Source organism: Lynx rufus, unplaced genomic scaffold, assembly GCF_022079265.1.
Source record: "Lynx rufus isolate CCGP_SWC_20201006 ecotype Redwood Valley unplaced genomic scaffold, mLynRuf1.p SCAF_16, whole genome shotgun sequence".
In the NCBI taxonomy this organism is placed as follows: Eukaryota; Metazoa; Chordata; class Mammalia; order Carnivora; family Felidae; genus Lynx; species Lynx rufus.
This window is the reverse complement of record NW_025814830.1, coordinates 50,313,547-50,601,904: the sequence shown is the minus strand read 5'-3', so window position 1 is coordinate 50,601,904 and position 288,358 is coordinate 50,313,547. Positions and strand designations below refer to the sequence as shown.

At 44.1% G+C, this 288,358-nt stretch overlaps 2 protein-coding genes and 1 pseudogene across 2 annotated transcripts in view; 1 reads left to right on the top strand and 2 right to left on the bottom strand.

Moving 5' to 3' along the window:
* Positions 1 to 31,997: 31,997 nt before the first annotated feature.
* LOC124510735 (multifunctional methyltransferase subunit TRM112-like protein) lies at positions 31,998 to 32,373 on the bottom strand (annotated as a pseudogene).
* Positions 32,374 to 78,367: 45,994 nt separating this feature from the next.
* CDYL2 (chromodomain Y like 2) lies at positions 78,368 to 246,860 on the top strand. Its single transcript, XM_047078806.1, has 7 exons — positions 78,368 to 78,606; positions 192,025 to 192,613; positions 219,241 to 219,458; positions 226,934 to 227,106; positions 233,345 to 233,555; positions 238,061 to 238,204; positions 240,834 to 246,860. The coding sequence occupies exons 1-7, from the start codon at positions 78,583 to 78,585 to the stop codon at positions 240,990 to 240,992; spliced, it is 1,518 nt and encodes a 505-aa protein (XP_046934762.1). The 5' UTR covers positions 78,368 to 78,582; the 3' UTR covers positions 240,993 to 246,860.
* A 37,783-nt stretch (positions 246,861 to 284,643) lies between these two features.
* Positions 284,644 to 288,358, bottom strand: part of DYNLRB2 (dynein light chain roadblock-type 2) — a 9,837-nt gene continuing 6,122 nt past the window's right edge. The window contains exons 3-4 of the mRNA XM_047077417.1: positions 285,613 to 285,780; positions 284,644 to 284,844 (exon numbers count right to left, since the gene is read on the bottom strand). Coding sequence (XP_046933373.1) covers positions 284,801 to 284,844; positions 285,613 to 285,780 — 212 coding nt within the window. The 3' untranslated portion in view covers positions 284,644 to 284,800. The remainder of the gene's footprint in view (positions 284,845 to 285,612; positions 285,781 to 288,358) is intronic.

The following is a 288,358-nucleotide window of genomic DNA, read 5'->3' as shown; positions in this document are numbered from 1 at the left end:
CTGTGATGTAAAAAGCAAGCTTGCAATCCCAGCTGACTCACTGCGGTGGCAAAAGCAAACCTGACCTTAGCTTTCTAGGTGACCTGGGCAGGCTTTTCAGTCTTCGGATGCGAATGGAATCCAGTTTGGATTGACTGAGTTAATTCTGCTTTAAGGATTGATGATGCTTCAAAGCCCCTAAACCGAGCCTGCCTCGGAAGTCAGTGTATAAAAAGTGCCATAAGAGAGAAGGGTCTCGGGAGCAGAGTTGGCTGGAGGCCACGAGGGGGCTCCTGAGTGACTCTGGCCTCTTCACTCAGCTTCATCATCGGTGTGACCTGCCACCGACAGTTTGGTTCTGACCGTGTCCCTCCAAATTAAGACACTGAAGTCTTAACCCCCAGCACCTCAGAATGTGAGTGTATTTGGGGAGAGGGTCTTTAAAGAGGTAATTTAAGGGGCACCTGAGGGACTCAGTCGGTTGAGTGTCTGACTCTTAATTTCGGTTTAGGTCATGATCCCAGGGCCATGGGATCGAGCTCCACGGCGGGCTCCATGCTGACAGTGTGGAGCCTCTTGAGATTCTCTCTCTGCCCTTCATCTCTCTCTCTGGCCTTCTCTCCTTCCGTCATTCCCCCCCCCCAAAATAAATAAGTAAATAAAACATAGAGGTAATTTAAGTTAAAATGAGACCATTAGGGTGGTCTCTAATGCAAACCGAATGGTGTCCTTATAAGAAGGGGGGAGAGGCCTCAGAAAAACCAGCCCTGCTGACACCTTGAACCTGGACCTCCAGGCTTCAGAACTGTGAGCAAGTAAGTTTCTGTGTTTTAAGGCCCCGCAGCGTGTGGTACTTTGTTACAGCCCCTCTAGCTAAGCAACACCTCTCTAGTTGTGTTAATGGACGTCTGCCTCAAGCCTTTTCTCTGGGGCTCCCCTTCCCCACTCCCACCCTAGTTCAGTCCTTCCAACCCCCTACCACGGGCTGGTGTCTGAACTCCACCTATGTTTGTGGCTTGGGTGTTCGTATGCACATTTCTGAAGCTAGCTCTCGAGACCCGTGACCGTCGTGGCTCCCGGATCCTTTGCTGAGATGCTGTCGTGGGTCTTGCTTGCCCATCATCCTTCTTTTGGGAAAACGCCCTTCTCCCATTCCATGTGTTTCTAGTAGGGTAATCAGTCATGGGAGTTTCTTTGCCTTTCCTCCACTGAACCACTTGTCCGACCCACTCCCTGTACCCATATTCTTGACCAAGAAACATTTCAGAAGGAGAATCGAACAGTTTTGGTGGCAAACTCAGGAAAAGAGAGTGGAAGGTGACATTGCTTTTCTAGCTTGGGCATCGGGATGGATGGTTGTGAGGCTGAACGTGGAGGGAAGAGCAGCTTTGAGGGGAAATGACGCACTTTGGCTTTCAGCAGCTGCGAACTGAGCGGAAGAAGCGATGTCTTAGGAGGGTTCGTTTACGACTGAACGGGGGAGTCTGGAGGCAGAGAGACCAGGGGAGACACAATAATTGATCCTGGGGTGAGAGAGAGAAAAGTGACCGTATTAACCAGCCTTCTCCCATCCACAGCAAATGCCAGGTTCAGCAGAGCCCAGATTTCAAAGGTGGTCCTGGAGCTGTTAAGAAGTGAAAACCAGGGAGACGTCATTATGTTGCAGTATAGAAGGGAGAGAATTGGAAGTTCCCAAGGGTGGTTAAGAGGTGAGGGGTGAGAGAGAAAGCTGGAAGCAGGGGGGCAGTAGGGCCAGAGATCCGCCATAGCCTGGAGGGTCCCATGTGGAGCAGGGTGACGGGTGTGGCAGAAGCCGAAGAAGCTTGAGCGCAAGATGTACAATGTTGCATTTTAAAGTCTCCGCTTTGCTCCACCCCACCTAAGCTTTTAGTTTTCTCCTAAGCACACAGACTTCTTTTTTTTTTTTAATGTTCCCTTATTTTTGAGAGACAGAGAGAGAGAGAGAGAGAGAGAGCGCGCGTGCGCGCGCGCGCACGCACACACACACGCGCACGCGCGCGAGTGGGGGAGGGGCAGAGAGAGAGGGAGACACAGAATCCGAAGCAGCTTCCAGGCTCCGAGCTGTCAGCACAGAGCCCGATGCGGGGCTCGAACCCACGAACTGTGAGATCATAAGCCGAAGCCTGACCCAAGTCAGACGTTTAACCGACTGAACCACCCAGGCGCCCCACCTAAGCACGCAGACTTCTTGGTGCTGTTTCTTAGATTTTGTTTTTGGAAGGAAATTGAGGAAGGGTCTGAGTGTTGTTGATATTTTCAGCAAAGTGAGCGCATCCAAGATACGGTATGATGCGGGCACCAAGGGGACCCAGGGGCCGGGTGGGTGTCACTTGTGCGTCATCGGCCTCAAGTCCGAACTCACCAACCGGTTGGTTCCGAAGCCTGCTTCCACGTTCTTGCATCCTACCTCACGTGGAGGTGCTCACCAACATGTATGGATTGGCCGATTGCCTCAGAAAGGCTCCCCTGGGAGAAGTCCCCGAATGACCCACCTTCCAGGTCCGTCCGGTGGCCTGGCCCTGGCGGTGCTGGTCCAAAGATAGCACAGAAATTGCCCGTCGCCACTTTGAGATCACAGAGAATTGGCTGCACTGAAAGAGGCAAGGTTCACTCGGCAGCTTCAAAAACATTTTTTTTTTTTCCAGCCAAGTTTCTGTTCTGCTAGCAGTTCTTGCTTGTGACCTAGAAGCGGCCAATGCCCCAGGGAATGATGCTGTCTAAACTTCCTCCTGTTTACTGGCCTGCCCTCCCCCTCCCCCCACCATTGGGCACTTGTGCTTCCCAGCAGCCTTTGCAGGCCAGCCCTTCCTGCACCCCACAGCCCCGCTCGGACCCTCATCCTATCAGATTCAGGCCCGCAGCTGGATGGCAGCCAATCGCAGCCATGAATGTTGGCACCGGGCTTAAATCCACATCGGCCTCCCTCCTCCCTGCAGCGGGTCCAGTCTGGTCTTCCTGTTCTAACTTCTCTCTCTGTTCTGGCCAAGGTGCGTGTGCAGACTTTCTTGGTCCAAATCGTACTCGGACAGCTGGGATTTGTGTTACTACAGGCATTCTGAACTTTGTGGATTTGTACTCTGGAAATGTTGTCTGTAAATTAATTTTGCTTTTGCACGCTGGGTTTGTTTGATCCATTAACATATGCACACCACCCCCTTCCCCCGTCTCAACTTTAGGAAATTCCGGAGTCCCCTTTTCTTTGTCTTTGAACAGAAGTGATTACTTGTCCAGTTGCCCAGATCTGGCTAGGAGCAGGGCCAAGAATCCCCTCTTCTATGCACCACTCTGCCCACATCCATCCAAAATCCTCTTAAACACTCACACTCATTGCCCTCATCACTATCATTTATTCATTTACAAGAATATGGAAACCCACTGTGTGCCAGGGACCAGGCTGGGTGCTAAGGGCACAGTGCTGAAAACAGCAGTACCCATGGCCCTGCCATCCTGGAGCTTGGTGTCTAGCAGGAGACATAAATAAGTAAACAGTTTGACCAGCGGATGTAATAGGGAAAGATGAGAACACCTAATGCAGACTCGGAGATTCAGGAAGAAATGCCATTCGCGTGGGGCCTACGAGATGTTGCCATGAGGCGGGGAGAGCCGGTGGGTGTTGGCATTCACTGCAGCCTTAAGCCACGCCATACATCTGTCATACAGGCAAATGCCATAATAGCACCAGACGTAAGGAAACAGGGAAGGATGTTGGCTCAGTGGTTTTTCCATCTCTTGGTTCAAAATCTCTTCTGCGGCAGCCTCTAAAAATGGAATTGCGGTGAGCTGCTCGTCACTTTTAGCGCTTGTACTTGGTAGAGTCGAGACTTTTGACTCCGGAGAGTCAAGGCTGGTTCCGTGTCCTAGCGGATTAGCTTATCACCTTGTGGGAACGCTCCACTTGGAAGCCCTCGAAGGTCAGCCTCGTCTTGAGCTCCGCTTTCTGGACAACTGGCCGTAAACTTCCCATAAGATGAGTGCCTTAAGAATACGTGTCGAAGGTGGGCAGCTGGGGAAAGAGCACCTATTCATTTTACATACATGAAACCAAAGCAGCCAGTCATTTTGGAAATTTCAGTGAAATTTGGAGTTATTTCAGGTGACTAAGAGTAGATAACATTTACTGAGCGCTTGCTGTGTGCTCAGTGCCAAGTGCCTGATGGGTATGACCTCACCTCATCCTGTAACCACCCTGGGGAGTGGGAGCCACTGGTTCTCCAGTGCGGACGTGAGGGGAACGAGGCACAGCCAGGCTGAGTGACGCGACCCGTGTGTCATGCATGGTCACTTGCTGGGCAGGGGTGAACCTGGGCTCCTGGCCCTGCTGCCTCTCAAGAGTATTACTTGATCTTTGTTTTTTCCTGCACAGACCTGGAGTCCCTTCTAGGTCCCTGGGTTGATTCTTCAGGTTAAGGTTTGGTCTGGGCGATCTGAGCATGAGAAGGGTGAGTGTGTGTGAACTGGCAGTTCACAGCGGCCTTGGCTGGGGAGGTGGGGCCGCAGATCCATTCTCGAGGCTTCTTCGCACCCTCAGGGCCACTCCAGGGTGTGTGGGTGGGAGCAGAAATCCAGCACAGCTTCCCATGTGGAGCCCAAAGGGGGCGCTCCTTTTCACTTCTGCAGCGGCGTCATAGCTGGCCCTGGCCTGCTCCCCTGCACTCCAGCATTGAACAACTTCCCCCCTCCCTCTGGGATGCACCACATTGTCTGGCCTGCCCTCTGGTGCAGACCCCGCTCCTTTTGCCTCCAGGCCCGTCTCGTGTAGATTTGAGGCTTTGTAGAGTCAACATGGTTCTCGTTGCCCTACCCTAGACTCACACTCAACTGTGGACATCTAACATTAGGAGGTGGATTCAGGTTCCTGACTTTCCAGGGAGGGGAGTTCCAGCAAGAGCAGAGCATGAGGGAAGGAGAAAGAACGGAAAGACCAGAGAGGGGAAGAAAGAGCATGGGCTATCCATCTGAGGTCACTAAATGAAACCTTAAGAGAAGGGGGCCACACATCCCAGACTGGATACAATCCCTGCCACTCAGCCCTTCCCAGCGAACGTGGAGATAAGTTGGACCTGTGGGGTCAGCAGACGTTTACAAATAGATACAGAGCATTGGGTTTTCTTTTAAACTTTTTTGATGTTTATTTATTTATGAGAGAGAGAGAGAGAGAGAGAGAGAAAGAGTGTGAGTGGGAGAGGGGCAGAGAGAGAGAGAAGGAGACAGAATCCGAAGCAGGCTCCAGGCTCTGAGCTGTCAGCACAAAGCCAGACATGGGGCTCCAACTCCCAAACCGTGAGATCATGACCTGAGCCGAAGTCGGACGCTTAACCGGCTGAACCATGCAGGTGTCCTGAGTGTTGAGTTTTCGATTTCCTCCAAGTTACCCGTAAGAAATATTAGATGACAGATATGCTTGGGAAGCTAGCTTCCCTGGCCAGAATAAGAAATAAGATGACGTTTGTTTCTTTTTAAAAGATGCGTTATGTTCCCGCAATATAGGGATCCGTGTCAGGGTTCATGCACACGTGTCTGTAGTTGTGCCCGCTTACGTGTGTCTGTGCCGGTGTGTGACCGTGTGCATTTGCATGTGTGCACATGGGGCTCTCTGCCCGCAGCCTTGGTAAAGCACCGTGTCACCGCTGCTTTGGAAACAGCATTCTTGCCCTGGCACAGTCGGGGACAAGGGGCACGACAGGCTGTGACATGACTGTGGTTTGTGATTCCCTCAAGCACGTGGAGGCTCTCAGGCAGTTGGTTCCTTCCCTTAGGTCCGTGAGTACTCCTGGGCCATGTAGGTAACACGATGTGGGGAGGTCCCATTCAAGAAAGTTGTAAAGCCTTCATTCGGAAGCAAATCCGGAAGAGAAAGCCAAGAAAGGTGTCGTCGTGCTCTGGGATTCTTGCTTTTCGCTCCCTGAAGACTGACACCAAGTCCCCCTTTCAGTGAGGTGTCGTCCAGAGAAGGCAGGTGGGGTATGGTGGTGCCTCTTGCTGGCCTCCGGGGGACACTTTTTAGGGCATCCTGGAGAGCTTTACATAATGGGATGTTAGCAGCCACGTTATATTTTGGGGCAGAGAGGGTTTTTGTGATTCCCACGGCAATGAGGAAGCATCCAGTTAGAGTGGTGGCCTTTCGGGAAAGCTTTAAGTACAAACGTAGATTTATACGCAATGTGTGCTGATGCGCTTTTTAAATAAGGTGCTTATACTCATACCTTAATAAACAATGTCATTCAATCATTTAAGATCTCTAGGACCTAGACAGTAAAGATCCAGGCAGCCCGTGTTCCGAAGGAGTTCATGGACAGCTGCGAAAGTGTTTGATTCAAGAGATAGTTGCAACGAAGTGTGATGCACGCTAAGGGCAAGTTTCAGGGGTGGCGGTACGGGTACCAGGTGTGGGGGGGGGAGGGTGAAGCCAGAGGGGGGTGAGGGGTGGCAGGTTCTTCTCCCTGTCTTTCCCCAGGCTCCATCTTTATTCACATCAGCTGGGACACTTGTTGTTCCCAACTGATGTTCAACTGAGAGGTGAATGGTAATGAGTAAAAGAACGTCAGTGTCAATATTACTTGGGGGGAAGAAAAAACTCCCCCCAGCAGGCTCTACAGGATTATAATCTGACAGAGAAGAGTACAGACTGCAAATGGGTGTGGCTGTTAGTGAATATTAAAGTGACTTCTCAAATGATCACCGACTGTGAGTGAGAACATGGATACTAATGATGATGACAAGAACAGCTGTCATTTGTGTGGTCTACAGGATGGCAGGTGCCCTGGGAAAGGACTCTGCATCCCTCGCCTCATTTCGTCCCCACTCATCCTTGTCCCCAGGGTTTAGCTGAGAAAATTGCACCTCAACAGGGTTGACAGGTAGCAGAACTTCAGATGTCTATGTTTCAAAGGCCTGAGTGGTTTCCACTGTCCCCCCCACCCCCCCGCCGCCCCCCATACCCACGGCAGACAGACAGATGGACTATGCACGTACAGTTGTAACGGGCCTCTCGGAGAGCGATCAAAATCAACTGCTCTCCTTGTCCCCTGTGCCCACTCCCACCCGCACGATGGGACACGTTCTTGTCTTGCCCCTAGTGGAGGCTGAGATGGGCTTTTCCAGCCACCCTCATATAATACAGAACACCCTGTTCACTATATGTCCTGAAGGTTTCTCATTTCAGTAATGGGTGTATTCCATCCAACGTAAGGGTCCAAACTCCAGACCTCCCTAACGGTACACTTCGGCCGTGTTCTCCCCTGGCTGGGTCTGCTGCTGACTGCAAGCTGGTGGTGGGAGAGGCTGGGCCGTCAGCCCCACCCCCGTTTCTCTGCCTTTTGCCTCCCCCAGTGTGGTAAACGGTTTCTGATCCCTCCAGGGTCCAAGTGGCGGAGGGAGGAGGGGTCACGAAAGGACAAAAGGTTTTACTGGTTAAGTCCTGTCTTGAACTTGCTGCCATATCACAAGGTTGCATGAAGAGATTATCATTTTAGCACCACACACAAAAAAGGCAGATTTGTTTAATTTTGGAGGAACACTGAGAAATAGTAATGATCTCCAAAACTAACTGAGCTCGTTTTCTGTGCTGTACAAACACATACGCTATCAGAAGTGGCTACAATTACTTTTTCCCATTTTATTGTTAGGGAAACTGAGGCTCTGAGAGTAACCCATCAAGGTCAGATAGCTCATTACATGGGAGACCAGGGATTAGGGCCCAGAGAATCTGACTTTAGAACTTGGTCTCTTAACCTCTCTGCTATGTGAAGTTGGATATCTATCAGAGAGGAAGGTATTATTCGTTACCAACTTGACAATTTGCCTTCTTTCTTATTCTAGGGAATATTGCCAGACTGGATAGTATTTCCTTTTAACAGCTGGCACCAAAGCAAATTTAATGAAAATGAGTAACCTGAAAAAAAAAGAAAAAAAGCCCCACTTTCTGAAATTGTACTAATTTATGATCATAAAGGGAACTCTTGTGTTTGAAAATAACCAACAACTCAATTGGATGGTGTGTAAAGAATCAGGAAAACAAAACAAATCTCAAGGGAGCTCATTTGTATAACTAGAAACTATCTCAAGAAAACTATTTCTTGGCATTGCGTGATACTTGGGAGCGTATTTCATACAGTCAAATTCGCACCCAGAAATAATTTGTTGTAGGAAATAAGACACCCTCCCCTCAACACATGGCTTGCGGGGAGAGAGGAATACATCACTGATAATGACTATCACATATACAGCTTTTATGTCAGTTGCTGTATTTGTCCCTTTCCCGATGCTGTAGTTTACTGGTACTCACAATAGCTTTGAAGCACTTTTACATATTACAGTTTCCCAAAAGCATGTTTAGTTCAAGAGATTGGGGGATTGGGGGTGGAAGTGAGCAGTGTGGAGTGGCTGCCTTGCACACACCAGTCTTCACCCCTTTGTCTAAGCCGCCCCCTCTGTACGGTCCATCTACACTGTCTCTACCTGTTGAACTCCTACTCATCATGCAAAGCCCACACAGATTGTCACCGCTTCATGGAAGTCTTTGTCATCACCACAACCAGATGTGCCGTCTGCCTCTATTGGACCGCAGAATGTTTTATAATTCACCTTTGCAACATTCTTCCTTGTATGAGAGTTAGCCTATCTTTGTCCTGATTAGAGAGTTGTTACTTGCAAGGTAGCATAGTCCAGCTTGGGAGCAGAGGGTGCCAAGCTAAGGCCCCCAGGCCAGATTCTCCCCACTGCCTATTTTTGTGCAGCCCTTGGGATAGGAATGATTTATGTATTTGTTAACGGTTCAGAAAAAGTTAAAAGAATAATATTTCACGATATAGGAAAATGATAGGCAATTCAGATTTCATTGTCCAACACTTAATTTTTCTTGAAACACAGCCGTGCTCTTTTGTTTATGTATTGCCTATGGCTGCTTTTGCACTAATACGGCAGGGTCGAATACTGATGACACAGACCGTGTGGCCCACAGAGCCTAAAGTATTTTCTGTGTGACCCTTGACGTTTGTTGACTTTTGCTTTAGAGCAGGTGTTCTATCAGCAGAACTTGGAGGGCTCGTTAAACCAGACTGTCGGGCCCCACCCTTATAGTTTCTGATTCAGAAGGTCTGGGGTGGGTCCTGCGAATCTGCATCTCTAACGAGTTCCCGGGTGACCCTTCTGCTGCTGGTTGGAACCCACACTGTGAGAATCACTGGTCTAGCGGTAAAGGATGGTCTTTGAAATCACAGGTATGTCTGTAACTAATGTGTCATTTATCAAACAGCTAACCTCTCTGTATCTAAGTTCTTTCATCTGTAAAATGGGGCCATGACAAGTTGGTCAGGTTGTATGATGTCTGTCAAAGTTCCTGGAACATGTGGTAGGAAGTCAATAAACAGCTGTTTGTTTCCTTCCCTCCTTCCTTCCCCTCCTTCCTTCTTTTCCTTCTCCCCACCCTTTCTGAGCAGGAACGATAACGTGTTCGCTCACTGACTCTGACTGAATTGCCTTTCTTCATGAGGCTGCTTGGGAATTTTACAGCAGTGGACAACTCATGACGTGTCTCCTTCCAATAAGGTCCTTCCATGTAACTCAGACAAGTCAGGCAGGGAAAACCATTCTTACCCAATTTACTTAAGCATATACCGTGCCTAAGTTTCTTCACTAAGGAACAAAATTAAGATGGAGGTCTAAAAAAGAGATAGTCTGTCTACTTCTGAGAAGTTTTCAGGATAAAGGCAGAGGACAGGGTTTAAAAAATTAATGGTTGCCCTTTAGTTAATTGTAATCAGGTGGTTTTGTCTTTCTTCCCAGGAGGAATGATAAAGGGCAAGTACTTCAGGAACAAAACCATGCTGACATCTTCAAGGAACCAGATAGGAGTGCCCCCAAAGAACTATATAGGTGATTTGAAAGGAGCTTTTTTTTCTTGAGCCGGGCTTTAAAACCACAGTTAAATTAAGCACACAAAAAATACTAAGTTTTCCCTAGGAATATTTTTCTTTGAAACTTAGCCATTCCTGCTTTCATAAAAGGGTTATGAGAATCAAGTGAGATAATTAATATAATTGTATTTGAAAATTGTAAAGTACTGTGTAAATGTGAGGGAAATCAGGTTTCCCACATTAAGCCGCAGTGTAATTAGGGGAGAAAGGGCGCAATTTCTTGGCTGACTAGCAGAGGCTGCAGAGGATTAAGGGGGTGCTGGAGGACCCCACTTCTTTCCATCTTAGCCCCGGGGAACGTATGCACCTTAATTTACCTGTTAAGCTAATTATAGAGAAGGCCTTTTAACCTTCTTGCTCTCAAATTTCTTACTTTCTTTCTCTACATGTGGCAGAACTGGAAAGAGGAATTAACCTCACGGGTTCCCTCCACCAGGGCACAAAACCTCAGTTGTTTGCTCCCGTTAGGCCCAGTTAGAAAGGGTACTTTTCCACTTCACCTTTACATTTTTGCCCTAGCGCCCCCCTTCCCATGATCTCTTTGACTTCTTCAGCCGTGGTGACATTTGCAAATCATGTTGTTGCACGTTCCGTAACCTCCTTCTACTGTCCAAAACCATGTTTTCAGGCATTGGTGTGCTAGTATATGCTTACCAACTAGCTCTCTGGGAACATGTATGGAGGTCTATACTCAACATGACTGATGTAAAGGACGTGTAGCTTACACTTTACAGCTGGTGACAAACGACACGCTATTCCTCGTTGTAAAGTCCATAAAGCCATCCGATTTTCACAGCATGCTTTTGTTGATTTGTGTCGAATTCTTGTATCTGTATCCAACCTAGGGTTGCCACTGGTCAGCAAGTGTAGTTTTGACATAAATCCAAAAATTGGTTGGTTGATATTTTCCTTCATGTTTATTAGCAGGATACAACTGACGGACATAGGGGATGTTCGTCCGTGATACGAACGACTCCTTTGCTGAACTGGATAATAGCAGTGAATGCCGGAAGAATTTTTCCTTCATTTTTTATGGGATCATGACTACAGAAACAATACACGTTTAATTTCATTTGCATGATTGGTTATTTGCATTTGCTCCATCACTTCCGTAAGCCTAGATGATCAGTGAAATGATGAATCAAGTCCTGATTTGTAGCACTTACCGATTTCTGTGGTGTAAATGCTCCTAATGCTGGGAACTTGGGCTCTGACTTGGGACTTAGGTGTAGGGTATGGGCCTTCAGATGGGGTATCGGGCTCTCCCTGCCTTGCCCTCACCTCCAGTGTCTGCCCTCCAAGTTGGGAGTGTCAGCTAAATCTTCAACGTTTGCTACCTGTTCTTTGCTAATTTTACCTCTTTTTGCTTATTTCTTTCAACTTTAGAGGTGGGGTTGTGGATATATCATTCTTAGGGGTTTCTCATATTTTAAACATTGCAGAGAATTTTGAACACTGTATAGAGGGAGAAAATGAAAAGCAGTCACAATCTAATTTCTCAAGATGTTGATGTAGTTCTATTGGTTGCTTTTTTGATGCACTCAGATATAAATCTCACACTTTCCTTCTTTAACCAAATTAGGATCATAGTATACATTCATTTTTAAAGCATTTTTTAAAATCAGAGTATACCATGTATGCTGAAAAGTGCACAGATCAGTAAACTATTGCTATATGAGAATACCCCCATGAACACTACCTGGGTAAGGTAGTGGAATTTGGAGAGGTAGCGGTCTCTCTGAAGCCCCTCGTTAAGCCCCCTGCAAATCTGTCTCCTCGCCCTTTTGTCCAAAGTTAAAGGCTATCCTGTCATGTACTGTAAGTTAATTTTGTGATTATTAGGCTTTACCTTATAATTAGAAGCCTATGGACTATATTCTTCTGTATCTGGTTTCCCTTTCTTAGCCTTATGTTTGGGATTCATTTCTGTTGTTGTGTGTAGAATTTATGCATTTGCACTGAAGTTTTTTCTCATTATATGCATCTACCATAATCTATTTATCCACTCTACTTTTGATGGATGTCTGGGTTGTTTCCAGTTTGCGTCTATTTCGAATGATGTTGTTATGAACATTCTTTTAATATGTTGGTTAGCGCATATGTGCCCTCATTTCCATTGGGTAATCACTACGAGTGAAGTTTCTGTGCACCCATCTACCTGCAGATGTCAGCTGTAGGTCGCATACCTACAGTTTCAGGAGATGATGCCAGGCTGCTTTCCTCAGTGCTGGTGACCACTTATACTCCCCTCGGTGGTGTAGGACACTTCCCGTTACCTCCCGTTCTCACCAACACTTGGCATTGTCCTTGTGCTTTTGAACTTTTTAAAACACAGTATCACACTGTGTTTATTTGTGTTATTGTCTCATTGTTATTTGTTTCATTATTTTTAATGGCCATATGCAGTTTACGGTGTAGAGCAGGGATAGCAAACTTTTTCTGTAAAGGGCCAGAGAGTAAATATCTTCAGCTTGGTAGGCCACACAGTCTGTTGCAGCTACTCAACTCTGCCATTGTAGCACAAAGGCAGCTATAGACAACATGTATATGAATGAGTGTGGGTGACTGTGTCCCAATAAAACCTTATTTATAAAAACAAGTGTAGGGGCGCCTGGGTGGCTCAGTCGGTTGAGCGTCCGACTTCAGCTCAGGTCACGATCTCGCGGTCAGCGAGTTCGAGTCCCGCGTCAGGCTCTGGGCTGATGGCTCGGAGCCTGGAGCCTGCTTCCGATTCTGTGTCTCCCTCTCTCTGACCCTCCCCCGTTCATGCTCTGTCTCTCTCTGTCTCAAAAATAAATAAACATTAAAAAAAAAATTAAAAAACAAAACAAAACACAAGTGTTGGGCCAGTCTTGGCCCTTGGGCCATAGTTTGCAAATCTCCAGTATTTAGTTTCCTGATTATAATACTTTTCAAACTTGTTTTTAATCAGAAAAAAAGAAAACTTAAACCTGCAATAAACATCATCTATTTGTTTAATACCTACTGCGAGCCAAACACTGTGCTTAGTTTTGGGAATCTGGTTGCATATCACTTGTTGACAAATTCCTCGTGGATCCTATGTTCTAATTAGGGTAGACTGATGGTTACTATCCCTGCCCTCCAACAAGAAGTGAATCTTTTTTCTAAAATTTTTTAATTTTTTTATGTTTATTTATTTTTGAGAGAGACAGAGTGGAGGGAGAGAGAGAGAGGGAGACACAGAATCTGAAGTGGGCTCCAGTCTCTGAACTGTCAGCACTGAACCCGACACAGGGCTCGAACTCACAAACCGTGAGATCATGACCTGAGCCCAGGTCGGACGCTCAACCGACTGAGCCACCCAGGTGCCCCCCGAAAAAGTGACTCTTGACTAAAACTTACTATGTAGAACAGACAAAAGCAGAACTGTTTGACTCAGAAATATTGAACTCAGCGTCCTAACAACGTGGCCACTTTCTGGCCCCAGTAGTTCCCCGTGTGTTCAATGCTAGGGCTCTACTGATCACAGCTTGAAAACCATGACGAGACTATCAATTGTAGCATGTTGACAGTCTTTTGTTATTATATCACTGCTTTGAATTTTTTTGTATATAAATCTTTGATCACGTTATTTCTACAATAGATTTCTAGCAGAGAATTTAGGAGGTCAAAGGATGTAACTATTTTGAAGGCTCTTGCTCTATTTTGCCAAAACATTTTTCAGTTTGTGCTACCATGAGCAGTGTGATAGGAGTTGTATCTCACCTTTGCTGATATCCAGGATTGGCATTTAAAAAGCATTTGCAAATTTTATAGGTGGAAAATATACATTTCAGTTCACATTTCTTTGATTAGTTGAGTGCCAAGCATTTTTTTATATTTAGTAATCATTTGCATTTTCCCCCTCTGAATTGATGAGAATAGGACATTTTGAGCACAATTGAAATAGAGTTTTGAAAAGAAATTAACAAATCACCTTTTTTCCTCAGATACCAGACTTTGAATTGGAATGGGGTCATGGTCAAGAAAAGCCCATTTCTGTAGAACTCCCCTTGTTATACAAGCGTGTATTTTACTCCAGATACATTACTGTTCTTAATTTGATAAAATATAATATTACTTTTTGAATGTTTAAAACACTATTTGCAATTTTACAGGTACAGATTCAAGTGTGAGAGAGAAACAGCATGGTGTCAGATGGTGAAAAATGAAACTAGATGTAATAAAAGTAACGAGGTGTGTGTGATGGCCTGAATGTTTGTGTCCCCAAACCCCTTTCAAATTCACATGCTGAAGCCTAACCCCCCAATGTTATGGTGTTTGGAGGTTGGATATTCAGGGAGGTAATTAGGTCATGGGGGTGGACATTCACAAATAGGATTAGTGTCCTTTTAAGAAGAGATATGTGGGACGTCTAGGTGGTTCAGTTGGTTGAGCATCCGACTTCAGCTCAGGTCATGATCTCACAGTTTGTGAGTTCAAGACCCACATCGGGCTCTCTGCTTTCAGAGCAGAGCCCGATTCAGATCCTCTGTCCCTCCTGGCCCCCTCTCTTTGTCCCTTCCCTGCTCATACTCTCTTTGAAAAATGAATAAACATTAAAAAAAAAAAAAGAAGAGATATCAGAGAGATGATCTCTTTCTGCTCTCCACCTTTTGAGGATTCAAGGTGAATCTTGTCTGCACGGAAGCAGGAATGCCCTCACCAGACAGTGGGTCTGCCTGCACCTCGATCTTGGACTAACCATCCTCCAAAACTGTACGAAATTGATTTTTGTTGTTTAAGCCGTCCAGCCTATGGTATTCTGACTGAGATAGAAATTTGGATTAGTCAATGTAGCTTATAATAAAAAAGCTAAGAAAGAGAGTTATCATAAGATATTAGCTCACACTTATGGAGACAGAGAAGTCCCACAACCTGCCGTCTGCAAGCTGGAGAGCCAGGAAAGCTGGTGGTGTAGTCCGAATGCCTGAGAGTCAGAGAACCGAGGGTATAGGTTGAAGTCCAGATCCAAAGGTCTGAGAATGAGGAGCACTGAAGCAGGAGAAGATGGATGTTTCAGCGTAAGCAGTCAGGCAGAGAGTGAATCCCACCTTCCTCCACCTTTTTGTTCTATTCAGGCCCTTAATGGATTGGGTGGTGCCCACACACAGTGGGGAGGGCCATCTGCTTTGCTACTGTCTCAGCACATGCTTCCCTCACCCGAGTCACCCTGCCTGTTTCATTCCTGCTCCCAGCTCAGAGTTCTTGAACGTCCTCAGGGAAGCCTCACCTGATCCCTGAGATTAGGTCAGGGCCCCAGTTCTGTGAACTCCCTGACCCTTCACTTCTCTGGCATCATCACAATGGTAACTAAATAACCAGTTGTGCAGCTCAACCTTTGATGTCTGCATTATGGTTTCCATGTCAATTAGGGGAGAACCAACTGGAAGGCAGAGTCAGAGAAGTTTTATTGCCCACATACCACACCTCACACCCTACCTGTTAGATAATATCCCAGTCCAAATAATGGGGAGAGAAAAAGAGAGAGAGAGAGAGAGAGAGGAAGGGAGAGAGGGAGAAGGACTCATGTATATATTTTAAAGCTGCATTTCTCTTTTTTCCTCTGATTCTGACCCCAATGGAGAAAACATTATCAAGGGTGACAAGATACATTACCTTGTTGTCGCTACCTTTGTCCCTAATTCTGGGACATCCCTTCCCTCCACCTTCTTGTGAGCTTTCGGCTCTCTGTCTTCAGCATCTGGCCTGAAATGCCATAGAAACTGGGTTTTTAACATCCTAGTGCTTGATTACGCCCCACCCATTATTTCCCAAAGGTGTGTGGGAAACCATCACCAAGGGAAGGGTAATGAGCCAAAGGCTTATCACCTGGTGGCTGTGTTCACCAGACAAAAGAAACACAAGGTGGGTGGTGGGATAGTGAAACATGACCTAATCCTGGGGTTGCTGGGACTAGACCCCTGATACCTAGCTGTAGAATATTTCACCAGTTACTCTGAAGTCATAGGCTCATACCTATGGGGTATGCTCATACCATAGGCTGTAAATCCCATGAGTGTGGGGACCCTGGGGGTCTTGCCTACTTCTCTGTCCTAGTGTCCTCACAGTGGTCTAGCTCATAAATTTGTACCCGGTAAACATTTGTTAGGTGTGTGGAGGAATTAAATGTTTATTCAATTTAAATGTTTATTTATTTTGAGAGAAAGAGAGAGAGAGAGAGACAGAATCCCAAGCATACTCTGTGCTGTCAGCCCAGAACCTGATGCGAGGCTTGATCTCACGAATGGTGAGATCATGACCTGAGCCGAAATCAAGAGTCGGGTGCTTAACCCAGTGAGCCACCCAGGTGCCATGATTTTCCATTTAGAATTTATTTTAGTGTAGACCATGATTTAGAGAACTAGCCTTATTTTCCCCACCAGTGATCTGTCTGTAACTTCAGTAGTGAACATCGAATAATTTATCCTTTTTGTATGGACTTAAACCACTACACTTACTGTATGCTAACCTCGTATGTGTACTTGGTGCTTTCTGTACTTTTCTATTCTGTTTGTGAATCTGTTGGTCTATTTGATCCCATCACCATCACCCTTTTAGAAATTGTCCCTGATTATGTTTTCCCAGTAGCCAATAGTAAATTTACTTATTTTTATAGAAGGATCTTATTTTCCTAGATTGTGCAAGAAGATAGTGCTTGAATATCCTTAAAGCTCAGAGTCAAAATCACAGAATATTATGTTACTGCATTCTGTTAATATACTCCAGTTAATGTATACAGCACAGCTAGTCATTTTATTTCCAATTGTGGTGTCATATTTTAAAATTAAAAAATACAGAATATATTAAAAGTACATTCTACTGAAGGTGCCTGTTTACTGGGTTAAAAGAACTTTCAGCAGCTCGCAGCAATGTCCTTTTCTTTCTCTGGACAATGGTGAGTGAGTTGGAAGAATCTTGACCTTCTGGTCTTCTAGAGAAGACTAGGAAGCAAAAGAAATTGTAGAATACATCACGCATTTCTGGAACGTCTCCTCCTTCCTCATTACTAATTTTCAAAATCTGCTTGGCTATTCTCACTCCTTTATTATTCCTGATAAACCTTACAATTATTGTGTCAAATTCTGAAAGGGAAATCCTGCTGATATTTTGACTAGAATTGAATTACATTTAAAGATTAATTTGGGGAATTTTCAGGTCTTTGAAATATTGAATGTTTTCATCCGGGAGCATGATATGCTTTTTTTTTTTTCTTATTCTGTTGTCTTTGATGCCATTTAATAGCATTTTTAGACTCGTATGAGTCCTACATCCTCCCTCTGTTCCTCCCTCTCTTTTTCCCTCCTTCTCTGTCTCTCATCTTGATTGTAAGTGGATGTTTTTTCCCCCACTAACTTTTCAAAACGAGCTATTTACTTAAAAAATAATTATCTGCATCTGGTTGGCTCAGTCAGTTAAGTGTTTGACTTCGGCTCAGGTCATGATCTCATGGTTCATGGGTTTGAGCCCCACATAGGGCTCTGTGCTGACAGCTCAGAGCCTGGAGTCTGCTTTGGATTCTGTGTCTCCCTCTCTCTTCTCTGCCCCTCCCCTACTCATGCTCTGTCTCTCTTTCTCTCTCAAAAATAAATAAACATTAAAAATATTTTTAAAAAATTAAAAAAAAATCAAGTGCTTGCATAGTGGCAGTCTCATTCTGAGTAATCCAAGCCATTTACTTAAATGTGGTAAAATAAATATAACGTAAAATTTAACATTTGAAGCATTTTTAAGTGTGTAGTTTAGTGGAATCAGGTGTATTCACATCATTGCCAAGCACCACTGCTAGCCATCTTCATAACTGTTCCTTGTCACAGACTGAAACTCTGCCTCAAGCCATTGTCTTTTGAGTAACCAGTGTGATCAGACATTTTAGAAAACTCTGCTATTAGTCTCAGTCATTTTACAATGGATTTTTTGATCCATTTTCAAGATATATATTTGTGTTGTATGCAAATATAGATAAGTCTGCCTCCTTTTTTAGGCAATGCCTCATTTACTTTTCTTGCATTATTACAGTGGTATGTGGAACTTCTACTATAATCCTAAATAGCAGAAGTGATTATGGACCTCTTTGTCTTGTCTATCTTAATGAGATTGCCTTTAGCATTTTTAAATCTTTTTAAAAACATGCTTATTTATTTTTGAAAGAGAGAGAGAAAGAGCACACGTGTGCAAGTGGGTGGGGGCAGAAACAGGAGAGCACAGAGGCTCCAAAGTGGGTCCCACACTGAAAGCAGAGAGCCCGATGCAGGCTTCACCTCAGGAGCTGTGAGATCATGACTTGAGCTAAAGTTGGACTCTTAACCAAAGGAGCCACCCAGGCACCCTAGCATTTTTTTAAATGATAGGTATACTGTTACTTGGTGGCCGACTATTTGATAAGGATATTCTTTGCTAAATTATAGAAGTGTATTTTAATCCCTATTTTGTTGGGAAATTTTTTATTAATCAGGGTTAGATGCTCTACCTTATAAAATACTTTTCTACCTTTATTGAAGTGGGCAAAATTTTTGCTATTTAGCCCTAGTAACATGGAACTATTTTTGCATTCTTTTTTTTAAATTTTTTTTAACATTTATTTATTTTTGAGACAGAGACAGAGCATGAATGGGGGAGGGGCAGAGAGAGAGGGAGACACAGAATCGGAAGCAGGCTCCAGGCTCTGAGCCATCAGCCCAGAGCCCGACGCGGGGCTCGAACTCATGGACCGCAAGATCGTGACCTGAGCCGAAGTCGGACACTCAACCGACTGAGCCACTCAGGCACCCCTATTTTTGCATTCTTAAACTTCATTTTGTTGTAGCTCTGATTCTCTTAATATGCCACTTTGTTAGGTTTGTTTAAATGTTACTTGGAATTTTAGGGCTATACTTAAAAGTGAGATTTCTGAGAGAGGAATTTTATTTTTTTATTCTTAAGGTTTCCTATTGGTATTTTCTCTCTCTCATTTCTGTTTAAATTTTATCTTCTGCTTAATTGGCCACTTCCAAGAATTAGTTCTCAGATATACGAGTTCTGCTATATTTTCTAAGTATTAGTTTCTCCTTACTGTAATCACTTACTTCTTTTTCTATAGGCTTATAGCTTCATATGTTGAATGTTTTATCATTTCTTGTTTAATAATGAAAGCATTTAAGACTATGAATATTCACATGAATACAGCTTTGACTGCATTCTGTGAAATTTGCTATTTGTTGTGCTTGGAGCTATTTTCTAAATTGTCTCAATATATAGATTTTACTTCCAACCTGACCCAGGAGCTCTTTTGTAAAGAGTTTAAACTTTTCTGGTGATAGAGTGGTGAGAACACAGGCCTGTACAAATTCTATTTTTGAAAATTTTCTGAGATTTTCTTTGTAGATAAATAGAAAATGGGTATTTTCTAGGTATACCTAATTTATTTAAAACAGGAAGTCTGTTAGTTTACTTTTTTTGTCAGTTCTTCCTTGAAAATTTTATAGCAATTGCTTTATGTGTTTTTATGCCAGTACATAAAGGGTCTTGACCATTGCATGCTTATTGGTTCTGCCTTTACCAGGTGGTTGCATTTTGTGTGCCTGGAGTATTCCTGAAGTCCTTGCAAATCCAAGACTGATTTCCCATTGGAAGAAATGTAAAGTGTGTGGGAGAGGGTATTCTTGGTGTGCATAAATCATTAAGAGTTGTGGTGTATTTTTGCTTTAATGATTCTTTGTTTTTCAGCGTTCTGATATGAATTTCAAAAGGTGTAGTATATCATAATGGCTTGTTTTTTAAGTTTAGTTACTTATTTTGAGAGAGAGAGAGAGAAAGAACGAGTAGGGGAGGGGCAGAGAGAGAGGGAGAGAGAAAATCCGAAACAGGCTCCACACTGCCAGCACAGAGCCCAACGCAGGGCTCAAACTCATGAACCATGAGATCATGACTTGAAATGAAATCAAGTCATGCACTTAACTGACTGAGCCACCCAGGTGCCCTTAGCTTCCATTTTAAAGTTTTTGAGGTTACCATTTGTATTATTATTTAACAAACATTCTTATAAATATACAAATAGTTTAACATTCAAGTTTAACAATTACTTTTTATTATAGACTTATTTTTACTGTGTATTATAGTAAAGTAATAAGTATCCACTAAAGTCATCTGCAGAACTTTTAGCATTTAGCAGCAATATGGGTCCCAGGATAATGACAGACGGTACTCAAAGGGTCTATTTGTTTTCTGCTAAGATGGTGCCATCATGTGGCAACATCAATCATCATCCTTCCCATCCTCACTGTCAAAACAAACCCTATGTAATATACATGCCAGGCTGTGTTCTAAGTACTTTAAATATATTAACTCATTTAATACTCGTGACGTCGTATAAGATGGTGATTATTATGATTTCCACTTCATAGATGAAGAAGCCAAGACACAAGTAGGTAAAGCAACTTGTCCAGGTTACAGAGCTTGTAAATGGTGTCGCTTGTAAACAGCAGGATTAAAACACAGACAGCTTGGCTCTGGAGTCCCCACTTCCTAAGTGCCATGCTATTTCACTGTTTACAATTCACTTGGTTGGAAAGCTCTGTAATATTGCTGTTTTTCAAGAACTGAAAATGCTGGGCTTTGTATTATTTCAAATTTTGCACATAAAGTACACTTTTTTAATTAGTTTTTTAAAATTTTTCATTTAAATTTTAGTTAGCCAACATACACTGCAATATTGGTTTCAGGTTTCAGTGCAATATACAATTCAGTGATTCATCACTTACATACAACATCCAGTACTGATAAAGTACAATTTTCTTAAGGTGTTTATATCCTGCTATTTAACTTACCTAATTCAAAATCACACACAATGTAACTATACTGTTTTTGCTAAATTGCATTACAGAAAGCTTGCCTGAGCTTATATCTATATTATAATCTTACTACCATTATTAAAAAGCAATCTTTGTCAGCAAGGGGAAATGTAAAACAACCTGTTGTTTTCATTTGCATCTCTTACGGAATTAAAAATAACTTTTTTGACCTTTAGTGTCTCTTCTGTAGATTTCCTGCATATGTCAATTTTTCTTCTGGGGTTTGAGTATTTTGCTCTTTGATTTCTGAAAATTCTTTCTGTTTTAAAGATGCCAACCAATCCTTCAAATCTAAAGCACCGTGACATAATAGTACAGTTGTGTTCGGTATGATTCTGAATTATGTTTGTTGTAATTTTTTTGTTTGCCTTTATCTCTGAATTTTCTTTCTGAGTTTTTATTCAGTTAATAGAAAATTTACATTTTTATGTTATCAACTCAGTTGCTGATTCCCTTTGTGATTTATTACATAAGCATTCCTCCTACCTCAAGAGGTTGATAAATGTTTAATAATACTTGTTCTCTTTTTTTAATGATACAGTCTTGTTTCCTTTAACTCTTTATTCCAGCTGGGATTTCTGTTTGTGTGCGGCAAAAAGAGAAGTTCTTGGAGTGAATCTTTACATTCCTCTTGGAGTTGTCAGTTCCTTGTGCTGACACAATTTATTAAAATCACTAGATCTGATTTTAGGTACACCTTTAATTAAATTGATGTACGTGGTAGATCCCATCTCTCAGTTATTGGTTCTGTTCTATCAATTCCCTTTGTCTATTTTCATGTGATATCACACTGTTTATTGCACCTTGAGATAGCGGTTAGGGCTGGTCTGACTCCACTGGTATTTTCTTCACCAGCCAGATTTATCCTCCCACTTTTATTTAAAAGTTAGATTGCAGGGGCGCCTGGGTGGCTCAGTCGGTTAAGCGTCCGACTTCGGCTCAGGTCGTGAGCTCGCGGTCCGTGAGTTCGAGCCCGGCGTCAGGCTCTGTGCTGACCGCTCAGAGCCTGGAGCCTGCTTCCGATTCTGTGTCTCCCTCTCTCTCTGACCCTCCGCCATTCATGCTCTGTCTCTCTCTGTCTCAAAAATAAATAAACGTTAAAAAAAAATAAAAGTTAGGTTGCAGAGGCATTTAGAGCATGGGCACTGGAGCCAGCCTTCTCAAGTTCAAAACCCAAAAACCTCAGGCAGGTTGCGTAACCTCGCTCTCTGCCTCAGTTTCCTCACTTGCAAGTAACAGCAGGTATCTTCTAGGAGAACAATAGTAGTATCTTCTGCGTGGGGCAATGGTGAGGGTTCATGGAGCCATGGGCCGTATCAGAACTGACACCTGCTGCAGGGAGAAGTAGGAGCTCTCGACTCACCAGTCGCCTGGGGCCTGTGACATCGCAAACAGGGATTAACGTGTACAGACTGCTTACTCCTCACACCGCTTTCTGAGAGCACTTACTGGCTTATATCCTTTATTTTAGTCAGTCAGCGTTCGATGCATTAGAAACTACTACAGCATTCTGAAAAGTGAGGGCTTGCAGACCAACACAAGATGGTTACTTTTGCTTCCTTATCAAGCACATGCTGTTCATGGACAAATTTGGAACTCAGTCTTCTTTCCTTATCTCTCAAGGCTGGATAACTATTAACAGAACTTACCAGATAAATATTTGTAGCTTTCTTCATAGGCCACACATAATTTTCATTTAGATGCTTCACAGATACTGTAATTCTTTTGTTATTATTATGGATTGGATTACTTTTTAAAATGTTTTCAGACTCATTATTACTAGTATTAGAGTTATAGTTTTTTTGAATATATGTTTTAGCAAGACACTTTACTCTTTTTCCTTTTCCTTTCACTGCTTCTCCTGAATTATTTTCCTTATTATCATTCCCCCATCGTTGTCTGGTTTACAAACTATACTTTCTTTTTCTATTTTTTTTAGCGTCTTCCTTAAATTTTTCATGACATATTTGACTGAGGTTTAAAGTTAATGAATGTCTTTGTCCTCTTCCCGAACTTAGGAAGACCTTAAAATGGTTTATTCTGATCTCCCCTGTCATCTTCCATATTTTTATTATTTAGTGGATCCCTCTTACTTTTTTTTTTAACACTTTTTGAAATACTTACAGATTCACAGGAAGTTGCAAAGATAGTACAGAGAGATCCCTGTATCGCCCACCCGTTCCCTCTAAAAGTTACATCTTTTTTTATCGTTAATTTTTTAATGTTTATTTGTTTTTGAGAGAGAGAGACAGAGTGTGAGCAGGAGAGGGAAACAGAATCCGAAGCAGGCTCCAGGCTCTGAGCCAGGAGCCTGACATGGGCCTCAAACCCACGAACTGCGAGATCACGACCTGAGCCGAAGTCAGATGTTTAACTGACTGAACCACCCAGGCGCCCCTAAAAGTTACATGTTATGTAACTATAGTGCGATATCAAAAACAGGAAGTTGACACTGGTTCAATGTCTGTTTGCAGTTCTGGGTCGTTTTCTCACGTGTGTGGATTTGTGTGACCAGCACCACAATCAAGATACGGAACTGACCCACCATCGTAAAGATCTCCCTTGTGATACTCCCTTTAGTCTTACTGTCACCCCGCTCTTTCACCAGCAACCACGAATCTGTTCTCTATCTCAATAACTGTCTCTCTTTGAGAATGTCATATAAATGGGATCATACAGCATGAGACCTTCTGAAATTGGCTCTTTTCACATAGCATAGTGTACCTGAGACCTCTCCGTGTTGTTGAGTGTATCAATAGTTCATTCCTCTTTATTGCTAAGTAATATGCCACCATTTTGTTTTATTCCCCCAACATTTGTGGTTATTGTTGTTGTTACTCTTAGGTTTATTGATGTGCTTGCCAGTTTCTCTACTTACCATCATTTCTTGCATCTCTCTACTTCCTTCTGAGTTCAATTTCCTACTTTGTAAATGTACTACAGCCTTTAGTTAAGTCTTTCAGTGGGGGTTTGTTAGTGCTAAGTTCTTTCCATCTTTGTTTATCAAAAATTATCCTTTATCCCCCTTACTCTGAATGGTAGTTCAGGTGGATAGATTTTTCTAGATTCGAAGTTATTTTTTCACAAAACTTTGAGGATATCCCATCAGACTTCTGTTGCTGTCAAAAAGTCCCATCAATCTAATTATTGTCTATTTACAGGTAATTTTGTTGACCTTCTTTTGCCGAATACCTAACCCCCTGCTCCCTCCACAGCTTTTTAAGGTTTTCTTGTTGCCTTTTCACTTCCACAGTCTTAGCATGCTTTAAATTGTGAATTTATTTTTATTTATCCTCTTCTAATCTTAGAACAAATTTCTGAAATAAAGAGTTATGATTTTTTTAAGTACTGAAAATTGTTAGCCAGTATTTATTTATGTATTTATGTATGTATGTATGTATGTATGTATGTATGTGTTTATTTATTCATTCTTAATGTTTATTTTTGAAGGACAGAATGTGAGCGGGGGGAGAGACAGAGAGACACAGAATCCAAAGCAGGCTCTGGGCTTTGAGCTGTCAGCGCAGAGCCCCATGTGGGGCTTGAACTCATGAGCTGTGAGATCATGATCCGAGCTGAAGTTGGCCGTCCAACCGGCTGAGCTGCCCAGGCATCCCAGTCTGCATACCCTCTTCCCTATATTCTTTCTCTGAAGTCAAGAACAATTTATGTACGATAAAATTCACCTCATTTAGACAGAATGTTTCATGTATGTTGACATCCATGATCATGTAACCACCGCTAACATCTGTAACAGGGTATTTCCATTGTCCCAAGAAGTTCTTCCATCTCCTCTGTAGTTGATGCCCTGTTTCCACCCCATCCCCTGACAACCATTCATCTGATTGATGTCTATAGTTTCACCTTTTCCAGATCATCATATAAATGGAATCATACTGTGTAGAACCTTTGTGTCTGGCTTTTTTTTTTTTTTTCCCTCAGCATAATGCACTTGAGCTTTGTTGATACTGTTGCCTGTGTGGTTCCTTCCTTCTTATTCCTCTGTAGTATTTCATCGTAAGACTCCACCACCATTTATGTATTCACCGGTCGATGGGCATTCAGGTTGTTTCCTGGTTTGGGCCGTTATGAATTAGGCTGCCATAAACATTGGTGAACAGGTCTTTGAGGGACAGATGTTTCATTTCTCTTGGGGAAATATCTGGGATTGAAATTGATGGGTCATATGGCAATCGTGTGTGTGATTTTATAGGAAACGGTCAAACTGTTTGCCATGGCATTTTCTATTCACACCATCACCTTGTATAGACATATATTTGCTCCATATTCTCACCAGCACTTAGTACTGATAGCTAAAAAAAATTGTCTGTTCTAGTAAAGTTGTGGTGTCTCATTTGGTTTTCATTTGCGTTTCCCTAGAGACCAATTATAATGGGCATCTTTTCATGTGCCTATTTTGTCATCTATATATCTTCTTTGGTGAAATGTTTGTTCAAATATTTTGCTCAGTATTTTAAACCAGGCTTTTAAAACTGTTGTGTTTTGGGAGTTATTTAAATATGCTGAATATGAGTCCTTTGTCAGATACTGTTTTGCAAATATTTTCTCCCAGTCTGGGGCTCATCTTTTCTTTTCCTTAACTATATTTTGAGCAGCAGATGTTTTTTATTTTATGAAGGCTATCTTTTTATGTTCTTTCATAGTCTCTACTTTTTGTTTCCTGTGAAAGAAATCTTATGCTTCCTATGATCACAAAGATTTTCTCTTATGATTTCTTCTAGAAGTTTAACACTTTAGGTTTTATATTTAGGTCTCTGACCTAATTTTTGAATTTGTGGTTGAGGTAAGCACTGAAGTTCCTTTTCCCATTTCCAACCAATTTTGAAAAGTTACATTTTCATTTCCATTTAGTTCAAAACACTTTATAATTTTATAATTTCTCTGATTTCTTCTTTGAGCCATGTATTATTTTTTAAGTGTTTTATTTTGTTTTCACATATCTGGAGGATGCTCTAGTTATCTTTTTAAAAAACTAATGTTTACTCATTTTTGAGAGAGAGAGAGAGAGAGAGCATGAGCAGGGGAGGAGTAAAGACAAGGGCACAGAGGATCTGAAGTGGGCTCTCCACTGACAGCAGAGAGCCGAGGCAGGGCTCAAACACCCAAACTGTGAGACCATGACCTGAGCTGAATGAAGTCAGACGCTCACCTGACTGAGCCACCCAGGCACCCCTAGATATCTTTCTGTTATTCATTTCTTTCTTTCTTGTTTTAGATTTTAAAATGTTTTTATCATGGTTATGTTCAAACAAAATTAGAATTCCATTGTGGTCGGAGAGTGTATTTTGTATGACACAGATATTTTAAATTTATTGAACCTTATTTCATTACACAGAATATGATCTATTTTGGTAAATGTCCTGTGGACTTAAAAAGAATGTGAAATCTTGCTGTTTTTGCCAGAGTGCTCTGAGGATGTCAGTTACATCAAGTTGATTTGTTTATTGATTTTTTAAAGTTTATTTATTTATTCGAAGAGAGAGAAAACGTGAGCGTACACAAACAAGTGGGGGTATGGGGACAGAGAGAGAGGGAGGGGGGAGAGAGAATCCCAAGCAGGCTCCACACTGTCAGCACAGAGCCTGCTGTGGGGCTCAGTCCCACCAACCATGAGATGATGACCTGAGTCAGAACCAAGAGTCAACTGACTGAGCCACACAGGTGCACTAACATCAAGTTGATTTGTTGCTGGTCAAATCTTCTGTGTATTTGCTGATTTTCTCTTTGTTCTATAAATTATTTAGATGGGTTTTGAAATACATTTTAATCATGGACTTGTCTGTTTCTCTTTGTAGCTTGATTGGTTTTTTGCTTCATGAATTTTGAAGTTCAGTTATTAGGTGCATACTGTTTAGGATTGTCGTGAGTTCTTCATGAATTGATCCCTTTATTATTATGAAATGATTTTATTTACCTTTGGTAATATTCTTTCTTTTAAAATATACTTTGTCTGATTTTAATAGATCTACCCTACATTTTTTTTCATTAGTGGTAGTATCCTTTTACTTTTACCTATCTGTGTCTTAATATTTGAAGTGCTTTTCTTGTGGGCAGCAAATACCTGAGTCTTGGTTTTTTTTTAAATCTATTCTGAGAGTCTGTGCTTTTTAGTTGCTGTATGTAAGCAATTTACATCTAATATGATTATTAATATGGTTAAATTTAAATCTATAATCTTGCTATTTCTTTTCTCTTTGTCTTATCTATTTTTGTTCCTTTTTTTTTTTGTCTTCTGCTTTCTTTTGGATTGAGTTTTTTGTGTGTGGGGGGGGTATGATTCCATTTTGTTCCCTTTGTTAGCATATTATAGTTAGCTCTTTGTTTTGTTATTTCAACTTGGGGGTTTATAATATAGATCTTTAACTTATCACAGTCTGCTTTCTTGTGATATTACGCCATTTGACGTCTGAGAACTTTACGAGAGTATACTTCCATTTCTCTTCTTCCTATCCTTGTGCTATTGTGAGTTAAAACTTTAGTTTTACATATATTATAAATCTTATTCTACATTGTCATATTTTATACAGCCAATTATGCTTTTTGAAAAACAACTTTACTTAGGAATAATTCACCCATTGGAAACATACAATTGAAAGATTCTCAGTAAGTTTATAGAGTCGTGCAGTTATTACCATAATCCATTTGTGTCACCCCTCAAAGGTCCCTCATGCACATTTGCAGTTAATCCTCATTACAACTTCAGCTCTGTGCAATAACTAATCTGGCATTTCTATAAATTACATTTCTATAAATTTATAATCTGGCCTCTATAAATTACATTTTCTGGCATTTCACAACACGTCGTCTTTGTGTCTGGCTTCTTTTACTTAATATAATGCTCCTGAGATCCGTCCATGCTGTTGCTTGGGTTGGTAGGTTCTTTACTTTTATTGCTGAGTAATTTTTCATCGTACGGATGTACATAGTTTGTTTTTCCATTTGTCCATTGAAGAACATTTAGATTGTTTCCATTTGGGGCTATTACAAGTAAAGCTGCTGTGAACATTCATGTCCACATTCTTGTATGAACATGTTTTTATATTTCTAGGATCAACACCCAGGAGTGTGATTTCTCAATTGTATGGTAGTGTATCTTTAACTTTCTAAGAAACTGCCGTGCTGTTTTTTCAGAGCGGCTCTCCCATTTTGCATTCCAGCCAGCACTATGTAAGAGGTCCAACTGTTCCACATTTTTGTGAGCACTTGGTATGGTCAGCATTAATTGTAGCCATTCTAATAGGTGTGCAGTGGTATCTCATTCTGGCTTTAGTTTGTCTTTGCCCAATAGCTAGTAAAGTTGAACGTGTGCCTGCTTGCTGTTTCTCTGTTTTTATGAAGTTTCTCATCAACTCTTTGTCCATTTTCTGTTTGAATTTTTTTTCATTTCTTACTGAGTTTAGAGAATTCTCTCTATATTATAGATACACCAACTTTCCAGGTTGTGTGATTTGCCAATGTTTTCTCCTGGTCTGTAGTTTGTATTTTCATTCCATTAATAGAGTCCTTCATAGAACAAATGTTTTAATGTTCAACCTACCAAATTATTTTTAATGGATCTTGCTTTCAGTGTCATGTCTAAGAACTCTTTGCATAAATCTGAGTCACAAAGATTTTCTCCAATATTTTCTTCTAAAAATTTATAGGTTAACATTTGTTATATAAATGACCCAAAGATGGTTTCTGTTTATTGGTCCCCTAGGTTGTTTATTTCTTCACTGCAGGCTGAGCCTTAGTAGTTCCAAAGCCCATCAGTGTAAGTTTTTACACACCCTGATATTTTTAAAAATATCCCTAAACAAGCATATGTAGAGATTGCTGACTGTGCATACCTTATGAAACCTCACCCAGCATCTGCTGAACATTAGAAAAGGTATAAATCCCCAAGGAGCTCTCTGACCAAGAAACTCTGCTACACGGCTGAGTGACAGCAGCTAGGCATGCATCCACCCTCTCTGATTCTCTTCTTCTTCAACGGTTCCCTTGCCCTTCTCCCATCTGATTGATAGCCAACCTCTGGATGGTTTCATACTGTGAGAAATTTTTTTTACGCAATCCTATCCAACCTCCACTCAATAAAGTGTATGTGTTCTGCCTCTCACAGTCGTGTCTTTTTCTTGAATCAGACTCCAAATCCCTTGAACTCCCTTGAACATTTTACATTAAAAAAAGGTTTTTTTTTAATCTTCATTTATTTTTGAGAGAGAGTCAGACAGAGTGTGAGTGGGGGAGGAACAGAGAGAGAGGGAGACACAGAATCCGAAGCAGGCTCCAGGCTCCAAGCTGTCAGCACAGAGCCCGTCTCGGGGCTCAAACTCACGAACCGCAAAATCATGACCTGAGCCCAAGTTGGACACTTAACGGACTGAACCACCCAGGCACCCCAGGAACATTTTACATTTAGATCTATGATTTCCCAATGAGTTAATTATTCTTGTATAAAGTGTGATTTTTTTTCTTTTTTTTTTTTTTTGCTATGAGTTCCATTTGTTCCAGTGCCATTCATTTAATAGGATATCCTTTCTCCGTTTAATTACTTTTGCATCTTGGTTGAAAATCAGTGGGCCATACTTGGTTGAAAATCAGTGGGTCTATTTCTGCACTCTGTATTCTATTCCATTATTGTATTATTTTTAGATACTATTGTGAATGGAATTGTTCTCTTAATTTCATTTTTGAATTCTTCATTACTAGTACATAGAAATACAACTGATACTTGTATGCTGATCTTAGATCCTGTGACCTTTATAAACTTGTTAGATATTATATTGTAATATAATATAATGTTAAGTTTTCTTTTTTTATTGCTTGGTATCTTCTACATATAGTATCATGTCATTTGTCAAAAAAACAGTTATATTTGTTTATTTCCAATTTTAATGCCTTTTTTCTTTTATTCTTTTTTTTTTTTTTGAGGAACTTTATTTTACTATCTAGACTATCCAGTATTATGTTAAATAGATTTGTTGAAAGCAGACATTCATGCCTAATTCATGATCTTAGGGGAGAATCAGTCTTTTACCCTTCAATATGATAGAAGCTGTATATTTTTCATATATGCTCTTTATTGCATTCTTGGGTAAACCACAGGGTAAGAATATACTTGGTGTAGTATGTAATTTGCTGATATGTTGTAAATTTAATTTGATAATGTTATGTTTAAGATTTTTATATTTATGTTTATGATGGATAATGGTCTTTAGTTTTCTTTTGTTGTAATGTCTTTGCCTTTGTTATCAGGGTAATTTTGTCTTCATAGAATGAGGTGGGGAATGCTTCCTTCTTCTCTGTATCTTGAGCCAATTTGTGAAGAATTGGTAATATTTCTTCTTTAAGTATTTGATCATATTCACCAGTGAAGCCAAGTTGAGTTTTCTTTGTATGAAGATTTTAATTATGAATTCAATTTCTTTACTTGTTATAGGTCTATTCAGAATTTTATTTTTCTTTTTGAATGAGTTTTTGGAATTTCTTTTTAAGAATCTGTTAATTTTATCCATGTTGTCTATTTTCTTTGGTCTAAAGTTACTCATAATATTATAATTCTTTTATTTTTTGTAGAGTTAGTAATATGTACCCTCTTTTCCTCTTGATTTTGCTTGTTTTCTTTTTCTCTGTTCTTTTCTCAATTGGTTATGCTCAAGGTTGTCAATTTTGTTGATCTTTTCAAAGAACTAACTTTTGATTTCATTGTTTTCTGTTTCCTGTCATTTATTTTTTTTTTTTTTTTTCAACGTTTATTTATTTTTGGGACAGAGAGAGACAGAGCATGAACGGGGGAGGGGCAGAGAGAGAGGGAGACACAGAATCGGAAACAGGCTCCAGGCTCTGAGCCATCAGCCCAGAGCCTGACGCGGGGCTCGAACTCACAGACCGCGAGATCGTGACCTGGCTGAAGTCGGACGCTTAACCGACTGCGCCACCCAGGCGCCCCTCCTGTCATTTATTTTACTCTTCTTTTCTTACTTTCTTAATGTAGATGCCAATTATTAATTTGAGACTTTTCTTCTTTTCTGATATAGGCATTTAATGCTGGTTCAAACTGCATTTCATAAACTTTGATGTATTGTGCTTTTGTTTTCATTCAGTTCAAAGTACTTTATAACTACCCTTGTGACTATTTCTTTGAGCCATTAATTATATGGAAGTATGTTATTTAAATTCCAAATAACTGGGTTTTTCCAGATTTCTTTCTGTTATTGATTTCTAATTTAGTTCTGTTGTGGTTAGAGAATATGCTTTGTATGATTTCAGTCCATTGGAGTTATTGAGCCTTGTTTTATGCCTAACGTATAGACTACCTTGGAGAATGTTCCATGTCTGCTTAAAAGGAATGTGCATCCCTTAATAACTGGATAATGTGTTCTAAATATGTTAAGTTGGTTGATAGTATTGTCCAAGTCTTCTATATCATTACTGAATATCTGTGTAGTGTTTTGTCAATTACTGAGAGTTATTGAAATCTCTAGTTGTTACATTGTCTATTTCTCCATCAATTCCATCATTTTTTGATTCATGTATTTTGAGGCTTTGTAAATAGTTGCATATAAACCTGTAATTGTTATATCTTTATGGTTTATATTGACCCTTTTCATCTCTAGTAATATTTCTTGTTTCAAAGTTTATTTTGTCATAGATTAATATAGCCACTCTAGCTCAATTGTTACTTAGCATTGTAAATCTTGTTCTATCCTTTACTTTCTGCCTATTCATGTCTGAATTTAAGATGTGTTTTCCACAGGTGGCATACCATTGGCTCTGGCTTTAAAAAAAATTCCAATGTGATAATCTCTGCCTTTTGATTAGGATATTTAAACTATTCATGTCAATCTAATTTATTTATATGATTGTATTTATATAGGTCATTTTCCTCCTTGGTTTTTATGTCCCCTGCCTTCTTTGTTCCTGGGTTCCTCCTTTACTGCCTCCTAGTGTATTACATAAATATTTCAGGTTTCTATTTAAATTCCCTATAGACTTTGTACCATATTTTTTAGTTGTTTTCTTAGTGGTTGCTATAACAATTCTTATATGCATCTCAATTTATCACAATCTATTTCAGATTAATACAGGCTCTTTTTTTTTTTTTTTTGGTTTTGAACCTTTAATGAGAAAAAACATATATCGAGCTCAAGAACACTGTTTCACGTATCACTTGGTCAAGGGTTTGGGATACACATGACCTTGAATCAAGAGATACACAGTTACAGAATGAAAAACCAGCCAACTGGCACCATTAAGTCTCGGTTTCCTCCTCACTCAGCAGCACGCTGGGGATCCCACGACTGATGGGAAACAGACGTCCAGACTCTGCGCACTGCGGGGTGCCCTCCAGCACATCCACCTCCAGCAGCATGTGGTGCATCTTCCTCAGGAACTTCTCATCTTGCTCATACCCTTCAATTGGCTCTTTGGGTACTTCGACCAGGTGCAAGGTATCCGCTGCCTACAGAAGCGCTGCCCACTCCACCTTGTTATCATACATGCCACAAAGTTGGGGTTGACTCCACGGGGTTGATGCGGACCTCGGTGGCCTGGAGGCGCAGAGGGAAGCCATGGGGCCCCACCCCCCGCACATGCGAGCTCAACAGGTTGTGGGTGAGCAGCTTCATGTCACCAAAACATACACTCCTATCCCCTTTTTGTACTTCTCTTATTGTATACATTGCATCAATATATGTTAAAATGCAGCAATACAGTGTTATAATTATTGCTTTATGCAATGTAAACAATTCAAAACAAGATACAATAGAGTGTACAATATATTTATTTATTTATTTATGTATAATTAATATAACATTAATATTTTACATTGACCTACATATTTCCCATTTCCAGTGATTTTCATTTTGTGCATTCAAATAACTGACATCATCTCCTTTTAGCCTGAAAGGCTTCCTTTATTAGTACTTGTAATATAGACCTGTTAGCAACAAATTCTCTTAATTCTCTTTGTTTATCCGGGAATGCCATTCTTTCTATTAATTTTGTGAAGGATAGTGTTGCTGAATATAAAATTAGTGGTTGACAGCTTTTTCTTAAAGCATTTTAAATGTCACCCTCCTGCCTTCTGGCCTCCATAGTTTCTGATAAGAAGTTTATTGTTAATCTGTGTCTTTGGGAGGGGAGCTGCTTTTGCAGTAGCATGGGGCTGTGGCCAGGATGACCCTGTCTTCACTACCAGTGTCCTGAACTCTGCCCCAAGCCCCACAATATGATCCCAAGCTGGTGGTGGATGGGGCATGGGGGAAATAATATAAAAGTGGCCTACACATCAGACCCGCAACCAACACGACTGGGGACCAGGACCAGAGTGTCTCTGGGTTACCAGACCAGTGACACATCTCTGGCTGGCTGGACACCTGGCCTTGTCCTGGTCTCCTTGACATCATGTCATTTTTCTCCTGCTACTTTCAAAATTTTCCCTTTTTCTTTGGTTTTCTATAATCAGGCTATGATGTTTCTCAATGTGGATCTCTTCATTTACAACATACTTAGAGTTTGTTCAGCTTCTTAGATGTGTAGATCAGTGTTTTTATAAAAATTGGAAAGTGTTCAATCATTATTTCTTAAAAAGAAAATCTGCCTCCTTCTGTCTCCCATTGTATGTATGTTGGTATGGCTGATGTTTTACAATGTATTTCTTTTTCTTCTTCTTCAATATTTTTTTTCTCTATTTTTCAGAGTGGATAATTTCTACTGATCTATCAAGTTCACTTATTCTTCCTTCTACATTCTGTGGGGTTATATAAATATATAATGACATATATCCATCATTATAGTATCACACAAAACATTTTCTGTGCCTTAAAAATTCTGTGCTCCTCCTATTCACCCCTCCCACCTCCCCCCTCCTGGCAACCACTGATCTTTTTACTGTCTCTACAATTTTGCATTTTCCTGAGTGTCATATAGTTGGAATCATACAGTATGTAGACTTTTCAGACTGGTTTCTTTCCCTTGGTGATTGCATTAAGATTTCTCCGTATCTTTTCATGGCTTCATAGTTCATTGTTTTAGTGCTGGATAATATTCCAGTGTCTGGGTTTATCGTTTATTTATCCATTAATCTACTGAAGGATAATATGGCTGATTCCAATTTTTGGCAACTGTGAAGAAAACTTTTATAAACATCTATGTGCACGTTTTTATGTGGATATGCTTTCAAGTCCTTTAGGTTAATACCAAGGAGCAAGATTGATGCATCATGAAGTAAGAATATGTTTAGTTTTGTGAGAAATTGCCAAACTATCTTCCAAAATGGCCGTACCATCTTGCGTTCTCATCAGCACTGAATGAGAGTTCCCGTTGCTCTACATCCTTGCCAGCACTGGGCATTGTCAGTGTTTCAGATTTTTTCCATTCTAGTAAGTGTATAGTGGTATTTCATTGTTGTTTTAATCTGCATTGTCCTGATGACATATGATGGGGAGCATATTTTCATGGACTTATTTGCCATCTGTATATATTCTTTGTTAAGCATTTTGGTCTATTTTTAAATTGGATTATTTATTTTCTGGATAGAATTTAACTTAGCTATGGAGGAAAGAGAAGCTTCCCTGAGAAAGCCATAACTCAAAAGAAGAAACTTGAATGATGAGTCAGAGTTGGATAGGTCAAGAGTTAAGAAGTGGGAAAGAAAGAAACATATATAGACAAAAGGAAATAACTCCAATACAAGGAGTGAAGAGGAACAGTCGCTACATATGAAAAAGACTGGAGGGTAATCAAGTAAAGAGGACAGTGACGCCTAAAGTATACGAGATCAAGAGTTCTCTAAGATTATTTGAGACCTGAGATATTTTTCCTAAAATAATAACCAAAATGAAAAGTCCTAAACAGCTGTAAGTAGTGGATAAGTAGGTTACATGAAAGATCTCTCTGGTTGCAGAATAGTGAATGGATTTAGGTGCGGGACACAAGATTGGTTGCTAGGAAGCCAGATTTGAGGCTATCATAGGAGTCTAGTTAAAAGATAATTGTGCCTTTGACAGGGTGGGAGTAGTGGGGGTGAAAAGAGATATACAGACATGAAAAATGCTCAACGTGTTGAATCAACATGACTAGATATTTGAGTGTATGCAAGAGAGAGAGAAAAGGAAAAAATAGCTTTGGGATTTCTGGTTTGAGCAGCAGAATAGATTATGGTGCCATTTACTGAGTTAGGGAATAATGGCACAGGAACACGACTGGGAATGGAGGGGAGAAACACTGTGAGGTCAGGTCTAGCCATATCCAGGGAATCAAATATGTGGATCTGGATGGAGCTCGTGGGAAAGGAGATTTAAGAGATATGGATTCGGGAGTTGTTGACGTATTCATGGTAGTGGAAGCTCGGCGAGAAGGCGGAGTTGCCCACAGAAGCTGTGTAGATGGCATCAACAAGAAAGACAGAGTCTAGAAGATTGCCCAACTTTAGGCTGGATAAAAGGTGGAACCAGAAAAGGAGAATGAGTAAACCTACTTAGAAAAGGTGGATAAGGAAACTAGGAAAGTTTGACACCTTTGAAACCAAGGAAAAGGATATTTCTCAAAACGAATACACAGTGGTATCCAGTGTGGCAGGGAGGTCAAGCAAAATGAAGGCTGAAAAGTGTCCTTTGGATTTACTTACAAGAAAACATTGGTTTTTCTTGGTGAGAGAAGTTTCTTGGCGATAGAAGTGGAATGAGTGGAAATCACAATGAGTTGGGTGAGGATTAAGTTGGAGGTGAAGGAAAGAAGGTCATGAGAATAGACTGCTCTTTCAGGAAGTTTGACTATTACCCTAACTTCTGGATTGGCTAATCCAAAGGCCACTTTTCAGTTCTTTTTCTTTGAAAACTTGATCCTTATATGTCTTGGTAAGGGTGTTTATTTGTCAATTTTGGTTATCTTATTCTCAAAAATTAAAAATGCTTAGTTTGTATAAATTCTCTCCAACCATGCTTTTGAATATTTCTTTAATCTACTCGCTCTGTCTTTTGCTGCCCAACATCCACTCATTAATTGAATATTTGTAATCTATCCAATTTATCTGCCAACTTTGCTAATATTTTCATTTTCATTCAATATTATTTTAATAATCGACTTTTAAAAATTCTGTGTTCCTCAAGATTATTCTGTGTGTAATTTAATCAAGTTTGACAGCACAAATCTTTACCATTTTTCATACAACTGTTTTTTTTTTTGATCACAATCTTTTATACTGGTTGTTGCTGTATGTCAGATTTTCTTATTTCAAGGAAAATATATCCCTGTATCTTATCGAAATAAGACGTGGATCCTCTTTGAACTCTTCTTCATTTCATGAAGTTTAGCAGAAGATCATTTATCCAGGAGTCTACATGTAAGAGTATATGATGGAATTATTATATGCTTGCTATATCCTTATATTTTTGAATTTTTTAAATGTATATTTACTTTTGAGAGAAAGAGAGATAGAATGTGAGCAGGGGAGGGACAGAGAGAGAAGGAGACACAGAATCTGAAACAGGCTCCAGGCTCTGAGCTGTCAGCACAGAGCCCGATGTGGGGCTTGAACCCATGGACTATGAGATCATGACCTGAGCTGAAGTCGGAAGCTTGACCGACTGAGCCACCCACGCGCCCCTATATCCTTATATTTCTGAAAGAAAAAGCATGGTCTGCTTTTCAAAATCATTTATTTTAATAACAGAAGAATGATTTCCTGATGATGGTGAGCTCCACTGAGCTGGGTCTGTGATGGTAAGACTGGTAATGGATGGATGAAGAATACCTTTATCCAATGCTATTTTATACTGTGAAAAGCTCATACATTTCATGGGACCAATGTCATTTATTACGGAGCAGGAGATGGCTCATATGTAGAGGCCGAAAAAGAAGCCCAGAAAAGAAAAGCAGAGGAAGGAAAAGCGGATGACGGATCTTTTCATCAATGCTGCACCACCATTCCATCTTTCAGCTTCTGTGCTGCTGTGACATTAAATCCTGTTGATAAGGGACCCTTGCACATCCCTCTCTTCAGATCAACATGGATTTCCTGGAAAATAAAAACTTCATTAAAAAAAGGAATTTGTCATCTTTATGTATGTGTCACTTTTTAAGGAAACGAGTGCAAAGCAAATTCTTTCTGTGTGTGAGAATTGACCAGTAAATGTATTTGCTGTGTTTCCATTATGAAATATTTAGATATGTTATTTTTTTCCGTTTTCATGGTGCAAAAGTTGACCCCAAATGTTTCTCATGGGTGCAAAGTGGTGATTTGTGTTAAACACATTCTTCAGTTACATCGCATGAAATATTTATGTTTCACTCTTCCGGGATATATATCTCTCTAAAACGAATTTATTTTTTACTATGTCATAGGTCCCACACAATATTCTAAAATATCTTTTGAAAAAAAATCATTGTGTTTGGCTAAGTAATCTAAATCTGGAAATAACATTTTGTTCTGTAACAGGTCAAATCACGGACATTCTGGCTAAATGATCTTCCTTTTGTAAAACAGTTTTATGGAAAAATCTTCTTTGAAACTTTCTTGAGCTTTACTCCTTTCTCTGGAGCTTGGGAACATTTTATGATCTCTCTTGATTTCTTCTGTCATCTCCAGGTGGACTGTGCTATTTTTGGTGTGGTAAGGGACAGGAAGAGCAATTGATTCCCGCCACAATAGCTGACATCACCAGTCAACATTCAGAAATTGTCAGACAAGTAATTTAATCATCTTATTATCCAATTTTTTTTTTTCACACAGCACAGCTTTTAAGAGAGGTGAGTCAATGTAGATGGTTTCATGTTTGCAGTGTTGCAGGGATAAAGTTGGAAAAGGATGGCAAGATGATCCTGTACTCAGGTGCTCTCAAGCTTATAGGCTCAGTATACCCATCTTACTCATCCAGAAGGGAGTTTATTATCGGTCAGCTGCAAACACACCTCTCGAACTACATCTTGCTTCTCTCCACCTCTCTCTTTCATTTACATGTACATTCACTATGACATGCACAGGCTCAGTGTTTCTCGGAGACATGATCTGAGATATTTGTTTAATTCTGATTCAGTAATTCTCTTCCGGTTATTAGAATATTACATTCTACGTGATCCCATACATTTATTGCCACATACAGAACCTCATACTACAGCCACTCTCCAGATGTGATATTTAGCCAGACAAAAATGGTTTTCTTACTGAATGTACTGTTTTTCAGTCCTGATACTCCACACTGATTTTTATTTTCTGCCTATTCCTTGAATATACAGTAACCTATCAATACCCAGCACTGGAGAACAATTAGTATTGTTCTCAATTCTCTCACTCCATAAGGATGTACAATGGATGCTGGTTGGTATTCTCTCCCATATCTGAGGTTGATGGTGGGTTTGTGTGTAGTGTGTCCAAGCTGTTACTGGTGCATAACAACAGTTTAATAAGATTTCCCAAATATCCAAATTGTCTAGGCAAAATTAATGACCTTTGTAAGTTGTGTTGTGTTTTACGAAAAGGAAGAACTGTGAGGCCAATGTTTTTAAAAAACTGAGCGTGAGATTATTGAAGCCCTAGATCAAAGAAGGAGGAAGGAAGTATCAGAGGAGAGAATTTTGCCCCTTTGATTGTTTAACTGCCAAATACAGGAATGGCCAGGGCTATTCTGGCCGCTGTCAAAGATGGTGGAAGGACAGGATTCGTTATTTTGCAGACATTATAGAATGTCTGTTATGTGCTGGTTCCTGTGCACAGCAGGAGTGACCCCCTATGTGCACACTGCCCACAGGAATTTTACTGCCTGGTGAGTGAGTGGGCAATGGGGTGAAAAGCAGACACACCAACAGATAATTGTGGCACAGAGTAGTAAGAGCTGTCCACTAGGTTTTTACAAAACGCTATGGCATACACCAATGTTCACAGTAGCATTATTCACAATAGCCAACAAGTGGAAACAACCCCACTGTCCAACAACCGATGGATGGAACAAAATGGAGATTACTTGGCAATGAAACACAATTAAGTACTAATACACGCTACAACATGGATGAACCTTAAAAACATTATGCTAAGTAAAAGGAGTCAGACGCAAAGGACCACATATTGTATGACTCCATTTGTGTGAAATGTTGAGAATAGGCAGATTTATAGAGACAAAGCGGATTAGTGGTTGCCTCCTGTGGGGAAGGATGGGGGCACCATGGTTAAGGAGAGCAGATTTCTTTTTGGAGTAATAAAAATTTTCTTATATTGATTGTGGTGATGGATACACAAGTCAGTATACTAAATAGTATTGGGCTATACACTCTAAGTAGGTGAATTGTATGGCGTGTGAATGATACCTCAATACAGTAGCTGAAAAATGTTAGAGGAGCAAGGAAAATACCTGGGTTGCTGCCAAAGTCATGGGGGTGGGAACTTGGGAACCAACATTTAGAGGGTGCATAATCATGACAGCCTGGGAGGTGAGCACCATCACCCCCATTTTCAGAGATGGATGTCACTTGTCCTGGTTACAGAGCAGAGCCAGGACATGGACCCCAGTCTGTAGGTCTCCAGTCAGCACCGTCTCTTACTTCACAGAGGAGGTGATATTTACTTTCCTCCTTGAAGTACCAGCAGGAGCGCACAAGGCCGAGAGGTCCCAGAGGGGCATTCACGTGGAGAGAAGCACACGATCGGGGGTCCTGGCAGAAAACAGGTGGCGCGTGCCATATGGATAGTTTGAGGAGGGGTCAATATAGTGACCGCTTAGGGTAGGAGCAGAGTTTATGGGAATCAAACTGGGTACAGTGACAACCCAGGGCATTACCATCCCAGGCCTGAAGGGGGACAGGGAGGAAGCCATTATGAGAACACAGCTGGGCAGCTGTGTACATGGGGCTGGTTCCCGGAGAGGAGCACAACAACAGCAACCTGGCATGGGGGGAGCCCAGGGAATAACTTCCCTGACCCCTTCTCCTCCTTCCCTCTGATCTGCTGGTCCCTATCACTGGCTGCACCTAATAAGAAGCCAGATGGCAAGAGAACCCATTGGTGTAATTCACCAATGTCTTCCTTATAGGGGCAGAGAAAGTCGTGTAGAAAGAAACTAGAGGGCAGCACAGGTATGGAGAAGTAATGTTAATGGCATGTTCTAGGAATGGTAATTACTTCAAAACTATTTGTTTATTTTTCTAAATTTTTATTTAATCATTTAAAAAATTTATGTATAATTAATATACAGTGTTATATTCCTTTCAGGTGTATAAGTAAACAGTTCTATACATTACTCAGTGCTCATCACAATAAGTGTACTCTTTTTTTAAGTTATTTTTATTTTTTTAAATGTTCATTTATTTTATTTTTTATTTTTTAAAATTTACATCCAAATTAGTTAGCATATAGTGCAACAATGATTTTAGGAGTAGATTCCTTCGTGCCCCTTACCCATTTAGCCTATCCCCCCTCCCACAACCCCTCCAGCAACCCTCAGTTTGTTCTCCATGAGTCTCTTCTGTTTTGTCCCCCTCCCTGTTTTTATATTATTTTTGTTTCCCTTCCCTTATGTTCATCCGTTTTGTCTTTTAAAGTCCTCATATGAGTGAAGTCATATGAGTTTTATCTTCCTCTGACTAATTTCACTTAGCATAATCCCCTCCAGTTCCATCCACATAGTTGCAAATGGCAAGATTTCATTCTTTTTGATTGCCGAGTAATACTCCATTGTATATATATACCACATTTTCTTTATCCATTCATCCATCGGCGGACATTTGGGCTCTTTCCATACTTTGGCTGTTGTTGATTGTGCTGCTATAAACATGGGGGTGCATGTTTCCCTTCGAAACAGCACACCTGCATCCCGTGGATAAATGCCTAGTAGCGCAATTGCTGGGTCGTAGGGTAGTTCTATTTTCAGTTTTTTTGAGGAGCCTCCATACTGTTTTCCAGAGGGGCTGCACCAGCTTGTAATGCCACAAAACTATTTATTTTAATCATTAATTCCTTAAATTTTTTTTTCCTTATTTTTGCTGATTCCAGCAGCTTGCTATTCATTCTATTTTTTCATTCTGTTTTCTCCTCCTTGTTAATTTGGGTGTTCTAGTGAACTTTCCTGTTTTGTTTTGTTTCCTTTTCTTGAGTTCATAAGACATCTATATGTTATTATTTGCTAACAAGATTCCAATGATGATTTTCTCAAGAAAGCCACACTATTTCCCCAACATGGTGTTCTGCTCCCTGATCCCAATCCTGAGGGAGATGAAGCCCCTAGAATGTTCCCTTTCCCACTTTCCTCCTCATCACCCCCTCCCCACTCCTGAAGGTGAGATCTTTGGGACATTTCACTTCCTTTCTTTTTTTTGTTTTAAAGTTTATTTATTTTGAGAGAGAGAGAGAGCACAGGTGGGGCAGAGAGAGAGAGAGAGAGAGAGGGAGAGAGAGAGAATCCCAAGAAGGATCTGCACTGTCAGCACGGAGCCTGATGCAGGGCTTGAGCTCATGAACTGTGAGATCATGACCTGAGCTGAAACCAAGAGTCAGACGGACACTTAACTGACTGAAGCCACTCAGGCACCCATCTCTCTCTCTGTCCATTTCTTACTCCTAGGTTTGCCTGAGATTCTCTAGGACTTCAGTTCTGGGTTATTATGAGAATCCCCTTTGTCATATGTCCCTTCTGCTTCCAAAGGACTTGAGTCGCTTTTACATCACACAGTGCCCAATAGTCCATTACTATCCACTTACCTTTACCTATCTGTGTTGTAGTCACTGTTCATCACTGTTTTCTCTCTTCTCCATCTTCCTCTATCTTAAAGTCTCTAATAAAATTCTTCCCTTTGAAAGCCTTTGATTGTTTTCCTCAGGTGGGAGTTGTGGGTGGTGTACTCTCTAAATTCTCACATGTCCATGAATCTCCTTTCACCTTGACCAGTGACTGCCATCTTGACTGGGCAGAGGAGTCCAGGTTGATTTCTGCTTGGTCATTGGCAAATGTTATTCCATCAACTTCTAGCTCCCAGTGTTGCTGATAGTAAGTCAGATAACAATTGTATGCTTTCCCTTTTGCAGATAATTTGTTCTTTCTGTCTGGGAGCTTATCAGATTTTTTATTTTAATTTCATTCAGGAATTTTACCAAGACATACCCACATGAGTGTTTTTCTTCATCAATCAAGTCTAGAACTCTGGGAGTCCTTTTAATCTCCAGACTCTGGAGCTTAGGAAGGATTTTCTTTTATTACACACTTTTATTTATTATTACTTATTTATTTCTATTCAAGTATAATTAACACACAGTGTTATATTGATTTCAGGTCTACAATGTAATGATTCAACAATTCTATACATTACTCAGTGCTCATCATGATAAGTTTACTCTTCATCCCCTTTACCAATTTCACCCATCTACCCACCAACCTTCCCTCTGGTAACCACCAGTTTGTTCTCTCTATTTAAGAGTCTGTTTTTTGTTTGTCTCTCTCTTAATTTTCTTTTTTTATTATTTTATTTTAATTCCACTGTAGTTAGCACACAGTGTTATATTAGTTTTAGGTGTACAATATAGTGATTCAACAATTCCCTATGTCACCCAGTGCTCATCAGGACAAGTGACCTCCTTCATCCCCATCACACGTTTCCCCCATCCCTGCACCTACCTCCATCCTGGTAACCATCAGTTTGTTCTCTATAGTTAAGAGTCTGTTTCTTGGTTTGTCTCTCTTTCTCTCTCTTTTTTCCTTTGATAATTTTTTTTTTGTTAAATTCCACATATAAGTGAAATCATATGGTATTTGTCTTTCTCTGACTTATTTCACTTAGTGTAATACTCTGACTACATCCATGTCATTGCAAATGGCGAGATTTCATTCTTTTGTATGACTGAATAATATTCTATTGTATGTATGTATACCACATCTTTATCCATTCACCTACCAATGAACGCTTGGACTGTTCCTCTATCTTTGCTATTGTAAATAATCCTGCAAAAAAACATAGGGGCATATATATCTTTTATTACACACCTTAAAATTATTGCCTTTTGTCTTGGAATTCATATTATTGCTCATAGTATGTCTCCTAGACCTAGCTCCAGGTCTCACCTTTCCTCTCATTTGCCCATTTCTTTGCTTGCCCTATGCAGTGAGAGGTTTTTTTCCACGCGTTTTCCAGTCATCAGTTGGTATCACGTCAAAGACTAGCCTCTCTTCAATTCATCCACTGAGTTGGTCAATGGTAGAGCTGCCAGATGAAATACAGACCCGCCAGTTAAATTTCATCTCAGAGGGGCGCCTGGGTGGCGCAGTCGGTTAAGCGTCCGACTTCAGCCAGGTCACGATCTCGCGATCCGTGAGTTCGAGCCCCGCGTCAGGCTCTGGGCTGATGGCTCAGAGCCTGGAGCCTGTTTCCGATTCTGTGTCTCCCTCTCTCTCTGCCCCTCGCCCGTTCATGCTGTGTCTCTCTCTGTCTCAAAAATAAATAAACGTTGAAAAAAAAATAAATTTCATCTCAGAGTGAATATTTTTTAAGTATATTGGAATATAGCATCTGAAGGATACACTACAATTATTTATTGTCTATATGAAATTCAGATTTAATGGAGCCTCTTGAAGTTTTCCTTATATATGCTAAATCTGGGAACCCTATTCAATGGAGAAATCATTTTTTTCTCAGGTCCAGACATTCTTTTTGTGTGCTGCATTCGAATCTCCTGAACTGCCCTTGTTATTTGCTTGTTTGGGTTGCCCTCTTTTGCTTCTAGAAGCTTCATTTCACTGGCCAAATGTTTTATTTGCTCATATTGGTCTTCCTCTAGCTGCTGGCTTTCCTTTAATACATTATTTTAAAAACAGTCATAGACCTGCTTGTTACAGCTCTCCAAATAGAGACTGATCTCTGGTGGAAGATAAAGGGCTTTCTACTGCAGTGCAGGGATGCTGTATGTGACAGAAGAATGGCAGGAGTCCCTTGCTGAGGGACTGGGAAAGAGCATCTTGGTGCCAAGATGTTTCTGCTCTTCTAGCTTCAAAGATGCAGAGGATTGAGCCCACCTGTTCCATATCTCCATGGCTGTTAAGGGGGCCCTGGATACCAGATATAATTGTACAGGACTGATGCTGGCTGTCACCTCAGGAGTCACTGTATCCCCATGGCCCATACTCTTTCTGTCACTTATAATCCCTGCCTCAAGGTTCTCAGATGCTGGCCTTATGGCTCTCTGCTTAGAATGAGAAAACTCTATAGAATCTCTGCGCACTGGAACCCATTCCCTCCCCCCTCCCTTGTCTGTACATGCAAAAAGCTGGCCATATAAAGAGAGGAACAAGATAGTAGTGGAAAGGGGAGATGGGTGTTGGATGCATTGAAAGACCTAAAAGATGCATATTGGCACAGAAAATAACTATCAGATTGGGTGTGGGTAAAAGACTAATGACTTTTTTTTAATATTAAAACTTAAAAGGGTTCTGTTCTCAGAAAGCATCACAATTGTCTTTAAGTTTTCACTCCATTTTAAAGAAAACCAGGCTGAAAATGAGAGAGGAGGCATAGAGGTGTGGTTTAAGCAAGAAAGATAACAGTGCTGTCCAACACAGCCACATGCGTAGCTGTAGCCACATGCATTAGTACAGATATAGAGCATTTTGATCTTCTCAGAGAGTTCTGGTTTTGCTTATTAGTGTATCCTTGGTACCTAGCAAATAATAGGACATCAATAAATACTGGTTGTATGGAAGATTAAATGAAAAAGTTAAGAGCTTCATGATTGGCGTGCATCCAATGGGTTTTATTCCTTCAAGGAATGAGGGATGGGCTCCCAGAGACAAGAGCATATTTCATTCACATTTATGCATTTGACCCCAAAAATGTCACCGGATTTTGCCACCTATCTACAGTGGTGTTTGGAAAAGGCTATAGACTCATAAATAACCAGCCTTTTCTTTTTCTTATCAAAGTATTGGGAATAGCGTGTGCTAATTTAAGTGGGCTGCACGGGGAAGAAATAGCACTGCAAAAGAAAAAAACCCTCGATATTACTTAATCTCAAATGATAACCAATAATTGCACAAGGAATATTAAGGATCTTAAAAATATAAGCAGTCTTTTACATTTCCGTTGACAGCTTAAATGTATGCCCTAGCAATTAGAAAAAGGTATAAAGTTCATTTTCAAGGACTTGAAATGAAAAGGCAAATGGCAAAGCATATTGCACGACCAGCGGCTGTGAATAACTGGTTATCCCAGGGCTCTCCATGCCTTTGTGAAATAAATATCAATAAGGAAACTTCTTCTTACATAAATAAACTGAAGGAAATATCTTGATTTGTAGAACTGATAGAATTTCAAAACAGGAAAGTCTTCAAAGCAGATGCAATAAAAAAAGAAAAAAACCACAAAATATTTCTTCCCAAGGCAACATTCCTTCTCTAGATACAGGTGGGCAGTCTCTTTGTTGACCTTTCCCCTTGTTCTGAAAGCTTTAGTGGTGACTTGGGCACCATTTGTTTCATCCTGGTCTTGAATAAATGCAGTGGCCTGAGTGTCAGTCCCTAAATAAAACTCTGTATTTACAAATTTTCCACCTTGAGAATGAAATACGCAACTCAAGTACAAGAAGAAAAGGACATGACAGCTTTGCATTTTTCTAATTTGTGGAGACAAAGGAATCTTCATAACAGCAGCTATAGGTTTGCTCTTCAAAATCCTTGTACTTTGTCTATATACTGTCTCCTTTCCAGAATCTTGGGGCATCTGAAAGAGTCAAAAGCTATGTAAATGCAACATGTTAGTTGTTGGAAACAGAGTAATTCCTTGTCTTTCCCTTGTCTTCTTATTGTTGGGCTGACAATATTTGTAAAGTTGGCCACATTAAAACAGATGTGGAGTAGAAACAATTGTAGTATGATAGTTAAGCCTTCCAGCTTTGTGCAGGACCACACTCTCGTCTCTTTTCCTGATCTTCTTTGCTTTGCTTTGTTTCCTTTGACACAGCTGATGGCAACTTATTCCCTCTTCCTGACGGAGAAGAGCCTGTGCAGGAGTGTTGGAGTCTCTTCCAATGGCCATCCTTTTGGGTCCTCAAGTAGAGTTACTTTGAGACCTTGGTGCAGGGTCAACATTTTTCAGGAGAGGAATGATTTAGTAACCCCGGAAACACAGGTTGCCTTATCTAGGAAGCTTTCCTTCTTCTTCCTCTCTCACAGTATTATAAACCATTCTCTTTTGTGTGGCATTGCTGTACTCAATGAGATTTCTGCACCAGCACTCACCACACTTGGCTGCAGTTAACTGTTTTCCTGATCTTTCCTCCCCTGACACTTAACTTGATTGTGAGCTCCCTGAGAACAGTGTTAAGAAATATTATCATCACCATAATCATCTCTGACATTTATAGATCGTTGACTGTATATCAAGACCTGTGATAAGTGTATTACTGTCTAATTTAAATTTTACAATAATCTTACAGAAGAGTAAACTGAGTCCCAGGAAGGGTAAATGACTTGTGCAAATTGGTAAGTGGCAGAGCCAGGATTAGAACCCAAGTATATCTGATTCTGGGACCTGAATTCTGGGATCTGCTTTCTCAAGACTTACTCATGTTGGGATATCTAGCCACTAATAGAGATCATAGCCCAAAGCAGTCCTTGGCCAACATTTATTAAATGGGTGAATGAGAATGTGGTGAATTAGAAGGACCAGCCCAGGCAACAGAATAAACACAAGCGGGGCTGCTCTTGGCCAAGCATGGAAGGAGGCCAATGTTTTCTTCCCCCGCCCCCACCTTAAAGGATGTCTCCTAATATTCTAATGGCCTACCATAGCCTTTCCATTTTCCCTTCTAGTCACACTTATTTTTATAGAGGATGGGATCAATTTATGGATGTGGTCAAGATCCAGGAATAATGGCATTGTAATGGAATATCAGATTTTAAGGAGATATAAGAATAAAAACCTGCTTTATGCAGCCCTGTTAGATTCAAGTCTATAGGGGGTTCATGGGGTTTAAAGACCTGCAAAGCTACTCAATTTCGATGGTTAACAGCCTGGCTTCTCCTAATTGTGCCTCTCTTCGACTGTGTTCTTTTGGTACTATTGGTTTGCCGGTGAATGGCCTGGATGCAAGCCCCCAAAGATGAGTGAAAGATGAACAATTCATCCCATCATTGGGATTTGCTAGCATACTAAAATTGGCTAAATTAATGGTCAACCAGATGTTTTGGCTTTGGCCAGCAAGACAAAGGCAATTTCTGTATACAAACTGTTTAGGAATCTTCTTCATGGAGTCCCGAGGGAGTGCATCATGGCAGGCCAGTCTTCACCCAACTCCATCACCGGAGGCCAAAGATGCATCTAACAGCCCATGCTTACTTGTTTCTTGTTTTTGTTTGTTTGTTGTTTGTTTGTTTTAGATCTGAAGCCATTGTCAGGTGGTGTTTCCTAGCATTCAGGAGCTAATGGGACAAAATGACAAGTGAAAATCATGTTCAGTAGATCAGTTGTTGCCAAGTGAAGGCCATCTTACACCAAGGGGACATTTGCAATGTTGAGGGACAGTTTTGGTTGTTGAAACCAGGGAGAATACTACTGGCATCCACTGGAAAGAGGCCAGGGATGCTGCTAAACATTCTACAGTGCCCAGGACAGCCCCTCATAACAAATAATTATCTCGACTCAATGTCAGTCGTGCTGAGTTTGAGAAACTCTGTGGTAGAGAGGTCAAAACCAGGAAGCAAAAACCTTCCAATGATGAAAAAGGATGATTATGGGGCTAAGAGTAAGAAGCCAAGCCAAACAGTCAGAACACAGGTAGATTCTGAAGTATTAGAAGCAAAGATCAAAAAGAAGGAGCAAAATGAAACAAAGCAAGAAGATTGCAATGGACTATTTTGCAATGCCTGAGGTTCTTTGAACTTGTGTAGTGTGGGAGTGGGCTTGCTCAATTTCTAGGCATGGATTTGGAGTACATGCATTAGTAATAGCAGGTGAGCAGTGCTCCAGGAATGCAGTTGACCACTGGATGGATCCTAACCAGACTAGTGGTCTGGAAGGATTTTCACAAGACATGAGCCACTACAGCCATTAATTAGTCATCACCATATGTTGGCACCACACAGATTCACCAACTCAAAGCATTTGAATGACCTGATTTAATTTCTGTGTGTTTTCATTTCTTCTTTAAAGCGTCATTTCAGTGGACCATAGAGGAAAGTGAATTCATTGATGATGTTTGTCTTGAAATGTCTTGATAGGATCATGATGAAGTATGGTAGAAAAAAATTTGTCTCTCAAAAAATCACACACACACACACACACACACACACACACACAGTTTCTGCCATTGGTGGGAAGAACAATATGAATATCAGGGGTGAATGACTCTCTGATGGAGTACAATACTTTGATGAGACTGTGTGGTTCAGAAAGATGAGCCTCTGTTGTGTGGTTTTTTTTTTCTTCCAACTTCCACACAAAGCATAGACTTGTGAGGGTGAGTTGAAGAGGCTTCTCTCACTAAGATAATAAGGATTTTAGTGTTGATGGGTAGCCTAACAAGGAGGGTCTCAGTAATGTGAGAAGAGGGCCCCAGTAATATGACAGGAGGCAGCACCCTAGGTAAAATTGTGGCAGGAGAAACTGACTGTGGAGGAGGAATTATGAAGAACTATGTAAAATTGGTGCAGTTTTAGTGGTTTTAAAGAAACCACTTCTGTTATCCCTAAATGCCCCCATAAAAGTTAACCACACCCAATAGCTTTGGATAGTGTTGTGTGGAGGGAGGGGGAAGGAAGGAAGAATGGTGTCAGAGGAAGCAGAGAAAAGAGACGACCTGTAGAAATATAAACCTTACTCCAATTACTCCCCCTCTCCATTTTCAGACCCAGGAAGAGTCCTAGGACTTCTGTTAGTTCTGAGATGGTGGCTTGAACCATGTTATTTGGATAATAAAAGAAAATGTGCCTGCAGCAAGTCAGAGTACTAGGGACCTCTGGTTTACATAGCTGAGTCAATGCCAATTGTCAAGCAGTGATGACAAAGTGGGTCCTGCCTTTCCATGAGTCTCCTTGGGAAAGTGTTACCTACACAGATATCTAGAAACTTTCTTATGGCTTTCTCAAGGTCTTTTGGTGAATGTGCAGCCTGAAGCTTTTCCCAGGAGCTGGAGTCTAATTCTTTCTTGCCCAACATGGCTATAGGAAAGACAGGAAGAGAGATGTGATGGGAGATGGCTCTGAGGTGGGATGGCTGGGGGTTGCTTGAGTTGGAGCCCAGTGATACCAGAGATCTGCTGGAATCACTTTCTTCAGAAGATGGATGAACTCTACATCGTCTTCCAGAGCCTGTCCCCTGAAGATCTCGGTTTTGCTGCATTGCAAGGATCATGTCTGCTGTGCCTCCTTGCAGTTCTGGGAGTGCCCAGCTGCCAAACCCAGCGCAAGGGACTGTTGAAGAGGCTCTTTGCCAAAGACGAAGAATTAGAGATGCCAAGGCATTTGCTGCAGTCACTTTTCTTGCCCAATCTTTGTCATCTTCCATTAGTCAGGAGTGCTAATGAACCGTCACAGAGTGTACAAGTGACAATGATTCACCTTTCCCCAAGCCTACCAAGGCTGTTTAAATGTAGCTGTAGAAATCATAATGCTTGTGCATTACTGCTGTGCTGTGGGTCCCATCAACTTCTCTTTCTCCTGGGTTTTTGCTCAACTAGTTCTGACACTTTCTATCTCCCCTCCCTTGTTCCTTCCTTCCCTCTCTCTTGGCTTTCCCCTGGACCTTGCCCCTAAATCCTTACTTAGTTGGTTCTTCCTTATTGCTCACATCTTTGTTCAAATGTTACCTATTTGGAGATACCTTCACTGACTTCCCAGTCTAGAGTATTGTTCTCCCATCCTCCTGCCATTCTGTAGTAGTTCTTAAAATAATACTCGCCACTATCTGCATTGGCTTGTTTAATCCCTTCTTTCTGTCTTTTTCCTTCTACTAGAATAGAAGCTCAGTGCAGACCAGGATCTCATGTAACATGTTCACCCTTGTGCCCCCCACTATCTCTGTACTGTGCCCTGCATGTCAGAGGTTCTCAATAAATATCCATTTAGTGAATGACCAAGTGAATAAATGAGTGAAACTATTCTAGGTAATGAAAACTTTATGGTATTTTCTTAGACCATTCTTTTTTTTATTTTAATGTTTATTTATTTTGAGAGAGAGAGAGAGAGAGAGAGCAGGGAAGAGGCAGAGAGGGAGACAGAGAATCCCAAGCACTACCAGTGCAGAGCCTGATTCAGGGCTTAAACTCATGAATTGTGAGATCATGACTTGAGCCAAAATCGAGTTGGATGCCTAATTGACTGAGACACCCAGGTGCCCCAGATCTCATTTTTTTTTTGTGTCCCTGTGGGTTTCCCACCACATTCAGAATTACTGTTTATCTTTCCATGTATGCAAGCCCTATCTAATCAGAAGCTGGTCTTTTTTTTTTTTAATGTTTTATTTATTTTTGGGAGAGAAAGAGTGCAAGTGGAGGAGGGGCGGGGGGGGTGAGGGGAACAGAGGATCCCCGGTGGGCTCTTGCTCACAGCAGCAACCCTGATATGGGGCTCAAACTCAGGAACTGTGGGATCATGACCTGAGGTGTCAACTGTAAAATGGAAGTAATGATTGCTCCTACCTCATAGGTGGTAACCCCATGGGGCCACATGCTCGGAGAATTAAGGAAGTCTCTGTGAATGTTAACTTTGATGAACCCAGCGTGGTTGGGTCAGGATCGCAGATTTCAATTTGCAAGACTTTTTCAGGGAAACAAAAAAGTCAGTCATGGGTGTGGCTGTGTTCTCTAGCGGGACAAGCATGGAGCAAGGATGTGAAGGGCCAAAGATCGAGTTGTGTGTTGTGTCCACAGCAAGAGGAAGAGCCTTGGAGAGAAGGCGTCCGGAGAGGATGAGAAGCAGACCAGGGCAGCAGAGGGAGGAGCCAGGAGTGGCTTGGGGGGCTGAAGTGTGGCTGCAGATGATGAGGTCAGAGAGATGGGATGGCAGCAGAGTCAGAAGACCCTGGAATGCCATCCAGGACGTCCTGGAATATCATCCTGGGAGCTTGGGATGTCATTTGTTGTGAACAATAGGGTCAGGATCAAGATGAGACCATGCTGGATTAGGGTGGGCCCTAAAGCCAATGAGTGTCTCTACAAGAGACAAAAGGATATGGAGACACAGGGAAGAGGGCCTCATGACGACAGAGGTAGGGGTTCGAATGATGTGATCACAAGCAAGGGAGCTCCAGGAGCCACTAGAAGCCAGAGAAGGCAAGGAGGGATCCTTCCCTAGAGCCTTTGGAGAGAATGTGATCCTGTGAACCTCTTGATTTTGGACTTGGGACCTCCAGAACTGTGAGAGAATGAATTTCTATTGTTTTAAGCCACCAAGTTTTAAGTAATTTGTTATGGCTGCTTTAGGAAACTAATCCAATCTCTTAGAGAATTTGATGAAATCTATGGATCCTCTCTCCAGAAAAAAGCATGCATGTATGCACACACACGTACCATTTTGCTTTCAATTTAATGGATGTTCTGAAGCTCACCGATGGGGCCCAAGGGTAAGCACTCTTCCTCTAGATAATGGGGCATCATTAAGCCGACTGGGTCTGAATTTGAGAACAGTAATCATGGAAACCACATAGAGATGAATAGGAACGAAGAGATTTTAAATACTGAGAATTAGTGCAATCACTTCCCTTTTCACACTTTTGCAAAATACCGCATTATTTTTTTCTGGAAACATTTAAATACAAAAGAAAATTAATAAGGTTGCTTATCATGTATCCCAAGGCAGGATTTTTAATAAAACAAAAAGGAACAATAATTTTTATTTCTGCAGTATGCTTGAAAATGATGGTACTGCTGTAAAGAGGAAAAACACCCAAGAGTAAAGACGGTCTTGTCCCAATTCAATGGGATGGGGTGGAGAGGTGATTGCATTGTTTGCATTTTGTGATTTCTGGGGCCAGAGGTGAGGCTGGTGCTGAAATTTCAATACCTGGGGTGAGGCAGGTGCCTGATGAAGTTGGTGGTCATGACCGAGCAGCTCTGGTGAGAGGCGGGAAAAGCCTTGCTAGCCCTTGTCACAGAGAAGGGACAGTGCCTTGAGTGGGGCTCTCATCCCTTGGGACCCCACCTTCCTTCCCAGCTCTGTGGCAGTGACCCCTCTGCCTTTACAAATTGGGGTAAAGGTAAAGGTCCTGCTTCTTGGAAGATTCTTTATATATTTAGGAAATAACTTTACTGGGATGCTGGAATATATTTTCTAAACCTGAGGGGTGTATTTTTACTACCATTGCATGATGGTGGAGAGAGGAAGAGCAAGAGGTTCAAATCCAAATTTCACCTTGTGTGCATTTGGATAAGTCACATGTGTGAGTCTCAGTTTCCCTGTTAGAATAAAAAAAGTTGTTAGTGTGAAATCAAATGATAACTTCATTGTGGAAATTGTAGTTTACTCAGTCACCATCTCCATCCTTATTTATTTATTTATTTATTTATTTATTTATTTATTTATGCTAACAGCATCCCAGTTTATTCAAGGGTAATAGACCCTTTCTCAGCCTGGAGGCCTGTGTCATAGATCTGGATAAGTTGATGAAAGGGTGAGTTTGCCCAAGAAGGCAAGGCTTCCAAATAAAAGGACAAAGTCTCACAGGATTATAGCCCTTTGTCCCTTCTTCATTCTGCTTTGAATGTTGGATGTGATGTCTGGGGATGCAGCAGCCATCCTGTAACCACAAAGATGTAGGCAGTTTGTGAATTATGGCAGTAATTCACAGTAAGAGAAGGAGCCCAGGTTCTGAGTATCCAGTATCAGAGGGAGCCCAGTATCACTGAGAAGCTGAACCAAAGGCAGCAGTCACTAACTTCTAGGCTTTTTGTTATATAATTAAATAAACTTCTGTTTTCTACGGCAGACAAATGCAATCTTAACTATGAAACAATGTGTATTCATCCCAATACTTGGCAATAGTGAGAGTTGATAAATGCCAAGAACTTTCTCTTCCTTCCTTCTGGTTTGGTTTAAGTTTTGGTTTTCCTGTGTTATTTCCCAAGGACCCCATTTCTTTCTTTTGTGCATACTTTGATTACACATTTAATTTTATCCAATAGCATCTTATTTGACCGACCGTCACCTACCAACCAAACCTACCTTTCTTCAACATAGCTGAGAATCCAGGGGAAAAAATTAGTGGCAGTTGTGCAGAAAATTAGATGCAAAAAACTTCATATACTCTATAAGTTGTGTGAATCTGAAAGCAAGAACCTAAGCAGAGAACCTCAATTCTTACTCATAACTCCTGTACTCTAACTTTAGACACAATTTTTATCAGAACTTGGCTAAGTGGTTGGAAGCATGCTCAAAACATGGAGGTTATGACAACATAGGAAGAGACTAAAAAACCTATCAAAAGCAAAAATATGAAGTGAGCATTATAGTGAGTCATTTAGTGTAGCTGGAGGCACCATGTACGGTTGAAAATTCCCAAGGGGATCCCTCTATCACAGCACAGTGTGAAAGTTGACATTTCTAATTATCCAGAGACATATAGAAATGGTTAATCTATGCTCCATATATTCTGCCTAAGGCGGGAGAATGTTTTAACTGCTTTTGAAAGGTTTCTATGTTTTTTAAAGCTTTTGGTTGAAAACAGTAGGCTTCTTACATCTGGAACATTTCACTTCAAATATTTGGATAAATATGTTATCTTGTTGCCTGGATATCTCTCATGTTTAGAGATTATCATCCTAAATTCTTAATCTATCTCTCTGCCAATACCTGCTACAGAGCTGAACCATTATGGACCCATTCATCTGACTCACCTTTACTTATACAGGCTGTTGGGCATTATAACCTCATTTACCCTTTCAGCTTTTACTTTCAAGAGTTTGTGTCAGGGGCACCTGGGTGGCTCAGTCGGTTGAGCATCCGACTTCAGCTCAGGTCACGATCTCATGGTTCGTGAGTTCGAGCCCCGCGTCGGGCTCTGGGCTGATGGCTCAGAGCCTGGAGCCTGCTTCCGATTCTGTGTCTCCCTCTCTCTCTCTGCCCCTCCCCCATTAATGCTCTGTCTCTCTCTGTCTCAAAAATAAATAAACATTAAAAAAAAAAGAGTTTGTGTCACACTTAGAAGACTTCAAGTGGCAGAAGTTGTTCTGGTTGGGTGGTTGATCTCAGGATCTCAGGAACCTTTGGAATGCTTTGTCTACAAGGGAAATACGTAATTTTCAGAGTCCCACGTTACAAGACATGAACTGGCTAGATAATGATCCCCGGGGCTAATGCTGCACCAGCTCTGGCATGGAAGGAGATAATGAGTGTTTTTAGTCTGGATCTCAACTATCAGTGCCCTTCAGGTAGGGGAAGGAGGATAGACCCTTTTTCACTCCACTATTAGAGAGTAAGATGGTGAGGGAACAGAACAGGTGAAATGGACACAGATGTAGGATAAAATCCTAGAGAGAGAGCTCAGGGTCACTCAGTGGATAAAGACATAGAAATCCTAGCATGGGACGTGTGGAGCTGCAAACTTGGGAATACGGGCAGACGAAACTGGAACAGAACATGTTTCTCCATTACTCTTGGCTGTCATGCATTCCTTTGGAAGGACAGGGAGTCCGATCCGAGCCCCTGATGGATGAACAATGCAGTCCTCATGACCGACCTTGGGATCACTCATTCTCAAAACATGTTTTGTCAACTTGATGAAACACTAACTTAAACAACCCCCAGTCTTGTCCATTATAGGTATTTGGACTGAGCAGAACCAAGGTTATGACATCCTGAGGGGACAGGCATCAGGTGGACAGGACTTCTATGTCAAAGGCTCTTCCTCTAGATGTCCCTGGATTTATGTTCAAGAGGAACAAGACACTGAAAATCCATACAAAATTCTATGTCTAGCTGTACATGTGCACTTCCAAGGCCAGTCGATCAATAGCTTTCATTATATTCTTAGAGCTCTGTGACTCTAATGGGATTGAAGCAACATAGCCCTTTAGGATAGCTTAAAAATGTACTCGGGGCACCTGGGTGGCTCAGTCAGTTAAGCGGCCGACTTCAGCTCAGGTCATGATCTCGAGGTCCGTGAGTTCGAGCCCTGCGTCGGGCTCTGTGCTGACAGCTCAGAGCCTGGAGCCTGTTTCAGATTCTGCATCTCCCTGTCTCTCTGACCCTCCCCTGTTTGTGCTCTGTCTCTCCCTGTCTCAAAAATAAATAAAAACCTTAAAAAAATTTTTTTAAAATGTACTATTTTTAAAATACATACATAATACATTGTTGTGGTTTTAAAAAAATGCATTTGAGGGGCGCCTGGGTGGCGCAGTCGGTTAAGCGTCCGACTTCAGCCAGGTCACGGTCTCGCGGTCCGTGAGTTCGAGCCCCGCGTCGGGCTCTGGGCTGATGGCTCAGAGCCTGGAGCCTGCTTCCGATTCTGTGTCTCCCTGTCTCTCTCTGCCCCTCCCCCGTTCATGCTCTGTGTCTCTCTGTCCCAAAAATAAATAAACGTTGGAAAAAAAATGCATTTGAAGAAAAAGGGGAAAAAAAACACCAAAGGCCAATTATTTAGCTGTGTTTCCAGTTTTCGATATTAAAAAATTATGTGTGTGTACAAATATACACACACAACAACTAAAATATACATGTGTACATATAATTTATATGATATATAGTAATAATAAAATAATTGGAGATAACCAAATATTTTTAAATTGTTTTTTCCTTTTTAAATCATGTATGTCTTTTCTTGTAAATATACATGTATATAATCATCCTTAATGGCTGTGTAGTATTCCAATATATAAATGTATCATAATTTACTTCACCATTTAAGGCTTTTTAAGGTATTTCCCTATTAAAAAAGACACTGGGATGTTATGTATGTATAAATGTATATATTTCTGCCCATTTGTCCAGTTATTTTTAAGGATAAATTCCAGGAAATAGACTTTCTTTTTTTTTTTTTTTTTTAATTTTTTTTTTTCAACGTTTATTTATTTTTGGGACAGAGAGACACAGAGCATGAACGGGGGAGGGGCAGAGAGAGAGGGAGACACAGAATCGGAAACAGGCTCCAGGCTCCGAGCCATCAGCCCAGAGCCTGACGCGGGGCTCGAACTCACGGACTGTGAGATCGTGACCTGGCTGAAGTCGGACGCTTAACCGACTGCGCCACCCAGGCGCCACCCAGGCGCCCCCCAGGAAATAGACTTTCTGAGTTACTTTTTAAGTAAGTCTTCAATTTGCCAAATTGCTTTCCAAAAAAAAAAATTACACTCTTAAGAACAGTATAGGGGAGTGCCACTTTCCCTATTCCTTTGCCAACATCAGACATGATCATATTTTTTATCTCTATTAATAAAATACTCAGAAAAGGAATTCAGCATTTATTAGCATTTATTTGTTGATTACTGAGGTTAAATATATCCTAACAAGTTCTGTGGTTAGTCTTATCCTTTATTTTGAGAATTAACTTTCATTAATGTCATTGGCCCCTTAAACATTAATCTTTTCTTCCCCACTCATAGAACTTTTTATATATGAATCCTTTGACATATAAAATTTCCCAGTTTGTTGTTGGCTGAATATTTTGTAGAAAAGAAGTTTTAAACTTTGATGTGGCCAAAGCTTTTAATTGTTCTATTTAAATGTTGTTCTTCCACATTATATTTAAATAGATATAAGATTATATAAACATTTATCAATAGCTTCCTCTAGAGACTTCATATATTCTTTGTTACATTTCATCTTTCTACTTCTATATCACTCAACTTTTCTTTAGGATATTCTTGGTAACGAATCATCCCCAGATTTCAGTGACTTGTAATAATACATATTGATTTCTCACGCACTTTACTTATTGGCTGTGCGTGAGTTTTGGTACTCTTCCAGGTATGCCCTTGTGTGGGACTCACCCTGAAGGAGCAGCCTATAGCCTTTTCTCATGACCAAGGGACAAAGAGTGATGGTGGAACCATTTAATGGCACCACGAACTTGTACTAGGATGTGGCATGTCTCTTCTGTTCACATTTCATTGGCCAAATGAAGTCACATGGCTAAGTCTATGTCAGTGAGGCATGGAAGTATAATCTCATAGGAAGGGCAGTGGACAGTTAAGAACTAATTACAGCCTACCATATGTATATTTGGAGTAGGGTTTAACTTTATATACTTTCCAAGTGCTCAGCCAATTGTTTCAATAAAACTTAGTAATAGTCTTATTTTCCATGCTGCTCTGTGATGCTATTTTTTCACATGTCACTATCTTACAGATCCTTCTTTTAGTTCCTGGACATTGGGTTGGGTTTTATTGATTTATTTTTCTAGCCTTGCACCAAGACTGGTAGTACTTTTAAAATCATCTCGGGAAAGGCCCACTCTATTTCCCTTCATTAAAAAAGTCTTAAATATTCTCTGCATTGATTACTTGAATTTTTGAAAATCTGTATTTATTTCCAAAAGGAAGTCCTATTGAGATATTGGTTGGATTGTACTATGTTTGTATTAGTTTAAAGAACTGATTTGTTTACAATATGAAGTCTTCTCATTCATGGACACAGTATGCTACTTTACATGTCCAAACTATTTATGTTTTTTTAGAGTTTTGTAGCTTTAAAAAGCATGTCTTAAAATTTTTTTCATGAAATTTCATCGTTTTTGATACTTTTGTGAAATCATTTTCTCCTGTGATATTTTGTAAATGATTATCACTAGGATGTGAAAAAGCCATTGTCTTGTTTCATACATATTTTTAAAATAAAATTAAAACTCTGAACTCATTTTTAAAAAATTATTTAGTTTTTTAAATTTTAATTCCAGTATAGTTAATACAGTGATATATTAGTTTCAGGTGTACAAAATAGCGACTCAACAATTTTATATATTACTCAGTGCTCATCACGACAAGTACGCGCCTTAATTCCCATAAGCTATCTCACCCATCCCCCCACCCACCTCCCCTCTGGTAAGCATCAGTTTGTTCTCTATAGTTAAGAGTCTGTTTCTTGGTTTCTCTCTCTCTCTCTTTCTCACTTTTTTTCCCTTTGTGTGTATACTTATTTGTTTTTAATTGATTCTTTTGGCTTTTGAAAACAAATAGTCATATATACTATTGTAGTTTACATTTTTATTTATTTGTCTGACTTACTGCACTGGCCAAAAATTCCCAAACAATATGGCTAACTGTGGTTATTTCAGGCCTTGTTTTCCTACTCTTGATTTTAGAAGAGGAAATCTTATTGATATTTATGAACTATTCTTCTCACCCTAGTGCAGTAGCATTGTTTAACCAGGCATGCAGTTGAAGTTCATCAAAGTGTTTTCTTATTTTTTTAAATGTTTATTTATTTTTTGAGAGAGAGAGAGAGAGAGAGAGACAGAGTGTGAGCAGGGAAGGGGCAGTGAGAGAGATGGAGATACAGAATCTGAAGCAGGCTCCAGGCTCTGAGCTGTCAGCACAGAGCTGGAATCAGGGCTCAAACCCAAGAACCATGAGATCATGACCTGAGCCAAAGTCGGATGCTTAACTGACTGAGTGACCCAGGCACTCCCAAAGTGTTTTCTTATTATCTTTCAAGATCTTCACAGGGTTTTCCTGTTTGGATCTATTACTGTGGTGAATCAGATTGATGATTTCATAATATTGAACTATCCTTGCACATTTGGAAATAATGTTCATGGGACACAGTGTATTATTCTTTGAATATATGGTTTTATTTAACTTGCTATAATTTTTTGAATGACTTTTGCTTCCATATTTAATATGGTAATTTATCTTTAAATTTCCCTCTTTTGGGGGTACTTTTGTCAGATTTTTTATGGTATCAGAACTATACTGATCTATGAAATTAGTGTCTCCCTCTTTTTCTACATTTTGGAGCAGTTTCAGGAGTATGGGAAATAATTCCTTTCTTAAAAGTACTCACCTGTCTGGTCCTTATACATGTTGGGGAAAAATTGTTTTGACTTCTTACATTGTCGTTTGTGTTTTTGACTTTTCTACCTCCTCTTAAGTCAATTTTAACTATTTATAATTTCCAGTACATTTTAAATTTCATCAAGATTCTAAAATCGACATAGCATCTAAAGTATCTTGTACCATGTAAAATATTCAGAAGCTATAAATTTAAAACAATTTTGAAATTTCAATTTGCAAGATTCTTAGAGGTTAACAAAGCCCAAGCAAAGGTGTCAACTCTGTGTGCCACCAACAGATGGCGATAACAGTCACTTTATATTGCTAATTTTGATTTAAGAACAAATGGACTTTGAGTTCTTCCAAAACCTGATCACTTCAGAACGGAAGACCTTTTTATGATACTTAGCATTATGTAATTGCACCCTGTGTATTCCTTTCCCTTCCTGCTTCCCTCATTTCTTCCTTCTTTCCTTCCTTCCTTTCTTTCTCATTCTCTTTTTCTTTCTTTCTTTCTTTCTTTCTTTCTTTCTTTCTTTCTTTTTCTTTCTTTCTTTCTTTCTTTCTTTCTTTCTTTCTTTCTTTCTTTCTTTCTTTCTTATTTCATTTGTTCCTCCACCTCGCTCCTTTTTTCCCTCTCTCCCTTCTTTCTCTTGCCTAGTCTTGGAACGTGTTGGTGTTTTCAAAGAATCAGAGCTTAGATTTATTTTTTGAGTGTCCTTTATATCTTTGTTAATTCCTTGGTTTTAAATTTCATATCTTTCCCAGTTTTTTAAAATTAAGTCCTTAGTTTATTTGTTTTCAGCGTTACTTAATAATGAAAGCATTTAACTCCATAAATTCCGCTACTGATAAACACACCTTCCCTGTACTCTATAGTTTTGACACCACCTGTTTTCGCTGTGATTAACTTCTAAATAAGCTGTCATCGCAATTTTGATATATTCTTACACATAATTATATAGGACAGAGTTTATTTTACATTCCACGAAGGGAGAGTTCAGTATCGAGAGTTCAGCATCTAACTCCCTGCAGTTATGAAGTCATACATAGAGGGGAGCAAAATTGTCATGACATGAAATGTTTGTGAATGAATTAATCACTTAGGAAATTGGTCTCATCCTCAAGGTCCCTTCACTAGTGAGATCAGGGGCTTTACCTGTTTAGCTGGTCAGATCTCTTTGTCCAGTCACCGCTAGCTGATTGTGGGGGTGTTTTCCTGACAAAACAAAGCACACACATTATCTTGGATTAAAAAGAAAACCTGCAGAATTTTGTAAGGTTGGAGGTGATGTTGGAGAACTGCTAGAATCACCGAAATTCCTTTGACAACTAAGGCTGTGGCAGAATACAAGAGAAAGAAGTTGAAATTCTACAAGGTAATGACATGATAGCTTCAGAGGAGTAATGTCCAAATAGAAAAGCATTGAAAGGACCCTTGGGAGACTGATAAAAGCTTTCATCTTTCTTTTAGGAAAAACCCGTCTTTTTATTATTCAAACACGAAGGATGTTATCTCAGGAGATCTCAAATTTTGTTGGAACAAATATGTCAAAATCAATATTTTTGTTCTTTAATTTCATTAAATATGCAATAAAATAAACTTACCGTGACAATTTTTTTTGTTTCATTTTTCAAAATAATGTTCCACTCCAACTTTTCTCCAATGCTCATTGTGAAAATTTTGAACTTCCTTTTAAAGGGATTTACTTTAAAAGGATTATTCTCAGTCGGTTGAGCGTCCGACTTCAGCCAGGTCACGATCTCGCGGTCCGTGAGTTCGAGCCCCGCGTCAGGCTCTGGGCTGATGGCTCGGAGCCTGGAGCCTGTTTCTGATTCTGTGTCTCCCTCTCTCTCTGCCCCTCCCCCGTTCATGCTGTGTCTCTCTCTGTCCCAAAAGTAAATAAACGTTGAAAAAAAAAAAATTTAAAAAAAAAAAAGGATTATTCTCAAGATCAATTATCTTCAGGTAATGTCTGTCACTAACATGTAATTGTATTGAATTTTGAGTTTTATGTTTATATGTTCTATATTTGTCACTTTTATAATTGTCAGAAAAATGTACTTTCTCCTCACCCCACTTTAAAAATTAAACTTACTAATTTTATGATTTAGATTATGTTTTTATTTTTTGTTTATCTTCTAGTAACAATTTATCTTCTAGTGCTGATGCGTCACAAAATCACAGTATTTGTGTTAATTTTTCTTTGTATGTCTAACAATTGTTTCTTTATATATTTAAATGGAGTTTTGTCAGAACAGAGTAACTCAAAAAAGTTATATATGTTATTTTAAATTTGAAGAGTATCAAGCGTTCAGTGTTTCATATGTATTTTTTAATTTCTGAAAAGCTGTGGGAATTGATAAGTATTTGCTGACTGTTGCACCATTCTTCATTTTGAATGATACCCATCACTATTATAATGTGTCCCCCTTTGTTCCATTTAGTTTTCTTGCCTAGATTTCTTTTCCCTCCAGTATTCATTTTACCATGTCTTCTTGTGTTCTCTTATTTTTTGAACATATTATATTGCCATACATATACTATACATGTATGTATATATACATGTATATATGTTATGTGTGTGTGTGTGTGTGTGTGTGTGTGTATTTGTGTGTGTGTGTGTGTGTGTGTGTGTGGCCAATTTAAGAGAATTTAAGAGTGTTTGCTACCAGGGCGCCTGGGTGGTTCAGTCAGTTAAGCGACCGACTTTGGCTCAGGTCATGATCTCTGGTTCAAGCCCTGTCAAGCTGTGCTGAGAGCTCAGAGCCTGGAGCCTGCTTCGGATTCTGTGTGTCCCTCTCTCTCTGCCCCTCCCCCCTCTCACGCTCTGTCTCTGTCTCTGTCTTTCTCTCTCAAAAAAATAAATAAACCTTAAAATTTTTGTAAAGTGTTTGTTCCTCTTAAAGGCATTTATCGCATTTACTTTTATTATTATAATAAATATTATTACTGTGACCTTAACTCCTGTCTTTTTGTTTTTTACACTTCTTTGGTATCTCCTTTATTTTCTATCTTATGTTTTGTGGACTATATTGACTTTGCTTTTATATTTGTCTGTGTTTTAGAGGCTAAGATAGTGTGAATTCTTGTAGTGGTTATCTTTAGTGTTTCAAATTTATTCTCTGGTTGCTTTTTTCTAATTGCAGAGTCAGGAGCAAAGGAGTGTCTTTGGGCTTCCCAATCCTTCAGCTCCAACTTGAGACAAAGTATTTAGTACAGTTTACTTCCCCTTTCTACACAGGTTTAAGTACAAGATATTATTACATTGTGACTTTTACATTCACTTTCAGTTTTACAACTAGATTTAAAACAGCTATTTAGACTTAACTATTTTGAATGATTTTAGCGTTTATTGCTGGCCTCTTTATGGTTGTTCCATTCCTGAGGCTTTTATTTTGATTGGAGTATAATATATAATAAGGGAAACTTTTTTCAACAAAGTATGTTTTTTGAATTCTTGTTTGTATGAGAATGTTATTGTTTTACCTTTACATGTAAATGACTACTTTCTTTGTATAAAATGGTTCACATTATAGATTTCTATAAAGTGGGAAGTCTTTAGCTCACCACTGTTTTCTTCTATTATATCCCCAGATTTTCCTTCTGCTCTGTTTTTCCTCTTCTTCAGTTGCACCTTAAAAAAAATTTTTTTTTAATGTTTACTTTTGAGAGAGAGAGAGACAGAGTGTGAGTGAGAGTAGGGCAGAGAGAGCCAGAGACACAGAATCTGAAACAGGCTCCATGCTCAGAGCGGTCAGCACAGAGCCCGATGCGGGGCTTGAACCCACGGTCTGCGAGATCATGACCTGAGCTGAAGTCAGACGCTTAATGGACTGAGCCACCCAGTCTCCCCGCCCCTGCCTTTTTTTTTTTTTAATTTAAAAAAAATGTTTACAGTTACAGTTTTTAAACATCATCTTTTTTCTCGATTCTCCCTTGGTTATCTTGCTTTCTCTTTTTATCTTAATCCTTTGTCTTTTTATTTTAAATTCTGAGAGGTATTCTTAAGTTTGCTGTCTACACCACATACTGTCCTTTATTATCTGTAATGTTGATTCTCATTCTGTGACAACATTGTAAGTTTCCTTGAAATCTTTTGTATGACTCCCCTCCCTTTTTCTCGCTTTCCTTTGCCCATTCATCTCAATCTTTTCCTATGATGCTCTGATCATTACTTATGGAACCTATTACTTTTGCCCTTTTTTTGAGAATCCCAACCGGGTTTTTAAATTTTTCTTCTGAATTTTGGAATAGCTTATCTTTGGAGGCAGGTTCTTCCCTAGATTCTTCCTCTTGAAATGTTTCTTGTTGTTTAGGTAGGTGTTTCCCTCAGATAAATTCACTGTCTTCCCTCCTATTTTGTGATAAAGGAGAATGCAATCACTGCCTTATGGACATCTATATGTTCAGAAAAATGTAATATTTCACTCTTCTTCTAATGAAGAGAAAAATATTCCTCCTCTTAGTGTGTATTTTTAGCTATGTGTTAATTGAAATTAATACAACAATATTTTCCTCCAGAAAAAAACCTTGGCTTTCATGGCCTTGTACCTATCCCGCAGAGATAATTTCTAAAAATGCTTTTATTTGTTACAGAATGTTGCTTAAAAAAACCTTCCTCTATATCTTAGGATAGTTTTACATTTACAGAAAAATTCTGGAGAAGTACAGAGAGTTCCCATATACTTCTCACCTGGGTTCTGCTATTATTAACACATTACATTAGCATGGTACATTTATCATAATTAGTGACCAACACTGTTACATTATTATTAACTAAAGACCATACTCTATTTATGTTACCTTAATTTGTACCTAATATAGTTTTTTTTCCATTCCAAGATCCCATCTAGGGTACCACATTACATTTAGTCATCAAGCCTCCTTAGACTCCTCTTGGCTGTGACATTTTTTCAGACTTTGGTTGTTTACGATGAGTTTTTGAGGAGTACTGGTGTGACATTTTGTAGAATGTCCCTCAGTTGGGATTTTTCTGATGCTATTCTCTTGATTAGACTGGGTTCATGGGATTTTGACAAGTCACAGGGCTAACATACCATTTTTATCACATCATATCAAGACTGCATACTGTTGGCATGACTTACCACTGTTGACCTTCATTTTGATTACTTGGCTGAAGTTGTGTTTATCAGGTTTCTCCACTGTAAAATTACTGTCCCCTCCCACTTTCTATATTGTGCTCTTTTAGAAGGGACTCACTATGTGTAGCCCACAGCTAAGGAGTGGGGAGTGATGCTTCACCTTCTTGAATGTGGCATATCTACATAAATTATTTGGAATACTTCTGCAAAGGAAATTTGTCTCTGCTCACCTATTTATTTATGTATTTATTTATTTATTTATTCATTCATTCAATAATTCATTTATATCAGCATTGATTCATGAATATTTATTTTATACTTTGGATATAATCCAATGAGACTTCATTTATTTCATTGCTCAAATTGGTCCAGCTTTGGCCATTGGCAGCTTTTCCAGTTGGCTTCTTTGACTTGCCCTCATAATTAGGGGCCTATTTATTAATTTTGAGCACTTTCTTATTTACTGGTAGCATAAGATATTACAGGCTCATTTTATGTATTTCCTACCTTCGTCCTAGAATCAGCCATTCTTCTAAAGAGCCCTGTTCTTTTATTGGAGAACGGTATTTGAAACCAAGATTTGGGCATTAGATGTGCTCAATACTACTGAGGTGTCATTACTCCTAGGCCCCCTCAGCTGACAGAGCAAAGAGATATGTGTGTGTATACTAATCTGTATATATACACACATCTGTAAATATCTGTATGTAGCTAGTTGTATCTATATCAAGCTAAACATGATTCTGATGTCTCCAACTTCAGCTCATCACCGTATGAATCATTCTAGCCTCCCCGCATTGCTGTTCTGTAAACTCCCACTCCAGAACATTGTTTTACTTTTAAAATACCATTTTCTTTTAAAAAAAGTCTTGGTTTTGGGGGCGCCTGGGTGGCTCAGTCGGTTGAGCGTCCAACTTCGGCTCAAGTCATGATCTCCTGGTTTGTGGGTTTGAGCCCCGCGTCTGGCTCTGTGCTAATAGCTCAGAGCCTGGAGCCTGCTTTGGATTCTGGGTCTCCCTCTCTCTCTGCCCCTCCCCTGCTTGTGCTCTGTCTCTCTGTCTGTCAAAAATGAATAAATGTAAAAACACAATTTGAAAAAACAATGTCCTGGTTTTATAAATATGCCTGTTTAGGTGTGTACACATTATATGCTTATTGTAGAACGTTTACAAAATTCAACAACGTCTATGGAAGAAAGCCCAAATGTACTATATTCAATCAGTGTTAACATTTTACTACACACACACACACACACACACACACACACTCACACACACACAATTTTATGAGCAATACTAATTACACGAGATACACTATTTTAAAAAGCTGTCTATTTATTTATTTTTGAGAAAGAGAGTGAGAGAGGGGCAGAAAGAGAGGGAGAGAGAGAGAGAATCCCAAGCAGTTCCATGGTGTTTTCACTGCAAAGTCCGATGTGGGACGCATTCCCATGAACCAGGAGATCATGACCTGAGCCAAAATGAAGAGTCACTTAACTGGCTCAGTTATCTTGGTGCCCCTAGATACACCATTTTTTAATCTTTCTTTTCCCACTCAATTATGTATGTTGAGCTTTTCTTCCACGTCATAGCTATTCTTAAAGGTCATGAGTTTAATTACCTACAGAATATTATTAACCTTTTGGATATTTACATTTTAATAATTTTTGGTGTTATAAATAATGATAATAAATACTCCTAAACATAAGTCATTATGCACATACCTGATTTTTATTTAGAAAATTTTGTGGAAGTTAAATTACTGGGCCCTAGGGTATGACCATTTTAAGGAGAATGATAAACAATGAAAATTTTTCTTCCAGAAAAGATAGCAACAATTTAGTGTCCTGTCAACATCGTATATGAGCCATTTTCTCTACATCCTTAGCAATACTAGGTATTGGAAAATTTTTTAAAATCATCAATCAGTTAATACATTAATTGCTATATATTTTTTACATTGAATTTCTTGTATTACAAGTGTGTTTGGATAGTTTCTTTTTCCTAAGTTAATTTCCCATTATATATGTTCATTTCTCTATTGCCTATTAATATTTTGCCCATTTTTTTAGTTAGATTAATTAATTAATTAATTTATTTATTTATTTATATAGAGAGACCGCATGTGTGCATGTACATGCAAGCTGGGGAGGGGCAGAGGGAGAGAGGTAATCTTAGACAGCCTCCATGCCTAGTGCTAAGCTTGATGTGGGGCTTGATCTCATGACCGTGAGATCACGACCTGAGCTGAAATGAAGAGTGCGACATTTAACCAACTGAGCCACCCAGGAACTCCTCCCCCCTTTTTTTTATTGTTTCAAAGTGACATTGTAATGTATATTCAATATTCAAAGTAATTCAAAATTATTTATTCAAAATAAAGTATATTCAATGTAGAAAACTTTAAAAACAAGGAAAATACAAAGACATAAATTACCCATGATCTCATCACTCATTGTGATTTCATTGTGATTATGTTCGTTTAAATGTGTCTATTTACATACCAGAAATCAGTATTTTACATTTTACGTATGGTCAATGAGTAAAATGATATGTTGGACTCCTTTTGTAGTCTTCATTAATCACTTAGTGTCATATCATTCATATTTCCTCAGCCAACACACAATGTCCTTTTCTACTTAAAGGGAAAGACCTCTTGGGAATGAGTTTCCATGCATCTATGTGTCTTTTCTGCAACCTTCCTTCATCAAGAAGTCCGACTCCATTCAACAGGTTGATATAGACCCAAATCCGGACCATCTATTTCCATGGCCCCATTCTCCATGCCACAGGATTTCTACAGGATTAGCCTTCACCCTACCTCTTGAAATTGTGAGCCATTGCATTCCCGTGTGCTGCTGCTGCTGCTACTTTCCTAGCCTTGGGGCAGGAGATAGGAGGGATGGCCACTTTCTGCTTTATCACTACATTCCAATCACATACACAGGCTTGTCTCTGAATTTTCCATAGCCCAACTAAGTTACTGCTGTAACATTTCACAAAACCTGTGTAAAGACCTTGCAATGAAAGAAGATAAATTAAACACAGAGAAAATTGAAATCAATTATTGGGCTAATCCTTGAGACCACAGACAAGTTCCTTCCTCTGTGTCCCCAGCTGACACTGCCAGGGCCACTTCCTTGTCTGGGTAATTCTGGTCGTTGTTCAGCTCATTTGCCTCCATTCTCAAAGGCTTCCTAAGATGCCTTTCTCTTTCACGGAGCCTCACGTTCCCTCCCCACTGAAAGTACTCGTTTGTCATCTCCAGATTGAGTCCCTGCCATGACGATTGACAGTTGCAGCAGCCACTCCTCTCAGAAATAGAAATGAACCTAATGTTCTGCCCGTAGTGATGGGGCTTGTTTTTGGACACCTTCTCTCCCAACATTGTAATGATTAGTACCTTGAATTCCAAATAATGCTGAAGAAGATATCCAAGATATAATGTTTAGTGAGAAAAGCAAGGTAGAGAAAAATGTGCATAGTATACTAGCATTTATCTAGGAAATGACGATATATGAATGTATGTGCAGATTTGTTTATATTAAAAGTTCAATAATAACCCATGAAATAAAATGGTTAGCTACAAGGGGAGGGAGGAAACAGAGTGGAGAAAAAAATGGTAGGAGCTAGACTTCCCTCAATATATCTTGTTTGTAGATTTAACTCTGGAACCATGTAAATATTTGCACAATTAAAAAAATTAAATAAAAATAAAAATATTGTCCCTAAAAATCAAAATCAAAAAGGAAACATGGAAACAAATGAATGTAAATGTGTAGTGAGTTGGTGACTTAACCAAGAAGTTATTTCAAGTGACTCTAAAACAAAGTAAAGTGGGGCACCTGGGTGGCTCAGTCGGTTAAGCATCCGACTTCAGCTCAGGTCATGATCTCACAGTCTGTGAGTTCGAGCCCCGCGATGGGCTCTGTGCCGACAGCTCAAAGCCTGGAGCCTGCTTCAGATTCTGTCTCTGCCCCTCTCCTGCTCATGCTCTGTTTCTCTCTGTCTCAAAAATAAACAAAAACATTAAAAAAAATTTTAAAACAAAGTAAAGTGACTGGATATCCCTTGTGGCACATACCCTAAGGGCTAAAAGACCTACAAAAAATTTCTAACTTTGTCCATTGAAAAGGCCCCCAAATGATGAACTATCTATAAGCACAAGTTGGTGTTCACTTCATGGTAACCTAATGCCATTTCTCAGTAAAAAGAACAAGGGATCATTGGTGAAATGGTGGATTCCAGGTCTGGTGCAGGAAGTGGTTAAGATGTCTGAGCATCTTCTCAAACCAGAAAGCAAGGATGTGTTTAATGTCTCAAGAACCAACTGGAAGAGTCTCCTCCTAACTGCAAGAGGCTCCTCCCAGCCAAACTAGGACCAATTTGAGCCACAAGAAGAGAAACATTGGGGTGAAACATACTAAACATGTTAAAATTCACGGGTTCATAAAGACAGTGAAACAAATGTATCCTGATTCTTTGGAGACGTTGGAGAACCAACTCATGATTTGGAAGAGTGATAAATAAAAGGAACGAATGAAACTTTTAGCCAGCCTTTCCTGTACAAAAACATCTTAGGACAACCAAGGAGTTGATCAGGAAAGAGTTCATGGCATTATCCAATTGATAAATAAGGAAGACATGATAGATAACACCATTTGGCAACCCCAATGAAATGAATCTAGCCAAGAGTCATCGGTGGCAGCTAAAATCACAAAAGATAAGCAGACATATTCCTTATGGCAAGTACACAACACCAGCTATGAAGCACTCTTGCCCCCAAAATAAACCCAGATTAGATCTAGCTACCCACATGTAGGAACTACTGGGGAAAGAAGTACATGCTAAGTGACACTACTGACAAATGATCTAGTTTCTCTAACAGCACCAACAACAAACTTATAAGGAAAATAAAAAGGAAAGAGATACCTAAAGTTTAACAAAATTTTAAGAGGCATAGCAAGCACGTGCATGTGTAGACGTTTGGATGCTGATTTATACAAACCAATTGTCAAAAAGTATTTATGGGACAACAGGGGAAATTAGCACATTGACTGAATATTTGATATGAAGGAATTAGTGTTAATTTAGGTGTGGTGGTGGTATTGTGGTTACATTTCGAACATTTAGAGATACATATGGACACATTTTCAGAAGAAATGATAGGATGTCTGAGAGTTGCTTCAAAATAATCTAGCCTGAGGGGTGAGGGAATGGGGTGGTAGAGATGGAAGCAGAATGGCCTTGGACTGTTGTTTTTGTACCTGGGTAATGGGTACATGTGAGCTCACTACATTGTTCTTTTTCTTTTGCATAGATTTGGAATTTTCATATTATAAAACAATAAAAAAAGAAGAGAAAAATGAGGAGGAGAAGGAAGGGGAGGAGAAATTTTCCTGTAGGGCTTCACCAGTACATTTGGTTGTGTTTCCTTGGGTTTCCTTGTGTTCCAGAAGCTTGTGGTGGCAAAGGGCCCACTCAGGTCCTGTGCAGGGGGCTCTGGGCCTCTATTCTGGGCTCCTCTGAGGGAACTTTATGAATGAGAACATGCACACTCCCCTCCCAAGATGTAAGAGCAATGCAGCTTAAATGTATTTAGTTAAAAGAAAACATTTCTGTACAATCTTCAAAGATACAATTTTACCTATAACAAAGATAGGTTTTACATGATTCTGTAGAACTATAATTGTCAATGTGTGGTCCGGTCAACCTTGGGGCCACTGAAACCATTTCAGGAATCCATATGGTCAAAACAATTTTTATAATAATTCTAAGATATTTTTGCCTTTTTCACTCAATCTCTCACAGGGTACTGGAGAGTTTTCTAGAAGTTCCATGATTCTAGATAACTTCATTGCTCTGGTAGCTAACAGAGTGCGAGCTTGTGTGTTATTTTTATGTGCGCGAATTCCTGTGTTTTAAAATTTTTTGAGCTTAACAAGTCCAAATTCCTCCTTCTTACAAAACACACACACACACACACACACACACACACACACACACCTAAAAATTTAATATTGTTTCCTTCCTAGAATCCACTCATCTCCCACCCTAAGATTTCTTAGTTAAGACTCCAGATCAAATACTTGGGTTTTCTTTCTCCTGTGATGGTCTCTGCAAAAAATCTTTCCCCCAGTACACATTGCCCACAGGGAGTCTGGGCTACTTTAGGCCACAGAAGCTCTACCTGCCCCTTGTAAAGCATGTCCCTTGGGTCATGGCCTTTTCTTCTTGCATCGATTAAGATAGGGGACCAATGGTTCTTACCTTGTTGAAATGATAAAATGATACAACATGCATATATTAACTGAGTTCTGCCTATAGTGACTAGAAGGAATGGCAGGTTCACTTTCTTATCAGAAATCACTGGACGTCATGAATAGCTCAACACATTTTCCCTTCTTTTAAGGTCAAAGAATATCTTGGTTGGGTTTTCCAGAAGGTCTTTTTTTCCTCTCTCTCTGTCTTTCCCTCATTTCTCAGCACCACTCCCAGCCCCAATAACTGTGGTCTTCCCCCCCATCCCCCGCTCAGTTCTCACCCCAGATTCACCCTCTCTTCTTAATGTCTTCAAGGTTCTGAAAATTGATCCTGTTGCCATCCTCCTGATACAACAGCAGGTCCATACAGCATGAGTAAGGAAGCAAGAAAGAAGTGAAGGAAACAGGATGGTCATGCAGCCCAAGGTAGTTGCTCAAGAGTGGTTAGCCTTCCTTACTGACTGCCCCATTTCCAGAGTCCTAACTCCATCAATTTTTATTCCAATCCATTGACCAACACCTTGGTTTTTATCCTCTCCATTGCAGTCCCCCTGTTATCACTCCCTTTCCCCTCTCTTCTTCCATTGAACACACATGGCTAATTCCAACCTTGGTTAAACCCAACACCCAGCTTGGCCCTGAACAGCTAATGTGACTGGATAAACCACCACCATGTTTACTGGTTGATTAACTTATTAATAAAAATATCCAGTGGGTTTTTAGTACCTTCCCACAATGCCACTCTATTTTCCTAGTCAATCCTACTCTTCTCTCTGACTCGACTTCTCATATTTTTATTAAATGTTTATTTTTGAGAGAGCAAGTGAGCAGGGGAGGGACAGAGAGAGAGGGAGACAAAGAATCCCAAGCAGGCTCCACTCTTTCAGCAGAGCCTGATGGGGGGGAGGGGAGGCTCCATCCCATCATGACCTGAGCTGAAATCAAGAGTTGGACACTTAACTGACTGAGCCACCCAGGTGCCCTGACTTCTTATAGTTTTAGATCTGTCCTCAAACATCAAATACTAGAAACACCATACATTTATTGTCTAAATATGGGTAACTTTGGGAGTGAAAGGGGATACTATTAATAGATTTGGGAGACAACAGACTAAACCAATGTTGTTCCAGGCAAATCACAATCCCCTATCTGATACTTTCCTTTCCCTTCACTTTCATCTGGTGATTTCATGGATTATCTCATGGAGAATACAGAAATAAGAGAAATGGGTTCCAAACCTGCCAACAACTTCATCTACATCCGTGTGCTTGGACTTCCTTGTTCTTTGGGTGGATGGTATATTAGTTTCCTGTGGCTACCAGAATAGCTTACTATAAACTTGGTGGCTAAAAACAACAAAAATGTATTCTCTCACAGCTCTGGGGGCTAGAAGCCTGAAATCAAGGTCTTGGCAAGGCCACCTTGGTGGTTGTTTGCAATCCTTGGCATTCCTTGGCTATACACACATTGCTTCAATCTCTGTTCGCATTGTCACATGGCATTCTCTTGATGTGTTTCAGTCTCTATTTTCTCGTCTTATAAGGACACTAGTTATTGGATTAGGGACAAGCTGAATGTTATATGATCTCATCTGAGCTAGCTACATCTACAAGCAAGGTCACATTCTAGGTTTCCGGGTGGACATGAATTTTAGAGGACACTATTCAACCCACTACAGAGGGACTCCCACTTCCAACCCCTCCACTTTGGCCTTCTGCATCTCTTCCCCATTGGCCTTTCAAAGACTGTTCCAGCATTGCTCTCTTCTTCCTGTTGCATGACCATTTCTTCCCGTTTAGTGCGTCATTCCTATCATTGCTCAGACGTGCTGTCATATTGTCTATATTAAAAACCCTTCCCACATGTAGTGTTCCCCTCCATCTACTGACCCACTTCTCTGCTCTTTATAGCAAAGGGCCTTGAATGAGTCACCTGTGCTCACCATCTGCACCTCCTTTCTGCCCAAATTCCCTCTAACTCGCTTTAATTTACACTTCAACTTTACTGCTCTACTAAACCTCGTCCCATCAGGGTCACCTGAGATTTCCATGTTGCCAAGTCGTATGGTCAGTGCTCTTTTCACCCAAACTCTCACTGACATTTAATGATCAGCCCTCTGTCTCTCACTTGGATTTGGGACACAGCACTCTCTTGCTTCCTTCCTGTTTCAGTCCCCTCATTTCTCAGATTTCTTTGCTGGCTCCTCACCTTCTTCTTCCTGGTCTTTAATGCTAAATGGCTTTAGGCCCTCTTCTCTTTTGGGTCTTCGCCCAGTCCATCAGTGACCATAACTTGTCCCTTTGCTTGCCATTGGTATGCTGACCACTCCTACCACATGTCCAGTCTGAGTTTCTGACTTACATGCTGAATATTCCTTCATCTTCATTTGCATACCTAATTCACATCTCAAAATTAACATGTCCTAGGAATAAACCGTTGATTTCCCCCCTCCCACGATTTATACCACCTACAAAATGCACCCCCCCATTTACCCCATTTCAGTAAATGGAACCTCCATTCATCTAGCCTCTCAGACCAAAAATTTAGGATTCTTTTACTTCTATACATATATCCCTGTGTCCCCTCAATCCAACCACTCCCCCCCATCTTGATGCCATCCTTCTTAGGCCATGACACTAGGATCTTACATCTGGACTTCTGTAATGCTGTCCAGCATCCCTCTTGTCCCTCTCCATTCCATTGTTTACCCAGGAGCCAATCCTATCATGGCATTCTCTTATCCACTCCCCTCACTGACCTCTCATTTCACTTAGAGTGGAATCCAAATTCTTTGCCTACAAGTCCCAACATATACCTGGACCTTGGTTAGCTCTCTGGCTTACTTCTTCCTGAGTTCCCTCCTCTTCACCTATATTGGCTTAATTGCGGGACCTCGAACATACCAAGCTTCTTCAGCCTCAGGGCTTTGTCTTTGCTATTTTCTCCCTCTGACATTCTCTGCCCTCTGATTTGATTTGTGTTCTCTCTCACTTTCTTCAGGTTTCAGCTCAAATGTCACCACTTTAGTGAGGTCTTGCCTAACTACCTTATCTAAACCAATTCCCCCTCCTGGTCCCTGTATGCACCCATCTCAGTTCCTCTCTGTCATCTTACTTAGCTTTATTTTTCTTCGTACGTCATATCAATACCTGAAATAATATTATATATGCATTTTGCTTTCTTGTCTGTTTCCTCACTGTACTGTAAACGTCGTGAGGGCAAGGCGTAATTTGTATTGTTCAGTGAGAATAATACCTAGCATGTTGTACTGGATAAGTATGACTTTACTTCAATTATTCTTATTATTGAAGTAAAATATTTTTCAATTAATGCTAAAAATAAAGGTTAATTAGTAACAAGAGCTTCTGTATGGCTTGAGAAAAATACTCCTTTTGAAGGTTTTGATTTAATGACTTTCTATAGGAATCTTGAACATTCAAGGATATTAGTGATACATATCAAGTTTGAAACTGGCATTGGTAGGTTTTTTAAAAGGTAATTTATTATTCTTTAAAATGTTTATTTATTTATTTTGAGAGGGAGAGGAGAGAGTGAGAGAATGTGTGTGTGCGCAAGCAGGTGTGAGCGGGGGGAAGGGCAGAGAGAGATGGAGAGAGAGAATCCCAAGCAGGGTGACCTGATCTGAAATCAAGAGTCGAATGCTTAACTGACTGAGCCATCCAGGCACCCCAGGTATTAGTAGTTTTAACAGTAATTACAACAAACACCATCATTCAGCCCGTATTGTAGTGGTATGTGCTTTGCATGGATTATCTTATCTAATTCTTAAAACAGCTCTATGGGGTATTTATCACTTCAATTTACAGGTGTGGTGGGGTGACTTAAAAATATGCCTACAGATTCTTTGATAGCCCTCCCTTTAAAAGGTGGGGGCCAGTTTGCCTCCTCTTGTGTTGGGGCTAGGCATAGTGGCTTAGTTCTAAAGAATAAAATAAAATATGGTGGAAGTGACAGTGCTTAGCTTCTAAGATTAGACGCCCAAAGCCATTGTGACTTCCTCCTTGTACTTTCTCTGGGATCACCCAGTGTAGGTCTTAGTTTTCTCATCTTTAACATGACTGGTGTGGACCCGACATCCATAGTCATACAGTCTGACGTGCTACAGATCGCCTCTGCATCAAACAAGGTTAGCATGGACCAACACACCAGCTTAATTAGGGGCTCTGTTCTAGAAAGACCTGAAGCTTTGGCAGTTTTGCTCTATTTTGTTGGGTTTTGGGGACTAGATGAAATGGTGTGAGGGTACTCAAGCAACGCTGTGACGAGATCTGCATGGTTAGGAGCTGAAGCTCCTTTGTGTGGGCACCATCTTGGAAGTAGAGCCTCCAGATTCAGTCGAGCCTTCAAATAACTGTAGTCCTAGCCAACATTTTGACTGGAACCCCAGAAGAGACTATAAGTCAGAAATTAGTGATTTCTGAAGCTGCTCCTGAATCTCCAACACACAGACACTGTGAGATAAGAAAAACCTTTTGTTTTAAGCCACTAGGTTTTGGGGGTAGTTGATTGTGCAGCAAAAAATAACAAATACATTTGGAAATGGAAAGACAGAATGGTTAAGTCAAGAACCTCACAGCATCTAGCCAGTAGTGGTGATGCAAGAATTCGAACCCAGGCCTTCTGACTCTATGGTCTACATGTTAAACCACCATACTATACAGGCGGTCAAGATTCACGTCTCAAGTCATTGTCACATTGTAATCCGCTGTCAGGGCAGTGAAAACAATCTGTCCTTGGCTATTAAACTGGCTGGTCTTGCTCCATCGCAAGGTCATGTTCTAGGCAGCCACTGACCTTGCTTCTACGTCCTCATTCTGCCCCAGGTTTGTTCCTCCAGATAGTGGATGCCTATCTTCCCACTATACTTTCTCCCATTCCTTTGGGCTTCTGCTCATCCCCACTTCCAATCATGTAATTCCGGTAAAGCTGCCAATCATTGTACTCTTCTTGCCCCATAGGTGGGTGTGTGAGTTAAGCTGGCCAATCACAGAGTACTATCAGTGACTGACTGCAGTAATTGGGCCAAAACAAGAGCATATGATCTACAATCAGCCAAGCAGAGCCTTTGCCTGGGAATTTTATGTGTTTGTTATGTTATGTTATGTTATGTTATGTTATGTTATGTTATGTTATGTTATGTCCTGTGAGATCTTGAATCCAGCCAACCCTGAGAGCAATTCTATCCTTTTGTAATCTGTGTGAGTCAATAAATTCTTTGTTTTAAATCAGTTTGCGTTGAGTTTTATCACTTGTCCCTGAGTTATGAGTAGCATGAAGAGCTTATCCCAGTTTTTGGAATATTGTAGGTGTCTTCCATTCTCCATGAGCAACAATGGGTCCATGTCATCTGAAGAACCTGGAGCAGAACTTTCCATTGGTTGGGTCAACCTTCCCACAGAAGATGAGGAACCTTCCCTTCATCCTTCAGGAAGCATCTGGCTTTTCTGGAGGCCAGCAATGGTCTGGAGGCAAGCTCAAAATAGAACAATGTTATGACGGATGGGTCTCTCAGTCACTCAGTTTAAAACCTTAGTCATCTCTGTATCCTTTCTTTCCTTAGTTGCTGACCCCTCCCCCAACTCCCAACACATACACACACGTACACACACATCCTGTTAGTCATCAAGTCCCATTGATTTGGATCAAATGCTTTATGGAAGTAAGTGGAATAACCATAATGAAAGTTGGTGGCTGGTGAGGTTCTTCCTTGCAAGTCCAGTTTTCTTCATTTCTATTGGCACCACCGTGGACCACGGCAATTGGTCTCCCTGCCTCTAACCTCAACCTCTGCAGTCCATTTCTCATATTTCTTCTAGAATTTGTCTTCTAAGGCACCCTTTTGATTGCCACATGTTTTTGATGGATTTGCAAGTCTTCACCAGTTTTTCACTGCTGACTTGCTAAATTGCAAACCTCTTAGCTTGGCATCGAAGACTCTCCATGACTGACCTGCATTTGCTATCCAATGTCCTATGACCTCCACGGATCAATCTTCTAGTTTTCTAGCACCCCTCCCATTGCGGCACTGACTACCACCTACTCTTACCTCTTTCCCAAATTAAAACACTGTCCTTCCTTTCCTATGAGTCTTCAAGATGCATTTCAATTCTACCTCTTTCATCAGCTATCCCCTGAGCATGCCAATCCACAGTGAATATCCTCTTCTGTGAACTCTGTAACAATTGTTGTCTAGACAAGGGTTTTTCAAAGTGTGCTCACATTCCCAGGGAGCATTTGGCCAGCACAAGTCAAGTTTTTGGTGTTTTTATAAAACTAGTGATTATATATTCAAATTTGGCTGAGCAGATTATTTCCAAACCCAGTTTCTTTCTTGTCTTCTACTTCCAAATTACATCCTCATGCTACGGTGGCACGTTTATTCCCAAGTACAAATTAAGGATCATTAAAATTTGTTTTGTGACCTACAGATTGAGAGCTATTTATTATTGTTATTTAAAACCATAACCAATGGGAAAATAGTATGAAAAGGGGAGAGAATTGCTATAACTATTTCTACAGTTTTTAAACCAAATACACTTTGTTATTTCCACACACTCACCCTTCTCCCCCCCGCCCCCACTGTTTTAATATGGGATTTTAACTAGAAATTGGTATAAAATCTGTTGTATTGGCATAGCCTGACAAACATTCATTGTGTGCTCACTCTCTGCCAGGAATAGTGATAGATGCTTGTGATACAAAGATAAACAAGCCCCTGCAGGAAGAGGAAGAGTTTTCCAGATGGATTCCATGTGGAAGGACATTCTAGGCAGAGGGAACAGCATATGCAAACTCACGTATCTTAGAATGAGCCAGACGTGAAAACTTTGTGGTTCAGATTCTAAGAAATTTTTTTTTGAAATGAAAAATTTGATGTCCTTTAAAAGTCTGACAGCTTCTAGATTAAACCCTTTCTCTTTGTCACACATTCTCCTTCAGCATCTTTCCACAAGGGCAGTTCAGGGTCCAGATTCAGACACGAATAACCTTTATTGAGTTCTGCTGCTATATGCCATTTCTTATACACATAGATCCCCTATTTAATTCTGACATCACTTTAGGTGTTTATCACCATTTCCAATTTAGAGATGAGTATAGCGACATGTCCAAAGTCACATACAGAGGAAATGAAGGAGGAAGGATGTGAATTACGTCCATTTCTCATCTGGAGAAAGTAACCAACTAGGCATTTTGGGGGCTGGGATGTGGAAGACCTTTCTTCCGAGTTCAGAACCGCCTGTCTTCCCAGGTTCTGAGTTAACCGTATCTCTTATAGAGAGAAGTCTTTAAACAGAAGGAAGACCATTTATCCAGGATCTTGGTAGGAACAGACGACTTGATTAAGGAGTTTGGACTTCAGGGAGCTTCTTCAATACCTCGAGCTGGAGCCTGGCACATAGTAGGAACTCCTCTGTGTGGCACGACTGAATCCTCCTCACGTCTGTGAGGCCAGTTTCTCCTCTTGGATTCAAAGTCCCTTGAGGGCAGGGTCCCGGTTGAGCCTGTCTACGGACACCCGTGTAGTTGGGTAGACTGGAAAATGTTTGTTGAGTAGTGGATGAGTGAATGAATGGGGGGAGGCGGCTGTTGAAGGGAGGCCACGCCTGGCTCTAAAGACTTTCCAGGGTTTATGGGGTGCTGTCTTGGCGCCTCTGTATGGGCCATGTCGTCCCTCCTCCCTGGGGCCTCCACGTCTTACAAACCAGACTGGAGGGAGGGGCTATGTAGCCGGGGAGGGGCTGCAGAGCCCCGGAGGGGCCAGGTCTCCCGGGGTGGCGCCCACTCCCTCCCTGGGTTGGGGGTGGTAGGTGGGGGGTGGGGTGGGGTAAGAGGTGAGGCCCCCGGTCGGCTGAGCCCAGCTGGGGCCCCTTCCCTGCGACCGGCCACCGCTGCTCTCTACCTGCCTCCCCGGCCGCCCCTTCGCGGCCCCGGGGCCGGGTGCGCCCGGCGGGCACCTGGCCGGTCACCCCCGGGGGGAGCCCCGCCGCCGCCTCCGGAGCCGGCCCGGGGCGGCGGGGCGGGCCCTGGCGCTCCCGGACTCCGGGACCGGTCCCCCGGGGCGCGGCCGGGCAGCCGCCCCCGCCCCCCCCTCCCCGGGGGCCGGGCCGGGCTCCCGGGGGGCGGGGACTCGCCCAGTGGCAGCAGCGTCCGGGCCGGCGGCGGGCGCGGGGCGGCTTCCTGCAGGCGGCGCCGGGGCGAGCCGTTGCCCGCTGCAGCCACCGCCGCCGGGTCGCCGGGTCGCGGGGGCCGCGGCGCTCGGGCCGCGTCGGTGCCTCCCGGGCGCGCTGCGCGGCCGTCGCTGCTGCCCGCGCTCGTGCCGCCGCCGCCGCCGCCGCCGCCGCTGCCGGTTACGCCAGCCCCGCCGCCGCCCGCTCTGATTCTGCGCATAGGCAGCCCCCAAGCCTGTCATTCTGCAAAAACACAGTTTACTCAACACACCACACACACACTCACACACACACGCGCGCACACACACGCGCACACTGGCCCCCTCGCGCACACGCACGGAGGGCGCGAGCGAGCAGACGCGCACACCCGGCGAGCCAAGTTCCGCAGCCTGGCATGGCTTCTGGGGACCTTTACGAGGTACGGGGACGCGGGGGCGCGGCCGGCCCCGGCCCGCGGGGCGGCGGGCGGCGGCGGGCGGCGGGCGGCGGGGACCGGGCCGGGGCCGGGGCCGGGCGCGAGCCGGAGTTGCCGAGCCCGCGGCGGCGGCGGCGGCGGCGGCGGCCGGAGGGCGGCGGGGGCCGGGCGCGCCTCCCGCCCGCCGCCCGCCCGCCCTCCCGCGGCGCCCGCGCCCGCTCCCTCTTTCTCTTTCTCTCGCACACACACTCTCTTACTCCATCTACTTTGCGGCCTTGGAGGGGAAGGAGGAAGCCGGGCGGAGCCGGGGCGGGGGAGGTAGCGGTCCCGGGGAGGTGTTTCTCGCCCGACGAGCCGCCTCGAGTGCAGAAAGTACAGGTAAAAGTCGGCGCCGGACGTGCCGGGAATGCCGGGGGCCGCGCGGCGGCCGGCGAGGGTGCGGGGCGGGGGGGTGCGCGGCCCGGGCTGGGCCGGGGGCGCGGGAGAGGAGGGGGGCGGGCGTGGGAGCGGAGCCCGGCCCCGGCCAGGCGGGGTCCGGGGGGCTGGGGGGAGACTGCGTGGGGGTGGGGGCGGCCGGGTGGGGGTACGGGGGACACCCGCCAAACCGCTCCCCGGGGCCACCAGGCCGTCTCCCCCCTCCCCCCACCTGCTGCCCCCGCCACGGGCTGGGAAGCCCTCCAGGCCGGGGCGTGGGGGCGGTCCTTGCGGGTGTCGTGCACGCCGGGGGCGAGAGGGGGCGCTGCAGAGGGCCCTGTGTGGAAGGGAAGAGAACATGGAAGTCAGAGGTGGGTGGTAACATGTTGCTGGAGGACGTGGGATGTGAGCCGTGCTCTCGACGCTCTGCGTCACCCTCAGTGGATACCTGTCTCCGGGTCCACCCAGGTCCACACAGGTAGTGGCCATCCTGGGAGACTTTGAAAGCGTCTCAAAAGTGGTCAAGGAAGACGTTAGTCTGGCATCTGTGAAACAACGGAGGAATAGCCGTGGCCTCCGGGAGCTGGGTTGTAGCTGGCCCTGGACACAGCTGTTCCAGCTTTTGGGCTCCCGACGAGTGGACAGAAGGAGAAATGAGCCCCACACCCCGGGGGGAATGCGTTCAAAACGGTGTTGGCCCCAACCAAGATGGGTGTCAGAATAAGGAAGTGAAGAGGCCAGACGTCTTCAACCAGAAGGCCTAGTGATCCTCCAAGAAACCAGCGTCACCGCTCAGCCTGGACCTATGCTACCTGCGCACGAATCTGTGAACCCTAGCCCTGCTTCTCGGGGCTCCTGACTAAATCGAGACGAGCACCCCAAAAGGGTGAAATTAACCTAGTGGGTAAGAAACTGCAGAAGTGATTCACCCACGAGAGACTGTAGGGGTGATTCACCTACCTTGAGCTTTTCCCCCTGGGCCCTCTGGGCGGCTGAAGCTTTTCAGATGGTAGATTTGCTGGCTGCAGTGGGAGAAGAATGGAGAACGGGCAGATTAGCTCTTGGCGTCCTGTGTGACCAGGGTCTTTGGAAGATTGTGGACTTGGTGAGGCCCAGTCATGGACCACCAGCCAGTGGGCTCAGATGGGACAGATGGGTGATCTTGGCAGTCTTTGAAAGAACCTCTGCACATTGACCTCTTCTTAGCGCTATTGCCTTCCTCATCCTTTTGCTGATAAGGAAGGTGAAGTTGGGTAGAAAACTGGTGAAGAACTTTGGCAGATCAAGGCCAATGCGTGGGGCAAGCACTTTGGTCTGTTTCAAGATGGCGGAGCAATTTCTGAAACCAAAAGTTGAAGCACAGCAGAATGGGAGGTCTGATTGGACTTTCCTGAGTATCAGCAGCACTGTTAGGATATTGGTCAAGAGTCGATACTGTTCAGGGGCAAAACTTGACTCCTTAGGAGTATGGATTTTTCTGTCCGTTGATACTGAGTGAACCTAGAGATGCTCCCATTGCCTGAGTGCATCCTGAAGGTGTTAAGAGGATGTATGAGGAGCTGTCAGTATTTCTCCATTTAAAGTTTGGAACTTATGAACCTTCTGGGGATAATTTCTTGTTTAATGTTCACTTGAAACTATCCTCCTTAACACTGGTAATCATAGTCGGTTAAGGGGAATTTTCACACTGGCCTTGGAACTATGTTAGCACCTCAAGAGTTCTTACTGGAGAACAGGACAATAATAATCATTACCTCTGTGACAGTAGGTAATTGTACTAGATGTAAAATAGTTTTCCCATAGCTGATTATTGGCATCATCGTTACTAAAAGGGCTAAATTGCATTACAAGGGTATAACCAGTGTCAACATTTTCGTAGTCTGTGTCTGTGTTATATAACCTATACTGAAGAATTTAATTTGTTGTCCAAATTTAGCTTGAAAAACAACTAAGTGCTGGGAGCTGTACATTTCTAGCATATATATTTCTAACTGTACATTGTTGTGTGTGTGAAAAATAGGATGTTGATTTGAGGGCAGATCTTGGAATACCTAGTACGTTGATTGACCTTGAGAGAAAAAAAAGAAGAAAACTGATCTTACTCTCATTTATGGTATTACATTAATTGACTATTATATTCAAGTGTATATAAAATGGCTTCTCGTAACCTCTAAGAAACCGCATCTTGAGTGGGCTGAGAACTATTATATTTGTAATTGATGCACTGTACCTGTGTGTCTACTGACATTATCCTTGACCTTTTGTAGTGAAGATGTGATTTGGATTGTAGAGATTCTTCATATTCTCTTTGGTGCTTCAGATAATTTAAAGAGTCAACCCTCCTCAGATAGAATTTTTTTTTTACGGAATAGGTACAGAAAATGAAAAAAATGTATGTAATGGCACTCTTCATAATGAGGAAATACAGAGTCAAGCTCACTTTCCAAAATTTTGGACCTTGACAGATGGTTCCACTTTGTTTCCCCTGTAGAAGACTTCTCATCTCACCAGAAGGTGTGTTGTAGCCATCACCTATAGAAAGGTGATCTTAAACATTGGTTGATCTTCTTAGAGTCAGGTATCTGGCTACAAAATGAAATGCTAATCCTGATGCTCAGGTCTACATTCTGCTAAATATGACGGTCATAAAGCGGCAGTCTGTGAACAGGTTTGGGCTATCTATTTTTTTTTGTTTTGTTTTTTTGTGGTTTTTTTTTTGCCTCCACAGTAGATAAGAAAAATGGATTTGAGTACCTTTAGATGGTACATGTGATCTCTAGTTTGTCATTGGCCCAATGCTCCCTGGTACCGCGTACCCATTCTGCTTCACTCGTATATTACTTACCTGGCTCGAGCAGGCATTAGAGTTTGCAACCCCAGAAATTTAGTTAATCTATTCGCTAAATGTTTGGGTATCAGGAAGACATAGGGAATTAGGAACCTGGTTCTCTTGTCTTGTCCCTCTCTGTGTCCCTAGCTCCTTGCACATTCAAATACTTGTTGACAGAGTCAGTGAACAGAAGACCGAATTAAGCGTGGATGAAGTACCTTGGCTGACCTTTCTTATCCTCATATTGAGTGTTACCTTCTGTTCTCTTTTCTTCCCCAGCTTGTGATCTCTCAGTGGTGGCAACACCATGTGTATGGGTAGCTCTTAGTTCTCCCTGGAAGGAAGTGTGGCTGAGTCTCTTTCCCGAGAGCCAGTCTGTTATTCATTAGAAGGATTGATCGCATCTAAGCTTCAACCATGTGGCTTTCCATGTGGCTGTTGGGTGGTGTTTTACACCCCCTCCCTTGTGATTAGCTGACAGTTGTGGAGGCGGTCTCTCTCTACTTCTTGGGCAAAATTGTTCAAAGAGAATGCTGTCTGTCTGTAGACAAAGTCAGTTGTGGCCAAGATGAACTTGACAGTGATAGTTCCTTTTGGGTTTGTCAACATTCAGTTTATGCATCCCAAGGTTCTATCCTAAAAGCAGGAAATGTGCCCTATGTCTTGTTTTTGGGTGGGGGTGTTGATAGGCATGCATGCACCCATCCATATCTAATATATACGTGTGTGTGATTATGTGTATGTTTGTGTGTGTGTAAATACTGCATTTCATTCCAAATAAGATAATAATAATAATAGGTTAATTTTAGTTTTGTTGAAAGAAATTTGCTTCTGTTAAAAATCAACTCTGGGGGCGCCTGGGTGGCGCAGTCGGTTAAGCGTCCGACTTCAGCCAGGTCACGATCTCGCGGTCCGTGGGTTCGAGCCCCGCGTCAGGCTCGGGACTGATGGCTCAGAGCCTGGAGCCTGTTTCCGATTCTGTGTCTCCCTCTCTCTCTGCACCTCCCCCGTTCATGCTTTGTCTCTCTCTGTCCCAAAAATAAATAAAAACATTGAAAAAAAAAATTTAAAAAAAAAAAAAAAAAAAAAAAAAAAAAAAAAAATCAACTCTGCAAAAGTGATGACCATGGGCATTTCTGCCCTCGTGTTCTGCAAAATCACACACTAAAAATATGGGAAGATATGGGCTTATTGGGAAAACAGGATTGAGGCAGACTGCTGAAAACTTCTGGAACTTTGTAACCAGAAGCAAAACCAGAAGTGACTCTAATAAAAATACAGCTTGGTTAAATCTCCACCTGGCTGGTGTTTGCCCTCAACAGGTCAGTCTATCCTTCACAGCATTCAGACTGGGTTTGTACCTCCCTTCTCTCTGTAGGTCGCCGAGGGCATTTGCTTCTAAAAGACCCCATTTTCATCAAAATTAAATCCTCCCCAGAGCATAGCCCTCGTCATTCATCTCTATTGGGAGAAATGTTTTCATAGCTTCTTCATCTGTAACTTCTAGCTTCGCCTGGCAGGTTAACATAGTGGAAATCATAGTGGTTCTTTTTTTTTTTAATATTTTTTCAACGTTTATTTATTTTTGGGACAGAGAGAGACAGAGCATGAACGGGGGAGGGGCAGAGAGAGAGGGAGACACAGAATCGGAAACAGGCTCCAGGCTCTGAGCCATCAGCCCAGAGCCCGACGCGGGGCTCGAACTCGCGGACCGCGAGATCGTGACCTGGCTGAAGTCGGACGCTTAACCGACTGCGCCACCCAGGCGCCCCCATAGTGGTTCTTAAAGCCACAGTCTGCTACCACTCATATTAAAGGAAGGCACTGGAATGCATTTCCAGCTTTGTTCTATGATCTTCATACATCATTCAGTCTTTCTTTTTCTCTGTGACAGGGCTTTCCTATGATTGCTTCAGAATATTAACAAGCTAGGAAAAAGAACACAAGAGTCAACACAACTTACTTGTTATACTGACATCGTTTCCCTATTTACCAATCATACCTGAGGCAATTCCTGTCAAACGCGTAGTAGCAGAATAGATGATCAGTGATACAACTTCTCGAATCTCTGTACCAGTGTTAGAAGGGACAGATCTCTGCAAAGAAAATTTATTGGTTCAGTTGAATCGATTCACCTGGTGAATATTGAATGGAAGTATGATTCTCCCATCTTTTGAAAGTTATTTTAAATTGTCGTCTGTGGGCAGATACCAGCTTATTTTCAGGTAGACTTTTATGTCAAGTCATTCTTCATTGCATAAGATCATTTCTTCAGGGTATTAAACTGTCCTTGAAAGGGGTTTAGACAGCTCCTTGCTAAGGAATGGTTCAGGCATGGTAGTTTTCAAAGATCTGACATATTAGAGACACACATTTAGAGTCCAAAGTTATAGGTCTTTCCTCATCTCTTGGATGGTGAAGACAGGTATAGATGTGGCTGAATTCATAGCACAATCTTTCATTTGTTCTTTTTACATTCATAGAACACCAAATATATGGCGTGCACTAGGGAAATGGTGAGATTGTGTTCTCCAGAAGTCTGTGGTCTCGTGGAGATATAGTTAAGAAAATGGGCAGTTTACAGGACAATGGGGAAAGCGTTAATACGGGGGAAGATGGGGTTCTGTGGGAGCACAGAAGGCTTATTAAAAGATGTGGTGGCTACGGAAGAGTAGAAGTTAGGAAATGAATGGTACCCACCCCTCATCCCTTCAAATTGAGGGAAAGGCAGGAGTTGAGGGATAACTCTTTGGTTTTCATTTTGGTCTCTTAGGTGGATAGTGGAACCAGTCATGGAGATAGAGAGCCTGGGAAGAAGCATTAATTGAAAGTAGTGAATCTGTGGAAAGGACAGTGAGTTCAGAGTGTTTGTGGAACATCCATGTATAGATGTCCACTGCCATGGTCCTGTGAGCCTAAAGCTCAGAAGGGGCACCTGTATGGGAGTTTGGGAATCATTAGTGTATAGATCATGATTAGAGCCAAAAGACAACGTGTAAACCTGAGGAGGGCCCAGTGATGGAATATTGGAGAAAATGGACATTTAAAGGATAGAAGAAGAAAGAGAAGTGACACCAAATTTACAAGGAGTAGCAAGAGAGGTAGGAGGCTTTGCTGTTACGGAAGGCATTGGGAAATTGCATTTCAAGATAAAAGGTCTACAGTGGCCTTTGGAGTTAACAACCAGGAAGTCATTGGTACCTTAGGGTGCATCTATTCCATAGAGTGTGTTGGTGGTGGGTGAGGGAGGACCTGATTGCAGTATGATGGTGAGCAAGGGGATGTGGGAATGTGGATGCAGGGACGTCTTCTGTGGACAACACTTTTAAGAATCTTGGGCATGATAATGTAGATAGAATGAATGTGATATCCGGGGGTGATGTTAGAGACTGGATCAGCCATGTCCATTCCCCTGGTTCTGCACAAGGCTCTGCTACTTTGGATGATTTGGATGACAGTTGTCATGTAGGTAGTGGGTATTGGACTTACATTTGTAAAAGAAGGGATTTTCCATAAACCCTACAAAGCCCTCTCCTGCTGACCTACGACAGTTGGGTCTGACATCTTCAGTAATTTAACTGGAGAAAAGAGTAGAACACTATAATGTAGTCATACAGAACCTTTCTAAAGGGCTTGGTCAACTAAAAGATCTTGCTAAGTTGAGTACAAGGAGGTAAGTAAAGTTCTTCATTAAGGATTTTTCATACCAGCATTTTTCCGAGAGGAGAGGTATGGTGGACAGATCACTATGGTGTTATTGGTAAATGGACATGATGGAGTTTTATGTGTTAACTTAGCTGGCTCCAGTCCCTAGTCATTCTGTCAAACGCTAATGTAGGTCTTGGTGGGAGGCTATTTTGTAGATGTGATTAAAGTCCACAATCAGTTGCATTTAAGGGAGATTATTCTGGATAATCTGGGTGGGCCTGATTCAGTCAGCTGAAAGGCCTTTAGAACTGGGGCTTACTCGAAGAAGAAATTCCACCTGTGGATAACCGCTTCAGCTGGGAGGAGTTTCAGCTTGCCCTTCCTAATGACCTGCCCTATGGACTTTGGACTTGCCTAGCCAGCCCCCTACCCCCACTCCCCACCCCCCCCAACCACATAAGCCAGTTCCTTGCAATAAATCTTTTAAGGTGTATATCCTAGTGCTTCTGCTTCCTTGACTGAATCCTGATTGGTACAGTCAGGTTTCTGGCCCACACGCTACCATTTGATAACAGTGTGCTGTTAGCGGTGTCCCCTAGGCCTTGGTGGCCTCTACCGTACGATGGGATCTCTTCTGTGTTTGAAGTCTCTCCGTCCGATTGAGTCTGCCACCTCTTCGAATAAACCTCACTTATTAGCGGGTGTCATCATCTCGTTTTGTCTGCATGTGTGAAGGGCTTCAGGAGCCCTGCCAGGCCTTGGCATTCTGGCACACGGGGCTCATTCTTGAGCGTGGTGGGCACACACGGCCATGCCAGGAATTCCCCAACCAAGGGGCCACCACCCTATTCTCATTTTCGTCGTCAGGGAATTTTCCTCTCTGGTTTTCATTTCCTTGTCTTCTAGTCCAGTGTTTTAAAAATGGCATCGTCGTGGGCCTTACTAACAAGCCATGGAGCTTCTACAAGTTCTGGATTTGAATTTTATTTAAAAATAGTCATTTTCTAAATAGTCCATCGATCAAACATTTATTATATGTCTACTGTGTGCCTAGAACAATGCCAGGTGCTGGAACTGCAGCCACTAATGTCTTTTAAACTGTTGTTCAGAATGTGATGGCTAAAGGCCTAACACCCACATATGGTTATACACCACGCTTTTAACACATTGGGCTGTTCAGTACATTAAAAGGAACAGCCAGGTCAACTCTTTGCTTTGGTGAGTAGACCTCAGAATATAGCTTTTCCTGCCATCTCTGGGCATATATTTGAACTTCTGGTAAATGCACTGCTTTAGCAACATTTTAGGTCTGCAGCATTCTTAAAAATTCAGACCTGTTTATATCTCCTCACAGAAAATTATACAGGCAAATATGCTTTTACAACACAACGCACCCACTCAATGAAATACCACTCAAGGTTCAAATGGTGGTGGTTGGTGAATATTCTGGACATGGTGTCATAATCAGTGTGTGATAATAGCTATCTCTTTGTATTGTACCAAAGGTGATACTGGGGTTTATTGAGAGTACTAGGCCATTCTGCCCTGACTTTTTAATTTGAGAGAAGGAATGCGGGTTGTTGTTACATGTTAGAGGGTCAACCACAAAACAGACATTTCCTCTGTTTCTTCTTTCAGACTTTAGGGTCACTTAGAATGCAGAATACCCTCAGCTTGTGAGACAAGATCATGAAAACAAAGCAAACCTAACCTGACACTACTCACAACCATTTTTTATAGCAAATCAAAAATTGCTTTCTTATTTACAAGCAGACCAAATGCAGAAATAAATTGTTGAGGCTGTAATAGGAAGACAGCTAATGTTCTTGGGCCTCATTGAAAAAAATTGTTATTAGTCAAAATAGGCTGGCTTTATTGCTCTCATGAGTTATAAGAAAGTAGCATCACTTAAACTTACAAAAGGCTTCTACATTAAAAAATTATTGCACGTATCTGATTTTATGTTGTTAGGTTTCCTGGAACCATTTTGATTGGGAAAAGGGGTCCATAGCTCAGCTCCAGGGTTTTCTGTGAGGCTCTAAGCTCTCCGAGGGCAGGACCATGTCTGTATTAGTTGTGATGGCATTCCCAGCTCATGGCACTTTACTGGGTTCATGGAAGCTTTTCAATAAATATTTGTTGAATGAATGATTGAAAATGTTTGAAGCTGATGGGCTTACGCCACCTTGGCCTTCTCTTGAGTGAGCTTCCTTTATTGCTTCCCATATGGTTTTACTCTCTCCCTTTACTAAGATGATGCCTTCAGATTGTCCTTGACGTTCAAGATTCCATTTTGCCTTCCACCAGATCTTGTATAGATTAGGTAACAAAAGTCCCTTAAAGCCGGTTGGAACATTCAAGGCATTGTCCCTCTTGATAACTGAATGGAGAGTGGCCATCCTCTGAATCCGGCCTGTGACAGAGCCCCTCTCACACAGGCACACACAAAACTGTGGTTCGTAGCTGCCCCTACTGTTTGCATCTCTCTGCCTGTTGGCTCTGCTCTAGCCTCAGTGGCTTGGCCCCTAGTTTGATATACACCATGCATTTTAGGGGGGCCACCTGGAACCAGACTCAGAAATGGAGAATTACAGGTAGAGGGTTTACTGAAGAAGGCTCTCATGAGATACACTCATAAGGAAGTGAGGAAGGCAAGATGGGACAGGTGGAGAAGCTGACTTCCAGTCAAGTTACAGTTGAGATCTCACCTGGTCCAACCAAAGGCTCTGCACCTGTGATAGCCCTTCAGAAATGACCTAAACTGGGGGCGGGGAACGGGGCCCTTGTATCCCTGTACCATGTAGACACTGCTGGTAGGCTGTCCCACGGTGAGTGGGGAGGGGTGGGGGTGTATTCTTGGGCAGAGGGCAGTTCCCTTTGAGGGACACAGCTGTGAACCTTCTGCAGCAGAGATCTTGCTACACGCGGAGGGGATGGGCATGTAGACCCTGAAAAGAAGACCTGGGTGTAATATCACGTGATCTACTACACTATCAATTCTTGCCATTCATTGATTGGTGAGTCTGTCGCCAATCTGTCTGTCCAATATGCATCTGTCTCCCTGCTTCTATTTTATGTTTTTGGTGCCTCCCTTGAAGACATGATTTGTCATTTGCCTGCTTCTTGGGCAGCCCAGGTCTTGAGTACTGACAGACCAGACATGTGTTAAGATCATGCCTGTGGTTTGTTTCCCCACACAGCATGTAGCACAGGGTTGCGAGCAGGGAAGTATTTCAGATGCCTTCATTTCTGTTGGGTCTCCATCCCTTATTCTTGAACTGTTTTCCTTGACTGATTCTCCCACTCCTGAGGTGCCTCTGTGTCCCCATCTTCTGCTGTCTGTTTCTTAAAGTTTGGAGATTCTTACAGTTTTGACCTTGAGTTCTTCTGCTGATTATGATGCAGTGGCTGTGTGGATGATTTCCAAGTCTCTGACACTTGCCTGGATTTTTTCCCCCCTCAACTCCAGGGCTATCCATCTAACTCCACTTGGACTCTTTTCACTCAAAATATCCTAAGTTGAACTTATGATCTTCCTGTGTAAATCTTGCTTCTCTTTCTGGGTTCCTAGCCTCAGTAGTACCTCTATCCATTGGTCTCTTAGCTAGAAATATGGCCTCCTTTATTTTGCCCAGGCACCACGTATATTCTCTTGGATCAGCGTCCTGCCTGTTTCCTGAATCTGTCCTTTCCCCCTGCATATTCTCTCTCCCCACTTGAATTCAGAAGACAACTCCCACGACTTAGATCACTCCAGAACCTCTTAGCTGATATCTCTGCATCTAGTCCAGTGTTTCTCCAAATGCTTATAAAGATCTTTCTCTAAAATACCAATGTTCTCATGTCTCCTGATGAAATACTATTAAGTGATGTATTAGCTCTTTGTGATGTGACCCCTTCTCACTTCCTGCTGGTTCTCCGCTTACAGCTGTAGTCTCTTCAGAGGTCTGCTCTTGGTTTCTGAAACACTCCACATGCTCTCTTTACTCATACCTTTCTGAATGGCTGGGGCGCTCTCTGTTACCAACCCTGCCACCTTTTTGCTTGCTTAAATCCCGTTCGTCCTTTATGTCTCAATTTGGTTTTGCTCTTGGCAGACCTTCCCTGGCTCATCAGGGGTTTTCTTTGGGCTCCTGTAGCACCCCATTCTTATCTCAGTAGAGCATTCACTTCAATATGTTGTAATTTATTATCTTATTTTCTGAGTCTCCTACCAGGTTTCAAGTGTTTTGGGGGCAGGGATTCTCTCTGTCTTGTTCATTCTTTAGCACCCAGCCCATGCAGGATGCAGAAGGCAATCTGGGTAATGAAAGAATGAATGTATACAGGACTTTCGTTTACATGAACGTTGAAACTGATCTTGACAACCTGTTTTGTATGGAGTTTGAAGGACTGTCAGTCTTTAAGTTTTCCTCAGGGCATCTAACATTCAAATCTGTTTTCTATATCTTTTATTGATCAGTTGATCAGTGGACATTGGTTTCTTATAGGCAGAACTCACGGACAGTGTTTGGCTTTGTAATATCAGTAAAGCTAATGCAGTCTTACAGTCAAAGGACTGCCGAGTCTTGGGTTTGGGTTGCAGTTAAGTCATTTGCTTAGTCTTTCACCAACATCTCCAAGAAAGGATCGAAAGCAGGGCCTCTTTTACTCTACTGAAGGAGACAAAAAGCTTGAAATGCTAGAACTGGCTATTTTCTTCACTAAATTCTGAGTGCATCATACATGAGCTAGACGATACCTTGCCGGACTCTTCCCGAGAGTTGCTTGAAAATCGTGACGTCGTTATTGCTTTCTCATGCAAGACTTACTAAAGGAGGACAGTGAGGCTCAGCACAGCCTTGAGTCGTGTTTAATCCTCTTGGTGATGAAGAATGGGATCAGGACCCGCCTCACCGACTCATACCACAGGCCTTGACATTATGGGAAACATTTGATGTCTAAACTTTTCCTGGAAATCCAAACTTATCTGTGAACTATTGGAAGTCCGACTGAGTAAGGAAATCCAAACCTCCTGTCAGGACAAAAGGTGAGTGGGTAAGATTTTAGTGTCTTATTGTTTACATTGCTGTATTGGCTGGTCTGCGTTGCTCCCTGAAACCACATTCACTTTGAAGAGTGTGGTACCCATGGTGACTGGTGAAACCGACTTTGGTGAGGGTCTTATAGTTAATAGAAGGATAAAGGGAACCACAGAGTGGTTGGGATGCAGACACATATGGACCTTCTTCAAGTGATAGACCTAATTTTCTCTCTGAATTGGTGTGTATTTTGGTACTACGCAGAAAGTCATAGCTTGTTTTCTTACCTTGATCATCACACATGGAAGAGATTGCAAAGTCTTTGATATCTTGAGGCATTTCTGTTTTACTACCCTGGCCCTCCCACTCTTGTGTGGCCATGTCTATGGTGTTATGATATTTCAGGGAAGCTGGTGCAAATCCCATTTGCTTTTGACGTAATGAAACAGTATGGTCTTTTGAAGAAATCTAATCTCTGGTCCTGGCTGATGCATGAAGAGGTTAGTGAAGTGCAATTTCCTATGATTCTCTTTCAAGATAATATTTTGTTTTAATTTAATGTTTTAAAAAATGTTTATTCATTTATGTTGAGAGACAGAGAGTAGGGGAGGGACAGAGAGAGAGGAGAGAGAGAATTCCAAGCAGGTTCACTCTGTCATTGCGGAGCCTGATATAGGGTTCAAACTCACCAACTGCAATATCATGACCTGAGCTGAAATCAAGAGCCGGGCACTCAACCAACAGAGCCACCCAGGCGCCCCTAAGATGATCTTAATGGTTAAAAACAGTAACAATAGCATTCAGTGAGTGTTTACTATACATCATACACTGTCTAAATTCTTCACATTATCTCATTTAGTACTTCTTTTGGGATGGGCACTAATTTTTTTTTAATCCCCATTAATGATTCAGAAACAGACTCACAGCTACCAGATGGTAGAACCAAGATTTAAACTAGGTCATCTGAAGGGTGCCTGGGTGGCTCAGTTGGTTAAGCGTCCAATTTCAGCTCAGGTCATGAAGTTGCAGTTCAGGGGTTTGAGCCCTGCATGGGGCTCTGTGCTGATGTCTCAGAGCCTGGAGCCTACTTCGGATTCTGTTGTCTCCCTCTCTCTCTGCTCCTCCCTGCTCACGCTCTGTCTCTCTCTCTCAAAAATAAATAAACCTTAAGAAATTATAAAAAGATAAAATAAACTGTTCATCTGAGGTACCACCACTTAGCTCTTGTTAAATTATAAAATGCCCACGGTTTCCCTTCCAACTTCCCTCCTTTTCTTACTAGGTGGTACTGTGGCTGTAGCATTGTCTGTACCTGTGCTTTGCGCAGGATCATAGGCACGGGTAGGTGAGTGTTGCACTGAGAACAAGAATATTCTTGCTTGTGTACCATGCTGGTGTTGATACATCCTGCCGTACTTAAATATAGACCTATCAACTGACCTTTAAAAAACCCCTTTTAGGATTTTTGCCAAGAATTCACAGAAAGCTCTCTAGTTAGCAGTTTGTAGAACAGGAAAATCAGGGTATGTGTTTCTGTTCTATGTGCAATTCTTATTTTCCAGGAATAAAAAATACTGGCGGTCATCCTTCTACAACTTTCTTTAGAAGATTTTCAGGTCTTTGGGGCACCTGGGTGGCTCAGTTGGTTAAGTGTCCAACTTCATCTCAGGTCACGATCTCACTGTTCATGAGTTCAAGCCGCGTGTCGGGCTCTGTGCTGACAGCTCAGAGCCTGGAGCCTGCTTGGGATTGTGTGTCTCCCTTTCTCTCTGCCCCTCTCCCACTCATGCTCTCTTTCTCTCAAAAATAAATAAACGTTAAAAAATATTAAAAAAAATTTTCAGGTCCTCAGGCTAATAGTTTTGGGGCTAGAGGTTTGAAATCAGCTACAGTAATAGGTGCTCCTGTGTCTTCTCAACTATCTTAGTTTCTTCTCTCCATTATTTGTTCCCTAATATATTAAAAAATCAGATTATAAAGCACATACACACTCACAGAAAATTTTTAAGAAAGAAAAAGCAGAAAAAAATAGCTCATGATTCTTTAATTTAGCAGTCCACTTTTAACATAGATGTATATCCTAAACTTTGTCTACTTACATAAAGAATATCCAAGTATATGTATGATAAAACTAAATATGGAATTATGGCCCTACTATACAAGACATTGTACAACTCTTTTATTTTATTTTATTTTTAAGTTTATTTATTTTGAGAGAGAAAGAGAGCATGAGGGGGGGATGGCAGAGAGAGAGAGAGGGAGAGAGAGAATCCCAAGCAGGCTCCCCACGGGCAGTGCAGAGCCCGACATGGGGACTTGAACTCACGAACTGTGAGATCATGACCTGAGTCAAAATCAAGAATTGGATGTTTAACCGACTGAGCCACCCAGGCACCCCTGTGCAACTCTTTTAAACAATATAAGTATTTCCTTTATTTAATCGTATCCTATAACATCATTTCAACATGCTGTCCCGTATAATTCATCACCTTGTACTCTATTAGATTCCATATTTAGCTTGTTTTTAAATTTTCACTATTTTAAGTCATATATAACTAAGCTGTCTTTAGAAATCTTTGTATATGTTGCTGGTACTTCCTTATGATAAATTTGTTTATGGGGAAGTTCAGTGAGTACACCCTTGATAAAAACTTTTGCTAATACTGCCGATTGCTCTCCAGAAGTGATGTGCTTGCCACGCAGTAAGGGTATTACCAGCCTTGACTGGCATGTTTATTTTACTCGGCTCTTAGCATTACTGGTATTGTTCTTAAAAACTGTAATTTATGAGGTGTTTTTCATTTCTTATTGATATATAAAGATTTAAAAAAACTATTAATTTAATCATTGTCTATAACATTCATTAACAAAAAAGATATTTTTTTCTTTCTGGTTAGTTGTTAATTTCTTTCTGGTTAGTTGTGATTTTTTTTTTTTTTTAATAAGGAGCGTGACTTAAACATTTATACTAGATTAGATATATGTCTATTTAAGATTCTTTCTTTTTCACTTTCTAAATTTCCTCCTTCCTCCTTTGCTTCCTTCTTTCCTTCCTTGAGGTAGAGAGAAAGTTCTCCTTGTGCGAAAGCCTATACCGTTGATCTTAAGCCTCTTCTGTTTCTTTTATGGAATAATTTTTGTACACTTAATATAACCGTAATTTATTTTGCTGGATGGTGTGAAGTAGGGATATGCTTAGTGCTGTGGTTAATCTGTTGTTTCAACACCACTACTTATTAAACGATTCATTGTTCTCTCTCTGATTTGAAATGCTAGGTTTATCTTTGATGAAATTATTGCATATAGTAAGTAATATGAATGTGTTTTTGAGTATTCTCTGTCATATGGTTTTAATTGTTGGGGTTTTAGGAAACATTTTATTGTTTGGTAATTTGAGTCTACTTTCATAATTCTTATCTCAAAATATTGTGATTATTTCGGTTGATAAAGTTCCCAAATAAGATCCAGATGAGATTCTTCCTTTAATTGCACTAGATTTACAGATCACTTTGGGGAAAGTTGACATCTTTGAGATCTTGAGTATTCCCATTCAGGAATCTATTTCTCCTCGTTCACTTAAACTCTTTTCTATGTGTGTTAGCAAATCTTTCTAGTCTTCTTGATACAGATCCTTGGTTTATTGTTAGGTAGTTTAAATTGTTGTTGCTTTTGTGAATAGAGTTTATTATTGTTTATATATTAGAAGAGTGATTTTTTTGTATTTGTTTTTAATTATTCACTTTCTGAATTCTTATCAGTCTAATGTGTTTCAGTCAGGTCTTTCTGGTATTCTGGTCACATAATCCTCAAATAATCTTACTGTTCTTTCTATTAGTTATACATTTCCTGTATTTTTCTACTCTTAGTTTTATTAGCCAGAATTTTCAGAAAGCGCTATAGAATAGTGTGATAGCCAGCATTTGTATCTTATTTCTTTCTTCTGATTTAATAAAACTACCCTTTGTTTCACCATTAATTAAGACAGTGGCTGTTGATAAAAGGTAGATAGGATGTTTCCCATTAATTAAAGTTTCTGTACCTCATTTACTGTTTTCTTTTTAACAAGGAATGGGTATTATACTTTATTAGGTATTTTTTTCATACTTACTAAGGTTATCATGGAATCATTCTCCTTATCATAAACTTGCTATAATTTAGTAACTAATTTCCCAAGGCGAAGTTTCCACATTTTGAACGAAACAGACTTGGTGCCAATGCACTTTTAAATTTTAATATTTTGCAAAGTTCGGCCAGCTGCTATGTGTGTTTAGGATTGCAGTATTGATATTCAGAAATGTGGTTGGTCTTTGGTTTCTTTGTGTGTGTGTACCAATTTACTCAGATTTTAATGTCAGGATGATTCTGGTTTCATGAAAGTAATTGATTAACCTTTTATTTTTTCCTCTGTTTTTGGAAATAGTTTATACAACATGTCAATTAAGCTTTCTCTTGAATATTTTTTTGAAAGAAATAAGTTGATTATGATATTTTCTGTGTCTGGAATATTTTTTGGAGACAAAGTTTTTTTAAAATGTTTATTTATTTTTGAGAGAAAGAGAGAGAGAAAGAGAGAGAATGTGCACGCATTTGTGGGGTAGGGGCAGAGAGAGAGAGAGAGAGAGAGAGAGAGAGAGAGAGAATCCTAAGCAGGCCCTGCACTGTCAGCACAGAGCCTGATGCAGGACTCGAACCCACGAATGGTGAGTTCATAACCTGAGCCCAAATCAAGAGCCAGACGCTTAACTGACCAAGCCACCCAAGTGCTCCTGGAGACAATTTTTGATAGCATTTTCCATTGTTGATTTTTTTTTTCAGGTGTCCTCTTCTTGAGTAAATTTTTGGTAATTTATATTTAGTAAGAATACCATTCATATGTCTCTATTTTAACATTTATGTGAAGAGGTGTAAATAGTTTTATATTTTCAAAATCTCTTTCATATATAGTATTTGGTAATGCTTTTCTCTTCCTAAGGCTGTAACTTCATGATTTTCTTCTTTTTTCCCGTTTTTTGGATTGTCATCAGTTTGATTCTTATGTTGATTTTTTCCTATAAAATCAACCTTTAATTAAGCTTTATTTTCCCATTTCACTGTTTCTGCTTTACATGAATCATTGCGATTATTATTATTCATTCCTTCATCTGTTTACCTGTTCTGCTTTTATTTCTGAACTATACTACACAAACAAAACTGTATATAATGTATGTGTAAAATTTAATAATAGTAATAATTACGAGTGTACTAAGCACATACTTTAAAAAATAGGATGTATTTTCACCCCTTTTTGTGCCCCTTTCTCCATGTATATCCATCCCTCTCTCTGAGAGGCAACTATTCTTCTGAATTTCTGGTTATTTCCTTTACTTTCCCTACAGTTTTGCAACATAATTTTGGATCCCTAAAATTTGCATTGCTTCATTTTTCCTGGGTCTGGACCTTATAGAATTGGATTCAAATTGTGTGAATTCTTGTGCATCTTGTTTTTTGCTCAGTATTATGCTTTTGAGATTTATCCTTGTTCATGCGGTTTATTTTTTTATTGGAGTATAATGTTTCTCTGTAAGAATTTATGAATATATGTATTTACATATACACAAAAATCTAGTAAGATACAGTATATGGTATTATATAATATACAGATATAAGGTATGCAAATGTATGGAGTTCCTTTAACTGTTTTATTATGGTTGGATGTTTGGCCTTATTTCAGTTTCTTGTTTTATTTTCATGCTTTGCTATTACAAACAGTATTGCTATGAGTAATTTTTGTCGCTTTCTCTTGGTACATCCACAGCAGACATTATCCGTGGTCAATACTTTGATGCTGGATTCCTGGGTTCTAAGTGTACTCAACTGTTCAACTTTTCTAGATTATACCAAATTCATCAAATTGTTTCCAAGATATTTATGTGTTCTGTAGGCCTCATTTATTCCTAATTTTCTAGCTACTTGAGTTCAATACTTAACTTACTTCTTTTCACATTTGATATTTGAAAATAAGAAACAAAAATATTTATAGCTATGAATTTTTTCCAGAGTATGGTTTTGACTACAGAAGTTTTATCATGTAGTCTTCTCTAATTGATATTTTTTCTAAATACAATACATTTTCAGTTGCTATTTGCTCTTTTACGCAAGAGTTATTTAGAAGAGTGTTTTAAATTTTCCGTATAATAAAATTAATATTATTTTTTTGATTCTCCTTTTGTTGTTCTTAACTTCAAGTTTTTATGCATTAATTGGAGATTAAGACAGACATTTCACTCCTTTTTGCAGTGTTACTAAATTTTTTGTGACTTAATACGTGATCAATATTTTATTCATATTTGAAAAATGTATAGTTTTGGGAGCACAACATTTAATATCTGTATTATAAAAATTAACATGTATTGATAATTAAGATATGTACCTAGTAAATGAAGCTATTTAATTATAGCAAGTAAATTGTTTAGATCCTTATTGACTTTGTCAGGAGACACAGCTTGAAGTCTCAAGGTCTCCTTGTAGATGCATTTATTGGGTAGGTTTCCATGACAGTGCATATGGGTAACATTTATTGTGAATACTAATATGTTTGAAAGTATTTATGGTATCATATTTTATATTTTCTGTTTATCATGCTTCTTTGTCTTCCTTTTCTTGGGATTATTTTATGACATTTCTTTTTTTTTTTAGTATTCTGGTAGTTATGTATATTACTTCTTTAAATTCTTTTTTTTTAATGTTTATTTATTTTTGGGAGAGACAGAGTGTGAGTCGGGGAGGGGCAAAGGGAGAGGGAGACACAGAATCCTAAGCAGGCTCCAGGCTCCCAGCTGTCAGCGCAGAGCCGGACATGGGGGTCGACTCCACAAACCATGAGATCATGACCTGAACCGAAGTCAAGACACTTAACTAACTGAGCCACCCAGCCGCCCTGATTATCTTTAAATTCTTAACAAACTTAAAACAAAATGTTTATTTATTTTTGAGAGAGATTGAGCAGGGGAGGGGCAGAGAGAGAGGGGGACCAAGGATCTGCAGTGGGCTTTGCACTGACAACAGTGAGCCTGATGCGGGGCTCAAACTCACCAACCATGAGATCATGACCTGAGCCGAAGTTGGACACTTAACTGACTAAGCCACCCAGGTGCCCCTATAGTCTTAAAAAACATATTTGGAACTAGTTTTTCTAGTAGCGCCTAGAGGCAAACAAGTGTTACACTCTCGCTCTTGAACAAGATAAGCGACTCAGTCACTCTTTGTTTTCTCTCTGTCCAACCTCTCTCCTGTCTTTTAAATATTTTAATTTTATATTCAGATTTTTGTTATTATTGTGTTTTTATACTGTACTTACTTAGGCATTGCATCTTTAACATTTCCTTAAGTATACTCGTTAAATTATCAACAACGACTCAGATTTGAATAGAAATTTACTTATCTCCTTACTTCTTATGTTCTTTTATATTCCATAATTTTCTTTTTTCTTGGACTTGTGTTTCATGATATTGGAGTATTTTTCTCAGATTGCTCTTTCAGATGGGAAAAATGCATGGAAAAAATCTTCTGATCCCTTGAACATGTTATAATTTTCTAACTTAGAGAATTCTTTCTTTCTATTTTACTAAATCTTCCTCTTTTGATCACTTGATATAATTTACAACAAATTACTGACCGTCTATATTTTAGAATAAGTTCTACTTGGTGGTGATGTTTGTTTGTTTAATATGCGATCAGTTCCTCCATGTATTTTTCCTGTCGTGGCCTCTGCCTGTATCTTACTAACCTTACCTTTCTTTTTGTACTTTGTCCCTTCTGACCTTCCTATTGACCTTTATTGTATCATGTTTCATCCTATGAACTATTCAAAATACTCTCCCATCTTTGCCTCGAGTGCTCTCCTTTTGCTACACGTGTTAATTTATATTCATTTTTTGACTGTTATTTCAGATGTCTCTTTCTGTAGGAATTCTTCCTTAGTATCTGAGACCAGAATAGGTTTCCCTGTTTTGTTCCAGTATCATCCCTTTATTTTTTTTTCCATAGGGCTTATTATGATTTGGAATTTATTTGCATGACTTTTGGTTCATGTCTGTCTCCTCTGAAGTTCGTGAGGGAAAGAGCTTTGTCTCACTATTCCATAATCCTGGCCCCTAGTCCAGTGAGTGATACATAGGAACGTGCAGCGAGTGTCTGTTGAATTAATTCTGCTTTGGCTTGGTCTCTTTGGATTTCTTTTTGTTTTAATGTTTTTGTTCTATTTTATCCATTTTTTTTAGCGTGTGCTTATTAATTGCCAAAATTATAAATATGCACCGTAACGTATTATAAAGTGAATGCCTGTCTCCTTCTCATCGGGTCTTCACATTGTAGAAATGCTGTCAGTCCCTGAAGCCCCCTGTGCTTGACGTGTGCTTTGGCCATTCCTTTACCTCTTTAAGCTCAATAGTGATTTTCCCTTTTTCGTTCCTGAGGCTGCTTACATTTATCCCTTTTCTCCTTTTTTTCCCCTGAATATTCTTGTCAGTGGTTCAATTTTTTTTTTTTTTAACATTTTGGGTGACTCTTAGCTTTGTGGATTTTTCTGTTGTATGTTTTCTATTCCATTTATTTCTCCTTTTATCTTTATTATTTTCTCCTTTCTCCTTTTTCTGTTTTCTTTTTTGTTACAAAAATTCTTTGCTTTAATTAATTTATTTCAATCTTTTAAAGTTTATTTATTTATTTTGAAAGAGAGAGTGAGCGGGGGGTGGGGGGCAGAGAGAGATGGAGAGAGAGAATCTCAAGCAGGCTCCATGCTGTCAGCACAGAGCCCAATGCAGGGCTTGAACTCACAAACCATGAGACCATGACCTGAGTAGAAACCAAGAGTCAAATGCTTAACCAACTGAGCCACCTAGGTGCCCCTGTTAAAAAGTTCTTAATGTGGTTGTTAGTTCATTAAATTTCAACCTGCCTTTCCCCCTAAGTATATCCATTAAAATTATACCTTTTTATTTAAGCACTGCTTTAGCCATATCTTGAGTTCAAAACATTTTATAGTTTTCCTTTCGATTTAGAAGTGTATTTCTTAATTTCCAAACATGATGGTTTTCTAGTCATTTTATTGAGCTTTAGATTAACTGTGTTGTTAGAGAAAATACTCTGATAGTGACACTTTATTTTTATTTTTTTCTTATTAAGCTTTTAGTTTTAATTCCAGTGTAGGTAATATACAATGTTATATTAGTTTCATGCTAGTGATTCTGGCAATCAGATTGCTGATTGATCAGCAATCAATACAGTGATTCAGCACTTCCATACGTTACCTGTACTCGTCACGACAAGTGCATTCCTTAACCCCATCTCCTGTTTCACCCATTCCCTCACCCCCCTCCCCTCTGGTAACCATCAGTTTGTTCTCTATAGTTAAGAGTCTGTTTCTTGGTTTGCCTCTCTCTCTCTTTTTTTCCTTTGGTCATTTGTTTTGTTTCTAAAATTCCACATATGAGTGAAATCGTATAGTATTTGTTTTTCTCTTATTCCACTTAGCATTATACTTTCTAGCTCCATCCATGTCATTGAAAATGGCAAGGTTTCATTGTTTTTTTTTATGGATGAATACTGTTCCGTTGTATGTATATACCACATCTTGTTTATCCATTCATCTGTTGATGGGTGCTTGTGCTGCTTCTCTATCATGGCTGTTGTAAACAATGCTCCAATAAAAATAGGGGTGCATATATTCTTTTCAATTAGTATTTTCATATTCTTTGGGTAAATACCCAATAGTAGATTGCTGGATTGTAGGGTAGTTCTATTTTTAACTTCTTGAGGAAACTTAATACTATTTTCCAGAGTGGCTGTCCCAGTTTGCATTCCCATCAACAGTCCATGAGAGTTCTTTTTTCTCCACATCCTCGTCAACACCTGTCTCTTGTGTTTTTGATTTTAGCAGTTCTAACATGTATACATGATATGTCATTGTAGTTTTGATTTGCATTTCCCTGGTGATGAGTGATGCTGAGCATGTTTTCATGTGTCTGTTGGTCATCTGTATATCTTCTTTGGAGAAATGCCTGTTCATGTCTTCTGCCCATTTTTAAATTGGATTATTTGTGATTTGGGGTGTTGAGTTGTATGAGTTCTTTATATATTTTGGGTACTAATCCATTATCGGATATGTCATTTGCAAATACCTTCTCCCATTCAGTAGGTTGTCTTTTTGTTGATAGTTTCTAATCTGAATGATATTGACATGTTTAAACATGTTGACACTTGCCTTTTTAACCTAATATGTGGCTACTCTTTCTGTTTTGTGTGTATTAAAGCAGTTGTATTCTGAATTTTTTTGTATAGCATTATGGGTATGTCCTTTGTGTCAAGATTATTAATTGTATATTCAAATATTTAGCTTTGCTGAATTTTTGGTCTGCTTGTTCTATCAGTTATTGAGAGGAGTGTATGAAAATTTATGTTCTGATTATGGATATATCTGTTTCTCCTTGTAATTTTGTTACATTTATATTTTATATTTTGATATAGATCTGTCCATTTTTACATTACATATTTTGAGTTTTTGATGTTAGGAACACACATTTATAATTTTTATATATTTCTGGGAAATTGATCCTTTTACCATTATAAAAGGATACCCCTTAACTCTAGCCAAGCTTTCTGTTTTAAAGAATACCTTGCCTGAATAAAAAAAAAAAAAGAATACCTTATCTGATATTAGTAGAAACACAGCATATTCTTTCCATAATGTTGGCATGGCATTTCTTTTTTCATCATTTTACTTTTAGCTTTTCTGTATTCAAATGTTTTAGATGTGTTTTTATGTGGCATGTTAGGATTTAAAAAAAAAACAATAAACTTTATGTTTTAATGAGAATATTTAGACCATTTATATTTAATATAATTATGCATATATCTATCTGGGTTTAAAACTAAGACTAAGAAATTTTTTTATCCCATTTTACCTCTATTATTTTCCTTTTCTTTTAGTAGTTACTCTAGAGATTACAACATACACATTTGACTTAAATTTTAATGTTAATTAGCATGTTACACTCTTCTTGGACAATGCAGAAGTCTTAGAAATCTTAATGTTCCAGTATGTCGTTTTTTGCCTTAGATGCTATTGTGTTCCTAACCTGACTTATTTAGGGAGGGCTATAACCAATGCAAAGAAAGCTTGTGGACCTTAAGAGAGGTTAGTTTAGTTTAATTTAGTTTTGTTTTTGAGAACAAATGGGAAAAAAGGAGGTCCTTGTACAACTGTATGGCAATTCAAAATCATCTTCATCACAGCTGATGCCCTTCTTCCATCTCCATTCTAGAGAAAATAAAATCATTCCAGGCCTCAGTTTAGTTCTACAAATTTTTTTTCCAAATACAATTCCAAGAACACAGTTATAGGTAAACAGGCACAAGAGGAGAGAAGACAACATTAGTCGTGAGAACTGGCAGAAATACCAGACTGTACAAGCAGATATACAGGGGTTCGAGATGTTGAAATGTCAGACAAAGATTTTAAAGTAACTATCCTTCATATGTTCAAGGAGCTGAAAGACCACACTAAAAATTTCAACAAATATATGGAAACTGAGAAAGAACAGCTTTCTAGAACCAAAATATACAGTACCCCAAATTAAGGTCTCGGGGGAAGAATTTAAGACATACTGGACACAAATGATTAAATAGTGAACTGGAAGGTGATTTGGAATATAACAAAAATGAAAGAGGAGAAAATGATTAACAAAGAAGACACCGTGAAAAGGTTTAATGTGCATTCAGATGGAATGCCAGAAGGAAGAGGAAAAGCAGGGAGGGAGAAGGGCTAGGCATTCCCCTAAATCAGTGAAAAATGTCAACTCCATAAATTCAAGTATCCCCATAAACACCATGCCAGCCAGAATACAATGGAATGGCATCTTTAATACACTGAAGAAAAATCATTGCAACCTGAGAATTTGCTACTCAATAGAAAAATCCTGGAAGAATGAATGTAAAACAAAGATTTTTTAGTTGAATAAGAATGAGGGTAATTTGTTATTACCAGCTTCTCACTAAAGGAAATAATAAAGAGTGTTCCTCAGGAAATAATTTCAGATGAAATGTTGGAGATGCCTAGATTCTTAGACTTCCTTCTAAATATTTTTAATGCATTCATTTACTTAATTATTTAAAAAATTGTATTCATTTTTGTTTAGGTAAAATATCCTCATGGTACAAAACTCAAAAGGAGCACAGTTACAAATAGGGAAAGTAGTTTTAAATTCTTTTGTTCTGCTGTTTTGTCAAGAATGAAATAGAATTTTTAGTGGTTATCTGCTTTTTAAGCAGTTTTGTTGGAATAATCAACAGTCAGTGGTGTTATATATACATATATGTATTATATACATTATATATATGTATATAATACGTATATATATATACACACACACACACACACACACATACATATATAGGAGGAGCATGTGTATGGGTAATGTAGTTTTATGCGCTCTTACAGATGTGCAGATGGAAAGTATGGTTTTTTTTGTCCTTCCGCATGAACAATATTTAGTTTCACTGGTTGTGAAGACTTTGTTGCATGTTTGTTTCTTTGAAAACCATGATGTGGAGGAGAAGTCTGATGCTAACATGATTAAAAAATTAATAACCTTTCTTTCTGGTTCTTCTAAGATTTGTTCTTTTATCTTTTAAATTAAGAAATTTTAGAAGTATATATCTAAAATGGAGCTTTCATTAATATGGGTTATTACCTGGTCTTTTCATCTGTGAAGTCCTTCAGAATTTTGTCATTGGGTATTACTTTCTTCCTTAAATTGTTTTACATTGATTCATATATTGTAGTTTTCCTGGATATACCCTCAGTATGTTTTTTGTTTTTGTTTTTTTTTATAATTTTGCTTATCATTTTTTTCCTCTTTAATTCTCGGAGAAATTTTTAGCCCGTCTTCTAATTCACTATTATGATTTTTTGCAGTGACTATTGCTGACTGGCCCCATTTGTTTTGTAAAATAGTTCCATTGTTTGCATAAAACCTGGTTCTTTATAGCATAAACAGCACAGAAGCCTGTATTTCATTTAATCCTGTTGTACTTAATTTATTCTTAAACCCTTCTTTGCCTGTCATAGGTATCATATTTTCAATATCATCGAGAATACACAATATATACTGTGTAGAGGCTTGCGAACGTTTCTCATTACTGTTGTACTGGGAAATGGGCAATCCCATTTGTCAGTTTAGTCTTCCTACTTTCATCTATGCAAATATGTTTGTATTTTTTTTTTCCAGTGCCCTTACATATGTTTATTTGTCCAGTGTCAGGAATTTAGCTGAGATTCTGCCAGCAAAAGTCGTGGTCTGTGTTCAGAGTTTTCACGCTGACGTGAAGGGAGCCAGGAGGAGTTTATACTTCTTGCACTTTTGCTTTGCCATATTAGCAGAAAGAACTGTAGCCAGAGTGTTCACATACCAGAAGTTTCTAATCTGTGCTGAAGGATTCCTTCTCTGTGTTCATGGTGACAGCCTCATATCAGCAGGCACAGGGTCCCTTCTCTAACTAACGAGGCTTTCCTCATTAGGGGCCAGCCACACAGTGACTGTTATTTTACCTAGCATGCCAATACTAAGGGATGATAATGGCATCTACCTTTTAGACTAAAAGAATTAGTTGAGGCAATGCTTGTTAAGTTTCAGTATAGTTACTTGCACCTAATAAGTGCTCAATAAATGTTGGCCTCCACCCTTACCTCCGTCAGCTTATGCTTGGGCTAATGTTTTTCTAGTTCTGTGGCTCTTTGATCCATCATCTCGATTACACAACGACTTAATAAATCACAGCCGATTAGAATGTGACCGTATACCTGAATACACGTGACCTTTAGTGCTTGAAACCCTTCCATTTCTTCCATTTACTCATGAAATGTGGAGCCATGGGCTCTAGGCATGGCTGAAGCACATGGTTGGAGTTGTGGGGGGTGATAGTGTAATGAACGTTTGGTGCCTGCTGGATGTAGGCTGTCAAATTTCACGTTAGGAAGTTTGGTCTTGATTCATAGGTAACAGGGAGCCCTTGAAGGTCTTAAAGTAGGGGGATGGTGGTTAGAACCATGCTTTTGAGGGTATAGGCTTTAGGAGTAATAGAATCGTGTTAGTAACAACAGCTAGCATGTATGAATACTCTTATGCCAGTTGCTCATCTAAAGTGCTTTATCTGCATCATGTCTTTTAATCCTCAGGCCCCTTTTGTACAGACATGAAAGCTGAGTCACTAAGAGGCTGTAGAAGTAAGTTACAGAGCTAGTCGATGGGGGAGGCAGGGTTTGAACTCAGGCTCTTGTGCTTCGAGTAAGAGTCCTGGAAGAATGGACACCAGGTAGTGCAGCTGAGAGCTTCCTGAGGCGTTGCCTTTGGGGTTAGTAGCAAGAGCAGTGAGGAGAGGGACGACCAGTGATGCTCCACAGGGAACATGGTGCCATTTGGTGACAACTTTAACTCTAGCTCCTTTCCCACCTTTTAAGAGAGCTCCAGATCCTCCAGTGCCTGACACAGAGTAGGTGCTCGGTAAATATTGGCGGGATGAATTCTTTGGTGCCGGCCAGCGTCTCGTTCTCTAGCGTCCAATGACTGTGTAGACAGAGCAGAGCTTCTACTGAGTGCTTAAGAGTGGCCTTGGCCACTTCTGCTGCTCACGCCTCATCTACCGTGTTCGTGATTTGAAGTCTTTGCGGATGCCTTGGGCAAGAAAGAAATGATTGGAAACAAAATTATCTGCCATCACGTGTTCAGATGTTATGACCACCTGATGGTTTTTCATTTAGATGGCCCATTTTCTGTAAATGCCGTTGAATAGTGGAATCTGAATGCGATGAAAACCCTGTGCCAGCATCAAGGGCTGCGGGTATTTTCCCCGTTGCATGAAACCCCTGTTGAAAGTCACAAATGAAGCTTTCCTTCCCTGAGAAATGCAGCGTGGTATATTTAGTCTCCTCAAAGGAAAATCCGCTCAGAGAGTTCTTTGAAAAGTGCTCTGCAGAAACACAGTTGAGGTATTCCTTGATATAGTTTGGCATTTAGGGAACAAAAGGAAAGATCCGTCTATGGATTTGTTATATAGTTGAGTCAAAGTTCTATCCTGCTGGAGGCTGATTGTCTTCTATTTCTCTGCCTTTTGGGAGACTGTAAAAAAGGCAGTATGGTGTATGGGGGGGGGGAGTGTACAGGTTCTGGGGCCACATGCTTAGATTCAGAACCCAGCCCTGCCACTAAGTAGCAACGTAACCGTTGGAAGATTTACTAAACCGGTCTGTGCCTTAGTTCACTCACCTGCAAGACGGAAGTCGTAATAGGGAGTAATAGCCGGCTTCGTAGGGTAGTCGTGGGGCATTAAGTGGGTTAGTATATAAAGCTCTGTATATAAACAGTGCCTGATGTGTATTAAGCACTTCGTGAATGTTTTATTGTGATAGACGCCTGCAAAGATTGTGTGACTGGTACTTCTTGCATTTTCCCCCATTGATCTCTGTTTTGTGGTGTTGCTTTTATACTTCTGTCTGGAGAGGCAGTTTTGCCTCATGTTCTGGAGCTCAGAATCTGCAGTCAGATGTGTGATGTACATGGAGTCAGCTCCATGAGTTACTGGTTGTGTTACTTTGGACAATTTCTAGACCTGTTAAAACCCCAATTTTCCCATTTGTAAAAGAGGTTAAGTGAGAGTAGTCCCTACCTTACTGGGTTGTGTTATTTTTTAAAAGCTTTGATACTGATTACTATCCTTTTTTTTTCTTCTGGAAAGCTTATACTGGTTTATGCCTTCATTACCAATTGGAGAATGCTGTTTTTAATTAAACACTGACTGACACTATTACTATTAAAAAGCCATCAGTAAATTTATAGTTGAAAAATGGATTTTCACTTTATTTAGGATTTTCACTTTAATTTTTAAAATAAGTTTATTTATTTATGTTGAAGGAGGGAAGGAGAGAGAGAGCGAGAGCGAGTGAGCACAAGCGCAAGTGAGGAGAAGGGGCAGAGAGAGAGGGAGAGAGAGAACCCCAAGCAGGCTCTGTGCTGTCAGTGTGGTGCTGGACATGGGGCTCGATCCCATGAGCCATAATATCATGACCTGAGCCGAAATCTAAAAGTTGGACGCTTAATCGACTGAGCCGCCCAGGTGCTTCTGGATTTTCACTTTAAATTTATTCTTTGATAGTAGAGGTTAAACTTTCCCCTCTGTGTCTCATTGGCCATTTGCAGGTCGTCCCTTGCGAATTTCCTTTCCTTGTCTTTTGCCAGTAACAGTTGTATTACGATACGACTCACATAACGTACAATTGACTCCTTAAAGTATGCAATTCAATGGATTTTAGCATATTTACAGAGCTGTGCAACCATCGCCCCTCCGTAAAAACCCATACCTATGAGTTGTTATTCTGTATACTGCCCCCTGCCCCAGCCTCCAGCTGTAGGCAACCCCTATGGATTTGCCTGTTCTGGACATTTCCTATAAATGGAATCACATACTGTGTGGTCCTTCTGTCTGGCTTTTCTCACTTAGCAGTGTTTTCAAGGTTTATCCATCTTGTAGAGTGTATCAATCCTTTATTCCTTTTTGTTGCTGATTAATATTCCACTGTATGTAGATGCCACATGGACACGGTGGGTTTATACGTTCACCCACTGGTGGACATCTGGATGGTTTCACTCTTTGCCTATCATCCAGGTACAAGTTTTTATGTGGAGGTAGGTTTTCATTTCTCTTGGATGTTAGCGGGTCATGTGATATGTCTGTGTTTAACTTTTTGAGGAATTGCCGGACTGTTTTCCACAGCATCCCTATTATTACTTTTAAGTTTTTATTTAAATTCCAGGGGCGCCTGGGTGGCTCAGTCGGTTGAGCATCCGACTTCGGCTCAGGTCATGGTCTCGCGGTCCGTGGGTTCAAGCCCCGCGTCGGGCTCTGTGCTGACAGCTCAGAGCCTGGAGCCTGTTTCAGATTCTGTGTCTCCCTCTTTCTCTGACCCTCCCCTGTTCATGCTCTCTCTCTCTCTGTCTCAAAAATAAATAAATGTTAAAAAAAATAAATTCCAGTTAACGTACAGTGTAATATTAGTTTCAGGTGTGCAGTACCGTGATTCAACCCTTGCATACATCACCTGGTGCTCATCAGGACAAGCGCCCTTCTTAATCCCCATCTCCTGTTTCCCCTAACCCCCTCACCCACCTCCCCTCCGGGAACCATCAGTTTGTTCTCTGTAGTTAAGAGTCCGTTTCTTGGTTTGCCTCCTCTCTTTTTTTTCCCCTTTGCTCATTTGTTTTGTTTCTTAAATTCCACGTGAGTGAAATCATATAGTATTTGTCTTTCTCGGACTTATTTCACTTAGCATCCATGTTGTTGCAAATGGCAAGATCGAATTCTTTTTTATGGCTGAGTAATACGCCTTTGTGTATGTATACCATATCTTTTTTATCCATTCATCTATTGATGAACACTTTGGCTGTTTCCATAACTTGGCCATGGTAAATAATGCTGCAATAAACCTAAGAGTGCGTATGTCCTTTTGGATTAGTATTTTCGTATTCTTTGGGGAAACACCCAGTAGTGTGATTACTGGATTGTAGGGTAGTTCTACTTTTGAGTTTTTGAGGAGCCCTTCATATTGTTTTCCAGAGTGGCTGCCCCAGTTTGCATTCCCACCAGCAGTGCACGAGGGTTCCCTTCTCTTTGCATCCTTGCCAATACCTGTTGTTTCTTGTGTTGTGGACTTTAGCCATTCTGACGGGTGTGAGGTCGTATCTCATTGTAGTTTTGATTAGCATTTCCCTGACCTGTTATTTTTTAATTGGGGTAGAAAGTGCTTTTCTTAGAGGCTGCTTCTTTCTTGCTTGCTCTTTAAGTTAGGGATTTAAGATCTTTGTCAGATTTGTTGAAAACATTTAGCCTGTTTGCTTTTTAATATATATTATACATATGTATGTATGTATGTACAATTTTGTGTAGTTAAATCTATTATCTGTGTCTTTTGTCATTTCCTCCATCACTTTTAAACTCAGAAACCTTCTGCCAGCAGGGATTAGATGAATGTTAGATGAATGTGGCGCAGGATGTGGGCCAGCCTGGCCAGCCTTCGCCTGTTCCACACCTTGTAGTGAGCTTTTGCGCTGAGGACCCATGACACCAGAGCCCTATTTATTGGGCTCTGCAGAAAGAGGTACAAGGCAGAGTGGCACCCCCTGTCCATTCCCCACCCTCCCTCCCTTCCAGTGTCTCCCAGGCCACACGCTCTCACGGTGGAAGTGGCTGGGGGAGGGCCTTTCCCGTGGGTGCCCTTTCCAGTTGCTTGTTTTGTTTTCGTGGGAGAAGTCATCAGAGGCGAGTTGGTCCCCAGAGCATCCCTGAAATAACGAGGTGGGTGCTAAGTCCACTTCGGCTCCTGGCAGGGCCTCTGTTTCCTTAAGAGTCCCTCCCCCCCACCTGCTGTCCCCACCTGCAGGTGTCTTTCCACCAGAAAGCAGCTGGCATCTGCCCCAGCCTTTTCTCTCTGAATCCGGGCTGCCTCCTCATGGCCTCACTTCGCAAAACCTCATTAAGACCGTCAAGGTCTGTATGTGATGTTGGTCCCACCACTTTATATTACTCAAGGGGATCAACACAGTCTCCTGACCATGACAAAATTAACTCTGTTTTATTGCACATTTAGATGAAAATGTCCTATCGGACACTAAAAGTAGACAGCATGCTTTTTTTTTTTTTATTATTTTAATTCTCGGATGTCCAAAGGGAAACGATAATAGCAATAGCTTGTGCACCGTTCTCGGTTGCCAGACCGACACTGCCCTTTTGCTTATCCTCTCCAGTGAGATGAAAACCAGGGGGACCTGTAAGAACTCATTTATGCAATATTAATTTAGCTTTTGCTTGGCGTATAATCAGTATGGAATTAATTCAGGCATATTCTGTGAGGAGCAGAATTCATCCTATTCCGGGTTCCTAACCAGTTGACACAGCTCCATTCATTTGCCACGTCTCTTTCTCCACTGATGGAGGTGACTCCCGTGGTAGGTACCCGAGACCACGGATGCTGGTGTCTCACTGCTCGTAAATGTGCATCAGCGAGGTTTTACTCTCTCTTCTTTTCTGTAGATCTGTTTTTGTCCTGGCAACATACCCTTTCATTCATTATAAATATTTTAGTATTGACACTGCTTGTCTCTTTTAATTACTCACAGTAAAAGATTTTACTTCCTGTTCTCCCGCTGGGATAGGGATTGGAATTGGATCCGTCTTAAAGTTTAATTTGGGGAGATTTCGATACGTTACTCTCTTTGGTCTTCCTCTCTGGAATAAGACACCCAGCTCCATTGTTCCAAATCTCTTTTTAGATCTCTCAGAACAGTTTTGCAGTTGTCTTTATATAGGTCATGTATATTTCTTAGGGCCGTTCTTAGGTTTGATACAGTGTCTGAGGCTGCTACCTAAAGAAGGTTTAAAATCATGTTTTATAATAGCTGTTGCTGGAATATAGGACAGTATGTGATTTTTATTTATTCATCTTATACCTACCTACTTTTATTAGATGCTTATTTTTATTAAGTGCCTATATTTTACATTATTCTTTTTCAAAACATATTAAATCAGACCATATTTAAAGACTTTTTTTTTTTTTTTTTTGGTCTCGTCGTTTTCAGCATTTGTAACTGTCATATCTTTTATGTACATCCCTGATTTCTCCACTGATTTTCCCGGGTACCCTATTTCCATTTCAACACCCCCTCTCGCACCTTGTATCCCCTTCCCTACTTTGTCTTTTTTCCCTAGTTCTGAACACTCTTTGATGTACTATATATTTCCATTAAAAAAAAAAAAAAAACCTTCTGTATGGTCTCCCAGGAAAGTGTAAGCTCTTGGAGGATAGGGTTGTTTGTTTGTTTGTTTGTTTGTTTTTGGTTATCTTCACATCTCTATCCCTGAGACACAGCACAGCTTTATGCCTCAGCAAATCTCTGTTGAGTGAATGAATCTGCATTATTTTCGAACTGCAGATTATAATGTGAGCTCGGAGTTCTGAAACTCTAAAGTGGACTGGTCCCTTCTCTCTGACTCTTTGTTTTACCCTTTCCGATCAGAACGACCCTGGTCTCTACTGGACGTGGCTTTGAGCAGCTCCAGTCGGTTCTCACTGTCATTCATTCTCAGTGCCCACTAATCCCAGCAGTTGTGTTCTTTATAAAGTCGCCCTTAACATGGAATCAGCCAATATTGAACTATTCCCCCAGGGGAAATAATAGGGTTTTGTTCTTTCCAGCCTCTGGTCACACTTTTGCCAACCTATCAATGTATTTCCTCGTTTCATGTGTGTGTTTGAAGACGCTTTGTTTAATACACATTGTTGATTCATTATGAGCCTTGAACTCACGGCCAGCCGCTCTATCGCTCCCTCCTGAAGGAAGCTCATCTAACACACATGGCGTCCCCACAGGGCCCATCACAGCCTTCCTGTGCTTACGGACACCAAACAGCACTTAAGCACTGTTCTTGGGGCTAAACGGCAAAATCACCAAAAAGCACACGAATGCAAAATGTGACACGAACAGACCCCCACGGAGGACACCTGCCTGCCGTATGAGCTGGAACAAAAAGGCAGAGCCTCACCTCTTCCCACCTCAGCTGGGAGCATGCCAGTAGGATGATTCCCATTTTCCCCATTCTGTGCATGTCCCGGAATGAGCACTGAATCCCCTGGGTACCGATTTTGGGGGTTGGACACAAATTTTAGTAAGTAGGCAAATTCGTGTATAGGGAATTTGCGAATAATGAGGCTTGAATGTCCTTTCATTTGCTACGATTGTAGCATCTTTTCCCCGTGGTAGAGCCACCTCCCTTGAATGGCCTTTCCGTCTGAAGTGACTTGATTCTGACAAGTCACTGAGTCTTGATTCTGACAGCTTGGCAGCCGTGAGCTCCCTTTGGGTCTCCGCGTCGCCCACTGTATTTGGCCAAAGTTCTCTTCTGTTCCTTCCCCTGTTGGTTCGTGTCCCTCTGGAGCCAAGCTCACCTCTTTGCCCAGTTGTATTCTCTCAGGCACTTGCTTTTTTCTCTTTCCTGAGATTGTCCCCACCTGCATGGTCAGAATTTCCTTTAGGGGCTCCCTTGAAGTTCACTTGAACCGTTTTTTTCTTAGCATCCCTGAATAATAGACATAGCTTTTGAACCTCAAAATGTTTTCAGTTGGCTTTTCTGAGTTCGGGTTCTCAAATGGAGGCACACATCTAAATCACCTGCGTGGTTTTATGAAATACCGTTGTTCTGGCCTCACCCATACATCCCGAGTCAACAGTGGCAAAGGGTGTGGTCTATGTATGGATATGTTAAAAAAGTTCCATGGGTGATTCTAGAGTGAAACGTGAGAGGCAGTTGTATTGAGATACAGATTGTGATAAAGATGACTATAATTAAAAACATCAAAACCATGACTGACAACATTTATGATACCTTCAGTAGGTATCAGTCTCCTTATTAATAAGGAGCTCCTTGTGTGTTTCAGTCCTATAACCCTTTGACACAGATACCTGAACCAGATTTACAATGAGAATATAGATGTTCACTTAGCTTCTAGGCAAATGACTGGAACCCAGATGGCTGCTCAACCTTAGTGGTTCAACCCGAGCTTCTGCCAGAATCCCCTGTAGGGCTTGTTAAAGCAGATTACTGGCCCTATGCCCTGAGTGTCTGATTCACAAGGTCTGGAGTGGGGCCTGAGAATTTGCATTTCTAACAAGCTCCTTGGCTGAAGTTCTTTACCTTCTTTCCTTTGTTACAGTGGATTTGTAGCTTTTCCTTCATTAATAGCTATCTCTATTCTAAAATCAACATGGTGTGGTCCACTGGGTCTAAAATCAGCAGGGTGTGGTCTAGATGGTCTAAAATCCACAGGGTGTGGTCCACATGGTCTGAAGTCTGTAGGGTGTGGTCCACATGGTCTGAAATCCACAGGGTGTGGTCCATATGGTCTGAAGTCTATAGGGTGTGGTCCACATGGTCTAAAATCCACAGGGTGTGGTCAACATAGTCTGAAGTCCACAGGGTGTGGCTCACATTGTCTAAAATTGACAAGGTGTGGTCCATATGGTCTGAAGTCCACATAGTGTGACCCACCTGATCTGAAGTCCACAGGGTGTAGTCCACTGGGTCTAAAATCAGCAGGGTGTGGTCTAGATGGTCTAAAATCCACAGGGTGTGGTCCACATGGTCTGAAGTCTGTAGGGTGTGGCCCACATGGCCTGAAATTGACAGGGTGTGGTCCATATGGTCTGAAGTCCACTGGGTGTGACCCACCTGATCTGAAGTCCACAGGGTGTGGTCTAGATGGTCTAAAATCCACAGGGTGTGGTCCACATGGTCTGAAGTCTGTAGGGTGTGGTCCACATGGTCTGAAGTCTGTAGGGTGTGGTCCACATGGTCTAAAATCCACGGGGTGTGGTCCACATGGTCTGAAGTCTGTAGGGTGTGGTACACATAGTCTAAAATCGACAGGGTGTGGTCAACATAGTCTGAAGTCCACAGGGTGTGGCTCACATGGTCTAAAATTCTCAGGGTGTGGTCCCTATGGTCTGAAGTCCACAGGATGTGATCCACATGATCTGAAATCCACAGGGTGTGGTGCACGTGGTCTAAAATCCACAGTGTGTGGTCCACATGGTCTGAAGTCTGTAGGGTGTGGCCCACATGGCCTGAAATTGACAGGGTGTGGTCCATATGGTCTAAAGTCCACAAGGTGTGATCCACATGATCTGAAGTCCACAGGGTGTGGTCCACATGGTCTCAAGTGAATAGGGTGTGGTCTATATGGTTTAAAATCCACAGGGTGTGGTCCATGCGGTCTGAAGTCAATAGGGTGTGGTCCATATGGTTTAAAAGTGACACAGTGTGGTCCACATGTTCTACAAGGTGTGGTCAACATGGTCTGAAGTCAGTAAGGTATGGTCCCCGTGATCTAAGATCCACAAGAGTGTTGTCTACAGGGTCTGAAGTCTATAGGGTGTGGTCAACATGGCCTAAAATCAACAGGGGGTGGACCACATGGTCTGAAGTCAACAGGGTGTGGTTCCTACCACTTTTACCTGCCCAGTTAATTCCTTTTATTACCTTTATGCATTCAGTCCACAGAAGCACTTCCCCTCAGTGATTCTTTTAACTTTTTGAGAGAGAACTTGTCATTAGGGTGAGTCCAATCCTAAGTTTCTATGGTTAAAATTTTTTTTTAAATGTTTTTATTTATTTTTGAGAGAGAGAGAGACAAAGTGAGAGCAGGGAGGGACAGAGAGAGAGAGACACAGAATCCGAAGCAGGCTCCAGGCTCTGAGATGTCAGCACAGAGCCTGACATGGGGCTCAAACCTATGAACCATGAGATCATGACCTGAGCCAAAGTCAGATGCTTAACCGACTGAGCCACCCAGGTGCCCCCTAAATTTCTATGATTTTGAGACTATGTCCTCGGATAACTGGTCACATCTGAATCTTCTTGCGCTCATCTCATTCCTCCTGTGTTCTAGATGAATTCCTCAGTGTTGTGGTTAGTGATTGGTCTAGCCTATAAGAGTTTTGTCTTTCTGCCAACAACAGAAGTCTACGTGAGATGATGCTTACAAGGAATAAAATCATTTGGGCAATGTTTTTTTTTTTTTTTTTTTTCTTTTTTTTTTTAGCATGGCAGAGGCAGTGCACTTTCTCAGGTTGTCGAGGATGCTTCCTTAGGGCTTATTTCTATTGACATTAACTTCTTGCCTAGCTTAGTTGGGCCTTGCCTGTTGAGTAGATTGATGCATTCGCAAGTCGGATAATATTGCAATTGCATGAGGGCAACCTGCTAATTTTAAAGGAGTCCTATAGCACACCATCTTTGTAAAGCGATCCGTGACACTCAATTAAAAAATCTAGATTTTCACCTTTTCCCCGAAAGGGAAATATGCCTTGCAGGTTGGAGCCCTGATTTCTGAAGAGAGTCTTTGTGCCTCTGCAGTCAATTTACCCAAAGACAGTGATTTCTAGGAATTCCTGTAACTCTAATAATTTCAAAATAGTCTGAGTCAATTCTGATAGAATTTAGGACAGGACCTCAAAGAAAAAAAAAATAATACACTTCAAGATTTTTCCACATATTTCAGGGAATCTTAGAATTCCCCTGATAGTTTCCCGGTCTTAGGGAAACTTTTGCAAGTGTGGTTACACTCGAAGCAACTTGTGCAATACCTGAGCTGGTTATTATTATAAGTTTGTGTGTTTGTTTTCCTCAGTGCGGTTCCTCCGTCGCAACCACATGTTTGTAGTTAGGCATTAGCTTCCAGGTACCGTCTCATACCCCTGAGTGTGGTCTGTTTTGCTGCCTCAAGGGGAGGATAGGTTGTCACTCCCTGTCGTTTTACCCAGATGAGCGGCAGACACTATCCACAACCAAAAAGAATAATTTGAATGCTGTACTCATAGCCACGAGCACAAAAGTACGCCAGTATTTATAGTGATTACGATTTATTTATTGTTTCCGGGCCATTCTTTCAGCGTGTTGCTTTAAAATGAGACAGTATTCCTTTGGCATATGGGTCACAACCCGAATCAATAGTTAAAATCATTCACTTACCCGAGAGTACACATGTGAGGCCAGTTCATGTTGAAGGGCTTGCTAAAAACCACATTACTTTAGGACTGAACCTTGTTGCATATTTAATAATCGTCAGTACCTATTATATTGTATTATAATATTATATTACATAACACCTTTATTTTTATATTGGAAAATTGTATTGACTACACTAGCCCAGTTATCTTCCATATGAATTTATGCAATTAATTTTCAAGTAAAAAAATAAGTACTTGGTAGCTGGGATTAGAATGGGTACTTAATTTATTAAACTTGGGAAGAGTGGACTTATTTATAATAGACCAATTGGCTTATCTCTCTCATCAGCCCAGGTCTCATATATGTCTTTTGGTAATTTTGTTTGTAAGTTTTCTTCATGTGGATTTTACATATTTCTGGTTATAATTTTTCCTATATATTCTGTTTTATTTTTCTTGTTATTGAGAAATATATCTTTATTATATTTCCTGTTTACTAATTTTATAGGGTAAATTATCGGTTGACTATTTTTTATAACATGCCCTATTTTTTTGATTCTCTTATTAGTCTTCTGCTTAATTTTTGTACATTTGAAAATGTTTTTATTTATTTTGTTTGTTTGTTTTATTTAAATGTTTTATTTATTTTGAGAGAGAGAGAGAGAGAGAGAGCGAGCATGAGCAGGGGAGGGGCAGAGAGAGAAGGAGAGAGGACGAACTGTGAGATCTTGACCTGAGCTGAAATCAACGCTTACCTGACTAAGCCACCCAGGTGTCCCCTGTACATTTTTTAAGTTCAGTTTTACCTCAAGCAAATCATGGTCAATTTCTCTGTCCTTTCTGATAATAGATGCTCTCATTTCTTTTACTTGCTTTGGTTACCAGTGTTGAATACTTTTATGTTTCTTTACCGGGGTGAAATACTAATTGTGATAGGTGCCTTACCCATGATTTTAATGGGAATGCCTGTATTATGTCACCTGAAGTTTGATGTCAGCAGGTGGTTTAAGACTAGGGATGTTCTTCTGGTTCTAGTTTGCTATTTTTTAAAAATAGGGAATGACTTATCAGATGCCTTTTAAAAACTATTGAGATTGTGTGATTTTTTTCACTAAGTAATATGATTCTGTTTATTAATTTATTTTTTCTGGGACAAATCCTTGCTGATAGAGTTGTATTTTCCTTTATTATCTTGGTGGATTTAAAAATATTTTAGTAAAAGAAAAAGAAAACATAAAAAAATATTTTATTTAGAATTGTTTTGTATATATCTCTAAATAACACCAGGCTGTAGTGTGTGTGTGTGTGTGTGTGTGTGTGTGATTTTTCTGTCAAGGTCACTAAATGTCATAAAATGAAAAGAATCATTCCTTTTTTTACTGCATCTGGAGCATTTTCTAAAGCTTCAGAGATCATTTTTTAGCAACTTCTTCATAGTCATATGTAGCTTTTGCTTATTTTGATGTTCTTAATTCTTATTAAGTCAATTGTGTTCATTTGTATTTATTTAGAAAATTCTCTATTTCATTGAGAATTTTCAAATTTATTAAGTTGTAAATAATTTCCGCTCATTTTTGAATGACTGACATATTTTTTTGCTAATTATCATTTTCTGTTCTTTATTGTGTCTGTATTTTCTCGTTTCCTTTAATTAGACTAGATAGAGGTTTGTCTGCTGGCTATAGTTTTTCTTTATAGTAGTGTTTTTCAGAGAACCAGCTCTTGAATTCTGCTGGTTTTTAATGAATTCATTTGTGCTTTTAACCTTATTAATGCTTTGATTCTGTTTTTCTTAGGTTTTGTTTTGCGGTTCTCTTTCTAACTTCTTGAATTGGATTGTTGGCACATTATACTTTCATATTCAGTAATAAAACCATTATACTTTCATATTCAATAATAAAACCAATAATAAAACCATAATTTTGTTATGATTATAGTTTTGGCCATATCTCTATTCTGGCATATGCTATATGGTCTTATCATTATGGCTATTTTCTAACTAATTTGTAATTTCATTTCTTTCCCCATTGACCCAACAATTATTTAAAAGCATCTTTCCTAAGTGGCCCAGGGTTTTGTGTATATGTTTGTAACTTTTTTAATAACCTCGTAATGAATATTTTACATTTTTTATATCTAAAATTGTCCTTTTAGGATAGGTTTCCAGAAGCAGGATTAGCAGGTTAGAGGTAAGAGTATTTCTAGGTTTTTTTGATGGATATGGCCAGATTAAAAAAAAAAATCTTTTAATGTTTGTTTATTTTTGAGAGAGAGGGAGAGGGAGAGGGACAGAGCGTGAGTGGGGGAGGGGCAGAGAGGGAGACACAGAATCTAAAGCAGGCTCCAGGCTCCGAGCCGCAAGCACAGAGTCCAACATGGGGCTCGAACCCACGAGCCATGAGATCATGACATGAGCTGAAGTTGGACGCTCAACCGATTGAGCCACTTAAGGCACCCCTCAGCCAGATATGTTATTGGCCTTTTTGGCTTTGGAGCTATGCTTCTTCTTGGTTGTAGGTATTAAGAGTCATTCCTATTAACCTTAAAAAATTAAAAAAAAAAAAAAAGCGTCATTCCCCACAGCTACCAGATCTCTGTAGCCTGTGAAGTGCTGAATGTGTCCTCCATTGTTTTCTTCTCTTTCAAGCGAGGTCTCTGTGGTGAGAGGTCAGGAAGCCCTTTCTGCTCATCCTGACATAGACCAAGATGCCCCGACTCCTTGATAGATGAAAGCATAAGAATTCACAGTTTTCTCCACTCTCCAAATGTGAGCAGCCTCCCAGCATCCCTGCTGACACACGGAAGTGTGTTGGCACATGCTGAGCAACCAGGAAATGTGTGGCATTTTACATGTTGTGCCATCCTAAAATACCTCTACGCGTTAAATGGAACGTGGATGAGGAAACCAAGACTCCAGGGGAGGGGAAGTGAGAGCTGACACCTGAAGTGGGCGGCCAGTAGGGATTGGAGCCCCTCAACGACCCCTGCCCCATCCACTTACTGCGGGGGTGGGTTGTGCAGGTGGCCATTGCCCAAGTTCAGGAGTACAGTTCTGAGGCTACTCCTGGGAAGTCATGTGGGCTTCTCACCCAACCAGCAGTGTCCCCCTTCCCATCTGAGACCCTTCTCTTCCCTGCTGCGGGAGGGTCCCCTGGTAGCCCATAGCTTCCCTGCTTCTTTAGTATTTGGGAGGAAAGAGGGCAGAACCCTGTCACGCTCCCAAATGAACTTTAAAACCTTAACATAGTAATATATTGCCGTGTCTCCCCATGGATTCCCCTGCAGAGTCCTTCCTGGTGGAGGATTCTTCTCACCTGCACTGTACAGATAAGGGCTTAGAATGGCTCAGTGACTTGTCTAGAGTCATACCATTGACAAGCCGTGGAACCTCATGGCTAACCCTGGACTGCCCTTCTCTATGGTATTATTCCTGGCTGCATGAGGCCACACTTTCTGGATGGGCGGATATGACAGCTCTCAGATCCTGGCGTATTTTCCAAACTATATAAAGTTTCTCTGCAAAAAATCCTCTTTCCTAATGAGCATCCCTTAACTTCTGATACTGGGGAGGACTTGGCTGTTGGCTTAATCTCCATTTGTCCTGAATCCCAGACTCTTGTCCATGTGGCCCTCAGAAAGCCATGTAGTCTAAATATCTCACCCTGGGCTCTGACCCACCCTGTGTTGTTGCAGCCCTTCTTCCCACGTGGACCTGTGACATATTCACCTCCTTGTTGGCGCATCACAGATGGGCAATGACTGAATACAGCTTGGGTCTAACAAACAACTCCGTCCCCTTCCCTGTGCATGGTGGTGGCTCTTGGGTGTGTGTTAGAGACTAGGTTTATGCCAGGCCTGTAACATGGGGATAGAAAGTGTAGTTTACCTCAAAGGGGTACTGTGGGGATCACATAAGATGATGCGTAAGGCATGCTGCTGTCATCACTGTCCCACCGTAACCCACGCTCCTGGGGTCTCCTTCGTCTGTTCTCCCCAGAAACCTGGGCATTTACCCTGGCTTTTGAGAAAATGGATTCTATATTCTGGAAATAAATCCTTTGTCAGGAATATGTATTTTACACATCTTCTCACCATCTATGAATTACCTTTTTATTTTCTTAATTGTGTCTTTTGATGTGAAGTTATTAATTGTAAATGAAGTCTGATTTATCAATCTTTTTCTTTGTGTTGCTTTCATGCTTTTTGGGTCCTGGTTTAAGAAAATGATGATGAAGAGAGTCTCCTGTGATAGCTTCCGGAAGATTCATTGTTTTACCCATTGTGTGTAGATAGATGGGGAGTCTGGAATTGATTGTTTTGTATATGATGTGAGGTGTAGGGGTCAACCTTCTTTTTTTTTTTAATGCTGGGAAGCCACTGTTTCTTAAAAAGGCCCTTCTTTCACTATTGCAGTGTTTCCTTTATGATAATTTGATTGACCATATATGTGTGGTTCTGTTTCTTTGACTTATTGAAGACTAATATAAATGAGGATTTTACTATTCTGCAGGGCTTAGAACATTGACTTCATTTGCCCCACTTTTTATTATTAATCTTGTCTCATTTTAATTCTACATCCATTTTTTTGACACTATAAGCCACCGTATTGTTTTCTACCATGAAATCAATATTCATTGATATTTACTCACCTGTTTATTCTTTTTGTTGATTTCCACTTTCTTACATTTACAAATTTCAGTATGGGAGAATTTTTCTTTTTCCTAAAGAATTCTTTTTTATTTTATTTTTTTTTCAGTTTTGTTGGTGACAGTGGTGTCCTCCTGAGAGCTGACTGGGTACCTCTCTTTCTATTTCTGCGTTCGGTGATATCACATTGGTAGCTTAAACTCGGCTGTGGTGGGAATACTTACACCACGGAAGCTGGCAACTACAAATCGGTGCCTTTTTGTTTTTGTTTTTGTTTTTGTTTTTTTTTACCATTCGTTAAACATTTACTAGCACATCACTGATTGGTAGCGAATTCTTTCAGTTGTGCATCTCAAAGTGTCTTTATTTTACTTCACCTTAGGAGAGTATTTCCGTAGAATAAAACATTCTAATGGTATTTTCTCTCAGCTTTTCTATTTTTTTTTTTTGAGAGACAGAGCCAGAGAGCCCATGCATGGTGGGATAGGAAGAGAGAGAGAAAGAGAGAGAAAGAGAGGGAGAACCTTAAGCAGGTTCCATGCTCAGCATGGAGCCTGATGCAGGGCTCAATCCCATGACCCTGGGATCATGACCTGAGCCAAAAATCAAGAGTCTGACACTCAACCAGCTGAGCCACCCAGGTGCCCCTCTTTTGTTTTTATTGAGAACTCAACTATTGGTTTTACTGTTGCCTGCCTGCCTTCCTTCCTTCCTTCCTTCCTTCCTTCCTTCCTTCCTTCCTTAAAGATAATGTGACTTTTTTCCTCATCTTGCTACTTACTGGTTTTCTGAAGTTTTTTTTTTTTTAAAGATTTTACTTATTTTTTTTAATTGATTTTTTAAGTGTTTATTTTGAGAGGGGGGTGGGGAGCGCAGGGAGGGGAGGGGCAGAGAGAGAGGGATGGAGAGAGAGAACCCCAAGCAGGCTCTGTGCTGACAGAGATCACTGTGGGGCTTGATCTCATGAACTGAGATCATGACCGAAGCTGAAATCAAGAGTTGGACACTCAACTGACTGAGCCACCCAAACACCCTTTTAAAGATTTTTATTTTTTTAAAACATTTTATTTATTTTGAGAGAACGCAAGCAGTGGAGGGGCAGAGAGAGGGGAACAGAGGATCTGAAGTGGGCTCTGTAATGACAGCTCTTGAGCCCAGTGCGGGGCTTGAACTCATGAACTATGAGATGGTGACCTGAGCCGAAGTTGGTTGCACAACTGACTGAGCCACCCAGGTGCCCCTTAAAGATTTTATTTTTAAGTACTCTTTACACCCAACGTGGGGCTCAGCCTCACAACCCTGAGTCACATACTCTACCACCTGAGCCAGGCAGGCACCCCTGTTTTTCTGAAGTTTTACTAAGGTGTTTGTTTCTGGGTATCATTTTCTTTTTATATATTTTGCTTGGGATTTTTATGACTTGATGTTTTCTTTATTTTTACAAGATTCTTGGTAATTGTCTTTTCACATAATGCTTCTATGCTAGTCTTTCTCTTTTCTTCTTGGATTCCTATCACACCTAGTTAGACTTTGCCTCCACGTTCCGTAGGACTACTATTGGTTTTTTTTTTTTTTTAATTTCTTCCTGTTTTTGCTTTCCGTTTCTACCTGGATATTATTTTCTAATCTGTCTTTCACTTTACTGATTCTGTGTTTCATATGCTGTTAAACTCACGTATAGAATTATTGATTTTAGCTCTTTTGTTTTTCAGTTTTAGATTAACTCTGCTTGGTTAAATTCTCCATGTGGTTATCCTTGTCTCATTTATTTTGAAGGCTGTGTTTGATAACTCCAGTGTTTCTGTTGCCTGTGGGTTTAATGTTTACTTTGACTCTTGGTCCTGCTTCTTGGTGTGCCTGGTAATTTTTGATTGAGTGGTGGACATTTATTCATGTCATGGGTGATGCTCCCTTTTTACCAAGAAGATCCACTCAGCCTCTCTCCTTAGAGGATTACCTCTTCCTCCTTCAGGCAGCAAAGAGGTAGATCATCTCATTGTAATCAGACACTGGGGCTGGTTTGTATTCTTTTTAAGTCTTGGTTACTTCTGAGAATCTTGTGTGTTTATTTTTTGCCTTGGTTAATCCTGAACTCCCAACATCATTTCCCCAGAACCACGAGCATCCTGAAAGGTAAGCCCAGATATCCAGCCTCTAAGTTCTCAGCACTTTTAGTATTTCACCCTTTTTTTGATAAGAATCATCAAATACTTTGAAGGGAAAGTTTGTGCAGAGCCCATTCGTACTTCTCTCCGCCTGCTTTCTCTCCCAGCTTTTGGACCCTCAAGCCTCGGTTGGACCCTCAAGCCCTTGCTAGCTGCTAGCCCCAATATTTTTCTTCCCATCTCCGGAAGGCTGTATAAAGCTCTGCTTAGCTCCCATGTGCTTCTTTGCCTTCTGTTTGTATTTCGGCCAACGTGTGTAGCATCTAACCCCACACCGTTTAAGAGCTGGTGAATAACCCGTGGGGAAGAGCAGCATGCAGAATGTCAGGCACACCTCTGTGAATTTCTTTCCTGGCATTTTGGTGCTTTAGATCCTGGCTGCCTAGGCAGTTCTTGAGTGTTTCAGAACAGGTAATGGATCTTAGCAGCTTTCCTAGTTGTTCTTGGCAGGGACATTGGTTTCCTAAAAGTTGCTCAGTCTTGGCTGGGATAGAAGTCTAAGGTTTCTTGTTTTTATTTTTCTTGCATTATCTGTGTTGGCTTTGTAACTAGAGTTATGCCAGCTACAAAATAGACCGCGAGATTCCCATATTTTCCTGTAATCTAAAATCCGTCGATTAGCTTTTATATTATCCTTTGAAAGTTTGAAAGAACTTAATAAAACCATTTGGGCATGGCACACCCTCCCCCCAGCCCTGCTTATTCGTTGGCAGCTTTTACTAATTTCTTTCCTGGTTATTAGTTTTGTCAGGTCTTTTGATAATTGATTTTGGGGGGGATTGTTTTAATACAGTCATTAATTCTGTATTTTCCAGTTTATTGGTTGCAGATGAAATTCAAGAATTTAAGGTCTCTGTGTTTATAGCCTCTTTCTCATAGTGTTTTAGGTTTTGTGTACTCTCTCTTTCTCTCTTTCTCACTCTGGTTTGGTTTGCTAGAGGTTTGTCTTTTTTTTTTTTTTTTTACCAGTCCTTTTATAAAGAACCAATTATTAGTTTTTTCTGACCCAATCTGCCCTTTTTACTTTTTATTTTTTCTTAATTATTTTGTGGTTAAAAATTAATCCTTTTTTCTTTCTTTGATTAGGATCATTTTGGGTTTTTTTTCAGCTTTTTGTACTGAATACTTCACATATTTTCATTCTTTCTTTTTTTAAAAGTTTCATATAAGGTTATTTTTTTTCACTTTGAGCTCAGCTTTGGCTGAATCCTACACATTTTGTGGTTTGTGTTGGAGTTGTTATCACTATTTTGTATGTATCCCATAATTTATTTGGTTTACCTTCCTTAGCCAAGACTTTACTATTGACTGGGGTGTTTTTAGGTTTTATTTTATAGCTATTGATTTTGCTTTTTAGTGTTTTACAGACAGCCAAATAGCTGGTCAATTCCTGGGTTTTGATATTTATTGAGTATTTCTGCTAGTCTAGTACTTGTTCAATTTTTTGGTAAATGTTCCAGGGACATTTTAAAAGACTGTGTTTTGCATTTGTTATTGTGAAAAACCTTAGACTACCGTAGACAAATCACCAATTCCTTTCATATCATCTTTTTAAATGTTGGTTTATTTTTAAAAAAAATTTTTTTTTTCAACGTTTATTTATTTTTGGGACAGAGAGAGACAGAGCATGAACGGGGGAGGGGCAGAGAGAGAGGGAGACACAGAATCGGAAACAGGCTCCAGGCTGTGAGCCATCAGCCCAGAGCCTGATGCGGGGCTCGAACCCACAGACCGCGAGATCGTGACCTGGCTGAAGTTGGACACTTAACCAACTGCGCCACCCAGGTGCCCCTAAATGTTGGTTTATTTTTGACAGAGAGATAGAGAGAGACAGAGAGAGAGACTGGGGGAGGGGAGAGAGAGGGGGAGACACAGAATCTGAAGTAGGCTCCAGGTTCTGAGCTATCAGCACAGAACAGGCTTGAACTCATGGACTGTAAGATCATAACTGGAGCTGAAGTCAGATGCTTAACCAACTGAGCCACCCAGGTGCCCCCACCAGTTGCTGTATACATTTTAAATAATTTCTTTACTGTTTAAACACCTATTTAATTGATTACTTACACTAAATAAGACACTGCTACACATTCAATAGGGTTTCACCTTTTTAAGTCGTAAAATAAAATGTGATTACTGGACAAAATTTGGAAAATTAAAGTAATAAACCTGAGTGACCCATATCATTACCTTAACATTTCGGCCGTTTCTTTAAGTGTGTTTTGCTGTATATATTTTGTTTAGACACAAAATAGAACCAAACTCTGCCTACAGTTTTGTATCTACTTTGTATTTTAAGCCTTACTAATATCTCGACTATATTTTTATACCTTAAATATTCTTTTTTTAATGTTTTTTAAATAATTTATTCTTGAGAGAGAGAGAGCGCGCGAGCACACGCGTGTGCACGCGTGGGGGAGGGGCAGAGCGAGAGAGGGACGCAGAATTGGACGCAGGCTCCAGGAAGGGTAGTTATCAGCAAAGAGCCCGACGCGGGGCTCGAACTCACAAGCCGTGAGATCATGACCTGAGCTGAAGTCGGACGCTTTACTGACTGAGCCACCCAGACACCCCCTATATCTTAAATATTCTTTATGGCAATATTCAAACATGTACAGAGAGACCATACAATTAGCTTCCTTTTTTTTTTTTAAATATAGCGTTATCTTAGTTTCAGTTGTAAAACATGATTCAACAATTCTGTATATTACTCAGTGATTATCATGATAAGTGTACTCTTTTTTATACCATAATCAACAGAATTTTAATAATTGAATACGTATAATGATTACATATATATGTATATGTGTGTAAATGTATATGTGTGTGTGTATGTATATGTATATACATATACGTATATTCATACAAACACACGCATACACACACACGCATAGAGTGGTTTAGTTCCAAATATCCCTTATAAGAGAAGGGTATTTTTGTGTGTTTTTGTTTGTTTAAGTTTTTATTTAAATTCCAGTTAGTTAACATATAGTGTTATATTAGTTTCAGATGTACAATATAGTGATTCCACAATGATAATACCCTTTCAACAATTAATTAATTCAACGATTAGTCCCCTTCACTTCCCCCATTCTCCACCCACCTCCCGTCTCACAACCACCCGCTTATTCTCTGTATGTAAGAGTCTGGTTTTTTGTTTGTCTCTGGTTTTGTTTTTGGTTTGTTTGTGTTTTAGATTCCACATCTGAGTGAAATCATATGGTATTTGTTCTTCTCTATCTGACTTACTGAACTCAGCATTGTGACCTCTAGGTCCATCTATATTGTTTCAGATGGCAAGATTTCATTCCTTTTTATGACTGAATAGTATTCCATTGTGTGTGTGTGTGTGTGTGTGTGTGTGTGTGTGTGTGTGTATACACTGTATCTTCTTTATCCATTCATCTATTGATGTATACTTTGGTTGCTTTCATATCTTGGCTATTGTATATAATGCTGTAATGAACATAGGGGATGCATGTATCTTTTTGAATTAGTGTTTTCATTTTCTTTGGGTAAATACCCAGTAGTGTAATTACCAGATCAAATGGTAATTCGACCTTTAGATTTTTAGGGAATCTCCATGCTGTTTTCCACAGTGGCTTCATCAGTTTGTATTCCCACCAGTGCACAAGGAGTCCTTTTGCTCCACATCCTTGCCAACACTTGTTATTTCTTGTCTTTTTTTTTTCGCTCGTACCCCCTCTCTTGTCTTTTTAATTTTTTTTTTAACGTGTATTTATTATTGAGAGACAGAGAGAGACAGAGCATGAGCATGGGAGGGGCTGAGAGACGGGAAGACACAGAATCCAAAGCAGGCTCCAGGCTCTGAGCTGTCAGCACAGAGCCTGACGCGGGGCCTGAACCCACCACCTGTGAGGTCATGACCTGAGCCGAATGCCCAACTGACTGAGCTGCCCAGACGCCCGTTGTCTTTTTGATTCTAGCCATTCTGACAGCTGTATGGTGATACCTCTCTGTGGTTTTCATTTGCATTTCCCTGATTGTTAGTTATGTTGAACATCTTTTCATGTGTCTTTTGGCCACGTGTATGTATTCTTTGGGAAAAGGTATTTTCCAATTAGCTTCCTTCTCTGACGTTTTCCTGTGATGCATTTCTTTGTGCAGAGTGGGCTGATTTGGAGCCTGTGGCCCTTCTGGGTCCCTTACAGCTCTCAGCAACGAGTTGGAAGTTAGGAAAGTGCAAGGCAGGGCACAGCTCAAGTTCAGGGCTCCCAAGTTAAGTTGGGGATGGGGAAGAGGGGCGTTGTTTTTGGTGGTAGTGTGGCGCTGGGGCTGATGATGGCTGAGGGTGCTGACAATAATGTGCTGTGTTGTTTTGCTAATGTTATTCTGTGGCACGTTTTGTAAACTCCTTCTTCCATTTGTGCAAACCCCGGCTCTGAGGATTCAGTGGACTTGCTCGGGATTTCCCACCTGAGTTTTCAATGGCGGAGCAGGATACACACCTGTGCTCTTTCCTTTATGCCCTGTGGTCTTCTCAGAGTCACCTACTGGTGTGACTTGACCACATGGGTGACCTCACGTGCTCTGCTTTCGAAGGGCTCCTAGTCTAGTGGGGAGGACGAATCCATGTAGAACAGGATTCAGGAATCTTGCCCAAGAATTCAGGAAAGGCTTCCCAGTGCCTATGTCTGATCAGAATCTTTAAATGTAAGTAAGGGCCTCCTGGGGAGACAGAGGTGGGAAGGGTGTTCCATTCAGAGGGGAACAGCAGAAGTCAGATAAATAGGCATGCATGCAGGAAACAGAGAGGAGATGTGGTAGGAGTCTGCAAGGCAAAGAAACGAGGGTGCACGTTCCGTGGTTCTAGAGGAATCTGTAGGGACAGCTCTTGGGTGTGGCCATACCTCTCCCGAGTGCTGCGGGCTTCCCTGGCCTCAGGAGTTGGGAGGGAAATAAACCCGTTGCTGATTCAGAAGGGGCTCCAGAGGGCAAACTATCATCTTGTCCCTACCAGCTACCACTGCGGCCGCCATCACTCTTGCCGCCGGTGACAACATTAATAACAGCGGCTGCCACTTACTGGGTTCCAGGCCCTGTGCCTAGTGCTTTGTACGCAGTATCTTTTTAAATCCTTTCCTAAGCCCCATGAAGCCTATTCCTTGAACAATGAGGAAGCTGAGGCTTGGAGAGGGTAAGCACATACCCGCGGTCCCAAGAAGTTGCCCCGCCAGGATTTGAACCCAGACACCTCTGTCACTACATGCTGTGCTCTTCTCCGTGGGGTCCAGGCTGGTAATGCAAATGACAGAATGGCACGTGCTGGACCTTTGCCCATTTTTCTTGAAACACGTGGGCTTTTTTTGTCTATCTTTAGTTTTACTTTTATTTGTTTTTGATGCTTTTGAGTACAAAGAGATATTTACATGTTACAAGAAAATCAGCAGCACATATATGATCATGAATGGCCCTCAGCTTTGGGGCACAGTAGGAAGTAGTGGGGATTGTGGTAAAATCCAGGAGGAGTAATGGTTTTTAAAACCCAGTCAATTGTTGAAATATAGACCCGGAGCTACCAATTTTCCCTTCTCTTAATCCTTTGTTTGTTTAAAAAAATTTTTTTTTAACGTTTATTTATTTTTGAGATAGAGAGAGACAGAGCATGAACAGGGGAGGGTCAGAGAGAGAAGAGAGGGAGACACAGAATCTGAAACAGGCTCCAGGCTCTGAGCAGTCAGCACAGAGCCCGACGTGGGGCTCGAACTCACGGACCGCGAGATCGTGACCTGAGCCGAAGTCGGACGCCTAACCGACTGAACCACCCAGGCGCCCCAAAATCTATCAGTTTTTAAAAGTCAGCTCGGGGTGACTGGGGGCTCTGTCGGTTAAGTGTCCCACCCTCTATTTCAGCTTAGATCATGATCTCATGGTTTCCTGAGTTCAAGCCCCGAGTCAGGCTCTGTGCTGATGGTGCAGAACCTGCTTGGGATTCTCTCTCTCTGTGCCCTTCTCCCGCTCACGCTGTCTCTCTCTCTCTCTCTCTCTGTCTCTCAACTAAATAAACTTAAAAAAAATTTAAAAGTCAGCTCAGTTTTTAAGTGACTCTAAGCCGACAACAGTAGGGGTTGGAGGAGAGCATAGTCTCCTAGTGAGTGGTGTCTACGCCGTGCTGTCCTGCCCGAGACCCCCTTGCAACCTCAGGGGCTCCCCCACACCAGGGAAGGGGCTACGTTAACCTACCTGGCAGAGTTCTTTCCTGGCATGGCTGGTGGCCAAGCGAAGATCCTGTCCGGGCTGTCTTTATCCAGGAATCGTTCTGAGTCTGTCTTGGGCACTTGACTTCCAGTGCCTTCCATTCTTGGGGTTACTTTTCTTGTCTTCAACACCCGATTCAGAATAGTCAGAAGATTCCAGAACACTTGAGAGGATGCAAGGAAAATTGCTTAGAATCTGCCCTTGAAAAAAATCCGGCTGCGAGAAGAAAATAAGAGGTGACTACCAGGGTCATTGCCAAATGGAACATTTTGAGCACGTTTAAAGAAGCCCTTTTCAAAAGAAAAAAAAAAAAAGCCCTTTTCTTCCCAGTGGCACAATTCACTCCTGAATTCATAGCACTCAGGATTAGAGAGTCACGTCTTCCCCGGCCAGCGGGCTAGGATAATTTTGTGTCCATTTATCACACACTCAGCCCGTGCTTTTGCTCAGCTTCCCATCGTTTGAAGTTCTTCAAGGGCATGGGGGGATCATCGCCCTTCCTTTCACGCTGGCCCGGGAGCTGGCAGAGAGGCGCCTTGTCCCCGAGCCCAGAGGGGAAGGAAGGGGGTGGGGACAGGAGTAGTCTCGTTCCCTTCCCTTTCCATACTGCTCTTCAAGGTCCACGGAATCAGGTGTGGATCAAGCTGACTGAGCTCAGTGGCAGACTTGCTGATGGACAGTGGGAAGTGGTGTCCTAACAGCCAGAGGGCTGTTTCTTCGGGGGGGGGGGGGCGACAGCATGCTCCCTGCTTTGGGTAGACCAGCAGCCTAGAAGCGTTTCCAAGCAAAGAAGGACAGCTCAGTGTTTGGAAACCCTGGCCACAGGTGGAGTTGACTTCAAACTCAGTGACGTGACAGTAGTGTCCTCCTGCTGCAGAAAGCCACCTCCGGGAGCCAGATCACCTCTTGTTACACGCTGCCAACTTTTGTGGAGTCGTCCCTCTATAGCAACAGTGATGCTAGTCATGATCGCTAACATGAAGGGTGCTCGTCGTAACACATGTCGCCTGAAGTGTTTTGCAGGCCTTAGCTCATGTAATCTCCATATGAGCTCCAACAGGTGGCTCTGTTATCATCTTTCATGGATGAGGAGCTTAAAGCCCAGAGAGGTCCAATGGCTTTCCCAAGGTGACACAGCTAGTGTTGCGGCTAGGATAATCGGTGCAGCCCCGGTGCTTTTGATTCCATCCTGCGGACTGCCTTTCGCCTTGCTTGGGGTGGTTTGAGCGTTTGGTGACGAGGTTTCATGTGACTCCCGGTTTCTGGGTCGCTGATGTCATGGGAGGGGACATGGGGCTTTCCGGGGGTTCGGTTCGCAGAAAAGAGGTTGCCTGGGGGTTGGAATCAGAGAGGCCCAGTGAAAGATCGGAGGCCTCTGTATTCTACCTGCAGGACCCCTAGGCGGCTTGCTGGAGCGCCCTACCTCGATGGCTCCGTTCGATGGGCGGGGTGCTAACAACACCTGGCCCTGGGGGTGCTTGTGCAGGACAGGGAGACAAGTGTTGTAGGTGCCCTTGATCAGCTGGAGGGCCTCTGGAATGGGGATTTTGTTATTTCACGTCTGTCACTCACCCCCAGGTCAGGGATTTTGCACCTCTGTGGCACCAGAAGGGCCCCCCAGGGGGCCTGTGTGCAGAGCTTTCCTGAGGGGGGAGGGGACCAGTGGCTCAGAGCCACGGGTTTCTTTTGCTGGGCTTCTAGAACCCACAGTAGAAGGGCGGTAGTCCGAGACTGGCACCTTTGTGATCACGCGTAAGCGTGCTGCCGCTTGTCACGGGGATAAAGTCACTGCCTCGCTACCCTGTCGGTTGGGAAGAGAGCCTTCCAGCGCTCAACTTAACTTGAAAGTCCTTTTGCTGTGTGGACATAGGCGGTCCAAATCTTAGTTTGGGTGAGACCGCCGCATGGCCTTTTACTGTGGGCCTTGGTGAGCTGGTGTGACAACTGTGGCTTGGGCAGGTTGCTCGACCAGAGACTCCGTTTCTTCACCTGCGAGTTGGACACAATGACATTTTCTTGGAAGGGTGTTGGTAGGTTAAATGGCATGGTGGAGGGGAGGTACCTAGTATAGGGGCTCCCACTGCTTCGTTGCCTTCTGAGGTCAGGACTACAGAGCAGGGCTTCTTGCAGGAAGGAAATGTCACCGTGTCCGGTGTCTGGTGTGAAGCAGGTGTTAAGGGATTCGACATGCGAAAGGGGAGGCATCCCCGAAGGCTTTCCGGGGCTCTCCAAGTGGCTTACCGGGTTGCTCTGGGAATGGGGATGTGGGAAGATCAAGGCAGGAAAGGAAAAGCATGGGAAACTGGGTCCCATCTGCCCACATGTGCTACCTCCTTCCCAGAGTGAGTTTCTAGGGGTACCCACCTCTTCTACATCTCTAGGCTGAGAATCACACTGATTTGGTTTGAATCTCTTGCTGCTTTAAGCGTGTGGCTTTGATAAATGGCTTTAACTTCTCTGTGCTTGGGTTCCTTTTCCTTTCTTTTAAAAATTTTTTAATGTTTATTTATTTTTGAGAGAGAGACAGAGCACAAGCAAAGGGAGGGGCAGAGAGTGAGGGAGACACAGAATCCGAAGCAGGCTCCAGGCTCTGAGTGTCAGCACAGAGCCCGACGCAGGGCTTGAACCCACGAACCATGAGATCACAACCTGAACCAAAGTTGGATGCTTAACCGACTGAGCCACCCAGGTGACCCTCAGTTTCTTTATTTTTTAAATGGGAAGGATGATCCCTAACACCCGGGGGTTTGCAAGTATTAAATGAGTGAATAAATCCATCAGTGGGGGGGTGAAGTTTCCATGTGATGCACTCAAAGACTAGAATGTTCCTTTCCACTCAGGGGTGTCAGCAGGGGCAACAGGAACAGCATAATCTCACCACCAGCCCAGCCACTAACTATGATCACTCGAGCACTTACTAGGTGCCACTCCTGTGTTCAGATGCTTTATCTTTCTTTTGGTTTCTTCTAATCACCAGGCTGTTGCCTTCAGTTACCAGTTCATCCCTAATCTCATTTGAAGGGGTTGAATGTTTTAAAAGATAAATATAAAAAACTTAAACTAATATAATGGTTGTTCTGGAAAACAATCTCACTTGGATCAAGGTAACAATTGAGCAGAGAGCTCACAGTGTTGTATGGTCTTGGGGGGTTAATGCCAGACCTTCCTCACCTAGGTGAGGCGAGTTCCATTCACTGTACCAGGAGGTAGGGAGCATCTCTTCTGGCTTTGTTCCGAGTCCTCTGATGTTGTTCTGATTTTTACACCATCCTCGGTAATCTTCTGTGTCCCTCACACTCCGGTCCACACTGGCATGCTGGCTTCTTCTATCAGAGCCACTGCATCAGTGCAGATGGTTACCAGACTTGTTGTCTGTGGTTCTTTGGGACCTAGACTTTAAAGATTTCACACTTTGTGACTTCTTTTGAGCTCTCCCTATTTTATGAAAGAGAGAGGTTTTAAGAACTTTGGGAAGAGGACACCTGGTTTGAGGGCTACCTCACAATGTCTGTTCTTGCCATTTCTTCCTGGGAGCAGAAGCCTTCGGTTTTGCCATTTAATTTTTTTCCTGCCAGTTTTGGCAAGGGCTTAATGGTACTTGAAAATTTGCCCGCCATGAAGTTAATGTTTAATGCGTGTGAGTAGAAGGAAAAATGAGGACAGATCCCCAAATGAATGTTTTGTGAATTGAGCCTTCAATGCCCCCACCTATTTCCCTATCCATCCTCCAACCCATCCCCATCCACCAACCCATCCATCCATCCGTCCATCCATCCATCCATCCATCCATCCATCATCTCTCCATCCATCCATCTGTCAATCCATCCATCATTTCTCCATCCATCCATCCATCCATCCATCTATTAATTCTCTTATGTGCATATGATGGGTATATTTATTCAATCCCTTATCGTTGGACATTAGGTAGGATTAACATTTTGCTGTTGGTATTGAAGCTTTCCTGTTGGCATCTTAGTGTTTAAGCATCTGGGCCAGGTGGTGCTCCCTGGCCTGGTTTTGAATCCTGGTTTCAGCACATATTAGTTGTGGGACTTGGGAGGATTTTCTTGATTTCTCTGTACATCAGTCTCCTCATCTGTAGAAACAGAGATCATATCAGGATCTAGATACTATTTTTTTAAGGATTAAATTCATAATCAATTGAAAGCATAGAACTGTGCCTAATAAGTAAGTGCACATGGTGCCCATAACATGTGATGATGATGTTGAAACTTTGCACGTAGTTCTGGTTATTTCCTTAGGCCATTTTCTAAAAGTGGAACTACTGATCAAAAGATGTGACTATTTCAAAGATTTTTCATGGGCATTGCCAAATTGCCCTCCAGGAATGTTGTAAATTAGCCCAGCATTTACAGCTCCCCAGCAGTAAGTATATTTACCTGAACATCTGCCAGCTCTGGTCCATTATTTTAACTTTTGCCAATTTTGCAAAAAATGCCCATTCATTGTTTGATTTTTCAAACTTTCATTACTGGTGAGTTTAAATATCTTTTATAGGTTTCCTGGTCATTTCATGTTTCTTTTTTTCCTCCCATACTTCTTTTTCCTGATATTTTCCATTGATGTGTTCATCTGTTTCTTACTGAATCATAAGATTCACTTCTTTTTTTAAGAAAATTTTTAAAGTTTATTTGTTTATTTAGAAAGAGACAGCATGAGTGGGGGAGGGGCAGAGAGAGAGGGAGTAGATAGAGAATCCTAGGCAGGCTCTGCATGGTCAGCACAGAGCCCAACACAGGGCTCAAACTCCAGAAACTGTGAGATCATGACCTGAGCCAAAACCAAGAGTCGGATGCTGAACCGACTGAGCCAGCCAGGTGCCGCATAAGGTTCATTTCAATATCAAAATGTTTATCTATCACTTATGTTATGAGTTTTTCCCTTGTAACGTATTTTTTCAAGTTTAGTTTATGACATTCTTTGATATACAGAAATTTAAAATATTTATGTGATGAAAGCTTTAAAAATTTCCTGTAAGCTCAGAAAGAACTTGATCCCGAAATCACACCTGTGTGTTAATTGATTTATTTTACATTTAATTCTTGAATTAAACTGTATTCATGTTGATTTTTGACATGATGTAGGCATCTTATAATTTTCCTTTATACAGTTCACCACTCAAACCCACTTTCTTTCCTGAACCCGGAATGTAACATGCCGGTAAAAAAAAATTTTTTTAATGTTTATTTATTTTTGAGAGAGAGAGACAGAGTGCGAGTGGGGGAGGGAGAAACAGAATCCAAAGCAGGCTCCAGGCTCCAGGCTCCAAGCTTCAGGCTCCAAGCTGTCAGCACAGAGCCTGATGCAGGGCTTGAACTCATGAATCCCAAGATCATGACCTGAGCTGAAGTTGGACGCCTAACCGACTGAGCCACCCAGGCGCCCCTGTGCCATTTTTATTATATACAAAATCATATGTTTACACGCACATACATGCATATATATGATGTATACATAGATATGTTTCTGGGATTTTTATGCAATTTCATTTTTCATCTATGCTTAGGCCAGTTACTACTTCATTGTAGTTTTATGTTTGAATAAATGGTAGTACAAGTCCTGAATTTATTTTTCTCTTTGCTTAAAAAACTTCTGGGATATTCCTGCTTTTTATTTGCTTAAAGTAAATTTGTTAATTAAAAAAAAAATCCACATCAGATTTTGATTGAAATTGCCTAAAATTTAATTTTGAGAAAATTAATGTGTTTATAGTAATAGAAATGTTTATTTGGTAAAATGATCTTTTTTAAGTGTATCACAGTGGTTTTGTGGATTTCTTCATTTGATATTGTACATTTTTTGCTTAAATTTATTTCTAGGCCTTTTGTATTTTTGTTGCTACTATAAATAGGACTGTTTTCCTATTGTATTTTTTAACTAGTTGTTGCTGAATGTTGATTAGATCTTTATTTTGAAACCAGACATCTTTGTGCATTTTCTTAGTCATTCTAAATTCTTTCAATTCATTCTCTTGGGCTATTTATTTAGATGTACGATGCAAATAACGCAAATAATGTTGTTTTGATTCTTTCCTATAGATTACCTCCATATTTTTGTTTCCTGCTGTATCGCATTGGTTGGAAGTTACTTTTTTTAATGTTTTTTTTTTTAAATCTATTTTTGAGAGAGAGAGAGAGAGGCAGAGCATGAGCAGTGGAGGGGCAGAGAGAGGGAAAGACACAGAATCCAAAGCAGGCTCCAGGCTCTGAGCTGGCAGCACGGAGCCTGACATAGGACTTCAACCCATTAACTGTGAGATCACGACCTGAGCTGAAGTGAGATGCTGAACTGACTGTGTCACCAGGTGCCCCTCACTGGCTGAAGTTCTAAAACAATATTTAAAATAATGGTTTTGGACATCAGGGCTGCATTAAAAAAAAAAAAAACAAGACAAAACATTTATTTTGTGAGAGAGAGAGATAGTGAGTGTGCAGGTTGGTGGGGGGGGGCAGTGGGAGGGAGAGATTGAGAGAGAGAGAGAGAGAGAGAGAGAGAGAGAGAGAGAGAAAGGGAGGGAGAGAGAATCCCAAGTAGGCTCCACACTCAACACCTGAGCCTGACCTGGGGCTCGATCTTACAAGTGTGAGACCGTGACCTGAGCTGAAGTCTAGAGTCAGATGCTTAACCATCTGAGTCCCTCAGGTGCCCCAGGGCTGCATTTTTAATGGTGGAATTTTATGCATTGTAGTGCTTGAAAGAGTGGGTGTCATAGCCGTACCTCTGGGTTAGGCCTTCCAAGTACTTCCCAGAGTTGTATGCCTGTGCTTACGTCTGGCTGTTTCTGTACTTCCTCTAATGCTCCCCCGACCTCTGTCATTTTAGAAGTGAAAGATAAAAAATGAGAATATATCTTTAGGATCGTGGGCCTTTAAATGGAAGGGAACACAGCAGATTTTAGGCACCCTGGTTTTTTTGCCACATCTCCCGGGATATGCTCATTCCACATGCTGCTTCGGGCCTGAGGGGGGACACTCAAGGGACAAACATCCTGTGCATGTTAACCCTGCAAAATGTAGTCTTTTTTTTTTTTTTCCAAGTTAGAGACCTGGAGGCAGCTCTCCTGTCTTCTGGAATTTCTTCTTAGACCCCTGTCCCGCCTCCTCCAGCAACCCCACGCACAGCCACGTGGGGGAAAACCTAACAAAGGGCAACTGTGAGGTCGCCCCAAAGTCTGATGTTGCTGCACCTCATTGTGACTCAGCTTCATTCTCGGTGAACTTGGGCTGTTCCGCTGGGACCATCCGGCTCAACATTTCTGGGGAATTGGGCTGTAGGGCCTGTGCACGGATGGGAGGTCCTAGGTGGGAGTCTTCTGTTCTGGGGAGTTCCCTCGACTGGCAGGGGGTGAGTCGGTCTGTCTGAAAGCAGAGCTCCCGTGACTCACTCTTGATCCCACGCCCCCGAGCTCTGAGCTGGCACGTCGTGCTCCGTGGGCCGGTGCCGGGTGGCAGAGCGGATGGCAGAGGCGGGAGGAAGGCAGAGCGCTTCTGGAAGACAGTGCTGGGGTCTTTCCTGGGGCCGCCGGCGCTGAGATGCTCCAACCCTCTGTGCCGTTGAGGCGTTAGCTCCAGGCCTCTTGTCCTGTGAGGCTGTCCCCAGCTTTCTCCCTCCTTCCCCCAGCATCCCTCTCTGCAGCTCTTACATCCCCCCCCAAACTTCTTTTTTTATTTGTAGTAAACTACCCATAACATAAAATTTGCCTTCTTAACCATTTGTACGTGCGCAGTTCGTTCGCGTGGTCCGCTGTCCCTGTCCAGAGCTCAGCATCTTGCACAACCGAGTCATGTTCTCGTTAAACGCTAACTCCCCACCCCCCCAGCCCCTGGTAACCACACTCTACTTTCTTTCTCTATGGGTTTGGCTGCTTGAAGCACCGCTGTAAGTGGACTCGGCATTTTGTCTTTTCGTGTCTGGCCTCCTCCGCTCGGCATCATGGCCTCCAGGTTCACCCACGTTGCAGCAAATGACAGAATTTTCCTTCCTTTTTAGGCTTGAATAATATTCCGTTGTGTGCGTGTACCTCGTTTTGTTTTTCCATTCATTGTTTGATGGGCACTTGGGTTTCCTGGACCTCTTGCCTATTCTGAATGGCCCCCTTCTTTTATAGCTATCCCTCTGGTTTTCCACAGGCATTTAAGAAATTTTTTTAATGTTTATTTTTCAGAGAGAGAGAGAAAGAGAGAGAGCGTGAGTAGGGGAGGGGCAGAGAGAGAGGCAGACACAGAATCCCAAGCAGGCTCCAGGCTCTGAGCTGTCAGCACAGAGCCCAGCATGGGGCTCGAACCCACGAACTGAGAGATCCTGACCTGAACCGAAGTTGGACGCTTAACCGCCTGAGCCACCCAGGTGCCCCTAGAGTTGCTTTATTTTAAAAGCAGCATTATTAAGATAAAATCCACCCACTTAAAAGTGTTTAGGTTAGTAGATTTGAGTGCATTCACAGATGTATGCAACCATGACCATTTTTTATCACCTCACAAAGCAACCCTTGGGTGCCTGGGTGGCTCAGTTGGTTAAGCATCAGCTCAGGTCACAATCTCCTGGGTCGTGGGTTTCAGCCCCGCACTGGGCTCTGTGCTGACAGTGCAGAGCCTGCTTGGGATTCTCTCTCTCTCTACCCCCGTCTCTCTGCTCCTCCCCCAAGAGCTCGCTCTCTCTCTCTCTTTCAAAATCATAAATAAAGTTAAAAAAAACAACAACAATAAAAACAACCCCTCTCCCCTCCCTTTTCCTCCCCAGCCCTTGGCAACCACAAACCTACTTTCTGTCTCTATAGATTTCCCTATTCTGGACCTTTCCTATAGATGAAATCATCCACTGTGGCCTTTTGTGACTGCTTCTATTCCCTGCCATCGTGTTTTCAAGGTTTATTCAGCTGTAGCATGTATTTGCACTTCATCTGTTTTGGGGGCCCAGAGTTACTTTCCGAACCCGGAGCCCCCGACTTCAACCCCACCACTGCCCTGCCCTCCCTTCTCTCACAGACAAGGTCATGTCTACTGGCTGTACGTTCCCAGCTCCTCCTCAGATCACGGGGCGGGGGCTCAGCTCTGTACTCCCGTCGCCCACCGCTTCTGTGGTGCGTCGCAAGCGCTTAATAAAATGAGCGAACAATTAAGTGCTTCGTGTGTTGACTGCTGTGCGTCGGACAGTTTTGTAAACCAGACGCACGCGAGGGGTCATTCACATTAGTATTCTGTGCATGACGGTTATGTGTCATGCTTTACCATTAGAAATGAGAACAGACAGACGAGAAAATATTCATTAAAGGGCTCTGAGACGAGGTGAATCATAAATGTATTGATGGCGGGGATGTGTGACTGTTTGCAATTAGATTCCGGAGCAGACAGATGCCTCCCGGAAGGAGGTTTAGACACGTTGCCTCTGGGCCTCTGGCCAGTGTGACAGCTGGGTGTTCCAGTCTCAAGGTCACTGGCCCGTGCCATGAAGGGCCGGTTACCGAGGGCAGGCCGGGCCGGTGGCCCTTAGTCCAGAGGCCGCCCCTGACCGAGGTTGGGGGCGGCTGTCAAGCCGCTCGAGGCCCCCTGAGCTGGTGGGTGGAGCCCGGGGCCCGGATGCTCTTTTGCTGCTGTCCCTAGACTTTGTCTTGGGCCCCCCTGTCTGTCGGAGGCTGGCGAGGGACAGATATCTCGTCCGGAAGAGGGAGCTGATTGAAGCTCCCCTACTGGCTTAGGTTTCTTTTGGAGACACTGTGCTCAGGGAAGGTGTGGCCCGAAAGCAGTGCTGTGGCTCCCAGAGCACTCTCTATGGAGTCCACCTATTATTTCCATGAGGTCCTTTGAGAAAAAAAAGTCTCTACGAGCAAAACTTCCAGGGTGCTCTTCTGGACCACACCCCCAGAGCTCTAGTTTGAATCTGCTGCCGTCTTCTGGGGGGTCCATGCTGCCTCAGAGCATTCCCTCCCCACAGCCCGCTGGGCCACCGGAGCCTCCTAACATCGGGTGTAGGGATGACGATCACTCCCCTTCAGTGAGCGCCTGTGTTGTACCAGCCTTGGAGGAAAGTGCTCACAGGAAATATGTCCCTTATTTCTGACAGCGAGATGGTCCTTACCACTCCCATTTTACAGATGAGGAAAGTGAGGCATGAAGTGGGGGGAAACTTCCCGAAGTTTCTAAGGATGTGATGGACTGCATTTCGTTAGGTACCGCTCTAGGCAGCACCGCTTATGATCTACGTACTGACCCGTTATAATACCGGAGAGTAGAGTTCAGTGTCAGTGTTCTTCGTGGCTTCCTGGCACGTCCATCAGCTTGGGCATCGTTTGTCTTCCTGGCTGATGGGTTCTAGCACGTCCCTTGCTTTTGAGGTCCATCTCAGTCTGTGTGTTTAATTCACCGGGGCCTGGCTTCCTGCCATCGTTCTGTGTTCTTTCGAAGAGTTCTAGCCCTTGATGGTGGAGAGGAGGTGAGCAGGTGGCGTGGCTAGAAGAGCCAACCTCTGTGGTGGCTTGAGGCGGGTGCACCTTTGTGGGAGGGGTGCAGGAGGCAGTTTGAAGCTTGGCGCTCAGTGATCTCTGGGGAGCCTTTGACCGGAAGGGCCTCGGCCATATCACAGTAGTCTGGTGTGTCCAGTGACTGTTGGGGGTTGGAACATGCTTTCATGGGAGCTCCGTCATGACCTCCTGTGCCTTAAATTGAAGAAACGGCAGTGTCTTTCAGGTTATAAAATTGGGGACCAGCTCTCGAGGGAATGTGCACATTCAGGGAAGGAGTTGTCCAGCCCTCCCATTTCCTGGGGTACATCCTTTTTAAAAACACTTTTCCTTTAAAGTTTATTTATTTATTTTGAGGGAGACAGAGACGGCATGAGAGAGGGAGGGACAGAGAGAGAGGAAGAGAGAATCCCAAGCAGGCTCTGCACTGTCAGCTCAGAGCCCGATGCGGGGCTTGAACTCCGGAAACTGCGAGGTCGTGAGGTCGTGACCTGAGCCGAAACCAAGAGTCACACGCTCAGCTGACTGGATGCTTAACTGACTGAGCCACCCAGGCGCCCCTGGGGTACACCCGTAAACTTCAGGGAGCAAGTGTGTATCCCTAAGGCTCATCACAGTGTCTCGCACATAGTTGTAGGTGTGAATGCAGTAAGTCTTGTTGAACGAATGAGTCCAAATCCTCACCTCTGATTGCCAGATAGATTGACCTCCTATGAGAAGAGCTTCCTCTCATGCCCTTTCTCACATCCACTTCCCTTTGCTGAGTTTCTGCCTCATTGCTTTTTACCCACACGTCTTCTCCACCCAGGTGCTCCTGGTCTACCCACTGTGTGCCTGGTCTCCAGCTCTGCCTTCACCCTCGTGCGCCTGGAGCACTCCCTTGTCTCCATGGCCCAGATGTCAACTGTCACTACCTCATGCCCTGGTGAAAGGCCCCCCGAAACTCCCTAATAGTGACACATAGGTCATCGTGAGCCCAAAGTTGTACTGTGTGTAGCCTGGCTACCACGGTTGGTAAATTGAAAGCTTTATTTTTTTCCCCAGAAAGTTCAATAAGACTTACTCATTGGCCAAATAATGTCTCAAAGTAACACTATCGAAATACCAAACTTAGGGTGATGGCATTTTCATAATCAAGGTCTATGAGAAGGTAACTGCCGTGAAATGTCCATGTAGGTAACAAAATGAAGTATGGCGTTTTGGTATCATTAGGTTAAATGAGTATAACTTTTTTTTTCCCCGCATATACTAGTTTATCTGTTACCTTCCCTCTTGACAGTAATGAGTTAGCAAAGCCAGTTTCTCATTTGGAATAATTCCGGGAGGCCGAGTATGTCTTGCCCCCGGGAAGGGACTTAATCCTATGGTGAGCTCTTGCGGAGTTTTAAGAGGGGCATGAGAGGGTAAGGTTTAGATTTTAGAAAGCTCAGCCTGGCTTCTCAGTGGAGACAAGATGGGAGGAAGGAGAAGGAGGGCAGAAGGTCATTTAAGAGCCAGTGCAGTAGCTCTGTGTGATGGTGGCAATAATCATCGTGGATGTGACCCGTTATGAGAGCATCTCGGACCCTTGACAATGTCAGTGCTGCATGACTTGTCCTCAGAGCGTCCAGGGTAGTGGCACCAGTCTCTTTGCTTGAGTTTATTGGCACAGCCCTGGGGAAGAGGCCCGTCCAGGACACTCTACTTCCTCTTGCTCAGATGGGCATTTCTCCATCTTGGCGTCGCAGCAATGTCCCCAGGGGCATGGGGCTTTAGAAACTGCCACGTCCTACTGGACATCAAGAGAGGCCACAGATGCCTTCCAGGAAGCTTCCATAAACCTGTCCAGGGAGCCTTGGAGCATGTCCAGAACTTTCAAAATTTCTGGAACGTAGGAAGAGGCTAGGCCATCCTGTGGCTGAAGTGGCTTTTGTGAAACTATTCCGAGTGCTTTCAGCAGATACAGAAATTGGTTTCCTACCTGTTCCATCCCTGCCCACTCCCCAACCAAGGCTGCAGTATCGTCCCTTTGAGGGTCTCAGGGCATCTTAAAATACACACAGCTGAGGTTCTGGAATAACGTCAGGAGGTTTTTGTCTTCTTGACAGCTGATTTTATGAATCCATTTCCTCAGTTTCCTCCTGACTTCATACTCCTTCTGGTAAACTGCCTTGGTCCCATCATCCACCAGGGACCCCAGGGTGTGGGGGTGGGTGGCAGTGGTTGTGGGAAGAACATTGCCCAGAGACACAGGGTACCTTAGCTTCTTGCTACAACCTTTGCCCTTTTCTGTCAGTGTCTTTGGGTCTGTTTTGGTCAATTGTCTTTTCATATCTTTTGATAGAGTGAATAGATCATGACAGCCTGAGACATGACAAAATTAAAATGTGTGTGTGTGTGTGTGTGTGTGTGTGTGTGTTTATTCCTCAGTGTTCCTAACTTGACTCTTGTTTAGAGAGAGCTAGCACCAATCCAAGGAACCTTAAGAGAGATTAGTTTACTTTTTTGGGAACAAATGGAACAAAAGGAAGTCCTTACACCGCTGTGTGGCAATTCAAAGTCATCATCTGATACCCGGACTCTTAGGCTTCTTCTCAATGCTTTGTGTATGTGCACTTACTTGGTTATTTAAAAACCTTCTTCATTTTTATGATATTTGGTAAAGCATGCTCATGGTACAAAATTCAAAAGGAGCAAAATGGTAAATGGAGAAAGCAGTTTTCCTCAAACGTCTCCCAGGTAAGGCAAGGATGAGTTAGCAGCCTCGTGTAAGAGACTCCGTGCGTATTCCATTATGTCCAGAGAGGAGAGTTGATTGGGCAGATTTGTGTCTTGCTCTGTATTAAAGCCTACGGAGAGCAGAAGGCTCTTGCCAGGATCTGGATGAGAAGGGGCCTCCAGGCTTGGGTGTAGCTACTCATGTAGGGAGCATACCCGGTTTCACTGAAACTAAAATGCTGTCAATGACAAGATACACCCCTAAGACAGAAAACAATAGGCGGCCAGTTAAACTACGATACCCCCTCAGTTGTAAGATGTATCCCCGTGTCAGAGATGTTGAAATGTGGAAAAGGTGGTCTCGGCCTCGGTGAATAATGGTGCTTTATCTCCTTGTCATTTGGTCCCCATCCATACCCTGATGTCATTATGAAGCTCATCAATGAAAGTGATGGTTCTAGAAACAACATTATGTCCATTTTTCTGGAGAAAAAGTGGCTCTGAATACAGAGCCTTGCACTATGGGAGGCCAAAAAAAAAAAAAAAAAAGAAAGAAAAAGAAAACAGTCGCACCTGCTCCAGTCTGGACTGCTTCCCCCGCCACCCCCCGCCCCCACCGAGGTCTGCACGGCTGTCCCCTGGGGTCCCTTTACTATCGGTGTGGGGAAGTCTCTGTCTTTTCACCTGTGCTCCATTTCTTACATAGTCTCTTTCTTGATTTGCACCCTGACGGGGAGCACAGTCTCAGGCAGTCCCTTGAGAAGGGTGGATGGAAGTTAAGTTTTTGAGATTGTACATTTCTAAAAATGTCTTTATTCTGCTGTCCCCCTTGGTTGCTGATTCGGCTGAGTATAGGATTCTAGAATCCTGAAGTCTTTAGGATTTTGAAGGTACTGCTCTATTGCTGCTCATGTTCATGTTGCTTTTTGAGAAAGCAGCAGCCGCTCTGACTCCTGGTTCTTTGCATGTAAGACTTTCTTTTTTTCCTTTATGACAGATTTTAGAATCTTAACTTGGAAATCCGGTTCTAAATTTCAGTAGGGATGTGTTTTTGGTTAGTCTGTTTTTGCCATTGTGTGAGATACTTGATGGCTCTGTGAATCTGGAAACTCATATTATTTGTTGTGGGAATTTTCCAGAATTTTTTTTTTATAGGAATCTCTTCCCTTTGAATTTCTCTCTTCACGTCCTGGAACTACTATAATTCAGATGTTGGATTTCCTGACTCTGAGTTTCTTACGTTAAGTGTCCCATGCTCCTTCTGACTGTATCATTGTCTTAAATTCTGTGTCCCCTTGTCTTCATCTTCCAGTCCTTCTGTTTCTGTCCTTAGGTTTTTAATTGTCACGAACTTTATTTTTATTCTTATTTATTCCAAATAAGAATCCTGTTCTTCTTTTGCATGCAAATTATTTTATCGTTTCTTATTTCTTGGAGGGTATTTACCTAACAGCTTTATGGAGATACAGCTGATATGCAATCAATCATATGTGTTTGAAGTATAAAATTTAATGTTTCGACATGTGTACCTGGGATATTGCCACTTCAGCCAATCTAATGAACATATCCATTACTTCCAGATGTTTCCACTTCTGGAATCATCTGGAACAATCCCTCCTTCCCCTCCCACTGCTTCCACCCATCCTGAGTTAACCACTGTTCTTTTTTCTGCTAGTTTGCATTTCCATAGTTTTATATAAATGGAATCGTACAGTGTGCTTTCCCTTTCATCTGGATTCTCTCACTCAGTGTAATTATTTTGAGATTTACCCATGTTCTTGTGCGTATCAAGAGTTCATTTTTAAAAAATTTCTAAGTGATAGCCCATTGTAAAGATATACTGCAATCTCTTTGTATGCTTTGATTTCTTTTGGTAGGAACGGAGTACAGAGATCATACAGGAGATGTGTGTTTTAAATTTTTAAGAAAGTGCCAAACTATTTTCCAAAGTGGTTGTATCATTTTACATTCCTATCAAAATTAGAGGAGAGTTCTAGTTTCTCCACATCTAATATTTGATATGGCCACTAATGTTAATTATAGCCATTTTCCTACATGTACAATGGTATCCCATTGTGGTTTTAATTCACGTTTCCTTAATGAATAATGATGTTGAGAATCTTTTCATGTGCTTATTTGCCATCTTTCTAGTTTCTTTGGTGAAGTGCTATGCTCAAATCTTTTGCCCATTTAAGAAATTTTATTATTATTATTATTATTATTATTGAGTTTTATGAGTTCTTTATTCCGGATATAAATCTTTTATCAGATAACATGTTTGAAATATTTCCTTTCAGTCCATGGTTTGCCTTTTCATTCTCTTAATGGTTTCTTTCAAAGAGCAGAGGTTGTTACTTTGTTTAACTACAATTTTCCAATTATTTTCCTTTATGGATTGTGCTTTTGATGTCGCATCTAAGAAATCTTTGTCTAACCCGAGGTAACAAAGGTTTTCTTGTATATTTTTTTAGAAGTTTTTAGATTTTTTTGAAGTTATTTATTTATTTATTTACTTACTTTGAGAGAGAGGAAGAGAGTGGGGGAAGGGCAGATAGAGAGAGGGAGAAAGAATCCCAAGCAGGCCCCGCGCTGTCAATGAGGAGCCCGATGTGGGGCTCCAACTCACGAACTGTGAGATCATGACCTGAGTTGAAATCAAGAGTTGGATGCTTAACCAATAGCCACCCAGGTGCCCCTAGAAGTTTTGTATTTTTAGGTTTTACATTTAGGTCTATGATCCATTTTGAATTAATTTCTGTATATGGTGTGAGGTATGGAGTAAAGTTCTTTGTGCATATGGATATTCATTTGTTCCAGCACCATTTGTTGAAAAAATTATATTTTCTCTACTCGATGGCTTCTGCCCCTTTGTCAACTCTCAGTTGTCTGTATGTGTGTTTAGATTGACTTCAGGGCTCCTTATCCTATCCCACTGGTCTGTTTATCTTTATACCAATATCCCACTGTTTTGAATACTGTACCTTTGCAGTAAGTCTGAAAATTAGATACTGTTAGCAATTCAAATTTGTTTTTATAATGTAGGTTCTTTTTAATTTCCATATGAATTTTAAAATCAGATTTTTCATTTTTACAAAAAAGCCCATTGGAATTTTGGTTAGAATTGTGTTGATTCTGTAGACAAGTTTAGAGAATTGAAATCATAGCATATTGAGTTTTGGACCTATGAACATGATATTCTTATTTACTTAGGTTTTTAAAAATTTTTCTTGAAAGTGTTTTGTAGTTTTCAGTCTATAAGTCTTCCACATCTTTTTATTGTTTTCTTAATATGGTGAGTTACTTTGACTTTTTTTTTTGAATGTTAAACTAATCTGGTATTCTGGGGATAAAATTCTACCTGATTATATTCTCTAATCTTTTAAATATATTGTTGGATTATATTAGCTGAAATTAGAGCAATTTTGCATTTATGTGCATGATAGATACTAGCTTGTAGTTAGTTTTCTTTTCTTGTAATATCTTTGTGTGGTTCTGGTGGCAAGATAATGTTGCCCTGGGTAGAATGAGTTGGGAAGTATTCCCTTCTCTTCATTTATCTGGAAGAGTTCGTGTTGAATTGGTATTACTATTATTATTATTATTAGTAGTAGTAGTAGTAGTAAATGTTTGGTAAAGGTGGAGTTTCCTTGTGAAAAGATTTTAAACTACAAATTGAATTTACTAATAGATACAGAGTGATTCAAGTTGTCTGTTTCTTCTTGAATTCAAGAGCCTTGTCTCTGTGTTCCTCCAGGAATTTGTTTCATATAAGTTGTCAAATTTATTGGAAAAAAAGTTAAAAAGATAATATTTCCTGATAATTCTTTAAATACTTACAAAATCTATACTGATATCACCTCACTCTTTTCTGATATTATTGCCTTATTATATTCTTCCTTTTTTCCTGATCAGTCTCCATACAGGTTTATCAATTTTATTGATTTTTCTCATTGAATTGGCTTTTGGTTTCATTGATTTTTCTCTCATTTTTCTGCTTTCCATTTTATTAATATTTCCTCTGATATCACTTTCTTTCTTTTGCTTCTTTGGGTTTAATTTGTTTCTCTTTTTTTAGTTTCTACAGGTATAATCTGAGATAATTGATTTGAGGCTTCACTTCTTTCCTAACACAGTCTCTTGGAGCATATCACAAATTTGATATGTTGTGTTTTCATTTTCATTCAGTTTATTTATTTTTAGTTTTTAAGTATTTATTTTTGAGAGAGGCAGAGAGAGACACACACAGATCTGAAGCAGGCTCCAGGCTCTGAGCTTTCAGCACAGAGCCTGACCTGGGGCTCAAACTCACGATCTACGAGATCATGACCTGAGCTGACATTGGACTCTTAACCAACTGAGCCACCCAGGCGCCCCTCATTTTCATTCAGTTTAAAACACTTTCTGGGGCGCCTGGGTGGCTCAGTCAGGTAAGCATCTGACTTCGGCTCAGGTCATGATCTCACGGTTTGTGAGTTCAAGCCCCATGTTGAGCTCAGTGCTGACAGCTTGGAGCCTGGAGCCTGCTTCAGATTCTGTGTCGCCTCCTCTCTCTGCCCCTCCCCTGCTCATGCTCTTTCTCTCTCTCTCTCTCAAACATAAATAAAACATTTAAAAAATTTTTAAACACTTTCTAATTTCCTTTTGATTTCTTCTTTGACTTATGGATTATTATTATTTTTTTGACCTATGGATTATTTAGAAGTATTTTCCTTAATTTCCAAATAGAGATTTTCTAGGCATTCCTGTATTATTAATTTCTAACTTAATTCCACCTTGGTCAGAGAACATACTTTGTATGATTTCACTTCTCTTAACGTTATTGAGACTTGTTTTAAGGCCCAGTCTGTGGGCTATATTGGTAGATATTCTTTTTTTTTTTTTTTTTTTCCATCTCAAGTCCAGTCTTTATTTCTGGAAACCAGAATCCCACTTTTTAGAGAATTAAGAAGAGAATGAGTAAACATAACTTGGAGGTTGTGGGCACAGAATACGAAATTGTAGATTAGGAGCTTTTGAAGTAGCAAGCAGCAGATTTGAGGAGTGAGACTCACAAGTGACAAAGGGCACCGTTGAGTCCGTTGGAGCTGGATGGTGACAAAGCAGGGTTATTGGAGATGGATGCCACACCTTGGCAAGTGGCAGATGTGGTATCGAGATAAAGTTGCTGCCTCTCTCTTTAAAAGCCCTTTGTAATTGACAAAAATGCCCCCAAACCATATATTGGTAGATATTCTATATGCATTTAGCAAGAATGTTTATTCTTTCATTACTGGGTATAGTGTTTTAGTCAAGTAGGAGTCACTAGTACTGGTGGATTGGCCACGAGGTCAAGTTGGTTGATAGTAGTGTTCAAATTTTTCCGTATTGCTCTTTTATATATGAGCTGACTTTTTGTGTACTTGTTTTATTGATTTTTTTTGAGAGAGGTATATTTAAGCCTTTGACAATAATTGTGGATCTGTCTTCTTCCATTTTTTATCAGTTTTTGCCTTTGGTATTATGAAGCTCTGTTATTAGGTACATAAATGTTATGCTTATGTCGTCTTGATGAACTGGCCCTTTCAACATTAGGAAATAACTCCTTTTCCCTGGTGATAACGTTGCTGAGTAATCTACTTTGACATTCAAATGGCCACTCCAGCTTTCTTTTGAAATTTAGCTTGACACATCTTTCCCCATCCTTTTTCATTTAACCAATTTGTGTCTCTGTATTTAAAGTATGTTTTTTTTTTTTTAATTTTTTTTTTTAACGTTTATTTATTTTTGAGACAGAGAGAGAGAGAGCATGAACGGGGGAGGGTCAGAGAGAGGGAGACACAGAATCCGAAACAGGCTCCAGGCCCTGAGCTGTCAGCACAGAGCCCGACGCGGGGCTCGAACTCACGGACCGCGAGATCATGACCTGAGCCGAAGTCGGCCGCTTAACCGACTGAGCCACCCAGGCGCCCCTAAAGTATGTTTCATGTAGCCAACATATAGTTGGTTTTTGCTTTTTTAATCCAATTTGGCAATCCCTTTCAATGGGGGTGTTTAGGTCATTTAAATATAATATTGTTATTGGTATGTCTAGTGTTATTCCTGTCATTTTGATGTTTGTTTTCTATTTGTCCTCTCTATACATTGTTCCTTTCCCCAACTTTTCTACCTTCTTTTTTTTTTTTTTTTTTTTTTTTTTTTTTTTTAAATTTTTTTTTTTTTTTTTTTTTTTCAACGTTTATTTATTTTTGGGACAGAGAGAGACAGAGCATGAACGGGGGAGGGGCAGAGCGAGAGGGAGACACAGAATCGGAAACAGGCTCCAGGCTCTGAGCCATCAGCCCAGAGCCCGACGCGGGGCTCGAACTCACGGACCGCGAGATCGTGACCTGGCTGAAGTCGGACGCTTAACCGACTGCGCCACCCAGGCGCCCCCTTTTCTACCTTCTTGTGTAGTAATTGAATAACTGAAAAAAATTTATATCTCCTTTGTTGGAGTATTAGCTATACATACATTTTTTTTTTTTTTTGTTATTTAAGTGTTTGCTTTACAAGAAATACTGTGTTGTTTATCTTGGGATATCTTTACTCTGCTTTAATTTTTGAAAGTTATCTTTGCTACATATTGTATTCTTGGTTGATAGTTTTTCTTTCCTTTGAATGTGTTGTCCCACTGCCTTCTAGTCTCATTGTTTCTGGTCAGAAGTCACCTATTAATCTTGTAGTTCCCTCATATATGATGAATCATTTTTCTCTTATTCTTATATTGATTTTTTCCATATCTTTGGCTTTCAGCATTTAACTATGATATATTCAGATGTGATATTGTGTTTATTCTATTTAGCATTTGTTGAGCTTCTTGGGCTTGTAGATTAGCATTTCTCATCAAATTTGAGATATATTCAGCCATTATTTCTTTTAATATTTTCTCTTCTCCTTTCTCTTCTTTCCTTCTGGCATTTCCATTATGCATATATTGGTGTGTTTAATGGTGTTCCGCATTTCTCTAAAGCTCAGTTCATTTTCTTCATTCTTTTCTCTTTCTCATTTTCAGGTTGTATAGTGTCTACTGATTTATCTTTAGGTTTGCTGATTCTGTCTTCTACTAACTCAGATCTGTTGTCGAGCCTTGCTAATGATATTTTCATTTTGGTTATTATACTTTTCAACTCCTGGATTTCCATTTGGTACTCTCTTTAAAAAAATAATTTCTATCTCTTTATTCATATTTTCTATTTGGTGTGTCATAGTCATCATACTTTCCTTTAATGTTTTAAACATGGGTTCCTTTAGTTATTTGAACATATTTATAATAGCTGTCTTGAAGTCTTTGCTATATCCAACGCGTGGGCCCCCTCAAAGACAGTTTCTGGTGCCTGCTTTTTTCCCCCTGTGTATTCGACACACCTTCATGGTTTCTTCCATCTCTCATAATTTTTGATTATGGGGCATTTGAGGTAATATATTGTAACAAATCTGGATACTGGTTCTTCTTCTCCACCCCCCACCATGGCTTGTTGTTGTTTATGTTTGTTCATTTATTTGTGTGTTTAATAGGTAGGCTGAGCTAATTTTGTAAAGTCTGTTTTCCCTGCATTGTGTACCTTCTGATGTCCTTGCTCAGCTTTTCCCTCTTATTTTTATCTGTTATCCTGGTTTCCCGAGGATTCAGGAAACCTTGGGTTTCCTTGGGTCAACATAAGATACTTATTGGTTAAAAGTCGTGCTTATGCCCCTCCAACCAGTTAGATTTTCACTCTTGACCATTGGGTTTGTGTGTGGTTTGGAGACTACTTTCACAGCTTAGATGGTTTACGATTTTGCTCTGTGCTGGGGTCTGGTATCTGGGGTGTTCCTTCCCTGGTTGCTTCCGAAAGGGTGTAGCTTAGGCATGCACACAGTCTTAGGCATGCAGACAGACCAACAGGGATGAGTGTGGTTTTAAACCTCTCTTCCCAGGAGTATTGTAGTTTATTGTTCAGTCATGTTTGATCAGAGGTTATACTTAAACCCCTTGAATCAGTAAGGCTCCTATGCTTAGCTAATGGGTCCATTAGGCGAATGCTTTCAAGTCTGCTCCACATCCAGCTCTGATTGCTTCTGAGTGGGCATAGCCTAACACATATGCCCGGGCCTCTGGATTTCCAGTGATGACTGTGATCCCAGAAGGTCCCTTCTTGATTGTCCCTTTCTCTGCTTCTCTCTTTTAAACTTATGACTTGTCTGTCATTTTGTGTATTCCTACTAGTTTCATGGAACTACTAGTCCCCTCTTAAATGCTTGCCATGAATATCTCCATTGTTTTCAACAATGTCCTTAGGCATGATCTTCTCCATGCTCTGTTCCAAATAACATCAGTTTGCCCAGGCCACTCCTGATGGCCTCTCTCCACTGGGGCAGAACCTCTAGCCCACTGCAAGGCTAGGGATGGGGACAGAAGCTCACATCTCCTGGAGTGACATTTATGCTGTATGCATGGACACTGGGGAAAGGATGATAACCCCTGGTCTTCTCATTTGTCACAATGAGATTGCTGTTGGTAAATCACTACTGATTAAACTTTATACTTTGTTTGGACTTCGTTAGATTTTCCCTGACATGCTTTTTTTGATGTTGTTATTCCCAAATCGAGGGTTTTGGGGGCTGGTCAAGGAAAAAGATAGGACGGTAAGGTGTCAGTAGAACGCACAAGCTTTATTCCGGTGATGCTTTGACAGGTTTGCATGTGGAAGATACCCTTCTCAGCATGAGACTGTCCAGAGGCTATGGTAGACAGAGGTCGCTACTCAAGGGGGAGAGCGGAGAACTCCCAGGGGAGAAGGGACAAGTGAAGGGGTATTGTTTCCCAGCCCAACGAAGTGTCTTTGGGTCAGAGACTTCCAAAGGGCAACAGGAGCCTGTGGTCTTTATAGTTACAGAGTTTATCTTACCTATCACCAGCAAATAATGGGCACAGTTTTGCAGAGTATTCAAAGCAAGCAGACTGTAAATGGCTGGAAACTGCTCATCTGGGCTATATTTAAAACAATTAGATGTGTAAGATTTTGAGTTTTGCACCATGAGCTTCACAACCTGCTATGAAGAAGTAAACAACCCAGAGGTCAGTAGACAGACGCCGTCTCTGGCTCAATTATAGAACATAGGATCCCATCCAGGCTAACACATTACATTTAGTTGTCATGTCTTGGCCTCCTCTGATCTGTGAGTTTCTCAGACTCTCCTCATTTCTGATGTTCTTGACAGTGTTGAGGAATACCCGGCAGGTATTTTTTGCATAGTGTCCCTCAGTTTAGGTCTGCCTGATATTTTCCTCATGACGAGACTGGGTGATGAGTTTTTACGAGGAAGACCCCAGAGGTGAAGTGCCTTTCTCATCACATCATCTCAAGGGTGCCTGCTGTCAACATGACTTGTCACTACTGGTGTTGACTTGATCACCTGGCTGAGGTCATGACTGTCTGGTTTCTCCACCGTGATGGTTCTTTTCTTTTCATATGGAGCTCAGCCTACACTCAAGGGTGGGGAGCTAAGTGCCCCCTTCTTGATGGGGGAATATCTACATAAATTATTCAGAATTCCTCTCTATGGGAGATTTATCTCTTCTCCCTTAGTGGTCTAATTATTAGATCACCAATTGATATGATCAGATTCGTGGATATTTATTTTATAATCTAGGTTTTCTGCTTATAAGCCGCCACTGCATTATTTGTCGTGTTTGCTTTGTTGTTTCAGCTTTGGCCCCTGGATGCTCTTTCAGCTTGGCTCCTCTGTCCTTTTGATATGCCTCTACCCTCTCCCCCCTTTCCTGGGTCACTTTCTTACCTATTGGTGCCACAAGATGCTCAGGGTTCATTTTGTCTACTCCCCACCTCGCCCCTAGAATCAGCCAGTTCTCCAAGGAGTCCTTGTTCCTTTTATTGGAGAAGGATGTCAGAACCAGGATCTGAACCCTAGATGTTATGAATCTGTTTTTTTCATTTTAGTTAAGCTAAAAATAGCTTCACTTCTTTGTTTTTTTAGATGCCTCAGCTGGTCTTTCATTCAATAAATATGTGTCGAATGCCAAGCTCTGTAGTTGAGACTGTGTTTTTAGTTATTTAAAACTTGCTCTAAATAGAATTTTACTTTTTAATGTAATTAGAAATTCATCCATAGTTTAATGTTATTTTAGTAAAGCATTATAATTACATTGGAGATAGGGTTATACTATTGTTTGTTGTACTAAAAGCAATCTCTTTACTTTACAGACTCCTTCATTTCATTGCCAGTTTTAAAAACAAATTCTTATTGGAAGCAAACATATGGATGAATATTGATTAGAGTCACTCAATACTCATCAAATAATTTTCAGTGTTCATGTGGAAAGTGTCAAATATACACAAAAATAGGATATTGTACTGACCTTTCAAGGACTCGTTAGCCAACTTCTGCAGTTTGAACTCATGACCAGTCTTAATTCATCTGAACTTGACATTTTTTTCTGGATTAGCAAATCATTTTCGAACTTGAAATAGATGTCACTGCTTTTTTTTTTTTTTTAATTGTCACCCATCTTCAGAATATGAAAGCTCGATGTCCCAGCATATTAGAAGCTTGTGGGTGGAATGATACCAAGAATGTTTGGGGCAGGTGAGGATTTGAAAAAATGGGGTTCACTTGCCTGGGTCCTAGAGAACTCTGATCTCCACTCCCCCGGAGCAGGGGGACACATGCTTGTCACAAAAGCACACCACCCACATGAGGCCGGCAGGCTTTCAGGAGAAGAATGTGCCAAGTATTTTCCAGTTCTTCCTGGGTTCAGGTTTCTCAGGTTAGTCAGACACTGACTTGCTTGAGCACTGTTGGGACTTCCGATACAGTTTAGGGCACGGTGACTGAGTAAAGTTCCTAAGCGTGAAAATGAGAATTTGACGTTTGTGGGCTGAGATTTGCAGAGAGTAGGGTGAGATTTGTTGACTGAGTCATTCAGTGAGATATCCATTCTTGGATATCTACCGGGGGCCAAGGGGACCTGGTGGGGACGCGGCGGTGGACAGGACACACTTAGACCTTGCTACATGGGGCGTGCCGTCCACCGGTGAAAGGGGACAGTCACCACGAATCACAGATTGCCCATTATAACTTAAGTAAGTGTTGCAAGGGATAGAAAAGAGCGCTAAAAATAATAGCGTCCCTGATATAGGGTGTCAGGGAAGATACTCCGAGGAGGTGATGTTAAAGTGGGGACAAAAGGGTGGACAGGAGTTGGTGAGGCATATGTGAGTGTATGTGTATGGGAACTGGGAATATTCAAGCCCCTTCTACCCCCAACACAGTCCGTTAATGTATTTACCTCACTTAACGAAGCCCCGTTCAACCCCAGCATCCAAAGGGATGATACCTACCCACAGAGACTCTGGGGTGGCCAAGAGCTCAGCATGTCCCAGGAACTGATAGAAGGCAGCTCGGTTGGAGTGTGGTACCAGAGTGGGGCAGGCAGGCAGGCAGGCTCCAGACCATGGCTAATGCCATGGGCTGGGATAGGAAACCTGGGTTTAGTTCCTAAGGCCGTGGGAAACCACCCGGGGGCCTTTCGGAGTTGGCCACCGTGTGCCGAATGCATTGGTAGGGGGTCAAGGCCGGAAGCAGGAAGACCTTGCGGGAGGCTGCGGCACGGGTCCAGGTGAGAGGTCTTGTGACTTGGTGTTGCAGAGAAGTGGGTATCTGTGAGATCTAATTCATAGAGTTCTTTTTAGCGTAGTGGCTTGCAGACTTTTTGAGAGTGAATCTCCCAAAAGAAACTTGCATTGTGGGCTCGGTACACAAATGTGTGTGTATGTCTATGTGTGTGAAACAATCGCTTCATAAAACAGCGCCCCTTACTGCAGGCAAGGCGCACATACCCTTCATGCCATGCATGTGTCATGTGTTTGAGGTGGATGGAAGGTCTTACAGGATCTTATGAGCCATGCTAATGAGAGGATCTTCACCTTGAATGAAGGAGGATGTCTCCAGAGTTTTCTTTTCTTTTTTTCAAAATGTTTATTTAGAGAGAGAGAGAGAGAGGAGAGAGAGAGAGAATGAGCAGGGTAGGGGCAGAGAGAGAGAGAATGAGCAGGGTAGGGGCAGAGAGAGAGAGAATAGGCAGGGTAGGGGCAGAGAGAGAGAGAGAGAATGAGCAGGGCAGGGGCAGAGAGAGAGAGAGAATGAGCAGGGTAGGGGCAGAGAGAGAGAATGAGCAGGGCAGGGGCAGAGAGAGAGAGAGAGAGAGGGAGAATGAGCAGCATAGGGGCAGAGAGAGAGAGAATAGGCAGGGTAGGGGCAGAGAGAGAGAGAGAATGAGCAGGGCAGGGGCAGAGAGAGAGAGAGAATGAACAGGGTAGGGGCAGAGAGAGAGAGAGAATGAGCAGGGTAGGGGCAGAGGGGCAGAGAGAGAGAGAGAGAGAATGAGCAGGGTAGGGGCAGAGAGAGAATAGGCAGGGTAGGGGCAGAGAGAGAATAGGCAGGGTAGGGGCAGAGAGAGAGAGAATGAGCAGGGTAGGGACAGAGAGAGAGAGAGAATAGGAGGGTAGGGGCAGAGAGAGAGAGAGAGAATGAGCAGCGTAGGGGCAGAGAGAGAGAGAATGAGCAGGGCAGGGGCAGAGAGAGAGAGAGAGAGAGAGAGAGAGAGAATGAGCAGGGCAGGGGCAGAGAGAGAGAGAGAGAGATAATGAGCAGGGTAGGGGCAGAGAGAGAGAATGAGCAGGGTAGGGGCACAGAGAGAATGAGCAGGGCAGAGGCAGAGAGAGAGAGAGAGGGAGAGAGAATGAGCAGGGCAGGGGCAGAGAGAGAGAGAGAGAGAATGAGAGAGAGAGAGAGAGAGAGAGAGAGAGAGAACCCCAAGCAGGCTCCATGTTCAGTGCAGAGCCCGACGTGGGGCTCAATCTTATGATCGGGAGATCATGACCAGAGCTGAAATCAAGAGTCACGTGTTCCAACGACAGAGCCACCTGGGCGCCCCTATCTCCAGAGTTTTAGAGCAGATGTGTTCTTTGAGAGAAAGAGCCGTCCTAGCACGGAAGTAAGAGCCCTGTGACAGGAACATGAAGACAGAAGTCATTTCTCCCAGCGCCCTCATCCTCCTTTTCTTCTTTGTTTCTGGTAGGGATCAGCAAACTGGTTAAGTGGAAGGGCAGAGAGTAATAAATATTTTCAGTTTTGCAGGCCGTTCATTCTTTGTCCGCTGCTCAGTTCTGCCCTTGTGATGGCAAAGTGGCCGCATAGAGACAATATGTAAACAAACGTTGGCGTGACTGTGTTACGCATAAAACTTTATTTACAAAAATAGGCGGTGGGCCAGATTTGCAGGCTGTGGTTTGCCAACCCCTCCGTGGGGAACAGAGGGGAGTAACCCACGGGATCAAGCAGAAAAGAGGAGGATTTGTGTAGGTAAAGTCAGTGTGCCAGGGAGGGAGGGCCGTTTGTCTCACCTCGTCCCCCCGTGGGATCCCAGCATCTGGAGTGTGGTGGTGCTTCCCAAGGCAGGGTGCATTCTGACCCTTGAGGTCAGCATCTGGTGAATCTGGGGTTCGGGAGGAGTTGGACTTACGGTGCTTACTTAGCCACGTCCCATCTCCCAGCCTGAGTCAGCCACAGACAGGATACAAACAGTAGATTGGATGTTTGGCTCGGCTCCTGAGGGCAGTGAGGCCAAAGCTGGACTTGATAACAGGCCAGGGATTAATTAATACAACCCTTCTGGGCAAAGCTCCCTACTCTCGGGGCCACGCACCGGGAATGCAGCCTTTGTGCCGGGAGACACGGCTCCTAGGAGGAGACGGCTTGAGACGGCTCTTGGGGGTGCTTTTCTTCTCTCCAGGAACTCCCGGACCTACGTCGCATACCTGCATGCACCCAGAGGCAGACGGTAAGCCTAAGCAGGTGCCGGAAGCTGGCCCCGTGGCAGTTCAGGAGGCTCTAGAGGGAGGGTATACAGCACGCCTGTCGACCTGAGCAGGTCAGAGACCTTCACCCTGCGGCAGGGTGGGGTCACGGCTCCAGGGCCCCTCTGTGCCTTTGCCCTCTCCCTCTGCTGTGCTCGTAGAAGCCCTTCTGATCCTCCAAGGGCCAAGTCCAGAGAGTTCTTCTTCATGGGAGACGACTCTTCCTGTCAAGGGTCAGCTTTCCTCTGTGGACTTCCTCAGCCCTTGGCGTGCTGGAGAGCTCAGGGTGATCTGAAGGATGATGTCTCGGGTGCCGGTCTGCCGCCCGGAGTGGATTATAAGCTCTCGGAGTTCAGGGTTTGTGGCTCACGTACCCTTGGATTCTGTCTCCTAGCCCTGTATGTAGAGGGAACACAGTATATGGTGGCAAAGCCAGCACGCTGTTTTGGAAAGGGCACAGGCTTGGGGACCTGCCAATGACTTCCTCTGTAACCTTGGGCGAGTTCATGGAACTTCTTTGAGCGTCAGCTTTCTAATATGCACAATGGGCCTTATAAAGCCAGTATTACGTATGTTCTGAGGAAGACAGAGAAAATATACACGAAGCCCACAGAGCCATCCTGTTGCGGATCGTTTCACTCTTGTTGCCCTGATGCGGTTTCTCATGAAAAGGAGCGGGAGTGTTCGGGGCATCTGAGTTCCTTGGGTAAATTCTGAGCATTGAGCACAGCCTTTGCTTTCATTGACTCTGAGACACCTTTGATTGTAAGGTGCTCTGTTATTTTACGTACCTGTAAACATTGGAATCACACCTTGATGCCCAGGCCATATCCCAAACCCAATTACATCAGTAATTTGTGGTTTGAGCATTGGTTTTCATTTGTTCATCCATTTATTCATTCTTGTCTTCTTTACTTACATTTTATTGGTATTTAAAAATTTTTAAGTATGTTTGTTTAATTTGAGAGAGAGACAGAGTGCGAGCGGAGGGAAGGACTGAGAGAGAGAGGGAGACACGGAAGCCGAAGCAGGCTCCAGGCTCTGAGCTGTCAGCACAAAGCCTGACACGGGGCTCGAACTCACGAACCGGGAGATTGTGACCTGAGCCGCAGTTGGATGCCTAATGGACTGAGCCAGCCAGGCGCCCCTGTTGGTGTTTTAAAGACTCCCCAGGTGATGCCAATGTGCAGCCAAGAACCTCAGTACTAAAAAGAGTGCTGCTATCGATTATATGACGACTCAGTGCTCGCTTATCCCTGGGCACTTTTGTTTTCATTTGTTTACAGAGCTCTTTTAGAAGTTCCTTGAACTCCTGAGGAGTTCCCCAGCCCCCTCGTCATCAGGGAGCATCTCCACAAGGGGCATTGGCACAGCCCGTAGGTACCGGCACTGGGCAATGGTCGGAATCTCTCCCTGGCCTTGCCTGGTGCCTGGCCCCCCAGTGTGGAGTGGGGGTGGGGTGGGAGGCGCTCCTGGCCTCGGGTTCTGTGGGTGGTGGATGGGCGGATGGGCCACTTCCTCCAGTAGGTCCCAATGGAGGGACTCTCCTGCGGGACAGCGTTTTCTCTGCTCAGACCTGCTTGTGCCTTGGGAAAGAGCTCAGGCTTTAGTCAGTTTGGGGTTTGAATCCAGGCTCCAGGGTGTGACTGTAGGCAGACCCCTGAGTTTTCCTGAGCCTCGGTTTGCTCACCTATCAGATGGGAACGAGAGCAGTGGTTACTGCGGAGGATTTCTTCGGGGAATCTGTGAGTTCCTGCACGTGGGGACAGCCAGAGAATGGCAGTGATCGTTCTCCTCAGTGTTCTTGTCCTGGGGAGGGGGGATCGTTCTCATCGCGATTTATTGTACTCCTGGTTTGGTTCGGGCCCTGGGGACACCGAGGAGGATGCCTCCGACTGCCTGCGAGCAGGTGACATTTTTCTGGGGTCGCAGCAGAAACGTGTGTGCCGTGTTCAGAGTCTCTTGAGTATGAGCACATCACCTCTCTGTGGCCGCTTCCTCGTGATGATAAGATGTGGGTTCTCTCTGGTTATTTTAGTCTATTCTCTTATTCAAGATCAGTTACCCCCGTAGTGACTCTAAAGAAAGCCTTTAAGCAACCACACACGCTCCATTTCTGAAGTTGGTTGGGCTCTCAGGGTTTAATTTTAAAACCGGAAACGGTATTGCAAATATTACAAGCCCACTGCCGCGGTCACTCGCTAACGAGCGAGTGTAGCTGCAGCCAACCCTCATTTGTGTAGTGGCCCGGGAGGAAAATGCATCCTGGGGCCCAGGGAGAAATGCCCGGGGACTTGCATTTCGGGCAGCAGCGACTTGTTCAGAAGCCACACCGAAGGCACGGGTAGACAGTTCCTGGCAAAGTGCCCTCGACGTTGAAAGACTGTCAGCAGAGCACGGTGTTCCTTTGCTCTTTAGAAGAGCGCACACTCATCGCCCGAGTATTTCCTGTTGGGATCAAATGAAAACGACAACAAGGTTCGTTGGAGGCATTCATGTGCGTGGCTTGTTTGTGCACTGCCCGGTCATTGGGCACTAAATGGTGAGTGTTCGCAAACATGGCAGGAAGTAGCATCAACTCTGCACAGGCAAACCTAGTCCCTAGTCCTTGCTTCATTGGTTTCCTGGCATTCAGAGTTCTGGTGAGTGTCAGTGGTTTCCAGGATCCAGCATGGACCGGACGGGGAGGGAAGGGGAATGGAGGTGTGCTCCCAGAACCAGCTGAGTGCGTTCATCTCAGTCTGTGTGCATGTTATGTAGTCTTGGGGCCCTGGAGAAGCCCCAGTTCCCTCTCTTCCCACCTTTTGCTCTGTCATTAAAGGCTGGTAGCTTTACAGTATGGAGGCATGGGGGGCAGGGAACACTGTTGGGAAATGATCCAGCACGGGGAAAATGGATGGTGCTTTGGAAGCCCCCCTGAATTAACGGTGTTTAGAGGCAGAAATGCCAGAGGAGGGCTGGGCTGGGAAAGAAGGTGAGCAAGGAAGACCTCGGTTTCCCCTTGGGCCGATTCTGTTGCCATAATCTCTGCGCAGACAGACACAAGCTGTGAGCAAGGTGCTTCCTGTCCTCCATGACTGCACAGCGTGAAGTTTGTTGGGGACGTCCTCCTTGTTTCCTGTCACTATGTCTAGCCTCCTAGGACAGATGGCAGCACGAAGGGGTTCAGGATTGGGATCCCAGGCGACCGTGGTTTCCTCCAGGGAGCTTGGGGTACAGATACTTGTTTGTCTCAATTTTGAGTTGCTGGCTGGTCCCCATATTGGAAAAGCAGGAACTGTCCACAGAGGTAAAAACAAAATTTATCGCATGCCAACGACTAGTGAGTGGTCTTGTTAAAATGAAGACTTGTAGGGGCGCCTGGGTGGCGCAGTCGGTTAAGCGTCCGACTTCAGCCAGGTCACGATCTCGCGGTCCGTGAGTTCGAGCCCCGCGTCAGGCTCTGGGCTGATGGCTCAGAGCCTGGAGCCTGTTTCCGATTCTGTGTCTCCCTCTCTCTCTCTGCCCCTCCCCCGTTCATGCTCTGTCTCTCTCTGTCCCAAAAATAAATAAACGTTGAAAAAAAAAATTAAAAAAAATAAATAAATAAAATGAAGACTCGTAGACCCTATTCCCAGGTGATGATGCAGAAAATGAAAATGATGGTCATGATGATCTTGGCTTGTATTGAATCCCTAGTTCAAGCTCATGGTGGGTAAGGACTGCATCTGTCTTATGTAAGGCTCTATCTTCAGGGCCTCTCCTGGGCCTGGGACATAACAGGTGCTCATTCACTACTTGCCAAAAGAATGTTCTTCTCTTCAAAGGAGTTCTTTGGGAACCTCAGGAGCTCTTGCTCGGTTCTCTGGGAGCATTTAAGTTGCCAAGCTCAGAACTTTGGTCTTGTTGCCTAGAACAATTCCGCCTGGCTTCCTGATTCTGCTCCTGGATCCCTGCATTGTTCCCTGACCCTAAGTCCTTGCCTCCTCTGTGCCCTCCTTGTGTTTCCAGATCCCAGGCCTTGCCTTGCTCTGGTCAGTACCTTTCTTCGGGACTGGCATTCTGTCTCCACAAAGGCCTGGTTTCTGGGACCCTCTTACCTGGGCAGGTTTCCCCATGCCACCTGCTGGCCCACTGTTCTGGGTTCTCCATCCCATGACCCACCACCAACCATCTGCTGCTGAAGCCTTTGGCATCAGGTTAACACTGAACAGACTAGACTTCAGCTCTTTCAGCTACATCTTAGTATGTAGTGGCCAGTTCCGCTCCTGAGCTTGGCCAACTCTCCTCCAACCTGACTTGTATCAGAGTATAAATCAACTGTGTTTATGACAGTCGGGCGATATGGATCTCAGGTAGTGGGGTAGGTAGGTCTGGGTTCAACGGCTGGACCTTGAGCAAGCACTTCAACCCTCCAAACGTCAGTTTCTACATCTGTAACTCTGGTATGATGGTCCTAACCTCTTCATCAGTGAACTGATGCGAAGAGCAAATGGATTTGTGCATGTCAGGTGCTTAGTGGCATGGCAGCCATGAGGTTGTCACTGTTTTGTCTGTTATGTGACAGTTTCTCATCCGTCTTTAAACAAGTTGTGAGTTTTACTTGCAGATTATTTTGACAGTTACTATGCATTAGCATTTTATTTTTTTTAGCATTTATTTTTTTTATTAGCGTTTAATTTGATTTATTTTTTAAATGTTTATTTATTTTTGAGCAAGAAAGAGAGACAGAGCACAAGCGGGGGAGGGGCAGTGAGGGGGGGGGCGGAGACACAGAATCGGAAAGAGGCTCCAGGCTCTAAGCTGCCAGTGCGGGGCTGGAATCCACGAATGGTGAGATCATGACTTTAGCCGAAGTCGGACACTTAACTGCTGAGCCACCCAGGTGCCCCAACATTTTATTTTAAATTAGGTCCCTCGGTTTTGTGCAGAGCCAGAACAAAACCCATGTCTCACTCCCTGTGTGTTGGTGTAGCAGTAAGAGCGTGAGCTTGGGGAACAGTCTTGGGTTACCCTGCTGGCTTGGCCATGTGACCAACTCACTTAACCCCACCTGAGACTCAGTTGCTACATCTGTAAAGTAGGGATAATCACCTTTCCTGGGTTTCTTGGGGTACTTCGGTGCCAGTGCTTGAAAAAGCACCCAATCTGCCCGGGACAACAGAGGCACATCACACATGTAGGGAGAGCTGGGCACCCTTTGTGCCTCTCTGTGAGTCCTTGTAGCGCTGTTTGGCCTTTCTGGTGAGAAACTGAATCGAAAAATGCCTTCCCGGTGCTCCCCTCTTTTGCCTTCACCGACCACACGGGAGAGCTGTTCTAACAGCCGTGTCACATTTTGCATGCCAGGGAGTCTCTGGTATATGATCGAGATTCCTCCCCCACCACCCTGCGTTCACTTGTATGCCCTGTTATTTGCACCCTTGTAATTAATTAATCGCTTAATTATCAGCTTCCTGTCTGTCTTCTACATACCGTGGACAACCCCCAGGGTCAGGGGCCTCATCTCTCCACTCCATGTGCCCAGCATGTCTCATGAACGCCTCCCTGATAGTGGAGAAGACCTGAGAAGGGATCCGGCTCAATCTCCAATTTTCCACGGAGGTTTGCGCTTCTTGGCTCCAAGAGGGGCAAACGGCCTCCTTAGATGGCGCCCTGGTAGAATCTTGGAAGGAGGGCCGGGGGCTTTCGAATGCCCCACCTCAGGCTACCTGTGTCTCTGTTGACCTCTCTTTGAGGCAGTGGCTGTGTTCAATGTTTTACCATTAGGGTATCTTACCGTAGTGCCATCAGGAAATTCAGTCCCCCTTGGACTGTAAGATGGGGCCCACCGAAAATAGTGAGGTGGGAAAGAACCGTTGATGTTCAAGATCATCATAGAAGACGCACAAGATAGTCCAGGATTCTGTGTAATCCCGAAGGTGAAGCTGCTGGGTGTAAGGTTGGTTAGTTAGGAGTGGCTAGCCTCCACACTCTGTCATCCATCCATCCATCCATCCATCCATCCATCCAGTTACCCACTCATCTGTCTTACATCTATTCATCTTCTCATCTATGCATCCATCTATGTGTCCATTCATCCATTCATTTACTCTTTTATCCACCCATCCACCCATCCATCCATTCATCCATCCATCCATCCATCCGTTATAGGATTTTGAGTATCTACTGTATATCAGGAGCCATGCTACGTACTGGCATATTGGGTGAGCGAAAACAGACATATACTCTTGTGAGCAGTGGGTAGAACCTACAATAATCAAATAGTCCTACTAAAGGATGCATAATTATGAAGCAGCAAGTGCTTGAGGCAAAGGACGTTTAGGAAGGAATCTTATTATGGGGAGCCACAGAGGACGCTTCTTCTGTGGAAGTGATATTTGAGCTGGTTTAAGAATAGGGAGCTAATAGTTACTGAGTGCTTTTTATATGCTAGGTCCTGTCGCAATTGTTTTTACCTAAGTTACAAGTGTTAACTCTTTTGTCCTCATAATGACCCCATGAAGCAGCAATGATTATCATCCCCAGGAGCAACTGAAACACAGAGATGTTTAGGTCTCTGCCCCGCCCTCCCCCCTGGGGCATAACTACAAGTCATTGGCAGGGCTGGACTTTGAACCCAGGAAGTCTGGCTCACAACCCAGTTCTCCTTGAATCTAAGGAGTGGGTTGGAGTTAATTGGAGGAAGAGGTGTGGGAGATGAGAGCACCCTCCAGGGCATCAGGGCCAGGCCCTTAGGTGAGGATGGGAGGTATAGACGATTCCAGAAAGCAGCAGGCGAATAGAGAGTGAGGAGGCAGGAGGTGTAGGTAGATGTAGATGCCCAACTTCAGTGCCTTGTAGACCATATGAAGGATTTTTCACTTTTTCCTTTGGGCACTGGGAAGCCTCTGGAGTTTTAAGTGGGAATGGCGCAGAGGGGTTGAGTGACAGGATTAGATTCTTGTTATGATAAAGAAATCTCTCTGGAAGCAGTGTGGGGAATGTGGGGAAGGTGGCTGAGATGAAATAGGGATTTCCCTTTTTTTTTTTTTTAAGTTTATTTATGTATTTTGAGATAGACAGTGACATTGTGAGCAGGGGAGCGGCAGAGAGAGGGAGAGAGAGAGAATCCCAAGCAGGCTCCGCACCTCCAGCACAGAGCCCACTGCGGGGCTCGAACTCACAACTGTGAGACTATGACTTGAGCCGAAACCAAGAGTCAGACGCTTAACCGACTGAGCCACCCAGGCGCCCCTGGAATAGGGATTTCGTCTGGAGGGCTGCTGGGAGGCTATGGCCTGCTCTTCCAAAATGGAGAACCGTAAATGTCTTAGAAGGAAATTCAGGAGGTAAAATAACTGGTCTTTAATGTGACAGGTAAGGATGGAAACCCCGTGGTTGTCATGATAACTACTCTCCTCCGACAGGTGGCTTCGTTGCAGTGTCAGTGGTGGTGCTTATGTTCTCCCAACGCCCTGGGTGACTGTTGACCATGAAGGTGTCATGACTTGGGGCCCACAGAATCCCTGTGTCCTCCCTCAGGCCTGTGTCAGGATACAGGAAGGTAGTGTGTGCTCTCAAGTCCCTCCCCCTTTGGGGCCTGAGCCAGACACAGCATTTCTGCCTCTTTGCTGCTCTGGTCCGCGCAGCCATAGTTAGCTTACTTGGACCGGGGTCCCGGTTCTGTCGGTGCGACGTTGCTTCGGTTCCACTTACTTAGATCTCACCTCGGTCGCTCCTTCAGGGAGTGAGATGTGTCCACTCAGATGCAGGAGCTTAACCGTCCCTCAGTGGCTATTGATATTCCAAACTGGGGATTATGTCTGATCCTGCATGCCTCCCAGGGCTGCGAGCCTGTTCCAAGGCTCTGGAGACCTCCCACTTGGCGGGATGGATTGCAACACCGTATCAGAGCTGCTCTTCGGCATCTTCCTGTCCACGAAAGGAGCTTTTTAAATGCTCTCCTTTCATCTGATCTCTACAGTGGAGTTTTTGATTAGATGCGATGATAGTCTGGGGCGCCTGGGTGGCTCAGTCGGTGAAGCGTCTGACGTCGGCTCAGGTCATGATCTCACAGTTTGTGAGTTCGAGTCCTGCGTTGGGCTCTTTGCTGACAGCTCAGAGCTTGGAGCCTGCTTCAGACTCTGTGTCTCCCCCTCTCTCTGCTCATCCCCCACTCACTCTCTCTGTCTCTGAAAAATGAATAAACGTTAAAAAGATTTTTTTAAATGTGGTATCAGACTATCAGTCTATTTTTGGAGTAATTCACCTTTCACTGAGCAGCCTTAAGTGAACCTTAGAGTCAGTTGGATTGAATATGAAGAGCAGAGATGGTATTTCTTCTCAGGGTTTCCAGGTTAGCATCTGTACGAGGTATGTTTGGATTTTATGGAATAGAACAGCTGGAAAGCAGAGAGAGCTGGTGTCAAGGATAGGCTAAATGACTTTTTTTGAAGTGTCCAGAACTTGTTGCAAAGTCTCACCTAATGCCCAAGACGCAGAACAGGTGTATAAATGGTGGGTGACAAACCAGGTCGACAGCAGCCTCTTGGTTTATCTATTTTGTTGGTGTTAGGTATTAAGACCCTAAAAAGTATCTAAGGCTGTAGGAGGAAAGGGCACCCCCTGCACTTCAGGGGCTAACAGGACAGAGGCTCGACGTCACGTCAAGGCTCAAGCTAAGTGGTCTGGGTTTGGGGACAGTGTTTCAAGTCTAGTGTTGCAATTAACATCGCCACAAAACAAACCATCCCATCAGTTAATTGTAAAACATTCTTATTTTAATGCTCCTGGATTCTGTAGGTCAGGGATTCAGACAGGGAATGTGAGAATGGCTTGTTCCTATTCCCTGATGTCTGGGGCTTCCACTGGGAAGACCTAAAGCCTGGGGTGGCTCGATGGCTGAGGACTGGAACCGTCTGGAAACATTTTTGCTTGCACGTTTGATGGTTGGTACTGGCTGTTGGTGAGGACCTGAGTTGCGCCGTTTGCTGGAGCACCCACGTGCGGACTCTGTGTGGGGGCTTGCTTAGGCTTCCTCACGTCAGGGCTGCTGGGTTTTAAGAATGAGTGTCCCGAGAGAGCATGGTGCAGATGGATGGCTCTTGATTCTCTAGCCACAGAGCCCCACACAGGATCACTTGCACAGACTCGAGAGAGGCAGGGTGGTAGAACAAATAAATGTCAAGGTCTCGGTCATCTCTAGATGACTATTGACTCCGGTTGAAGCTAATCAGAAGTTCAGAGGGATATTCTGAGCTCTGGGTTAAGCCTCAATATGCGAACGGAACATCTTCGACAGTAACCCACAACTGCTGCTACAGGGCATCTAAGTGGCCATTTGATTTAATTTTAAAATGACTGCCAGTCTCCTGAATGGTTGTTTAACAAACGGCAGATGACAATCTGGTTGAGCCACCTGAATTTATTTCAGACTTTTCCCCCAGTGCACTGTGCTCACAGCCCCTCTCAGCTCGCCTCAGAACTTCATCCAGCTAGCTATCCATCAGTGCGTTCGTCCGTAATTCCACTGCCCCTTGCACGCATCCACCTGGCACTTAGTAAGTACCTACTATGCGCTGGACATCGCACGGGGCATTATGAGCAGGAGGCGGAGGAGAAGACAGAGCTCAGTTGATCATAGGCCATACCCTCAAGGGCATACCCACATTGTCTTGGAGAGAGATTCTTGTTCAAGTTTGCATGCAGCCAAGTGCTTCGTTTATGAACCCACACCCATTGGACCTCGGTGCCATTGGCTTCCAATGTCTGTGTGGCCTCTCCTCTCGTCCCTCTGTTAGATAATGGCAGAAAGTCCACCTTTGCTACCAAGGAGGCCAGGACACTTTGGGGCTGGATGTCATTGAGCTGGCAATACCCAATGGACAGCAAATTGACGAGCTAGCTGTACATCCTACGTGAATCGGATGAGGGAGAAGAGATGTGTCTGGTGGCCATTGCATTTCCTTTTAGCCCCTCGTCTCCTTTTCCTCTCAGAGCTGTGCCCTGCGGCTCAGGGCTGCGTTGCTGTAGGCACCTGCCAGGGTGGGGGCATTCGGAGTTTCCTTCCCAAGCACCCTGCTCGGGCCTACAGAGTGCTCCTTCCTGCCTCCTTCTGGCCTCCCGCCTTCTCCCATGTGTCAGAGGGAGGTGCCACTGCCCCTGTGCGGCTACCAGGGGCAAGGGGGGGTGGTTTGGGAGTGTTCATCTTCTCGCTGCTGTGGCGAGGCAACAGGGAGACCTGAGGGGCTAGCTGATGTGTGGAGAGGAGCCGGCAGCCAGCATCCACGCGATGCTGACGAATGAATCCGAGAGAAGTACAAGGGCAAATGAAGGACACCAGGCAGCGATAATCTACACCGGCGATTTCACGCACAGACCCCAGGTGATCAAGTGGTTACTTTTGAGGGACTTTCTGGACATGACTTTCAAGCGGGCACAAACTTAATTGCGTTCAGTTGAATCACAATGAGCAGGGGTTGGATTTTTTTTTCTTTTTTTTTTTAGTGAGAAGAACATTGCTTAACACTTAACACTCTCTTGCCTCCCAATCTCACCGTCCCCTACACATACTGGTGAAGCTGGTTGGCCTGATCCAGTGTTGGTTGGATGGTTGGTTGGATGGATTCTCCATCCTGTTGGATTCTCCATCCCTCAGTGTCCTATCAAGTGTGTTCCTTCTGGGGACATCAGGCCTGACGTAAACTTTGGGAGTAGAGGCAATAGGAGTTGTCTCTTGAAAAATTAAGCTTCAGATTTAGTGAGTATTTATTAAGCCCCTCTTAGGGCCAGGTGTGTTTCTCATAAAAACATCTGTTCCACAGAACAGCCATGCGAGAGATACTATTATACCTGCATTTCTGAAGAAAGGGAGGCTCTGAGAGGTAACGTCGTTTGCCGAGGTCACACAGCAGGTAGCTTCCATTGAATCCCACAGCTGTTAGGATGCAAAGCCTGAGCACTCTGGTCTACAATGCATCCCAGGTGTTCAGAGGAGGAGAGAACTCTCTGGTGTGGGAAGGCTGACTCATGAACTGTTCATAAAAACAGGACTTTCTGTTAAACATTCCAAGTAATTCCGCCTTTGCCCCCTCCCAGGTGTGCGTGCAGGCCTGCCTGCCCACCCTCAACCCTCCCCACCCCACAGTCAGCATCTGGTTCTCTGCATGAGACGTTGGGCTGCTGAAGAGATTTTGACCCCAGTGGCTCAAGATACGGACTTCGTATTTTTCCATTGGGTGATTTCTCCTGTGCTAAACATGAAAACACCCCACTTCCTGTTGGCTGTCTGGTTTGTCCAGAAAGTCATCTTCATTGGTAATAGCCCTGCTTACATCAAACCCTCCCACCCGCTTTTCTCCTATGAACACAGTCAACGGGCAAGCTTCGAGTTGTTTGGCAAGCATTTGACAAAACCTTTACTTTCTGTTGGTATGTTTTGCCCTGTGTGTTGACGTGTTGCAGAGGGACTATTGTTTCCCTATTTACAGCAAGAATCAGGGCTGCAAATTTGTTTTAGTGACTACTGAAGATAACCAGCTGTGGTTCAGGATTCAGATTGGTCCTGTTACAAAAATATGTATTCAGGAAACTAAAATTTCAAATCACTTCCTTCACGTCTTGAAATAAATAGTGCGTTGGGTATGTGATACGCAGTGAAGAACTATTTCTGATTTTTAGCACAACTGAAAATTAGCATATTTAAAACCCTTCTTGGTGACTCGGCTTTCTAAAAATTCAAAACGCAAATCCCGCTTGTGTGCGCATGTGAGCAAATACCATTGTCTTCTCAGCTTTTGTTTTCATACTATTCAGTTTACATCCCTTTCTCCCCCCTTCACTTCGCAAACAATATGTTACGATCATTTGCCATTTGGTTACACAGCCTTTGTAATTGCAATGTTTGTAGCTGTACAGACACACACACACACACATCGGTATCACAATGAGCATCTTCATGCACACATCTAGTTTCCTTTTTCATGTTGGATTATGCCCACAATCCTCACTGAATTATGTTTTACTTGGCCCAAAGATATGGGATTACTTGCTCAAAGGACATGGACAGAACCAGGTAAATGCTGGCAGGTGACTGCTACAAGGGTAGTGGCATTGTGTAATGCTGTGTTACTGCCTTTAAGTAATCAGCCATGAAGAACGTTCTTCCACGTACAGTAGAGCGTGCTGTCATGTGACTTAGGTCTTCCTCAACATCACCACGCTCTCCAGAATCAGGGCTTACGGGAAAAGCTGGGGTTAAGGCACAAAAGTCAAAACGTTTGTCAGGGACAGTAAAGAAAGAAGGGGGCACAGTTTTGCACGTAGGAAGCAGCTGAGAAACACACAGGCCCGCAGAAGGGGCTATGAGAAGGCCAGCAGCATGGGAGTGACCCCGAGATGGGGCGAGGAGGGCTGCCTGACCCAAGGACGGCGTGGACGGCACGCACACGGGGAATGGAGGCAGCAGACGGCCATGTGAGTGTGTGCGCGTTTGGTGCGTCCTCGGGGGCTCCGTTCGGCCGGCGTGGGCTTCTGCCTCCCCTAGTATTTCTCGCGGGTGAAAATCGTGTACCAGCAGATGCCAGATTCACATTAGGCCCCAGTTGTCCCCTCCTATGATTTACGTTGGAACAGATTTGTGCTTTCAAAACAAGTTCCAGCAGAACTCACTGTACCTTTCCTATTTGTATTTTCTCTTGTACGGCGACTTACGCTTCTATTCCATTTGCAAACGGGCTGCGTGGCCCGAAGAGCGTTTTTATCTTTGTATTTAAAAATAAGAATGTAGACAGGTAATTGCCTCATCTTGCTTGATAACAAATAAAGATTGCCTCAATTTTACTTCATAATAAAGATTCCATCATTACCTGATTCCTGTCTGCTCTGTCTTCATTATTTGGAACCGAGAACAATTTGTACTCCAAAATGAGTGTCTAGTACTTTCTGTTTATAAGGGGAAAAAAACCACATGTCATTCATTCATTCATTCATTCAATTTTAGAAGGAAGTCTGACTCTCAGTGAATATTTATCAATTGCCTCTTGGGTACAATGGTGCCTTTTGCAGTCAAGGGGTAGGTTGAGTTTTCTCCTGGATGGAAATCCTCTCTGAGTCTCATCCTCAAAATGGGATGTGTTGGCACCCTTGGAGGAGAGTGGTGAGGCTGTCCCCTGATAAGGATGTGACTTTTTCCATTCCTCTTGGATGATTGAGAGTTTCCTCTCATGTATCCATCCCATTCTGCTTTTCCTTTCTTTAAAAAAATTTTTTTTAATGTTTATTCATTTTTTGAGAGAGAGAGAGACAGAGTGTGAGTCAGGGAGGGGCAAAGAGAGAAGGAGACACAGAATCTGAAGCAGGCTCCAGGCTCTGAGCTGTCGGCACAGAGCCCGACGTGGGACTCGAACTCAGGAACTGTGAGATCATGACCTGACCTGAAGTAGGACGCTTAACCAAGTGAGCTACCCAGGTGCCCCTCATTTGGCTTTTTCCATTGACCTGACATCTTCCTCAACCTTCCGATGGGATACTGGGGAGGGAAGGGCACTGTCTTTGCCCCAGCAATGAGGAGCTTGGTGCCGGAGCCCTTCTGGAAGGGATACCATCTGCCTTGCTTTCTGGGTAACTGTAAGGTGCTGTGCTGTAGCCTGCCTCAGTATCCTGACGTCCTACTGGAGAGAAAGCACTTACGGTCCAAGGGACATCGACGATCTCTTACTAAAGTTTTCCCAGAAAAAGGTGATGAAATGCTTGTGCCTTATAGTGCCCTTGAAATACCAGTGCTTGACCCATGCCCGGGCTCACATAAACTGCGTTCCCCTAACTTTATGGGGCTGTCTCTGTAGAGTGCTGGACTTGGTCATTCTGTTATAAACAAGGATTTTTTTTTTTTTTTACATAACATGAATTCTGTTAAAAATTAGGAAAGGATTATGACCTCACTGTTGGGTCTGGACATCAGAATGACGCCACTAAAATGTCTGGAATTTGGGGAAGCCAACCTGAGGAGGCTTTGGGTTCTGGCCTCTCTGAGGTTGCCTTCTTTCCAGGGTATTTAAAATCACACAACTAGAGAGGGTAGCCTTGGCTGTCTGGAGTGTTATACTGAAGAAATAATTCGCTCAGTGCTTTTGTGTACTACATTCTGTGCGGAGCATCTTGGGTTCGTCTGGGGGATTGGGGTGGAGGCTGCGATTGATTAGTGATGTCTGGCATGGGTGAGTGGAGGGTAAGAAAGGAAAGAAGGGAGTTAGTTGGTGAGTATTCAGAGAGCACTGCGTGATGTATCTGACTGATCAATGGGGCAAACAAACATTTTGTTCAACTCAGGTATTTGAGTTTTTACTGGTCACTTTCACTGTACAGCCCCCCCAACCGCATGCACACATCTGCCACCTTGTGCAGCTCAAGAAGTCGCCCCATGTGAGCTTTGGGGTTGAGTGTAAGGTGCTGTGAGGGGCACACAGAGAGCTGTGCAGCTGGGAAAGGGGGAGTGGGGCCCCTATGCCTACCTGGATGCAAGGTTTGATTCCAGCACGTTGGTTACACAGGGTGAGGATGTTATCCAAGGCTGGGCAAGCTAGGTGTGGTTCTGGGAGGGGATTGGGGAATCCCCATCAGGGAGCAGGACTCAGGGGAGCCCATTTACAGGATCCAGGCATGGAGTAGACCCTGGCCCCTATGTTCCAGTTCTGGGGGAAGGGCTGGTCACTTGTCTCTCTCCTTGAGCCCGAGGATGATGCAGGGTAACCAGAATGGTGCCTAGAGGACCCCACAGTCCCTATGGCCCGAGCCGCCACAGGCTGACCAGGAGACCTTCTGTAGGGCATCTGGGTTGAGTGGCCATTGACCCACGGGCACCTGTCTCCACCAGGGGATGTTAGGGTGATCCAGGGTACGGTGGACTCCAACAGCTGCAGCCCCGTCCTGAATCTGGGAAGGTAACAAGCCTAAGGCTGCCCATGTTCTTTCATTTATCAAACATTTATTGGACACCTACTGTGTGACAAGCCTCATAGTTCACGGTTGAAAGACACAGCCTCCGCTAACAAGGAATCCACAGTGTAGTTGGTGAGATAACTTAGTTCATCGTAATGCTATAGATGTAGATTTTCTACGAATAAAAGGAAACTTTGTAAATATAAGAGTATAAAGAAGATAATTAACTCTAATCCTACTTCCCGGATATAACATTCCTATTAACATCCCTTCTGCCCTTTTCACCCGTGTGTGTGTGTGTGTGTGTGTGTGTGTGTATTCTACATGTTTGAGATAATTCTATAAATAAGGTCTTATATCCCCGTTAACATTTTCTTCTTTTTGTTGAGGGTTATGTGTGTTATGTGCTACATGACGGAGCTAACTCTGTAATAAAATTTTGTATTGTGGTGTATCAGTTGTAGACTCAGTGACTGAAAATAAATTCACAATTTCTCATGATCGGTGGGTGCCTGTGTTGGTGACATCTGGGCTCACTCATGTAGCTGGGATGGAAGGTCCAACAGGGCCACACCCACCCTTCTGGTTTGCAGGTCTGGCAGATGCCTGGGTACCTCATGTCCTGTCATTCTTCAGTAGGCTAGACTAGCCTCTTCATGTGGTAGTTTCAGAGCAGTGAACCAAGGAGGCAAAAGGTAGAAGCTATAGTGTCTCCTAAGGCTTATTTAGCATCTGGAGTTGAATAACGTCACTTCGACCACATTCCGTTGGGTAAAGCAAGTCACAAGGCTCGTCCAGATTCAAGGGTTGGAAAACAGACTCCACCCCTGATGGCAAGAGAGGGAAAGTGGCACTGCAAAGGGGCATGGGCACAGAAAGATTGGTTCACTGAAAGCCATTACTGGAACAACCTAGAATTCCCTGCAGTTATGAAAATCACTGTGTTTAATATTTCATCACTTTAATATTTCATCACTTATCCACATCATTAAAGCCTATTTGTTAGATACAATTTTTAGAGCATGCATGTTTCCTCTTAACTTCTTTGTGAGAGGGTTAGGTTTTAGTTAATTTCCCCGTTAACGCTGCAGTAAACACGCTTGATGCTTTGCCAAGTTTTCGGAGTCCTTGAGGAGACCTTGCTGGGTCAAAGCACAGGGACCGGTGAAGACTCGTAATACCTATGGTCACAGCCCTTTCTGAAAGTTGTACTATTTCACAGTGCTGCCTCAAGCGTGCCCATCCCACCTCCCCCTCGCCAGCTTCAATGCATTATTGATTTTCAAAGAAATCATTGCTAATTTGATGGATTAAACACCACAATCTCCTTCTTGTTTTTGTGTACATTTTTTGTTCTTTTATGAGATAAAATGTTTTTACATATTGAATAGCCATTTGTGTATCCCATCTGTGAACACTTTCTTCCTGTCCTATGGTCATTTATGTACATTTCTTGATGATATTCTTGAGATCCTCATAGGTTGATTTATTAAGTAAGCTTTATCTGACATTGGCCTTGGTTTTTTCCATTTTACTGTGTGCCATTTGATTTTGTTTCTGTTTATCTACAGTTTTTTTTGAATGAAAAAGTATTCCTTTTTTTTAATATTCTTTTAAAACGTAGGCTATCTTGGGGTACCTGGGTGGCTCCATCATTTAAACACCTGACTTTGGCTCATGTCATGATCTCATGATTTGTGCGTTCGAGCCCCGCATTGGGCTCTGTGCTGACAGTGCAGAGCATGCTTGGGATTCTCTCCTGTCTCTCTCTCTCTCAAAATAAATGAATAAACTTTAAAAACTGTAGGATATCTTTCAGCTAAAAATCAGATGGCTATTTACCTTTATTCCTTTTTTATTTTCTTGGATTTCATGGTTTTGTGTGTGGAGTGGGGAGTGTGTAGTATTGTGCGTGTGTTTTAACTTTCTGACTGTTGAGGCCACCTGGAATGAATTGGTAAATAAGCCCTAAACTCTTATCCCTCTACTGTGAAGTGAGGATGTGTTTTCCATCTCATCCCTATTTAATTGTTCCAGTGCCAGGAATTCTTCCATTCGGCATTGATTTTTGATGCTACTTTTTTTAAAAAATAGATTTTCTGTTTACTAAGGTGTGTTTGTGGGCTTTCTGTCTTGTTCAGCTGATTTTTTTCTTCCTCCGCCCCAATACTACGCAGACAATGATTGCGGCTTTATACTGTTTTATTATGTAATTGTGGCAGTGCTTCCTCATTATCCTTCTTTTTCAAAACTTCTTGACTATTTTTGTTTAATTCTCCCGGAGGTACTTGAGAATCATTCTGTACAGTTCTGAAAATGGGCCCCACTGGGATTTGGGTTGTAACTGCATTATATTTATCGACTAGCTTGTTGCAATCTGACATCCTTAATATATGAAGACTTCCTATCCAGACACATTGTACATACTGCTCCATTCATTTGAGCCCTTTAAAATATCTCAGCAGGACTTTGTGGCTTTTCTTCTGGTTTCTCAATATTTCTTGTTCAAGTTAAACTTTGCTATTTTAATCTTTTTGGTTGCTTTTTTAGAATGTGTTCATGCTTCCCATTATGTCTTCTCACTGGTCATTTAAGTTGTATGGGAAATACGTTAATTAAAAAAAGATGTTTTTTATTTTTTAATTTTTAAATGTTTATTTATATTTGAGGGACACAGAGCGCAAGTGGGGAGATGTCAGCAGAGTCCTGACGCAGGGCTCAAACTCAGGAACCATGAGATCATGATCTGAGCCACCCAGGTGCCCCTATATATGTATATATGTGTGTATATACATATATACATAAACATTTAAATAAACATCATATATACATAGATACATATATATGATGATAAACATATCATCATGATAAACATGATGTTTATCATCATATATATGTATGTACATATATATGATGTTTATTTATTTTGAGAGACACAGGTAGAGCAAGAGTGGGGGAGGGGCAGGGAAAGGGAGAGAGAATACCAAGCAGGCTTCATGCTGTCAGGATGGAGCCCAATGTGGGACTCGATCCCACGACCCGTGAGATCATGACCTGAGCTTAAATCAAGAGTCAGACACTTAACTGACTGAGCCACCTAGGTGCCCCTAAAAAAATATATTTTTATTGATTTAAATGTGGCACTGAGGCTACATAAATAGCTTGCAATTGAGAAAAGTTAAACAATACAGAAGAATATTGAATAAAAATGAAAGACCCCCTTGGTGCCTCTTTCCCATCCCACTCCCTGCTTGAGAGCCAGCCATTTTTTTTTTTAATTTTTTTTTGATGTTTATTTATTTTTGAAGGAGAGACAGAGTGAGAGGCGGAGGGGCAGAGAGAGAAGGAGTCACAGAATCCGAAGCAGGCTCCAGGCTCCGAGCTGTCAGCACAGAGCCCGACGCGGGGCTTGAACTCATGGAGTATAAGATCATGACCTGAGCTGAAGTCGGACACCCAACCGACTGAGCCACCCAGGTGCCCCGAGAGCCAGCCATTTTTAATGATTAGGCAGTGGTTACAGACAATTAGCAGTGGATTATTCTAGACCTTTGTCATTTGCATATGCATATATTTTTTTTAACATTTATTTATTTTTGAGACAGAGAGAGACAGAGCATGAATGGGGGAGGGTCAGAGAGAGAGGGAGACACAGAATCAGAAGCAGGCTCCAGGCTCCGAGCTGTCAGCACAGAGCCCGACATGGGGCTGGAACTCGTGAACCACGAGATCATGACCTGAGCCTCATGACCTGAGCCGAAGTCGGACACTTAACTGACTGAGCCACCCAGGCGCCCCATGCATATGCATATTTTAACATAAGTGGGATCCTACTGTCCTTTCAAAGCATAGAGCTCTATTTTAGTTCTGTTAACCATGCTCCTTGGATAGGTGGTTACTTATAGTCTACGCTTCGTTCTTTTCCCAGAATTGGATACCAGAATCCAAATTTCTGGGTCAAGGGTTTGTGCAGTTTTTTTTTTTTTTATTCCCAGGGGATCAATGCAACAAAGGTTTATTTCTCAGTCCTCCTGTAGGTGCAGGGATGGTTGGTGGGGTGTTCAGTTCCACCCAGTCCCTCAGGGGCCCAGGCCTATGTTGGAGGCTAGACTATTCCTTACCTGCAACCAGAAGCAACTCAGGGCATCCTTGGGTACTAACTAGCATGAAAGAGAGAGAGCAGGAAGTGGAATGCTATTGTTCAGAAAAGACACACATTTTTTCTGCCCAGGGTCCCTTTGGACTCAGCTAGTATAATGTGACTCTATATACCCTGTGTGTAGCAGGGGGCATTTAAAACATTTTAAGATGTCTGTTAAACGTGCTTTAAAATTTTCTGTAGGTACCCAATTACCCTCCCTAGAGGAGATACCATTTTACACTCTGACCAAGGGCACGCGTGGTTGTCTTTTTCCCTACACCCTTGCCAACATATATTATCAACCTTATTTCTGCCTAACTCTCTCATTGTTTTGTTTTTATATTTCCTGATGAAGGATGAGATCGACCTTCATTTTTAATTTGTTGTGTTCGTTCTTAATTCTTTGAATTTTTTATCTTTTTTTTGGCCCATTTTTATTGGTTTTTAATTTTTTCAATTGATTTAAAAGTGTTTTTTTTAATAGTCTGGATATCAACCCTTTGTTATATATGTCAGTATCTCATCAATCTATCATTTGTCTTTTTTTTTTTTTTTTAATTAATGAGCGTACATTGACACATCATTATCACTCAAGGCCTGTAGTTTACATTAAGGCCACTCTTGGTGTTACACATGCTATGGGTTTGGAGACCTGTATATGACATGTGTCCAGCATTATACTGCACAGAGTAGTCTCACTGCCCTAAACTTCTCTGTGTTCCCCCAGCCCATGGCAGCCATGGATGGTATATCTAAGCGTATCTGGGTCTCTGTTGGTGTCCATTCGCTCTTTAATTCCTGTTGTAGGTAAATTGTCTTTTCACTTTCTTTTCTTTTCTTTTTCCTGTGTCTGGCTAGAAGTTTACCAGTTTTATAATGCTTTCAAAGGACTAGCTTTTGATTTCATTGATATTCTCTGTAATCTTACTGTTTTTAAGTTCATTTATTTCTTTTCTTACATTTATTTCTTTTCTTACATTTATTTTCTTCTTTCTGCTAGCTTTGAGTGTAATTTGTTCATTGTAGTTTTTTAAGGTGGAGGCTTAGACTTTTCTTCTTTTCTTAATAAGCACAGAATGCTATAAATTTCCCTCTGAATGCTGTTTTACCTGCCTCCCATGAATTTGAATATGTTACCTTCTTTTCACTATTATTTAGTTTAAAATATTTTTAAAATTTTTGTTAAGACTTTTTTGCCCCATGGGTTAATTTTAGAAGTATGTGTAAGGGTGAGATTTCCAGATGTATTTTTTTTAATTGGTAGTTTAATGTTGTTACGGTCAGAGAACACAGTTTTAATGATTTCTATTCAGAACTTTCTATGGTTTGTTTTATGGCCCAGAGTGTGGTAGTTCTCTGTGTGCACTATGTTTTTAAAGTATTTTGTTTCCTTATTGATTTATATTTTCTTCCTCTGTTAATTACTGAGAGTAATGTTGAAATCTCCAACCATAATTGTGTATTTTTGTCTAAATCTTCTTCCAGTTCACTCAGTTTTGCTTCATGTATTTATAACTTTGTTAAGTGCATAAAAATTTTGGACTGTATAGATTCTTAGAGAATGGACTCTTTTATTGTTGTGTTATGTTCCTGTTTTTCTTTAGTTTTATTCTTTGTCTTGAACTCTACTTTGTCTGATATTAATATAACCATCCAAGCTTTCTTTTCATTATTGTTTCACAGTATATTTTCCCATCATTTTACTTGTACCCTAGCTATGTCTTTATATTAAAAGATTACTTACAACAGCATATAATAGAAGGGCACCTGGATGATTCAGTCCGTTAAGCTTCTGACTCTTGATTTTGGCTCAGGTCATGATCTCATGGTTTGTGAGATTGAGCCCTGCATTGGGCTTTGCCCTGACTGTGTGGATCCTGCTTGGGATTCTATTCTCTCTCTCTCTCTGCCCCTCCCCTGCTTGCTCACATTCTCTCTTTCTCAAAATAAATAAACAACCCCCCCCCAATAACAGCATATAGTGGAGTCTTGCTTTTCATCCAGTTTGACCATATGAGTTTTTTAAGTTGATGTTCATGCCATTTACATTAATGTAATTATTTATATAATGGTATTAAAATCTTGCATTTTGCAAGCTGTTTTTTATTTGACCCATCTGTTCTTTGTTTCATTTTTTTTCTGCTTTTTCTGCCCTCAGGTGAATTAAACTTTTTTAAAAGCTTAACATTTCTCATTATGCTTTTTTTAACCTTCACAATTATTTATACCTCCTGTTTATGTTTTCAAATATTTGCCCTAAAGTTTACATATCTTTACCCAGTTTACCCGCATGTAGCTTACACTGTTTCACATGTAGTTTTATGATCTTGCAACAGTATATTTCCATTCCTCTCCCCCTTCTGTCTTATTGTTGTCTTTCACATTACTTTCACATTTGCTATGAACATACATATGTCATTACTCTTTTTACTTAAGACATTTAACTTTAGAGCAATTCAAGGTAAGAAAAATTTGTATTTTTACCTTCATTTATCCCCCTCCCAGTGTTCTTTATTTCTTTGTGTAGATCCAAGTTCGTGTCTGGTGTCCTGTTCCTTCATCTGAAGAATTTCCTTTAAAATTCTGTGTAGAGTAGATTTACTGGTGGTGAAGTCCCTTAGTTTCTGTCCGAGAAATCTTGCTTTTTCCTTTATGGAAGATATTTTTGCTGGAAATCAAGTTGTTGATTGATAGTCTTTTTTTTTTTATCACTTTGAAGATATTATTTCTCTCTGTGCTGTCATGCACACATGTTTTATTTGTTTGTTTTCGGTGTATATATATGTTCATTATCTTAAAATAACCTTTTTCTTTTTTTATTATTATTTTTTATTTTTTATACATTTTATTTTTTAATTTATATCCCAGTTAGTTAGTGTATAGTGCAATAATGATTTCAGGAGTAGATTCCAGTGATTATCCTCTCTGTGTACCACCCAGTGCTCATCCCAACAAGTGTGTTGCTCAATGCGTCTTGGCCATTTATTCATCTCCTCAACCTCTCCAGCAACCCTTAGTTTGTTCTTTATATTTAAGTGCCTCTTATGTTTTGTCCCTCTCCCTGTTTTTGTATTATTTTTGCTTCTCTTCCCTTATGTTCATTTGTTTTGTGTCTCCACATATGAGTGAAGTCATATGATATTTTTCTTTCTCTGACTGATTTTGCTTAGCATAATACCCTCTAGTTCATCCACGTTGTTGCAAATGGCAAGATTTCATTCTTCTTGATTGCCGAGTAATACTCCATTGTATATATATACCACATCTTCTTTATCCATTCATCTGTTGATGGACATTTGGGCTCTTTCCATACTTTGGCTGTTGTTGATAGCACTGCTATGTCATGCATGGTTTTTGATAAGAAATCTGATGTAATAGTTATTTTTGTCCTTTTATATGATATGTGTTCTTTCTCTCTGATGGCAAAATTTTCTCTCTGTATTTTGTTTTTCTGCAGTTCCAGTATGCTATGACTTGGTATATTGTATTATATTATGTTCTTTTTTGGGGGGAGCACTTATCCTGCTCTGTGGATTAGTGGTCTTGTACTATCACTAATTTTCAACATTTTTGTCTATTCATATTTGAAATATTTTTTTCTGCCCATTCTCCCTTTCTTCTCACTCTGGGATGCCAATGACACCTATGTCAGAGTATTTGGTTTTGTTCTACAGATCTTAGATACCCTTCCCCCCACCTCTGTTCCCAACTTTTAAACATGTGTTTCTATTTGACTAATTTCTGTTGATCTACCTTCAAGTTTTATGATTTTTTCCATTAGTTATGTTGACTCTCCTGATCACTATCAATTGCAATTCTTATCTCTTTTGTTATGGTCTTGATTTCTTGCATTTTTACTTGATGATTTCTTATAGTTTCTTTAAGAATTTTTTTAGGAATTTAAAAAATTTCTTTAAGAATTTTTCATTAAGAAAATTTTTCTTTAAGAAAATTCCACTGAATTTTCCCATCTGATCTTGCATTTTTCACCTTATCCATTAGAGCTGGTATCCAGGGGCATCTCCTTGAGATAAGTGTCCTCTTTAGTCTCTCTCTGCAAGCATCTGAGATTGTGAGCTAGTTGTTTTTTTCTCAGTACCTGCTCTCTGATGAGTTTTAGATAAGTAATGAACATAGGTTTGTCTGGATCTTTGTTGTTGTAAAGTGGGGAGCAGTGCTTTCTTCTAACTCCACATATTGAGTAGAAAATGGAGGGCCAGTCCTTAGATTTTTCTTATCTATCATTTTTTTGTTGATTCATAATTTTATTAGAACAAATTGAGAAATTATGGCTTGTGTTATTTCTGTTTTTCTAGTGTGTTGACATTTTCCTTGCAGTGTAATATATCCTTGTTTTTGTGAGTACTTAATGCATATTTGAAGAGAATGTGTTGTTTCATTTTGGAGCAAAGTTGAAAGTGAATTATTAATATTATTTTTATACTTAATCATTTGCTAAATTTTATACATTCTGGTCAAATTTTATATCACATTTTCTAGACATATAAGATATGTAATCATATTATCTACAAATAATGATAATTTTGACTTTTTTCCTATCTTCATGTCTCCTTTTCCTATTTAATATTTTCTTGTGCTGTTCCTTTCACCCAAAATAGCTCAATAATGAAATCATTATATATATCTTTGTTTTGATCTTGACTATAGTGGGAGTGCCTATTACATTTTATTGTTAACATTATGCAAACTGCTAATTTAATATAGCTTTTTTTGTTATATATATTTTTAGTCTCTTTTTTTTCAAGGGAAGATGGTCTGGAGTGAATTTAAAATTTGGGTAATTGACTGTTAATGCATCTATTAAGAGCATGTCATTTTTCCTTCTTTTACCAATTAATGTGAAACTTATCTTCGTACTTTTAAAATTTAACCATCTGTAAGTGCAAGATATTTTATTCTTTAAATATATTATTTCTTTTGAATGTTCTTGTTCAGTGCATTTGGAAGCTTTTCATTTTTTCTCTCTGCACTAAAATAATATCTGTACTATTGGAACTACCTATATCTTAAATATCTGAAAGATTTTTGGGTAGTCTTATTTTAGTTTAGAACCTTTTCTTAGGAAATTATTTAATAATTACCCATTTTTCCCTGTAGTTATCATTATGTTCAGATGTTTAATTTTAGTAACTATATCTGTTTCTTTCCAATTTCAGTTTTTTTCTGAGTCATTTTTGCTAATGTGTATATTATTTTACAATATGCATATCACCCAGCATTTCAAACTTTCACCATATTAGAGTACATGCTATTGCATGCATTTAATTTCAATCTGTTATATTCTCATTTAATTTATGATTAATTTTATTTGTATTTTCTCTATTTCTTCTTCAGTGGGATTAATCAGTAATTCATCCATTTTATTGCTTTGCCTCAAGAATCAGTTTTTGTATTATCATGTTTTGATTCCCTTGTCATTTCCTTTACTGTACATTTTAAAGATATTTTCTTAGTGGTACTATGCGGTTTACCACTAACATCCTAAGTTTTGATTTCAGTGTAGCTGCAATATCATAGAAAAACTCAGCTTATGTACACATCCCTCCACCTGTTTTTATTATTATCACTAATTATATCTTTATATAATGTACCCATTAACATACATATGTAATTATTGCTTTATTCATTTGTCTTAAATCATATAGGAAACAAAAAGTTACAAATCAAAAAATACAGTAATGCTGGATTTTCTATTTACTTATTGCTTATCATTTCTGGAGTTTTTTATTTCTTCATATGGCTTCAATTTACTACCTTTCATTTTAGCCTAAAGGACTCCTTTTAGTATATATTGTAGGGCAGGTCTAATAGAGATGTCATTACCTCAGTTTTATTTATCTGGGACTATCATAATTTTTCTCTTCATTTTTAAAGTGTAGCTTTGTCAGATGTAAAATTCTTGGTTGACAGTTTCTTTTACCCAGTACTTTAGATATGTGACTCCACTGCCTTCTTGCCTCCATAGTTCCTGATGAGAAATTAACTGTTAATCTTGTTGAGGACCTCCTGTACATGATGTGTTATTTCTCTCTTGCTGCTTTTAAGATTCTCTCTGTGAATTTGTCTTTCAACTATTTGATTATAATTTGTCTCCTGTAGATCTCTTTGAGATTATCCTACTTGGAATTTGTTGAACTTCTTAAATGTATAGACATATATTTCATAAAATTTGGAAAATTTTGGCTCTTACTTCTTCAAATATTCCTTTTGCCCATTTCTTTTTCTCCTCTCTTTTATTGTGTGTTTGTTGTTACCCTTGATGGTGGCTTACAGATCTCTTGGGCTGTGTTTTTTTTTTTTTTCCATTTTTTTCCATTCTGCTCAGACTGGATAATTTCAATTGAGCTACCTTCAATTCTTCCTTCTGTCTGCATAAATCTTCTAGTGAAACTTTCTGGTGCAGTTTTCATTTAAGCTGTTATAATTTTCAGATCCCAAATTTCTATTTGGTTCCTTTTTATGATTTTTAAAAATCTCTATTGATATTTTCTATTTGTCGAGACATTGTTATCCTCTTTGAAACCTCCTTGTCCATGGTTTCCTCTTGTTCTTTGAGCATATTTAAGACAGTTGATTTTGAAGCCTTTGTCTAGCAAGTCCAATGTCTATCCTTCCTCAGGAGTAGTTTCTATTAATTTTTTCTGTTAATGAAGGGTCATATGTCCTGTTTATTTGAGTGCTTCATAGCTTTTTTGTTGAAAACTGGACAGTTAGAATGTTATAGTCACTCTGGAAATCATACTCTTCCCCCTCCTCAGGCTTGATTTTGTTTCTTGTTGTGGGCTGTTGATGTTTGTTTAGAGACTTTTCTAAGCTCTTTTTGTAAGGTCCATATTCTTTGTCATGTGTGATTTCTGAAGTCTCTGTTCCTTTAGCTTGTGCGAAGTTATTTGTAACAGATTTCCTTGTATTCCAGGAGAAATAAATATAGAAATAAGGAAAAGAAAGAAAGAAAGAAAGAAAGAAAGAAAAAGGAAGGAAGGAAGGAAGGAAGGAAGGAAGGGGAAGGAAGGAAGGAAGAGAAAGAAAGAAGAAGAGAAAGCGCGACTGTCCTAGATTCACTCTGTTGGGACATTCCTTCAGTGCCTGGCCAGGCCATTTACAACTGCCTTAGTTGTCACTTGTCCTTGCACTAAGCCTCGAGATCAGCCAGAAGTGAAAAGTGTAGGTCTGGCTTAAGTCTTTTCTGAGCATGCATTCTGTCCTGGGCAAGTGCGTAGCTTTCTAAATTTCCAGTATACATGGGCACTTTTGAATGCTTTAGTTTTATGAAGAAACTCTCCAGCTTTTCCTCCCAGGCTTTCTGTGCATCTATTGTTTTTCTCAACAGCACTCTTTTGCCCCAGTTGGCAGCAGATTGTTCACTTGCCTTACATTGTTTTGAAAGAATGACTCTGCATAGCTACTTTTCCAACCCGAGTAAGTTTCAGGATTAACAAAATGAAAGCAAGTGCTTGTATCTGTCTTTCAGGTAGCCCAAAGACCAGATAGAACAAGCACGGTTCTTTGAGGATAAGGTCTTCTCTGCTCTCTCCAGAACCAAGGATCATGGTCCTACCCTGGGAATGTGGGCCGCCATGTTCAAGACTGCTGATGAGCTGGAGAATGGGAGGGTCACGGGCAACCAAAAATGACGCAAAGCTTTCCTGATGTTTTTAAGTTGTGTTTTTCTTGATTTAGTGTTTGTTTGGTTGCTATTAACTTTGTTTTCCAGAATTCTGAAAGAGTTGATTCTGATGTTTTTGCTTGATTTTTGGTGTTTCTCTGGAGGGGCAGGCTTTTAGAACTGCCTACTCTTCCATTTTTGCTCTTTATTTTCATTTTTTGAATGTCAGTAGGTTCATCTTTGGTGTATTTTCTAGTTTGTTAATTTCTAATTTGGCATTTATTCTTTCTTCTTACTTCCCAAGAGTGATTTTTCATTTACTGATTAGTCAGTGTTGATATTGAACTCCTTCCTTCCTTCCTCCCTTCCTCCCTCCCTTCCTTCCTTCCTTCCTTCTTTCCACATCCCAACTACTTTGATAATATGTATGTGTTCAGTTTTTACTTTTAAAAAATTATTATTATGAATTTTCTTAGGCCTTCATCTGATGGTTGCTGATTTTACCAGTTACCATTATTTTTTTATTTGTAAACTTGTTTAGGATTTATTTAAAAAAATTTTTTTTTTCAACGTTTATTTATTTTTGGGACAGAGAGAGACAGAGCATGAACGGGGGAGGGGCAGAGAGAGAGGGAGACACAGAATCGGAAACAGGCTCCAGGCTCTGAGCCATCAGCCCAGAGCCCGACGCGGGGCTCGAACTCACGGACCGCGAGATCGTGACCTGGCTGAAGTCGGACGCTTAACTGACTGCGCCACCCAGGCGCCCCTAGGATTTATTTTTAAATTGTGCTTTCATTTAGTGTTGTAGCATTGTATTTAGAGAACAGTCTGTACAATATTTTTTTTCTGGCATTTATTAATTTTTCTCTCATATTTGTTTATAATCAATTTTTATAAGTGTTCCAAAGTGGTTTTCTGTAGATTTTTTTTGGTAGATTTTATATTCTTTACAAATTATGAAGTTAAAAGTTGTTGTTTATAAAAATACCTGCAATATTTACTAGAATGCCTATCATATTTACATTATTCAGATTTCTTATATCCCTAGTTTCCATCTGCTTGATTTCTCCATGTCTGAAAGTATTGAGTTTAAGTCTTCAGTTCAAATTGCTTCTGTCAATTTCTGTTGAATTTTTTAGTGATTGTTTGATCTGTTATTTGCTGTAGAAAAGTTCATGCCTATTATATATTTAGTGAATATTTTTAATTTAAAATGTCTTCATTTTGCTCCTTAATTTTACTTTGATATTCTGTACAAATTTTGGTACTGCCTGATATGTCTTTGCTCATTCTTTTCATTTCTATCACTAAGCAAATAAGTACATAACGAGTGCTTAAAATTTGTTAGGTTTTATGATCGTGGTTACTATTCAGATTCTTTTTTGTCTTTCGTTTCATTATACAATTGTGTATACTAAATGGTACACTTATACTTTTTAAAAAACATTTGGAGTAATTATAGACTTTTGGAAGAACTATGAAGATGGGGCACAGAGTTCCCGTCTCCCCTTGAACCAGTTTTCACAGTTACTTACATTTTATACCATGCACATTTATCGGAACTAAGAAATTGACATTGGTGCTGCATTATGACCTAAACTGTGGACTTCATCAGGATTTCACCAGTATTTCACAGACATCCTTTCCTGTGTCACAATCCGGTCCAGAATACCACATTGTATCTGGTTGTTACTTTCTCAGTGTCCTCTAGTCTGAGACAGTATCTTCATCTTTCCTTGCATTACAAGACCTTCGTAGATAGTTTCTCAGTGTGAGTTTGTGTAGTGTTTCCTCATGAGATGATGGGTTTGGGGAATTACACTGCAGAGGGAAGTGCCCTTGCAAGTGAACCGTGTCAGGAGTATACATGGCATCAGCATGATTTATCATGGACGACATAGCCTTGATCACGGTCTTTGCCATATCTCTCCTCCACTGTAGTTACTGTTTTTCCCTTCACGTACTCTACTCATTAGAAAGAAGTCATTAAGCCCTGTCACTCGAGGGGAGAGGAATTAAGCTCCAACCCCTAAAGGAGGGAATATCAGTAGGTGGGCATCTGTTATAATTACCATGGTGGTCAGTAAGTATGTTGGGGGATATTTTGATGCTATCCAAATATCTCATTTCTCTTCAAAATGTTACCCACTAATTTTAGCGTCTGTCTGTGGATCTTTCCTATAGCAATTATTTCTGTGGTATTCTGGTGGTGATTTTTCTATTTCCCTTATTCCTTTTTTACATTCCTTATGTGGAATTCTTCTGTAAGGGATATTGGTATTTTCTCCCCTACTTGTTTGTTTCTTCCAGAGTCAGCAAACCTTTTCTGTTATAGGCCAGATAGCAAATATTTTAGACTTTATGGACCTTGCAGTCTCCACTACACAGCTAGCCCTACTTTTGTGGTTTGGAACACCCATAGATGATACATAAATGAATGGACATCGGTACGTCCCAATAAATCTTTATTTTTAAAACAGGCATTGGGCCAGATTTAGCCTGCAGGCAACTTCTGATAAGTAATTCATTTATTTATATCAGATGAACTCATGGATATTTATTTTACTCCTTGGGTTGTAAATGTAGTACTATCACTATTTATTTTCTTATTCAAATTTTTCTAGCTTTGGCCACTGGGAGCTCTTTCAGTTGGTTCCTTTTGGCATTCTCCCATCACTTAAGGCTTGTTTATTTTAATTTTTAAGTAGTTATTTTCTGGCACTGCAGGATAGAGTCATTTTTTAAATGGATAGTTATATATATTTTGTTCTTCACACAGGAGATCTTTTCCTCCTTCGTTTTCATCTGAAGGCCCACCTCACCGGTTTTAGAATTCTTAAGTTTGCAATATTTATTTTTTTCAGTTTGTATCCTGGTATTTTAATGTTCTCTGAAGTCTGCCTAATTTTTTTGCCTACCACTTTGGAGAGTTGGGGTGTGAGAGTGGGGGGGTTTAATTTTTTGAAGTTAAGAAGTTCTGCAAGAAGAGAAATAAAGAAACAAAGTTGATTGATTCTCAACCTCTGCATTCCCCATCACAGATCTTTCTTTCCTTTTTTTAAAGTCTTTAATGAGGTAATATTGTTAAGCTATTTTATTATTTATTTATTTATTTATTTTAATATGATATTTATTGTCAAATTGGTTTCCATACAACACCCAGTGCGCATCCCAACAGGTGCCCCCCTCAATGCCCATCACACACCCTACCCTCCCTCCCACCCCCCTACAGACTCAAGATGCAGGGATTTCTTCTGGTAGGAGTTGTTAGTGTTTTGGCCTATTTTGGTTTTTTTCCCCCTCTCCCAGACTTTACCTTGGTTGGATCTCTGTTAGCCCTCCTAGATAGATGTCTGTTTGTCATGTTCCTCAAGGTTTTCTTTAAAGACCTCTGTGTCCTTGGAGAGCTTTTCAAGTACACTGTCTCCATCATGGATTTGATTTTCTGCATGTTGATTCTGTCCTTTTCTGGTTCCAATGGGAATTTTATTTCTTTGCTTGTGTTTTTTCCTTTGGTTCCCTTACATCCTTTCTGATGTAAATGAGCCTTCTTTCATTTCAGCTTCCTGCTCAACCTATTGGTTTCATTTCATCTTTTACCTTTCTCTCTTTTCTAAAAACAGGGGTTGTATTTTCTGTCGTCTTTGAAAACATGACACAAATGCTATGTAAAAATGTGCAGTGGTGCTTTTCCTGGTGAGGATTTTGCTGAGAACTTTTAGTGATGTTTGTGTTCGGATGTGTTTTAGAAGTTCTCATAAATATGTCCTGCAGTGATGTTGCTATTGCCGGGTTCTGTCTGCGTGTTCTTGATCAAGGAGCGGTCTCTCTGGTTCAGTGTTTCCCAGGAGAGGGGTGTGGGAATTCCTTTCGGTCCCTCATCACTTGGATGCTGCTGAATTTTTCACTTTAGACTCTCACCTGGAGGCTGGCTTAAATTACGTGGCTCTGAGCCAAAATTCTTGGTCTGGCATCTGTTTCTCTAGTGCGGTTTTGCTGGACTGGGTGGGAAACACTGCCTATTTATACTGCCTTCTCTGATTAGATAATCTGGAGCAATCAGTCTTCCAGACCTGAAACAGCCCATGCCTTGTTGCTTCCAGAACGTGTCCTGTCTTTATCCTTCCTGAAAACTTCATACCCCAAGTTGTAGTGACGGGGTCCGCATGCCTTTCTGCCCCCACGGGAGTTATCCAAGGATGTTGGAAGGATGCAGAGAGGTCCTTGCAGATGTGGGCTAGGGGTCCAGAATCTGGGGATGTCTAGGGTTGAATGTTCTGGTGTATCCACGGGTACACAGCAGGCGTGGGCATCTTCCTTTATTCTTTCTTGCTTTGCTCTTGGCATTCAGAGGGCAAGGCATGAATTAGTAATGCAAAGTTTCTCTGTCCAACTCCCTCTGATGTGGGAGGCATTCCTTCGAGCGTCTGGAAAACCTTTGGTAACCCTGGGTTCGTGAGCTATTGTAATTTCATATACTGTTTTCATTTGGTGGGAAGCTGGGGTTAGGGAATATGAATGATAATTGGTCTGTTTCCATTTGAACCAATGGAGAATTAGAGCAGCCGTAGACGGAGGCCCTCAGGGCAGGCTGGGAGAGTCAGGTGCAGGAGACTCCTAAGCCACCTAAAGGTGATAGAGGTCTTCTGTGACCTTGGCAGTGCTGAGGGCAAATGTCTGAAGCTATACATAAGCTGTCAGCCTCAGTCAGGTTGGGCCTACTGGACAAGAGGGGGTGATGGATGTAGTGTAGTCACTGAAAGTATGGGGTCCGGAGCCAAGATGCTTCTGACCGAGCCTTACCTCTCCACTGCCTGTCAGAGGTGAGGCCTTGGCCAAGGACCTTAACCTCTTGGTGCCTCAGTTTTATCCTCTGTTAAAAAATAGAGAGGGGGTGCCTGGGTGGCTTAGTTGGTTGAGTGTCCAACTTTGGCTCAAGTCATGATCTTGAGGTTCGTGGGCTTGAGACCCGCGTTGGGCTCTGTGCTGACAGCTTGGGGCCTGGAGCCTGCTTCGGATTCTGTCTCCCTCTCTCTCTGTCCCTGCCCTGCTTGCACTCTGTCTCTCTCTCTCTCAAAAATAAATAAACATTACAAAAAAGAGAGAGGGAGAGGTGCCTGGGTGGCTCAGTTGGTTAAGCGTCCATCTAAGTTGGTCTTGTGGTTTGTGAGTTCAAGCCCCACGTGGGGCTCTGGGCTGATAGCTCAGAGCCTGGAGCCTGCTTCAGATTCTGTGTCTCCTTCTCTCTCTGTCTTTCTCTCTCTCTCTCTCTCTCTCTTTCAGAAATAAATAAACATTAAAAAAATTTTTTTTAAGAGAGAGAGAGAAGGGCCACTGGGTGTCTCAGTCTGTTAAGCATCCAACTCTTGATTATGGCTCAGGTCGTGATCTCATGGTTCGTGAGTTTGAGCCCTGTGTTGGACTCTGTGCTGGCAGTGCAGAACCTGCTTCAGATCCTCTGTCCACATGTCTCTGCCCCTTGGCACGTGCTATTGCTCAAAAATAAATAAACATTAAAAAAAGAGAATGAAATTACCTGCCTTGTTGGGTTATTTTCAAGATTAAATGAGTTCACATATATAACATATGGTCAGTCTATGGGGATCACTTTCAGAAGTGGCTGGCATTTCGTCAATTCTGGATAAATGTTGGGTGGTGGTGTTTTTCGACTGGCCTGCTAGCAGAAGGCTGAAGAGGAAGGTGGGGAGGGACCTTTCTCCTTTCTGCTTGGAAAGTCCCCTCACTTCACCAGCTCAGATTTTCTCCGCCTCTGAAGGCCCATTTTGGTGTTAGCTTAAATCGTTCTTTCTCAGAGGAGTCTTGCTACCCTTCTGATCTGAAGTAACCCCATTCCCTCCGCTGTTGTTTCCCATGTGACATTATCTTCACCATCATTTGTTACCGTCATGTGTTACTTCACGCTCGTTCATTTAAGGGCTGTGTCCCCCATTAGCCCGATGGTTTCCCAGGGGTGAGGTGTGGCCAGGGGGCCAAGGACTTGGGCTGAGGGGTCTGACGAACTAGAATTCCAATTTTGGCTAACCCCCTACTGACTGTGTGATCGAGGGAAGGTTTCCTACCTTCTCTGAGACTCAGTTTTCTCACCTTTCAAAGGGTGAGTATAATGTCCAGCTGCCTGCCTGGGTGCAGAGATCGAGTCTAAAACCTCATGAGTGCTTAGCACAGTTCCTGGAACAGCACGTACCAATAAAGGTGATTAACATCATTATCATTCCTAACGAGACAGCCATCCGCTCGACATCCTGGCAGTGGTAATAACTGCGTTGGAAGTTCCCTGCCATCCCCTCCTGCCACTTCCCCCTGTGGTAGAATATTGTCTCATACTGGCTGGGATCACAGGGAGTAAACGGTAATTAATGATTTGGTTGAGTTGTAAGAAACAGTTCAGAGTCTCAGATTGCTTATCTTTGAAAGGAGCCAGTGGGTGTGTGTGTGAGCATACAAGGTTTTAATGCCGTTCATGTGTTTGTTACTCATTCCAAGGGGAGGGAGTTGATGATTGTTTCCATCTGGAGGGACTGAACTTCAGGTAGTGCAGGGCAGGTAAGGTGGGCGTGGTGCGTCAGGAACAGCGCTGCTGAGACCTGGAGACCCAGGTGCGTGCTTTCAGCAGGTGTGAGGAGTTAGGGGTCAGCAGAGGAGGCTGGGAGAGGGGAAGGGGAAAGAAAGGATTTCCCCAGAGACTGTCGGAACCTGAGCAAGATCAAGTCCTAAATAACGTGGCCGTTGTTATCACCAGCACAGATTAGAATTCTGGTTCTGTTTGAGACTCACCTGAGAAGAAGTGGAAAAGAGGGTCAGAGAACCTATACAGGGATGTAAGGAAGGGAATTCGGTCCTAGGAGACTGCAGATTCCAAGTATGATGGGAAATTTGGAGCCAGCTTTCCTCTGAGCTCCCGGTGGGTATTTTCATCTTTCAGAAAAAGCAGGTTCATTTTGTGTACCTCTTTTACAGGTGGGGAGACTGAGGCCCAGAGAAGTTGGGCAACTTGTTCGGGTCATGTGGATAGAAAATGGCAGGGCCAACAGTTTCCCCACACACATCAGACTATTTGGGATGATCCCGTTAATACTATTTGTTGTTGGTATTGGGTTAATTTAAGTAGAAATGGCTGTCAAGGCACCCAGTGGCTTTGTGGACGGGACCAGAGGTGGAGGCAGACCCACTTGTGACTCTGTGACTCAGTCTTCCGGTAACTAGGAGGGAAGAAACCAAGCCCCCCACTCACAGTGTGGGCCTCAGTAGCCGTGTAGACACTGCACCCTTGCAACTCCCCAGGCTTCTCGAGCAGGACTGCTCTGCACAGCCATCTCCCACACTTGGAAGGACTTATGCAAGTAGGTTGACTGTCTCTTCAGGGAGGAGTTGGTTATCCTTAGGGGGGTCGTATTCTGCAAGATGAGGAAACATTCTGTCTTTAGATACCACCAAGATTTGTATTCACAGGAGGATATGCAAGATTAAGTGACCTTTACTATGGAATGCAAAACTACTTACTTGTATATTCTCCACAACCACCCTGTGAGATAGGTGCTATTATTTCCCCCTTGCCTGGTGAGTCATCTGAGGCCCAGAGAGGTTTCATTTGCTCAGGAACACATAATAAAAGGCTTACCAGGGGATTTAAACCAGATAGTGTTGTTCCACAGCCTGTGTTCTTAAATACTATGCTAAGCTCATTTTGATGAGTGAGTGCCATCCATCATCTGCCCATTCATTTCTGAACTCATCTCTTTACCCACCTTTCACCCATCCAGCCAGTCATCTGTCCATTTATCTGTCCTTTTTGTCATCCACCCGTCCCATGTGTTCATCTCTCTGCCAGCCATCCATTTTTCCTTTCCTTCCTTCCTTCCTCCCTTCCTTCCTTCCTTCCTTCCATCCATCCATCCATCCCGTGATCCACCTATCTATACATTCATCCACTCAGCCATCCATTTTCAGACATCCACCCACCCACCTATCCGTCGTGTTGGCTCTTTGTCTAACATGGTTTTCTGCTTTGTCCTGGGGAAGGAGTGTTCTCCATATATTTTCTGAAGCTGGAGACCTCCATGCCAGCACAAATCCCTTAGCTCCTAAGAAGTATCTGGGCTCACTCCTGATACTCCTAGGCTGGTGCTCTTGGGAATGCTGCTCTTTCAAGGCAGTGCCAGCTTGCTTATTCCTCGTTCCCTCTGTAAACCTGCAGAGGGTTTCCCCCTCCAAAGACCTCCCAAAGTGCAAAGGTGCAGGCTCCTCCAGAAATACTCTGGACTTTCTGAAGCATTATCACAAATAAATACTCAACTAGTCCCGTTCCTCGATCCAAAAATTGGGACTTGGATTAGTTTGGCATGGTTTTACTTTTTTAAACTGTTACAGAGTTTGTGTGATACATCTAAAAATTATGTAATGAATCTAAAACAGATGTTCACAGAGCATTTTGTAAGGAAAGAAGTTTCAATAGAAATAGGCCAATTTGATCGTAGATAAATCAATTAAGGAAACCATTTAAATTGTCTCTAAAGAAACAGTATTATGAAGAGGCAGCATGGCCTAGCTATTTACATATTTATTAAGTGCAAAGCAATGAACATCGCTTAATTATTTTGCATAGCCTCTGTTGTACATAAACCATTGGGAGACAGTCTTTTCAAAGTTATTTTTTCTTTTTATTATGTAAAATTTTAAACAGAAAAATTCAAACACGTAAACATAAACAGTCATATAGCGAACCCCCCATGTATTTGATAGCCATCTTGAAATATGATCGACTGTACGTGTATTGATTTCTCCCTTCTCCCTTTGTTTTTCTTTTCATGAGTTTCAAGGACATATTCCTCACTTATTAATTTCATGGGGTCAAAATCCCATGATTTTGGATGTAGTTGTTTTATTTTTTTGAATGTAGTTGTTTTATTTTTTCACTGAAATTTAGCTTTTTTAGGGTAGAGCATTGGGTATTTTCTGTCGGTTGTTTTTTTTTTTTTTTTTAATTTAAAGAATTTTACATCTAGGGTCAAGTTGACAGGGTAGTAAAGGACCCTCACATGCTCTTCCCCTGGATTGACCAGTTATTAGCATCAAGACTGGCATTTTCCTAACCGTGTTCTTCCGGGAGATTACTCGAAGGCAGGGATTTTCATAACTTTGAAGGTATGTGGACAGTTAGCACAGAGGTTTAGAGCCAGATGGATAGAGGTTCAGACCTCACCTCTGCCACCGCTTAGCCCTGCCTGGTAGGCAGTTTACCTCATACTCAATCACTTCATCTATCAAACAGGAAAACAGCAGTTACACCCATGGGGTTATGCAAGGCATATAATAGGCTCTCAGCGAGTGTTACCTATCACCTGGCCTACCAGCTGTACCTACCCTTCATGTTGTGGGGAGGGGCGGTTGAGTTTTGTTGATGCAAGTCATTTTTGATCAGTATGGAAGATTTTTGTAGTAGAGAGAGTTGGTTTGGCCTGTGATTAAGAAAATAAGTCTGGGGTAAGAGTGGTTCAAATCCCCGCTCTGCCCTTACCAGCTTGGAACTTGGTTAAGTGACTTAATCTCCCTGAAGCCTTGTTTCCTTAAGTATAAAGTGGGGATAAGAACGAATCCGTACTGACTGCACTGGGTTGTTGTGAGGGGAAAATGACATGGGAGCGTCCAAGCCCAGCATTTAGTCACTCCATTGAGTGTGACTAATCATTCCCATTATTATAAATAAGGATACATTAGCATAGTGCCTACCATGTGAATGCTCAATAAATGTTGCTCACTATAAGTAAGGGTGAAAAAGTCACACCGCACTGGTCTCCAAACGTCTGATTTTACTTCAGTGCAGTGAAAAGAATAAAGATCTTTAGTGAAAGCTCGTGCTGTGATTTCAAGCAAGAGTAAGCCTTGGAAGGACAGGCAGGTGCCACCAGCCAGGCATGGCCTCACACAGTTGTCATGGGAAACAGCCGAGTGCCTTTGGTTCCATTCAGTGATGTCCTAAAATAAACCAGCCTTCTTGAACGCTCCTGGAAGTGTCAGCTTCCGATGTTGAACGGCCTCTCCCCTGGCCCGTGTGTCTCTGTCCTCAGGGCTTTGTGCGGTTGTTGCCTGGGCCTGACTTCTTTCCTCCGCCCTTTTTTTCTGTCTCTTCCCTGACTCTCTTATCTCGTACCTCAGGTCGAAAGGATTGTAGACAAGAGGAAGAACAAGAAAGGAAAATGGGAGTATCTCATCCGATGGAAAGGCTACGGCAGCACGGAGGACACGTGGGAGCCAGAGCACCATCTGTTGCACTGTGAGGAGTTTATCGACGAATTCAACGGGCTGCACGTGTCCAAGGACAAAAGGATCAAGTCAGGGAAGCAGGCCAGCACCTCCAAGCTCCTGCGTGACGGCCGAGGCCCGTCGGTTGAGAAACTCTCCCACAGACCTTCAGAGTCCGGGAAGAGCAAAGGGACTTCCCATAAACGGAAGCGGATCAACCCCGCCCTGTCCAAGCCGAAGAAAGGGTATTCGGCCAAGCCCCCCGCAGGAGGTGACAGGGCCGCCAAGACGGTGTCTTACAGGACTACCCCCAGTGGTTTGCAAATAATGCCGCTGAAAAAGGCTCAGAATGGGATGGAGAATGGGGACGCCGGTTCCGAGAAGGACGAGAGGCACTTTGGAAACGGCTCCCATCAGCCTGGCTTGGATTTGAACGACGTCGGAGAGCAAGACCTGGCGGAGTGTGGTGTGAACCACGCGGCACCGGCAGAGAACGGGCTCGGTACGTGGCTTGTCTTTGTCTTGTGTTCGCTTCTGGCTTAGGTGGCCGGGCACTTTGCATGCAGCCTGGGGGAGTGCTTGAGACCCCGACTCTTAGCTAGGCGGTCATTCCCCTTCCGGCTCGCTCACCGAGAGTCGTGTGGACTTGGTCATAGGCCCACACTGGTTGCAGATGCCTGTGCATGTGTGAAGGCCAAGCCACAGACACTCCCTTACTACTCGAACACACCCAAGGCCACGGTAACCCCTCGACAGCCCCTGTTCTGGAGGGCAGCTCAAAGTCCTCACCCACCGGGACCTGAGACTCGTGTCCCCAGAGGGCTGGCCAGTGCCTCTCCGGGGTAGAACGCGCCTCCTAGAGGCTTTGCTTTCAAACTCATTGAGCCCCCACCCCCAAAACCGTGTAGCCCAGAAAGGCGGGGTCTGCCCCTCTTCTCAGACCCAGTTTGGACTTGAACTTCTCCATGCCAGTTCTTCAACTGGAGCCTCTGCCCCTCCTCTATCACTAGCATGGGTGCTCTGGCCCCATGTCCAGGGTGGGTCTGAGAGCGCCCTGACCCCGTCCTATGCTAATTCTCTGGGTTTGCACCTTCTTACTCCACCCTGGAACCAGCACAGCAAAGGCACAGAATTCCTCTCTCTTACCAAGTCCCCACAGGCAGAGTTAAGGAAAGAGGACGCAGAAGGTCATTAACGCTCCCAAGCCTGACGTTTCCTTAATGGTGAAGTTACTCCTTGACTGGGCCTTAGTGGCCTGGGTCCGCCAGGCCATCTGTACCTGTTTCGTGCACCCCCTCATTTCTCGGACATCCGTGTGCCTTGGTGGTGACATTTCCCTCTTGAGCTGCCAGAACCCTAAGCCTTGGCATAAGCGTGGACGACCCGTTCCCGACCGAGCAGGGACATCTGATGCCCTGGGTGGAACTAGAGTGTGTGTGGGAGTAAGGGAAAGGACGCAGGTGGGATGGGCTGGCAGCGCTCCCAAGAGGGGCTGATGGAGCCGATGCCCAGGAGCGCGACGGGGATTTCAGAGTTCGGAGTGCTCAGGGCACGCCCCGCTGCAGAGAGAGCCCCGCGTCTTGAGGGAATCTTGCTGGGGAATCTGAGGCCTTTCTCCAGAGAGAGGGATTTCACCCAAACAGGATTTATTTAGCAGTGTCTGCCCCAGATTGACTCATGTTTCCGTCTGGGGATCCCTGATGCTGACATGACTCTGCCTGCTAACATATGTAAAAGCTGTTTGTTTTAAAAATTCATCTCTCGGGGAGGAGTGGGCTTGTGTAAATGAGGCCTGGCATAAACATCCGTGTCTGACGTTCCGCGACAGCTGCCGGCGGGAGAGGGATTCCCCGGCTCGGGGAGGGTGGCTGGCGGGCCGGTCGTCTGAGGCTCCTGGGGTGTGGGTGCAGGGGACCCGGGGGTGACTCCTGGGTCCCCGGCCGGCCGGCACGGTCCCCTGTCCTGCTTCGAATGTGGCCGCCTTGGGAGTGGGAGGAACAGCACGGGGGAGGAAGGCTCGCGGACTGTAGCCGCCAGACTGCAGGGGGAAGCGGGGAAGCCGGACGCGGAGAGAAGGGCAGATGGAGCTAGGCCTCTCCTTCCACACGACTTTCCGAAGTTGCCCTCCATCTATGGGCCTGGTCGGTGCCCTCTGGTTTACGATCTGCCGGTGGGGCGTGGTACTCCCCCACCCCCCCAGCAGGAGGAAAGGCCAAGGATGAGCCTGCTGGGATGCAAGGTGGCCTTGTTAGATCCCCGCCTCGGCTCTACGATGCTTCTCTAGACCTTTCTCATCTCTGGTCTCTTAATGGCCTCATTTTTTTTTTTTCCTGACGTTGAACGTTCCCCACCTGGGCCCGTGCCTGGGTGGAGAGGAGGAGGCTACCTGCCTCTGTTGTGTTGTTCTGTTTTGGGTGTTCTCAAAGGGCTCTTTTGCTTGATCACATTGCCTAGTGTTGGTGTCCTTGAGATTCCCTTGCAAGGTTAGGGCTGTGACTCTCAAATGTTATGTGTGTAAATTACCCGGCCCCTTGTTAAAAATGAAGGTCCCGTGGAGTCTGATTTACCAAGGGTGGGGTGGTTAGGCCAGAAGATGGGTTTTTAAATAAGCAGCCGCACGTGACTCTAAGGCATTTTGAAATGTGCTCTGTAAAATGGGGGTGGCCATTAAGGTTCACATCAGGTGTCAGTTTAAGTCAATTCAGTGTTTTTTCTTTTCTTTTTTCTTTTCTTTTCTTTTCCTTTCCTTTCCTTTCCTTTCCTTTCCTTTCCTTTCCTTTCCTTTCCTTTCCTTTCCTTTCCTTTCCTTTCCTTTCCTTTTCTTTTCTTTTCTTTTCTTTTCTTTTCTTCTCTTTTCTTTTCTTTTCTTTTCTTTTCTTAGCACTTCCTAAGAGTTAGCCACCATGCTAGGCGTTTGGAGTAGCACAATAAAATGATAGGGACTTCTGCCTCCAAAACTTGCAGTTTAGGGACACCTGGGTGGTTCAGTTGGTTAAGTGTCTGACTGTTGACATTGGTTCAGGTCAAGATCTCATGGTTTGTGAGTTCGAGTCCTCTGTGCTGACAGCATGGAGCCTCTCTCTCCCTCTCTGCCCTTCCCCTGCTATCCCTTTCTCTCTCAAAATAAATAACTAAACTTAAAAAAAAAAGTATCTGAAACTTAGTTTGCTCTCTAGTTAAGTTGAGAGTGAATGGTTCCATGTCAGTGTTGAGAAGGTTCCTGAGGCTGGCTCATTGGAAGAGGTAATGTGTATTTTATTAAAAAAAAAAATTTTTTTTTAAACATTTATTTATTTTTGAGAGAGAGACAGAGTATGAGCGGGGGAGGGGCAGAGAGAGAGAAGGAGACACAGAATCGGAAGCAGGCTGCAGGCTCTCAGCAAGCTGTCAGCACAGAGCCTGATGTGGGGCTCAAACCCACAAACTGTAAGATCATGATCTGAGCTGAAGTCGGATGCTCAACTGACTGAGCCACCCAGGCGCCCCAGTAACATGTATTTTATACACATGGTATATCTTTGCCATGCCCACTTTCACATTTTCTGTGGTCATTGGGCTGATAAGTTCTCCAAACACAGTCAGCCTTTAACATTTTAGTTAGAACTAACTTACTGTGTAGGTCTTGGGGAAATTGGGGAAAGGAAAAGACTGGGAATCCTTGCCAAAGAGAGAAAGCAGTTTGGGGCTCTTAGATAAGACTCAAGACAGAGGGGCTTTGTGCTTCCAGAACTTGTCAGCAAGGGGCCAGAGGTGTAGTCAAGCAAAACATGGCTCCACTTAGGTTTTCGACCAGAGAAAAGTCTCGATGAAGCCAGTGTCCCTGCCCATGTGGAAACCTGAGCGTCAGCTCTCTCCCTACCTCCACCAAAGTATCCAGCTCCTTGTGGCACAAGGTGAGCCCGGCGGGTTTGCAGCCCCACGGAGGGCTCATCTTTGCCCGGCAGAAGGCGATGGGGAGATCCTGGCTTCGCTTTCCCGGCATTTGTTTTGGGGGCGGGCTTACTTTTTTTATGATTTCAACTTCTCGTTGGTGAATTAAGGTTCTGCATACAGAAAAGCAACTTATATAACACGTTACTCATTTACTGCTGACTTCCCTGATCTGTGCTGTGGGAACAAATGCTAAATTGGGGCTCCGGCGGGGGGGTGTTTTGGTTTCAGACTGCATTTTCCCCAGCAGTGTTTGTATGCGGCCACTCAGTACTGCTTTGATTCTCACTCCTCTGGTAATGACAAATGGCTCTGTGGTCCAGAACCATCTGCCTCGGTAGCCCTTGGGGAGCTTGTTAAAAAGTGGGCTCCACCCCAAATCGAATGAATCCAGATCTCAGGGGCAGGGTGTGGGTTATGCATGTTCAATGCTGAATTTCAACTATACAGTAGTTCCAGGGGAGGCATTTCGTTGTCGGCAAGAACGGTTCCCAGATCCGTTTGCTGGTAGAGCCCAAGTTACACCTCGGATTTTAAGCTTGTTAAGTGGGAATGTGAACCGGTCCTTCAGCGGTTTAAAACATGACATAACTTCTTGCTGCGGATGCACTTTAGTCCTGAGCATCTCTCCCTCCTTCTCCCTCTCCTTCTCACTTAAAAAAAAAATTTTTTTTTTTTTTTTTTTTTTTTTTTTCTAAAATGCACCGGTTTTATCTGTACGGAAAAGCTGTTGACTTAGCTTCTCCCGAGGTCTGGTCCAGGAGAACTGGTGAGCACGCTCTAGTCTGAACAGATCAAAGCATCCGTGCTTTACTGACTCAGATGAGCCTCTATCCTGTGGCAACCCCCTAACCAGGAGCCAGCGTTCTGCTCAGAGCCCTAGCGCTGCCCACAGACGCCCAGCGTTTTCCAAGTGTCCGTGAAGCCAATGCACTTCTACTGTTGATGCGTTCGCATTTCTTTGAATTTTGAGAATCCTTCTCCTCATGTCCTGATGTCTGTTGTCTGTCGCTTGGGCACTGCATCTCAGACATGGCTTGATCAGAATTGTTCTGATCGTTGAGTGAGCCGTCCCACACAAACGGGCAACATTTGCCATTTTCTCTCCATTGACCTTTTAAAATGATCTCAGCTTTCACTCCTGTAACGTTTGTGTATCTCTTTCCTACTCCCCTTCCAACATGATTATCCTTTTCCTCTTTATTGATCACAGGGGAATAGCCATCCTTTAAAAGCCCCTCAGAACCCAGCAAGAGCCTGGGTAGTTCCCTGTGGCTTTTAAAAACTTAGGGTTCTCATTCATGGAGCCAGCATCAGAATCCCCTCAAAAGTGTGTTAAACACAAGAGTGTGGGGGCGCCTGGGTGGCTCAGTCAGTTCAGTGTCCAGCTTCAGCTCAGGTCATGATCTCGCTGCTCGTGGATTCGAGCCCCATGGGGGTTCTGTGCTGACAGCTGGAGTCTGGAGCCTACTTTGGATTCTGTGTCTCCCTCTCTCTCCCCACCCCTGCTCCCCTGCCCCCCCCAACCCTACTCACGCTCTGTCTCTTTCAAAATTAAATAAACATAAAAAAAAATTAAAAAAAAAAGACCCACAAGATTGTTATGCCAACCTCCAGAGTGTCTGATTCAGTACATGTGGAGTCCAGCCCGAGAGTCTGCATTTCTAGAAAGTTCCCGAGTGCCACTGCTGGTCCAGGGATCCCACCTGCAGAACCATGGCTCTAGACTAGTAAGTGCCAAGAGGGTTGAGATGAGAATGACAGACGGTGGTTGTAAGTGCCAGTTGGTGGTTCTGGAAGGAGTGGAAGTACTTTTGCTCTGGACCTGGAGTTGGCATTCTCGAGAATTGTTAAGTTGAAAGTTTGTGAAGTGAAAGGTTATTCAGTTGAATGTTTTAAGGCTATGGGGACTCCCTTACGATGTGGCCTTGGGGTTTACGAAGTATTTTGGGTGATCCTCATAGGGTCTTTAGAGGTCACTCTTGTTATTCTACCCATTTTACCGAGGAGGAGACTACGGATACATGTGCCCAGGTTTGGGACTAGGAGAGGAATCCAGGCAGTTCGACTCCAAAGCCGGCCTCTGCACCCCTGCCCTGCTAGCTTGCTGGCAGGATAAGGCAGTCCCTAAACCCTGATCCCTGGCAAACACATGCCCCGATTTGGGGGGCGGGGGCCGCTTCATGGACTTGCCCTTGTTGCTTATTATGGGAAGGATATAATCAATCCTTCCAAGCCTCAGAGAGTGGGACTAACACTGTGCCATTCAGTTTGGAACCCTGGATAAAATGGTCAGTCTCCTAAAAAAAAAAAAAAAAAAATACAGCTTAATGGAATGGACTTAGGGACGACCAGAAAACCTGCACAGATCACTAAATATTAAAGAAATTATTAACTCCGTCATCACCCAGCTCATAGAAAACAGGAAGAAGGCACACAAGGCCCAAATGGTTTCACAGGCAAGCCTACCAGATATTCTAGAAGAGAGAATCCCTCTCTTCCCCAAACGATTGCACGGAACAGAAACAAAGGAGATACACTCCAGCTCCTTCGACGAGGCCAGTGTAACCTGGATTTCCAAACCAGACAAGGAGGGAAGAGCAAGGAACATTATAGATCAGTTCTACCTAAGGGTATAGTGCTAAAAGACCCAGATACTTCCTCAAAATTGTGACCTCCACAAGCTTCTCACGTTGTGCCCTGAACTTGACCCCAGTTCGTGACCTTTGAATCACTACTGCTTCTTGAGGTTCCCAGCTTGTCTCCGGAAGCGGCCGAGGGTCAGCTGGCTGCGAGTGTCAGGGTCAGCGGCTCCCTGCCGTGGAGTGAATCACATCGGCGGTGTCGTTGACGCAGGTGTCTGTTTCCCCGGGGCCCAGCTGTTTAACACACTTCAAACACACACGCTCCCAGGCCAGCAGACTTGGACCAACCTTTTTGTTCCTCAAAAGTGGGTCCTCTTCCAAACCAGTAATGACAACAACAGCCTAGGGGGTGTATGTGGTTTGTCTTTCAAAGTGTAGCACGTAAGTGACTCTGTGCTAATGGATGAACTTTTAAAAGTCTCTTCTGTGCTAACATGAAGACCTTCCAGCTTGGCCACTGCCTTGGAGTGCAGACTGCCAGATGGTGATGGAAAATCTGACTATCACCTGACCCGTGGCAAATCCGAGGGGGAGATCAACATTGTGGTTTGCTCCCCACTCCTGGATTTGCTTTTTGGCATTCATTGAGGCTGATGTCAAGATCCGGAGATCGACTCATCACTTTCCTTGTCAGCTCAGACATTGTTTTCCTCTCTCAGCTACTTGAAAACAAGTCTCGGGAACCATTTCCAAGTTGCCATTCATCATGGTGAGCCCAAGCACGTGGGGTGAGGAGTGGAAGTGCCCCCCTCCTCCCCCGCCGCGTGCAAGCAGTAAGGGTGTGTGTTGTCTGCAGAGGGTCTCAAAACAGTAATGAAAGTTGCCTTGCCACCTTTGGTGCAAAGCTACTCCTTCCCGTCAGGGTGGACCCCCGGGCCTCTGGCCCACCCCACACCCCCACCTCTCATACGAAAGGTCAGCCGTCTTTAATGATTATGATAGTGGTGGTGCTGAGCTCCTTTTTTGTGTTCAGCACACTGGATAGCATTTAACCCCCTTGGCGTTTCTCTGAGTTAGCAACTTAATAACACAGCAACACAGCAAGGTTTGCTATGATTGGCCTTGCCTCTGGGTGGGGAAACTGAGGCTCAAAGAGGTTGAGACATAGAGGACCAAGGGGAGGAGTTGGGGTGTGGTGCCGGGATTCACTGATACTGAAGCTCTCGGTGGTCTGTGATCAGTTTTTGTCGTTGTTGTTGTTTTTTAAATTTTTTTAATGATTATTTTTGAAGGAGAGACAGAATGTGAGTGGGGGGGTTGGGGAAAGAGAGAGAGAGAGAGAGAGAGAGAGGCAGAATCTGAAGCAGGCTCCAGGCTCTGAGCTGTCAGCACAGATTGGATGAGGGGCTTGAACTCAAAAACCATGAGATCATGACTTGGGTTGAAGTTAGACGCTTAACTGACTGAGCCACCCAGGCGCCCCTGTGATCAGTGTTAAGAAGGGAAAAAAAGGCACTGTAGTGATTGAAGTTCAAACCAGCAAATGTTTCCCTGTGTCCTAGGGCATGATTCTGGCCAGCACCCCTGGGGCCTTCCTTTGAGACATCTTTAGTGGTTCCAAAGATGCTGACCTGGTGTTCCAGGGAGGTAGAATGACGAGGAGTGAGTGATTTCCCTCTGGGCCTCAGATGAAAAGACACGAGCGCACACACACACACACACACACACACACGCACGAATCCCAGGCCTCACGGAGAAGGTGACATCCAAGCAGAGACTGGAAATGGGGAGAACATCTTGTTTTAAGTTAAAAATCCAAAATACATCTGTGTCAGGCATTTGGAGAGCTGCTTCCCCCTTTAGGTGCCCGGAGTTTTCTAAGTGTCCACATAAGCTGTCCTCTCCCTGATGGACGTTTAAGTGGCCTCCTGCGATACCCCTGGCTATAGCCAGTCTTTGTCATGTTTTTCCAAACTCTGTTGTTGTGATTTCAGTTAACAAATGAGGGTGAGCGTCTTCTCATGTTCTTTCCCTGGGGATGGCCGAGCGAGGTCTTGCCGCTGACGCTCTGTGTGGTGGGTGGAGGGTGTTGGTCCACGTTGCCCCTGGCCAATGGCTCAGCCTCTCTGGGTCATGTTCTTCATTCATAAACTTCATTCATACAGATATAATCCTACCTCGTGGGACTGGGGTACAACATCAGTGAATTCATTACTCATAGCACACCCTTAGAATATGACCTGCCATGGGGTAGACATTTGGTAAATATTAGCTGTTGGTATTTCAACGCTTCCCCAGTTTTCTAACTGTATTTTCCCACTTGCGTTTTAGAATACTTTATATCTTGTGAGTATTTTTTTCCCTAAAGTTTTATTTATTTATTTTAAGAGAGAGAGCAGGAGGGTCATCTGAGAGGTTAAGCGTCCGACTTTGGCTCAGGTCATGATCTCACGGTTTGTGGGTTCGAGCCCCGCGTCAGGCTCTGTGCTGACAGCTCCGAGCCTGGAACCTGCTTCGGATTCTGTGTGTACCTCTCTCTCTCTGCCCCTCCCCCACTCCATCTCTCTCCCTCTCCCTCTCTCTCTCTGTCTCTCAAAAATAAATAAACATTAAAAAAATTTTAAGAGAAAGACAGGTGCACATACCTGAGAGAGTGTGCACGAGCGGGGAGAGGCAGAGAGAGAGGATCCCAAGCAGGCTCTGTGCTGACTGATGTGGGACTCGAACCCATGAACCGTGGGATCATGACCCGAGCCAAAATCAAGAGTTAGATGCTTAATCGACTGAGCCACCCAGGCACCCCATTAATCCTTTCTTATATATGTTAACTCAGCCAGTACTCATTGGGTGACTACCATGTACCAAAAAGCATTTAGACAGGTAATTTCAGTGCCTTATACCACGAAGAGATATGCCGGTGATATTGAGGCAGCGGTGGGCAGGGATGCCTAAGCCAAGTTGGGAGTGGAGTTAGGAGACAGGGCTTCTTGGAGGAGGTGATGCACAAGCAGAGTCTGATAGAATGAGCCAGAAAAAAGGCAGGGATGGTGGGGGTGATGACAGTAGGCACAGGGACATAGAGCCAGGGGTCCACATGTGGGTGCCGGGAGCCACATCGCAAGGAAGGTAGCGGTCCAGCTACTTCTGGACCAGCCCGCAGAGGAGGCTGAAGCTCCAGGGAATTCTCTGCGCAGTCGGGGTTGGCTAAAGACCCAGACAGGCGGGGCCTGCAGGAGGGAGGTGTTTTGGGCTCTTTCGGGAAGCGGCTGAGGAAGTCCTTCCCACAACCCGAGCTGTGGCTCAAAGCCTGCCCGGTCCGGCCTGCCTTGCACCGTATTCACGCCTGTCTCCCTGTGCTCCACATCCGTGTTCCCATCCTGCCAGCCCTCGTGTGGGTGGTCGACCTCTCCTCCTCCTTCGGGCCTCACCCAAGAGGCGATTCCCCGAGCAAACCCTCCCGGACTCCCAGTGTAGACAGCTTTCAGTTAGTGCACGCTGAACAGTATCTCTTCAGCGACAGCCCTTACCTCTGTGTCATGATCCCGGCCTGATTAGGTGGATAATCTCCGCCCCCCTCACTCCAGGAGATCCTGAGCTCCACGAGGGCAGGGTTGCCCTCTGTCTTGCTCACAGTTGTGTCTCTGGCACCTCACAACGCTGGGCACCTAGTAGGTGCTTAAGAAATATCTGCCGAACGAGGGAGTGGATGTGTGAATGGACCAAAGAGAGAAAGCAAGAGTCCCTCACTGCTGTGAGGTGTGGGTCCTGGCCCAGGTCCACCCCCCTCACCCCATTCACTCATGTCAACGTCTCCCCCCCCACCTCGGGCTGTCCTGTGTGCTCACACTGGGATCCCTGCTTCTGGGGACGTGTCACAGAGAGCTCATGTTTTGTCAGGGTCTGTAGCCACGAAAGATGTCTCTCTTTCCTTATCTGTCTGACAGTTGTTTTCACCATCTGCTGTGAGCGCCCTACTTGCTACGCTCCTTCTCCCTTAACAGTCACGCTGTCTCACAGGCTCTTAATTAAATGCCTGGGCTTTTCCCCCAACCCTCCACCCTGCCCCCCCCTCCCCACCAAGGGTCCTGGGGATCCATTTCAGTAGACTGCATTTCATCTGGGTTGCATTTTCTGTGTTTTGTATTGACCTTTGCCGTGGAAGAGAAAACGCAGTGGACTTCTGAGTAGAAATCCCAGTTGCAGAAAGGGTTAGATTTCTCCTTTAAACTTGCTGTGAACTCTGGAGGCAGCATGGCCAGGAAGACACGGGAAGGGTGAGGATGGGCTTTGGAGACAGAGGGTCTGTTAATCAAGTACAAAGTCTGCCTCTTGGGGAGCCGGTGACTCTAGGCAAATCTTGCCAGCTCGGGAGCCTCGATTTTCACCTCTGTGCTCTGGGAATCACAGTACGTACCACAGAGGATGAAATGGCGGGGTCTGGCTCCTGGTCATTGCTCAGTGAATGCCGACCTCTCTTCTTCCCCTTTGGTAGATGGTGGTGCTTCTGGGGCATGCTTTTGGCCCTACCGCCAGATGCCCTGCAGTTTTTTCATGGACGCTAAGATATTCATCTTCATTCTGTGTGTAAACCAATAAGGCGAGTTCAGGAGGCCCCACTTCTGGGCAGGAGGATGACCAACCTCGTCACTTCCATCCCTGATGGAAGTCAAAGAGTCTTGAGTCTTCTCTTGCCATCTTGGTGACAATGGTACTGGGTTGGAGGCTCCGGTCTCTAGGTGTGTGTTTTCTTCTATAATATAGAGATCTGGGGGGGGGGGGGGGTTCTTTTTTTTCTTTTCCCACCTTTGGCCTCTTTCTTGCTTGATTCCCTCCTACTTCTCCACCCTGGTGGAGAGTGAACTTGTGCTGCGTTCCTGGAGTTTAAACAAGATGTCTCCTTGCTGGCCTGGCTTCCCACCCACAACTCCTCACCTTCACTGGGTGGGAAAGAGAAACCAGAGTGCCAGACATGGTGTAGGATGCTGGGACTTCCGCTGTGTGTGAGGCATGATGAGGTCCTTGCCCAGCTCACCCTCTTGTGGGAAAGCCTGAGGAAGTATCCACACATTGCAGTGCTTGGTGATGTGGGAACGCCCCGTGTGCGTGAGGGAGGGAGGGAGGGACCCGCCAGAATTAGGAGGTTAGCGGCCAGATTTGCAGGTGGAAGCAGGATCTGATCTGAGACCCGAAGGATGCGTGGAGTGTGGTCGGGCAAACAGGAGAAGGAAGAATGTTCCAGACAGTAGAAACTGGGTCTTATTAAGATTTGTAGAAAATACATAACATCTACTTCGAACATCATCAATAAACTACACTTGTGTTTTCTTCCTCAAACGTTTAGTTACTGCTGTAAGCCAGGCACTGTGTACCTAGAAGTGGGTCACTGTCCTGGGAATATGATGAATGACACAAGATGCTCACAGTTGAGGGAAGAAAAAAAATAAATGGGGAAAAGACAGATCAGTCATTTCCATACCATACCAAAATAGCCAGTGTTTGTTTATCGAGTCCATACTATGAGCTATACCCTGTTCTGAGCACCACATGCATAGTAACTCAATTAATCCAGGAGGTGGGGCCTATGTCTCTCCCCATTTTACAGGCTAGGAAACTGAGGCATATGGAGGTGAAATAATTCCGTGATCTATCGATTAGTAGATGGCCAGTCCAGGATTCAGATCCAGTTGGTCTGGCTCCAGACCAGTGTTCTTAATTGCTGCTGTTTTGCTTGAGGGATGGAGATAGCTGGGAGCTCAGAGGAGAGCTACGTTAAGTTTGAAAATGATTCCGTGAGTGGGGCAGGGGGCACCTCCGTAGCTCAGTTGGTTGAGCATCCAACTTCAACTCAGTCATGATCTTGCGCTCTCTTTTTCTCTCTCTCAAAAATAAATAAATAAACATTAAGAGAAAAGAAAATAATTTCTTGGGGTGCCCAGGTGGCTCAGTCGGTTGAGGATCCAACTCTTGATTTTGGCTCAGGTCAAGATTCCAGGGTCGTGGGATCGAACCCCATGTCAGGGTCAGGGTGGAACCCACTTAAGGTTCTCTCTCTGTTTCCCCCTTCCCGTCTCCCTGGTTCATGTATTCTCTCTCTCTCTCTTTCAAATAAAATTGAAAAAAAGAAAATGCTTTTTTTTTTTTTTTTTTTTTTTTTTAGCTTCTTGAGATCACTTTTTCTACAATTCAGTTAAAGAAGGGTTTCCTGGTGCCCCCTGTGTGCCGGGAGCTCGCCTCACCTTCCAGAGAATTTGAAGCTAATGAAACCACGTAAGGGATCAGAAGGTCCCAGACGACCCGCTGCAAAGCCGGGTGTGCTGAGAAGTCAGGGGCTGGACGGTCGGCCAGTAGGCACTTGGGGTGGAATGGACAAGCCGCCTGCAAGAGAGGTCTCTCGGGTGGCCCTGAGGGTCCCACGTGGGAAGGTTGAGGGAAATGGCCAGGGTGCAGCTGAAGCAGTGGCCCGGAAGCAGGACTTCGAGTCGTCCTGGGAGGAGGGTTTTTTAGGGGCAGACAGGCGAGGCCAGCTGGCAGAGGTTGGGAGCAGAGCCGCGGCAAGAGAGGATGAGAAAATGGGTTTTAAACAGAGTCCCTGTGCCCTTTGAACACCCTGGGGAGCCCCTCCGAGGTCTAGGATTCTGGCCTGATGGTACTTTGAGGGTGGGCGTGGCTCTGGAAGGGTTTTAGCACCGGAGACGTGATGTGAGCCGTGGAAGAAGTTATTTTTCATCAGGTCTTTTTGCATATTGGATCCATGCTTGGCTCTCCCGTTTGAAGCATTTCGTCATCTGGCCATAAGCGTAAGGTGTACGCTCCATCCCTCCCAGCAGTTCTAAGTAATCTTGGAACCTCAGCTTTCCTAAGATGCATGGTGTGTCAGGAGGCATCATTATAACATGCCAGATGATGGCTAACATTGCTATGTATGATTTTTAAAAATCTACCCGCCATTTTGGGCTTGGCTCTTGAGTTCGGGGACAGTTAAGGGTCAGGACAGTGACCAGCCGTGAAATAAGCATACATATATTGAGTTCAGGTGCAGGTCAGGCACTCTGAACTCTCGGGACACCAGTGGGTGCAGTGATTTGGGGGGTCTTTTCAACTGCAGCCCCCCACCCCCTACTTCTGAAGGTCCTGACCTCTGAACCGTGCTTCTGTTGAAACATGCTGCTGAGTCTGATTCCTCCAGACGTGCGATGTGCTGGACACATAAACGTTGCACCTCCCCTCCCCACCCTTCCCCTCTCAGCGTGCTCTCAGAACGGTCCACAACGCTTTAGGGATCTTGGGTGAGTCAACCACAGACCAGGAAACGGCTCTCATGCACAAGAACTATCACTTTCTCTTCTGAGAACTGCAGCTGGAAAACCCTGATCCTGCAGTCAACGAAGAGGTGGCTTTGCTTAACTGTGGAACTGATGTGTCCTCTCAGTGCCTGCACACAGTGCATGGTAGACAGCAGTGCTGTGCTCCGGTGTGAACTGCCCTTAAGGTGGTCCCAGCCCTCCCTTCTCTCTCTGGAACTGCTGACGGAGACTGGAGCAGTGGGAAGGATGGGCAGGAAGGGCCATGCCCAGGCTTGCATCTTCCTGTGAGGCCAGCAGCACCATCCCTACCCTGCTCTCCAGCCTTTGGTGCCCAGTCTCTCCTTCCATCAGGGGACAGAAACTTCTATAGGACTTCCATTGTATGTGTAGCACTTACTCAGTTATCCACTCGTTCACTGGTTTAGCAATGACTGAGGCACTTCTGTGTGTTGGGCGCACTGGTTCTGGAGATTTAAGAGTGATTGTCTCACACTTGATGAGTTCAAGCCCCACGTCGGGCTCTGTGCTGACAGCTCAGAGCCTGGAGCTTGCTTTGGATTCTATGTCTCCCTCTCTCTCTCTGCTCCTTTCTCTCTCTCTCTCTCTCTCTCTCTCTCTCCATATGTGTGTGTGTGTGTGTGTGTATACTTACATAAAAAATAAACATAAAAAATAAACATAAACATAAAAATTTTTTTTAATTAAAAAAAAAAAGAATGACCAACACGGCCCTTGTCCTTATGAATCTGGCTGAGGGTGAGGAGGGAGTCAGACATGGGAGAAAAGGTATGTTAGGATTCCCAAGGTGAGCAAGATAATTATGCTGCAGCATGGTTACCTGCACTGTCCAATATGGTGGCTATGGGTCACGTGTTTAGATTTCAGTGAATTGAAATTAAACAAAAATTTTAAAGTTTCAATAGCCATATGCGACTATTGACTACTGTGTTGGGCAGTGCAGATATAGAACATGTCCGTCGTTGCAGGATGTTCTGTTAGACAACATAGAATGTGGGATCCCTGTCTGGTTTTGCCCATCAGTGTGTCCCAGGTGCCAGGCACGCCATAGGCACTCACTAATTACGTGCCAAATGGACGGTGGAAGGTAGAGTAAAGAAAGGCTGTAAAAAAAAAAAAGAAAAGAAAAGAAGGATGTACAAACAGCCACAAGAAGAGGGGGAGCTTCCCTGGAAGAATTCCCAAGCAGGTAAGAGCAGAGCCGCATTGAGAGGGGCGAGACCTTCAGCAGTTGGGCCTTCCAGTACAGAGAAGGGCTCCGGTGTCTCCACCTCTTCCTTCTGTGTGCTGATGGCTCCGACCGTGAATGGTGTTACTACTTTCTGTGCAAGGGAAGGAACATTCATAGCACTCACACTGCTCTCTTTTTCTGGGCGTCTCAGAAGTGAGATCTCGCTCGGCTGCGGTGAGGCAGAAGGCCTAGGTGGGATATGAGTCATCTAGGTGTGAGATCAACCTGATTTCAGAAAACAAATGTTTTTCTGCACGGGACTAATACACAGGTGTGGGAGCGTGACCAACACATTGAGCAATGAATACTGAATGCGTCCCAACGTCAGAAGCGTTAATTATGAGGTTGGCACGTAGCATGATGGGGTTGCTCCATTTGTTTGTCACTCATTCGTTTCACCAACGAATGCTCTGCAGAGCCGTTGCTGTGTACCAGGCACTGGGCTCCGTCTTCTAGCCACAGAGGTGAGCAGCTCTCAGACTCATCCCCAAAGAGTTCAGTGGGGGCATCAGGCAAGTGTACAGATGATGACAATCCAGCAAAATGAGCTTGGCTTGGGAACAGCATCACATGACACACGACACCAGGTGTCGTGTCCAAATTTTCCTTCCTGCATTGTTGAGCAAAGACTGAGCTCTTTGGAAGAAAAGCAGAGCCAACACCAGCGGGAGGGCCCAAGACTAGTGTTAGGTTTGAGTCTTGGTGCTTGAATTAAGTGTCAAGTTTGAAATCAAGATGCTGGAGGTTAAACCCTATCCTGGAACTTCCTGATGGCACAGTGACCTTGGCTTTTGGTTTTCTCTTCTGTAAAATAGGGGTAAAATAATGCTTTACAGGGCTGTTGTTAGAATTGGATGAGGGAAGCTACGTGAATCACATAGTAAGCCCCCGACAAAATATAGGTATTGCATATGGTGAGCCATTGAGAGAAAGGATTGAGGATGAAGCTTCCTGACTCTGAAGTCTCCATTTTGGTTTGTTCTGGGCAGGTGTAGATCTCTCCTAACCCCACTGTCCATGATAACCAAAGAGCTGCCTGAGTTTCTGTGAAAGACGTTAAGTGTGGAAGCAGCATGGACAGTACATCCCTCAGTTGGCGGTAGCATCCTCTGTGATCTGTCTAAACTGCCCCTTCCTTCTTCCCTGTCCAGAGGAAGCCTGGTGCTCTTTTGTGCCTGAGGTTTGACATGGTCTTGGTGTGGAAATTGGGCAAAGACCCTGAGTCCTGCCTGGCCTGGCTATGTTTCCTGAAAACCGATCCTATATGGTACAAGTCTCCTGCGGTCCATCCCTCATCCGTCCAGTCCTCTGTGGCCCCCTCCAGCCCTTTGCCTCTGCCTTCCCCCGTCCCAGGGCAGGTTCTGTGTTTTTCTGTTTTTCTTTCTGTATCTTGCAAACTGTAGGGCATTTCCTGACACATCTTTCTTTCCTCCTGCACATTGACAACCGCATGCCATTTCTTGGTACTTTCAGAGTCGTTCCTCCGTTTCTCGGTTGATTGGCCAGGTTTCCTTCTCCCTGTAGCTGAGCTAAGATGACCTTTTCTGGCTTGAAGGGTCCCTCCCTAGGGAATCCTTCACACACCCGGATTCTTTCATCTTTTATTTCATCTGATTATCCCTATCTTTTAATATATTAATCTAATCTTCTCTCAGATTAATGTGATTACTAATATATATTTGGTTTTTTCTTTTATTTTGCTCAACTATGAAGTTTTTTTCAAACAAATATGATGTCCTCCTAGTGAATATAGCAAGGAGGACACTAATTGGCTTTAAATTCTCATTGGACATCTTGTTTTTTGTTTTGTGCACCCCATGTTATTAAACACCAAAGATTATGTTTATTATTTTTATAGCCAGTCATCACATTTATTGAAATTTTTTAAGGCTAACTTTGTTTCTTGTGTCCTATGTCTCCCTTTGAATTAACTGTTTTATATGGTGAAGTTTCTCTTTATAGTTCCTCCAGACTCTGATATATAAATGCTGTTAGCAGTGGGATATCTGAAAATGCCCATTTACTCAGGCCTTTAAATGTTGTTTTAGCTGGGTATAAAGTTCTTGGTTGACATTGTATTCTTAGCATTCCATTGGTAAAGTTCCTTTTTCTTTCCAGGCTAGTGTTATCGCTGTTGCTATCAGTCTGTCAACCCTTTTTGATAATGTGGGTTTTTTTCCTCTAGGCTGCATTTTAAGATCTTTACCCATGACATTCTGCAGTTTCATTGTCATTTGTCTCTTTATCTTGCTTAATAACCAGAGTGCTCTTTCAAACTAAGAACTTGAATTCTTTTTAAAGTTCTAGAAAACACTCAGCTATTGTCTCTTCAAATACTCTTTTTCTTAAATGTTTATTTATTTTGAGAGCGAGAGAGAGTATACGCATGAGTGGTGGGGGGTGGCAGAGAGAGAGGGAGAGATAGAATCTAACGCAGGCTGCAGGCTACACACTCAGCGCAGAGCCCAGCATGGAACTTGATCTCACAATCGTGAGATCATGACCTGAGCTGAAATCAAGAGTTGGATGCTTAACCGACTGAGCCACTCAGGTGCTCCTCAAATATTCTTTTCTTACAGTTACCCCATGTATGGAATTTTAGTTTGATTCTTACTTGCAGGATATTTGTTTTTAAATGTGTATTTAACTTTTTGTTTTAAAGTAATTTGAAGCTTACAAGGGCGGCTGGGTGGCTCAATCATTTGAGCATCAGACTCTTGATTTTGGCTCAGGTCATGATCCCTGAGTCGTGGGATCGAGCCCCTCATTGGGCTCTGTGCTGGGTGTGGAGCCTGCTTAAGAGACTCTCTCCCCCTCCCTTTACCCCTCCCTACAACTTGCATGCTTTGTCTCTCTCTCTCTCTCTCTCTTAAATAAATAAATAAATAAATAAATAAATAAATAAATAAAGTAATAAAGTAATAAAGTAATAAAGTAATAAAGTAATAAAGTAATGAAGTAATTTAAAGTTTACAGAAAGCATTGTAAAGAAGCTCTTTTCAATTCATCAGGCTTTTATTTTTTTTCAAAAATGTTTTAATGTTTATTTATTTCTGAGACAGAGAGAGACAGAGCATGAGTGGGGGAGTGGCAGAGAGAGAGGGAGACACAGAATCTGAAGTAGGCTCCAGGCTCTGAGCTTGTCAGCACAGAGCCTGACGCGGGGCTCGAACTCACAAACCGTGAGATTGTGACCTGAACTGAAGTCAGTCATCAACCGACTGAGCCACCCAGGCGCCCCTCAGTTCATCAGGTTTTTTAATATTTTACCATGTTTTCCCTCTCTTGGTACATATGTTTATGTACATATATGTATATGTTTAGATATAGACTCACATACATATATACTCATAAGTTATGATAAATGATTATACAAATTTTATATAGATTATTGTTCTTTTTCTGAACTATTTGAGTATGGATTACATACATCATGCCCCCCATAGTAATCTTTTTTTCTTTAAAAAAATTTTGTTTATGTTTATTTATTTTTGAGAGACAGAGAGAGACAGAGCATGAGTAGGGGAGGGGCAGAGAGAGACACACACACACAGAATCCGAAGCAGGCTCCAGGCTCTGAGCTGTAAGCACAGAGCCCTACATGGGGCCCGAACTCACAAGCCGTGAGATTATGACCTGAGCTGAAGTTGGACGCCCAAACGACTGAGCCACCCAGGTGCCCCAGTATGGGTATTTTCTAAGAAAAAGGATATTCTCTTAAGTCAACACAGTACAGTTGTGAATTTCAGAAATTTAACATCGATACAATACTTTAATCTATGATCCACATTCCAAGTTTTCCTATTATTCCCCAAGTTTCTTGCATTCTAATCCCACTGAATTCTTCCTCGCCTTCCCCCATTTCATATTCTTTTGACCCTTCTTTCATCGAGAGAACGCTGTCTGTCCACAACATCACGCATTTACTTGTTTGCTCAACCCTAGACTGCCTATAAAATAGTTTTGGAACTGATCCACCCTTACCACTATGCAAACCAACAAACTAAGGAGAGTTCAAGGTTTGTTTGTATATAAGTCGTAATATTGCATTCAAAAGTCATTCATATTGGCTCTCTATTCTCCCCCTGTGTACCTATGTTATTCATTTGAAATATGATTAAATTCCTTTCTTTTGATTTATGTTCAGTTTCTTTTTCTTCATCCTTATTGATTTTATTTTCTTGACGTGCTTTAATATATTTCTGGGACTTAAAAAGACACACTCAGAGAAGTGTCAGCCCTCCTTTACCCCTTCTTCTCTTCTCTCTGCCAACCACTTGTGCTTGGGTAACCAGTTTCATTGTCTCCTGGTTTATTCCTCCTGTATTTCTTTTTGAAAAAAAAATCAGATTTATGCATTTCCCCTTTCTTCTCCTTTTTAAAGTTTATTTGTTTGAGAGAACATGAGCACAGGAGGGGCAGAGAGAGAGTGGGAGAGAGAGAATCCCAAGCTGGCTCCACACTGTCATTGCAGAGCCGACAGGGGGTTTGAACTCATGAACTGTGAGATCATGGTCTAAGCTGAAGTCAAGAGTCAGACACTCAAATGAGTGTGCCACCCTGGCACCCCTCCCCTTTTTTCTTACACTAAAGGTAAAGTACTTTTGTACCTTGTCTTTCTCCATGTGAAGATATATTTTGGAAACTATGTCCTATTAGTTCATGGAGAAAGAGCTCGTTCGTTTTTTTTTTTTGTTTACAGCTGTGTAGTATTCCATTGTGTGGTTGCACCCTAGTTTACTTCTCCAATCTCTGCTTGGATATTATTTAGATAGTTTCCAACATTTTGAAATTGCAAATAGTGCTGTAAGGAGTCACCTTAAACATATATTTTTGTGTTGTTAGAGGTGTATGTTCGTGTCACATTTCTAGAATTGGATTGGTGGGTTGAGAGTAAGCGCATAAATAGTTTTGTCACGTGTTGCCAAATTCCCTCCTATCACTGTTGTGCCATTTTGCCTCCTACCCACAATTAAGAGAGTGCCCAACTCCTCACATCCTCTCTGGCAGAATGTGGTGTTAGGATTTTGAACTTTTGCCAAGCAGGTGGCTGAGAAATGGCATCTCCATATAGTTTTAATTTTTACTCCATTAGTACGGGTTTTAATTTGCATTATTAAAGGAAGTTGAGGTCTTATGTTTAAGGGCCATTTTCATGTAATATTTGTGAATCCCCGCCCATATCTTCTGTCTTTACTAAAGGAGGAATTTGAGGGCTTCTGTCTCCAGCCTGTGAAACTTCTTATGGAGGGGGGGCACATGGGTGACTCCGTTGGTTAAGCAACCTGCTGTTGATTTCAGCTCAGGTCATGATCTCATGGTTTATGACTTCGAGCCCCATGTCAGGCTCTGTGCTAAAAGTGTAGAGCCTGCTTGGGTTTCTCTCTGTCTCTGTCTCTCTCCCTCCCCTTCTCTCCGTCTCTCTTTCAAAAATAAACTTAAAATTTTTTTTTAATTTAAAAAATACGTAAATAAAACTTCTTACAGCGTGGAATCTTAGCTTTCTATCTGTGATATGGAAATACTTTTCTCCCGTTAGCTGTTTACTTTTTCATTTGTTCTTTACCTTTTTGTTTTTTCTGTCTGCTTTTGTCTGAGAATTTCTTGTTTATTGTCAATGAATGTGTTTTTGTTTTTGTTTTTTTTTTCCTTGCACCTGTCACTTTGAATATTTGAGGCATTCCTGTTTTAAAGTCCTTGTCACATCATTCCTTGATACTCATTTCATCTTCTTCGGAGCAATTTATGTCACAAGCGTTGATATTGTTGGCAAGGTTTCTAAGCATGTCTTCAGGTTTGGGGATTCTGGTGAATGGGCTCGTTCCAAGAGGGGGGTTTTTGTTTTGTTTTTCTTTGCTTTCTCTCCCCCTGCACCCCTGTAACAGTTGGTGTTTGCCTCTACCTGGCCCAGAGCTGCCGACAGAGCCGTGGTCGTGGACGTGGTCGTGTTGCTGCTGTTCTGCCTTCACGGAGGGGACCTCATGCCACCCCCTGGCATCCGGCCGTGGGCCTGGGTCCCTTCTCCCGTCTCGCGTGGGACCCTGGTGTGTGCCGTCCTCGAGTGTGCTTCCTGCCCGGCGCTCCCGGCCCCACGTAGTGCTTTGTGTTGACATTCTGCCTGTCACGCACAGAGATGATTATCTTGTTTGTGAGTCCAGTATTTATCTGCCACTTCCGCGTGCTTGGAGCAGAGGGGCTGTGTCAGGGCGTGATTTTATGGAAACTTCTTCACGTCAAATACTCCTTTGTGCTTAGTCTGAAGGAAGGAATGTGGGAAGGTTTGAAGGGAAAAGAAGGAAGGAAACTGTCCTATGTCCCAGGAATGCAGCTGACATCACTTCCTTTCATGGGCGACAGTCCCGTGAGGCAGGAATGTTTTTTTCCCAGTCCACAGGGGGGAAAGGGGGCCCGGAGTGGGTGAGTGAGCCACCCAGCCTCGCAGCTCATGAGAGGGAGTGTGGGGTGTATACGCTGGCCCTTTATTGGGTTTCACCCTGACTTATGGGTTCACAGTCTGCTCTGTGCCTGGAATGCCACCTCCTGGGTTTGTGCCTTAGCCTTAGGGGCTGGGAGGACATGGCCGGGAGGACTCACCAGTTCATGCCTCTTTTTTGCAACGACTTGGGGTCCTTCCGCTAACATCTGTGACGTGCCTAGGGTGAGCCGGGCACTTGCTAACCCCATATTAGTTCTTCAGCTGAACCCAGAACAACCCGGGGCGCCTGGGTGGCTCGGTCGGTTAAGCGCTCGACCTTTGATCTAGGCTCACGTCACGATCTCACCGTCCGTGGGCTTGAGCCCCGAGTCTGCACTCACAGCACAGAGGCTGCTCGAGATTGTCTCTCTCCCTCTCTCTGTACCCCTCCTCGGCTCACACATGTGCACCCCACCCCCCCCAAAAAAATAAATAAATAAACTAAAAAAAAAAACCCAACCTCGAAAAGCAGGTGCTGTGAACCTCATGTTATCATCAAGGAGACTCGTGCTCAGGAGCTCACGTGGCTTCTTAGCTTCTGTCTGGCAGGTACCAAACACAGGCTGGGGTGTCCATGCTTCGGGCATGTTGTGTTTCCCCCGGTGTCTTGCTGGTCCGCCTGCCAGGCTTGGGAAGTGTGATGCCCCTGAAGGGGAGACGCTTTGAGGGCAGAGTCCGAGGGGCTCTGGGGCGCAACTGTCCTCTGCATCTCCGAAAATGCAGGGCCATGTTAGCCACTCAGGTTCCATGTGAATTCAGGCCCTGGGGTGGGGGTGGGGGGGCGGGGGGCTCTTCTCCTTGTTTTGGCCCAGAGATGGTGCACCTTCCGAGTCACCAACAGAGGTCTGAGCCCAGGGTCCTGACAGAGGATAAACAGGTCTGTTTTCTTCAGAACGTTTTATAGTTTATTTGGTCAGATGGTCTTTTGGGGGTTGGTTTTTCCTGTGCAGACGGCCATGCAGAGAGGCCATGGGCGTTGAATTCAGAGGCCCCTGCCCCTATTAATTTCCATCTTGTCTCCTGTATTTTCCCATCTGTCACTATTTTATTTAGGTAATAGTTTGCTGGTTTCCTTTTCATCTCCTGGACACGAAGCAAAGTCTGTGAGGTCAGGGTGAATAAATACAATGAGGGAGAGCTGGGCTCCAATCCTGGCTCTACCATGTAAAAGTTTTGTGGCTTCCTGCAAAGTTACTCACTTTTCCTTACCTGCAAAACGGACACAGAATGGCACTTTACCTAGGACTGCTGAGACCTCACATAGAGCTGCTCACAAAAGGTAAACCCCATCTCCTCCTCTCTAATAGAATTGTAAATTAGCGCCTTGACCTGGTTGGGGGACAGGAGGACTCGGGTCAAACCTCTCCCAGCTCTGGAAGGCGCTGACATGCAAGGTCCCCGGAGCTTCTGACTTGTCACCGGCGGGAACCAGTGTCCTCTGAGAGCCACTTCTGCGACGTGCTAATATCCGCCAGCAGGGCCGTGGCACGGGCCCTGTGCCCGTGGCACACGATCTGCCTGGGCTCTACAGAAACCAGGGCCAGCTCCAATTAGGAAGCTCTGGTGGGGAGCTGAAGATTTTGAGGTTAACCCTGAAGAAACAGCTCCCTCTACACCCGCCTTTTAATTAAATGCTCACGTTTACTTTCCGGAGTTCATGGAGTCGTTTCACCTGCATCGCGGGGCTTGACGAAGCCCGGTTGCCTTGAGTAACAGAAAAGTACAAAAGGAGGAGGCTTCAAGGAAGCTGTGGGACAACACGGGCCTGCTGCTTCTGTGCCCCTTTGTGGCTGATCGCTCACCTCGATAGGGACCCAGCAGGCGGAAGGAGGGGTCCAGGGAACCGTTTCTGCTCCCTGCCTTGGCCTTGGTTCTTGAGATCCCGAGACCCACCTAAGTAAGGATGTGAGTCCATCCATAGGGTGACCCAAGACTCCAGGGGCCAAGGAACAAGTCCTGTAGACTTCTTGGTGCACAGGTAGTAGGCTGGGCTGTGCTGTGTGTGCCAGCATCGTGCCCTTAAGACCCTTGCAGTATTGTTGGAGAGACAGGGTTCATGCAGAAAATATTACCGGAATACTTTCGTGCTGAGCAGGGTGATAATGACTATAAAGCAAGTAAGAGCCACCATCTATTCATTGCTTATTATATACCGGGTCCTTTAAATATATTCTCTCTTTTTTAAAAAAAATTTATTTATTTTATTAAAACAGTTTTTTAAAGTTTATTTATTTATTTTGACAGAGACAGAGACAGCGTGAGTGGGGGAAGGGGCAGAGAGAGAGGGAAAGCGAGAGAATCCCAAGCAGGCTCGAACTCAGGAAACTGTCAGATCATGACCTGGACCAAAACCAAGAGTTGAATGCTTAACCGACTGAGCCACCCAGGCGCCCCAGATATGTTCTCTCTTGTAATACTCATAACCTGCTCTTGGAGGGTCAGCAAAAGGCATGTTCGCTCTGTCCATGCAGTCGTTTTCTGAGGGTGGGGGCCAGCTTCCGGTCGCGTTCCAGCATCCCTGCCAAAAAAGGTTCCAACAATGGTCCACACGTAGTAAGTCCCTCTGTGTGTCTCCTTGTGCCCCTCCTCCTACACCACTGCAGCCCATCCTACGTGGGTCAGTCACCCACCACCCCGGGCAGAAATGGTGACACTCCGCACGATTTTCAGACCTTCGCCAGCGTTCAAGCATGGGGCTCACTCGACATCAGGGAGGCGCCTGGTGATGGACGACCCCCTGGGTTGTCTGGACCCTGGTTTTCAAAGCCTGGATGTTGAAGCAGTGGTGGCAGTTTGGGATGGGCCCAGCAGGTGGATTTTTAACAGTTCTTCAGGTGCTCCTGACGTATGTTTAAGCGTAAGAGCCACTGGCCCGGCTTCTCAAACCTGCCTGTCTATCAGAATTGCCTGAGAACTGTTTTGTGGGGTTTTATAAATTTTTTGTTACTAACATAATTTTAAAATAAAGGAAAACTTTTAAAACCGCTTTAGATTTACGGAGATATTGGGACAATAATACAGAGAGTTCGTCTACACACCACACTCTGCTTCCTCCCAACGTCTTACATTAGTGACGCATTTGCTACAGTGACGAACCAGTAACAATGCATTGTTATCAACCGAAGTCCATGCTTTATTCGACTTTCCGCAGTTGTTGCTTAACATCTGTTCCAGAAACCCTTCTTGGGATTGTCGTGTTTCCTTAGGTTCCTCCGGGCTGTGACAGTTTCTCCGACATTCCTGGTTTTTGATGACCTTGACAGTTTTGAAGCATACTGATTCAGTATTCTGTACAGTGCCCCTCAATTTGGATTTGTGCGATCTTTTACTCCTGCCTAGACCGGAGTCGTGGGTTTGGGGGAGGAAGACCGCACACGTCGTGAGGGCACACGCCGTCGCCGTTAACTCATCGCGGTGGATGTTGGTCTTTGTCACCTGGTGGTGGGGGACACTTTGACTTCTCCATCTGCCCCAGTCAGGTGTCCCCACTGTTCAGCTACTGCTCCCGACCCCAAACTTTCCACGCTGTGCCGTGTGGAAGGAAGTCACGGGGCACAACCCGCGCCTATAGAGTGGGCACTCAGGCTCCACCTCCCCGTGGGCAGAGAGTCTCCGTAAACTGTTGGGAATTCTTGTGCCTGGGAGACTCGCCTCTTCTCTCCCATTTATTTATTAATTTAATGATTTACTAACGACATTATGGACTCCTGGATATTGATTTTGTGCTTCTGGTTAGAATGCAAATACTCCTTTGTTGTGTGACTCAAGTTGGTGCATCGTTGGCCGTTGGGAGCTCTTTGGATCGACTCCCCACATGCCTCATCGTTGGGGAGGTTATTTTTTTATTTTTTATTTTATTTTTTGCTACTTCATTCCTTTTCAGCCACTACAAGCTTATCTCATGTGTTTCCTGCCCCAGGCCTGGAGTCAGCCATTTCTCCAGGGAGTCCTGGTTCCTTTTGTTGAGAATTGCATCAGAGACCACCATCTGGGCCCTAGGTGTGCCCACTGCTGTTGGGATGTCACTGGTTCCGGGCCCTCTCCACTGACAGAGCAAGGACATACACGCACGTCTACTAACCTTTGTACGCACACATACCTGTAACTATCAATGTAACTGTCTATACCAGTATTGAGCTAAGCGTGATGCCTTCCACTCTGAATCCACTATCCCATGGATCGTTCTAGACCCCGCCCCTCATCTATCTATAACCTTATACTCCAGGCGGTCGGACGTGTGGATCCTACCATCTGCCATCCATTTACTGAATTGTCCAGTTCCAGCATGCCTGGGTAACGGTATCAGAATTCTGAACACTCCTCCACCTCCTTAGGAATCGGCTTTGCCAACTACAGTACAGCATTTCTCTAGCAGGCTGTTTTGCCTTTAGTTTTTACAGACTCCAGTCATTCCCAGAGTTTCTGAGGTGCTGAGGCACTCCTGCCCCCTTCAGTGAGATTGTTTCTTTTCTTTCTTTTTTTTTAATGTTTAGTTTTGAGAGAGAGAGACACAGAGAGAGACAGAGACAGAGCATGAGTGGGGGAGGAGCATAGAGAGAGAGGGAGGCACAGAATCCGAAGCAGGCTCCAGGCTCTGAGCTGTCAGCACAGAGCCCGATGCAGGGCTTGAACCCACGGACCGCGAGATCATGACCTGAGCCAAAGTCGGATGCCCAACCAACTGAGCCACCCAGGCGCCCCGAGGTTGTTTCTTTCATGCATTTGTCATACAGTCAGATTCTTTGATCACATTTCTGTATTCCCTCCTTGGATCCCGCCAGTCTCGTAAACGTATTTATTTTAAATGCATACTTTAAGCCTAACTGTCTGTGCTGCAAAGTTCTTTGGGTTTTGACAGATGCTTAATGTCCCGCATTCACCATCAGGGTATCCTAGAGAATAGCTTCCCCACCCTCAGAAATCCCCTGTGTTTCATTGTTCCACCTGCTCTGATTCCACCTGATCCTGGTAACCACACATCTCTTGCCTGATTCTCTGCTTTTGCCTTTTCTAGAATGTCATGTAATTGGAATCATGCAATGCACAACCCTTCTCACTGGCCTTTTGCATTCTGTGTTTAAGATTCATTTGTGTATTTTCATGGCTTGGTAACTAATTTTCTTTTCATTGCTGAGTAATATTCCCTTATACAAACGTGCCGTTTTGTTTATCCATTCACCTAGTTAAAAGACAGATGGTTGCTTCCAGTGTTTGGTAATTACGAATAAAACTGCAGGGTGTTTTTTTTGTTTTTTTTGTTTTTTTTTTGTTTTGTTTGTTTTGTTTTTCAGCCATCAGATTTCAAAGTAGAGGGTTCCTTGTTGCCGAAGGCCTCGGAACAGAAGCTGAGGCTCACAGGCTATCAAAGATCATATCAGGCCCTCCACAGAGCTCTCTCTCTTAGTTCAAACTTGGAGCTGTGGCAGTTAAGCCCTGGGCCATTCTCCACCCAAGGACAGAGGAGGGTGAATGGGGGGGTCCCAGCCACCTCCAACCCTTTCTGTGAGAATCTGAACGTTCTGTGATCACGCTCTGGTGTGATTGCTCCTATGTTGGTTTCTCACTTTTTTTGTCTGATTTTGGAAGGCTCTGCTCTGACCAACGGGGGATTAAACTTGCACAGCCCCGTGAAGAGGAAGCTGGAAGCAGAGAAGGACTATGTCTTTGACAAGAGGCTCAGGTACAGCGTCCGCCAGAACGAAAGCAACTGTAGGTTTCGGGACATTGTCGTGCGGAAGGAAGAGGGGTTCACACACATCCTGCTGTCCAGCCAGACCTCGGACAACAACGCGCTGACCCCTGAGGTGAGAGACAGGGGACCAGAGGGGAGGGTCAGGCTGGAGAGGGCTTCTTGTTCAGAACGGGGCTCTGGCTTCCTCTTGTGTCCCACACACAAACTTGACTGGGGGGCACAATGCGCTCATCACTTCACCTACATTACCCATTTGATCTTTGTGTCCGGGTAGTGATCCTATCCCATTTTATAGATGAAGATCTCAGCAGAGATCAGAGAGAGATTCAGAAAGAATCAGAGATATTCAGAGAGAGATTCAGAAAATGAGTCAGGGTCACACAGTCAGAGGGCAGCCCCAGAATCCAAATACCATATCTTGGGCTTTGCGGCATGTCAAATTTTTTTTTGCTTTGGACGGAATTATGTTCACTCGGCTCTCTTGCTGTTTGTTTTTTTTTTTCAATTGAGATATAATCCACGTGCCATAAATTTCACCCTTTTAAAATGCACATGTTTTTTTTAGTCTGTTCACAAGGTCATGCAACCATCACCACGATCTGGTTCCAGAGCATTCCCGACACCCCCAAAGGAAACCCTCCGTCCGCCAGCATCCCCTCCCCATTCTCCCTCGCCATGTCCCCGGTGACCACAAATCTCCTTTCTGTTGCTACGGATTTGCCAATTCCGGACATTTTACATAAATGGAATCGTATGGCGTGTGGTCCTCTGTGACTGGCTTCTTCCACTGAGCGTGAAGTCTCATCCGTGCTGTAGCGCGTGTCAGTACGTCATGACTTTGCCATGGTATGGGTGTGCCACATTTTGTCCCTTAGTCATTCCGTGATGGACATTTGTGTTGGTTCCACTTTTGGCTACTACGTTGTGACTCCTGTTGCCACGAACACTCGTGCACGGGTTTTTTTGTGTGTGTGAACATGTTTTCAGTGCTCTTGGAGATACTCCTCGTCACGGAACCACTGGGTCGTGTGGTGACTCTGGATGTAACTTTCTGAGGAACTGCCAGGCTGTTTCTCACAGAGGCTGTACCATTTTACATTCCCACTGGCCGTGTGCGAGGGCTCTGATTTCTCTGCTTCCTCGTCAACACTTGTTATCATCTGTCCTTTTTATTATAGCCGTTCGAGTGGGTGTTGGGTAGTGTCACCGTGGTTTTGATTTGCATTTTCCTGATGACTAACGATGGTGGGCATCTTTTCGTGTGCTTATTGGCTACTTGTCTTCTTTGGAGAAATGTGTCTTCACATCCTTTGCCTATTCTTAAAACTGTTTTTAATTATTGAGTTTTAAGCCTCCTTTATCAGATGTAGGGTTTGAAAAGATGCTCTCATCCTCTGAGTTGTCTTGTTTCTTTCTTGATGGTGTCCTGGGATGTGCAATGTTTAAAATTTTGATCAAGTCCGTTTTACCTGCTTTTTTTCCACCTTACCTTCTTAATGCTAATGAGGCTTATATTTTAGGTGAACAGAACGGGGAAACAGTGCATACTTAATGCTCTTACGTAGACAACACCATTTAAGATGTTGTCTGTGGGTACTTGGGGGGAGCAATGAAGAAATAAGATGGGTATTTTTTTAAGAGATTCTTGATGGTGCAAATGTGGGAAAAGATGAATCCAAGCAGCCCTCTCCAACTAGACTGACCTGGGACAGGGTGGCAGAGTGGTCAACAACAAAAACGGTGACAGTACCAGCTACCCGTGGCTCTTCATGCTCTGTGTTTGCTCTTTATCTCATTTCCTCATCCAGGAGCCTTCCGATGTAGGGTTGTTACGACCCACCCCTTACAGACAAGATGATGCAGGTTTAGAGACCTTGACAGGCTTAGGATCATGCAGCTTAGTGGAATGTAACCTTCAAGGAGCAGGACCCTTGCTACTTGCGGCCACCGTATTGTTTCTTACACTCAGACCAGTGCCTGGCCTGCGGAAGACGGCGAAGTCCACACCCCCCTTTCCCTGTCCTGCGATATCCTCCCCCCTCTGATTTCCGTAGGAGCAGCAAAGACACAGAGGCTTAACCGCATGGGTGCGTTTTGGGGTCTCTCTCTTGCACGTTCAGGAACCACCTGAGGGTTCTCTGCTGTATAGACCTCTGTCGTTTACCCTGAAGGCTGCCCTTCCCATATTTATACACATGGAAACCTTGTTATTTTAAGCTCATCATGAAATATTCACATGAGACCAATTCTTCTTGGATTTTTTTCTACTTCACTACATTTTAAAAGCATGCTTTTAAAAGGCACAGCGTTTTCCTTCCGCAAGTCGAATAAATGTGAAGTCTCCCAGTTCATTCTGTCTCTTTGGAGCAGCTTTGTGTGTTAACCATTGCCTACTCACCACGGACGACATGTGGCATCCAGCTGATGTCAGGTGCACAGGTTCTCCGCTCCTGGGACGCGGGCTTGGTTAATTAGGGGTTCCATTCCTAATTGGTGTCTGTCAGTAACAGAACAGGAGGAAAGCGGAAAAAAATATTGATCTGGTATTTTCAGCTGTCTCAACAACCAAAGTGGATTGACTCTACAGATAAGCTGGCCAACTGGGTAAAGTAGCCCTGAAAGAAAGATCCCAGTGAAACGAACAGGCGGTGTTAGAGCAATATAGATTTCGGAGGCTAGTAGACTAGGCTTGCATCCTGCCTCCGCCATCTCACCTTGGGAAGTTACCTTGCCTCTCTGGAGCTTCCTCATTTGTAGAAGTTATACTATATCTTGCTTGTGGGATTAGAGATCATGTCTGCAAAGAGGCTCACAGAATGCCTGGCACACAGGAAGCGTTCAATAAATGTTCCCATCGTTGTTAAAATGAAACAGAGGTGATTTAATGGTCTCCAGCAGACCAGCCTTACTTATTCATGGAGCAGCTGGGGTGAGGCCACCCTGCATGTCATGATTGAATTTCTTTTTCTGGTTGTACGTGGGACGTTGGTCGGATTGGCCTCATGGGCAGAAATTCGTACATTACTGGGTGTGTTAACTAGATTCTGAGGCTAGAGGGTATGTTGTAATATTTCTCCTGTCTGTAATATTGCAAAGAACCAGGAAGATAATGAAAATGCCCCTTCAGGAAAGAGCCAGCAAAATAGATTGCCCAAAGTGTTGGTGATTAAAAGCTCATCTACTCCCCCTTTGGGAGACGACCCCAAGCCTTCGCTCAGCTCCCGGTTTTCTGCAGTTCTCCCAGACTCAGAGAGCCGCACCACCGCCATCCCCGGGGGCACAGTGGACACGCGGGAATCACAGCTCACACCCCTGGATCACACCCACCACGTCCATACTGCCCCCAAGGCCTGTTAGCTTTAATCCTTGAATGGCCCGCTAACATGCTTTTTTCTCCCTGTTTCCATCCTGACCAATATGTTCTGGACGGTTGCAGTAACCTGCTAACAAGTGTGCTCTTTCATATTTCCTCCCCTGCAATCGGTTCTCCGCACGGCAGGCAGAGTGATCTGCCGTGAATGCAAATCTGATCAAGGCACGCCTTCTACACACGCACGTGCACATGCACATGTACATGTGTGCTCCTGCATTTCAGATGCATCTGTGATTTCCAGTTGCACTGATTAAGAATCAGAACGATTCCCGCGGCCTGGTGAGGCCGCTGTGTTCCGACCTGCCCAGCTCTGCGACCCTCCTCGCCTTGCACCACACAGCCTCCTTCCCTCCTCCTGCACTCCAATCAGCCTGGCTTGCTTCGTGTTCACACCTGCACCAGGGCCTTTGCACATACCTGTGCCTCCTTCCCTTCCTCCTTGCCTAGTGGCCTTACACTTCGTTCAGGTCTCAGCTCAGCCTCCACGTCTGCAGGAGTGACCCCCCACCCCCACCCCTCCCCACCCAGCTCCCTGCCCAGGTTATATCCTTCTCTCACTATGCACCCCTCCCCTCTGGAACTCGTTACGGTTGTTAGTGAACATGTATTTGTGTGGTAGGTTGTTAAATGTCTGGTTCCCCCATTACACTGCAAACTTCTTGAGGAGGTAAATACTGTGCTACTCATTCGATTCAGTAAACACTAACTAGGTTTTGTTTATAAGCAGGGTTCTGGACTAGGTGTTACAAGGGTTATACAGATGAGTAGAAGACTGTTTTCGCTTTTAAGGAATTATATTAGTTATCTGTCTCTGTATAACAATTTGCCCTAAACTTAGCATCTTAAAACAACGAATATTATCTCACAGTTTCTGTGTGTCAGGAATCCTGGTGTGGCTTAGCTGGATGCCTCTGGCTCAGGGTCTGTCAAAGCCTGCAGTCAAGGTATGTTGTCTGGGGCTGCGGTCTCAGCTGAAGGCTCAGTGGAGGCGGATCCACTTGTAAGCTCACCCAAGTGCTGATGGCAGGTCTGAGGTCGTCACTGTCCAGTGACATCAGTTCCCTGTTATGTGGTTACTTCCTATGGGCTATGGATTTGCCTCTCCCTATGGCAACTCGTGACATGACACCTTGCTTCCCCAGATTAAGAGCTCCAAGAGGAGAGAGAGAAAAACAGGATAGCCAAGACAAGCTGTGCCCTTTTGTATCCCAGTCTCCTCTTGAAAGGCACATCCCATCACTCTTGCTATATTTCACGGTTGGACGTGAGTCACCGGGTCTAGTCTACCCTCAAGGGGAGGGGATGCCACAAGCATGTGACTACCGTGGAGGGGATCCTTGAAGGCCATCTTCGGGGCCACCTATCGGGGATTTAAATCAAGCAGGAGGTAGGGTGAGGCCAAGATGCTCACATCCTACAAGGGGGCTTGTCACAAGTGTCTTAGGGGGGATTTAAGACACTTGGGGTGTCAGGAGAAGGAAAAGTTTGCATTTAGTCAGGGATATGTGGGAAAGCATTCATGAAGATGGTCACAGCTGAGATGGGCCCTGGGTGACTGATTTCAGCAAGTAGAGATGAAGTAGAGAGTGGGGCTCTGGTCTACTCCCCCCTTTTGACCCACTTTTTTTTTTTAAGTTTATGTATTTATTTTGAGACAGAGAATGCACATGGGAGGGGCAGAGACAGAGGGAAAGAGAAAATCCCAAGCAGGCTCCATGCTGTCAATGCAGAGCCCAGTGTGGGGCTCAAACCCACAAACCGCAAGGTCATGGCCTGAGCTGAAATCAAGAGTCAGCCGCTTAACCGACTGAGCCACCCCGGTGCCCTTGACTCCCTTGTGATGAATTTGGTTATCTGCTCCCAAGGCATGGCAGATCAGAAGGTGGGGGTAGCAGTGGGGATTGTGCTTTCGCCAGCAGATACATCTGGAGCAAGTGGCAGCTAATGAGGGCAGTCAATCTCAAGAACGTATTTGGGGCTTCAAAATGCGTAGCAGTCTTGGACCATTTGTTACAGATGCATTCCCTGGGAGCCTCTGAGGGGAGTGCTCTGTTACAGGCTAGCAAGGGACCATCGAGAGGCAGTTATATGTGTGCCGAGTATCCTGTTTGGGAAGGCAAAGGAAGTAATCATTTTAGAATGTTTCACTTTAAGCAAACCGGTTGCGTTGTACAACTTGGGGTCCTTCAAGGAGGTAGAACCTCCAGCCATCTCTCCAAATTGGATTATCAACATGAGAAAGAAAAAGGAAAGCTATACTAACCAGACATAGCATTCTTGAAATTACAACATATAGTTTGTACTTTTCTCACATGAACGAAGCACAGATCGACTTGGCGCTTAATTCATAAAGGAGGTGGCCGTTTTGCTTGATTTTGTCTTTACTAATTGACTAGTAAATGTGGCCTCGGTGAGAGAGGCCACTCTCTTGAGTCATGTGTAGCATGCCAGTTCGCATCTTTACAGCAGGGTTTTCTTTTATTTGCCTCTCAGAGAAATAGAGTTCATGGATTGTTCAGAGCATGTCTATTTCTGGAGGCAGATGGTTTAAAGGACCCACAAGATAGTGGCCCATTCGCTTTTTTTGATGTTCAAAGGAAATCTGTGGCTTATACCCAGTTAGAATGGAGAATGACTCTCCCACCCTCACAGAGCACCAGCTGGGAGATTCTCTATTTAGATTGACATCCAGCCCTACTTTTGTCCGTGAAAATTCACCCATTTACTGAAATCATCCTACAGTATGGAGTAGTAGAAAGAGAAGGGGTCTGGGGGTGAGATTTTCACCGTGGTTCTGCCTCTTGCTTCTGACCTCGGGTGACTTATGTCACTTCTCTGAGTTGTCCTCGCTCTCCCTGCAAGATCAGCATCCCATTCCCTCCTCTATGGGATTATCGTTTGGAGTAAAATATGTGGAAATTACTCGATGTAGTCCCTGGCACCTCCAAGGGCTTAATAAGTGGGTTCTTTAAAAAGTCTAATTAAAAAAAAACTGGCGCTCACAATATTTTCCCATTGTACCCTATGATGATGCCTAATGAAAAATTAACAATGATCCTTTAAAAGCCTGTTCACTTATTGTCTCCCCAGTTGGACTCTCAGCTCCACCCAGGCAAGTGCATGCCTTGTTTTCTCTTACCATGCCTTTTCTGCACTGATTTTTCCCTCCTTCCCTGACTTCTGTTGGATTGAGTGATTGAGCTTTCTTTATTTTACCCCCCTCCCCATTCATTGTAATCCATGTACTTTTAAGAAGTTATCCTTAAGTTACAAACACATAGTGAAGCCTAAATGTGATCATCGCCTCTCCACCACTCCCAGACATAGAACCTTGGCATGTGGTTGTCATTCCTCTCTCATCAGACACAATATTATCGCCTGGACTCCAGTTCTACCCTTGTGCAAACCCTCACCCTCAGTTGGTCAATATCAGTATGATGATTTTATAGTCATTCTTATATTGATTTATCAACACATTCACCATGTTTCTTTGCTGGCTGTTATTATTCCTTGCATGTCAGTCTTTTCTTTCTGAATATAGTTTTCTTCTTTCTGAAGTGCATCCTTTTTAAATTCTCCCAGTGAGGGTCTAAGAGTGGTAAACATTCTTTTGCTGAAAAAGGCCTCATTTTTACCCTTGCTTTTGAATGATAGTTTAGCTGGATACAGAATTTGTGTTTGACGGTTGTCTTCCTTGGCACCTTGAAAATTTTATGAGTTCTGATGCCACAGCCCTCTTCCCACGTGCCACCTACGAGCCATGCAGAAGTCTTAGTTGAATTAAGGACAAGCAAGAGTATAATTAAACCTGGCCTCCTAGAGAAGGCTAACATACTTCACCTGGCTGCTCATAGGAATTTTTTCCCCACACCTTTGAAAAGAGCCAAACGTGTAAATGCTGGAAGAAGATTTGCAGAGACTTACCAGGGATTACACGGCTCCAAGCCAGGCTTCCCAGCCCGTGGCCAGTGACCTCACTGCCACCTTCTTAGCACTCTGTGCCGGCTTCGGGGATGCTGCAGGGGGGCTCTGGTTTTGGTGTTTCTTTGCTTGGTCTGGATGTGGCTTGTATTCAGGGGAGACTTCCTGCACAGGAAGAGAACATGTACTTGGCTCTGCCCTCAGGGGTGAGGCCTCTGGCAGGCTTGAGGTCTGAAGGCCCCTGGCTCATAGGTAGACACTTAACATCCCCACAAATCCATCTCTGCCCGCAGATTATGAAGGAGGTCCGGCGAGCGCTGTGCAACGCGGCCACGGACGACAGCAAACTGCTGCTTCTCAGTGCAGTGGGCAGCGTATTCTGCAGCGGCCTAGATTACTCCTACCTAATTGGCCGGTTGTCCAGTGACAGGAGAAAGGAGAGTACCCGGATTGCAGAAGCCATCAGGTGAGCTCTGCTCATGTTTGGACACTTTGGGACCTGCCTCCTTTTGCTAAATGTAGCACATAAAAATACAGGCTGCTCAGCAAAATTTGAATTTCAAACAACAAAGAATTTTTTTATCATAAGTACATCCTATGCAATATTTGGGATATACTTATACTAAAAATTTTTTTTGTTGTTTATCCAAACTTGAGATTTTAATTGGGTATCCTGTATTTTCTGCCCAAATTAGGGTTGCCCTGCTGTCTAGATTAGATCCCACCTTATTGTGTCCCTCAAAAAGAGATTTTATTTCCTTATATTAATTAAGCACAGCATCCGGTAATGCCCATGTGTGAATCCATACTACTCCTGCCCTTTGCCTGATGGTGAAATCTTGGATTTTCTGGGTGTTCCTGTGTCCTGGAGCTGATGTGGCTCAGCCCTGGGGAGAGGATGGAGGGCTACCCTGGGCAGCTGGGCATCTTCAGACCCAGTGGGGTGGGGAGTGCCTCTCCCTCTCTTGTTGCTTTTGGGATAAAAGTTGGGATCCTGGGGTTGACATCGGATCCCAACAATCAGTATCTCTTTTGGGAGCACTGAAAGGTCGTCATTTCCCCATTATTCGTAGGTTGATCAAAAGCAAGTGAGTGTTCTTTCGAGCAAGGGCCGTCACTCATCCTCCACCCCGGGAAGGGCTCACGCTTGCTGCATCTTGTGCCGTTCTCAAACCAGAGTCACGGTGCAGTAATGCCTCCTGCTGTCTTGGAAAGGGGCACCCATCTATGTGGGCTCATGGAGGCCGAGGCCACATGTGAGGGATTTTCTGGGGCCTCTAATCTCACTGTGCCTGGCAGCGTCCTACGGAGGCTAATTTTTCTGAGCCCAGAGCCAGGGGCTATAGTCTCCATGAGCTGATGTGCAGACACTGTCACTGGTGAAGTTCTGAGTCCTTTCTTCAGGGTGAAGCATCCGGTGAAGTCTGCTCCAAAACACCCGTGTGCTTCATGTTGCCGATTTCTTGCCCAAAGAGACCCCGCAGAAAGGCCGAACACGTTATTAGAAAGAGCACCCTGGTTGCATGATGCTCCCAGGCATCGTGGGTGCAGACAGTCCTGGCCATGTCCACAGCGGTTTTTTCTCTGCTTGGACTCAGCTGTGCCTTTTAGCAGCTTCCTCGTCACATGGTGAGGGGAACAGTAGGGGCCCCAGTAAGCCTCCTTCATTTACGGGACCATCAGAGACGGGGCTCCCATCTCTGTGGCCTGAGGAAAGCCTTGGTGGTAGCTATCATGTGGTTTACGAATTTCAGTGGGTGCATTAGCTGGATTCCCAGAAGTCCCAAATTCGAGGAGAATTGGGAGAATGCATTCGCTCACCTCTCAAGAAATGCAGTCAGTAAGATTTAAGACATTTTCTGTCTCGTCAGGAAGGGGAGTTTCTCCTTGGCAGAGTGGAAGGGAGGTGACAGAGGGAGTCCCTCCCAGTGCTGGAAGGGAGTGGACATTCCTAATTTCTGAGCCGGCAGAGACCCCGGACGAGTGAGGGGAGGATGTCCCCTAGACCAGTGCTTCTCAGCCCCAACAGCACAGAGAATGGCAGGGAGCTTTTCTACTACCCAGTGGCTTGCCAGCAACCCCAGAAGATTCCACATCAGTGAAAGTGGGGTGCGGCCAGGGCAACTTTGGTTTTCAATTTTCCTCAGTGGTGCTCCTGTGCAGCCGGGGTGGAGAACCCCCACCCCACCCTAACCCAGGGGTTTCTGCACCGCTGACTGAGAGCACTGGAAGTTCTAGAAACAACAAGATCCTTCTTTTTGTGTAACAGAAAAGGTTGTTAGAAGAGGGTGAGGGAGAAGGTGCTGGAAGGAACAAGGGTGGGTGAGGAGCTTCAAGGGCGTGGATGGGGTACAGAGAAGACGGCCCTGTAGAGAAGAATGCCCATGGGGTCGGAAAGCGACTGTGTCCTGCTCTTTGTCACCGGATTCCTGAGGGAAGGCTCCAGCTCCACCAACTTTGGAGTGCTCCCCCCGGCAGCCACACTCCAGAGTCTGGGACACGGTGGAGCAGGGAAGCGTTTCCCAGAGAATGTTCTGGATTTCCCGAGAAGCATCATGAGCGAGGGGCACTGTGGTTAAGTTTAGGCCATGCCGCGAGTCCTGTCCCTGTGCCTGCAGATTTTCCAGGCATATTAACGTATTTGCAATCTGAGAAGTCTCTTGAGAAAGAACTTTTTTCAAAATCTAGCATGGCTGGAACAGATCTTGGCCCCAGAACCTTACAACCCACTGACAGTCCCTTGCAGTTTTCTGGGGGCATGCGTGCTGTTGGCTGGGCCGACCTCCAGGATCCGGCATGCCGCGGGTCCTCAGCGCCCCCCAGCGCTGCTCCCGCCCCATCCTCATCGTGTCCTAGAGAAAACACGCGCACACATGACCCAGGACACCGTGTTCACTCTGCAGATGTTTGTTGAATGAACTAGCAGATGTGAGAAGGGCTCAGATGATTCATTCGGTGCAGGCCTCTGTCCAGGACCCAAACGAGGCTGTCCGCCCCATCCTGAAAGAGAGGGTGCCCTCACCTGAACTCCTCGCAGGTGATGCAATGGCCTGCTGGCAGGTTGCTGGGATTAAGAGTAAGCAGATAACCCGTGTGAAAAACTTGCACTGGCCTGGCACGCAGTTGGTACTTCCAACAGCTGTAAAGAATTATCTCCATCGCTAGTTCTGTGAACGTCCGGCCATGAGTTCTAGCTGAGCCTGGTCTGACTGTGGAGTGGGCTTCGAGAGCACCCCTGTGGGGGCCCCGGGATGACCGTCACCATGTGTGTCTGGTGCGCGTAGGTCCTGTACCGGCTGACTTGGCTCTGAACATTGGCAGTGGGAGGGCTGCACCCCTCAGCTCTGGTTAAAGGGACTGGGTAACCGGGTCACGCAGAAAATGCCAGTTGCTCTGGGTGGAATGTGGACATCCCCGCATTCGGACTATGGCTTCAGAGTCTCCTTTGGGCCTGGAGGGCGGATCTCCGACCGCTGAGAGTGGAGCGAGAGCAGCGCCCGCCCTCCCCGGCAGGTGCACTGACTGTAATAATAGCAGCAGTGACCGAGGGCTCCTGCGTGCCAGGCAGGACACGTTTGTCCCTCTGGGGACAAACCGTTCGCTTTGTCATTTGACAAGGAGTAAAATGGGGTTCCAGAGAGTGAGTGACTTGCCCAACATCTCATGACTAGTTAGGGGCAGAGTAGAGACCTGACCCCAAAGTTCCTGCTGTTTCTGCCACATCACAGCAGCCCAGCACCCAGACAGGCAGAGGCCACAGGGCTCAGGCTCAGTGGAGGAAGTGGCAGGGGCCGGGGTCAGCATAACCCCAATCCCAACAGATGGACTTGAAGCCAAAGAAGATGGCATGTCATCCCCCCCCACCCCCACCCCCACAGTCCCACTGCCAGAGTCAGGATCAGATATCTGAGCGGCAGTGTCTGTAACGCAATATCCTGTTTGCTGTCTGGCTTCTGTGTCCACTGGGCCCTTGTGATAGAGATCTCCTCTGAGTGAGAGGAAGAGGATGGGGAGAGTGGTCTGTGCATTTGCATTTTCGTATCTAGGACGGGAGCCCACCGCGTGGCTTGGACAGGAACAGGATGGGGTGGGGGTGCAGGGGCAGAGCTGGGCACACTCGGTCCCCTTAGCCATCCTCGGGGTACTTAATGCCTCTGCACAGGGCTCAGGTTGGAGACCGCAGAGGGAAGGGTTCTGGGCTCCAGCGCGGTGTGCTTTCCGTACGGTCGTGAGGGCGGAGGTGAATTCCCGAAGGGCTGCCCTGTGCATATTGGGGTCCAGAGTGGGGAGGCGTCTTGATAGGGAAGAACTTCTTTACTCAACGTGTTCCACAGCAGCTGGGGTCTAGTGCGTCCTCAGGATGCCTGGAAGGGAATCCTGCACTGAATGGAAGATTTGGCCCCACGACTTCCTGAACTCCTTCCCGGCTCCAAGATGCAAGGTCCTGAAACTGTGTATGAGGGGGTTTAGATGTGGAACGTTGGCCCCAAATCACTCCGGCCCTGTGGTTCCGAGGACCGTGTGGTTCCAAGGACCCTGCCAAGAAGTCCCACGTACCGTGCAGCCTCCAAATTACATTTGGTAGAAATCACATGTTAAGGCCAGAGACTAAAGCCTTGAAGTTAGGAAGTCAGGCTGGGAAGGGGGCCACCAGAAAACCAGGAATCCGAGGGCCACGGTGCCAGAATGCAGCAGCATCCTTTTGGGGGTGAGCTGCAGTGGGGCCGGCAGTGGCTGAGAGAACTCCCCCCTCGACTCACACATCGCTGCTCGGGAGTCAGGAGATGGGACGCCTCCAGCCTGGATTAAGGGTGAGACTTACGTGGCAACGTATAGGTCGTGAGACAGTCTTCTCACAGTTGAATCCAACCCCAACCTATCACTGTGGTGCCCACATCTCTTGGTGAGGACTGGGGGGAAATGCTAATCCTTGAGAAAGGATAAATCAGCCAGCCGTTTGTATTAGTGAAGTATTAGCTGCTGTAACGAATGAACCCCAAATGTGTGTAATGGCTCAGTTGTGATAGAAATCTACTTCTTATATATGGGAACCTGAAACAGATGTTACTTATCAGCCCATGGCTGTCCTCCAAGTGTGACTCAAGAGCACAGACCCCTTCCATCTTGTGGCTCAGCACGTGCCTTCCGAGACTGCCATTGCCTGTCAAGGTGAGAGGGCTTGCAGACCGCATGGCGGGAGGTTTCCGTGCACGGGCTGGAAGTGTGTGTATGGCTTCCATTCACATTCCGTTGGCCAGCATTTCATTCCTTGGCCACAACCACCTGCCAGGGAGGGGGAAATGTGCTCCAGCAGCAGACTCGGGAAGAGGAGGGAAGGGAAATCGGGTCTGGTGAGCAGCTAGTGTGTCCCTGCCGCACGTCTTCCATCTTCAGTCTCAATCGGAGATTGCTCCTCTGTTCGTTCGGCAATCATTTGCTGAGTGTGGACTCCGGTACGTATGGGCACCAAGCCGTGCACAAGGCAGACCTGTAGGTTTCCGTAAGGAGCTGGAGAGGGAGGAGAATCCAAAAACAAGTAAGCAAGCAAGTGATGAGGATAATTGCAAATTGTGAGACTGGTGTTTCCCAAGAACTCTCAGAAGGCCCGTGCAGCTCACGCATCATGAGCAGGCACGAGGGAGACGAGATGTGCCTGGAGCGGTAAGCAGAAGCAGACCAAGGTCATGGTCAGGGGTGTGGATTTTATTCTTTTGAGGTCTCGGTAGTTTCTCGTCTTCTACCTGGGAATAATGAAGGATGCAGGCTTTACTAGACATCTTGGATCTTTCCTCCATGTCCAGATGAATATTAACATTTTATAGATCTTATATAGCAGCTAGGGGAAGGGCGAAAGGCATTCTAGGGCAGAGGAAGTAGAGGTGTCTCTGCTTAATAGGTACAGATGCACGCAGGAACTTTGCTCACTGCAGAAGGGCAGGGTGATAAAATGTCTCCTGATCCCAGAGCCATGATCCCAGATGCCTCATGCCTCCATGCCCAGAGTCCTTCCCCACTTTTGGTCGAAGCCACCCTAACATGTGGATCCTCATCAGCCCTTGATGAGTCTGGCATCCCTTTGGGTCATTCAGAGTCAGACAATCGTAGGACTGAAAGAAATGTTAAATATCATCAGTCCTCACCTGTGACCACCATCTGACGCTTGAGTTTCTTTCTTTCTACACCCAAAGTGATGATCCAGCCAAAGTTGGAATACCTCCAATATTGAGGATTCATACTTCCCAACATCAGCCTTTCCACCCTCGGCCAGTGCCGTCAGAACTTTCCTTCTCTCCTTGTGTTCACATATGCCTCCTTTGTGTTGTCTTTCTGGTTCTGAACCTTGACGTTCAGGTTGGCTTCCTTAGGATATTTACAGTTTGTCAATATCCAGGGAGTGAGTGCAGTACTGGGACAATGGGCATGACCTAGGACCATCTGGGCAAACTGGGAAAGGCGGTCACGCCCATGAATTTCTTTCTGAAAACCTGCCACCAACCACCAAGTGTGCCCGGCCTGTGACTGCAGCTCAGTGGCTCAGTGTCCAGGAGGATGAGTCGCTTGCCTGGCACCCTCTTCCCTCTGATGACCGGAGGGTGCCAGGCAGCACTGGGGAAGCTTGTCGCAGCCTCGGTAGGTTCAAGGGTGTCAAATAGGTCTCGGCAAGCCTGGCCACCTGCTAAAGAGGGTCTTCTCTTTTCTCCCAGGGACTTTGTGAAGGCCTTTATCCAGTTTAAGAAGCCTATCGTGGTCGCCATCAACGGGCCTGCCCTGGGCCTCGGTGCCTCCATCCTGCCCCTCTGCGACATCGTGTGGGCCAGCGAGAAGGCCTGGTTTCAGACCCCGTATGCCACCATCCGCCTCACGCCTGCCGGCTGCTCCTCATACACCTTCCCTCAGATCCTGGGCGTCGCACTGGTAAGCCTCCTCGGTCCTTGGGCAAGATCCCTCTCTGGGATCCCGACAAGACCCCTTCTGTGTCCCGGGTTTAGGATATGGCCCTTCATATGAATAAGGACCTCTGGGGTGCCCCTCGTGGCGGAATCTGCTGACTGTCTCTGCTTCCCCTGCCTCCCCAGAGCAGCTGGGAGGAGGGCAGGCTGATATTGGAGCCTTCCCATGCTGGTGCCAGACGGCACTGGCGGGTGTGGCCAAGGCCGAGAAGATGATGGCGATGTTTGCTTACCAAACGCACACTTTGTTTACGTAACCGAGTTAACTCGATTCAGTTAGTTCACATAATAAGCACTTAACTAGTTAAAGCACGAAGTCGTCTGAGCGAACTGAACTAAGTTCAAGCACTTTGCATCCATTTTTTTCATTTATTCCTCTCAACAGCCTGATAAGATCCCGTATCAGAATGGACTGTGTGCTGTAACAAACGATCCCACAATCCTAGGGTCCAAACAACAAAAACTTCTTTCTCCCTCTTGCTACAGTCCAGCCGTCCACACTGACTGGGGGCCCAGGCGTCTTCCATCTGGTAGATGTACCTCCGCTTTGGCCAGTGGATGTGAAGAGAGAGGCTGGGCATTTTCAGGGGCCTGGCTGCAAAGGGCATCTTCGTCCCCACTCACTTTTCAGGGGCCAGGGTTCCGTGGTGTGGCCACACCTACCTGCAAGGGAGGCTGGGAAATGTAGTCTTGCTGCGTGTCCCAGAGGCAGGAAGGGATTTTGGGTGATCACACGGCAAGTTCCACCTGGAGAACCTGTGTTGCGGTTTCCATCACACAGATGGCAAGCTGAACTGGAGACGTTAAGGAACCTACTGAGTCCCGTGTCAACAGGCAGAGGGGTGTCTGAGTGAGTGGTGGCGTTCACTGCAGGCTGCGGACAGATTCTGCGCCAATAGCCAGAAGCAGGTGTGGTCAGGGGCCGGTAATAATAACAGCTAACACTTGGAAAGCACTTACCCTGGCCAGTGCTTGATGGCTGCTAACTCAGTCCATCCTCCCACAACCCTGTAAGGTAGGGCTGTTGTCATCCCCACTTGACAGATTGGAGGCTGAGGCTCGGGGAGGGTGAATTGTGCAGGGTCACACAGTGGGAGGGGCAGTCGTGGCATCTGAGCCACAAACTGTCTGGCTTCAGAGTCTGTGCTCTTAACCAGTGTGTCCCAAAGGAGGACCCGCCTCCGAGGAGTGAGTCTGAAATGGGGGCAGGGGTGTGTGTGTGTGTGGTGTTTGTTTGACCAAGACCCTATTGTCCAAAATCAACTTGAGTCTCCTCCTAATGGCTTGTCCTTCCAAGAAGGACCTCCAGACCAGTTCTGGAAGGTCCTAGCACCCACATATGCAGGTGTAGGTGCTCTTTCTTGTCTGATACTGGAGAAAAAACTGGCCACATTCCATTGCATGGGACACCTGTGACCTCCTGTTAGTTGAGCGTGGTGGGCCTGTGGTCACCCCTGACATTGTCTGCTTGCTCTGCCTGTGACAGATGCTCCTGGAAACTCTTTCCTCCATTCTCTCCGTTCCCGGCTTCTTCTTGACCCTCCGGTAATCTATTTGTTTGTCTCTCACAAAGCCTTGGGGGGGGGGGTCTTCTGGTTTGAGTGGGAGCCCTTTGGCAAGGAGCAAAAGGTTTGAATGACCCAGGCCTTCTGGTTCCTTCTCCTGTTTGGTCTCTGGCCTTGATGTTCACATCCCACAATTCGGAAAGGTTAACTCCCGTGTGACTTCCGAGGCCTTGTGGGCTCAGTGTGGCCACCACCTGCTGAGCAGACCAAGGTTCGTGCCTCTTCCATCCTTAGGATTCCAGATATTCTCGGTCTCCCCTCCCCCCCCCCCCCCCCGCCTCCCCTCAGGCTGAGGTCCTTGGGTGAAACCCTCAGGCCCAGCTGCCTCCGGGAGTTAGTGGGGCCCCTAGTGAAAGTGCTCTTGGTACTGAACTCCTGCACAGGGGAGCCCGATCATTTTGGCACTCCCTGCCGTCCCTTTGATGCCTGCACTCTGCACAACGTGTCCACTGTGTTGCCATCACACACCAGAAACACATGGGCACTTTGATGGCAGGGGACTGAGTGGGTTGTCCCAGCAGGATTCTCCAAGCTTGTGCTCACCATCATATGCGGGCTAGTTTACTGGTCACTTTCCACATGATGGTCTCACTCACTCTTTCTCAACACCTGCAAAGGTAGGTCCTGTTGCCCTCCGTTCTGCAGAGAAACTGAGGCAGTGGGGTGATAGCCTAGCAGGTGCTGCTCCTTCTTTGAGCCCACAAACCTCAACGAGCTCCCAGAAGGCAGCAGGCCTTTTTGCCCTCCCTGCTTAGAAGTGCAAAGATGAGTAACCCAGGGGGCTCCGTCCCTGATAATCCTGTCTGTGGGCGCTGATGCGTGGCTGGCGTGGTGTTTCCCTGCTCTCCTGTTGTCTCGTTGGATCCTCACAGGTGGTAATTGGTACCCACTTCAGAGATGAATAAACAGATTCAGAGACGCAAAGAGATTTGCATAGGGTCACAGGGCAAAGCCAGAGGCGGAGCAGGGGTGTCTGATCTGCGGCCCATGCTTCCCTCTGCCCCGGTCCCGTTAACCTTGGCTTTCCTACCTGGGAAGGGAAGAGACTCGTAAGCGTCCACACTGCTATACTGTGGTGAGGTTCAGAGGTGGTTAGGGAAGGCCCCCAGAGGGGGCACCCCCCCCGAGTGAGTCTGCAAGAATGGGCACCCCCGTTGTACGCCTTCCGTGTGGGCTCGTCGCTCTCTGATGGTGGCACGAGAGAGGAGGAGCAAGTACGAGATCAGTGGAGACCCCCAACAGCCCATGCCCACGGCACCACCCCGTCCACAGGGCAGGGCCAGCAGGGGGTCGGTAAGGCCATTCGGATTCAGGACCTTGGGGCCTGCTCGAGGCTGCTCACGGTCTCAGCAGCGGCAGAAAAATGAGGCAGGCGGGGAGCCCAGGAAGCAAACACTTTCCCTTTTGATCTCGGCCACTGTGCTCTGCCCGAACTCAGTGCCACTCCTGTTCCTCCCCGTCCTCTGTGGTTGCAAAAATGTGAACACTGTACAGCCTTATCTCTTTCTGTCTCTCTTTTATTTCAACCATTTCTGAAACTCCAAGAATGTTGCTGACTGAGACGTGTTCTTGCCGACCGTGTCCTGTTTGGCTCCTTCTATTGAGTTCCTCGCTTTCGTTTCCCCTTCCTGAGACAGAGGTGTTTCTAAATAAGTATAATGACATATATTTGTCTTCAGACCTCTAACCAGATGCATGCTGTAGGCTCGTTACCGGCCTGATAAATTTCTCTACCCCGGCATAGAAAGATGGTCCTCTGGGTCATCATGACCCATCAGTGACAACCGCAACAAAGGGAAAAACACACATGTAGATCCAGCAGCTGAGAGAACCTGGCATGTGAGCATCGATCCGAGAGCGGCTAAGCATGCAGGGGGCAGGCAGATGGATGGCCGGTCACGGAAGGGATTGTGTGCTGCGTGCAGGCGGCGGGGATTTATCCTGAAGGAGATAGGGACCCCATCACCTGGCGGTAGCCCTTCCATCCTAGTTATCAGCGGGAGAGTCACTTGGGAAGTCGCAGTGGTGGGTGCACTGTGCTGTCGGTGCCTGGGACCCCCTCCATTAGTTTCCTCCCAGAACAGGTACGGCAGCTGTGACTACGAAGCAGGAGGAAATTCTTTGAGGAGTGGGGTTCAAAAGGAAACCACAGAAGGCGAGTGGGCAGGGGGAGGTGGGGCGGGGAGGGTGCTTTTGGCTCTTCACAAGTGGGCACAGCCCTGGGCCACTGGGAGAGACGCACCTCTCTGCTTTGGTATTAGGGTATTATTTAGGACCTTTTTGGCTGCCAGTGATGGAAGCACTTTAACTGGTTTAAAGGGGAAGGAAAAAGAACGCAGTGGTTGTCATAACTTGCGTATCCAGAGGCGGAGCCTATCGCTGGGGTCCAGGAATCCCAGCCCAGTCGAGACTCTTGTTCTCCATCCTTCCTTTCTTGGTGGACCCACTTCTCCAAAGAGTGGGGACACGGCAGGGGGTGGCCCTGGGCTCTTTGACTTGAGCATCGACCAGGCAGGGAGAAAGGTTCTTCCCCCTCACCTCCAGCTTAGGGCTTAATCGCATAGGGTGGATATGTGTTCGGCACCGAAATGGACGCAGCCCGAGGTTCACGCCCACTGCTGTGGGTCCGCCTCCAGACGTGGGGAGGGGTGTCGGGCAGACGGACCCACAGTAGGTACGCGGCTTCTTTTGGGAATTTAAAGAAAGCTGTGGACCCCCTGATCAGAAGCAGGTGCACAGACACAGATGTCTTCAAGCAGTTCCCAAAGCTTACCTGACCCTCCCAGCTGATGATGACCCTGCCTTCGGGAGCCGGGACAGTTGTGCGTGTCAAGCCCAGGCCTCGCTAGCAGATGTGGGAGGCACTCTGGGCTCTCAGCCTTCCCTTTGCCTTTGCTTTTTTCAGGCCAATGAGATGCTCTTCTGTGGACGGAAGCTCACTGCCCAGGAGGCGTGCAGCAGGGGACTCGTGTCCCAGGTCTTCTGGCCAACCACGTTCAGCCAGGAGGTCATGTTGCGGGTCAAGGAGATGGCATCCTGCAGCGCAGTGGTGAGTTCCTGTGTCTTTGTGTGCTTGTCCTTGCAACAGACCCATTTTACAGATGCGGGTGATGAGTCTGGAAGGGACTGACTGACTTGCCAGAGGTCACGCAGGGTGTATGTGTCACAATGCCGCAGATGCCTCTTCTCGGTGCCAAGAGCTTAAACCCGGAGAGAGAAAGTGCGCATCCTTAGATATATTCCCCATCATCTCCAGTTGGAAAACCACACAGCAGAGATTTATGCTCTGGGGTAGAGTACGTTGCCTTAAAAGAAAGTCCTAGACATGGACGAAAGCACAAAACATCTGTAGTTTTTAAAGAATATGAGAAACAAAGGCAAATAAGGACCAAGGGTTTTAAGCCATCCGGGAGATGAGAGAAACCGGCATATCCGCCCTCGTATTTCACTTCTGCCCACTGAGCGCTTGGCACATTTAAACATCACCACTGGACTCTGAAGACACACCGAGAAATGGATAAATAAATAACAGCTCTGCAGAGGCGCCCGATTTTAATTAAGTGTCGATTTTATCTCATAAAAGTCACTCTGAGCACAGTACGGAAATATCCTGTTGAAAGGTGGAGCGGAGGCTGTTCCTGGAGCCACAGGGCTGGTCTAGGAAATGAGAAAGTGATTTGGGAGAAAAGGGCCCACGTGAGGGAGAGCCTCCTTGTGTCCTCCAGAGTCAGGGGGCTGCTGGGCTGGAGTTACGGGGTCAGACCCGTGAGCACCCCTTCCTTGTCTCCGTCTCCCTGTCGCCCCTCGCCCCCAGCTGCCATGCTGCTTCATGATATGCCTCATCGGCCTCGATCGGGCACCTACTGTGTGTAAGCTCTGCTCCCTGGAAGCCAGTGAGGATGACGGAGTGGCCCTGGGCCCACATCGTTGGTGAACACTTACTATGGGCCACACCTTCTGCTGACCTCTTTCTGTGGATTCTCTTTTAATTTTCCTGATAACTGCAGTGACCAGCTCATCCCACTTGGCCGGGGACCCTTCCTGACTTGAGCACAGACAATCCCATGTCTCGGGAATTCCCGGGCAGAAAAAAACCGATGACCTCTAGGATCAGCTACCCGGAGACGCGTGTAGAAATTCTCAGCAGAGGAAGTGGTGTGAGTGAGGTCACAGGAGTCCGAAAACTCCTGCGGGGTTTAGGCAGCGGCTCATAGCAGTCTATGCAGGTACACGGGGTGTTGGAGGGACATTGAAGCTGAAAAGGAAGGTAGGACAAAGGCCTCAAGGTTCCCCCCAGCCCCGCCCCAACCTCCGCAAGGAGTCTGGCCTTTGGGCAGTGGACGTACTCAGGGGAACAAGCTGTTGAAGAAATACTGCAAGGAAATGTCTCCTGTCAACAGTCCTGAAATCAGGAGCTTTGGGGTGAGCTGCCCGAGAAAGGAATCTGCCCTACGGCCTGGGAGATGGTGTTCTGCAGGGGAATGCCTGTGAGGCAGGAGGTGGCCTCCAGCCCGGGCCGAGGAGGAAGACCCCAGCTCCCTGCCGGCCGGCTTGAGCAAAGGAGCTCCTGTCTTGCTTTTCCTATCTGAAAGCACGTTGGGAGAGCGTGAAGCGAAACCTTGACATCAGCACAGGATGGTCGCGGCCGGTGCAAGGATGCCTGGGGCCTGACGGTCCCACGGCGGCTGTGCCCAAGCGAGGCAGCGGTCCGTCCGAGGCAGCCAGGTGACTGCAGGCCACGTCCGTCACGGAGCCCCGGGCACCTGGACGTCCTTTATCCGTCATGTGGTGACCAAAATACTACCTGTTTATGGAGTTATCCTGAGGAAGAAATGAGAGAAAGCAGGGAGAGTACTTCTCATGCAGCCTGTTGGTCAGTAGTGATTGTGGGGGCCTTGCTGTTATTACTCTGATCTGGTCGTTGTCGTTGTCGGGTCGTTGTCACTCATCACTCTGATGAGGATCATTACCATTATTGCCACTCGTACCAACGTCACTGCTCTCGTTGCTGTCCTCGGACATCACTGTCCTAACACCACGGCATCGTCACCACCATTCCCCTTCTCACCACCACATTACTAACATTAATTACCATTATTGTTGCTACTGTAGTACTGTGGCATTATTGCTATCTGTCATCGCTGTTCTCACCCTTCGCTGTAATTACTGCAAATTGTTATTGATTGTTGCCACGATCGCCACTGATATTGGGCCGATGGATACTTTGACAGCCGTCCGTGTCCGTTCGTTATCTTACTCTGTGGTTCCAGCCATCCTTAAGCCAGGTGTCATTGTTGCTGTTTCACAGGTGACAGAGAAGCACGGGGAGGTGAAGTCGGGTGTCTCCCAATCTTTTTCATGCTGCCTGTACAGAATGATACTGAGTTTGTGTCAGACCCTCGGGGAAAGGATAAAGCTCTTGCGGTCGGGGGTAACATGGGCCCCCGCCCCCACCCCCACCCCGGCCATCCCAGGGGCCGAGGGCTCAACATCTTGGCATGCCTGGAATCCATCCGTGGCATCGCTGGGGTCACAGGCCTGGGAAGTTCCGGACTACAGGAGGCAGTCTCTTCTGGCTTTGGGCATCGGAAGGTTAGCTGGTGCTTCCTAGGCCAAGTACGTTCTCCTGGAGCAGAGTTCCCGGGGCCGGCTAACGAGGCTCATGCGTTTCCCTTCAGGTGTTGGAGGAGTCGAAATGCCTCGTTCGGAGCTTCCTGAAATCTGTGCTCGAAGACGTGAACGAGAAAGAATGCCTCATGCTCAAGCAGCTCTGGAGTTCTTCCAAGGGCCTGGATTCCCTGTTCAGCTACCTGCAGGACAAAATTTACGAAGTCTGAGGAGCCCCCGGCCACTCGCCCCCACGCTCGAGGGCACCTGACTTCCAGCTTTGCGCCGTGCCTCGGAGATCGGAGCACAGAGTGTGCTGGCTGAGGGGTCCGTCAAGGTGTCTCTCTCGTGTCCATTTCCTCCTGTCCTTTGGTTGTTCTGCATTGGTCTGATTTTGTATAACAGATGGGAAACTCAGCATACTTGGCCTCCCCCGGGCCTCCCCCCACCCGCCCTTCCACTGGCTAGAGAGCTATCGAGGGCTATATCTTCCCAGGCCTCTGCCAGTCGGTCCCCACTCGCCGAAATGCACCACCCTGGTCCAGGAAGGGGAAGACCGGTCTCCCCCTTCCTTCTGACTCAGGCTGCGTCTACACAGTGCCTCTGCTTTGGAGACTTGGCTGTATGGCTCTCTCCGGTTAAGTGCAGATCCGGTGACAGGGGACGGTCCATCTTAGGGAATTTCCAGACCGATGAGCGAAAACGGTTGTGTAGAGCCAGCCTCACTGTTCTCTCTGATGCAAATCTGTGTGACTTTTAGGGCTTGGTCTTAAAACCCAGTTGAGCGATTTGCAAACCCAGACGTTGTACGTTTAGGAATGTTTTGTTAAATATATATTTTTAAAACAATGTAAGTGGAAATTCTGATAATTTATGTGTATTATATGTAAAGCTAGTTTTACAAAAACATGAACTACTAGGAAAAATTGTTTTTCTTTAATCAACCTTATTTAATTTATTTATTTTTGTTTATGTATTATGATATCTGTTGTCGACACAGATATTATTTTCATACTGCCCTGGACCAAATCCCATATGAGGTTCATGCCGTCTGGTGCATTCTAGCAATGAACCACGCAGAATTAAAATTCAGAGAGATGTAAGTGAAAGGATCCCTGTGGGTAGAAGGAATAGCTTTGCAGATCCTCGTCATGTAAAATGGTTCTCAGCTGTAATAACTGCATACTTGTTGTTGGGAGAAATTATGGGAGAGTTTTTTTCTTCACTCTGCTGCCTTGAAGGAGATAAAGGGGCCTCCGGCCTGAATGGTACTGAGACAGACCCAGTCCCTAATTTGTGACGTCAGGAAGAGCTGATCGGCTCTGATCAGCTGATCGGGGGGTGAAACAGATGGTTTCCTGTCTCCTTCTGGCCCTTTCTCTTTTAAAGGTGAGCAGATACAATGGGAGGGGATTCACGGCCCCGAGCTTTGTGTTTTAAGAACAGGTTGAGCTTCTACACTATGGCTAGAGATGTGGTCTCGTAGACGGTGCGTGTGGAATTCATCTGGACGCGATCCTTACAATGGTCGTGGTTCCCTCTATGGACAGCCTCTCTCCTTTTGAGTTGCCCATGACCTCAGGAGGGTCAGGGAAGAGGAAGCTTCTTGCCTTCCCCTCCCTTCTTCTCCTGTCTCTGCTTGGTCCCCGTGGGATCCTGCAGGAACCACAGACCTAGGCCATAAGGGATTACTCTAGGGAAACAGCCGCTTTTGCCCAGATGCCTGCTGTCCCATCTCCACTTGGGTCTGTCTCTTCCTCTGGGAAACCAAATGTATGCTTTCCCCAAGCCCCTGGACAGACATCGTTCCCGTGTGTTGTGCAGATAATCTCTTCACCACTGCTAAATCCTCTGAAGAAAGAGCCCCGTGCTTTCTGTGTACTTTCTGGGGGCAGATGGGTTTCTGTCTATAGAGCAGTTGTTAGGGTTGGCAGAGGATGTTTGGAAGTTCCTTTGGATCAATGTCCACCTCTCTTCTCTGCTGAAAGAACATGAAATCCTGTAGCTTTGGACATATCACAGATCCAAACTTCTGAACATTTGAAGGATCTCTGATGATAAGGTAAGAATATGAAACCGTTACTCAGGTACAGTTCCTGGCCGTCAGTTTGTCGGTTCTGGGTACCACAGGAGGTGTCTTAAAAGACGGTCTGTGTTTTGGTTGTTTCTATACAGTCTATTCGAGGAGGATGTTCTACCAATTGGGCAGAAGTAGGCTAAATCTGTTTGCTGTGGGGTAGACCGCACGGCTGAATTCTCCACTTTCTGGATGGTTGTTTTGATACTGTGAAGATGAAATCGAGGTAACTTTTAGCAATTTGACCTGGGATGGAAAATGCCAGAGCTGTGGATGTGTCAGGGTTTATCCTAACAGCTTTCTCGAGATGGAGCGGGGGCGGGGGGGGGGGGGAGTGCTCAGGCTCTCACTTCTTATCTTCGGTCACAGAGCCCTCTCTCCACCCATAGCACCCTTTCTCCCCTCTCTGAACCCTGTTTTGCCTCCACACCACCCTGTCTGTCCCTTTCCAGAGCCAGGGCAGGTCTCTGAGGAATTGTGCCTGCTCTTGGCAGACCTAACCCAGAATGACCTTTGGGGTTGGAAGAACAGATACGGGTGGGAAGTTAGTCGAGAGTACTTCTTCAGTCAAGGAACCTTCTAGGCAACCCACTCCTTGCCATCCTGTCAGCCATGCGTTAGAACTCCCCTCCCTTCTCTGCTCCAACCCCTGGTGGTCAACACCCAGCGTCTTGTGGTGGAACTGCCAGACTTAGTTCCGGTTCCAAGAGGACTTTGTGCGGAACTTTGCCAAGTTGGTCAGAGCTCCCCACCATTCAGAAACCACACTCTAGTGCCCTTGTGCCCAACATTCCCCTTCCCGCATTCAAATAATGTCTGTGGGCAAAAACTGTCAAGAACTACCCTCTTAAGAATGAGATTGGGTAGCTTTGAGAAGGCAGCAGAGAATTGATTTAAAATGTTATTCTTGTTCACTGTAGACTAAACTAGGAAGTGTTCTCTCTGAAGCATGACAATAGGTTTTTTTTCCATATGAAGTTTGGTATGAGGATGGGAAAGTAGTAATCAGAATGGACCCTGATCAGTACAACTGTAGCTCCAAATATCCACGTTTAAAAATAGCCTTGACTGAATGCTGAATGGCGTTTCCCATTAATTGTTGGTTTAGAAAATTTTGTAAACTTTTTTTAATTTGAAATTGAGTCACATTCATGCAATTTTCCAATCTCGTTTCTGTGGAAAACAATTTTTTAAGAGAAACAAAGAGAAACGTCTTCAAACCTTCCTACGTGAATATTTAAAATGCAGAATTGCTTCTCTTCTGTGTTTCTGGATTCAGACACTTAGATCTGTTGTACATATTAGTTTAGACACTCTCACTAATATACACAGTATTTAAGACTCTAAATGAGATTTCTTAAGTATTTTATTTTATTCTCTGTAAATGGTTTTGTATAATCTTTAAAAATCTACACTTTGCCTTTGTAGATATTTAAGGGAAACCATTTGGGGGTTGTCTTGCATGTATATTTTTGTTGTAGATAAGTGTTGCTCAGTTATTTCTGCAAATTTTGGTTGAAATGCTTACAGACTTTAATACAGTATCTATTTTCAGAATATAAACTTTTATATTTCTGTGATAAGTTAGGATATGCGTTTTAGGCAATCTTTTCCATTAATATCACTTGTTCTTTCAAAAAATAGCATACTGGTTTGTTGCCAATGGTTTCATTTCGTTTTCTCATTAGAATCTACTGCTCTCGTGTTGTCAGAGAGCAGGTTTAATCTTCTTTTTCTCAAAGTAGTTGAGTTTGAAGCATCATTTGAAAATGTATTGAATTTGTGGATAAGCCTTACCATTAGGATCAGTAAATTTGCCAACCTTTGCAACTACATATGTAGTTTAGGACCTCCCCATAAAGTCTCACTGTGTGGCAGTTGATGGAGTCTGTGAACAGAGCCTTAAGCTTGTTGCAAAAAAAATAAAAATAAAAATAAGGGTAATACGGGTTGTTTCTTCCAAGCAACGTAAGCCATGTTGATGGACTCAGTGCAGTCTGTAAGTCATGGCTAATCCGAAGAGTTTGGTTGAGCTGATGGCAGCAGGGGCCAGATAGGCACCTTGGTGATTTATCTTTCACCATACGAATGGACCGAGGACAGGTTTTCCGGAGCCACCTTCGTACTATTCACGTGGTTTAGACGTGGTCACAGGGAGGGCTTGCTGGTCTATCATTTGTTCTGAACAAATGGCATTTCCTGCTCTTGACCTTGGCGGTTGACCCTGGGTCCCTTGTGGTTGACCTGGAACCATCCAGCCTGGCTGAGGTCAGCACTCCTTGAGAGGTGTTAACAAAGTTTACATGTGAGTCTTACTGTGTAGACAATCTGAAGTCAATTTCAGTTACGTAATCAGCATTCCCATGTGCCCTGAGTGTCTTATCGATGAACTGTGCGTGTTAAGCCATACTAAACCTGAGTTTAGCAGGGCAAAGGCAAACTAGATGAAGAACATCACATCAGCTGAGTCCTTTCACCAGGGGCCGTTTTAATGGAGTAGAAGTCGCGGAGCTCATCGGTGGTGCATCCACTGTGTCCGAGACCTAAGTCCATCTGGAATTTGGACTTAAATTTTTGTAAAAACTTACGATTCCTTTCAGTTGGCTGCACTTCCGTAGCTACCAACTGATTCTCCTCACGAAGGCTTTACAGGTGACTCGAGACCAGAGCTGTTGTATGGCTGAAGTCAAGTTATTGTGCTCAGCTCTAGTAAGCGTTCACACAGTCTACCATCAGGGTGGAGATTTGCTTCCAGTGTTTGCAGTGTGTGAGGCAGTCAGAAGAACTGACGTCTGATCTTAAGCCTCAGCTCTGGTGTCTCCCTGGGTTCACCATGCCTCATTGGCCCAGCACCTGGCCTGACGCTGGAGCTCGTTCAGGGGGCTCCGGGAAGTTTGGAGGGTGTAGAACGTTCCATCTGGTATTAAATTTGTCCCTGTGCCATGAGTCCCAGCTGGAAGTCATTTTGCTGATGTCCACATTGACAGGATTGTGAAAATATTGCCTTTCATAAAACCAAGGACCAAAGAATTCCATTATTCCAACAAAACCCGAGTTTCATAGACTGTGGGCACATCCAGACAGAGGTGTGCGTGCTTTATGGCACAGAGAAGCTGCTCGCTTCCGCCAGCCTGGCTGGCCGTGCAGAGGGATTTATCACCTTGAGAAGGCTCTGGAAGATGAGTTTCTCAGATTGAAACTTGCTATCTCAGGTGGGTGTTTCTGCTGTGCAGTCCCAGCCTTTATCCATATCATGGAAGGTGGAGGTCTGGCATTCTTCCAGATGACCTGACAGTGTAGACTGTTCCATCTGAATGGGAACCTCCAGTGTGAGTTTTAAAAAATGTGTCTACACTGTGCAACATCCCACAGTTGCCAAATTTCCACCTCCTTTTGTTTTTCATTGACCCATTCCAATGTCCTGTTTGGCATGAGAAGAATTTCCCTCAATTCTCACACCAAGGGATGCCCCATTTCTCGTTCATGATGAAATCACCGATCCATTAACTGGTTGAGAAATGATCGACACTGACGAAGGGACATTCTAGTGGTAAGGCTTATTACCAAACTTCTGATAATGAAGCAGGCTACCAAAAACTTATCCAGCCCACCCTAAGAGTGTTTGGATTTGATCATGGGTGTAGCACACACACCGAAATCCAAGGAGACCTTTGCAAATTAGGCTACTTGTTTTATTTTGCCAGGTTATCATGGGAGAGTCTTTAACTAGTTCTGAATATTTGTAAGTATGAGTACTTCATAGAATTATAAAGCAGGTACAGCTGACCCTTTCTCACTGCGTTGTAAATATTTCCCGAGACTGGGTGCAGTCCTGAGGGATAATAATCTTCTGACTTATCAAATGCTGACTGTCTAGAGCAAATTGTACACTCTCTTTGTGAATGGTCCTGTAACGTGTATGAACACATTTCTGGGTGCCTTAGAAGTTGTATTTTTCATGTGTGCTAATATGCAGTATTTATACATTGTGAGAAGCTGCTTTGAATAAAAAGGTTGAAACTTCGTCAGCATTTGCTTGTGTGCATGAAACTCACAAACCTGTGGTTTCTGAACAGGGAAGTTTCTGGGCTCCCAGGGGGTTGAAACACCTGATACTTCTAGGTTGTGTCTGGGCTCCCGGCTTGAGGCTTCAATGATTCGGGCTGGTAGCTACTGGGCAGCAACAACTTGACACTAGAGGACTGTAGAATGGGGGTGGGGGAGGGATTATCTTTCATGGGGGGTTGGTAGGAGCATTCATCCCTTCCCTGGTATGCGTGGAAGGTTACTTGCACAGGGCTGCCTCCTCACCAAAGATGACCCCCATAGAGCTTGATCTTGCACAACCGTAGCCGCCATATGTGGCTGGCGACAATTTTTGTCACTGTGGAATTATGTAAAATCCTTCCATGCGCGTGATCTTGTTGCTTCGATCATCACCACGTGGCTCTTATGAGATGCACGCTGGGGGGGAGGGGAGGGGCACCAGGCCTCCAAGGCCTGGCCCCGGCGACATCCCAGGGGCTGTGGGAGAGGAAGAAGGAGTTTTTCCAGGGATCTTGGCCAACAGGGGATCCTGGGAAAGGGATTCGCCCAAGGTCAAGGTCTAACCGTCCGTCTGTCCAGCAGCAGTGTTGAGCCTCCTGCTCTGTCTCGGGTGCCACATTGGTGCCGGAAGGCAGGGATTACTCAGTCCCTGTCACACAGGAGCTTGGGGTCTAGGAACGTTGGAAAAGTGGGTCGTCTCGCCACGATCCTCAAACTCTCCACGATGCAGTAATGGAGAGGACGCCTTCCCGTCCGATCGTGAGTGCCCTCAGACTGGAGAAGATGGTGTACCACTGATCGCTCTTGTTCCCTCGGGCCATCCGTCGGTCCACGTGGGCCAGCCAGCCTTGGCTGGAGCCCAGGATCTTCCCTCTGCTGGCCATCCTGCCCTTTTTCTTTCCGTTGTTTTTGGTGTCCTCTTCATTGTCTTTGTTGTTGCTCTGTGTGCCTCTTTGCCCTTTTCTGCAAGGTCCTGACTCCGTCCTGAGTGGTCAAGATCACGCCCGGAAAGCCCTTTTCTTCTAACTGCCTCTGGTCTTTCCAGCAGCCTGGACGAGGCCTTTCGATGTCCCGAGTGTGAAGTCTATAAGACAAACCTTGTGCCATTGGCTTCCTCTCACAGCTGAACTCTGATGGGACCTTCCTGCTCAAAAACCCTTTCACCAAATAGCTGAGGAAACAAAGAACAGAGAGGGGCCGGGACTCACATGTGGTCAATTAAACGACTCACCGGTGTAGTGAATAAGCAGGAATGGAGTGTAACCCCCCAAAGCAACTTTATTTCTTTTCCCCACGTCCCCTCTAAGTCTGGTTCGTGGGGTACCCCTGATCCTAGATGAAAACACAAACAGGCTGTGGGGCCTTTCTGGTAAATCACAGTTCCCTAAAGTCACAAACACGGTCTCAATTCAATAATTATGGGGGTGGGAGGGATAGGCAAAATAGGGGAAGGAGAGTAAGAGGTACAAAGTTGCAGTTACAAAAGAGATAACTCACAGGAATAAGAAGAACAGCATAGGGAATGTGGTCAATAGTATTGTGATAACTTTGTGTGGTGACAGTTACTACACTTATCGTGGTGAGAATTGTGTAATGTACCGAATTGTTGAATCATTATGTTATACACCCGAAACTAATCAAATATCATATGTCAACTATACTTGAATTAAAAAAATAGCAGATTAAAAAGTGGCCATGTTCTGTTTAAGAATCAAGGTTGTCGACGTTGTTCAAGGTTAAGGCTTCACTTTAGCTGAGCCTCACTGCCTTTACTGGTTGTGTTAGGGGAGAGCAGGGAAGAGGTGACAGGGACCAAACTGTGCTGTTGCCTGATGGGGTTTTTGTTCCGTGGGCCTCACAGGTATTTATACCTGACTCACTCTCTCAGGGAACTTGTATGGGTTTCTGGACAACCTCCTTCAGTTGATGGTGGCCAGTCTCTTAAAATTGCTGAATGAACCCTATATGATCAGCCTTCAGTCTCTCTCCAGCCCCCCAGGAATCTGGTTCTACAGCCGGTTCCCAGATGAAGTCTTTTGGCCCCTTGAGGGCAAGACAATCCCCAAGGCAGCTCTTTGCCACGCCTGGGTCACATGTGGCTCGTGGAAACCTCAGGCATTTTCTATGCAAGCAGATGCTAACTCCTGAACATCAGCGACTGCCTCACTGGTGGAGTAGCTGGTCAGCCTAGGTCTCTTGTCACAGAATTTCTCAGGCATGTGTCGGATGTCATTCCACTGCATCCTCTAAGTTTTAGGGGGTGCATATAAAAGCAGCCCATTCTGAGGCCCCATTCCCCTTTGATTTCAGACAAAAAGGGAGGCCTTCTCATTTACTTTCCAGGTGTGTGCGTGCCATGGTGGGTGGAATTTCCAAAGAAATTCTTATAAAACCCTTCTTAGTAAATGTTAGATGTGTTGCCCCTAGAAACTACTCAGGATCTTATAAGTGTTGAGTTCTACATGTTGCTGAGTGTGGGAGGCACATGCTGTAAGGCCTTGTGGGTCGTGGTAAAGACTCAACTTACCCTGTAAGTGAGGATGGGAGCCCCAGGAGGATCTGGAAAGGAGTGGCCTGGACTGACTTGTGATGTAACAGATTCGCCCTATGACGATAGGCAAAAGTGGGGTGAGGGCAAGGAAGCCGGAAGGAGACTTGGAATTGTCCATCTGCTTGTGATGAAGGCTTGAATCAGAGTTGGGGCGGTTGAGGTGCTGAGAAGGAGTGAGGTCCTGAGCTTGTTTTGAAGGCAGACCAAGATCTGGTTGTGGAGTCAGGGAGAGAGAGGAGTCAAGGGCGAACCTGGGACTGGGGACATGAGCAGCTGAAAGCCGGAATTGCCCCTAACTGAGGCAGGTAGAGCTCTGGGCTTTGGGAGAGCAGGTCTGAGTGGGGGGGTACCAGGAGCTCTGCCAAGACCTGGTGTCACATGCACAGGTGTTTGACCTTGCTCTGTCTTTGGGGATCACACCTGTGTCTGCCTCATAGGGATTTTTTTTTTTTAATGATTAAATGACATTTACACACACACATATTTGTATTATATATGAGATTTTATATATATAAGATGTATTAAAATATATAAATGACAAATAAAATTGGATTGTATATATAATATTTAAAACAGTTGTTGGCATATATCCTTTTTAATGATTATATCAGATTTGCATAACGAGATTTGTATATGTATAAATGAAATTATATACATCGTATTTAAAGTACTTGATAACATATAGTCACTAATGGTTAAATGAGATTCTTACATATAAGCAAGATTTTATATATATAACATTTATATAAATGAAATTATATGCAAATATCATTATATATAATTTTTAGAACAGCTGGCAGATAGTCACAAGTGATTTAATATGATTTACATATATGTGATGTTTTACATATATAAGATTTACACAAATATATGGAAGATATAAATGAGCTTATATACATACATAAATGAGATTTTACCTAAATATAAGATGTTCTGAAAATTTGTTGGTACATAACCACTCTGTAGTGATGAAATGAGCTTTACGTATATGCGTGAGATTATGTATGTATTAGATTTCTTTAAAATATGAGTTTGGGGGGGGCACCTGGGTGGCTCAGTCGGTTAAGCGACAGACTCTTGGTTTCAGCTCAGGTCATGATCTCGTGGTTCATGAGTTCGAGCCCCGCGTTGGGCTCTGTGCTGGCAGCGTGGAGCCTGCTTGGGATTCTATCTCCCTCTCTCTTTGCTCCGCCTGTGGTCTTTCTCTCTCTCAAAATAAATAGATAAACTTAAAAAAATAAAATATGAGATTAGATAGATAGATACCTACGTAGTACCCCCCTCCCATATCTTCAGGACCACTGTTGGCCCACCATTGCTGCTTAATCGACAGTAGCCATATTAGTACTTATTCTGGCAACTGCCGTGGACAGAGGCTGGGGACGCCAGTCAGGGAGCTCAGTGCAGATGTGTTCTGGTGCGAGTATATGTAGGCTTGGGCCCATATGAGCAGGACGGGTCAAGTCCTTCTGGTTTCTCACATGAGGACTTGTTTCTGATGGTAGCCAAATGGAGTGTTGCCCCCAGAGAAGCTCCCTGGCTCTGACACCCTGGCATGTCCTCCTCCTTTGCTGGTCCTTGCTGGCCCCTGTGTCCCCATCTACACACTGCCTTTCCTGGGGTGGCCGCGAGGATTAAATAGGAGCTGCGTGAGACCCGGCGCACCTTCCCTCAAGGGTTCCGTAGAGCAGCCCCATCAGAAGCCCTCAGAAGCCCTTGGGTTCTGAGGTGTCCAGGGAGACGTGTACCTCTCCATCCTCCAGGTCCTTTCCTGGAAATGCAGATGTGGTGGCACCGGACCAGAGATGGACCGGGAGCCTTCCTAAGCTGTGGTGTGAATGAGTGTCCCTCAGGCACGGAGCCAAGCGGGGAAGTCGGCATCCGGGAGGGGATGAGCCCAATCAGGGCACCAAGTTGGAGTGGCTGGCCTAGGGCCGGCACCCAGTGACAGAGTGGACAGCAGGGACAAGAGCCACTGTGGGAGGTTCAGGATGGAGGGGAGGAGGGGGACTCGGTGCACTGTCATAGGATGACTGCCATCTTGCCCAAGGCTGGGGAGGGCGCCAGGTGGGTGTGAAGTGCCATTGTGTGTATGAATCAACAATTCCTCCTCCAGGACCGTGTCAATTCGTAAGAAACGTGGGGAGATTTTGCTGAGAAGCAACTGCCGAAATCAAAGACCAGAATGTTAGAGATGCGTAGGCCATAGTGGAAAGAGCGTGATTTGAAGTCACACAATCTTGAGATTGAAATCTCTCATTCGGTTTCAGTGTATGACACAGTCTTGATTTCCTGATCTGTACAATGGACACCGTAGTTCCTACTATAAGTTATCATGAGGCTTATGTGAGCTGGAGGCAGAAGGTGCCTGGAAGAGAGGAGCAGGTGTGTCCCCTAACTGTTGATTCCCTGACATTCACCTTCTCCCCTTTCCCATAAAAGCAATGGAAACCTGATTGAAGAGTGAGGGAGGGCAGGAAGGGGCCACCTGGGAGGCAGAGAGGGTCCCTGGGAGACTGTCATCAGAGAAGACCTCCAAGCTGTGTAATTCGAGAAGTGCCAGGAGACCCCTCCCACATGGAAAATCCCCTAGCCAGTTCGTGACTTGTGGTTTGTAACTTAACACCTCCTGGATTAAGGGCTTTAAAAATGATCTGTGACCGGAGGAGGGTTGGGGTCTGCAGGTTCGGCCCCGTGTGCAGAGGAAAACACGTGCACGCACTCCTTGAGCACTGAGGGCCGTGCCTGTTGGGTGACGGTGGGGACGCTGGTCCTTGGAGTTTCCACCGATTGTTGAACACAGAGCCCTGGGCTTTGCCAGGACATTTGGCAAAGGAGGTGTCTCCAGGAGACAGGGGACCTGATGGGTTCTAGCCTCATGACACAGTCGGTGTCCCAGGGTGCCACCTACGCAGCCACACTTGTTCACATTCACTTCCAAAGAGAGGTGTGTGAGCTGCTCTCATAGCCACTTGGAGGGTAACAAGCATTTACTGATAATGAAGAGAAAATGCAGACATTATTGGCCAATTCCTAGAGGAATAGATCTGTGCTTGATGATTTTTTTTTTTTTGAAGTCCTACAATTCTGTCTTTACAATGGTGTCTACACTTGGCCATATTCCCTGTTTGATGGTGGAGTTTCTCTCCCCCTTCTCCTCCTCCCAGAGCCTTAGCTGTGCATTCTGCCTCAAAGCAACAGCCCCAGGGTGGCAGGAAGTGCATGCCATCCGGGATCAAATAGAGCTAGGTTCAGATTCTACCTCAGGCACCATGTGGAGTCATGTGATGGATGACACAACTTCTCTTGGCTTCAGATACTTCTAGGTCTTGTTAAGGATTCAGAAGTAGCACGCAGACTCGCTGTCGGATCACATGCACCATGTGAGGTTAGCTCCTTATTTATAAGGTATAGCAGGAATTCCAACTTACTTGTCTATTTGTCTTTTCATTCTGAAATAATTTCAGACTCACATAAAGGTTGCAAAAATGGTACCCCCCCATCTCACCCACCCTTCACCTCGATCCCCCAAATGATAACATCTTCTATAAGCTTGGCACAGTTATAACATTCAGGATATTAACGTTAATAACAATATTATGAACTGATGATTTAGATTTTACCCTTTGTCCCATGAATGTCCTTTTTCTGGCCCAGAATCCAATCCAGGATCACACATCATCTTTACTTGTCCTTAGTCTCCTTCTAATCTGGAACCATTCCTTCACCTTCCCGAGATTTTCCTGACCTTGACAAATTGAAGAGAGTATAACAGGCTTGTTATATTTTGTAGGGTGCCCCTAGATTTGGGGTTGTCTCATCTTTCCCCGTTCTGAATTTCAGGCTATGCATTTTTGGCAAGAAAACCACAGGAGTGATGTTATGTCTTTCCCAGTGCTTCATATCCAGAGGCACACTGTCTACTCGTTCCCGCACTAGTGACGCCGACTTGATCCATTTGGGTTTAGATTTCAAGGCTTCTGTTCTTCCTGTTGCTTCATGTAACCCACATTCTGATTTCTGTCCACTGAGCTCAAACTGTCAGAAGTGATATTGCTGTCAAAGCAGTGGAAAATTATATTAAATGCTATTACAACTCAAGATGTTACCTTCACACTGTGAGTTTACTTGACGGAAAACACCAGTTCTGAATTTCCAGTGTTTTTGTATCTTACACAGAGAAAAACCCAAGATGAAGTTCATTGAGTGAATAAATAAATAAAATAATGAACAAATGAATGAATGAGATTCTCAGTTCAGTTTCCTCCTTGAGGGCAGGAAAACATACCTTGTTTATCCCTTTATCTTTTGTAAAAAGTAGGTACTCAATTCAATGTGAGTGAATAAAACTTAATTCTCTGGTGGATATTTCCTTACTTAGGGGAGGAAGGAAAAAATGGCTGTTTTATCTAAACAAAAAATTTTTTGCAGCCCTTTTTCTTTTCTAAATAAAGGTGTTTCTACTTTGATCTGGAGTGTGTAAAAATAAATGATTTTCTCTCTTTGGTTATTCCTGGTGTTTTTGGCAGATGGAGACTAAGACTATTTAGTTTAAGAAGGCTGCTTAATGATCTGGGGCTGTGGTAGGCAGAGTTCTGAGATGGCCTCAAAATTCCCACCCCGTGATGGTCATGCCTTGGCTTTCAGTGTGGGTGGGCCTGCCCCAGTCAGACGAACCTTTATGGGACTAGAGGTCAGAGATGGAAAACTGAGATACTCAGAGCTGAAGCAGATTTTCTCCTGTTGGCCTAGAAGGACCAAATGGAGAAAATCCCGTGGCAGCGAATGGCGGGAGGTCTCTAGGAGCTGAGATCAACCACCAGTCAATGGCTCTCAGCGGGAAAACAAGGACCTCGGTCTTACCGGCACAAAGTGCTAAGTTCTGCCAACACCCTGGATAAGACTGGAAGAGGACTCGAGCCTCAGGTGAGACCCAATCCCCACGGACACCTTGATTTCAGCCTCATGAGACCCTGAGCCAAGAGCGCCGCTGCGCTGGGCCCAAACTCCCGACCCAAGGAAAAGGCGCCGTGACAAGTTTGTGTCACTGAGTTTGTGGCAATTTGTTATACAACAGTAGTTGTGCCTTTTCCAGAGCGTCACAGAGTTGGAATCATACAGTGCGTAGCCTTTTCAGATGGCTTATTTCCCTCAGCGGCATTCATTTCCCTCCTTCACGTTTTCTCTGTGACTTGGCAGCTAAAGTAAAAGCTTGGATTGTGAGTAACCTGTTCTGCGAGTGTTCCCGCAAGACGAGCAAACGTTTCTAATCCACATTAACTTGATAAATGAGCCACGTCCCACAATATGAGTCGTACGGGTCGCCAAACGTCACATGATCTCAACCAAGCCAATGATTCTTCTCTTTCTCTCTCTCTGCGGGATTGTGGGTGATCGTCTCCCGTGCTCGGATGCTTGGTATCGGGCCACGGTGTTTGGCAGAAATCGGTGATTTTTCAGAGCATTGGAAGGTGCCCACAGCTGGCATCAGTGTGTTTTTTGTCACTTCAAAGCACCTATGGACCGTCCTTTGCTTTTCATACAAGACTGAGCTTAGGAATGCTTTGCTTCATTCTAGGTCAGGCTGCCTGCAGGTACAGACCCTTTCTTCTGCTGCTTTATTGCCAGTTACATTAAATACAGTATACGACAAGAGTTTATTAATGCCGTACCGTAGTCACATCCGTGCGAGCATATACAAGGGCCCCCATGCAGAAAGAGATTCCACTGAGCCAACAGATAGCCGTGATTGCATTAGTGATAGTGAAAACCGTCCTCCTCAATAACCCTCCTCTCTCTTGTCCCCCCTACACCAGCCACAAAGGTTTTCAAAGGTAAGTGAATCATCTGAGTTTCCATTATTTCTTACGGGGAAATTCGCTTTGATATCCAAGTGCTTTGGATCACAAGCGTGTTTCTGGAACGGATTATGCTCACAAACCAAAGCTTTACTGTAATCTCTTTTCATTGCTCAGTAACAAGTAATACTCCCTTGTCTGGCTGTACCGTAGTTTGTTTATCCATTCGCCTACTGAAGGAAGGACATCTTGGTTGTTTCCAAGTTCCAGCAGTTAGGAATAAAGCTGCTGTAAGCATTGATGTGCAGGGGTTTGTGTAGACATGTTTTCAACTCACTTGAGTAAAGGTCGGAGTGCAATTGCTGAATAGCATAGTAGGACTATGTTCGGCTTTGTGAGAAACCGTCAAGCTTGTCTTCCAAAGCGGCCGTATCATTTTGCATTCCCACAACAGTGAATGAGAGTTCCTTTTGTTCTACATGCTTGCCAGCATTTGGTGTTGTCATTTTAGGGGGTTTTAGCCGCCGAAGGCACTTTTCAATGTTACTGCTGCCAGGACAAGCCCTGTCTCCCCCTTCCCATATTCCCACTTCTGCCTGTAATATAGGAATCGCCACCTGTGGCTCCAAGGTGCTGTGATGACAGCTTCTGCTTTTTTCTGCCCCTTTTTTCAAATTTTTTCATGGGCAAGGAAGACACTCCCCTGATCAGCGAGAGTCCAACACCTACTGGACCTCGTTTTCCAAGGAGAGACTGGGTCCCAGAAACAAAACATGCCTCTGTCCCCCAGGGTTGAGTGTACCCCCTTGGGGAAAGAGCTGCCATTCTTTGAGGGGAAAAGAAGTAGGTTTATTTTGGGTGGCAGGTAGATAGGAGGTCCTGTGGTGGCTTCCAGTCATGTTTTATCAGGGGGCTGCACTTAGAGAGTTGTATCCCATTAGTCAATCCTGACGCGCCATTTTTTACCGCTTGTGTTTCCCAGTTAAGAAACTGAGAGACGTGAGGCTTCCCCAAATCCTCAGTGATATCTGCCACCACCAACAGCCACAATTATTCCTCACACAGTTACTATTTATAGTATGCGAATAACCACTGCCCTTGTTGACTGTCTGTAGTTATGTTGGGCCCCATAGTCAGTGTACGAGCTATGCTATATCATGAATCTTCACAAGGAACCCAAGATTTGTGTATTATTACCCCAAACAACTTGAGGCTCCCAGAGGTCACGCAGCCGAGAAATGGTGGAATCGTATTTTGAACACTGCTCTAGTTGAGTCAAAGACCTCCCTCTCTGGAGGTCACAGCATGGCAGGGGATGGGCGAAGGAGGTGAGGGAGGGCACTTCTTTCTTTCTCTCTCTAGTCTACCCTACATCCTTTTCCTTGGATTCCTCACTCAGAATGGTTTTCCTATCAGCTTCTAGTTTAGATTGTTATCAAGGCAGGGAGATCATGAAGTGATAACCTTCCACGTACTGGATGCCAGACTGCTTTTCACTTACCACCCATCCCATTGGGTTGGGTAATATTATGATCTTTTTCCTACAGATGAGGAAATGAAGTCTCAAAGAGGTTAAGTTACTTTTCCAAGTCCACAACTAAGTCCCATGAGTAGACAGCAAGTACTGAGTTTGGAGTGTGGGGTAATCTCATGTGAAATTCTGTGATCTTTACTGCATCCTAGTGGTCCTCATACTTTTTTGGTCTCAGGCCCCTTTTATGCTCTTAACAGGGACTGAGCTGCAACCCTTACTGAGTTATTAGATTTATATCATGATCACTGTTCCTGGTAATTTCACCAAAAAAGAGACAACAAAACATTATTCCCCCTCCCCCCTCCCCATGGCAGAACACAACGCCATTTGCCTCTAAACTGAACTTCCAATGTCCGGGAAATAAAGGGGAGAGAAATATGGTAAACAAAACTCCATCAATGCAATTAGTCAGATCTAGAATGTGGTGGAACACCACACCACAAAGTATTTCAGCATTTGGTTCCCTTACCAAATGAATTTCAAAGAAAAAGTATCAATGAGAGGAGGAAACTAGGAGAGACATTTTCTACAATTGCCCTGTGTAGACTATTTCAGATCCTGATCTGAACAAAAAACTGTGGGGTGTGTGTGTGTGTGTGTGTGTGTGTGTGTGTGTGTGTGTGTGAATATTATGGGCTTGTTGGTAATTTTTTGGTAGGATAATGTCACTGTGGCTATGCTTTTTAAAACTGTCCTTGGGGTGCCTGCGTGGCTCAGTCGCTTAAGCACCCAACTCTTGATTTGGCTCAGGTCATGATCTCATGGCTCATGGGACGGAGCCCCATGTTGGGCTCTGTGCTGTCAGCATGGATCCTGCTCGAGATTCTCTCTTTCCCTGTTTCTCTGTTCCTCCCCTGCTTGTGCACACACTTTCTCTCTGTCTCTGTCTGTCTGTCTCTCTCTCTCAAAGAAAATTAAAAACTTTAAGCAAAGATAGTTTTAAAAATGTCCTTATTGGGGCGTCTGGGTGGCTCGGTTGGTTAAGCATCCGACTTTGGCTCAGGTCATGATTTCATGGTTCATGGGTTCGAGCTCTGCACTGGGCTCTGTGCTGACAGCTCGGAGCCTGGAGCCTGCTTCAGATTCTGTGTCTCCCTCTCTGTCCCTCCCCTGCTCGTGTTCTGTCTCTGTCTCTGTCTCTGTCTCCAAAATAAATGGATATTAAAAAAAAAAACTCTCAAAAAAAAATCTGATATTCTAGAAGTATGTAATTAAACATTTAATTAATTTCTACCTGCTTTGCTTCTCACACCATTTCCCCCATATTTTTAGATGAAATGAGAAAAACCCAGAGAAGTGATCTGCCAAGTTCACACCTGGTACATGGCAGAGCTGGGTCTGAAGGCGGGGTGGGGGTGGGAGGAAATTGCTCTGCCTGGTTACAGCCTGGCACCAGACATTTACAGTCTCTGGTCAGTGTGTGGCAGCTACAAGACCTGAGCATCGAACCGTGAGACAAACATGCAAGTCATGGAATTTTAAGCTGTGGCTTTAGCAGGATTCGGTTTAGGGGTTTTACTATGGAATTCCCTATATACAAGTTCGAAAGATACCCAGAAACAGCTCGATGCCAGGAAAGGAAATGCCAAGAGCAGCTTGATTAAGACCGAAACTCCAGATGTCACCAAATTTCAAGGCGTGTGCAATTTCGTGGTGAGTAACAAGTGCTCGCCAGGGCTGCTGACTCACAGGCTGGGAGCCAAGGGCCTGGGTTGTTTCCTACACGAACATTTCATCAACCGGTAGCCATCTTGATATTGCTGTGTTGGCTGGTCTCAGAGGTCAGGCTGTTTTTGCAGGTTTTGATGGTTGGTCCACACCAAGGGACACTGCTTCATTCCGAACATATGCAGAACTCAGGCACATCTTGCTTTGGAGTTTCTGGTTGACGAATGAGAACCTCACCTTCCTTCCAGTTGGCCCATGGGGTTGGGGACATGGAACTGAAGAGTAGAAGGCATGATTCCGACCTTACGTGAGCCCATTACCTTCCTGATGGATGCGTGAATTCACGATGGAAATGCAGTCTCAGTCATTGAGCACTTATCAAACAATCATCATGAACACAGAAGCACTCCTCATGCTAACCAGTGGCTTCCACAATGCACAGTTTCTGACAACAGAAGAGAGAGGCTGTGGATGAGTCATTGCAAAACCACCCAGGGACTAAGAAGATAACCGAAAGATTTGAGCAGGGTTGCAACTCAGTCTCTGTTGAGAGCCTGAGAACAACAACAACAACAAAAAAGTATGGAAGGCTGAAGACCTTCCATAAAGGTCTTCTGTAAAGGTCACAGGGTTTAAAATGAGACCAGCCCACACTCCAAAAGATGTGTGGTTGGCTGCTAGCTCGATCTTCTCAGTGGAAGTCCCAGCTGGGCAGGACAAACTGTTGTGTTTGACACAACTGTTACATCTGGGCGTCAGAAATGTCTGGGCAAGTCTAGAGGATGAAGGGTTGGCCTTCTGGGATCATTTGCCTGAGGCCTCTGAGAAACAGCCATTCGGAGGGAAGACTGAATCTAGACCAAAGAACTTGGTTCAAGAACAGAGGTCAGTGTGTAAGGAACACACTTAGCTGCTGAACTTCCCCAGGACAAGGCGGCCACAATAAAACCCGAGCACACGTTCAGAGAGTTGCTACACATCAAAACTCAGGGAGGCTTTGAGAGCCCACGGCTGCAGTATTTTGTAACCAAGGAAACAGGATGTAGACAAATTGGGACAGGTACTTTCCCAGTCGGGGTGGCTGTTGAAGCACAGAATGATGTCACGCTAGAGGGCATAGAGCAAGGCAGTGGGATTTGGGGCACAACGGTGACCCTCCCATAGAGACATGAAGCTAGGGCTGGCCAGGAAGGATATATGGCAGACTCCACGCAGAATCCAAGGGGGGCATGTTCTTGAGTTCATGCACAGTGGCTTCTAGTATTGCTGTTTTATATTTTTTATTGTTGTGTCAAATGAATCTTGGTTCTGATGTATGTGTCTTGTATAATTGAATTAAATTATATATGATAATTTATGTAAAACCTTCAACCCACTGTCTATGCATAGTAAGCACCCCGTGGCTGTTAGCTATTATGATTATGATTATTATTACAATTATTTAAAAAAATTTTTTTCAACGTTTATTTATTTTTGGGACAGAGAGAGACAGAGCATGAATGGGGGAGGGGCAGAGACAGAGGGAGACACAGAATCGGAAACAGGCTCCAGGCTCTGAGCCATCAGCCCAGAGCCTGACGCGGGGCTCGAACCCACGGACCGCGAGATCGTGACCTGGCTGAAGTCGGACACTTAACCAACTGCGCCACCCAGGCGCCCCATTATTACAATTATTAATGGGGATAGCGGTACTAGAATAACAGGAGGCATTAAAAAAAAAAAAAAAGACTAGATGCTACTCAGTTGGAGACAGGGGCCAGGATAGAGAAATACCTTTTGATTCTGATTACCATTAGCCCTGTTTTTATCCCCAGACTAAAAATAGAGCTTGGAACATACAGGTCATATTTGAATACATGTGTTGTTGAACTCAGTAAAAGAGGGACTTTCAGGTTCCACTTTCCCATCCTGGTTCAGCGTGTGGATTGGGTGCCCCCTCCTCCCCCATACTGCTGTGTTAGGCGCTCTCTCCTTCCCATTGGACTTAAGGCCTACAGGATTTTTCAGAAGGGTGGTTTTCCCCCGCGAAAGGTAGGGAACCTGAAGCTTGGGGACCAGGAGATCCCCAGGGAGGCCCGCTGTGCCCTCGGAAGAGATGGCGAGATGAAGGCTCACCCAGGCAAACGCGCTTGCCCGAGGGTCTGCTCATGCCATAGATGCAGTGACTGAGACAGAGGAGGCCCGAGAGGCTGGCTGCAGATTTCAGGCTGGTTAGAGTCAGCCACAAGTGCCAACATCTGAACTCCAGCCTCCGCCTTCAAATCCCTTTGTGCCGCACGGGGCTGTCTCAGGTGTGAGAAAGGCCCCGGAGGTCCTGGTGCTCAGCGTGATGGGAACAAAAATGGAGAAAAAGTGGGTTGGGATCTGGGCTCCCATCTGTGTCCCTGGCTCTCAGAAGAATGTCCTGGTCCAGCCAAAGGGAGAGATGCTGGGTGAGCCGGAGAACTGGTTTGGCTGAGGGTTCTAAATTTAGAAGGGGACTTGGATGTGCCCTCTGCGGCTTTTGACTGGAGCCCAAGCTCAGAGCGTGTTGGTGTTTTTCCTCTTTGGTTTCCCTGTGGGGCGGGGAAGCTGTTCCCCTCTCAGGTTCCCGAGGGCTCAGGCAGCGCTAGGTTTATAAATACCTCTCCCTTCCCTGGCAGCTCCGACCCCAGCTGATGGCTAGTCATTTCAGGGTTTCTCGTGGAGCCTCTGTGCTCTGGTTCCCTGGGGTGATAATCAAGGGTGGTGGGTCACTCCCAACCTCAGGGAGGCTCTGTGGCAGAGGCATGGCGTGACCGGCCAGGGCATGGCTTCAAGGAGCTGCTTTCCTCCTCACCATGGCCTCGCCAGCCTGTCAGAAGTCATATGGGAAGTAACACTTTCCTTGGTCCCGCTCAGATGAAAGGGTTCGGAGGTTCATGTCATTAAAGGGGCTGGGGGCATGGAGAAAAGATCCCGATGGGAGCATCCATACAGTGCCGTCCATGCGCCAGGCTTGTGCTAAATGATTTAATGCTAGTTGACGATGGGAGCTGATACTGGACGTCACATGTGTGACACTTGTCACATGGACTGTCTTTCTTACTCACCCATGTGATTCCACATAATCTGTACAAGATCCGGCAACTGAAATTGTCCTGTTTCATGGGGGAAGTACCTGAGGATCTGAGAAATGTCCTAGTTGCACGGCTGGTGCATGGTAAGCACCAAAATGCTTCCTCTTTCTGTACGCCATGTTGAGAGCCACTGTCATCCCTAATTTGTAGCATACTGGGCAATTAAGCAACTTGAACAGTTTTGAAGTCATGTAGACTGGGGCTCAAATCACAGCACTGCCACTTGCTCTAAGAATCTGGGCAAATCCTCTAAACTTATGAGTCTCCGTCTTCTCATCTGTCAAATGGGAATGAGAGCAGAGTTTGTGCGAAGACTGGGGTCGTGTAAGACACTAGCCTGGGAAGAGTTATGCCCCGAATAAATGGTAGTGAATAATAATAAGAGCTAACGTTATTCCATCCTTCCTTCCCATGTGTCAGGCTATGCTCTGAACATTACATATTTTATTTCTCCTCTCAGCCACTTTAGGAAGACATGCTTTTCTTAACCTTATCTTTCCAAAGAGAGAGCTGAGGGTTAAAGGAGGGAAATGACCTACCCATGGTCTCGTAAATGGTGGAATGTGGGTTTGAATCCAGAGAGTGACTCCAAGTCCATATTCTCCCCTCATGTATATTACTTTTGTCATCATCATCCCCAACATTACCACCATCATCCTTATTACTATCACCATCATCACCACCATCACCACCATCACCACCACTATCATCATCATCACAATCACCACCATCACCACCATCATCATCACCATCATCACCACCATCATCATCACCAACACCATCACCATCATCACCATCACCATCACCATCACCACTATCACCATCATCATCACCCTCACCATCCCCACCGTCATCATCACCATCATCATCACTACCATCACCACCATCATCATCACCACCATCATCATCACCACCATCACCTCCATCATCACTATCATCATCATCACCATCATTACCACCTTTGTCATCAGCTCCACCCTCATCATCATCACTATCATTCTGTCGTGATTATTGTTGTTCTTTAACTACTTCTATCAGCCCCAGACTCCTCCAGAGTAGGGCAAGTTCAGGCCCAGAACACAGTAGGGTCTCAGCCTGTGCCTATGAATTGGCTGAATGACCTATGACTGACTGGAAACACAAATGGGGTAATCCTCTATGAACTCAGCTCATCCAAGAGATTTTCTTACCCTTGTACCCAGAGAAGTCAAGGCCTAGTGGATCCTAATCCTGAAATTATTAAATTAAATAAAATGGAATAAATTAAATAAATAAATGGAATAAATTAAATAAAATAAAATGGAAAACTCAGTTCCACAGTTATACTAGCCACATTTCAAATGCACCGTTACCTGTGGCTAGTGGCCACCATATTGGATGGTGTAGATATAGAACATTAGTATTGTTGCAGGATATTTTACTGGTACTATTCTAGAAGGTCCTGATTTTCAGTCCCCTCTGGGTGCACGAATGTTTCCAGGCCAGGAGGCTGATCTGGGGCTTAGGAAAGGTGCTCATTGTGGCCAACAGATCAGTGGGATGGAGAGAGGAGCCAGAGAGAAGTTTCTAGGGGACCCATCAGTCTTATTAGTATCTCTCATAAGCACTTCTCTGGGCTTGAGGTGAAGTGGTTAAAGTTGCCAGCATTGGGGCACCTGGGTGGCTCAGTTGGTTAAGCGTCTGACTTCAGCTCAGTTCATGATCTTGTGGTTTGTGGGTTCAAGCCCTGTGTTGGGCTCTGTGCTGACAGCTTGGAGCCTGGAGCCTGCTTTAGATTCTGTGTCTCCCTCTCTCTCTGCCCCTCCCCTGCTTGTGCCCTGTCTCCCTCCCTCCCTCCCTCTCTCTCTTTCTCAAAAATAAAAAATAAATATTAAAAAAATTTTTTAAAGTCGCCAGCATTGGAGTCAGGGCCCACATCTCCATTTCCCAGCTGTGTGACTATGGGCAAATTAATAAACCTCCCCGGGCCTCATTTTCCCAGTTGTGAAATGGGTATGCTAGGCCTCTGCCGACTTCACAGGGGCTTCTGGGAAAAATTGGATGAGCTTGCACAGAGCAGGTTGTGAAGAAGTGTTAGTTCTCTTGCCCTGCACTGGAGAGAAAACTGGGGTGGGTGGGGGTTAGAGCCAGGTGGCCGTGTAAGCTGCACAGAATCTCCATCACCACCACCCCCCACCCCCGCCCCGACTTCAGCCTGCCTCTCTCCACCTCGTTGGTCCTGTTCATTTTCTTACAACTATTTTTATAGGTTTGGGTATTTGTTGAGTCAGAGAATCAACTGTACCTTCGCCAGTACACAAAACACAGCACTTTCTCCAAAGGAAGGAGTGAGAGGAGAGTTAGGGGCGAGACCCCTGGCAGTCATAGCAATGGGCTCCCTCCACCCGGTCAGGCCTTCCCCTTCCTACCCTCCACCCTCAGCTCACCCTGCTGGCCCCACACCGCCCCCACTTCTCTAATGAAAATCGGTACCTCCTAGGTTCTGAATTGCAAAGTCGATAAGTAGCAATCGTAATCAGAGGTACTGTTTGTTGAGGTCCTTTCTCAAAGGTTCAAAGGCATGTAAATACACTGTCGTAAAAACCCTCTGGTGAGCCCCACTGTCAGCCCATTTTACAGAGGAGGAAACGGAGGCCCAGAAAGTGTAACTCACACACCCAAGGTTGCCTGGCAGGTTAAATGGCAGAGGAGGGAATGGAATTCAGGTGTATAGGAGGCCAGAGGTCCTGCTGTTCCCACACTTCCTGTGGGGCTCAGAGGCTGCTTATGTGAGAGGGTCTGGAGCAGGGCAGGGTTTTATGACTGTGACGATGGTCCGGCTCGGGGGCAAAAGCTCAGGCTTTGTGGTATCAGTTCAGCCTGGAAGTCCGGCTCTGTTGACCAGCACGGAGATCTTGGGCAAGTTGCCTAAAAATTGCCCTCTCTGTGAGACAAGGATGGTAATTAAACCTCACCATGATGTTTTTAGGATTCGCTCCTCAAGGTCTGTGTGTGACAAAGCGTTTGGCCCACATTGGGTGTCTGGGGCACATCAGAAACTTCTGCCCTTGCAAGTTTCCCCTCGCCCCACTCAGAGCCTGTCCGCCTTGGGACTGTTGGCATTCTGGGCAGAGGGTTCTTTGCGGCTGTTCTGTGCATGGCAGGACATCAAAAATGTCTCCAGACTTTGCTAACTTTTCCTGGGCGGGAAAGTGCCCCCTCCACATCCTCTAGGTGGGAACCTGTGCCCGAGTCACACTCATTCTGATTCACTGAAAATGGCACAGGTGCCCTTCATGCTGGAACTCTGTGCCCCTTCCCCAAGCAGCAGACCAGGGCGGGGACCCCAGCTCTAGCCCCATCTCCCAGTGAGTGACCGGGCCGGGAGCTGTGACCAGCCTGGGGTGGCCCGGGCTGGCGTCTTTTGAGAATTGGCACCCGGCTCACGGTTTCAGCTGGCAATTATCTGAACAGAAGTGCTCTAATTGCCTGAGGATCAGGTTTCCTCTGGGGGTCATTTCTTTCAAGGCTTCTGTTGCTGTTTATTTATACTCATCCCAATAAAAAGCATGTGCTCTGCGGCGTGGGGTATTAACGATGCGAGGGTCGCTCCAGACGGCGCCTGGGGAGGCGCATACGAATCCACCCTGCAGAGGGGTTCCTCATTTGATGGATCTGCCTGGCAGGGCCCTGGTGGGGGCAAAGTGTGTGTGTGTGTGTGTGTGTGTGTGTGTGTGTGTGTCCCATGTGCTGAGAGTGGGCATTTGTTGCTTCTCTGACTTAGCTCTTGTGATAACGCAAGTGTTCCCCGCCCTCCCAAGGAAGTTTCTGCCCTCACATCTGGCCACCAGATTGGGTCTCTGCCAGCTCAGACTTTCTGCACCCCATCTCAGGCCTCCGTGGCTTCCAACTTGACTCTTGGGGATTGCTGAAACCCAAAGCCATCACAGCTCGCTGTCCCCCTAGAGGGGGCTAATGCAGTCAATGAGGATGCCACACGTGTGCGGGGCTCCCTTACGAGCAACAAGCTTTCTGCTGGTGATCATCGTGATAAGGATAATATTAAATGAACCGTTATTGAGCACCGACTCTGTGCCGACCACTGAGGTGCTGATTGGCTCATTCATTCATTCATTCATTCAGATATTAGAACAGACAGATACTGAGTATTGCTCTACCCCAGTCATCACTATAGTGCCACGGCAGTGAGAGACAATCAGACAATTAATAGCTCCCGGGATGCTGACAATTTCAGGAATGTAGAGGGGCGACTGAAAAACAAGTCCCCTCCCGCAACCACACAATTGTAGGCAAAAGAAAAAAAGAAAAAAAATGAGCAAGATAATTTCAGTTACTGATAAATGCTGGGAGGAAAATAAAATGGGGGAATAGAACAGAGATTTGCTTAGATGAGAAGCGCTTCTTCAACATGAGGGTGTGGTCACAGAAGACCTCAGGGCAAGCCCTTAATGACAAATGACTAAAGTATTCTTGGAAAAGAAACAGCACAGCAAATGCCTTGAGGTGGCAACAAGTTTGGATGACTCAAGGAACAGAAAGGTGCCCAGAGCAAAGTAGAGTCTGGAGATGTCTCGGGAAAGGGGAGGTGGCCAGAGAGACCAGCAGGGGCCAGGAACCGAGGGACTTCTTGGGCCACGGTAAAGAGGTGAAATTCAAGTCTAAGTAAAGCGGATGCTATTGGGGTTATTACGGACCAGACGATGTGATCTGATCTGTGCGTGTCGAGGCCCAGGCTTCCTGCTGTGGAGGATGGACTGAAGGGGGCAGAGGGATCCTGGGAGACCAGTTAGCCGGGGGCCGTGGGGAGGTGGGGAGGTGGGTCGAGGTCCTCTTGCTGCTATAACAAACACTGCAAATTTATTATCCCGCTGTCTGGAGGGTAGAAGTCCCAAGTGAGTCCCCCTGAGTAAAGTCAAGGCTAGTTTCTCTGGAGGCTTTTGAGAAGAACCTGTCCCTTGCCTTTCTTTCCCTGCTTCTGGAAGCCACCTGAATTTGCTGGCTTGGGGCCCCTTTGGCATCTTGAAATCTGGTACTGTAGCATCTTCAAATCTCTCCCTAGACATCTGCCTCTCTGACTCTGACCCTCACACCTCCCTCTTCTAAGGATTCTCTTGATGATGTGCGACCCACCCAAACAACCCAGGGCTGTCTATCCCTGTCCCAAGATCCCTAACGGCATCATATCTGCAGAGTCCCTTCGGCCATATCAGGTGACACATTCACAGGCTTTAGGAGTTTGGACGTGGGCATCTCTGGGGGCCGTTATTCTGCTGAGCACAGGAAGTGAGCCATGATGGTGCCTGGGGTGGTACTGGTAGGGTGAAAAGAAGCGAGCAGATTGGGGGTTCTTTCCAAGGAAGAACTGACAGAGCTTGTCGATGGATGGGGTGTGGGCTGCGAAGAAAAGCAAGGCATCAAGGAGGCTCCTTTCCCGAGATGGGAAGGCAGCAGCCTTGGTGTGGGGACTGACCGAGAGGTTCTCTTGGCCGTCCTTGTGTTGAGACGCCCACTAGACAGTCGAACAGAAATATCAAGTAGTCAGGAGTATGGATGAGCCTTTGAGGGTGGAGGCCAGGGTGGTGATATAAATGTGGGAGCCACCAGCCTATAAATAGAATTTAACCATGGGATAGGATGAGACCCCCTATGCAAAAAGTCTCAAGAGGAGCAGAAGGTAATGGGCTTTTAAAGATGCAGTAGAGGGGATTCCTGGGTAGCTCAGTTGGTTAAGTGTCAGACTCTTGGTTTCGGCTCAGGTCATGATCTCACGGTTTGTGGGTTTGAGCCCTGTGTTGGGCTCTGTGCTGATAGCATGCACACTGCTTGGGATTCTCTCTCTCTCTCTCTCTCTCTCTCTCTCTCCCTTTGCCCATCCTCCTACTCTGTCAAAATAAACAAATAAACTTTAAAAAAAAATAAAGATGCAGTAGAGAAGGAGGAACCAGCCAAAGAGCGATGCTCCCAAACACAGAGCCGCCCACGACGCCCTGATGCCCATGCACCTCCAGTTCTCTGGGCCTTACTTGCCACATCTCCCTTGGGAATAGAGAGAGAGGCTATCTCACCCCAATGGGGCGCTCACTCCAGACCAGGCAGAGTGCTAAGTGCTTCAGACACCTTGTCCCATTTCGGCACCACAAACAGCTAGTTGAGGGCATAGTACCTCCATTTTACGGGAAGGGGGTCCACCTGGCCGAGCTGGAGTGTGTGTCGCAGGCCCAGGACTGAGTGGCTCCCCGGCCTGGGCTCCTTAGTCCTCCCTCAGCAGCATTTCGCACACCTGGAATGCTTTAATTCATTGGTTATCTTACATTTTTGGCGACATTTCTTCCCTACCACACTGCAAGCCTCGGGGGACAAGGACTATCATGGAAGTGCTCTGTTCCCAGCACCGCTAGCCAGCCGAGTGACTAGCTCTGTCCCCAGTTCTCCTGCCCCGCCTGCCAGATGGGCTCAGAGTGGGACCTGACACGGAGTCAGGGCTGCTGTGCCCATTGTGAGCTCGGGGGGACGAGGGCAAAATCCTGTCCCCTCCTACAGCTGTTCCAAGCTCTGTCCCCACCCCCCATGACCTGCATTGTCCACACCACCTGTGGGGACATCTGTTCTGCTCTGGGGAGTCCCCAGGGCCAGTGAGCACAGGTCCTCCTGTGCCTGGTTCCTCAGCAGGCCCTTGGAATCTTCCAGGGGCTGGGACCGAGAAAAGCAAAGCCATAGCTTCTTTGTGCTGGAACTGCATCCTCCTTAAGGAGGCTGCCTGTCCTTCCTTCTCCCCTTTTTCTTCTCCCTTCAAACGCCCTTCCCTTCACCCTTCCTTCCCCTATCTCCTCTTCTCTCCCTCCCTTGCTTCCACAAACACAGAAGCAGAGCCACACGCTGGGGCATACAGTGTGGGGCGGAAGGCTGACCTCTTCTCGGCCATCATGCTGAAGGTCAGGCACAGTGGTTCTCTTTCCTGGTGGAAAGAGCAGATGTCCAGTCATGCCCCAGACTGACTGCATTGCAAAGGGGTGGGGGGTGGTGTTATAGTCAAATCGGTGGGGGAGGGGATCAGGCTTCTGTACTGTTTGAAATGTCTCTAGTTGATTCTAATGTCCAATGGGACTGAGAAGTCTGATCTAGGGGTCCAGTGGATTAACCCAACGTCTCTCTAAATAGTATAAAGCTGCAACCCTGGTAACTGCTATGGGACGGGGGGGTGGAGTCCAGAGGGGATATCAGGAGGGTTTGACGTGGTTAGGGAGTCAGGGAAGCCTTCTCAGAGGAAGTGACTTCGAGTTGAGATCTGAAGGACAGAGAGATAGGAGTGAGCCAGGTAAAGAGGTGAGGAAAAAGCATATGCAAAGGCACTGTGGCAAGAGGCAGTGTAGTGAGGACATTGACAAGGCCCTCAGGAGGAATCGGTGTGCCTGGAGCCACAGAACCGGTTGCAGGGGGAGGTGAGGAGGGGGAGGGAGGGGAGGGGAGGGGAGGGGTAGGGTTAAGGTGGGGGAGATGGGGGATGGGACAGGTGAGCAGGAGCCAAACCACTCAGGCCATGTTGGCTTGTCAGCCAAGGTCGGAGCTTTGTCTTTACTGAGAGATCAAAGGGAAAGCATCAGGGCATTGATCAAGGGCTGGCACGCCCACACTGACAACTAGGCCGCAGGCTGCGCTTGGAATGTGTGAGGTGTTTAGGGTGCATTTTAGGAAGACCCGTCAGGAGGCCGCGCTGTGGTCCAGCAGGAAGGCCAGGAACTTGGATTCTGGCGCTAGCGGCTAAGAAAAGTGGCCGGATGCCAGAGGCTAAGTCACTTGGCTGGATTCACACGCCAGCAAGTTCAAAGCCAGTTCAATTGTCCTGCGAAGCCCATGTACTAAGCCACCGAAATTCTAACTGCAGATTTTCCCCTCATGGATTCTTGACATCATTTCTGCGGGTCAGAACCAACATTTGCAAAAAAGAAAAGAAAAGAAAAGAAAGAAGAGGGAAAACAGGATAGGATAAAATACAGCACAGGGTACTATAAGTTGTAAAGCAGGGACGCTTTGCGCAGAGGTGTTTCTGTTTTGTAGGCGCATCTGTAGATGGGTGTGCCGGGCTGTATTCCTTGTGTCTGGTCACAGCCGAGACAAGGTTGGAAGTGGTACTCTCGAGTCCGCCCTCCGCCCCCTGTCTTGCTGACGCTGGGTCCGGGAAGGAGTCGCAGGAGAGGGGCCCCCCCGGGAAGGAGTGGCAGGAGAGGCCCCCCACCCCCCCCCCCCCCCCCCCCCCCGCTCTCTGAGCGCCTTACACTTCTTTACAAAGCAGTGTTGTGAGTTCGGGGGAAGGCTGGGGGCGGGGCCAAGTCCACGGCCCAGCCACCATGGCAGGGGCGTCCAGGGGAAGGGGAAGGCCCCGAGAGTCCTCCGTAACTCAGGCTCCGGCTCGGGCTCTGTCAAGACCACGTTCCCCGAGAGCACAGGCTACCCCCCCCCCCCCCCCCCCCCCCGTTGAATCTGCTGCAGGATTCAGGGCTTCCGCCCCCTGGTGATGAGTCCCGGTGGCCCCAGCAACATCTCTCCATCTCTGGCTAGGAGGCAGGAGCGGAGTGCGAGGCCGGGAGGCCTTTAATTTGTTTGATGTAAGACTTCTCTGCCGGACGGTGCCCGATGCCAGCAAGGCCTGGCTTGGCCTGGCCCCCGAGAAAGCGTCCGCACGGATCTCACAGGACAGAGCCCGGAGGACGAGCCAACCAAGGAATGAGGGCCTGCTTCTGTCTCCCTCCCCGGCCACCCTCTCCCTGGGCCTGGCCCCGGGGAGGGGACAGAAAGAACTTGAGTGAGCTTCTCAGTCCCCTGGAGTTGGTTTTGAGCCCCGACTGTGTAACTTCAGGCAACTTAATCTGCCCCGGGCCGTGGTTTCCTCCTGTGCGGGCCTCTGCCATTCTCTGTTAGAAGTTATCACTTTGAGAATGATACGAACGATGGTCGAATTCCAAATACATTCCCGGTTCTGTTGAAAAGCATGAGAAAGGAGACAGGTCCCCCCCATCCCCTGCCGAAACTGTATCTGGCTCTAATCCTCTATTTATTGAACTCTCTTCTCCCCCGTTTAAATATCCAGCACCTCTTGTAGATAGGGAATCTCAGACAAAAGTTCCTGGAAGAGGCTTCCGCTCTCAACTAAAGCCTGGCTCAGAGAAAACCACTGGTCACTCCCCTCTGCTTCCTGCGGATGGGAGCATGATTGATGTCTGGAGGCACGGCAGCCATCCTGAGACCACGAAGGTGCGTGAGAAAGACACTAAGAACGAAAGCAGCACATTTGTGGCATCGTGACATAGATGTCACGTCTGCTCACCTTCAGACTTCTTACCCATTTAAACCCTGAAATCAACTTCTTTCGCTTGTAGGCAAATACAGTTTCTGACTTGTGTAGTGTTTTATTCACGCAGGGGCCCGATCCCTGAATTTATTCATTCGGCAGACATTTGTTGAGTCCCTTCCATGTGCCAGAGAGTGGCACTACAAAGGTCAATTCAGATTTTGATACTCACTTGAAAGGGCTCAAAGTCTCATGTGAGAGGTAGGAAGTGGGGAATCGTCATAGCAAAGGGGGCTCCCTGTCCCCCAAGATCTAGTTACAATCAGCTGCAATGCCTGTTAATTCCAAGGCAGTTTTAAAACCTCAGATTCAAATAAGATCAGATTTCTGGCTTCTGTTAGGAAGTCCCCATCTCTACATCTTATCTCTGTTGCTTGATTTCTGCCAGCATGGATGCAAATGGAAAACATCTTCTCTTATCAACCAATCAAATAGTCCTTGCCAAAAAAAAAAAAAAAAAAAAAAGTCCCTGTTCACCCAGAACCTTTGTTTGTGCAGGAGACTTGGCGAAAGGTTTGGGGGGGCACAGCCCACAAAGTTAAAAATTGAAAATTAAACATTCTTGTTCTTAAAAGTCATTTGCTCTCTCTCCGCTAGCTCCTCCTCTACCCCTTTTCTTCGTGCCTTGCCCGCCCCCAACCTCAGTTACCCTCGTGGAAGGTTACATCCTTGTCTAAATATACTCAAGAAAGCTATGCTGGTGGAGATGGCAGGGCTTTGAAGTCAGACGACCTACATACCAATCATCTAGTTTGTCTGTGGCTCACTTTTTGCATCTGCAGAAGGGAGATGATAACCCCACCCCCCACCCCGCCTTGCAGAATTGGGGGAGACGATTCAGTGGGGTGAAATCTGGCACAGGGTCTAGGGCATTTGTGGTATAATCCATATTCTAGTTCTTTTTTTCTAAAGATTTTTTTCAGTGTTTCTTACTTATTTTGAGAGAGAGAGAGCAGGGGAGGGACAGAGAGAGAGGGAGAGAGAATCCCAAACAGGCACCACACTGTCCGCGTCGAGCCCAATGCAGGGCTCGATCCCACCAACCGTGAGATCATGACCTGAGCTGAGATCAAGATGCTTAGCCGACTGAGCCACCCAGGTGCCCCCCCCCCGTATTCTAGTTCTATATGACTTACCCCTCTAGTGCCCCCAAAGAAGCCCTTTAGAAAAGAAGTTTCCATCTCAAATAGAAAACCATCACCACTAGGCTTTATATTTCTGTAATCCTGAGAAGAAATAGCAAGGAATATGTGTCTTCATTGTGATCTGATGAGCAGAGAGGTAGAGTATTTTCCTAGAAGAAAATGGGATGTTTGGGACTGCTGACATATTTGGCCCCCTCTGTTCCATTCGCCTAGACCAACACCTGTCTCTCAAATTTGGTTACCATCATGGGAGAATTTAAGGGAATGCACTTCTCCCCATATGCACATGTCCCAATGCCTGTCCCGTTTCTTTTCTTTTTTCTTTTATTATTATTAGCTTTTTAATGTTTATTTTCTTTTTGCAAGAGAGAGCACTAGTGGGAGAGGGGCAGAGAGAGAGGGAGACACAGACTCCGAAGCAGGCTCCAGGCTCTGAGCTGTCGGCACAGAGCCTGATGTGGGGCTTGAACCCACGAACTGTGAGATCATGACGTGAGCTGAAGCCGGATGCTTAACCAACTGAGCCACCCAGGTACCCCTCATTTATTTTCTTTCAAAAATGTTTATTGAGAGAGCGGGAGAGAGAGAGAGAGAGAGAGAGCAAGTGGGGGAGGTGCAGGGAGAGAATCCCAAGCAGTGATAGCATGGAGCCCCATCCAGGACCCAAACCCGTGAGCCAAGAGATCATGACCTGAGCCAAAATCAAGAGTTAGACACTTAACTGACTGAGCCACCCTAGCGTCCCCCCATTTCTTTTCTGTAACCAGCAGACCATATTGAGGGGCCTGTATTCCTCTCTGAGACTTCCTTTTTTTAATTGAGATATAAGTCACGTAACATAAAATACAGCCTCTTAAAATATACAGTTTGGTTGTGCAACGATCACCACACATTCCAGAACATTTTCGGCACCTTAAAAGAGAAACCCTGTTCCGGTGAGCAGCCAGTCCCCATTCACCCTCTGCAGCCTGTGGCTCTCTCTATTCTAGCTTCTTTCTGTGTCTGTGGCCCTTCAGAAACTTCTGGCACCAGTATCTCAGCTGTGGCCCTGCCATCCCCACCTTACCTTTGCTCCACAAGAAGCAGTTTAAATCTCACCTAAGAGCCATTTCCCATTGTTTGCCCACCATTTGGACGTCCTTCCCATATCTGTGGAACTCCTTGGCGTATGGCTTTCTGTAGGAGGCGGAGGCCTCCTCTCTCTAGCAAAGCTAAAAAAAAAAAAAAAGCTAGAAACGTGCTTTCCCAGAGTCCCTTGCAGCTAGACCTCAGATGTGTGAGCTAGCAGCCAATGACTTTAAATCTGGAGCCAGCGGCCCCAGAAAGCAGGGACAGTGGAGAATCTTTACTGGTAGCTGTGGTGACCTCAGCAGTGATATCTCAGGTTATCGGCAGCCACGGCAGCGGGTCCGTGGCAGTGAAGCCGTGCTCGGTGGCACCAGTGTCCTCCCTGGGCTGGCTTTGACTCTGAGTGCAGGTCTGGTTACCTCGTAGGTTCCCTCCTTCCTGCCTGCTGTTCCCCTTCCCAGCTATCTGGTGTGTTAGACCCTGTCATCAAAACAGATTCCCTTTTAGCTCAAATCATCCAGAATTTGTTTCTGTATGCTTTCAGTTGAGAAGCCTGTCTCCGTTTGAGGCAACGTGTTTCGTAAGAGTTGAGTTTTAACCTGAGCGGGCTCACGGGGGTTTTGCCCGGGAGGAGGCATCACGTTTTAGAGATCCACCCTCCTCCCCTGTGTTCTTACTCATTCCTGCTGAGCCGGACTTTTCCTCCGGGGCCACCTCCTTAGTAGCAGGGTGACCAAACAGACACGTTGACTGAGATCGGAAGCACAGAGTGTCCATTGCGCCATCCCCGAATACGAGAGAAGTCCCAGCCTCTCCTCACCCTGCACCTCCTTGTTTAGGAGCTGCGTTTCTGCCTGCTTGTCCTCTGTGTGTTGAATTGTGTCCCCCCGAAAGATACATTGAAGCACTAAAGCCCTGCTACCTAAGAATGTGACCTTATATGGAAGGAGGGTTATTGCAGATGTCATTAGTTAGGAGGAGGGCGTACTGGAGCAGGGTGCGTCCTTCATCTAATGTGACTGGATGTCCTTTTAAAAAAGGAAGACGGCAAAGACACCCAGGGAAAAAAGCCACAGTGTGACAGAGGCCCAGCTGCAAACCAAGGATCCCCAAAGACTCCCAGCTACCACCAGAAGCTAGGAGACAAAGAAGGACTTCAGCCTCCAGAGCTGCAAGAGAATAATTTCTGTTGTCTTAAGCCATGCACTTTGTGGTACTTTGTTACAACAGCCCTAGGAAATTAAAACATCCTTGGTACCTAAGCTCCTGGCAATGGCTTTGTTTAAGCACCCAGCCTCCGAGGCTACACAGGTCCCGAGAGGCCGTTTACCTCCTTAGAGTCTCCGTTTCCTCATCTGCAAATCAAAGGCGAACACATCTCCTTCCAAGACTGTTCAACACGACAAGCAGTGCCTGGTCCGTAACTGAGCACCATTGACATTAAACACCTACCCCTTGTCAGTATCTGGCTCCCATGGTCCCGTCATGTTGGGGGGCGTGAGTCTAAAGTGTTCTCTGAACACAGATCAATGCCATGGCTTTATTAAAAAACAGTGAATGTCCTTTTCAAAAGAGAGGATAATTCCATGCATGCCATGTTCTCTCTCTCTCTCTCTCTCTCTCTCTCTCTTTTAATATCCTTTTGCACTTCTTAGCTTATGGTGCAGGAAGACCCCCTACTCGGCAAGAGTGAATGCTAACACACGGGGCTGCCCACCACCGCCCAAGGACAGAGCCGCCTTCCCTGCCAGCCGGGGTGGGGTCAAGGGGGTGCAGATGCTGGGGAGCAGTTGGTGGGGAGTCTGGCCTCCGATCTGGGGAAGCTCAATGCTGCCGGGGGCTTTAATATCCGCTCTCCACAGCTTTATCTCCCCTCAAGATGGCCATGCTGATTGTAGCCCAATGAAGCTGGAGTTCTGGAGGGGGGCCGTTCTGCTGTCCCTGGTTATTGCATTTAGAGGCGACTGTAATACTCTTCAGGGAGAGATGGCAGTGATTCAAGGTAACTCAAGAGTCTAGGAGTCCTGGATGTTTATGGTTCCTTCTGTCCCCAGGGATTTTAGGATTCAGGGCGTGTGGCCACACGGCAAGGCCAGCTGGCGGCTGACATGAGGAAGAGATTTAACAGAGGCCAGTACCTCCCGGGGTGCCGGGTGGTTTATGCACGATTAGCCGTGTATACCCCACAACGAACCTTAGGGTGTCCGAAGACGGGTTCCCTAGAAGTGGGCCCTCCACAAGGATTCCTGTGCGTGTGATGGATGCAGGAGGAGCTCCAGGGAAGCCAACAGGGAGAGGGGGAGCTGGGTGGGAGGGGAAGTAGCCCAGCAAAGATGCTATTTCAGGCCAAGACCATTTTGGGGGGCACACAGGGGCCGCTGGAGGGTGAATTGCACCTCTCCTCGGTGCACGGGAGCTGGACTTCCACACTCCTGCACCCAACACTCACTGGCTGAAGGCCTTGAGGGTCAACGTGAGCAAACGCCCAGGCACTAAAGGTTCTCTCTGTGTGCTTACAAAGTGGCTCCCGTAACCCCAGGGCAGAGCAAACCTACCTTGCAGGCCAGCAGAAGGATACACAGAAGTGATTAGAAAAGAAAAAAAAAAAGTATTCAAGGGCCTCTGGGTGGAAGCCAACAGTGTCTGCTACAGGGAACAATTAACATCTCCTATTTTACAGATGATAAAACTGAGGTTCAAAGAGTGAACCGGAACCAGCATTCCCTGGAGAGATTAGTGGCTGAGTCAGGATTTGAACCTATGTCCTTTCCACTGCGTGGTGATGGTGGGCCTGTTGGTGGCTGGGAACCAGTGGCTGAAAGCGTTGATCTTTCTTGTCGCTTTTTATCATCTCCCTGAGATACCACATCCCTGGCCTCACAGACCTGCTTCCTGCAAGGAGGAGAGACTCCCTCTGCCACCAAAGAAAAAAACATTCCAGTAGCATTTTCTATGCGTAAAAAAAGCAATACGCAACGATGAGGATGAGGGCTTTACCACTCACACACAGCACAGCTGAGTCTTTCCATGGATAGTAGGGAGAAACTGGACACAAGAGTCAGATTCAACTTACACAAAGTACACAAAGAGGAAAAACTAACGTCTGGTGACACAAGCCCGGCCCTGAGTGCTCCTTGGGGTGGGTGAGAGGCCAGAAGGAAGCCCAAAGGGTACTTCATTCAATTGTTTTTGATTTGGGGTGCCGGTTACACGGCTGTGTTCAGTTCGTGAAAATTCATCGAGCTAGGTACTTTGTGGATGATTTTTATATGCGTAGCATGCTCCAGTAAAAATTGGAAGTTGCCGGAAACAGTGAAGGAAACAGAAGATAAAGAAGGGCAAAAGGGAGAAAATAAAATAAAGCATAATCCCACCCACTCAGAAATCACCCTTGTTAATGTCTGGTGTGTATTCCTCAACATCTTTCCACGTGCGTGTGCACACATACGCAAACACGTGCGACAGAATTCCTGGCTGTGTTGGAGCTGATTATCCTAATCTTGAGAGTAGGACAGGCTGTTTTTGGTACTGACAGCAACAGAAATAATGATGGCAACCCCAAATCGGGAATCAATATTCTGGCGAGCGCTGGGAAGAAAGAGGTCTGACAGAAACCTTTGAGGTTCGATACATCTGGGAGGTGGAGACTCAGGGATAAATCTACCCTTATTTATTTAAAGTCTGTGTCCCATTTGTCCCCCAAAACTGGAAGCGTGGATTATGCCACACACACAGTATTCTTCATCCAAGCTGTCTATGCGGTGTGTAGACTAAATGCTGACTCTGAATCATACGCGGGGCTTGCAATGATAAATAACGCTGGGGTTCTGACCTCAAGGGGCTTTGAGTTGAGTACTGTAACTCTGGGCAAGACGCTGCCATCTTGTGAGCCGCGTTTTTCTTATCAGGAAAAGGGGGATAATAAAATCTACCTCTGCGTGGAAGAACCATCTGATTACTGAATAAGGTCTGTACCCGGGTAAGGTTCTTGTCTGTAAGAACTGGAAAGGTGGACTTCCCATGGAGCCCAAACAGAAGGACTCCAAAAAGGGAAGTGAGGCATTTCCTTCCACTACTCCCGAGGAGACCTCGCGGGTGGTGCATTTGTGCCTGGCGTGGGAGGGGATGGTGACGGGTAGTGCCTACCGATATGGTAGCCCCCAGAGGTATCTGTGACGTTCAGAACACGGTAGTTCTGGTAGGAGCGCCATCATCCTGGGGACATGGCAGTGCGGAGGGGAGAGGGTCAGAGCAGGTGAAGGTGAGATGCCACGTGGAAGCCAGCCGGACTGGCTTATGCAGTGCCCGGGGATCCCCAGATGCTTGGAGCGGGAAACCTGGCTGGGGAATCAGCTTCGGTTGGGTTTTACAGGGCGTCTCTTTTCTCTTTCTTTTAGTTGGGATTGGGGTGACACCCTTTTACTTATCTCTTGGTGGTGGCTTTGAGTGGCTTGGGCTTGGTAATGGAGGAAGATTTCAAGAAGAGACGAATAGTATAGCGGGAGTGTTCCTAAACCCACCCAGTCATAGCCCCTCTCCCTGGGGCACTTGCTGGGGGAAATACATTTCTGCATCCTGGGGTAGCACTTGGAAAGCCTTAAGGAGAACAAGAATCTGCTGGAAATCTTCCTCAATGCAGATCTCCATTCAGCAGGTCCGGGATGCGCCCCTAAGGGCCCCCTAAGGACCCCTGGGTATATGTGTGGGGTGGGGAAGGACAGGAGAAGAGGAAAGAATGGAAGGGGAGCCTGGCCTCCTTTACGGAGAGCAAACAGCTTTGCTCGCCTCTAAATTAAGGTTGTGTTGTGCATGAAGGTCGCGATTCCTAAAGCAAGGTTTGAAAACCACTGGCCTAGAATAAGCCTGGTTCGCCAGCTCCTTCCAGCCAGATCACTCACGCCCTCTCCTTCACGCTGTAAACTCCTATTGTGCCTTTCACATCCAGCTGAGGTGTATCTGCTTGAATGCAGTGTTCCTTAAACACCAAGCCTTTATCAGCCCCTTATCTGTACTGCCTAGGCCCTCACACACGCTGCACTGGTTGCTATTATCTCAGTGTACTGAAAATGTATTCTTTGCACACCTATCTCCATTATACACTAGGAGCTTTGGGGGCAGGGATGACATCACCCACGTCCGCTCCTGGGCACAGAGTGTGCCCGGCATGAAGTAATTCCTGGTTAAATGCTTGCAGAATGGGCACTACCTGGTTAATGCTTCCCTGATTAAGAAGCACACCTTCTTTCCTTTAAACTCTCAAATGGAGCCTGTATTTTTATTAATCTGAGATTTCATAAATGGTTATTAATCTTTGCTTGCATCTCCCGGAAATTGCATGGGCTTGGCAAGAGCAGGTAAACATGTTCAGATAATATCCTCTTCCCCGGCCCCTGACATCACTGATGGTATTGTGCTTTTTTTTTTTTCCCTTGGAGACGCTAGACATTCACTTTCCCGCTACTTCCCTGAGACATGATCAAATACCCACCGAAAGGTCTGGAGTTTGTGAACAACATAAAGTTCACGTTGGATAAGGGATCTGGCCGACGGCACCATTTGGGCCATTGTAATTTGATGAGGCTGGCACCAGCCCATTCCCCAGAGGTGTGGGATTTGCCCGTACACGCCTCCCAGCCCCGCTCCACAGAGGGTGCAGCTGTGAGTTCTGGAACCTATTCCAGGAGCCAGACCTTCTGGCCCCCTGGCACTGATGGAGAGGCCCCAGATAGCTCCTTGGGGCGACTCAGGAAGCAGGAGTTGTGCAGGAGCAGAGAGAGAAGGAGGCCCCTGAGAGTCGATGACCTGCCTTCACTCATTTCACGATCTGAACTGAGAACCTCATCTTGCCATTTGAATTGAGAAGTTCTAAAGCTTCTAATTGGTCAGAATCCCATCTTGAGTATTCTTGGGGGATGTAGCTCATTATGTTTACTTCAAAGGTGCTCATTAACTTAGTGAACCCCTTTGCAACCAACCGTGTGATCCAGGGAACAGTGTTTCTAAGATAGGGCTGGGAAGGGATAGAGATATTGATTATTTGCCCCACAGACCCCGTGTCAGATTTTCTCCCAGGCACTGAGGTGTGTGTGTGTGTGTGTGTGTGTGTAAGAATAAGACAGTTTGTGTTCTTAAGCCTTACAGACTGTCAAATGCACAGCTTCTCTTGAGTGGATTGTTGGGCAATTGCAGCCAGTTAATACGGACTAGAAATTCAGTCTTATGGATTGGATCGACTAATCGACTTATCAATCCAGACTAAATAGAAAAGCTGGTTATACGCGTAGGCAGAGTGGAGAGGGGGAAAGAAAGAGTGGTTCAAACTGGTTACAAGTGTAGACGGAACGGGGAGGTGGATAAAGCACAGGCTTGGTGAACACACGAAACAGTAGATGTGCTATTGATGGGGAGATTAGTCCTCTGAGCCATTCCCGATACGATGGGATTCCACAAAGGGGATGGTAGTCTGACATCCTGTAGACCCGGATGGAGAATTGACTGCTGGGGATTTGAGGGGTTCGATCAAAGGATTAGGAGCAACCACTCTATCCGATGGACTCCATGGCAATTGTCAAATGTCTACGTTGTGACGTGGATCACATTTATCATGATAACCTAACACCTGGGATGGCCATCTTCCAGCACTTTCTGGTTCTCCACGCAGTACTGATGAGGGTGATGATGCTGGTTGTGACGACCCTTTGCTGAACATCTGCTAAGTGTCAGGTGCTTTGTGTAATTTTTTCGTGTCTCGCAACAACTTGCAATGTAAGAATTATGGTCTGTACTCTTCACAGGAGGGTTCTAAGGCTCAGCGATTTTAATTTCCTTGTCACAGGTCTGGTGAGTCAGTGATGGAAGGGAGTGGTTAAGAGTGTGTGCCCGAGTCAAGTGTTGAGGTTGCCGGTGCCTCCTCTGACACTTAAAAAGCTTGATTGACCTCGGGCAAGCTGTGAGACTTCTCTTAGCCTTGGTGCTGCTCATTCTCTTTTCTCTTTTCTTCCCCTCCCCCTCTTCTTCCTTCCCCTTCTTCTTCCAAAAATCATAATAAATTATTATCATTAATATTATTATTATTGACGGCAGGGCTGGGAGTCACAGACAGACCTGTCTGGCTACAAAGCAGTGTTCTTTCCTTGATGCCACGCTGCCTTTGGGCACAAGGGGAGAATTGACTGCCAGGTGAGTCTGTGCCATACTTCTTTATCCCTTTGTTTCTCCTGTGGCTCTCCGCCACTCCAGATGCCCGGGGCCAGGTGGAGTGATGCTTTGAGAATTCACCTGCCCAGAATCCAGGTGGCCACTTCTCCTTCCAGTCAATGTCAGAGGCAGAGGCCACTCAGCAGGTGGAAGTGAAGTAGAGACCCCGTGCCTCGGTGAGAGGGAAGCCTCAGTATCTGTTTCCCACCCACAGCTCTGCTCCGCAAGAGCCCAGCAATGGCTTCTTCTCCTGTCCAGCCAGAGCCATGGGGTGCGTTTTGAAGCAAGGGAGCGGGTGGTCACAATCCATCTGTTCAGGGCCTCTGATGAATACACACTTCCTCGGGAGCCAGTGGGCTCCTGGACCAGCTCTGGTGAGAGCAGCCAGGGGTGACCCAAATATAGTGCAATGGCTAGGTGAGGACTTTTTGGTGCCAGGCAGCAGATGAAACCCACTCCAGTAGAGTGTACAAAAAAGAGGAAAACTTACGAGTGGGCTTTGGAGGTGCTTCATAAACCCGAGGGTAAAAATACAGCTGAGGACCTGGAACATGGCAGAGAACCCACGGAATGAATGCTGTGTCCTTGCTCCGTGGTACAAAGCTTGGCAGCTGTATTCCTTCCTCCTGAGAACGGGCTCTCTCTGCTACTCCTCTGTGGACATTGGGGTACCCCAACACCTGTGCATCGGTGTAGCCACACGGGGGCTTCCTCTCTGTCTTCCAAATCTAGGTAGCAGGGAAGCATCTCTCACTGGCCTCCTCTGGGCCACTGAGAAACTTGATGGAATCGCATACAGATTTTAAGAGAAACCCTAGGTAGGAATATGGAACTCCTTGTTAAGTGATAAATAAAGGAATGAGAGAAAATTGTGTGCTCCACAGGATTATAACTCTTTAAATCTATTTATGCATGAGGTTAAAGATTAGAAGAAGCCACAGTGAGGTATATTAAATGGCTCGTATTCTGGTAAACTTGGTTTATGTTGCCAATATTGCTAACAGCAACAACAACAACAACAACAAATGGCATCTATGCTCTGTAGTTCAGAATGTTTGGCCACTGCAGGTGGGCACATCTGTGGGCAAGTAATCTGAGGTCCAGAAAAATGTGGACCCTGCTGATCACTAAATCGTAGAGTCAGGGTCTCAGGCTCTCTCTCCTGCACCATGTTGCACCTCATGCTGTGAAGATGACCAAAGAATGAGAATTTTAAAATCATTTTTGTGTGCAGTAGGGATGTTTAATGTTGGCGACATCTAGAGAGTGAGTCCCAAGGTCATGTATGGTGAAGGGAAAAAAGGCGTGGACGTTTCCTAGAGAAAGAACCTAGGAGGAAGGAAGAAGTTCAGTCTTCTTTTCTCTGTGTTCAAGGAATGACTGAGTACATGGCTAACTCAACCTTCTAATCAAGTTTTCATAAGAATATACAAAAAAGTGTTACTAACCTGAAATATTCAAGACACCAAGAATATTTCAAGCTGCCACGCGGATGCCTGAGTTTCCATTTCTAGAGTTGATTTCCTGTTAGGGGAGCACTCTTAGCCCCCATGATTCCCACAACTTCAGATACCAGTTTATCATTTGTAAGGCTCCTGATTGAAGATGTTACTACTCTGAAAGCTCTGTTGTAGCTCCAAACGTGTTCTAGTTTTTTTTTTTTAAAGAAATAGAATATAAGACCCAATAGTGGTTGACTGAATGAATATCTGTGGCCATTTCACGTAAACATGCTCTAGTTCCCTATTCAAGGGTGGTGCATTCTTTTCCAATGTCAGAAAAGTAAGGATATTTTGCCCCATGTCAAAGACGTACTAGGGATCATTGTAATTTGTCGAAGACTGATCCGAGTCTTAGTCCACGGTAATTTTTGCTTTGGAAGATGATAGGTAATCTAACTAAAAAAACCAGAATGTACCCTGTAAAAGGGACTGTGAGAGGCTGTGCCTGCTGGAGCCTTGAACAGGCTCTTTCACATTCTCTCCTGGGATGGTCCTGCTATTCCGTGATGAAGATTTGGGGGCTTGTAACGCTAATGAGGTATAAAGGCATTTTCAGCTATTTTATTAAGCTGGCATTTCCAGGTTCGTTATCATTAATATTTATAGTTGGGATATGTTCCCCCAGAGAGTCTGCAAATAGCTCTCCCATTTGTTCTGGTAAAGTTTATAGCAAGATGGGGAGGTACCATTGAGCCCAGGCTTGTACTTCTCATAGGAAACAAAAGCTTTGGCACTGGTTTTACATGGATGTGGGTCTCTTTAGTCTGTGTGTTCAGGCACCTTTTAAATAGAGTTAATTAATATGCTGTTATGAATCCAAGGGGGAATGTGGACGTCTGTGTGCTGGAAGGCAGAGAGGGGTGGTACAAATCCCCCAAGATCATAGCCTCCTCCGTTGCGACTGGTGTTGGCAAGTTCTGCCTTTTGTTGCCACAGTCTCTGTCTCCAACAAAGGGTTACAGTGTCCTCTGGGTGCGGAAGTGCAGGCAGGATCACCGCAGAGTTCCCTACCCAACAGGATGGAAGGGTTTTCTTCCCAGGAAGAGCCCACACAGAGCCCGGGCACTTGCAATGGTGTCATCTGTACCTGCCAGAGACTTCCCACTGCTGCATCTCAAATGGGGCTTGAAATTTCTGGCTGGGCCAGGAGGAAGGAAGTGGCTTTGCCACTCAGGCGTGCGTCTGCTGACGAGCTGTGGGTGGGCTGGGAAACTATGGGGAGATGACAGATTTAGGTATTGGAATCCAATGTTACCTCTGGTACATTTTATAACAATGAGCTACTTTTTACTTCCTAAAAACAATTTTTTTTTTGGAAGGGGTAGAGCTTATACAAGAGCATAAGCCCCCTGAAAAGATCATAGGCACCAATTCCATTGGCATGACCAGTCCAATACAAACCCACATACCCAATTCCTGAAAGACACCTGACCCATGATTCAGGCGAAATCCTCACCTGCAAAATCAAGGGGTTGGATAGACCATCTCTGTGGTCCTCTCCCTCAATGATGCATTTTCTTGCCATTTGAATTCTAACAAGCCCTTGTTTATGTTTGGAATGCTCAGCAGGTGCTGAAGCTGTCCTTTGGTGAGTGAGTTATGATACCTACACCTCCTTGGGCTGAAGGATGAGGCTGGGTCCGGCATGGTGTGTCTGGTCTCCAAGTCATGGTGTGGAAGGAAGGGAAAGCCCGTGACTGAGATCTGCTCTTCAGCTGAATTTCCTCTATTTACAGGCTGCATCTGGGTCCTGGTGGGAGGGGCTTGGGGGTGGGGAGCAGGTGGCACTGGGGACTCTAGGGACAGGAAATACAAATTCGATACCACCTAGAGGTGGAAAACAGAGAACAAGGTGTTGTAAAAACAGCTAAGAAATTGGAGACATGGTAACCAAGAGCAACATGTGACCCTTGTAGAATCCTGGATTAAAAAAAAAAAAAAAGCTGTAAAGGACATTATTGGGACCTTTGGGGAAATTTGAATATGACTGCGTATGAGATGGTATTGTATCAATATTAAATGCCTTAAGTATGAAATTGGGGTTATGGTTGTGTGTGTGTGTGTGTGTGTGTGTATTTTTTACAGGTATATCTAGACAGAGAGAGATGAAACAAATGTAAAATATTAACAGTCGGTGAATGTGAGTGAAGCTTAGGTGAGTGTTGACTGCTATTCTTTCTGACTCTTTTTGACTCTTCTGCAGGTTTGAAGTTACTGAAAATAAAAAGTTGTGGGAAAATTACTCAAAAGGCAAATATGCGCTACCGTAGAGGGAACTGGGTAAAAGGCACACAAGATCTCTATGTTATTTCTTACAGGTTCATGTGAATCCTCAGATGTATCAAAATAAAAGGCTTAATTAACAAAAGAGAGAATATGAGGCAAATACAGCAAAATATTAACATCTGTTCTAACGGGCCTTGGAAATCTGTTCTATCTGTTCTATTATTCGTTTCATTATTTTCTGAATGTTTGAAATATCTAGTAAAAAACCCTCTGGAGTTGTGGGAGGAGGCGCTCAGCTGTGGAGCTGACCCTGCTGAGCGCCACGCCTCTGACTTTTTACGTCCCTTGTTTAACCTGGGAAAGCATCTAGCGCCCCTAGAGGATGAGGACTTCCTACTCCCCGGTCGCTCCCGCCGTGCTCCGTGGAACCTCCAGGACGTGCTAATGAAATGGGCAAAAGGATACAGCCACGTTGATTCTTGGCACACCTCTAGACTACAAGGACTGTTGCAAGGAAGGCTTGCTAGGATTCCCACTAGAATCCTTCAGTCTGGTGTACTATAAAAAAAAAGAGACCTCTATACCAGAATTCATTTATTACATCACTAAATCACAACACTACAATACATTTGAAAGGGACTAAATGAGACGTGCAGAATAGTTTGTGAAAATAGTAAATAATGTCTGAAAGATCAGATTGGAATATAATCTTGGTAATAACTAAGGAGTAAATAAAGCATTTGCAACTGGGCATCACAGGACAGGATGGGCCGTAGCAGGTCTATTCACATGGATTCTGAATGACGATCAGAAGATATTCCTTATCTGTGGAGAGAGACGGATGAAGTTAATCCACTGGAAGAATTCAACTTACTAAGTGAATACTTCGGCTAATCTGCGTTTCTCTTCAAAACGTCACTTGGACTCTCTGTAGACCAATGGTTTCCCACCCTGGTTGCACATCACAATCACCCGCTGAGCTTTCAAAAACTACCACGACCCGGGACCCAGTTCCAGAGGTTCTGAGTTCACCGGCCTGGGGTAAGGCCTCTGGTATCAATAACTGTTTTTGTAAAGCTTTCCAAGTGCTTGTGATGTGCAGCAGGGTGAGAACACAGTATATGGGTAATTCTGATGTCATAGATGTCCTCTAGAGAAGTTTGTTCCAGACTAGATTTGGGAGCACGAGTCCTGTGTTACACAGACATTGGTGAACACTGTGAATGTAATTCCTTCAAGGAGAGGAGTGTTTCTCTGGCTGCCGTCTTGAGGCAGGCCCGGTGAATGTGTTCTCTCGCGGGGAGGGTTTAAGACCCTACAGGGCTTTGATCCACTCCCTACATCATCCCTATTTTGATTACTGGTAATAAATGCAAATGGGAAAAATTCGGATTCTTCAAAGGTTAAATCTGTCGCTAATTTCACAAAATTTCCAGCTTGAGTTTTTCAGATTCCAATGTCTTTCATTTTGTAATTGGAGAACACTACGCGCCATATTGCAGGTTAAAATCTGTGTGTCCAGTTCCTTGAAACAGAGTTTTTATCCAGTAAAGGAGAAAGATGCTTTAAATATGAAGTGAAACGCCACATTACCTGGGGCTACCATGATTTCATGTTTCTTTGACCTGATCCTGAGAAAGGTGAGGTCATTCTGAGGATCAATGTCACGGACCGTGCTCTTGGCTTTCATTGTCAGCTGATGAAGAAGACCCGCGTACTGAACCGTCGTCGAGTTGTCCAAGGTTGTTCGGATAGGAATGCCTGTTACAAGAGTCACTTTTGGGTTAAAAGTTTTAACTGTCAAAGGAATGTGCACCCTGTGGATATACCGGAAAATACTGATGATTTTAAAGAGGAAGAAAAAGTTATGACTGACATCACTCACTGGTAACAATTTTAGTTTCTTTCCTTCCGGTCTTTTTGTGTGTACGTGGGTCTTAAAATGTAGTTGTGACAAACCATCATGACAAATTGGACTACTGCTTTTTTCTTCATTTAAGTGATAGCATACCCGAGCTGTTCTTGTCAGTGACACGGTCCTCAAATTATTTTTAACGGCTGTGCACTATTTTATAACATATCGTCATTTGACCAGTCCCCTATTGTTAGACTGGTAGGTATTGTTTTTTGGGTTTCGTGCACACATTATTTGGAAGCTGTGCACTGATTATTTCAGAACTGAGTTCACATATTAGTCTACCTAATGCCCTCCTCCAAGCAGTCGGTCTATAGCCATTTTGCTTTGAAATGCTTGGTCCGTGACGTGGTGCTAATGTCCTCCCCTGAGGCCAGCAACAGAAGGGGATATCATAGCACACGTTGAGGAGTGTATCCAAAGGGGATTTTAAAAATTATGCTGTGGCTCCTCATACGGTATTTTGCAAGCCTTACATTTTATATTAGAGAATCCAGCAGCAAAGACACTGTGGTTTTGCTGGGCATTCCCTGGTTTGCGCTCACTCTTGGCTTAAGCATTCTTAAATTTAGCTGCTCGTGTGCTCTATTGTTCCATTATGCGATTTTAAAACTGAACCTATTAATTTAACTGGGAAAATCTAGCCAGACAAATATGAAAGTATAATTCAATTCAGTTCAAATCAATCCAGCTCAATTCTGGTCACTCGGTGCTCAGCGCTTACTTGTTAACAGGTGCCGTGCTGGTTATTTTACGTGTATCGTGTCTCGTCTGAGAGGGCTTTCAGATTATTGTAAGAACTAGCAGACAGCCAGGGAATTGCAAGGATTCCATTTGCACACGTGCCTTTAATTTAGGGGGACACGTGAAGGTGAATGTGGGGTGGCTGTCAGATCCCACAGGCACCTGAATGAAGGCCGATCAGTGGAAGAGGCTAACACAACTCTGGGTCGTCCCTCAGAGAATGCAATTCCAGAAGCTGTTAAACAAGAGGGGATTTCAAGAGTGGAACGCTCTTACAAACTAACGATTTTACCAGCTTTTCATGAAACTCTTTGAGGACCTCCATTCTGACCGTGAAACAGTCTCTTTTAAAACAACCGTTCGCTCTGGAATCGGTCTTGCCAAACGATACAAGGACAATATTTACAGGAAAATCTGTTCAATAAACAAGGTTTTATATCAAGTTTGTTAATTTCTGTATTATTATTTCTTGGCGACTTTCCCCCGAAGTCAGTTATGTCTTTCACACCTGATGAGCCATCACAAGGCATGTGTCTTTAACGGGCAGGGAGCTGAGAGGTAGCAAGCACTTACCTTTTAAGGGCACTTTCTGAGGACTGGTTTTATTTTGCATCCTGAATAGTGACTACCTCCAAAGTCTGCACCGCTCGGTGTCAAAACCAGAAATACAGCCAGAATAAATTATTTAAAATGTAGATGACAAGATTATGAATCCAATGCTCAGGCCTATTTAGTTAGTCTATTCATGATCCAAGTCAATAAATAAAACAGCTAGCCTTTCTGAATAATAAGTGCACACTGTGGAAGCTCTGGGAGGTTTTCATATCCATTACAGACCACTTGAAAAAAATCAATCGACAAATATTTATTGAGCTCTTGCTTGGTACCCTGCAAGGTAATTAAAAAATAATTTATTAAGGAGCAATTTTAGCACATGGTATAGAATTCACTCATGGCCCCTTCTGCGAGGTGACCACTGCTCCCAGTTTCTTTGGGAACCTTGCAGAGATATTCTAAGTGTGTTCAAGTATCTTTTTGTTTGTATTCTTTGTATTGTTTGTTCTCTATTCGGTAAAAAAAAATTATTTTTCATGAAATACACTTGGAAACTCCTTCTATTCAGTACACATAGGGCTAAGGCTAGGCGTGTTAATGACTGCATCACATGACTGTCGAATGGATGCCTTGTGATACACGTAACAAGTATATCCTCCTGGCGGGCATTTAGGCTGTTCCCAGGCTTTGACTTTAATAAGCAAGGCGACGGAATATGTCCGTGTGCGTGCCATTTCACATTTGTGTGTATGTACGGTATAAATCCCCACGATGGAACTTCTAGAACAAAGAATATGAATTGGATATTGCCGAATTTATGGCACTACTTTAAAATATGACTCTATGATCCCAGTAAGCTGGTACTCTTCAACTGTGTATTTGTACTTTGGTTGATTGTATTTCAAAAATGTAAGGAACGGACTGGATGGCTGATAAAGTCTAATGAAATTCAAATGATTGATGGTTAGAAATGTCAAGAATATGTAAAATTAAGAGCCTCTGGAAATCAGGCTTATATACATAAGAATATGGGACAGTTATGACCGTCTGAGAAATAATATGTATTCACCAGTATCTAATTCAACAATCAGTGCTGCAATATTGTAAACTGTGAATGGTTGTATA

What these genes read in the sequence shown, in the direction of transcription:
- CDYL2 (XM_047078806.1), top strand. Translation starts at nt 78,583, where the DNA reads ATGGCTTCTGGGGACCTTTACGAG. An exon ending in CGGATTGCAGAAGCCATCAG is followed by an intron (nt 227,107 to 233,344) that starts GTGAGCTCTGCT and finishes CTTTTCTCCCAG; the next exon opens with GGACTTTGTGAAGGCCTTTA. An exon ending in AGATCCTGGGCGTCGCACTG is followed by an intron (nt 233,556 to 238,060) that starts GTAAGCCTCCTC and finishes TGCTTTTTTCAG; the next exon opens with GCCAATGAGATGCTCTTCTG.